This window comes from Phyllostomus hastatus, unplaced genomic scaffold (genome assembly GCF_019186645.2).
Source record: "Phyllostomus hastatus isolate PE091 unplaced genomic scaffold, TTU_PhHast_1.1 phas_contig_86, whole genome shotgun sequence".
NCBI classification, from domain to species: Eukaryota; Metazoa; Chordata; class Mammalia; order Chiroptera; family Phyllostomidae; genus Phyllostomus; species Phyllostomus hastatus.
Window position 1 is genome coordinate 7,976,004 of NW_025333977.1, and position 288,358 is coordinate 8,264,361.

At 34.4% G+C, this 288,358-nt stretch overlaps 1 long non-coding RNA gene across 2 annotated transcripts; it reads right to left on the reverse strand.

Moving 5' to 3' along the window:
- Positions 1-43,692: 43,692 nt before the first annotated feature.
- LOC123827251 lies at positions 43,693-223,920 on the reverse strand. Of its 2 annotated transcripts, none has more exons than XR_006787201.1 (3): positions 223,799-223,920; positions 199,025-199,085; positions 43,693-43,750 (listed from the first exon to the last, which is right to left on the reverse strand). It is a non-coding gene; the product is annotated as an uncharacterized LOC123827251 (long non-coding RNA). The 2 variants fall into 2 exon arrangements; XR_006787202.1 differs by lacking the exon at positions 43,693-43,750 and adding an exon at positions 162,371-162,497.
- Positions 223,921-288,358: the final 64,438 nt, after the last annotated feature.

Genomic DNA, 288,358 nt, shown 5'->3' on the forward strand with positions numbered 1-288,358 from the left:
AGCTATACTGTCTGTTTTCTTAGAGCCAGGATCTGATGACTATGACATTATTTCAAATCAGTATTTGTGCAAATAAATGTTTACTAGTTATAATTACTGTTTAATACACCAGGGCATTTTTGACAATTCAAAACTCTGAAATAAATGCAACATTTTTGTTCATGTATTTCGCTGAAAGGTATCTGTTGAATAGCAAAAAATTTGTTTTTAATTGGTATTTAAGTATTTATGAAGATGATTACTTTTAAGTGAAATAATTGTATTGATTCTCCTTTAGCCTTATTTATAGTAAATAATTGAAATAAAACAGAAGTTGGACATTTCATTTTACTTCAAAATATGGAAAGACATTGAGTATCTCCTTTGTTTAGTATTAACATCTGCTATGTATGGAGTAAAAATGGACGAAATTTTCTTTACCTTCAACGAATTAAGCTATTTCCATTGCAGAAGAACAATTTGCTGATAATTCTTCCATAGAATTGCTTTGGAAATTATAAGAATATTAGCAGAGGATGTATTCAGGAGATAGAAATATTATCAGAGGCTATGAAATGACTCACTGATAAACTCCAACTGTGTCCTGCTCCAGGGCAATAATAATTTGGTCATTTCTCAAATGAATCTAATTCTCCTGACTTCTGCTTTCATCCAATAGCACAAGTGAAGACCTCTGAAACAAGGACAGAGGAGGCTGCATGTGTTTATATACATTATGAAGGGAAATCAAAGGTTATATTTACATCTAAATTGAAAAGTAGTTTGTAGAGAAATCTTTGTCTAAATGAAGACAGATTTGAACTTCTTCCCCAGATTCTAAGTCCTCTCAGAGATTCACACTGAAAGCCTAAGGAAGAGCATTCCCACTGTGTACCCCTATTTTGCCACTGAAACGTAAGACCAACATTTTCAGGCATCCACCCGAATTATACCAGAATTAGTTTGTAAAAATGACTGTCAATGTGCTATATGCAAACAGACAGTATCAGTCTTACCACTGCCTCTATTTTACAACCGAAGGAGATGATAAATATTTCACCTACCAGCTTACCAGAGAAACCACCGTGCAAATACAACATAGAAAGTAATACTACCTATTATTTTCATTGGTATTTTGTGGAGAATTGTAGGGATGGAATGCTTTCATTTTTCAGTTGGAATGAGATTTCAGTCTAACAATTTTGTAAACTAGGCTCATTTGAAACTGTGCCTGAAGCTTTAGCAAAACAATTAAAAACTAAGAACGAAGACTTTTCATAATGTTGCCCTACCTGCATAGAGTGATGTTAGCAATGTTGGAGTCAAGGAAAACTCCAAACCATTAGAGCTGGGCTTCTAACTAATATTTCTGTTGCTTGAATGAGTTAAATGGTTATTGTTTTGTTGAATGGTTTTCAAATAATCTCTATTCATGTTCATTCTTTGTATTTTCTTTATGACCCACAGTCTTTATTAAGTGCCCAGATACTTACAGTATAAAAAGTTTTAGGATGATGATGGTGGCAACAACTACAATGAATGAGTGTGTTCAATGATCACATAGTTCAGTTTATTTATAGGTGTTCATTAAGATGTTAGTACAGCTTGTCTGACTTATTTTGTCTGGGATGATAAGCACAATAGATTTAAGGAAATTACTATATTTTATCCAGGAGAAAGCCACAATATTGCCTAGTGTCAACCTAAGTATGTTTTAAATTGTTGAATATATATCATAATGATCAAGTCAAAATGTAAAGAGGTCCAGAAGGAGGATATTTATCAGCAAAGCACCCTACTATGTTTGACTGCACCTGGATAATAAAGCGAGGGGTGAGAAATAAAACCTTGCTTAAGGTAAACACTTGCAAACCAGTGGATTGCAATGTAGTGGTTTCTGGTGTAATTCCAGATTTTCTGCCTTTGAGTTCTAGGCCACATGCTGATATACTGAACCAAAATCCCAGAGATAGGGCTATGCATTTGTATCATAAGCTCTTAAAAATGATCCTCTGAACTACATCTTATGAAATATCAGTGTTTTTAATGTCTGAAGTATTCAATAGTAAATATTAAATAATAATCTAATTTTGAAATAAAATATTTCTTAATAATGTACACAGACTATTCACATACTATTACCTGATATAAAAATTGTACAGAAATTATTTTGAGGTAGGATAGATCTGTTTTAAAGTCTGTCCAAGGGATTTTATATTGAAGAATCAAGAGGGCCTTATTTTCATGGAGAACAGTTGGTTCCAATGCACGCTACAATTCTTTAAATGGAAAAGCTTTATAAATCATCCATGGAGATGGAAAGAGTCTAATAAGATGACAACTGGCATTTATGAAGCAAAATCTACAAGAGAATGCAACAAGAGAAAACACTGATAATAGAAAGCTTTAATATGACTCTCTCAGTACAAGTCAGAAAAGAAATAAGAGTTAGAGGATCTAAACAGCGTGACCAACAGAGTAGGTTCGATGGATGTATATTGACCTCTATTCTCTATGAATACAGAATACGGATTGTTCTCAGGTACTCACAAGATGTCCACAAAAATTGATCACATATTATATTTCAAAGAATGTATTAGTATCTTCCATAAAGTAAAATAATATGATGTGTAACACTTTATAATTATACAGCAATAAAACAGGAAATTATATATATTTTTAAAAAACAAGGAAGGCCTTTCCATCTGGACATTAAAAAAGAGCTTTTTATTAACTAACTTTAGGTAAAAGGAGAAATTCAAGTTAAAATTATAACATTTATAAAAATTACAATAAAACACTACATATAGAATAAAAAATCATTTCACTAACCACTTTCAGTAATAATAGAATTAAACTAAATGAATTAAATTCTACTCTCAAAACACTAGAAGTGTAACAAAAAACAACAAAGTATCACAAAGATGGAAAAAAATAAAGATAAAAGAAGAAAAGGAGAATATGGAAATAGTAGATCTAGTTAATGAATTAAAATACCATTTTCTAGAGAAAATCAATGAGAGAAGAAGCACTAGCTCCCTGGTCAAGGAAAGGCGGTGCGGTAGTGAGTCACATGAACGCACACAGCACACGGACACACACAGACACACTGCTATGCAGTGCTCTGTTGTAATAAATTTGAAAAACTACACAGTGTTCCTGGCAAGGTGGATATTACTTAATTGGCTCCATACAAATTGTAAATCTTAAAATAAACCATAAGGAACACCAGACCCTGAGGATTTCTCAGTGGACTTTTACCTACCAGAATACTTACAAAGAAATAGAACAAGAGAAGAGTATCACCCAAATTAATTCAAGATTACAGAATAAAATATTAATAAACAGAATCCAATACCATCTTAAAAAACAATGTGCCATGACCAAATGGACTTTATTCCAGGAATGGGAAATCACTTCAATGGTTAGAAGTTTATTATTATCACACATTATATCATAGATCTCTGGGGCTGGGGAGGATCATGATTGTCTGTGTAGATGCTTGAAAAGACTTGGACAAAATTGAACACTCTGCAATAATTTTAAAACCACAAGAAAATAAAACTGAGGGATAATATATACACATGTATATGAGCCATATATCCACATATAAATATGCATATATATATATATATATGTGTATATACACACACAAACACATAAATATACAATTCCTATATAGGTGTAATTCAGAAGCCAATATTTAATATATTATTTAATGAGAAAACAGTAGATGCTTATCAGCTAAAATTGGGGAAAAGATAAGCATGGCCACTATATATACTACTACTCAAAAATATACTTGAGATATTAGCCAATACAATTAGATGGCAAAAAATAATTAGTGGCATAACAATGAAAGAAAAAGTGATACTATCTCTTTGTAGCCCTCCCTAAGTTAATTTGTAAACCTAATGAAATCCCAATAAAAACACTACCAAGCTATTTTATGGGGTTAGACATTTTGATACTAAAGTTTATTTTAACAAACATAAATGAATAGCCAGAAAAACACTAAAAAAGAAAAATTACAAGAGGGACTTAGTCCTATTAGACACTAAAATATATATTATAAAGCCTCTAGAAGTAAAAGGTGCATTACTGTCACATGAGTAGACAAATAATCCAGAAAAATGGAGTACAATATCCAGAAACAGTCTAAAACTTGGCACACGCTAAATGTAACATCTCAAACTATTGCAGTAAAGATAAGCTATTAATAAAGGTGCTGGGACAACTGAGTAGCAAAACATTGGAAACAACCTAATGCTCAGGCACAGGAAAGCTAGTATTGATATTTCGTGTCAGAACAGCACAACAGAGTCCGATGCACAGCTTTAAAGAAGAATAAGAAATGTCTCTGTGAAGTTTGAGTTGGAGTGGTTTCCAGGAAACTCTGTTAAATGAAGAAGGCAAATTGTAAGCACATCTATAGTAGCTACTTTTCTTGTAAAAACAAAGGGGATATGAGGAAATAAAAATGCATCAGCCCATTTGTGCAAAGAAATACAGAAAGTGTAAATCAGAAGCTAGAGAAAGTGGTTAAATACAGAGAATGGGAGAGAAAAGACAGAGGACAAGGGGGAAATGTGAACCTGGTGGTAACAATATAGAGGGGGCAACAACTTTAAAAAGAGTGTCCCCTATTAGAATGGTAGCACTTTTCACAATCCACCCCCAAATTGATAAAAAGTTAAAATTAAGAAATAATGAGACTGGAAGGCATTAGCTAAAGGGGACACACACACACACACACACACACACACACACACACACACAGAGCCCATGGACACGGACAACAATGTGGTGAAGGCCGGGGCCAGGGCAGGGGCTGGGAGTGGGCAAAGAGGGGGAAATGGAGGACGTCTGTAATAGTGCCAACAATAAAAAATGAAAAAATAAAATAACCCAGGATATGAGTTATATATTCTTGTACTGTATAAGTAACAAATGAACCTAGTTATGTTATAAATGAAAAACATAACCACACTTAATGAGATCTGGAATACAATAATGAACCAAAGTAACTTTGGGAAAAAACATTTTGAGATATTATGAGGCAAAAGAACTGTACATATTACTTTACCTTGATTAGGAAATCAGTTTCTACAGGGGTATGGGTTATTAACTTTGTAGCTACTTGATGTGGGTACCAGGATCAAGCTAATAAGTAACTATATTGCAGAGAATGAAAGCTAAAATTTAGAGTAAAAACAGTTATGGAAAAGAAAAGGCAATTATTAATTAGCAATAATTGTTCATATATTTATAAATATATACAGGAATAAATATGAATAAGTGTCTGTGCATGGATCAGTATCCATATATATATTCCCTGGCACCATTTATTAAGAGGTTTAGAAGCAATAATACTTCCAGAGGCATATGCATACATAGCACCCAGATCTTGGTTTCTAAATATCATTCTCCAATAAAAGGAACCAAAATTCCTCGAGCAAGTGATTCATTTCAGAACTGAGCAGGATAAACAGAAGGTGAATCTAGAATATATCATGTTGTCAAAAGATAAGAAAATGCTCAAAAAGGATGAGGGCATGTCAAATAGACATGAAACCAGTTGGAAAAAAATGATCAGTAGCTGAAGCTGGAATAATTTGAGCAAAATACACAACAGTACTGAATTATAATCCTTAAAATAAAATATACTCCTGTGCACACACTAATACAAATATACTGTATAATTGAACATGCAAACAAGTAGGGAAAAAGGCAAATCTCCTGTTTAGAAGAATTCCAATTAGTAAATGGGGGCCATCCAAAAATCACATTAGGCAAATACAATAGGAATAATTGTTAAGGACAAAATCTACCAATAAATGTTAAAATCTGTGGGCAAAAGATTGATGAGAATCAGGAAATTTGCTTAGTCTAAAAGCAAATATATATATATCCTCTAAGGTATATATTAATTATGGAGGCAAAAATAGTCACCTTACACTGGAAAAGCCTGACCAAACCACCTTCAAGTGATGAGTTTGCAGGTTAACATCATCAGTAATACGATACTGATGTACACATGTATTCATTCCCTCATATGACACACCAATTAAGGCATATTACTTATTCTTACCCAAAATGTATTACCTCAGTGTGCTCATGAGAAACATCAGACAAACCCAAACTGAAGGACATTCTCTAAAATAACTGACCAGTCCCCCTCAAAAGTGTTAAGGTCATAAAAGAAATGTTAAGACTGAGAAGCTATAAAATATTGAGAACAAAGAGACCCAACAATAAAAGGTAATGTAGAATCAAGAATTCAATATTCTAATAACATCCTAGTTTTATATAATTGTCCTACCATTATATAAGCTGTTCACATTAGAAAAAACTGAATGAAGGCTACCCAGGTGTGCTCTGTGTTATTTTTATAACTTTTCTGTAGGTCTAAAGTTATTTTAAAATAATTTTAAATAACTTTATTTTAAAAACCTCATAATTTTAAAATTACATCTCTGGGCTTCATTCATTCATCTATTCATTTGATGTACATTTATAATATAACTGAATACAATATCCTCTGATGATTTTTCTCCTTTAAAACTCTATTGTCTAGGAAAAACAGAGGAACACTGTGGAAAAATATTTATAATCTTAAATCTTTTAAATATGATATTAATATTACTCTGGGCATTTTATAATCTTAAATTTTAAAAACATAATATTCACATTACTCTGGATAATTATTTAAACTAATCTTGTTTAATTCCTAAATTTGGTGCTTCATTTTTTTCATTACTACCTACTTTTGGGGGAAAAACAAAGTACCAAAGGGTATGAATCCTGTTTGGGATCATATATCATTTTATTATAAATATATGACTGTTGTAAAAGACTGGATTAATGCTTAGAAATATCAATCAGCCTTTCTTAGAATGCCAACTAAGAAAGGCATAATAGAAGGTGGTGGGAACACAGAAATGAATAAGAAATAGTCCCTGCTGTAAGGAGCTGACAATTTAGCCTGAGAGCAGACATGTATGTAAATGCATATTTGTAAGTCAATGTGAAAAGCATTGTGATAGAGATATGTATCATTCCGGAGAGGAACAATCAACTTTGCCTTGGGGAGTAAGGGAAGGTTTTTCAAAGGATATGTCAGAGTATTGGAGACCCAGCAAACATTTTTCAGGTAGAAAAGAAGAGAGGGATTTTTCATGATGTAGAATGGTATGAGCAAATATATAAAACTATGAAAAACTAGTGAGTTTCATGCCAATTGAATCATACACTCAAGAACAATGGCCTTTGCCATTGTTCTTAAACACTAAACTCAAATGGAAATGGCTCAAGAAATGAGCAATTATCCAATTGCTCTCCTCCTTACCATTGCTCTCTTTCTTGCTTTCTTGTTCTTTTTCTTTTATACCAAGGATCTTTAAAAAGAGAAAAATGACAACAAAATCCCTAAATCCCAGATGTATCCTATGAGGGGAGCTTTATCCTGCAAGCAACAAGACGCAAAAGGCTGCCCTGGCTAGTGTGGCTCAGTGGATTGAGCACCGGCCTGTGAACCAAAAGGTTGCTGGTAATTCCCAGTCAGAGCATATGCCTGGGTTGCAGGCCAGGCCCCCGGTAGCGGGCACTCTAGGGGCAACCACACATTGATGTTTCTTTCCCCTCTTTTTCCCTCCCTTCCCCTGATTCTAAAAAAATTAATAAATAAAATATTTTTAAAAAAGAAGCAAAAGGCTCATTCATGCTTCTCATGGTGAATTTTATCTTATAAACATTTATGAGGAAGGGATCTTGTATGTATAAAAGATTCTGGGTAGATATAAGAAATAGTCTTTATCTTTTGCATTTTTAAAAAAAGAAGCTATACATTGATATATTGGTTTAACTATCAACAATAAAATACATGTAATCAACAAACTGTGTTTAATACTAAATTTAGCTCAAGGTTTGAAACTCAAACCATTTTTTGGTAAAGAAGCTGTCGTGGCATTTTAAAATAGGCACTCTGAGTTATTGCTTTTGAATAAAGATATAAACTGCCATATAAACAATTAGGAAAATTTTCAACTTAGTTTCAAATAATAATGCTTACATACTAAAATCCCCATTTTCCAGGTGGTGTTTTACCGAAGATGTAATTGGTCTTGCCATTAAATACATATAGTTTCAGCTCTAAATATAACTCACATGTTATTCTTCATTTGCATTTACCACAACTGCATTTAGATAGAAGAAGCCTTCAATTGCCAAAAGGCTGGATAAATCATGTAGGAGGTAATGCCATTATTTTGACCATGATCTAGAAATTTGGTTTCATTCCAGCTAGTTCTCATTGAAATGATTTTTTTTGTTTGAAGCGAGTATGATTTCTAAGAAACATTATTTTCCTCCTAATAGCATAAAAACTATATTGAGCATTTTAATATACAAATATAATATACAAATATGGTATAGCTATAACTGATTTTATAGCTGTTTAATACAGCAAATCTTTGTGTTTTCTTCATTAATTTTTTAGGCATATAAATTTCAAAAACTTTATCCTCCAATAATTTTTTGATACTTAAGTTTCATTACTAATCAGAATATTTATTTTCAATCCATTACTATTTATACTTTACAGTGATTATCAGCAGAAGTATATTAAAATCAAACTCAATTGATTTTAAAAATTTTTCTTTACAAAAATTTTGGGTGTTATTTGTACAGTGAGTTCAGATAATAATTATCTTATTATGTTAACAGTGGTAATTATTGGCATGAAAACAATTTAGTAATAATAATTTCTTCAAGGCATAAATGTATACTAGATAACCATTATGGAAAAATGAAAATTTTGTATCCTTACTTGGTTAAACTGTTCTTTAAAAAATCACATACAATTAAAACTGCAACATCTAACTTCTAAGTTTGGTAACTAAACAAAATCAGTTTCTTTTCAATATTCAAATATATACTTTCGAGTTTATAGAAGTTGACACTGAAGAGAATTTCTGAAATTTTAAAACAATGCTTTTGGTCAAGAAATGACTGGAAATCCAATGCACGGCTTATGCACAGAGCTCTTCTTGGAGATCTAGTGTTATTTTCTGTCCTGTTAATTGTTATGGTCATAGTTGAAAGAATGAAACTTCTGAATTGTTCAGTTATTTCAGTAAGGCAAGCTAAGGAACATCAAATTCTATACAGTGTGCCCTGTCTTGTAGAATGCCATCACTTTTCTCTTTCCACCTTACTCTTTACCCATTTCCATACGCCACCTAAACCCTTTCAAAATCTCTGCAAAATTTCTGTGGAGCCATGGCTGATGCCTATGTATTGTAATTTACGAAACACCACCAAAAAATTTCTCCTCACAGAAATTCCTCCAAGATGAGATTATTATTAGTAATCATTTATTTCAGTAATCAGTTAATAGACAAATTTTGGGGGGAGAGAAAGAACACTTCAGGCAACAGGATCATAAGAGACTGTGAAAAATAGAGAAGTGATCCTAATTGCTGAGAGAAAGTTCAGGTAAGAAGGAAAGTATACATAGCATAATTGAGACAATGAAAAAAAGATTAGTTGGAAAATTGCTGCGACCCTCTAGCTGCAATGTGCGGGATGAACTAGCACAGTGGAAGTCTGTCTTGTAAATAACTTTAAACCTGTGTGAATAGAAATTTAATTTCCTGATGAGACATAGAGGGCTGTTATGAGAATGCAGTGGCAGCGGGTAGTGACAGATGATTTTGATTCCTTATTACATGGGATGGATAACATACAGATGTTCTGAGAAATTGCTGGATCAATAGAAGAATATATTCCATTATCCTCTTGCTTTGTGTGTGTGTGTGTGTGTGTGTGTGTGTGTGTGTGTGTGCGTGTGTTTTAAATCAAGCAATACCCAGACTCTGTGCAAGGCCCTCTGCTGTGTGTATGTCTGTTTTACTGCACTCAAGAATTCTGGGCATCCTTTGTTGTACTTCAGCCCTCTAGTTTCTGAAACCTGGTTGCATTAATCTGCTCTACCACTCCACCACCAAATCATTTCCTTTTCCAAAGTCTCCACTCATTTTTTAAAACAACCAAACAAACAAAAAAACAAAAACAAACCAAAAAAACAACCAAAAAAACACCAAGAAACAAAAAAAGTACCTTCCTTTCAGTTAGTTTGTTTCTCATTTGTGTATCTAGTTAGATCTTGGAAGCAAAAAGGAAAAAAAATCACATCATCAGGGCTAATATTTTTGTAAAAGTGAGAGAATGGATCATTGATTCATTGAGTATTAACTCAGACCAAAAATAAAAATAAATTAAAACATTTTTTAAAGAAATTCTTAGGTTCTAGATAAGCAAAGATTAGCTCCCTATGATAGCTCCTCATCTAAAGAAGATCTCTTCTGCTCTTTAAATGGAGTTATTGGACTTTGTATAAAGAAATTAGATGAGAGAAAATGAGATTTTCCATACTGGAAACTTACTAATTTTTTAAAAAAATTAAATAGATCAAGATATAAAATGATATTTTTAAGCAAGGCAAGATACACTGACAAGGCAAAATACACCTTAATGAAAAGTCTGTTAACTCTATGTGGAACTCTTGTATCTAAACATCTGAATTAAGCTCAAGGGTTATTCCAAATGTATATGTTTAGATCTGTACATAAACGATAATAATTAAGCTAAACACTGATTTCCTTTCCAAACTCTAAAAATCATACCAGGTTTCATCTGGTGTTCTTTTCCCTTAATTTACTAAACAATAGAATTAACGTCAGAAGGAGAAAGAAGATAATTGTGAACACCATTCAGCCTTTTGATGGTGATCAAAATAACCACTTACTTCAGAAAAGAAAACCAAGAGAAAGTGACAATGGATGCCAGAAAGAAACAGGAGAGTTGAGATTGTGTATTTCATCATCTCCCAACTGAAAAACTGGGACTATGAAACTTGGATTTAAATTAATTGATTTTTCTTATGTGAATTTATCCTATGAGAAGTGAAGTGCATCCTTTGAAGTTTTCCCGGGTTTAATTAATGTGCTTATGGTTCCTTGCAGAAATGTTTCAAAAGAAAATATAAGTGAAAGATAAGACTGGTATACCCTCCAGTTAATGTTGATTAAAATAAATAAAGCAGAAAACATTCACCACGTTCAAATGTTCTTAGAACACTGCTACTTTGTTCTCTGCTTTGACCTCCATTACAGCAAGACATTGGAAACTCAGTTGCTGGTCTCTTTCAATGACTTTATATTCACGAAGAGTAACATCTCAAAAAAAAAAAAAGAAATGCTTCCTTGTCCTTTTTATTCACATTCACTCCCATGTCCAGAATAAGTTCAATGCATCTTCATTTAATTAGAAGAAATGTTATTAATTTTTATTTAACAAATATTATGAAATCAGTTCTGTTATTATAGCCAATTCACAGATGAGAAAAATAAGGGAAGCAATTATTCCAAGATTTGATAACTAGTAATTGGCAGAGGTGGGATTTGAACTAGGCAATCTGACTCAAGTATCTATTCTTTCAACAGAATTCTAAAGTTGTAGGACAAGCCCAGTATAGTCCTGGAGAGGTACACATAGCAACTTCTAGTATTATTTTTTAAAAAGTCTTCGACTGTTGAAAACTGTTATCAGCTCCAACTATATTCAATTTATTTCTATTTTGGAGAGGAAGGGAAAGATCATGGATTTTAAATTTGTGTTAGGAATATAAAGTGAAATAATTCACTCACACCTGACTTCTCCCATACTCCTAAGTATACTTATTAGTAATTAAACTAATTGATTTTGATTAAATCTCCCTGATGATGAGTTAAGAAATTTGCTGGTGATAACTTGGCATATAGAGAGCGAAAGGCAACACCCATGGATGGAAAAATCATCATACTCAGGAACTGAAGGGTTTAGAAGTTATCATTAAATCAAGAGGGAAAATACTTTTTAAAAGGTGTTCCAACATAGAGGTTATATTAGTTCATTACAGCCCTGTATTTTTGTGTGCATCCTCTTTAAACAATATTTCTTAATCCTTGAAAGTAAAAAAAAATGTACATATAGCTTCATTTGACTTTATAAGTGGCAAAAGTACAAGTTTTCATTTTTATAAAGACATGTATTTACAATATCCAAATTGTCCCAAGAGATAACATGTATATCCATACAATTATTCTTTGAAAGACAAAATATTTTCTTTTGACTACAATACAAGGAGGCCAAAAGTAAGTTGGATGTGGTTTTTACATCTCAGTTATTAATTGGTTTTTAAAGGGCAGCATAAACTAAATTATTAAATCCTTGGTGATAGTCTTCATTCTTTTCTGGACCAAATGTAACCATGGTTATAATTTCCCACATACATCAATCCTCAGAATTGTCCATTTCTTTGGCTGATAGTATTACAGAATGAGAGTCAGAGTAATTTCTCCAATTACTCCAATAAGTTTTAACCTGATGTTGTTACTTTGCAAAGTAACTAAAAAATCGTTGAAAGATAAGAGCTCCAGAAGTAGTTTTAGGTGCCTTTCAGTCTTGAAGAAAATGAGCTATGTTGAGAAGGGGAAACCCAATTAAAGATAAAAATGGGTAATTTTTTAGGATCATTCATTCATTTATTTACTCAACATGTATTTGTTGAGCATGTATCATTTCATTATATGTTAGTTCCTATTATGCAATAGAAATAGGAGTAAGTCCTGGATGTGTTATGAAAGGTAGCTATCATACACAATATCAACTAATGGTTGAGTTGACTTCAGTTATCTTTCCAACAGGCTTGTGTGGCATTTAAAACTATGTTTTTCATAAAAAACGTTGTTTAAAGAAATTTTGCTGGCTTGAATTTGATTTTTTTTTTCTTTTAAGTAAGACACACAATAAACTCAAACCAAACAAACAAACAAAACCCCAGCTAGCTGGTTAACCTAATTTTCATGAGTACAGAGATACTCACAAACATGCTTTTAAAAAGAGTACAAAAATATGAATCCATTAATGAAAGGTAGTTAGCTCACTAACCACTCCAATTGCCTATTGATTTTTATTACTCAGAGAAATGGTAGGTATTACTGTGGTAGGTTTATAAATATGTCATACCCTTTCTGCATCTGTTCCTTTCCTGAATCAGTTACCTGATACCTAGCACTTATCAGAGACTGGAGGAACAACATAGGGTGAAAGGTATATCAGTCAATTTTGCAAAATTTCCTATTAAGACACTATTTTATAATCAACACAATGCAAAACAATGGTATAATTGACATCCCTTTAATAATTTATGGCTTGAATTTTAATTAATTTTTTAACGCAACAAAAATGACAAGTTAGTCGCACATCAGAATCGAATGTTGTTTTCTCCCAGTGGGTGTTAGGGCCTACAATGAATGAGGGATAGACAGTTCAGACAGGATGGGAGGGTGGTCTTCCTCACATGGCAGTTTCCTTAGTGGGCTGGTGATTCATTGTGGTTCATATTGGCCAGAATTGGCATTTATTTTTCTATACACTAACATTTATTCCAGGCAAGACAAGGAGAAAATCAAGGAAATAATAGATATATCTTCTCCTTTCAAAACAAAACTTATTGAATAAATTATATTCATAACTATAATTATAGTAAGGCAGCTATTATAGACAGCAAGTTCTGTGCAATTAAAACATGTTATAATTGGTTAGGAAATTTGCACTTTATCAGTTCATAATTAATCTAGACAAAAGGAAAACTTATTAAGCTCTTTCTGTTATTCATCATAGTTAAATATTAATTCATTTTATAACAACTTCATTATAGCAAACAAACATAGAATTGCAAGAAAAGAGAAATAAGGACTAATACAAGAATACTAGGGCATCTTTAAGAGAGAATTGCTTAAATATCACACCAAGAAGGTTAGGTGTTAACTAAGGAGTAAAAAAGCCAAAAAAAAAAGCCTGTAGTGAAATATTCAATGTGTGACTCATGAGGAAATGGCTATAATGTTAACATATTTAGACAAGGATACCTAAGTGGAGGCACTTTAAAATATCCTGGAGTGATTCTGCAGTTGTTTCCTCCCTGATCTTTACCTATTTCTGAATAACTCAATGTAAATAAACATTTGCTTTTTAAAAATTAGCTTGTTCCTCTAAGATGATTCCTTCTTCTGTCCTCAAATACAAGTGTGAACCTGACCTTCTCCATGGTTAAGATTGGAATAACTCCATCCATTTTCATGGGTCAAGTAAAGGTCAATTACTGCAAGGTGGCACCCTGAGTTAAAGAGGACAACACTTGGATGTCGATTGTATTCCTTGCAAAGCCAGAGGCATACGGCATGCTAGTATGACAAACTAGTATTTTTCAAATGTCCACATTAGTTCATGTACTCAGAGGCTTTCAGGCACTGTCCATATTTAAATGTATGTAATACGTAGGATTAAATTACAGGGGGGGCCATTGTAGAAAGTTGATCTTCTCTTCCTATTAGATGCAAATACATCTAATTAAGCAGAAGCACAGCAGTGGAATTTTGTAGTGTCTATGACATGTTCGCATTGTGAACAGGCCACATATGAATTCATGTGAGAGGGAATCTTACTGCCAGCTGGTGTCAGAAATGGAATCAGTATTGGGCATTGTACAGTTGTCAAAAATAATAACAAGCATCATTGACCTTGATCAAATTTAAACACAAAAATAACAGAAAGGGATAGCACTGTGTTTAAGGGGCTATAAGGCTTTCAAACTATAAACTCTAAGAAACCTTTAAAAACAAATTACTTGTTACTTATTATTGATAAATTTCCAGATTATATGGGAATTTTCTAGTGAATTAATATAAATAAGATCAGTTTTGTTTAAAAAATATTTTGAAAATTTTTAGTAAGCTACTTTTCATCAAAGACCTCCTATATTGGGTAACATTCTTTATAAGAACATTGTAATGAGTTGTAATGAAAGACAGATTTAGAGTCAGGGAAAAAAATCCCAGAACAAGGTAACAGCTCAGTCTTTACTAGCTGTAGTATACTGATTATTTCAGTCTTTGGAACAGAAGAGTGTGCTATCTTCTCTATCCCAGAATTAATGTGTGTCTATGTGAAAGGGCATTGGAGACTACATTTTAGCATATTAATATTATTCATTTACAGCACTTGTTTACTAGCAAGCATAAATTATACCTGAATAACAATTCCAGACTATTGACATAGCCAATGTAATAACTATATTCATTCGCACTTGGAGGATGTACTCAATAACTCAACAAATGACCCAACAGGTGAGAAGGCTAATGACACCTAAATAACTTTAATAATTGTCCTACTATCATTGTAGGCACTGGATTTATATTTTTAAATTATGTAAACAAGACAACTGGAAACAACCCAAAAGCATAGAATGGATAAAAAAAATTGTGGTGTATTCACAGAAAGAGATACCACATAGCAATAAAAAAAAACTTACTAATATATGGAACATGGGGGAATCCTGTAGAAAAAAGTATTGAATATCATAAATGAGACAAAATTGCATACATGTGTAATTCTATTTAAATGAAATAAAAAACTAGTAAACCTAATCTATAGTGGTGGTAGATACAAGTAGGACAAAACTGTCTTCTGGTGTGTTATGATTTCTATATCTTGATCTGAGAGATAACTATATGTATCTATATGTATGATTACATACATGTACTCACATATAAAATATTCTTCCAGCTGTATGCATAAGAATCATGTATAGGCATACAGGACTAGAAGGAAGACCTGTATTCAAAGCCAACTAGTATCATTATAAGGAGAGAAGGACCATTTCCCACCACCCCCTCTAAATCACGATTTTATTCTACATAAATTTAGGGAATTAAAGAGTATTCAATGATTACAGCTCTAAAAAGCAATGAATCAAATATCTGAGTGTTGGAAAAGTGATTTTGAATCAAATTCTTCAGTGTTCATCCAGATATTTTGAATCACAGTATCCAGCATTACACAAAACTTAATTGAAATAAAACATTATAAAATGTATTTATACTTATATCTTTATTTGTTTTAACTTTTAGTGCTACTAACAGATGGTAGAAATCTAAATTTTAAAAGTTACCAACAATTGGTCTATAATATATTTCATTTTTTTGTTTTTTTTAAACAATTCTTTCTTTTCATGCTTTTTTTAAAGATTTTATTTATTCATTTCTAGAGAGGGAAGGGAGGGAGAAGGAGAGAGAGAGAGAAACATCAATGTGCAGTTGCTGGGGGTCATGGCCTGCAACCCAGGAATGTGCCCTGACTGGGAATTGAACCTGCGATGCTTTGGTTCACAGCCCATGCTCAATCCACTGAGCTATGCCAGCCAGGGCCTATTTCAAGTTTTTTATAAAAGCATATGACATGGACAAAATGTGAATTTTAAAGTAAAGATATGCTGTCATCTAGAGGGAAGCGCTTACTTCTTAACAAGGAAACACTCGGGGAAGAATTCTGAGTCATTTGCTTCTGTGGGATGCCACAACAGAGCACTGTTTAGGAGCATAGGATGGTTATTATCTGTGGTCACAGTGAAAAATTGCTGTGCCTCTCTGATTCTTTCAGGTCTTTGGTTATAATAGCATATATGTTAACCAAAAAAAGCTAGTGAAATTTCCTGACAGACTCCCCCCCCCATGTGTTATGTCATAGATCTTAGTATTTTAAACCACTAATGTGCAAAAAAATGCAATAATTTCCATACATATTACCATATTTTTTTCTGGGAAAAAATTGCTTATGATCAAAAGTGTTTTATTGGTCACAGGCTATTGTTCAACTTGGAACTATATTTAAATAGACTGAACAGAAAGGAAAAAGGACTCATGGACATGGACAACAGCATGATGATTGCTGGAGGAGGAGTATAAAGGGACAAAATGGTAATGGAAAAATACAATACAGATTAAATAAAAAAGTATATGGTTCAAATATTGAAAGTACCTACCATACAAAGGGCTTATATCTCCCACTATTATCTGCCTGTGGCTGACTTTAATATTTTTAGTACTCTGTTTCTTCAATTGTTAGTGAAAAAAGCATTTAAATCAGAAGTTTATATTTAATGTTCCTCATACTCTCAAGGTCAAGACTACTAAATGCATAATTCAACAGATAACAGCATGGTCTAGAAGTACCATGACAGAGGTTCAAATTCTGATATAACTTCCTAGCCCTGGAACTCTGAGAAAATCACTTAAGCACCGTGAGCCTTCTATCTATACAATGGGGATAATTACCATGACCTTTGATGGTAACTTAAGTAATTGAGATGAGATATTACATGAAGCTTTTTCCACAGGATCTGAACCACTGCATCAATGACTGGTCACGTATAACACTTTCAAAGACAGGAGTCAATACCTTGAAAATATGTTGTAGACAGAATAAGTAAAGGGTTCTATCAGCATACTTGTAACCAATGAGTGAGTTTTCTAATTACTTCCAAGGTCAAATTTTTGGAATTTTCTTAGTAACACTCTTAGAAAAGCAAATTATTGTTGAAATACTAATGGACTGACTATAATAAATCTCTGAGCTTACACAGGGTAAAGGCTCTTTAATTCCCTGGTCCAACATCACCTTCCACTATTCCTTCCTTTAACCATCAACATGCCTTTCTAAAAAAAAATATAGAAAAACTAGGCTATTCCTAGATGCAAAGAAAAGAAGTATATTCAAGCCCAAAGAAGTTTCATCAAGAACAAATATTAATGAGAGTAGCTTATCATTATTGAGTATGCAGGTATCCCCAAGTAAAATGTATGAATTTTTTAAAAAGCTGATTTTCCTCATTTATAGGTATATTATCATTTCTTCTAATCCAAAACACAAAAAACATTTTAGCAGTATTCCCTATTTTTACCAACATACCAATGTACTTATATCTTATTCTTAACATTTTCCTTATCATTAGGCAAAGAAAACATGAAAACCTCTTACACACAAACACAGCAACAACACATGCACACACCATCTTGTGAACATGTACACACACACACACACACACATTCTTCAGCTATAGATGAATCATTTTGCATGCTCTCAGGGATTATATAATGTAAATGGCATACAGGCATAGATTGCATAGAGGGGAACAACACAATTGAAAAGCAGCTTTTATAAACCTACTATAAGTTTAGGTCTGGTTGTAATTTCCAATACCTTAATGGTTCTGCTGCCACCTAAACAGAAATTATCCCACATACTCATAGGTATTAATTCCCTTCATCTAGTAAACCTAGTAATGATGCCTTCAATCCAATTTAAAAACCATTAAAAGGTAGTGACTTTTAAACCCATTATAATTCAGCTCATTTCTGTAAAATTTAGTTAGAAGCAAGCAGCTGTTCATTTGCACATCTGTAAATTGCATTTAATTGCACTTTTCTCAAGTGAGAAAGGAGAAGCTGATTCTATCTGCAATGAAATGTGTATATCTGACCACACAAATGCTACTAAATACCTGTACTTCATATATAATTTCACTGTGGGTTACATAATCTCATCTTGCTATTAATCTAGAATTATATGTAATTTAAATACTGCAAGTTTGATCTTGAGTGGGCTTTAAGATGGGAATGGAAACTGCCAGACATATGATTACTAATAAGTTATTTACTTATGTGAGATGAGAGAACAAACTTCATAGGTAGACATCGATAATTTTGAAAGTAAAAATATGCAAACTGTCACATTCATATTTAATTATTTGAGTACTGAAAATTAAAACAAATTTCAAATATGAAGTAGCCTAATGGCTTAGATTTATCTAAGACTTACTCATTCAATAAATCAGTCTTTGTCTTCCATCAGGCATTCTGAGCTACAGATTACCAGAGTCAATTGCCACTGCCATCTAGTAACAAACAGCCATTTCCAAATTAATTTGTTGGCATCAAAGTATGTCAGCAGAAAAATGTTATCATTCTATAAATATTCTGAATGAATTATTGTTCTGTTTCATCTGCCAAAATTATAATATCCTTATTGATTTATTTCCTGACAGTGGAAGACGTTCTAGATGCAGCTAAGTAACATTTGAGTAGGAATTTTCTGTGCCTAAAAATTTTTTCAATGCCAAGCTACCTAAATGTATCTAAAATTGGCTTTTGACCAAACCAAACATCTCTTCAGAGGATATTTATAATTGGCCTCTAGGAATAGAGAGGAAAGAACATGTGATCAGGTTAAAATCCCACATAATAGCAATAGCAATATACATACAATTTCCAAAAATTGCTCCACTAGCAGAAAATAGACATCTAAATCATTATGCCTCATAAAGAGTATAATACAAAAATTTTAAGTGGGATGCTTTTAATTTGCGCATGACATCTCAAATAGAATCATAATAAAGTTAATCCCACATATTTAATTTCAGGACACTTATTCCTATCATTGTTTTAAATATTTGCGACATGCAATGTACATTGATATATACCATTTTCAATACAAGTAGAATACGCATGTTCTACAATTTTTCCAACTCAATCTTTCATGACCAACTGTCCGAATTCTTTGGGAAAGTACCCAGGTTCGGGAAGTATAAAAACCAATTATCCTTGCTAAGGCTGAGTAAGCTTGGTTATTAAGTTGGTTTGTCCAACTGAATGAGCTGACCTACCCAAATTGTGATTTTTTTTAAACTCACTAAACAGAGAAGAACACCGCCTCTGCCAAAGAAACCCCAATCACAGACCCTCCAGTGAACAACAAGAATGGGTATGCCCTGCTGCAACCCTATAAAAATTCCTGAGATTAGATCCGGGGCTCTGAAGCAAGCATAGAAGATTTAAATATGGGAAATGATGGCATGGCCCTAGAACACCATAGGCCATACAGACGGGCCCCAAACCACCCATTTGCCACCACTTTCTCCACACTTCTTCAGTGAAGAGTAAATGAAGGCCGCCTCAGAGCCCACTGTCCATCTTTCCAGACTTCTGTTTATGTGTGAATAACAAGTTGTAATGAGTTGCTATAAAAATACACCATGTCATTAATCTCAATTTTATTTTCCATTTTAGTTTTTGAACTGGAATCCACAGCTGGCCCTTCTATTCCTCACTTTTATGTCAACATTCAAGAAATACAATTACTCCTTGCAAAATGCCTGCAAAGAGTAAAGCAGTTGATCATCACTGAAGAGAAAAAAAAATTTGAAGTATTTTCAGGCAACTCTTCCATGACACATGTTGACCTCTTATGTTAATGGCACAAAGGGAAAGGAAGGTTATGCTTAGTCTCATGGTATTTTTTAAAGAGAGCTGGTATGTAATATTTCAATGATAGCAAGATGGAGGCAATTATGAACTTAGCAAATATTAATAGTTTTAAAGAAAATAATGGTATTCCAGATGATCTGTAAACTACTGTATCTTTAAAACCAATAGTAATCACATATTTACAATAATTTCATAAACATGTAAATGACCACTAACTTACGCTGAATATTTAGTGCTTTAAATTATCCAAATCTTCAGATTTGATGTAATCATTTAGACTGATTCATATATAGGTTAACTTTCAATAGGAAGCTAAAAAATTGTTTATTCAGAATAATGCAGAATAATAATAAGCTTAGAATCTATTACTACAATTTCCACCAATAATGTCACAAGGCAGAGATCTCAGGAGGTACCGAGTCCACAAGCATACCTGAACACATCCACAGGGGAAATTTCACCCAGAGGTTTTTTAGAGAAGATTTTGAGCACCAAAAATAAGGTCTTTTGTTGATGTTGAATTTGAAAGAATATACAGCTAGACATAAATCACCATTGTTTAAGTGAACAAAAGGTCAGGTTGCTTATAAAATAAGCACTACCATGTTTAAAAACTACATCAAATAGCAATATTTGCTTTATGATAATTTGAAAAATTTAACCAGTACTGAGTAAAAGAATGCAACAAGTGCAATCCAAATGTTCTTTTATATAATGACTTAAAATCAGGGAACATTATTCTATTTTATATTAATTATATTTAAATCACAGCAACCATTTAAAAATAATTGGTTATTTAATTTATAGTTACATGTTGGCTGCTTGAAAATGTGACAGTTCATCTTATAAAAAAGAACAAAACATTAGTTACTTCTATAGGAAATATCTTACAAATGCATTACAGATTGTAATTCATTTTTTAATGTTCAAGATTTGTTGTATTAATGAAATGACAACATACTACTTTCAGCAATTTACATGAAAAGTATCTCCTTTTATTTTAGCACACACTTTCTCCCAGAAAACAAAGATTGGTGTCTCACGTGCTTCTCTACTTCTGCTCCTGCAAACCCACGATCATCCCACATAGGCTAATCTTGTATGGCAGAGGTCACTGAAGTTGTGCCAAAATTCAATAATTATGTTCAATCTAATGTAACCATACATTTATCTCATTGCTGGAATTTAGACCATTAACAACAAACCATTTCATTTGAATAATAAACGCTCATCAAAAATGCCCCTATGTAAACATTTCCCACATTTTAAAATTTGTGGATAAAATACTGCAGTTACAATGCTTTCTTATCAATACCGAATTAAAGTTGATAGTTATTTAAAATCTCTTTTAATTACACACAAAAAAAGCATTTTATGTGCCTGTTGCATAATTGCAACAAACAAAAACCTTGTCACACTTAAAACTGTAAAGGCCAATAATCTAAATTGACAACTATGGATAAATTTCACTTTTTTTGAAGAGTGTCGAAGTTTCCCCACTGTAAAGTTGGACTGGGTTTTAATATTTACAAAAGGATGGGAAAAATGAAGAATGAAGTAAATTCTTCAAGCTGTTCTTCCCAAATAGTATAAGTTTAACAAACATGGAATTTTTTAAAGGAATTATACTTAGCATATTGTTTTTAAACTGTCAACTCAATGAACAAAATGTTTGCAGTGTTTTACATTTATGGTCCCAAGGAATATTAGCTAATTATTTTGCCAAAAACTTACTCTATTGAAATACTCATAATTCATAGCTATAACAAAAGGAGGTAAAGTTCTTAGCTTTTTCAATAAAGAGTATAATGTAAATTTTTCTCAATACTTGGTTCTACCTCAACTTAAATATATTTGTCAGGAATTGTGAACAAATAAGTGTCTTCTGAACTCACAAACAAGCATAGCTGTATACTCTGAAAGTTCTGTACTTTATGGCATTTACTTTGCTAAAGTCTCTACTTAACCAAAATAAATAAATAAATAAAATTTTCAGTTGAAACATCATCTCTCAGCATATTTTAGAAATATTCTGCCAATTTCAAATAAGTAAAGTAATTGATTAAAAATTAAAATGAGAAAATATGTACATGGGAGCTAAGATTAAAATAAAAACAGAATGCAAAAATAATTTGTAAGCAAAAATCATGCTGAATAAGAGAAGCGATCTTACTTTTCCTGCACCTGTTTGATAACAGCAACTGGTAAAATGTTCCCGTTTTTATCCACATTTTGAAATATTTACCTTATATGTTAAATGAGAATTCAACTGTGAACTCACATAGATGTATAAAACTTATCCAGGTAAATGTTGGTAAGGAACAGATATGTATTTCTTTGTTTTTCCCCAATCTATAACATCTATGTATTTTACTGTTGACTGTTATGATAATTTCAAATTTTCCATGCCCCAATGCAACTAATGGCCAGGTATATATAGTATCATAATTCAATTCACAGGGACACCAACAAATACTTTATACATATTTTACATATACCTAAATTATATACATGTGCAAATTGATCTGAAGGAAGTCAAGATGCATTTTCTAATGCTAAATTTGCCTAAAGTTAATGATCACTTTTTCTTTTGACCCAAATTAACAACATTTGACACTGTGTAATGATGAAGGGAAGATAAATATAGTGATAAATATAAGATAAATATACCTACTAGGACAACTACAATTCACCTTTGAAAGAGAATAAATCAGGTTTTCTTCAATATTTTAAAGGGGATATACTTATTTTAAAGTAAAAAATATTCAATCTAGATTATTATTGACTAAAATATAAGGCAAACTAGTATTTAGAATAGTGATAATAAGGTTTCTTAAGAACAACAGGGTTACCGAGATTCTACTTTTCTGCTTTTAAACACACCACAGTGTACCTATTTTTTAACGTCTAAAGATGCTGCTAAAAATGGCTATATAAAATCTAAGGCTGCTAATATCCGATTAGTATAATATTTAACGGCAACTTGTGAACTTGACTCTTAAAATACTGAAGTGTAAAATAGCTTACCAACTTATTTGACACAATTCAGTTAAAATAAAATTAACAACTTTAAAACTGCATTTAAGTGCATTTGAGCTTCAGAATTTCTTTCATAAAGATCATCCTTTTATAGCCAAACAGCAATTAAATACAATTATTTAAAGTTATTCAGTCATGTTTACATACCAAACATTTCTCTTAAAACATTTGTTAGAAATAATATCAAGACATTAATAAAATTTTATAATTATATAATAAATGTTAATATTTTTAGAATCCGAAACATCATATTTGAAATATACAAAAATCTTAGTTAAGAATGTTAAGTTTAATTGTTCACACCACAAAACTTCTAGAAAACTTCATTACTTACAGTTCACTGAGTATTACTTACAGAGATTAACAGTTTTAAGAATTCATCTGTTATTTATCCTGAAGTGTTTGAAATAACCCTTTCATACTGTATACGTCTCAAGGAGATGAGCATCCCTACTCTGTTCTGCTGAGAAAAACAACAAAAAAAAATCAGTAAATCTTCTTCTTTAAGATTGTTCTTGTTCTGACGTACTTTAGGTGACCACGAGCAGGAATCATAGTGATAAAAGCTACAATATGAGGAAGGTTTTTTTTAAATGCTTAGCTTTTTTTTTAAATGCGTGTTTCATATTTACTGTATAAAGTCATTTTGACATGCCTACACAACTGGTTGTGGCAGTTTTCAGACATGATTTCTAATCAAAAAAAAAAAATCGCCCCAGGTTTTTTAGAGAAAGCTTGCCGCTGGGAAGTTGATTTTGGCCAAGTGCCAAAATCATGTGCAAAGGGGCCTCATTAGGGATTCATGGCAGCCTTCAGCAGTAACAAAAAATGTGACCCAACAGGCTAAATCAGTGACTAAAATTAAAAAGTAAGAGACAAAGACAACTTACTTAATATTCCTTCCAAAGCAACATTAAACTTTTTTTGGTAATTAAACCCTTGTTAGTCTAATGCAGTGTTCTTCTGTCCTCAAATGGTTGTACAATTACTCTTTAAAACTTGTCAATTTGCCTTCTAAATACACTTTCTTTCTGTGGCAGTTTACAAAGATTTTTCTATATAATAAAACTCTATATCTACTATAACCCATTCAAAAGCAGAAAACAAAATTGTAAAAATGCAGCCTACAGTGTTCTCTTAGGATTTAAACAAACAAACAAAAAATAAGCAAACAATAGTCAGTACCTTTTAAACTTCTACAGAAGTGAAGATGGACACGCCAGACTCATGTTGATTGTGAGGACTCATTCTCACTGCCCAACTTTTCCCCCCAAAAGTAGATTTGATAGGTAGCCTTACCTAGAGGTCTTCTGGCTTTTCTTCAGATCAAAAAGTTTCCTGCCTAAGCACACAGATATTCTTTCACGAACCATAAAGGTCCTTTTATGAATCCAGCACTGTAACAGGCAGCTTTCCACACCACGTTGAGAGCCCAGTGCGTCAGCTCTCAAGATAAAATACATTGCTAATACACAATTAGTGGGAGAGGTTGTCTATTGGAGAATATCGCAGGGAAAGAAAGGAAAAAAGAAGTTTTTTCTTTTCTTTTTCTTCCTTTTTTTTTTTAAAAGCAAAGAGGGTGCGGTCAGATGTTAGGTTTTGCCTGAGAAAAGGGCCCTACACTGCACTAGTACCTAAATACTAGCAGAAGCTGCCTGGGAAGAGAGCCAATGGAAGGACTTTGTTTGACCCAGCTGCCAATCTCCCCTGAAGCTGTGCGCCAGACTAAACACTCACACTATTTTAACTCAAATCAGGCTACAGCAGCTGTTTGCTTTCCGGCTCCGAGCTCTGCACCCATCATGGCCTGTGCAGTTCACCCGGCGAGCTCTGCTGGCTGCCTGGCTGAAATCTGTTCTGGGTTGGGATTTGTCATTGGAGAATAAATTTTAACCCTATTCCTTGGGGTAAATATAGACTGTTTATTGCACAGCATCTAGATCTGGTAATTTGGGATGTATTTATGATCCTTTTAAAGAAGAGTGATTTTTTTTTTATCATAGAGGAGAATTGAGATTTGAAGGTAACTTACATTTCAAGGATTTATATATTTCTCTGAAATTCTAACCAAACTCTGATGATGTTCAGGTTAATCCTAAATTAACCCTTGTGTGTAACAATAACAAGGTCCTTACCAGGACTTGTTAACCTTTGTTAAGGTCTTTAACAAAGTGGTATCCCAACTTCACCCCAAAGCAAACTTTTTCAACCCTGGCAAGATGGAAATTTGGCATCACAGGACCAGAGAGACTCACATCCATTTAAGAGTTAGTAACAACTTCTTAATGCCCTGGAATATTCATCCAGAAGCAACACCTAGGCATACATGTAGTTCGTTGTCCTGATATTAAAAAGTACTGTGTGACCCATATGCCTTTCCTCAATTTCTGGCTTATTTAGCTACTGGCCTGAGTGTAAAAATCCTATCCAATTTACAATCCTAAATTGTAAACCATCAAAATTTGCCCATTGGCAGTCTCCAATAAAAAGGAAACGAAACAGAAATTAGTCAGGGGAAGTGTAATTTCAGCAATAATCAACATCTGATGTAGCAGAGTGATCTGGTAACTAAGGTCCACTGCCCACCAGGTGTGAGCCACATAGCGCATGTGTGGAGAAAATAAATCAGTAAGTCATTCAACATGTGCGAGAGAGGGAAATATTGAGAGGAGTGTGAAAACATGGCCTAGAACCAAAAGTTTATAGTCCAAACCAAATTACTCCTCTTACTCCAAACCAAATTACTTCTCACGGACAATAAGGGCCATGGTGAGAGAAGACAGCATCTTCTCATTTACAGGTTTTCGTTTCTGGGTAGAAAGCTGTTTCTTCATTGAGGGCAAATAGCAATAATCCTTTCTTTTTTAAGGTTAACTAATTTGGTTCACACTGGAGTTACCAGATGAACTGTATAAAAAAATAAGTTTTTTTGAAATGCTGGAAAAGTATGTCCAAAAATTTTTTTCAGAAAGTTGTTTCTTCTGCTTTAAGTAGAGAGTTTACTGTGTTTCTATCCCTGGCCCCCAAAATGATGTATATGTTATCTTAGAAACTAGAGATCTAAATTTATTATTATAATATGAAATATAAGATGAAATTTATTGTTATAATTTTATATTATTCACTTTATATTATAAATATAAATTTATCATATGTTTCATTTATATGATATACACTCAAATCAGTAGTGGCAACGATGGGCACAGAGGTTGACCCATTAGTTCTAACAGGTGCACATAAAGACTCAATTCATCAAAAATGCCTGCCAAGATAATATTGTATGACAGGGAAGTTATTATCCTTATTCTGAAAGTAATGTGTATATAAACCCAAAAGGTTCTCATTGGATGGACTTGGCTTCCCACCTAGCAGTATATGACTAGATGTTCAAAAATTTTATGGAATCAAAATGCCAGGAAATGATTTCTTTTGAGCCCTTCAACCCAAGGAAATATTCAACATGTTTCTCTGAATGGCTTATTACAACCTAACAAACAAATTTCACCCACAGGTGCACTATTACTTGCACTCTTGCAATAGCTACAAGATGGTGGTCCTGTACTACCATGGATTCATCTCAGTAATTACTTCTGTTTCCCGGCATTCTGCATTTCTCTCTCCTTCTTAGACAGCATGTCAAAGCTCTTAGTCCACACCAGGAGTGTTATGGGCTGAATTGTGTTTTCCTTCTCCCAAATTATATTTTGAATATCTAGATCCCTGTATCTCAGAATGGGTCTCTAATTGGAAATAGAAACTTCAAAGAAATAAATTAGTTAACTGAGGTTATGTGCGTGGGCCCTAATCTGATATGATTAAGTGCTCTTACAAGAAGAGATTAGGATGGAGATACACACAGAGGAAAGACTGTATGAAGACACAGGAGAAGAGGATCATCTGCAGCCAAGGAGGGAGGTTCTGAAGAAACCAATCCTACCAGCACCTTGATCTTGGACTTCTAACTGCCAGAATTATGAGGAAGTGAATGTTTGTCGTTTAAGTCATCCAACCTGTGGTACGTGTTATGGCAGCCTGAGCAAATTCATACAATGTCTAAGTACAAAGGAGTGAAAAATTATCTTACTTTGGAATGCAATTTGTTTTTACACTCAGCTTTTAATTTTCTCCAAGAAAGCTTGTAATTTATGAAAGATGAGTGCAATATTCACATTTCTCAGAAAGAAGAAAAACTATATGTATGCCAGAGTTTTACATAAAAGTCATTTTTGGTGTTTAGAGGAAGAAAATATAACACAATTGTCACTTTTCCATGGTAATATATTTATTTTCATACTGTGAGCAGGAATACTGTACTTAAGTCATGGCCTAGTACATAATAAAATTGTATGTGCACAATTAGTATGCATGGATGTTGACAGAATCATGAAATAAATAGGTGTCTAGCTTGGTCTTTAGGACAATAAAAGTAGTATGTACACTTTTGATTTTGCAAGACAGTTTAATGCATGGACAATTTACAATCAAGACCTGACAAAAGATAAAAATTTCATATCAAAAGTTGGAATTAAAAGGGTTAAATCTTTGTGAGGAGAGAGCTCAAATAACTTTTATGAAGGGAAACTCTTGAAGGGAAAACAAGAAGAAAAACAAATGTAGGTGTCTTGCAAGAAAGTCTAGATAAAGGTAAATGAAATGAAACTGAAAGTAATCAAAGATTAAAAAGTCAAAAGATTAATGAGAATACCCCCCAGGTAAACCATATTTATCCAGACAGTTACGGGATGGATACTTCACTTACATGATGCTGGAGGCGGCATGGTAATGGTGGGAAATGAATTAATGTAGGGATATATTTGTTGTGGTGGTTTGCAAAATTCTAAGCCTCTAAAATTCCTACTCTCTAGTGTACACTTAACGTAAATGCTTCCTCAAGCAATTCCATGCAACCTGTGAATATGGAGATAGTTCTTTTGATTAGATTATCAATCCATATGTAAGAATTAGTGAGATCTTCATGTGAATACTAGAAGTAAAAGGGAGAAGCCAATAGCAAATTAACACACCTGACCAGAAGAGGTAAGGAAAAGGTGATTGAAATGACCACTGAGATGAGATATTGTTTTACCTAGCAATGATTCCCACCCACTGACATGTGGATATATGAATCCATTCATTTTTTGATTTACCCATCCTCTCAAAAATTCTATTTAATGATGACTTCTTGCGGGGCACTGGACTAAGTGTGGTGTAGGATAAAACAAACAGACAAAAACAAAAATAAAAAAATCACAGCCACTGATTTCATTCTAGTAAGCAATCTAAAATCCAAACAGCCAATTCTAAGGAGAATGGCGGTACTGTATTTTTTGGACCATAAGGCACATGTAGGTTTTAGAGAAGGAAAATAAGAAAAAAATTTTGAAGCAAAAAATGTGGTAAAATATTTAATAACATAAATAACATAATATTTTACCAATGTAAATGTAAATAGAACTCAACATCAGCATTAACAACCATTATTCCTCCCAAATTTGGGGCAGGAGAAAGTGCATCATATAGTCCAAAAACACAGTATATTTGTTGAACATTTCAAAAAGCTGAGGTGGTACTGTCTAGTGGTTCTGTCAATGTGATAGAATGTTATGACAATATTGGTACTATCACTTATTCACGTACTTAAACTAGTTAATGTGGAAGACATTATCAGGGGAAACAACATTATCTTATTGTTTAAAGTGCCTAAATATGTCATTGCTTATATAAAATTATGATTGGTAGTTTCTCTTTTTTGTACATATTTCCCTCACTATATCTTATGCTAGTTCAGACCAAAAAAGACCATATATCTCTAGAAATGCTAAAAGGTTAAAATAATATCCAAGATATAATCATTGTGTATGAAAGTCCATTATTACTCTGAAGTAAATTACAAACTACACTACAGTAGCTTATACTTTAAGCAAGATACACTAATGATAATACAGTACTCTGAATACCTGTTTCCGACGAGAATACCCATAAAACATGGGGAAACTATTTTAAACCAATGTAGATGTAAACTGAGTATGTTCGCAGAACACTGAAATTATTATAAAGAAAATAATCTTAAATGACTAAGTAAAAATTATCCATGAAGATCATATGCTAAGATTTAAAATAAAACATAATACAACATATAATTCTCAAAACAGGAAGAATGTTTTTTAACTTTTTAACTGGAATAGCAAATGGAGGTGCCCACAGAAACATAGCACACATACAAACAAAGAAAAATGTAGTGTGTTTAAGTAATGAAAGAAAAAAAGAAAGATAACGTATGCTTATTGTACAAGATTTCAAGAATGACTTCATATTTCCAGTGTTTTTTAAAAATCATGTCTTGCTTCACTACATTTTCTTTACCTATAAATCTGCTCTTTGAGGGAATCTCTGTTGGCATTTTTATATATTATCAAGTATATTTTATAGTTTCAGAAAGATTAAGAATAATCTAAATATACACAAGGAGAAATAGACAACAAAATGGTTTCACAGGTGATTTCTACCAAACATTTAAGAAAAATATGATAATGATTCTCTGAAATCTCTTGCAAAAAATAAAAGCAGAGAAACATTATCCATTATCTAACTCATTCAATGAAGCCAGCATTACTCTAATGTCATAACGAGTCACAAGAAAGGAAAATCACAGACCTGTATCTCTCATAAACACAGACACAAAAAAAAAAACCCCTCAAAAAATTCACAAATCAAATTCAACAATGTATAAAACAATTGTACCCTACCACCAGGGTTTATTCCATATATGCAAGGCTGGTTCAATATTTGAAAATCAAACAATGTAATCTGCCACATTGACAGACTTAAAGAGGAAATTGTCTGACTATATTAATTGACATAAAAGACATAGTATTTAATAATCTTTAACATCCAGTCATACTAAAAACACTCAGCAAACTAGGAAAAGTGGAGAACTTTTCCAAGTTGATGAAGAACATATATACAAACCTACAGCTAACATACTAAATGATGAATAATGAGATGCTTTCTCCCTAAGGAACAAAAAAAAAGTCAAGGATGTTCCAAATTACTACTCCTATTCAACATCATACAGAAAGTTTTACCTGGTACCATAAGGCAATAATTCAAAATAAAAATATAAATTTTGGAAAAGAATAAAATATCTCTGTTTATAGATTATAGGCTCATCTATATAAAAAAATTCCAAAAAAATTAAATAACAGCAACTACAGCAAAGTTTCAGGATACAATACAAAAATGCCAACTGCCAAGTTAGAAGAGTAAGTTTTGGGGTTGTAGTGCACAGCATTGGATTATAGTAAATATTACTGCATTATCCACATAAAGGTTGCAGGAGAGTAGATCTTAAATGTTCTCACCACACAAAAATGATAATTATGTGATTTGATGGGAGCATTAGCTAACACTACAGTGGTAATCATACTGCAATAATATATAAGTATATCAAATCAACACATACATATGAAATTCATACAATGTTACATCAATATACCACAAAAGCACTAGAAGATATTAAAATATTTTTAAAGGTCAATTGCTTTCCTCTTTATCAAAAATAAAAAAATAATAATCTGAAATTTTAAATATACCCTTTGTAAAAGTATCCAAATAATAAATACTAATAAAATACATACAATAAATATGTATGGAAAACTATAAACTGATAATGAAAAAAATAAAAGGCCACCTAAACATTTCTACGTTTTTCTCTATCAGTTGATAAGGCCTCAGACACAGTAAATGCAGGGTAAATGAGCACATCCAGCACCCAGACCTTGGTTTCTAATACCATTACCCAATAAAAGAAAATAGGGCTCCTTGAAGAAATGTCTGACTCTAGGACTTGGCAGGAAATATGCAAAATGAGCCTGAGCATCTTACAGTGCCAAAAAGTAAGTGCCAAAAATTTTTTAAAAAATGATAAATATATATCAAAGACATATAGAAGCCAACTGAGAGATGTCCTGATGGCCAAAGCTGGAACAATTTGAACAACAAAATAAATTAAGTCATATTGGATTATAACCCAAAGTACAAAATAAATATTTCTGAGTACACAATAATATAAATTAATGAATTAAATAACTTGGAAATGGTAGACAAATATTCCATGCAGAAGAATTCCAAAAAATTCCAAGTCTATATATCCCATTTTTTAAAGAAGTAAAGCATATTTTTCTACTCCTTGAGTGTGAACAAATAGAGACTTTCTTCCAAAGAGCACAATAAAACGGAGATAAAAAGAATAATAATAACAAATTTAGAGTGGAAAATATTGACAAGTATTTCCACAAACCAGGTGATAAATAGGAACATAAGAGTCATCAGTTATTTTGGTAGCGTTCAACTTGGATATCATGTGATGAGAAGGGCAATCACTTTGTGGTCGTCTCTCCAGAGTGGCATTACTCCAGTCTAAGCACAACAAAAGCATCAAATTCCAGCTCAGAAATATTCTACGGAAAAAAGTTGATGAGTAAACCTCAAAACTGTCAAGGCCATTAGAAACAAAGTCTGAGAAACAGTCACATTCATGCATATCCTAAGAAGACATGATTATTAATGTAATATAATCCCTGAATGGGATCATGGAAAAACAACAACAACAACAAAAATATTAGGTAAAAAAAACTAAGAAAATCTGAGTAAAATATGGATTTTAGATGGTCATAAGGTATTGAGTATATTTGAGCAATTGTGACAAATATATCATATTAATGAAATGAGAAACTGTATGTAAGTATACAGATCTTTCTACCTCTGAAATAATTCTATAAATATAAAATTGCTATAAAATTAATTTTATTAAAATATACACTACAAAATATTTTAAATAGAAAAAATCATTGAAAAATTCATGTGTGTTATCCAACATTTTATTAAGTGTGGAAGTAATGTCCAGAAAGCAATTCCTGAGAAGTATGTATTAAGGTAATAAAACTACTCCTTGCTCTCCATGATACTCTTTCCCCTAGATGTCTTCTCATTTATCTAATTTTGTTTTCAACAGTTAAATATAAGTATCACTCAAGGTTTCCTCTTTAGTTTCTGCATTTTTTTTTCCTTTTCTCACTCTAATTAGAAATCTAGTTGAGTCTTACAAAAGTGCTGATAGCCTCCAAATCTTCAGCACAGATATCTCTATAGTGCTTCTGATTCCACTTTTTAAATGCCCATAGGCACCCTGTCCCCATTCCTAAAATTAAACTTATTCTTTTTCCTCTAACCTGCCCCTATTCTGTTTAGCTGCCCTTGTTGCATGCCAGCTAACTGCAGTCAGAAAAGATCTCAAGATATTCTGATGAATTCCAAGTAAAACATTGGGACAAGTAGAAAAACATGAAATACAAATACGTAATTAAAGAAAAATGTTTTCAACAACAGCACAAAAAGGGAAAAAAGGGAAAGAATTTAGCGGGCAGATCAAAGAGATTTATCTTGTTCCAGGAAAAATGAAGGAAAAAAGTCATGAAAGAGAGATTGATCAATAGAAAAATTTAAAATGAAAATACAATTCATAGATAGTTAATGCTCCTGAAGTAACAAAAAAAATCAAAGATATCAAAGATAGAATAGAATAGAACTTTCTCAAGCTTAATTCCAAATTAAATATTTCAACATGTACTTGGAAAAACTGGTGGAGAAAAATGCAGACCTAGATCACTCTAGCAAAGAAAAAGTTATAATTACAATTTTAGAGAACAAATTGTAGCAGTATCAAGACAGAAAGAGAGAGATTATCCACATAGAAATAAAAAGGAGCTGTCACATTATTTTCTACAACATGAAAAATTAGCAATATCTATATAACATTGAGGCAAATTATATTTTGGATAAAAGGATTTAGGTCCAACTGCAGAGAACCCAGATGAATTATGATGGCCTCAAACCAACAGAATTAGGTGAAAATCTAACGTGGTTTGGACTGCATGATGATAATCTATCTAGTTTCATGTGTATAAAGGAGGCATGTATTTCTGGGAGTCACCTTTCTGTAGTTATGACAGAACAAAGAACTGGGTATGAAACTGACATCACTGTCGAGAAAGAAGAGAAAGAAGAGAGCTAGCACCTTGATGATATTAAAATACAAATTTAATCCTATCTTAGCTATAACTGTTTTCAGTTATGTGAACCAGTGTATTTCCTTGTTTAAGCCTGTTTAATCCTCACTGACTTTATGTTTCTTTCACAGGAAGTGGAAAGTACAGGGTGGAGCAAGGGTAGGTTTATAGTTGTTTGTATGGAAAATAATACAATGATTAATAAATAATAATACAAGAGTAAATTTTCACATACAACTATAAGCCTACTTTTGCTCCATCCTGTATTATCACTGATTAGCTGCCTAAATTTTTACATGTAATGGTGACAGAAAGACATTTTAAATTATCAAAAACTAAAAGATTATATTATTTTTGAGGAAAATGCATAAGACATGCTGGTTGACTAAGAGCTGAATCAAAATGAAGTGTCCACTGATGGATGAGTGGATAAATATATACACAATATAATTTTATTCAGCTTTTAAAAAGAAGAAAACCTTGTCATTTATGACCATGTGAATGAATTTAGAGTATATTATGCTAAGTGAAATAAGCCAGACACAGAAAGACAAATACTTCATAACATCATTGACATGTGAGATCCAGAAAAGTCAAACTTGGGAAAACACAGAGGAAAATGGTGGTTGCCGGGGTCTGAGGGGAAGGAAGAAATGGAGAGATGTTAGTCACAGGGTAGAAACTTTTAGCTATAATATAAATCAGTTCTAGAGATTTAATGTACAGAAGAGTGACTATAGAATTTCATTGAACACCTGAAACTTTTTAGGAGAGTAGATATTAAGTGTTCTTACAACAAAAAAAGGTAACCACATGAGGGGATGTATATAGTACAATAATTTGTTTGACTGAGTGTGAAAATCAATACACAACATATACTTATATTAAAACACCACACTGTATACCTTAAATAAATCCTATTTTTTATTTGTCAATTATACATCAATAAATCTGGGGATAAGATTTTAAAAAATTCAACACAGAGGCCATTCTTACTTATGTTAAACAAAGTTTGAACTCTGTGTTTGAGCTTGAACATCTTCCCTAAAATATTATACTTCTTTTTCTTCTTTTTCTATACTAAGAAGTAGATTAGTTATGCTACATTCTTCATAACACAATGTTGGATGACCACTTAAAACAATAATAGCATGTTCAACTCCAATACTTGTTGACAATGGATACACTATTTACACATTTAGGATACCATGGCAGAGTTATGAAAAAGTTCATTTATTTTTTTATAGAAAAATGAATAGAACACCAAAATGGTAAGTGATAATCTGATAAAAAAGTTTGCAGATGCATATATTTTCTGGGGCTGACCTCCAATTTATGCTATTTGACATCAAGTTCCTATGCATGTGTCTTATAATTATGTTTCAAAGTCAACCATTAAAAATAATCTCAAATAAAGAATGGCAATAATAACTACAATGTATTGAACACTAACTGCACTAAAGTAGTCATATAAATTCCCTGTAATTATCACTCCACCCCAAAGAAATGCACTCTACTTATTGATTTGAAAAGTCTCCCCCAAATTTATATATAATACCTAGCAACTGTGTTTGTGCTTTTATTTGTGAATGGAGTCTTTGCAGATGTAATCAAGTTTAGGAGGTCATTCTAGGCTAGGATGGGCCCTAAATCCAATGTGACTGGTGTTCTTATATGAAGAGAAAGCTTGAACACAGAGGCAAACATGGAGCATGCTATGTGACCATGGAAGCAGAGATAAGAGTGTTGTGTCTACAAGACAAGGAACACCAGAAGCCAAGAGAGTCATGAAACACATTCTCCCCTAGAACCTCCAGAAGGAACCAAAGTTCCGACTCCTTGATTTCTGACTTCTGACCATCAGACCTGTGGGATAATATTTCTGTTATTTTAAGCCACCTAACTTATAGCAATTTGTTATGGTAGCCCCAGGGATCTAATATATCGTCATGACCGAATAGCCTGTGCCTGCCTTGGGCGCCCTCTAGACCAGGGTGTCAAACTCATTTTCACAGGGGGGCCACATTAGCCTCAAAATTGCCTTCCAAAGGCTGAATGTAATTTTAGGACTGTATAAATGTAACTACTCCTTAACTAGGGGCAAGAAGCTCGGTGCTGCCACCAGGTAGAAAAAAGATGCTGGATAAAACAAAGTGGAGGGCCGGATTTGGCCAGCAGGCTTTGTGTTTGCCACCTGTGCTCTAGACGAAACTCTGAAGGCAAAGGTTTGGTGTTAAAGGAAAGGAGTCTTTATTCAAAAGCTACATAATTTTGGAATCTAAACTCTTTAGCTCTTTAGTTACAGCTTTAATCACTTAAATCTATCAATTAAGGCTAGAATCCCTAACACCTGAGTTCTCCTATCATTTCCCCCTGCTAGTTTTTAATGATCTTATTTCTCTATATTGGCTTACAAACTAAAACAATGTAAGATACAAAAGTTACACAATTTTGGAAGAATGGTAGGTTTCTGCCTCAGAGCCCATCCCCTCTGGACCACCCAGAGAAGAATAATGCTGCCACCCTCTGCCAGACCGGCCTGATCTTAGGCTGCACTTGGAGTTCCTTCCCATCCAAAATACCATCCATTGGGAAATGCAGGCAGCTGCAGCACAGTCATCCAGGCATCCTCAAGGAAGAGACCTAGTCTCTGTCCTTCCTTTATTTTAAATCTTCTGGCTCATAATTCCATGTGCTCCAGAGGCATCCAGCTTCTCAACCAGTCCTGTCCTAGGCTGTTTCCATTGCCTTGAGCAACCTCCTCCTATGGCCCCTCTCTACTCCTCACCAGTGATCTGATCACATCCCTCTGTATCATTTGTGAATGGAGTCTTTGTATTTACCTTACATAGAGGAAGAACTGAAATTTAGGAAGGTTAACTATTATTCGAGTAATGGAATAACAGGATTAAATCCAAACTATTTGACAGGGGAACCCAGGCATCTGATCACTATCTATACTGTGTCTAAGGTAATATTTATTGATTACTTCTTATATAATGGGCATCTACTCTGTAAATGTTCTTTGTGGTACAATAATTACTTAGCTCTCTAATAATATATCTTGCAAATTACCCATATTATACCATCAATGCATGCAACTAGGTTCACGGTCATGTTTTCTCTCCCCAGTCTGGGCACACCTTTCCTTCCAGCACTTTGCTTGGCTATTTTCTGTTTGGAGACAGCATGGGTGTTAACCCTACCAGAAAGACTTTCTTTACCATTTCCAGACCAAAGTCTAGTTTAGCATTCTTTCTATGCCTTGCTGTAGTACAGGACATACTTCTAAATAACATCATCAATTGCAATTTGCTTTATCTACTTCCCATGACTTTATAAACAAGGACTATACTTCCTTCTTTTCATTCTCAATAACCCATACATATAGTCCTTGGCACTCAGTAAGCACTGCTAAGCGATATGAATTACATAATGAGAAAATCTTTGACTGGAATATTTAATGTTACATAAAGGAGAAGTCTCAAATTACATAAAATATATGGGTATCTATAGATCAATTTAAAATAACCAACTGGAAGTCAATGGAATGAATGTAAATTCAAATACAAGAAACTAGATTCTGGAAAACAGACAATATTTGTGAGCCATTTTATAATCATTAATAGACTTGAGTGTAATATGATAAATAATTTAACACTCAAGTGATTTTCTTATTTGGAACATTTGTTCCTTTATCATGGTTTAAGTATATGTTTGTCATCTGTTTTTTTTTTTTCCCTATGTTGAGTTTGTGGGTTGAACTGCACCTCCCAAGATGACCTATTCAAGTTATAACTCCGGGTACTTAAGAATGTGAACTTATTTGGAATTAGGGTCAGAATGAATTAAAATCAGGTCAGACTGGAGTAGGGTGGGTTCTGAAAACAATATGACTAAAGTTGTTATAAAAAAAGAAGAACCTTACAGACAGACACACAGAGGATGAGAGATATCTGAAGACACACTCAGGAGGAATGCTGGGTAACATGGGGAGCAGGGAGCGGAGTGATCGATCTACACACTAAGGAGCACCAAGGGCTGCCGGAAACCGCGAGAAGCTAACAAAAAGGCATGCGACAGCGTTCAGAGGGAGCTTAGCCTACTGACACCTTGATCAGACTTCTAGCCTCCAGAACTGGGAGAGAACAATTTCTGCTGTTTAAAACCACCCACACTATGGTACTTCATTATGGAGCCCTGAGAAATTAATACAAGTTTTTTGTTAATCTTGAATAGGAACACAATTTTATCATGGTCTCCCCACTTTCATTCTAAAGTGCCTGCTTTTGGCTCATGGAACATTAACTTCTAACATGTTTACAGAGATTACATTTTTTTGGCATCTAAAACAAAGTAATCATGCTGATATCAACTGAACTTGATATTCTATTGCAATAGATATTCTAATAATAATTTTTTTGTTAAAATATAAAGAGATAACATTTATTGAAACGGAATGTAGATCTCTCAGAAAGAAGGCATTGGTGGCAAACAGACTTGCCCTTTCATCTGGCCAAACCTTTCATCACGGCATTCCTCACACCCCGGAACATATTACATTTCAGATTTATAACCTTCAGAAGAAGTCTGAAATGTTCAGCTGTGGGAGGGAAAAGCCTGGTACAGTTCTGATGTATCCACTCCATACTTCACAAGGCCCATATAAAACAACGTATGGAATGCTGATGAGGTTGTAGGGTTGAAATACCAGGTCTGCTAAAAGCACGATGAATATTACATTAGCCGTTTGGAGTAAAGGTCTAAAATATAATACGTTTCAGTGCATAAACAAAAAGAGTGGGACATAAGACTGAACAGATAATGCAGGTCTAAACCCATAACCTTTAGCTGTCCTCTCAGAGAATGTGGTACCTCTAATCTCACAAATAATATCACTGTGATTAAATGTAACGAGAGTGCATACCAAGAATGTGCACTGCCTGCCACTGCGGAGCTTAGCCAAAGTGCCAGAGCAGGCTATTTGTCTTGGGAAACTCACTTCTTGGTAAACTCTCGCAGCCAGCCCTCAGGTATCTACTGCCCTCTGGCTGTCCTGGGCTCTCCCTGCCCACAGAATGCCGGCCCCCATCCTCCAGCCCAGCAACCCTGTGCCTCAAAACCAAACTTCCTGTCAGTTCCACTTTTCAATCAAAACTCCAGTTTCCTCAGACAAGTGGATTTTGGCATGATTTTTAGCAGAATCCTAATCTGATAATCTGGTAAAATTAATTCAAAGTAAATTGCCAATGGTTACTAGCCTAAATTTCTGAGAGAAACTGAGTTCTTGCCAATCTAATTTGCAGAATATACAAAGGATATGTTTTGAACTGGAAAAATTTCTAAGTGCCCTTTATTCAAAGTCAAATGTCTTTAATGGCCTCTTTGCTTCCTTTTCTTCCTTCCATCTTCCTTCCTTAATACCTTCCTTTCTTCCCTCTCTCCTTCCCTTTCTTCCTTCTTCCCTCCCCTCCATTTCCCTCTCCCCCTTCCTATCTATTCCCTTAATTTCTCTCCTCCTCTCTTCCTTCTCACCCCCACCCCATTGCTGCGTCAGCAGGGTGGCACTCCCTTTCCGCATGCTCAGATATCCATAAACTGGCTTCAGGGTAGGAATTAAACTAAGGCAATCATTGTCTTTCCCAAGGCAAATGCAACTTCCTCATTCACCAATACTCTTAATATTCCCCACTGGTGCCTTTTTAAATGTGTGATGAGGAAAAACTATTCAACTAAGATTCAGAATTATAGTTTCCACTTTTTAAAGTTATTAACAATAACAATTTAAAGTGTAAATAGTGAATTGGGAAGCATTACAATGAACTACTTCGTTTATTATTACTTTTTGTTATTCAGATACTTAAACTGTCATAAACAGTTACTATTGATCAAAACGTCTTTCCCAGAAATGCTAGGCATCTTTTGTAAGAATTCGCCAATATTTGCATCAGGCCATCAAAGCAAAGTACACCAATATACATAATATGCTTATTATTACTAATTAATTATTTAAAATATTCATTAATAAGAAAAACCATGGTTAGTATATTTCTACAAATAATCAAAACAGCTTATATTTATTTCATACTCTTCTGTGCCAGATGCTATCCTACTTTTCATATCATTCATTTAACCCTCAAAACAATATTATGCATTGAGTACTTTTATATACTTGCTTTTAATGGATTTGGAATACTAAGGCTTGGCCTGTTTCATGAATTTGCTTAGGATCACACAGTAGGTGAACTGTATTTAAAAAACACTGTATGGTTACATAGAAGAATATGGGCACCTCCTCCTCCAGGAACATATACATAGTCATGTTCTTTTAAAAAAATAAATCACATATGAATATTAACACTGGTTCCAATGGAAGGTGTGGGACCAGCAAGTGAGAGTTAAACTAATGTTGGATTGTCTTGCATGGAAAATAAATTATTTCTGAGGATATCTTAGATTAATATAGAAGAATTCTGGTGAAGGAGGTATTGTAGCCAGAAAAAGCACTAAGAAATACCATTATGTTCAGATCACTTCTCCTAAGGGTGGTCCAGAGGAATGGTAGGGCATTCAAGTCAGGCTTTGGCAAGTTCACAAATAATACCCCTGGTGGTAAAATGCTAAACTGACTAAAGACATATAGTAAATAATGTCTCCACAAATCATAACCAGCAGACAGAAGAGAAAATGAGTCACCTTAATCATTGCAAAAAAAAAAAAACCACAACATAGATACTGAAGGAATAAAGCTTTATGCAATATAAGAATACAATCCCAATCCAATACTTCATTTATTTCTATTGAACAAATTATTTGGAATTTTTCAATAAATATTGCTGAACATAAGTTCAACAAGTAGCAGGCTGTGTGAGGGAAGCAATTCGACAGTAGCTCAATAAATATCATAGCTGACTATTTTAAATTATAAAAGTAGTACCTATTTGGGTTTAAAAATCTAATAATACAGAAGTATATAAAACTTAAAACAAAGAGGCCTTTTTTTTTCCTTTTTTGTCATTGATATAACCACTAACCTAGGTGTGTTGTCAAGACATTTTTACTACATGAACAAATACATAGTCACTGGTCTTGTTTTTGTAAAACAAAAAGACTAAAATCATATATCTTTTTTTAATATAAGCAAATGTTTTATTTATTCAGTTTTCTTTTGATTTTGTTTTATTGTTTTTCAACAACAGTTGTCCCCATTCTCCCTCACCACTGTCCCCCACCACACCTAACCCCACCTCCCACACTCAATCCTACCCACCCTAGGTGGCTTTGTCCATGGGTCCTTTATATGTGTTCTTTGATGACCCTTCCTCTTCTCTCCCCCTCTTATCTCCCTCCCCTCTGGTCACTGTCAGCATGGATGGAACTGGAGAGCATTATGCTAAGTGAAATAGCCTAGGTGGTGAAAGACAAATACCATATGATCTCATCTATAAGTGGAACCTGATCAACAAAACAAGAAAGCAAAATATAGCCAGGGACATTGGAATTGAAATAAAATTATGTTTCTGTATAAATGTAAATGTGGCTATAATGTAAGATTGATGCACTTTTTTCTATAAGGGATCTTGCCATACATATTATTATTATAACTTAATTTAATTTATTTCTTGCCAAAATATAACATTGGGAACTTAGCAAGTCAGAGCATGTAATCCTACCATAGTTTTTGAAAAAAGTTCCATATATTTCAAAGCATGGTATCTCATAAGTCATTTGACTATTCCATAAGGTTTTGACTTTTTCCCAAGCTAGATTTTCACACATTTATGTATATTACCTTATGTATTCAGAGACCTAAGTTCCAACTCAAACAGTGTGTTTAATCATGAAATACTGTATATTTTTTGTCTCCATTATCTCACAGAAATAAGATACTGAGGACTTGGAAAAGGTACTTTATCCAATTACTTTTCATACATTTTACTCTGTATATTTTTGGAGGTAAGAAAGCAGATCTGAAGCCAAATGGCCGAGTTTAAAATACCCTGCGGACCATAGTTAAGTATGTAAAAGTTTAATAAACTAAAATTTCCAGTTACTCTGGCCAAGAGTTTATGTTCCAGAAATATTAACTGACCATTTTAAAAGTAAATCCCAAATGTTGGGATAGGTGGGTAGGTAAAGCATTCCTCGGAGGATTCTAAGGAAAACTCGCTCCAGAAGTCAGTGTGAGCAGGGTCATCCATGCAACAGCCACTATGTGTCCCCTTTGGCACTCAAGAGACCCTTATGCACAGAGAAATTTTGCAGCTGGGCAGAAGAGACAAGCATCTGGCTTAGAAAGAACACCATAACTCAGAGCAACTGTTGGCCTCTACATTTGGCCTTGTACATTGATCTTATTAAATTTCAACGCTTTCTTCTGGAAAAGGGATTCAGTTAGAGAACAAAAAATATCACAAAAAATACTTCTGGCACAATTACTAAAGTGAACAGCCTTCAGATATCTTCTAGGTGGGGAACATGTTTACCAACAAATGCAGACATGGGTTGGCGCATGTAGCCTTCTTGGGCTTATCATGAACGAGGACAACCTCCTTTCTCATCCACCAAAGGAATCAGCAAAATATCTGAACTATTTCTTTATAGCTGGTGTAATTAATGAAAAAAGATAAAATTGATTATCAGTTGGTAGAGACACAGGCTAACTGAGAATCTTTGTTAATAGAGTTCATTAAAAATGAAGTAGGTCACGGGGTTACCAAAGAATAAGTATCTTCAGGAGTGTAAATGCAGGTGGCAGGCAATGTCCACATTAGCAGGGAGGGAGAGAAATATTATGTAGGAGGCAGAATGGTTTGCTGAGTTTTAAGCTAAAGTAAGGACAAATTATGACTAGGTCAGAACTGATTTTTCTGCTTATAACTGTGAGCAAAACCAAGCAAACAAATACAAAACAAACCCTTGTATCAATAAAGATCAATATTCATACAACAGGGTCCAATATCAGCAAAATATATTAAAAATTAAATGTATATTAAAAATATACTTTTAGTCATAAGATAATGAAAAGCCTATGTAAGGATTTGTAAAGTGACTATAAAACTAACATGAATAGAGTTATATATATATATTTATAATACACACACATATGTGTGTATATATATATTTAATTGGAAGAATAACTTTAAAATTTGGGTTATGTTTTAAAGAATGACGAAAGGGAAAGTACCAACAAAACTCTTTTGAACGGCATTTATTTCTTTGAAAAACATGTAAAATTAAAAAGGAGCCATGAAGGTGCACATGTTGTAGCCAACACCACCTGGCATATTAAGAAAAATATGTATACAAAGACCCCACACTTCCTCCATAGTTTTCATTTTAATCACATCTGTTCTAAATTAGAGCTGTGTTAGATAGAACGAAAAGTCATGCCATCAAAATCCTTGAAAAATTGATAAAACCCATTGATTGCCTCCACAGACCAAAGGAATGCACACAATTCATTGCACATAGTTTCAGAGGGATTGCTGATTATCTCATCTAAAACTTACTCTCTGATCTCAATTTAAGGAGTTCTAGTCAAAAAAAAAAAATAGCCTCAACTAAATGGGATCTACTGTTTCTGAAATGTGACTCACAGAAGAAAAATTTAATTCTTGCCACTGTGTTACTGTAAATATGCAGCATTCTCCTGAGCACTGGATACGCTGGGAAGGTGGTGGACACCGGTGGGATGTAGAGCCTGCAGTGAGTCTCTGCTTGTGGAATGCTCTGGAATTATCTCCCCTTATCTTTGTTCTTTCAACCTCTAACACTCATTTTCTAAGAACCAACTACAAAGAGTTGTTTGAATAAGATAAGAAAAGCAAAAGGAACCTTACACAATATTTCTAATATCCACCATAGAAAACAGAACAAGTAAAGAAAACAACCCAGGACCCTAGAGATTTTTATAAACTAGATAAACTAACTTGTTTTTGTAAGCTAATAAAAAATCTTTTGAGCCATTTAAATGATTTAAAGAAAAAACAAATTTTAAGATATTTGCTTAAATATCTTAAAGTCTTTGCTTTCTATTTTAGAAACTAGTGTTATGATCCCAAATGCCATTTTAATACACTTCATGATTATAGGAGCACAGATATGTATTACCTAGTCACACGCCAAATCTTGAATTCTCCCTGAGAAACTTGGAATTAAATTACTTGCCATGGGTGATAGTCAAATATCTTTTACACCAAGTTTATCAAAATAAACTCATAGGAGTGGACGAAGTTTGATTCAACTGAAGTCACATTTCACAACTGCTTGCAATATTGACTATTAAGTATGCATTTTATATGTATGCAATTTGCAAATGATAACTACACAATGTAGTATTAGAGACTTGGCTGTACTTGTCTATTTGCAAGTCACTTACCATATTGTGCATTTCATTCTCTTCTCTGTTCAAATCTTGGCATCAAGACTTTCCTTGATCTCAGAAGCAGTAACAAGGTCCTGAAAAGTATTTTTTGTATTGTAAAAGATTGTGCTTATGCATATACATACAGATATTTCCCCAAATAATGGCCAATTTTTAATACTTTAATACTATTTATGAAGATATTTAGGTCCAGAAACAATTCGCAAATTAGTAGATTGTCCCTAAGAACACTTGATTTTTCTTGAACATTGTGGAGGCATCAACATTGCAGATTCACCTTTGAAAAATGTTAGATATGTATTTATTCTTTTGTCTTTTGGCTGACAGCTGAGTGGTATTCTTTTAAAAGCACCTATTTTAGGTGCTAAGAGGTCCTCATTAGATAAATTAAACAAAAACAGCATTAAGTTTTAGAAATGAAGTGTCAGAATTGATATCTTTTTGATCTGTAGGTCACTAAAGAAGCAACAAATGAGATTACAAATTAGTTACAAATAATGGGATTATCTTTCCTGCCTTAGCATTTTGGGCTTGATTAAAAACTGTTTTACTTTAGTTACTGCCTAAGATTCATGTGAGTGATTGAGAGGAAATGTATTATTTTCAAGAGGCTCCCAGATACTTTCATTCTAATTTTTCCTGCCCATATTATGAATTATGAATGCATGAATGAATAGAAAATGCCAATGACCTCTGTGTTATAGTGTAGCATTATCATCTCTGGGAGGAGCATACCATATTCAGGGTGGAGTAAACCAAATGAAATAAAACAAATAACCATAACAATGACAAATTTGTGACATAAATCAAGTCAATAAATCAGTATTCTAGTAAGGCACTGGACTGAGTTAAAAGGACCATAACAACCATTTGGGGTATTTATAACCCACTGAGGAAAGTGATACAGACATGTCTACAACTGATGATAAAAAATGAAACAAAATTAATTACAAACATGAGAGTCCTTTAATTATTTTTAGTTGATCAGGGTAGGTATCACTGAGGTACCATTTGAACTGTATCTAGATGAAAAACCAGCGTGTACAAATGTGAAAAGAGAGAAGAACATATCCAGATTAAGAGAATAGTATAGGCTAAGAGGCAGAGGACCCAGAGAGAATATGAGAAGGTAGGTAAGCGCTTCATTAAAAAAGAGCATTGTCCAATGATGCCCACAATAGCAGATTAGCTATTGGAAAGTCATTTGTACTCTGTGAGGGGGCAGTTGCCATGAAGTGGTAGGGAGAAAAATCAGATTGCATTTTGGGCATGGTAAACTGGTCAATGCAGAAAATGGTCAAAATGAGTGGAGAAGTTAGGGAAAAAGCAGGATGGGGAAAGTTTTGCAGAGAGCAAAGCACATTAGGAGACCAAAAAGAAGAAGGGAAATATGTCAAAAAAAATCCTTAACAATCTTAATTTAAAAGTAGTATATTTTGATTGTGGTTTCTCTGTGATATACATTAAAGAAGTGCATCAGTCAAACCTAAGATTTTCCAGCCAGGACAATAAAGAGGTCACTTAGGGCAATTAAATTTTGGCATCTTGAGTTTCTGATACTACTATTGACTACCAAGAAAAAAACATATAACATGTGTGATGAAAAAAATGTTCATATTTAAAAATATTTTTATCAAACATACAGATTGATGTCAACAGAAACTTTACTGAGCTTTGGAACACAATCTCTATCAATTTTCAAAGAAATAATACAAACAAAACACCTGCAAAGAAGAAATGTTAAGACATTCTTTTTTAAATTTAATCTTTACTGTATTTTTCCAATACCATTTAATCCCCTTATACCTCCCTTTCCCCAGTAATCACCACCCTGTGTCTGTGTCCATGAGTCCCTTTTCCTTTTGCTTGTACCCTCTACCCCTAACCCCCACTCCACTAGCTGTCATTCGCTCTCCATCTATGAGTCTGTCTATTTTGGTTTTTAGTTCAGTTTGTTCATTATATTCCAGATATGAGTGAAATCATATGGTATTTGTCTTTCTCTGCCTGGCTTATTTCACTTATCATAATGTTCCTGCACCCATCCATACTGTTTCAAAGGGTAACATTTTCTTCCTTTCAATGGCCAAGTAGAATTCCAATGCATAAATGTCCTATAGTTGTTTTATCCACTCATCTATCATAGACTCTTGGGTTGCTTCCATATCATGGTGATTGTAAATAATGCTGCAACAAACATAGTTGTGCTTATGCTATTTTGAATCAGTGTTTTAGTTTCCTTTGGATATGTTCCCAGAAACAGGATAGCTGGGTCAAAAGGAAGATCCATTTTTAATTTTTTGAGGTATCTCCATATTGCTTTCCACAGTGGCCACACCAGTTTGCATTCCCCCCAACAGTGCACTAAGTTTCCCCCTTTTTTCTACATCCTCACCAACATTTATTGTTTGTTGATTTATTGATGACAATCATTCTGACAGGTGTGAGATGGCATCTCATTGAGGTTTTTATTTGCATTTCTCTGATGATTAGTGCTGTTGAGTATCTTTTCATATGTCTATTGGCCATCTGTATGTCCTCTTTGAAGAAGTGTCTATTCAAGTCCTTTGCTCATTTTTTGATTGGATTGTTTGTTTTCCTGGCATTGAGTTTTGTATCTACTTTATAAATTTTGCATATTAACCCCTTATCAGATATATAAACAAATATGTTCTGACATTCCGTGGATTGCCCTTTTATTTTGTTGATGATTTCCTGTGCTGTGTAAAAACTTTTTTAGTTTGATGTAGTCCCATTTGTTTATTTTTCTTTTTGTTTCCCTTGCCTAGGGAGATATATCAGATAAAATAGTACTACAAGCATTTTCTGAGATTTTGCTGCCTATGTTTTCCTCAAGGATTTTTATGGTTTTGGGTCTAACAGTTAAGTTTTTGATCCATTTTGAATTTATTCTTGTGTGTGATGTAAGAAGATGGTCTAGTTTCATTTTTCTGCACATATCTATCCAATTTTCCCAACACCACTTATTGAATGAACTATCTTTAGCCCATGTATGTGCTTGCTTCCTCTGTTGAATATTAATTGACTATAAAGGTGTGGGTTTATTTCTGGGCTCTCTATTCTGCTCCATTGATCTATGTGTCTGTTTTTATGCCAGTACCAGGTTGTTTTGATCACTATGGCCTTGTAGTATAGTTTGATATTAAGTAGGATGATTTCTCTAATTTTGTTCTTCTTTCTCAGGATTGCTATTGCTATGTGGGGCTTTTTGTGGTTCCATATAAATTTTTGAAATATTTGTTCTAGTTCTGAGAAATATGTTGTTGGAATCTTGATAGGAGTTGCACTGAACCTTTATATTGCTTTGGGTAGTATGGGCATTTTAATGATGGTAATTCTTTCTATCCATGAACATGGTATGTGCTTCCACTTATTTATATCATCTTAAATTCTTTCTCAGTGTCTTATAGTTTTCCAATTACAGGTCTTTTACATCCTTGGTTAGGTTTATTCCAGGGATTTTATTCTTTTTGAAGTAATTGTGAATCAGATTGTTTTAATTTCCCTTTCTGTTAGTTCACTATTGGCATAGAGAAATGCAACTGATCTTTGGATATTAGTTTTCTATTCTGCTACTTTGCTGAATTTATGTATCAGATCTAGTAGTTTCTCAGTGGAATATTTGGGGTTTTCTATGTACAGTATTATGACTATAAGTACAGACACTTTACTTCTTCCCTTCCAATTTGGATGCCTTTTATTTCTTCTTCTTGTCTAATTGCTATTGCTAGGACTTCCAGTACTAGGTTGCATAAGAATGGTAAAAGCAGACATCCCTATCTTATTTCTGATCCTAAGGGGAACACTTGTAGTTTTTGCCCATTGAATGTGATGCTGGCAGTGAATTGGTCATATATGGCCTTTATTATGTTCAAGTTTGTTCCCTCCATTCCTACTTTACTGAGAGTTTTGATCATAAGTGGGTGCTGGATTTTATTAAAGGCTTTATAAAAAAATACTAAAATATTTACTCTTACCACATGGAAAGTAAGGCTGCAATTCATCAAAGCTTTTAGAGAAACAAATGTTTTCCATTCACACAATCCTCACAAATATTACTAAGACTATGAATATATTTACCAAAGGATATAATCACACTTATACATCAGACAACCTGAAACTGACATTCTACAAAACAATTGGCTAGGTTCTCTGTGAAAGTGTAAAGGTCATGACAAGCAAAGAAAGATCGTGATGTCAGATTGGAGGAAACTATGATGATTTGGGGATTGGATCCAGGACCGAGAAAAAAAGACCTTAGTGGGACGACTAAGGAAAATTGACCAGGTCTACAGAGTAGTTAATAGTCTTCACTGTTAATTTCCTAGTTTACAAAAGTGCATCCTAGATACGTAAGATGTTAAGAGAAGTTGGTTCAAAACCTTAAGGAAATTTCTGTAGCATTTTCCAAACTGTTTTGTAAGTTTGAAGTTATTTAAAAGTAAAGTGTTAATAATAAAAGATTTCTAACTATAAAAAGAAAAGCCCCATATCTGAAAAGCTTCATATCTGAAGATATGAAGAACCATATGTGAAAGCAGTAAGAAAGAAGTAGTTGCATGTATCATGTTGCTATTCAAAATTAAAAAAAAATCAACCAGCTGAAAAGTGGTCAGAACCAAGTGGCAATAAGAAAATATGTCAAGCATGACTTGGTTCTAAAGAAAGAAATTCCTCGTTTATATGTGAAGTACCCTGTTGTATTTTAGTAAATAAGCTAAAAAATAGAAACTCAGAAAGTGACTTTGAATGTTTTTCATGTGACTTTCCCAATGCAAAAAAAGATGATCAAAGCCGGTTTTGAAGTTGCCATGCCATTCAATTTTGAGTACCTACTCAAAAAACACTATGGTAACAGAAATATATGGTCTGTGATTATGAAGTGCCTCATGAATGATACTGGACTAATTATATATATTTCCCAATAACAGCACTTGATAGAATGTCTTATAACTAAGAGGCAAGCAAAGTCCTATTGAGCCATAAAAAAGGAAGAATCATTTGGAATACCTTGCAGAAGCTTGGATAATACCTGTCCACCATGGAGAAAATGAGAAGGTCTTAGGCAGTGGCAGGATCATTTGAAGTCAGTGAGAGATTCTGATGGTCAGTGATTGAGGCACAAAGGAGAAAGGAAATTTAAGAAAAGGAAAACCCTAAACAAAGCCACATATGGAAAAAGGCAGAGTGGTTTTTACTGATTCCAATAAGAGGAGGAGGAGCTCTAGGGTTGGAACTTCAATGATGAACAAGACAGTGTAGGGCATAAAGAGGCTTGGGCCTCCAAGAAACTTATGTGTTTCTAGAAATACTAGCCCCTTTCATATTTAAGGCCAATTCTATTGCATATATTTTTATCCCTAAATTCAGAATATTTTTATAGAACCTAAAGTATGAAATACATATTTAATTTCCTGCTCCAAATTGATCTTCACAAATTCCAAAGATGCTGGATCTTCAAATATGTTCTAAGTGTATTGTTTTGTAAGTAGCCAATTACTATTTACTGCCAATTACTATTTACTATTCCAAAAGGTCAGTAATTCAGATTCTTCTATAGCAACGATTACCTTATGTAAATTTAGTCAGGAGAACTGACCTCTTCAATCTTAGATTGTCAAATAAAAAACTGACAACAACCAATAGGACAATAACCATGGCTATGTTAATGAATCAAAATTATACATATTTTTTGTGTGCCACAGAATTTTAGTAATTAGTGTATGTGTGGCATGAGATGAAAATGGTTAAAAATCACTGCTTTATAGGATCCTCCAGTATCAAGCTGTCCACTGAGGTTTCACAAAACTGAAAACATCCTTGTTAATTGGATATAGATTTCATTCTAGCTGCAACTACTAAAGTAGTTTAGCAGCACTTTACTCCAGGAAACACTAGATCTGATGTAAAAAAAAAATCCCTTAGCAAATAAATTTGATAAAGATTTTATTAAGAAATGTTAATCAAGGGTCTTAGGATATAATCCTAGCAGTGGAATTGCTGGGTCAAAAAGCAGTTCCAATTTTAGTTTTAAGAGGAAATTCCATACTGTTTTCCACAGTGGCTGAACCAGTCTGCAATCCCACCAACAATACACTAGGGTTCCTTTTTCTCCACAACCTCACCAGGACTTGTTGTTTGTTGATTTGTTTATGATGGCCACTCTCAACAAACCCTGAAACACCAATCTAAAAGAACCTATGCACCCCAATGTTCATAGCAGCACAATTTACAATAGCAAAGTACTAGAAGCAACTGAAGTGCCCATCAATAAATTAGTGGATTAAAAAACTATGGTACATTTACACAGTGGTATTCTACACAGCAGAAAGAAAGAAGGAGCTCCTACCCTTTGCGACAGCATGGATGGAACTGGAGAGCATTATGCTAAGTAAAATAAGCCAGGCAGTGAAAGACAAATATCATATGATCTCACCACTAACTGGAACCTAATCAACAAAACAAACAAGCAAGCAAAATATAACCAAAGACGTTGACATTAAGAACAGGCTGACAGTGACCAGAGGGGAGAGGAGAGGGGATAGTGGGGGGGGAATGAAGGGTTTACAGGAACAACTATAAAGGACACAAGGACAATAACAAGGGTGGTAAAACAGGGGAAGGAGGTGGGGAGGGCTGGGGTGGTGGGAAGGGGTGGGAGGAAAAGGCAGAAAGCTGTACTTGAACAACAATAAAAAGAAAAAAGAAAGAAATGTTAATCAGATTTTCTTGTTCCAGGAGTTACCAGGACCTTGAAAATGTGAAAATTATAGTATGTAACAAGAAAGGAGATAATATCCATTGTTTCACAAACCCAGTAAAGTTTGAAACCTGAGCCATATGCATCTCAGCTTTACCTTATTATAAGTCTATCACATATTAGGAGGAATGGCTTAACCAAATGTCTGTGAGGAAAGAGAATTGTCTCTAAAACAATTGGATTTGTGCATGGCTATGGGTGCTATAGTACTATAGGTACTATAATTTCAATTTTTTTCCATTTAATTCCATCAGAAAATGTTGCCTCTTAGGGAACTCTCTCTTCTTTTAAAGTTGGTATTAGTGGAAAAAGTTATGAGCAGATATGTCCTTTCCTGATAACTTATTTGTGAAGAAAACTATTTTGTGAATGGAAAACCTGCATTATATTCATCCTATAACATGTTGAAGTCATGTGAAGTGATCACTTAAATGTCAATGTTGACCCTAAAATAAAACACAGAAGCAGAAAATGAGGAAAGCTAGGTAAATTTCAAAGAAATTAAGATACAAGAAATGGACAAGCAGTTTGGAAATAACTGTGTACTTCACATATCTCTAAGTCCAGCTACAAGCCAAGCATCATGCACACTCATGAAATATCACTATGTAATGTCAATACTTTGCAACTGGTTTATAATTTCAGGTATTTGGATCTGAAAGAGTGATTTTTATGCAGATCATATTTGGTGCTATAGCTTGAGAAGTAAAAGCACGTGAATGCCAAGCCCTACAGTTGGATCAGCAGAAAAGATGAAAACATTATGTCAAACTTCACTTCACAAAGCCCATGTATACACCATCATTGTTTTATAGAGAAAAATATATTTTGTATGCTAGATCCAAGATGCTGGAGGAGCGAGTGGAAATTACACTAACCTCCCCCCAGGACCAGTCCGGAATTACAACTAAATCGTGGCAAAATCATCTGGAATAAACAAGTGAACAATAGTGAGAGAGAAACCTTATAACCGTGGACAGATACAAGAAACAACTTCAAAATGGTATGACTGGTAGGGAGCGCGGTGGAGACGCTAGGGAGCTGGCTGGATGCCCACGGGTGACAACTAAAAGGCCAGAGGGATATGTAAGTGGCTGGCGGGGGGATCCCTCTGAGAAGTGTGCAACCTAAACCCCAAGCTGGGCTCCCCAGCCTAAAGCACTAGAGTCCGAAAAGTACATAGATAACACCCAGCTGTGAAATCCCCAGGAGTGTTTCTGCCAGAGACAGACAGCTGGAGACAGAAAGAGTCATGTAAAGGGTTATCACATAAATTTTCATATGCAGCCACTTACCCAGGTTTTGGCAAAGGGTAGGGCAGAGTAGACTAGACACTTGAGGAGAGACTGGGGATGGTGGCTTTGGGGAGAGAACTGGGAGAGCACCCGCCAGGATCCTGGTGCTGAGCCACTCACCACACTGCACAGTCATCTCAGTAGTCATCTCATTCAGACAAGCCACTCTTCTCTGAGTGGCATCAGTAATGGCCCCACCCCCAGGAGGGACTGTTTCCCACCTTGGGTTCTTTGCCTGACAGCTGAGTACAGAGTGACTGGATTAAGAATTAAAGGAGTCAGTTGCAAACAGTATATTACTGGTAATCTCGAACAGGCTGCCTAAGGCCAGACAGGGTAACTATCTGACATCATCAGAGGTGGATCCAGAAAGAAAATACAGTGGCAAATACTAGAAGCTACCGAGATGAAATCCACTGTGGTCTTCTCCATGATTTGTGATATTTTCTTTCCTGCATAGTTTTTTAACATTCTTTTTTTGTCCTTCAATTTTGTGCATATTAAGTCACTAGATTTTATATTATAGCTTATTTCAATTCTCATATTTTGCTCCTCTGCTCTCTTACCCCATTTTATCTTCTTATTTCCTCTTATTATTTTCATTTAAAATTTTGCTTTCTCTCTTGCTACATCTTATTTCCATTCTGCACTCTTACTATTCTCCCCCGTCCAGCCTCTCAAAGCCAATTTTCTTGTCAATGGTCATCTCACATTCCTTTTCCTGCTCTTAAAATAGTTGCACTCTCTCTCTACCTTTAGCAATTTTTGGTCGTTGGTTGTGGATAGGGTAGTTGTTGTTGCATTTTTGTCATTTTTGTCTTTAGGTCTTCACTATTTTTGTATTTCAAATCTCAAATTTGACCATTTTCCTCTCCTACTCCATTTTGCTTTCATCCAGCCCATTCTTTTTTTTCATCTCAAATTTTAATTTTTCCTCTTCAATTCAGCCCTTTTTTCTTTTTATCTCACATTTTAATTTTTCCCTGTCTTAGCCTGGGTTTCATTCCTCACTCTTAGTATTCCCTCTCTCTTTATCATGTCAAAACCACCGCCATTTCCTCCAGACATCTCTTAAGCTTTTCCTTCTTCCTTTCCCCCCTCTTATTCCCATCCCACCTTTATTAACTTTAGCTCATTTGTTATTGACAGTCCTGTGGTGGATCTTGTTCTCCAATTTGGTTCTTACTCTTTAAAATATTCATTTACTCTTTTCCTTTTTCTTTCTCTCTCTAACTTCATTTTTTAAAAATTTCTGTTTAAATCTAATACTATATACCTCCCTTCTCTTACTCCATCCTTCCTCTTCATTCCTTTTATTTATGATATAAATTTTACTTTCTCTCCTCTCATTGCTTCAAGTACCTACTTTTATTAGTATTCCCCCTTCTACCCTCTTCATTTATAATTCAGTAGGTCATCTCATATTTGCTCTCCTTTCTTATAACAGCTTTAATCTCTTTACCCTTATTAATACTGGCTCACTTGCTATTGATAGTGGGATAGATCATTTGATCTGTTTGCAGCTGACATGATATTGTACACAGAAAATCTTATAAATTCCACCCAAAATTACTAGACCTAATAAAAGAATTTGGCAAAACAGCAGAACACAAAGTTAATATTCAGTAAATGAAAGTATTTTGAACACCAACAATGGAATATCAGTAACAGAAGTTAGGAAAAAACACTTACTATAGCAACAAGAAAAATAAAGTGCCTAGGAATACCCCTAACCAAGGAGAAAAAAGAACTGTACTCAGAAAACTATACTGAAAGAAATTGAGGAAGACACAAATAAATGGAAACATATACCACATTCATGAATTGGAAGGATTAACATCATCAAAATGTCCAAACTATAGAAAACAATGTATAGATTAAACAGAATCTGTATTAAAATACCAATGTAATATTCCACAGATATAGAACAAATACTGCAAAAATTTATATGGAATCATAAACGACCCCAACTACCCCTGGCAATTTTGAGAAATAAGAACAAAGTAAGAGGGATCTCAATACCTAATATCAAACTATATTACAAGGCTACTTTAATCAAAACAGTCTGATACTGGCATAAGAACAGATACATAGATCAATGGAACAGAATCGAGAGCCCAGAAATATACCCATGTCTCTATGGTAAATTAATACTTGACATATGGGGCAGGAGCATAAAATGAAGTTAAAATAGCTTCTTCAACAAATAGTGTTGGGAGATCTGGATAGCTACATGCAAAAAAATGAAACTTGGCTGCCAGCTTACACCTTACACAAAAATAACTCAAGATGGATAAAATACTTAAATATAAATCATGACACTATAAAGTCCCATGGGAGAACATAGGCAGGAAAATTTCAGATATTCCATGTAGCAATATTTTCACAGATATGTCTCCTAGAGCAGGGGACATAATAGATAAACAATGGGATTACATCAAATTAAAAGAAAAACAAAAACTTCTGCACAGCTAAAGAAAACATCAGCAAAATGTAAAGGGAACCAACCACATGGGAAAATATATTTGCCAATGATACCTTGGACAAGGGTTTGATTTCCAAAATATATAAAGTACTCACATGGCTCCACACCAGGAAGACAAACAATCCAATTAAAAAATGGGTAAAGGACCTGAACAGACACTTCTCCAAGGAGGACATACAGTGGATCCAGAGACATATGAATGTATACTCAACATCACTAGCCATCAAAGAGATGTAAATTAAAACCACAATGAGATACCACTTCACACTGGTCAGAATGGACATCAAAAACAAATCAACAAACAACAAGTGCTGGAGAAAAAGGAACCCTAGTACACTGCTGGTGGGAATTCAGACTGGTATAGTCACTGTGGAAAACAGTACAGAATTTCCTAAAAAAATTAAAGATGGAATTACCTTTTGACCCGGCATTTCCACTTCTGGGATTATACAGTAAGAGTCCTGAAACACCCATTCAAGAGGGACTATGCACCCTGATGTTCATAGCAGCACCATTTACAACAGCCAAGAGCTGAAAACAGCCTAAGTGCCCATTAGTCAATTAGTGGATCATAAAACTGTGGTACATTTACACAGTGGAATACTATGCAGCAGAAAGAAAGAAATCCTACCCTTCCCCAACACATGCATGGAACTGGAGAGTATTATGCTAAATGAAATAAACCAGGTGGTGAAAGATAAATACCTTATGATCTCACCTATAGGTAGAATCTAGTCAACAAAACAAACAAGCAAGCAAAACTGGTGACATGGAAATAAAGAACAAACTGACAGTGACCAGAGGGGAGGGGAGAGGGAGATAATGGGGGAAAGAAGGGGAAGGGTCAAGTCAAGAACATGTATAAAGGACCCATGGACAAGGACAACTTGGAGGGAGGATTGAATGTGGGAGAGGAGGGGTGGTTAGGACAGGGGAGAGTAATGGTGGAAAAAAGGGTCAATTGTAAGTGAACAACAATGAAAATATTTTTTAAAAAGAATAATATATTTTTAAATGTAATATCATTGTAAATATTTATTTGGTAATTGTAATAAAATATGCATTTTTAAATTTTAGTAGGTAAGTTATGTTATCATACCTGCCACTACAGTTGTTTTTTATACTACATAATTTTATTTTATTAATTTTTTATTGGTGACATATTACACATGACTCTCACTTCCCCTCCTTTACCCACCCCCTTCCATCTCCACCCGCCCTTCTCACAGCCTTCAGCACATTGCTGTCTGTGTCCACGGGCTATGCATATGCACATACATGTCATTTGGCTAACCTCTATATTTCTTAATCATAATATCATAACTGCAGCTTTTTGGGCACATTTAACAGGATATTTACATAATCATAATTATTTTTGGTTTGCAGATACAATCAAGCAAAATTAAGATTATCCCTTCTTATGTAAAAGTGCCAAACATATGGTAGACAATATATAAGCTTCAAAAAAAGCATAACGTATGTTTTAATACACCTTTTTGGGGGAGTAGTATTAAAAACAATCCTTTTCTAACAGTTGTATAACCAGGTCATCTCACACAAATAATAATTTATTTAATTGAAATATCTCCTTCTATCGAGAAAGTGAATGTTTTGGGAATATATGAGTCTTGCAGCAAACACTAAATTTGATTTTTCTTCTTCTTAGTAAAAATGAATGTAATGTCACCCCAAGTCTCTCCATGCTGCTATTACAATTTTTTTCTCATCAATTTAGTTAATCTTTTCTCTCCACTATATAAGCAAACTCATGAGGAAGAAATATCACTTGTCATAGTATGTAGAAAAACTTTTCAGTAAACCTTTGATAGAATGAAATGGTATTTCATTCAAAAATGCTGGAATTCTTAGATGTAAGATAATATTATTTAGAGTATAATAATAACAGGATAAACAAAAATAGGTCTTTTTTCTTTTCCCAACAGTGAATATCTGCTTCTTGCTCCCTATTCTCTTCCTTGAATGTTAAGTGCTAGCCTTGTGTGGGCAGCCACCTCTAGGGAAGGAAACAGCATTCTTTCCTCTTGCACAAACTGTTCTTCTCCCAGATACTTACGTGGCTAGCTCCTCAGATCTCCCAAAGTTTTTACTGAAGAGTTTCCTCCTTAATGCGGTCCTCATTGGCTATGCTACATACAACTTTCATCCTTCTCTTGACACTCTTGCTTTTAAAAAACGTTTTCATCATTTAGTATACTGCATAATTCACCTACTTATGCCATCTGTTACCCATTTCCATCCCTGCAATGTAGACTGCATGGTGGCAGAGAATTTTGTCTTTTCTTCAGTTCTGCATTGCCAGCACCCAGGAGAAATATAATAGGTGCTCAATAAATTGAAAAATGTAGTCACCACCACCACCATAAAAAAAACAAAACAACACTCTTTTATGTACACTGATAATTCTGCTAGTTGGTGTACTTGGTTAAATAATTATCTCCTCAAAAACATTTAATATTTAAAGACAATGATTCATGCTGGCATAGCAAATAATAGAATATTGGACAATAAATAAAATGTCAAATGTGTAATCTGATGAGCAAGTGTTCATGTAACGTAAAAAAAAGTAAAAAACACTTTGAAAAATAATCGTGAAGCAAGATAGGTCTTGGAAGGAAAGAAGAATAGCCTGCATCTTATCTATGCCTCTGTAAAGTTTGCCACACAGTCTCCTTTTTATTTCTCCAAACTCACTTCTATCAGCCTTAACGAGCATACCTCAATTGGTCACATCTAGTCATTTCATTATTCAGTCAGGTTTTACAATAATTTGCTATTATTTTATGCTTTTGTTTTCCCAACTTTGTTGTAAGCTTCAAGGAGGTGTGATTGTATTTTGAACACCAGTGATCCCACAGCATCTGACTCAGGAATCAGTGCATGGCCAACCCTTACTACACATGTGTGGACTAGGTGGTCAATTGATCCCCATGCCATTTAGGGTATCATGAGAAGTTCTAATTTAAAAGTTGAAAGAAAGGTCACATTTATGCAAAGGACAAATCTTCAAAGACCTTTAATGGTTTAATATATCAAATGTTAAAATATAGGAAAAATGATATTCAACATTAATGTTTGTACAATATTGTAACTTATTTAAATAGGACTTCCACATTCAATATTTTGGTTCTTTTTATAATTAAGTCTGTACTAAATGTACTCTAAGCTAGCTTTCTGTGTAATTGTCCTTTTTTGAAAAAAAATAATTCAGATAGTTTTAATTAAAATAAACCTTTAAAGAAAGATAGTCATTACTACTTTGACTATCTCAACCCATATACTCTGAAGCTTGCTCAAAATTTATAACTTAAAAGTATAGATTAAGATTAGATTTGTTCAAGGGATTTTCATGGTAGTACTAAGCTTGCACATCTGTTCATTCATAATTGTTTTCTCACTATTTATTGAGTGCCTTCCATTCTTAGTCTGGGGTTTTCAGGGGACCAATGAGTCAACACTTGAGATGCCCACAGATGGGAAAATTTTTTTTACCATAGGCTAATTGATATAAATAAGAGTTGATTTCCTAGACATATTTCTGGTAAAAAAAAATCACCAAAATTCTAAATAAAGACCCAAATTACTTCTAATATTAAATATAGAAATACATGTAAGCTACACATACATTTAAGAAAGTTGAATGCAAACAAATAAAAAAACAATTTCCCAACCCACAATTCCATTTCAGGGTCACAGGTGGCCAAAGTTCTCCCTATAGTTCAGAATAGAGGGCCTGGACCTACCTGGACAAGAATTTTTACATCGCAGATGCACTCACACACACACACTCACTCAGAATGGGACAATTTAGACATACTGGTTAACCTAATATGCAAATCTTTACGATGGAGAAGGAAACTGAAATATTCAGAGAAAACTCTGGCATATATGAGGAGAGTGTACAAACTCAACAGAGATAGTATGGCCCAGGCTGGAAATCAATTATTTTTTTCTTAACATTATAACAGCACAACATTATTCAAGGACTGTACTCCTTTGCTGTAGTTCCTTGAAATAATGATATTTGATGTACTGTGTTTAGCATAGTGCCACAATGATTACAAAATGGCTGCCTTTCTACCCTTTCATTACAAAATAGTCTCTACAAGTTAAACTCAAAATCTGAAGGAACTAAAGTTACTTTCAAAAATCATCTCCTTAGAAAAACATTTTTTATTATAATCTGAATATGTAGTTCAGGGGTGCAATATTCTGACAATAGAAGACCAAAAAAGCAAACTAGAATAGTGAACACATTTATCAGTAATAGGATTTCATATGGGAACATAAAATGAAACCAGTATTAAGACTACTTTTAAGCCATGACTAATCAGAGAAAAGACAATTCAAAATATGAAACCAGCTGGAAAGTTATTCAAGCAGTAAGTGCCAGGTATTTAAACATTTTAAGATTTTTAGATGGGAGATTTAAGATGGCAGTGGAAGTTATACTCACCTCCTCCAAGGACCAAACTGGAATTACAGCTAAATTATAGAACATGCCAAACTGGATAACCATCTGAAGACTAAAATCAACAATCATAACTAAAGATTTATAGAAGCCACACTGAGACTGGTAAAAAGGACAGAGAAGAGCAGAGACATGCAGAGGCTGAAAATCCAAAGGGGTATCTGAGCTGCAAAGATACCCCTTGAGGAATGTGAGGTCTCAACCCCATTCCAGGCTCCCCAGCCTACAGCATGAGTGCTGGGAAGTGGATCCACCATAATATCTAGCTGTGAAAATCAACAGAGATTCCATCTAGCAGGATGAAACTAGAGACACTGGAAATCCAGGTGGCCTCTTAAAGAACCAATGCACAAAATCTTGCTCACAGACACTCACCCTGGGTTCCAGCAAAGGAGAAGCAGCTCAGAGGTGACAGGAGTCATACAAAGAAAGATTGGGCTCTGGCTTAGGGAGGACAGAGGGACAGCCATCAGTGTCATTGTGCTGAGTCCCTCTCCTATACTGCCCACAGGCTCCTTCTTTCTTAGGTATAGCATATGGCATCAGCCTGGAAGAATGCACTAGCCCCACCCTCCCAGCACCCTGTAGCCCTGCCTTGCCGTGCTGACACCCTGTTGAGGAATCTGCTGGCTGCAGGTAGCCTGGGCCCCTACTGCAGTCTTCCTTGAATAATTCTAGAGGTAATCTGGACAAAGTCAAAGGAGAATGTCAGAAACAAACAGGAAGAAACTAAGTTGTGTGACTTTTGGGTGAGGGCCATTCTTCCACCTGCACACCTGATAGGTACCACCACCATTCCTGTGCAGATCGCTACCTCCACACAGCCAGTTCTTATTCTATTTTAGCTTGAGAAGCTCTGCTGGCTCCACCCTGATGACTGTGGTCAGAGTCAGTCCTATGGTTAACCAGCCTGAAGGTCAATCCCACCCACAGATGAGCTAACAGCATCAGGATTTAACTACATCAAGTGAGCTCACAGAACTCACACAAGAGAGACTCTTGGAACACCCAGATCAGGTGATGAGGAAGGCTGCGTCACTAAGCCCTAGAGAACAACTACTAGGGAAGGCCACCATACCGAGAATGGGAAAGATAGCAGTCTACTTTATATGTAGAAACAAATACAGAGAGACAGCCAAAATGGGGAAGCAAAAAGACATGTCCCAAATGAAAGAAAAAGAGAAAATCCCAGAAAAACAACTAAATAAAATGGAGGCAAAAACTACCAGATACAGGGTTCAAAACAATGGTTGTAAGGATGTTCAAGGAGCTTAGGGAAAGACTAGATAAACTCAGTGACAATTGTGATGAAGAGACAGTAACTATAAAATACAGCATAGAAAGCATGAAACAAAACCAGTCAAAAATGAAAAACACAATAAATAAGTAAAGAATATACTAGAAGGAATCAACACCAGAATAAATGAAGCAGAAGATCAAATCAGTGATTTGGAAGAGAAGGTAGCAAAAATAGTCCATTTGGAGCAACTAAGAGAGAAAACAATTTTAAAAAATAAGAATAGTTTAAGGGATCTCTGAGACAACAGTAAGCATAATAACATCAACATCATAGAGGTACAAGAAGGTGAAGAGAGAGAGCAAGAGATTGGGAATATATCTGAAGAAATAATTCCTAAGACTTCCTTAACTTGATAAAAGAAAAAGACACACACATCCAGAAAGCTCTGACACTCCAAAACAAGATTAACCCAAAGAGGCTAACACCAAGACATGTCATAACTAAAATGGCAAACGTTCAAGACAAAGAGAGATCCTACAAGCAGCAGGAGAAACCTACAAGGGAGCTCCCATAAGATTGTCAGCTGATTTCTCAAAAGAAACATATCACATCAGACTTTGCACAAAATATTTAAAGTAATAAAAAGCAAAGGAGAAAAAGCTAAGAAAGACCATCACCAACTAAACAGTATTACAAGAAATGTTAAAGGGAATTTTTACAAAAAAAGAAAAAGAGAGAGAAACATAAATATGTATAATAAAAGGGTAACAAATCCAAACTTAAAAATAATCACTTTCAATATAAATGGATTACATGATCTAATCAAAAGACATAGTGTAGCTTAATGGATAAGAAAACAACACCCATGTATATGGTGTCTATGAGAGACACAATTCAGATCAAGAGAAAAATACACAATGAAAGTGAAGAGATGAAAAAAGTTATTTCAATCAAATGGAAATACAGTAACAACAAAGCTGGGGTAGCAGTACTTATATCAGACAAAATAGACTTTAAACAAAAGCTACAATAAGAGGCAAAGAAGAATATTACATCATAATAAAGGGATCATTCCATCAAGAAGGTATAACACTTGTAAATATAGATGCACACAAAACAGAAGCTCCTAAATATTTCATCAGTGGATGAAATAAGGAAGATATCCAAAGTGATACAGTCCTAGTAGATTTTCACAGCATATTGACATTAATGACAGGATCATCCAGACAGAAAATAAACAAATAAACAGCAACCTTAAATGACACACTGGACAAGATGGACTTAATTGATATTTTCAGAACATTTAACCCCAAAGCAGCAAAATATATATTCATTTCAAGTGCCCATAGAACATTTTATAGAACAGACTACATGCCAGACCACTAAACAACACTCAATAAATTTAAGACTGCAATCATATCAAGCATCTCTCTGACCACAATGGCATGAAACTAGAAATAAATTACAATTTTTTTTAAAAAAACCTGAAAAACAAACAAACACATGGAGGCCAAACAACATGTTATTAAACAACAAGTAGGTTAATGTGAGATCAAGGAAGACATCAATAGATATTCTGACACCAATGAAAATGAAAACAAAACAATCCAAAATCTATGAGACAATACCAGTGCTGAGGGAAATTCATAGTAATATAGCCTAGCTGAAAAAAAAAAACAGTAAAAATCTCAAATGAATAATCTAATGTTGCATCTAAAGGAACTGGAACAAGAACAACAACTAAAGTGATTAGAAGAAAATAAATAATAAAAATCATAGCAGAAATAAAACAGAGTCTAAAACAACAATACAAAAGATCAATAGCATCAAGAGATGGTTCTTTGAAAAGATAAATGATTGATAAACCTTTCATCAAGAAATAAGGAAGACCCAAATGAATAGATTCAGAAATGAAAGAGAAATGACAACTGCCACTACCAAAATAAAAGAATTAAGAGAAAATATTATGCAAAACTATATGTCAGTAAAGGGACAATAAGGAAAAATGGATAATATTTTAGAAATCTACAATCTCCCAAGGCTGAATCAAGAGGAAACAGAATATCTGAAGAGACTGATGACTGATAATGAAATCAAAGCAGTAATCAAAAAACTCCCAACAAAAGAAAGTCCTGGACTGGATGGCTTTCAGAAAAGATTAATGCACATGGCTCAGTTGATTGGGCATTGTCCTGCAAAGGGAAAGGTCACCAGTTCAACCCCTGGACAGGACAAATAAGATTAATGCCATCCTTATCAAACTATTCCAAAAAATTCAAAAGGCCAGATTATTCTGATTCTAAAACTAGACAAACACATTAGAGAAAAATAATGTTTAGGCCAATATTTTGATGAACATAGATATAAAACCTTCAATAAAATATCAGTGAACCAAATAGGTAATACAGTAAAAGATCATACACAATGATCAAGTTGGATTTATATTGGGTAAAGAGTGGTTCAATATCTGCAAATCAATTAACATGATACACCACATAAACAAAATGAAGGATAAAAATCATATGGTCATATTAATAAATGCAGAAAACTTAAAAAACTCCAGCACACATTTATGATGAAACTCTTAGCAAAGAGGAAACAGTGCAAACACACACACACACACACACACACACACACACACACACACAGCTAACTTCATACTCAAGGGGGGAAAACTAAAAGTGTTCCACTTAAGATCGGGAACAACAAAGGAAAGCCCACTTACGCCACTCTTATTCAACAAAATATTAGAAGTCTTAACCACAGGGATCAGACAAAAATAAAATATAAAAGATATTCAAATTGGAAATGAAGAAGTAGAAACACCATTTGTAAGTCATATGATACTGTCCAGAATACCTTAAAGATTCTACCAAAAATCTATTAGAACTAATAAATAAATGAAATAAAGTAGCAGGATACAAAATAAATATTCAGAATTCAGTTGCCTTTTTATACACCAGTAATTAACTATAGGGAAAGGGAACTAAAAAAAAATCATTTTAATTGAATCAAAAAATAATAAAATACCAAGGGATAAATTTAACCAAGGAGGAAAGAGACCTGCATTCAGAAAATAATGAGACATTGAAGAAAGAAATTAAAAAACATAGAAATAAGTGGAAGCATAAACCATGCTCATGGGTAGGAAGATATAATGTCATTAAAATGTCTATACTACCCAAAACAATCCTTATCAAAAAAATGGACTTTATTAACAGAACTAGAGCAAATAATCCATAGTTTATATGAACCACAAAAGACTCTGAATATTCATAGCAACTCAAGAAAGAAGAACAAAATTGGAGGCATCATGTCACTGGATCTCAAACTATACTACAAGGCTACAGTAATCAAAACAGCATGGTACTGGCACAAAAACAGACACCTACATCAATGGATCAAAATAGAAAGTCCAGAAATAAACCCACATCTAGGAGGTGAGAACATACAATGCAGTTAAGTCAGTCTATTCAGTAAATGATATTAGAAAATTAGATATATACATATATATGCAATGAAATGAATTAGACCACCTCCTTACACAATCTGCAAGAATAAACTCAAAATTGATTAAAGAATTGAGTGTAAGATTCAAAAGCTTAAAACTTCTAGAAGAAAACATAGGCAGCAATTTCTCCAATATTTTTCTTGGCAATGATTTTTCTGTTATATCTCCTTTGGCAAAGGAAACAAACAAACAACAACAACAACAACAAACCACAAGGGACTACATCACACCAAAGAGTTTCTCCACAGCAAAGGAAACCATCCACAAAATAAAAAGACAATGCACTGAATGGGAGAACATGATTGCCAAGGATTCATAAAATAAGAGGTTAATATCCAAAATTCATAAAGAACTCATACAAGTCAATCTCAAAAATACAAATAATCAAAAATATGGGCAGAGGACCTGAATAGACACTTCTCCAAAGAGGACCTAGAGATGGTCAACAGAAATCTGAAAAGATTCTCAACATCGGTAAGCATCAGAGAAATGCAAATTAAAACCACAGTGAGATACCATCTCACACCTTTTGGAGTGGCTATCATCGATAAATAAACAAACAACAAGTGTTGGCAAAAATGTGGAAAAAGGGAATGCTTGTGAACTGTTGGTAGGAATGCAAATTGGTATAACAACTATGGAAAACATTATGGAGTTTCTTCAAAAAATTAAAAATGGATCTGCCTTGGGACCCAGTAGTTACATTTCTTGGGATTTATCTGAAAGAATCTGAAACACTAATTAGAAAGAATATATGTACTCCTGTGTTTACTGCAGCATTACTTACAATAGCCAAGCTATGGAAGCAACCCAAACGCCCATCAATAGATAAGTGGATAAAAAAGAAATATGTATGCACAATTGATACCACTGGGCATAAAAAGAAAATAAAATCTTACCATTTGTGACAACATGGATGAGCCTAAAGAATACTATGCTCAGTGAAATATGTCAGGCAGAGAAAAACAAATGCCATTTTATTTCACTTATACACAGAACATAAAGAATGAAATAAGTGAACAAAAAAAGAACAGACTCATACATAAGGAGAACTGACTCATGGTTGCCAGAGGGGAGGGGCTTTGGGGACCTGAGTGAAAAATGTGAAGGGATTAAGTACAGATTGGTAGTTACAAATGAGTCATGGGGATGTAAAGTACAGCACAGGGAATATAGTCAATGATATTACCATCACAATGTACAGTGCCAGGTGGGCATTTGAAATATCAGAGCCACCTGTAAAGTATGTGATTGCATAACCAGTGTGCTGTATGCCTAAAACTAAATAATATTGAATGTAAACTTTAATTGAAAAATGAGATAAAGGAAAAGATTTGAAGATGCTCAGCATTTTAACTGATATGTTAAAATGTTCTCTTTATAATTAAGGAATGCATTTTTAAAAGCTAAAATTAAAAGAAATGTACCTATATTATTCAGCTTTATGGCATGTAAAGAAATATAATATCCATACATATAATTTCATTTAATACTAGTTTAACTTTAGATCTTTAATGTATCATATTTGGGTCAACTTTCAATATTAAAAAATAAACTCAAACAGCAAAATCATTAGTATATTGAAAAAAGATTATTGAGAAACCAAGCAAATGAAAAAATCAGAATAATTTCACAGAAATGGGAGTCCTTGGGATGCTACTTCAAAAAATTAATAATAAAAAGAAATGAGAGAAAGGAAAAAGGAAGAAAAATAAAGGAGGAAGGGAAGGATGAAAAAAGGATTAAAGTATATACCTTTCTGTAACACTAATTCATAGTATTGAAAGTGTATCCCAACCATAAAGTGTAAAATGGATTTGATGTGTATATACTTAACATAGCAAAATAGTGAGTAAAATAGCCAGGTACTTTTCTAAATCCTCATGGATAAACAATCACTCGGGAGCTACTTGTGTCAGGAATAGGAGAATCAGTGTTTTAGGAGAGAAAGGAAAAGTTTAAAGGAACAATGTCAGATGTTAGATCACATGTTTATATTCTAGACAGAATAATACATCTGTCCTAGATAAATCCCTTCCAACTCTAGGTAGAACACAATTTAGAGAAACCAAAAGTCCCTCTTCTTGTCTTAAGCAAACAGACAGAATTTGTAATCTCACATTTAAAATAAACTCAATAAAAACAACTTCTAGCTATATATCAAATATTTATAACACAGAGGAGATAGTTTTCTGTGGTATATGTTGATCCATCTATTTTAAAGGGAGAGAAGAAATTCTTTAGAAGAAAACTATCTACCACTTGACATCTTTTAAGATAAAAGGAGTAATTTGCTTAAATATTTGTATATGTATTTCTTTAAAGTTTTGGTCACTATACACTCATTTAACTAGGCCAAACTTCAAAAGTCACAGTTCATTTATACTTGGGATTGTCACTAGTTACCATCCACAATGTATACTTCTTTAAAGAAATCATTTCAGAACTATTGAATAAGGGTTGTTTTAATATAGATCCATAAAATACCATCTCTATCTTGCATAAATGTTTTTCTAATAACTAGAATCAAAACCCATGGTGAAACACTATTTCTAAAAACAAATACATTTAGTAAATGTAAATGATGAACTTATCTTAAAAAGGTACTTCATGAGCAAAGCGTGAGCTGGTGTTACTATTATTAACCTTTCCCTACCCAAGTGTTTAAAATTCTATGTAGCCAAGGTCTGGATTGGGCAGAGTGGGGGTGGGGGTGGGTGTTGGGGCAAACAAGGAGCCTTTCGATTCTCCACTGTTATCCTATTTAGAGGTGTCATCTTCAAAACATATTACATTTTAGTTTGCAATGTATAAAAAGATACAATATTTCAATGTGAAAAGTTTTTTAATAATTAAGGAAAATGGGTATTTAAGGAAGAGGTTAGCATTTGTAAACAATAAAATTGCAGATTTTTGCAACTTCAAACAACGTCGTCAAAGCAGCCAACCTTTTTATTATGCTGGGTGCCAAAGGTTAAAACGCACAAGTCAAAATGTCCTCATGGGACCACCTGGCATTTGTTTCTTTCAATATCTCTTGTTTAAGACCTGGCAGCAATCAGGCACAAAGGGCTAGAGTGCACTCCATGGTAACACCCCATCTTGTAGTAATTGCTCTTTAAAAAGAAGGGTCTTTAGTCACTGGCACGCACATAATTTTGGACTAGGAAAGTCTAACTATAAAGTATAGCCATGTTTTCTAGGCTGATACAGATTTCAGCTTAAACACTAGAAGTTAACTGAAATAATTTTAAGTCAATTAGTCATCTCCCAAACAGTTTTAATATGAAAATTTTGTTTAAAATAATAGTTTTAATCCATCAAAGTTCTTGTCACTTTACTAATACAATGCACACAATATAATTCATTAGATTTCATCTGGGCTTTGTACCGTGTTTTCAGTTGGGAAATATTCATAACAGAGACTGATATGTTTTAAGCTATGATTTTTGTTGCCATTATTTTATGACAGGTAATAGCTGATAGAGGGCATTTCAATAAAATTAAAAAGGTAAAATCTGTACTCATGTTAGATTTTTAAAATTTGAAGTACTTTAGTTGAAATTACATTTATGTGGACCCCCATTATACAGATCAAGAAATCATTTACTCTTTAGTTATTTTCTCAGTAATGTGGGAATATTTTTCAATTAGAGCAAGAAGGGACATTTCCTCCGATTTTCAAGGCAGTGTATGAAGTATGCCTTCCCATGTCTATTATCACTTCTGCCCGGTGACTTGAACAGCTGCTATAAAGTCAGTTAGAGAGCTTGGAAAGAGAGACAGTCCACTTTAAATTGCATGTAAGTGGGTTTTTCCCAGTAGCTAATAAATATCAAAGACACCAAACAAACAAAAAATACAATTGATGTGACTTAAGCAATTGCACCCAGAGAAAATGTTCTGCAATTAGTATATCAAATACATCAACTTTTATGCAAGCAAAGGTCAGTTCCATGAAAATAACCATAGGACAAAGACTGGCATTGGGCATAGAAAGAAGACCAAATGGGGACACAGAAAGAAGAAAATCAAACAAGGTTTCACATAGATGTAGGGAACTATTTGTTTGTTTGTCTCTTTTAGCAGCTCCTCGCTAAATGTTTTATCAATATCCTAAATGGAGAAATTAGTAGTAAACATCAGAACCACACAGCGATCAGGCAGTTAATTAAATTAACTACGGTCAAAGAATGTGTATATATGTTTAAATTAATTTCTTAAAATATTACAAATTACTTAATCTACAGTGTTGTTTTCCTCAACTATTTTTTTCTATTGTTCATACAAAAACCCACCTTAAGAATGTTTTCCAAGCTGGGGTTCAGAATGCTCAAAGAAAAAAATTCCTGTTTCAGATGCTGATGGAACAAATGTTATTGCTTGGTAGGTAGGCCACGTGTTCCGCTAGACGTCGAACTCAACAATGCATCAACAAAAGTATGACCTGATGCCCTTTATCAAACAAGATCACCAAAAGTAATTTTTAGTAATAGAGTTGAGGGGGGTTAAAGTGCCTATTTTTGAGTATACATGTAGATCAATAACTCAAATGATGTAATCACTCTGGAAATAAATAGAAACCATATTAGAGTACCTATTCTTGAGTATACAATTAGATCAATAACTCAAATAATGTAATCACCTTGGAAATAAATAGAAACCATGAACATGATTAGAAAAAATATATATACAGAACTATTAAAATCTTTGACAAGTGTTTTAGGGAAAGAAATTATTAGAGAAGCTATCACCTTGAGCTTGTAGTGGGTAAACAAAAGAGAAATGCAATAGAGAGCAAGAGACAACAGTGAAAAAGTAGTAGCTGAGAGAACAATGATGTTTTAGGAAAAGTATTTAAAATTAGTAGCAGGAGTTGGGGACACGAGCATGTGCAGCTGCTCTGAGCTGCATTCATAAGGAGGGTTTGGTCAAGAGGCACACGTAACGCTGGAGTCGGGAGGGAGGGGCCTCTTCCTCAGGGTGCTGTCCTCTCTCCTGCTTTCACTCATACTTTCAGGAGGTTTAGCCATAACTACTTTCGGGAAAGAATCCTATAACTTCCTCAGGAGAGTTAGTGGCTCATGTTCAATATGTTCAAGAATCTGGGTCATATGTCTGGATTGTAATATTTATTTCTATTTCTCCCAAACTAGAATGCGGGCTTTCTCAGGATGAGAGCAATGTATTAGTCAACTTGGTATTTTTCAAGCTTAATAACAATACCTATAATATAGGATTCACTCAAATTTTCTCTATTGTTTACTCAACAAAGACCTATATAATTAATTAGATTCTTCCTAATTTTTGGAGGTCATGTACTTTGTTACCATACTTATGGCAACTATTTTAGGCTTCTTCTGAATTATGTAGAATAAGCATGTTTGAGGGCCCTTCAGTTCCTGGTATTTTCTTAATAGGTGAAAGAACCCACACTTCCCCTGTAAACTTTATCCCAGTATTTCTAGGCACAGATTCCTGGTTGCATGTTTCACTGTCTTTCTATAGTTGAGATTAACATGTTCATGCATCCAGAAATTATCACATTCTCTCTCTATTGTCTCTTAGCCTTTAAAACTTCTCAACTTCTAGTTCTGAGGTAATACAAAATAAACAACATAAAACAGTGAGTGTAGCAGAGGTATGGTTAAATCTTCAAATCACCAGAGCCATTCTCTTAAAAACTGGGATGACACAAAACTAAATAAGTGGACAGACCGCTATAATTCTGCCATGGAATCAAAAATGTTACCAAAAGTTACCTTTTGGAGAGCTAAAACTAGCTGTCAACCTAACAAAATCAAAGATGAATTACATATTTGTGTACATGTGTGTCTAGTGTGTGTAGACACATAAGCACATATTTTTCTGCATACACATTTTTGTGTGTGTATATGTATACCATGTATGTCATGCATATTCATTTAAGAAGTCACAAATAATGCTAATTACTCGATAGGTACTTTAGGTTAATGAGTAGTTGTCTCTGTTTAAAGTGAGACAATGCTGGCACAGAAGGAGTTTTGGGTTGACACCTGGTACGCAGTGCTTGGTCACCACCTGTAAGGATAGGACACTTCAAAAAGACTAAGGGCAGAGTAAGAAGAGGCCGAATAGGATAAAATCACGGAGCAGTTTCTCCACAAACTTCATAGATGTGGAAAAGCCCAAAGCTTAGGCGGGGCTTGGTCTGGTGAAAGATTTTTTTTTTTTAAATTCTGACGTAGATGGAGGGTTGGGTGGAGGGAGAGTGGTGAGAGGCTGCAGAGGCCCTGGACTGTTGACACTGGACACTTCCTTCTTTTGGACACGGTGGCTTTCTCAGAGGTGGTGATGGAGGAAACCCACTAAAGAGCAGGAATGGGAAGCAGTGGAGTCCTGCAGACTCGGGGCTCCTCAGATGTGGTGCCGGCAGGCCGTCATCTGCGGGCCCTGCGGACAAGGGGTTGTGGTGGCAACCTTCATCCGTAGGCGAGTGCAGAAAGCTCCTCTGGTGAGGGCCAGGCCAGGATGGCGGTGAGATTCAAATAGCAGCATCCTGAGGTTTCACCCATGGGCGTTTGATAAAGAGAGAAAAACTCTCTGTTTACCAAACGTTTGTGCTTAAAATAACCAGTTTTTTTTTTTCAGGCTAACAAGTAATGACTTTTGGAAATTATAAACCAAGTATCAGTTTGAAATGTAGAGTTTAGTCTGAGTGGCTAGGGGCCAACTTTATTTACTTATTTAGCAGCACAAATTATGTCTAAATGTGGAAAAAGACAGGTGGTCAGTGTTGAAAAATATACTGACCTATCTTTTTTCTTTGGCGGACAGAGCTGGCTCTTTGCAAGTGAGGGCGAGTTGGGCAGTAATCAGAGAAAGGTTGTTTGAGGAGAATAAGAAGGCAGGGATATGGGAAGATTCTTCTGAGCCAAGAATGGTCTTGCGTTTACATTCTACAGATGTTCCAAAAATAAAATTTCAGAACATGAATATAAACTGTGGTGGCTGGTTTTGTAAGATATGTTTGCATAGTGTAGGTGGTCCCTAATAACTTTCCACAGCAGACATTTGTGATCAGAAGAAGCTGGGATGCCATCTGAGTCCTTAGGTCCCTTTTGCTTCATCTAAAACATGTGCATGATGTAGATGGCAGATATTAATGACTGGAAGACTTTGATAAGAATGTGCCAAAGTAAAGATAAAACATGATACAATGGACATATGCTGTTATTTGGGGGCAGGGAGAATTGTATTCTGATCAGAAGATTCGGAATGCTGAGTGAATAATGAGTTGAACCCCAAACAGTTACATGTACTTGGAAAAGGAGAAGAGAATTTAGACTGCGGCATGAAGCAGAGGTAACGTGCAGCCCGTGACAGGTGTGACTGGGTAACGTGTGGCAGAGGGACCGGTGCTGGTAAAAGCCTTAAGAAGGTGAATATGACCTATTTTATAGGTTCAAGCCACATGGCTATTTTCTTTATCTACTTATTTGTATATTTCTTTAATTCATTTTGGTCTTTGGTTTTTGGAGAGAGAGTAAGGGAGGACGAAAGACAGGGAGAGAAACATTAACAAGAGAGAGAAACATCGGCTGGTTGCCCACTGCACAAGCCCCAACTGGGGACTGAACCCAGAATCTAGTCATGTGCCCCTACCAGAATTGAATCTGTGAACTTTCAGTTGGCAGGGCTGAAACCAACTGAGCCTTACCAGCAGGGCTATTTTTTTTTTCATTTTCAAACAAGTTTCTTTAACTGAGTTTTTCTAAAGTATTCAATGTAATTCTTTTTCCTGTTTATTGAATTTATTGGGATGACACTGGTTAAAAAATTATACAGGTTTTAGGTGCACAATTCTACAACACATCACCTGTACACTGTGTTGTGTATTTACCACCCCGAGTCAAGAATCTCAGTGATCTAAAAATGAACACGTCCTCAGACCTCATGTTATTATGGAAAGGGCTCAGTGTATGACTGATTCAGTTGCCTGGAATATAGAATCAGTACAAGTGACAAAGAAGTGAAGAGACTAGTCAGGATGCATCTTGAAACCACGAGCTGGATTTTCTGGGAAGTGTTACTTGCTCTCTCGGTTACGAGTGAAGCAGCACACCAAGCTGAGGGCGGAAGGACAGAAACCAGAGCTTGTTGGCGGTGCTACCATCCCCAGGGAATGACTGACCAGAGAGCGTATTAGCACCGGTGAAGAGGCCCTGAGTGCTCCCGGGGTTTTGACCCATTCCAACAGCTCACCAGAGACAGAGGAGTCTCCTTTGTAGATTGGTGTGCCTTCAACTGTATTTGGCAGTGAAAATAATCAGGCAAGAGGAAAACTCCCTTAGTTTGTATTAAATAGTCTAAAATATTTTCCAGATAGATCCAAACATCATACCATTGTCCTGATATATCATAGTTGCCCTTTCCCCTACCACATTTCATCAGTAGATAGACAGCCCCTCCACCACAGCTCTGGGAGGGCTCTGCTCAAGGGACATGCTCCCCAGCAGTTTCTCCCGTCTACTGCCAAAACTCAAAGAAATGATGGCCTGTTAAACATCTTACAGCTGGGGTGGCCCTGAACTAGGAGTCTGTGAGATAGCTGGAGAGTCCTCTGGCCACTTTGGCAAATCTCAGTCGCATTCCAAGACCAGGAGTCAACAGCTTTTCCCAACTCTCCATTTTTACTAATACTGCTGTGTTTTTCCATTTACTTCATTGACAAAATGTTTATCTACTCTGTGTCATGCACATAGCAAACAACAATGAACACAGATCCCGTCTTCATTCCCATTATAGCCCTCTGCCTTACAAAAATAAAAGATTGGTAAAGTTATTAAATTGCCAAGGTTTTCAGTTACTCAGCCCCTAGACCCCTGTAGCTCAATTGGAAGTGCATAGCCATGTACCACTTCCAGCGGCTCCATGAGAGAGCCTGGACAAACGGAAAGATGCGGGTTTCTAAAGGTTCCAAGGCGTGTCCAAGATCATACAATGTGGATGGAAAGGCTGTCCAGATCAGATCCCAGATGATGTACTACTGCTCTAACAGGGGGATCTAGACAAATCACTGGGCAGAGGGGAGGGATCCTTAGGTGCTGGGAAAGGCTGCACTCCCCAGAGTGAGGGCGGGGTTACAGGAAACCCCAAGGCAGGAGGTTTGAGCTGCAACCTGGTGCTTGACTTCATGCTCTGAGTGAAGGTAAACAAACCAGTGTGTGACACCCCGGCCCTGGCAGAGACCCTGTGTCCCTGCACACAGCTAGAAACACCCCTACCTGCTCCCAGATCATTACAGCATGACAGGGGCAGAGACACTGGTTGTCTGACAAGTGTGGTGGGTACCAGCCTAGACTGGCTGGGAATTTGGGCACTCCCACCTCATGTGGGATTTGGGGGTGGAAAATTTAAACTGAGGGCTTGTGGAGACTCACACTCTGTCTTTCTCCTCGCTTCCCCTATCAGGGTCAGGGATGCAAGTATTCCCAGGCCACTGGCCCTAGAGACCACATAGGCAGGCGACAAGCCCTGTGCCCCTCCCCATGGGATACACAGAGGCTGCACTGGCAACTGGTGCTGTGCTGCACAGTTCTGAGCAGCAAGGAGCACAGACTAAGCAGTGAGCTGATGGCCAGAGGGGCAGGATGCAGGTGCTGGGGCGGCAGGCAGCAGCCAAAGGAAAGGGGAGCATGCAGTGAATAGAATGCGGGCATGCATAGACTCCAAGGGGTGCCTGGAGCTGAACTGTTACTGGGAATCAGTGAAGGCTCCTGGATACTCATGGCACAGCCACTTGCACATCCCAAATGATAATATTTTCAAATGGAAGAAGGAATTTCAGGTGCAGCCTTGAACTAATCTGGTAATGAGTCAAGGGGCTATTTGCCTTTGGGCATTTTAAAGTGAATGGACTTTGAGCAGAAGCCTGTTATTTTTCCAAAATTGTATAGCCTTTAAATAAAAGACTCTTTTCCTTTTTCAGCAAACCTCTGCCTCTGGAGTTTTTGGGTGGTGGGCAGCAGAGCCGCATGTGACCATTTGGTAACACTGTCTAGTTCTTTTGCTGCTACACCAGTGGGTTTTCAAATGTTTGTTTCATTTTTTTTTAAAGGTAGACCTCTTTGCTTAAATTGCGTATTGCTAGAAATACCAGTATGAAAACAGATAAAACCTAAAGTTATTCGTTAGAATCAGGCCCAGAGCCTGCTAGATTTACATGTCCTCACCCCTTGCAGTCACCACGTCCCTCAGTGGCAGAATCTTCAGGTCCTGGGGACGATGTTTTCCACTATTTCTTATATAAAGGTCAAAGTGCATGAAAACTCTAAAACACTTAGAAAACTTAAAATATGTGCTTAGTTCTTACTATGGGCTGGATGTTTGTCTCCCTACCTCTTCTGCATTTATAGGTTGAAACTCTAACCACCAACATGGGGCTTTTATGAGGTTATTAGGTTTCGATGAGGCCATGACGTTGGAGCCCGTGAGGATGTGATTAAGAGGAAGAGACCAGAATGTGCTTTCTCTCTGTGCTGTGAGGATCCAAGGAGAAGGCAGCTGTCTGCAAACTATTAAGTGGTCCTCCCCAGACTTTGAATCTGCCAGCACCTTGATCTTGGACTTCCCAGACTTCAGAACTGTGAGAAAATATACCCTGTCATTTATATGACCAAATCTTCAGTACTTTGTATAGCTGCCTGAACGAAGGCAGTTAGTTGTAAGGCTTTTGCACTTAACTTCATATGGGACTGAAGAAGGAGAGCATCTCGTAAAACAGAAGAAAGAAAAGACATTCACTTCATGTTATTAAAACTGACATAATCATTTTTTTCTGCAAAGTAAATTTTTATAAAGAGATTTTTAAATCTTTTCTAAAGAGTTCCAGCCTTTGTATACTGATCATCATATGCTTATAGCTACCGATTTAATGTAGCAAAGAAACTAAAAAGCCTCAAATTAAATTTAAAATTATAACTACATGGGAAATAAAGTGAAGGACCAGATAACAAATTGATTCAACAGAGCAAACTAAGAAAACAAAAAGTTGCTTTTTTAAAATCTTTAATTAAAATGGTAGTTTAAAGGGAAGATTTTAAATAATTTGTGGAGTTTGTTTTAAACTTAAGAAATTCTTCAGTGTCTCAAATTAATCCATTAGCTTTTTCATATGAGAATGTAAGTTGAGCATTAGAATAAATGTTGTAGATAGTATACAGTTATATTGCTTGTTAGTGGATAAGTGGATATTCATTGACAAGAAATTTTTTATACGTAATAAATATATACAAAATCCCTTTGCTCTTGTAATTGAGCTTCTCATGTGTCTGTTTTTCCTCCTTCAAATGAAACAGAAGAATGTTCCATTTTGAGTCTTTTGTTACTTTATATTCCACAGGTTTTCCAATAATATTTTTAAATTGTAAATATGAACACTGATGCTGATTGTATAGTATTTCTTTACATAGTGTGGGTGGCTCTTAATAACCTTCCATAGCCAATAATCATCTGTAGAACTTTTTATCATCCCCCACAAGCATTTTAAGAAGGCAAAAATACTTGAGCCAAACAAATATTCCTGAATAAATGTTAATATCCCTATATGTCTAGTATGATTAAGATAGTTCAATGATTAAGATAGTTCATTAGGTTTATCACAGAGGGAATACTTTTTGTGATAAAATTAAAAAAAACTTAGTAAAGCAGTTTTGAAACTGTTGTTCTACCTCTTATCCAGAAATTTTAGATGGGAAATAAAACCATTGAAAAATTATTTAAATACTGGCTAAAATTGGGGGGGGTAGTTTAAACATAGAATTTTCTAATTATATGTTACAGGTGTTTTTTTTTTTTACATATAATTACCTAGGACATTTTTTCCCATTGTTTTTCCAGGGAGAGAGAGAAACATTGATGTGAGAGAGAAGCATCAGCTGGTTGCCTCCCCTAGGTGCCCAGATTGGGGATCACAAGTGTCTGGGCCAGAGGCCACAAGCACCTGTGCTTGGACCAGGAGCAAACCTGCAATGTGGGTATGTGCCTCGACTGGAATCAAACTCGCAACCCTTCAGTTACGGCACAAAGATCCAACCAACTGAGCCACACCGGCCAGTGTTGCATGTTACAGGTCTTAACTCTAAATTAATTATCTGTGATCTCAAGGATATTGCTACCTCCTTGGATCTGGGTTTATGTAGATTGAAGGGGATGGACAGATGGCCTCTAAGATATCCTTCTATTACTGTCTTCATAGAAGTCCATAATTAGGGCATGATCCTTACACTTGAGCTCTGAAGAACTAGAAGGTTTATGATATGTCCAAGATAACTTTTCCTTATGATTTTCATCATGTTGATCTTCACTTTTCAAAGAACACCACTTGTGAAAAGATAATTCCAAATTGCATTGCCAAGCAAAACAGCACATTGTGATTCCTCTCCGACATCCCAATGCTACTACTATTACCAGCTTAAGGGAAATTTCTGCAGTAGATGAACTCATGTACTCACTATACCCTGAGCACACAACATTCCCCATAGCATCATTGATGATGATGATCCTATCATTTCAAGACCTATCCTTGGAATGTATCTGTCCCTTCTTCCAAAATTCTTCTGCTCTTCAGGTGCTGTCTTAGATACTTCTTCCTCTGTACAGTTTTCTTAAGTAGATATGTCCATATTCTACTTATGTCATCTCTTAAAGGCTTCAGTTGCCTTTGAGATACAATCCCATCTCTACAATATGATATACAAGGCTCTTTGTGATATGGCCCTCACTTCTGGACTCAATTTTTAATACATTTTAATAGATAATTTATAATAATTTATAATGTAGCAGATAGTGGGTCAAAATGGTGAATCAAGCAGGCCAGATCTCTGTCATCATGGAACTTGAATTCTCATGGGAAAGATAAATGATATACACAAGTAAACACATTTATTGAGAAGATAATTTCAGGTAGTGATATGAAGAAACTGTAGCAGGAATAGATAATAGAATCGAGGGGAGAGGGTGTATCAAGGACCATGCTTTTGAGAAAAGAATGTTTCAGCAGAGACTGAACAATAAGATATCAGCCAAGGGAGAACCCAAGGGAAAAACATTTCAAGGAGTAATAACAAGTGTCAAAAGCGAGAATGAGCTAAGACATGTGGTTGCAGATGAGCTCAGAGAAATAGGCAGGGTCAGGTCAAGCAGGGTCTTATTGGCTAGGTCATGTGGAATTTGGACTTTTCGCAAAGGAAATCGTGCTCTGACATATTTTTGAATGATTATTTTGGCTGATGTGAAGATAATGGATTTCAATGTTACAAAAATAGAAGCTGGGAGAGGGAGCCAGTGCAGCGGTAACTCCATCACGAGTCATTCCTGCATGTTTCAGCTTTTCCCTGGATGTCACTTGTAAAATGGCTTTTCTACTGACACAGAGATGTTGGAAGTGAAATTCTGTTTCATGGGTGAGGATGATGTTTTGACCAGGGATGTTCTGTGATGTGGAAGTCAAGTAAGGTAGATGTTTTTGAAATACAGAAATATCAGCTATGATAAATGTAGCACTCATCAATTCACTTTATTCGTTCATCCACTAAATATCAGTTGAAAGTTAATGTGTATCAGATGCAGTGCTAATTTCTGCGATTAGACAGGTGGCAAAAATAATAGCACAGAGAATACAGTTAATAATATTCTAATAACCATGCATGGTGGTATCAGATGCGTGTGAGGCTTATTGGGATCATCACTTAGTATGTTAGGTAATGTCTAATCCCTGGGGCATATATCTGAAACTAATAGAATAATGTATGTCAACTGTAATTAAAAATAAAAGTGATAAAACAATACTAATAGTAGCTATAATATATAGGACATTTACTACATGTAAAGTTTTTCACACATTCTTTACATGTATTGACTAATTTCCCTCACAATAGCCCAATGAACTATTTATTATTTGGCATTTTATAAATGAGACAAATAGAATAGAGAGGTTAGAAACTTCCCCGGAATCATTCAGGTGGAAATGCAGGGTTTTGAATCTGATTCTAACTCCAGAGTCTACACTGTTATCAGCTATTCCTTAGAGACCCTTTGGAACATAAAACACACATGGTCGTTATTTTGTTGGAACCTACTATTGGGTCATTAAGATAAGTATTAAGCAAGATTAAAAAAGAAATATGGTAATAGCCAATAGTTGTGGATTTGTAAGAGTAAGTTTTGATAACTTTAAATATTGACATCCCCTTAAAATAATTTCAATAATTTAGGTGGACAAAGAAAGCAAAAATATATGAGAATATAATAGCAACAGATTTGGTCATTTATTCGAGAAATTGAAGGAAGAACATCATAAAATAAGAGGGAGAAATAAAAACAAAATTTTCTTTAAGAATAGAGGGCTCTGAATAAATTTGAAGATAAAACAACAGTGTCAGTTGGGAAGTGAGAAAAAAAAAGAGCTTAAAAATAGGAAGAAATAATATATACAGAATTCCCTCCAGGTAGGGATGCTCTAACTTTAGGTAAAGAAATTCTATTTAGCACAGGAAAAAAAATTTTATCAACTAGGTTTCAAAGCAAAGAGGAAGGAGGGTGACCCGAAATAAAATGAGGTAAAAATTAAAGATAGAACAACTATTTCACATTCTATGGCCCTATTAATAGAAATATTGTATGTGACATAGAGCCATACAAACAGAGCAAAGGTCTTGAATGGTTTTAAAGCTGCATGTATGGCATTTCTCCCCTGCTGAAACAGTACCAGGAGGTAGTATCAGAACAGTGTTGTTTTGATTTTCCATGTTATATAGAAATATTCAAACTTATGTTAAGTATTTTATATATTAATTATAGATAAAGCATATCAGCTATTCTCATTTTGTTTTAATATTGTCTTTATAGAACACTACAACTTAATAACCCATTCAGCCACTGTGAAACAGAGCCAGTCTAGTGGAGATGCGCGATAATTCCAATCAACATCAGACACGAGTAAGATAACTTAACAATGGTGTTTTCGAAGGGATTGCTCAGGTTTGGAAGCTTGCTTGCTAGTCACCTAGGACTCGGGGTAATTTGATACTGTCCCAAGTGGCTAATACATGGCCACGTGTATAAACCACTCACATCTGAATATACATAACTCAAAGCCATCCATGAAGTTATGAATGAGTGAACAAGTATGGAAGTAATCAGAAAAGAGACTGAAAGAGAGTGAGAGTGTTACCAGAACTTCTGCATAAACCATGGCAATTGGTGAGATGTGCACCAACATGTCTGGGCGCTCGCCACTCCATGGGGGGTGAGTGCCACGCACCATCATCAAGAACAGGTGCTGGCCTCCCTTACAGCTCATTCATCATCAGGCTGCAGCAGTGCTAACATATGCTGCTTTAGTGTTAATGGTGTTTGTATTTATAATCAACGCTGATCTTCCCTTCATCGTGCCAAAGAGATAAATGTTAGCGGAAGGGAAAACAAACCCGGAAAACAATATTCTGTATTCACCCAGGTTTATGCTTTGCTTCTGCCATCTCCCGCAGGCAAATTCCCATGCCTGTCTCAGGAAGTAAAGAAAGTAAAAGATTTCAAATTCAAGATCTTTACTTTCTACTAAAGAAAGTAAAAAATTTCAAATTCAAGATCGTTGGGTAATTTAAGAGTATAGAGAAGGCACATTTGAAAGAATTACGCTTGACATGAACTATTTGGAGAACTCTTGGTTAAGCACTTAAATTCTCATATTGATTGTATGTCACTGATTTAACTACAGATTACTGAATCAATAGCATTCTAGTTAACAGAGACTATTTAGAGATTAGGATTTTAAAACAATTAAATTTGAATAATGGGCAGCCAGTTTTGCTATTCAATTGTTAAAGTACAAGAATAAAATGTTTGCATTTTAGTGAAAACCACAAAGCATAGGATCAGACCTATATAGCAATATGCCACAACTACTTATTAATTAGGCTCTGTGTGATTACATGAAAAGGCTAAATACAGAACTTTCTACCTCCCATATAGTTGGGAACTTCATTAAGTTTATGACTTGACTTCAGTTTAACAAATGAGAATATGTTAATTAAGTAGTTCATTCAGGACTCTAATTTGCAATTTGCAAACCAACTGTTAGTTCTTAAACAGATTTCTTAAAATGTTTAGAGAAAGCATCTTCTTAAATGTTTACCTTCTTTTTTGTTCCTATGTCAACAGAAGCTTTGGTAAAGTACAAGAGTTACCAATGGTATTTAACTAATTATTAATTTTTAAAAGGGGGAGCAAAGGGGCTTAGTCATTGAGCTTAACAAAATGAGGGGCATGATGAGCCTGTCTGCCCCATCAGGAAGCTTCAGCTTTATGTTCTAGGAGATTACAGCATTTCTCTGCCAAGGGAATCAATGCTCCTCTCTTCCCCTCTCAGGTAGCGGATTGTTGGGGGCACAGCAGGAGGCCCTGCCAGTTTAACTAGGGCAGTAAACCTCTCAAAAGTCTGTGAAAGTTTGGGAAGGTGATTGGTTCTTTTGAAAAAGCACCTGGTCTGTCCCATGTCCAAGCCAATATAAACCCAAGGAAACAAAGAAGCTCTCTCTCCCCCTCAGGAACATGCACTTGTCCCACGTGCGATTGCACTGTCTTTTCATAGCGATCTGGTTTTAGCAGATGTGTGGCCAGGAGCCACGCAAACTCCAACACTGGAGCAGCCAGGAACAAGGTAAACTACCTGGTTGGGGACTGAGATCTCTTAGTGGAGCCCATGGGCTTCAAAAGAACTAAACTTTCTCCCTCTCGCCCCCCGACCTCTGTCTCTCTCACCTAAAAACCAAACTCACCCTAGGCACTCACAAGTCCTTTCTCCATAGCCATGTGGCCTTAGCAGCCATGTGGCCCATGGCCATGTGGACTCCACACACAGGCCCCCGGAGGGAGCCTGAACATTGCAACATAGAAAGGGATTGCAGCTGGAAACATGCACTAAGTTAGTTGGGTGCTGGACTGGACTGTACTTTAATATGGAGCAGAAACTCTTGGTGTGGCTTTTATTCTGGCCTACTGAAGACAAGATGAATGGAGATGGAATATTGGGAAGTCAGGAGGGAAACCTCCTTAATTTTACATTATTAATAAACCATACCATAGAGCCCCATTCACCTGCGTGGATCTCAAGCATTCTTTTCCTCATGACACCACAAGAATTCATTTTCAACTGGCAATAAAAGTATTCAATGCAAACTTTTTCCGAATATGATAATTTCTAAATTGGGAAATAAAAAAACCAAGGTTGTTAAATATCTAGCTGCTAAAATTACAAACAAGTAATTTTAGTGGCTACATAATTTGTTATATTGTTTTAAGGTGTATCATTTCTGCATTTATTTTTATTTTATTTTTTTCCTGATGGGTATATATGAGATCCGTCCAGAAGGTATCCAGCCATGTAATATGAAGGATAGAAGATTTATTAAAGAAGATACAAGATACAAGAAACATTGTACATAAGACAATGATGCCTCAGTCCCCTTCAAAGAAGGCACCTTGGGACCTCACACAGTTCTCACAGTCACCATCAGCTGCCCTGTTGTATTTTCCTGAATCTCAGTGACATCTGAAATCTCTTCCCTTTCAAAGGTTATTTTAGTTTTTGGAAAAGCCAGAAATCTCAGGGCACCACATCTGGGCTGTAGGGGGGGCCAAGTCACCTGGGTGATTTGATGTTTTGCCAAAAATCTCTGCACAAGACGTGATGCATGAGCAGGCGTGTTATCGTAATGAAGCTGCCAATCACCACTTGTCCATAGCTGCCATCTCCTGAATCATCCCAATAGTCTTTGTGGAGGAATGTTAAAGATTAACACAAAATTTGATGCAGATTCTTTGCTCTGCTCACTCAGCCATTTTGAATGTGACAGCCACACAGTACACATGCTTACTCAACAGCATCTACAGTCCCCACTGACTAGTACAGTGAAGTTGTTATTGTTCACACATGCATATTCCAGTCCACTCTCCTTGGCTGCCAGGTTACATGCATGTCACAAAAACTGCTCTTGTTACGTTAACAATGGCTGCACTCTTTCCAGATTAGCCTCAGTATGTGGTATGACTAGGGCTTAGTCATGTTGCATTCTTCTTTCTCATTTAGCTTTTTGCCAAGTCTTTCTCATTGTGGTGTTTTTTTTTTCCTTTGGATTCTGGGTCGGCTTCCACTCTTTGTGGCTTTTGCTTTTGACTTTCAGGCCTGTGATCGTTGCCAGTTCAGTGTCTGGTTCCTCTTTTTGTCTTTCCTGTGAAATGGTATTATTTGTTCTTTAGATAGAGGATTGTTTATATGCTGGGCTTCTAGTATCTTCAACTTGCCCTTTTCAGTTCGATTTTTCCAAATTTTTTCTTTTTTAGTCCAATTTTATTAGAATCTTGTTTCTTAAATATAATGTGTTTATTTTATTTGGTGCTCTGAATAAGATCTTGAATTTTATGTTTATATCCACAAGATTTTATTGATATTGAAATGATTTTTCATTTCACATAAATGGTAAGTAAATTATTTAAACAAAGCATTTATTTATTATAAACACTCAAATGTTTAGCATGAGATTGAATTGTTAGGGAGATAGCCTGAAGTGATGATTAAGCACAAAGACTTTGGATTCAGTTTATTCAGTTTCAAGTTCTGAGTCTTTCATTACCAGCTATTGTATCCTTGGGCACCTTACTTCATCTCTCTGGGTCTCAGTTTCCTCCTCTGCAGGATGGAGGTGATGTTATTGCCAAACATAGGACAGTTGTAAAGATAAAATTAGTTATATATGTAAAGTATTGAAAGCAGTACCTGAAGCAGCACAGCTTTATCAATGAAAATATTTACTTTACTTTCAGGTTTCCCGACATCACTATTATTTCACTATTATTATTTGTAGGGTAAAACACCCATCTCGGTGTAAGTTGTGTGTGTGTACACACATGCACATACGCTATGCAGGTTACCATGTAGGAATCCTAACCCCATACTTTGCCTCAATTTTGCCAGTCTGCCTTTTATTTACAGCCTCAGAGACCCAATTATTCTTAATGAGCTCCAGTGCTCTCAGAAAAGATCACTTATGCTAATAGGGATGAGGAGCATGGACTAATGTGTAGTAGACCCAATGAATCAAGTGTCAGCCCCCTAACAGTCCTTCACAGGACTCAGTGAGAGATTTCCAGAATCCGGAAGAGAAAATTGCCAACCAGTAGCAACAAGGATGTGGATGTAAATGATGATACATGTTCACTCCTCATCCCCACACATTCAGACACCCAATATTTCAGACGGACTAGGATATATGTAACTCTTATTCAGTCCGCTTATCTAAGCAAGTTTAAATTTAGAACATATTGACGCATAGTTCTTTACACAAATATTAATATAATGCTGTAATTGATGGCTACCTCATTCCCTATAGCGCAACCATGTCCAAATTAAACGTGATAAATGAACTGTGTTGCCTACTGTTGCTGGTTACCACTACAGGAAAAGAGTTATATTTAAATGAAAAATAAGTCATGTTACTCAGTTGAGAGTAAAGCATTTTCTTTCACACTTCCTTGAATTAAATCCAACTCCCTTCCTTCAGCAATCTTAATACAAATCACATTATATGATAATAACATTCATTCCCTTTAGTTTGCATGGACTACAAAAACAGTAACAACTAAAAATAATTAGCCCCTGGTGATTTTCTTCTGTTATTTTGCAGATACATTTACCACCACAAAATGATAATATCCACAAGAGCATGAAACCATGGCTAGTTAGTCCCCATATTCTAGAGTGGTATGTATTCAGTAATTATTTATGCATTAGGTGAATGAGAGAACCAAAGCATGTAGTTTTCCAGAAAGATCTTAATGGTCACTAACTTCTCATTAAGGACCAGGTGTTGTTGTGGTAATGTCCATTAGAGTGCTTCACACTTTACTTGCGTATTAGTTTTTCTTGTTGCAGTTAGCTCACCTTTATGAACCCTACTTCATGTTTTCACGTTACTACCCCACAAAGCATGGAACGATGTGGTCTGGGTTTGGCATGTTGGAAGAAATCTAGTATAAACTGCTCATTTGTACATTTGAGATTTGCAAACTGACAAAATCTGAGTTAACTGGAGTTTTAGTCAATAAAATGTGGGGAAGCTGCCTGTGCCTTTCATCTAACGTGCTCGATGTTATGTCTCTCCCAGTTCCTTCCTGAGACTCTTTACAGTCCCTAGTAGTTTACAGAAAGAGGTCTGAGGATCTGAGAGTCCCATAACATCTCACTAGAAAGTACGATTTGACAGAAACAGAGTCACTTGTCAATTCAGCATTTTCCATTCATTTCCAAAGTGGACATCGTTGACAACAGCCTTAGACACTCTACTGTTTCTATAAATATGAAAGTTTATAAAATAAAATGTAGTTTATTTTTGTTGTATCTGGGCATCATTTTCTCCCCTTTCAGATGTTTTATATTTAGAATTTTTATTAACCACGTCTACACTATTTCCTTGGCTTATAGCCACAACTTTTAAAAAAGAGACAATTCAAGCAATAAGCAATAGGAAATAAGAGATAGAAATATTGACTGAGTATAAAATCTAGGCCATTTTTCATTTAACTCCAAATCTATACATATAAATCACCACAGTTGTTTTCCAAAAATAGAGGAAAAGAATTATAACTACTTTTCAAATATATAGTGTGCATTATACATTTACATTTTAGCTATCAAAGACCATAATGTGTGATGTCATTTTTCACCAAGGCAAAATGAGTACAATTGAAAAAGAGTACTTTGACTTTCTTTTAGGAAAAGGAGGAAAGAAGTCTAGATCTTTTGAGAACTTTTCTAGTCTTTATTATGAATTCTGTATGAATAGCATGCATAAAATCTCTACTAACTTACAAATATCTCAAACAGTACCTTCCAACTACTATAAAACCACTAGCATAGCCCTGGCTGGTGTGGCTAAGTAGACTGAGCACAAGCCTGCAAACCAAATGGTCACCAGCTCAATTCCCAGTCAGGGAACATGCCTGGGTTGTGGGCTAAGTCCTCACTCATTTGGGGGCATGTGAGGGGCAACCACACATTGATGTTTCTCTCCCTCTCTTCCTCCTTCCCTTTCCCACTCTCTAAACAATAAATAAATAAACTATTTTTAAAAAAGAAGAGAATTCTTATAAAAATACCATCAGTATATTATAGAAATCAAAATAATACATAAAGTTATTTAATATGATTAAATAAGCCACAATACTACAAACAGTTTGGTTTTGAGGCTGAAGGTTAACAAGTACCACAAAAGATTTGAGAAAAAGGAAAATTAACAGATTGATTTAGAAGGAAAATATATTAAGTGAGATTTCAAATGTGAGAGTTATAAAGAAGATCAGAAAATATAAGAATAAAGTGATAGTAAGCAAGCAAGATAAAAAACAAAAGTAAATAGGTAAATAAAATAAGAATATTATCTTTGAAACATCTTAAGGGTCTATTTTCACCTTTGTACCTTAACTCTGAAGGCAACAAATTAAATTTGCACAAGTTCTTACCTAGTAAGTACCAACAGAGGAACATTGTATCTTTAAAATATATATTATGTATGTAGAATTCTTGAAATGGAAAGACCTACAAATAACATAAGACAGAAGAATTATCCTATGCAAGTACATAAACTTTGGGTTGTTGCTAACTAAATCATTTACATATGTTTTCATTTATCTTCAGCATGGGAAATTATTCACGGATAAACATTTTCTCATTAACTATTTCATTTTTCCATTGTCTTGATCTCAATAAAATGCAATATGTTAAATTAAATAAAACTTGGTGGCCAGAAAAAAGTGACTTTGGCCACTGTGAGTGGGACATCATTTGACTGAAGACAACAGTGGAAACATCTGAAAAAATATATACATATATATGTGTATGTCTCTCCACAAACAGTGTCTGTGTGTGTGTGATGGGAAAACAGAGGGTCCTGGGACAACCTTTGGTTGATGCCACAAACACACTCCAGGAAAATCCAGGGAGAAACACAGGGAGATAAAAGAGAATGAGAAAGAAAAGGGGGAAAGGAGAGAAAAGAAAAAAAAACATACAGTTTAACTGTTTTACAATAGGTGTTTTGTCAGGTCCCTTTCTCCCATTACATGTTTCGAATACATAAAAGTCTTTATAAAATTAAGTTAAGATCTTTACTACTTTTCATCTGTAGCCTCTAAAATATTAAACATTACTACCTAGGGGGATTTCATGGTGCAGAGCAAGCAAACCACTGTAAACAATGACTTTCAATAAAAGACATGTCTAAGAATTTAAAATTTCTTAGAACATAAAGAATATAGAGATTCAGAAGCATTAATATTAATTAAAGATAATTTTGATAGTTCAAACCTTTAAATACAAACTGTATTTCTTCATTTCTCCAAACATTAATGGGTCTTTTAGTTATTAAAAGACAAATATTAAATTAAATTTCAAAAAATCCCACTGTACACTTAGGAAATAGCTCAAAAATCATCTTTTTCATTTATTACATAATTCTACTATTCTTGTGGTTTAAAAATTACTTGTGGTAAATTGCAGATTTTATTTTGTATTTCTTCTGTCTTGATTTTACAATGTCTCAGAAAGTGAAAAAAAAAGAGAGAAAGACAATTTTGTTGATGCTGCTATGAATCTCTTTTTCCAAAGCTTTCATTTGGATAGGATAGAAGAACCAAATTAAAATTAAACTTAAGAAAAAAAATTAAAAGCAAAATCCAGGGTAGAGCCAAAAGTAATGTAAGCAGGTCCTTCTGCACTCAATCTTCCTTAAGTGTTCGGCCAATGCACTCTCAATGTGTATATTCAACTACTATCAAGGGACTGTAAATTACAGGACATGTTTTGAGTGGTCTAATGTTCACTAGGGAAATGAGTAGATGCCGCAATGATTTCCATTTGCTCATTGACTTTGAACACGAGCTACCAATGCATCTCAGTTGACTGACTTTTTGGCTTGCAAGATTTGTATTTATATGTCATAAATAAAAAAAGATATTATCTACAGTATATAAATTTTTTTCATCTGGTTTTTCAGTTTAGTGAAGGAGAGCTTCACCATGTTCCTAATACTTTAGTTATGACCAGCTCATCATTTTACGACTTTTGTGTGTTCCTGTACGAAGCTTGCAAACGTTTCTCTAGCCCTTCCTCTGCATGAGGAGTACATTAAGGGCTTTTGGAAATTGTATGGTGGAAACCCTTGAAATGAAGAGTGGTAGAGAAGACACTGCCAATCAGGTCCAAGGGTTATTTTATTCTTTCAATCCAAAGATAATGTCGAAGACACCCATCAGCTCTGCTAACAGGGCTTCTTGATTTGTGTCTTAGAAGACCATTAAGGGCCCACCTGTTTGATTGCCTCTTACATGCAGAGACCACAGCAAAGATGTCTGCAGTTGCCAGTTGGTACAAAACATTGCTCTGGTTCTAAATTGGACAGTCCATGAGTCACGGGCCCACACTTTGGGAACCTGCAAGATTTTAGTCTCCAAATTGAAAGCAGACGCTGTATTATATTTTATGTGCATGCTCAATGCCTTCCTTAAATGAAATGGGGGGATCTTGTGGAAGACATTCAAAGCTTTTTTTTATATGTCAATGATATTTTATATAAAGTAATCATGTCCCAAAATGACTATAAAAGAATGGAAATGAAGCTGAATGATTGTGAGGTTCAACACTATCATTTTATAATTGAGGGCATTTAGAGTCATGAATTGATTTACTCAAAGTTGCATTATTTTATGTTTCAATGTCAGATTTACTTTCATGAACAATTAATTTCTATATACCTATCCACTAACCTACCTATCTTTAGTTTTAAGATGGTCGACAGTATCTTGAGTATATTATTCTTTTTCATTTTTATGAATATTAAGTCATTCCCACCTGAATTTCAATGTGTAATTTAAATGAATTTGAATTCTTTCTCAAAGTATTAATATTAAAAAGTTGCCAAAATGGTCAAGATTAGGAGCTCACTAAATTCATTCAATCAGGATAAGAATTTTATACTTTTTAACTGAAGATGCAGCAATGGCTGATTTTAAAAGTTTTTAATTTGTAAAATGATGATATTTTATATTCAACATATGAGATCATAAGAATTAACTATTATCAATGTCAAAATCCTCCTTTACACAGAACACATGAATACAGAGAGCTGTCCCTCCCAGCGAATAATTATTCTACTCTCTTATAAATAAAAGTTCCTTAATTTGTTTTAGATTCTCCAATTAAGAGAGTAATAGGACCACACTAAAATATGCTACTGTATTATTATTCTCTTGTATTTCAGTGCACCTGTGGGATAAAACATTATCCTTATTGTATGGCATATTACACCACACAATGCCAATACTTTAGTTAATTTTTCAAATAATGGAAATTCAATTTATTTCATTGTGGAGAAAAACTAAACTCTTAGATATGCACAATACTGTGTGTGTGTGTGTGTGTGTGTGTGTGTGTATACACATATATATATATTTAATTTGAAGTTCTCATTTCAGAAGAGGCAGTTTTTTTGTCTGTTTCTTTTTGGTACATGGACATCTTCAACTAGACAATTGATAAACTGAACATAATCCCTATCAAACACCAGTAGCATTTTTCACAGAAGCAGAACAAATAATTCTAACATTTACATCGAGTCCCAGCTGGTGTGGCTCATCTGGTTGAGTATTGTCCCAGTAACCATAAGGTTGCCGGTTCGATTTCTGGTCGGGACACATGCCTGGGTTGCAGGTTTGGTGCCCTGGGGTACAACAAAGGTGACCAATCATTGTTTTTTCTCACATTGATGCTCCTCACCCTCTCTCTCCCTTTCTTCCCTTCTCTCCAAAATAAAAAATTAAATGAAATATTTTTAAAAATTTACATGGAACCACAAAAGGCTCTGTATAACCACAGAAATCTTAAAAAAGAAGAACAAAGTTGAAAGTAACACTGTGCTTGATATCAGACTATACTACATAGCTACAGGAATAACAATGGCATGACAATGACATAAAAACAACACATAAGTAAATGGAACAGAATAGAAAATCCAGAAATAAGCACATGCCTAAATGGTCAATTAATTATGGTAAAGGAGGCCAGGATGTACAATGGGATGTGGACAGTCTATTTCATAAATTGTGTTGGGAAAACTAAACAGATGCACACAAAAAATAAAACTAGACTGTCTTCTTACATCATATACAAGAAGAAATCTTCTGGAATACTATACACCCCCCCAATGGAAGAAAATCTTACCTTTCACAACAGCATGAATGGACCTGGAGAATATTATGCCAAGTGAAATAAGCCAGTCAGAGAAAGACAAATATATGATCTCACTTATGTGTGGAATCTAATGAAGACAATAAAGTGATGAACAGAACAGAAACAGAGACATGGATACATAGAATAGACTGACAGCTGTCAGAGGAGAAGAAGGACTGGATGAAAGAAAGTGAAGGGGTTAGCCAAAAAAATATACATACATAACACATAAACACAGACAATAGTGTAGTGATGGAGGGAAAGGAGGGTCAGGGCTAGGTGGAGGTGGGCAAAGGCAGGAAAAATGAGAATGGAAAGACACTTCACTTTGGGTGATGGGTGCACGATGCTGTGTGCAGATAATGTTTCATTGAGTTGTATGCTTGAAGCCTGTATTATTTTGTGGACTAATATCACATCAATAAATTTAATTTTAAAAAAATCCTAGAAGACTACATGGTGAGTAAAATGCCTGACATTTCTTTTAGTAATTTTTTGGACATATCTCCTGGGACAAATAAAACAAAACAAATGGGACTATATCAAACTAAAAAGTTTTTTCATAGCAAAAGCAACCATCAACAAAATGAAAAGGCAGCCTACTGAATGGGAGAACACATTTGCCAATGATGCATCTGAAAGGGTTAGAAGTCAAAATGTATAAAAACTCATACAACTTACCCCAAATAATCCAGTTAAAATGGGCAGAGAACTTAAACAGACCTTTCTCCAAAGAGGACATACAGATGGCCAATAGACATATGAAAAGATGCTCAACATCACTAATCATCAGAGAAATGCCAATTAAAACCACAATGAGATATCACCTCACACCTGTCAGAATGGCTGTCATTGGTAAATCAATAAACAACAAGTGGTAGAAGAGGAAACTCTTGTGCATTGTTGATGGGATTGCAAATTGGTACAGCCACTGTGGAAAATAGTATAGAAATTCATCCAAAAATTAAAAATAGAGCTACCATATGTCCCAGAAATTCTACTTCTTGGTATTTATCCAAAGAAATCCAAAAGAGTAATTCAAAAAGATATATTCAACCCTATGTTAATTGCAGTGTTATTTATAATATTCAAGATATGGAGATATGGAAGTAACCTAAGTGTCCATCAATAGACAATTGGATATAGAAGATGTGATATATATATGGCCAAGTAACAATACAATATTACTTAGCCATAAAAAAGAATAAAATTTTAGCATTTGATACAACATGGAAGTGTGTGCTAAGTGAAGTAAGTCAGAGCCAAGTAGCATATGATTTCATCCATATGTGGAATCTAAAGAACAAAATAGATTTATAAAGAAAACAGAAATGTACTCATAGATACAGAAAAAGTCCTGGTTGCCTGATGGAAGGAGAGTTAGAAAAGCTGGATGAAAAAGCTGAAAAGATTAAGAAGTACAAATTAGTGGTTACAAATTGTCAGGGGGATAAAAATTATAGCATAAGAAATACAGTCAATATTTAATAGCTATATATGGTACCAGGTGGGTACTATACTTATCAGGGGATCACTTTACAAGTGATATAGATGCCTAACCACCATGCTGTACACCTGAAACTGATGTAAAATAATATTGTACATCAACTCTAAAGGAAAAGACCATGTCTTAGTCCCCACTCCCCCAAAGTAACGTTAACTCTGTTTTCCCCAAGGTTTGCATTATTGTTGTTCATGCAAACATTATGAATACAAAAATACAGATAACGTAAATTCTCATATCTCTTCAGAATTTCTGTCTTCACTTCTAACTTACCTGAGGTTAGAGAAAGACAATGAGCTATTCCCTCAACAAGCTTACTAGGGAAAGGAGGAGGAGGAGGAAGAGGAGGAGAAGAAGAAGGAGGAGGAGGAGAAGAAGGAGAAGAAGAAGAAGAGAATGAGATACAGAATATTGAATGAGATACAGAATATTTTATTCAGTGAGTTCTCTGATGTCTTTAGGTTATCAGGATATTCTTCCAAGACTCTTAAGGGCCCACCTCCTAACATTATTTAGTACCAATTGAATGAAGAACTAACACTCTCTATAACTCTTCTCCTTTCTAAGACCTGTAATTTACAGGTGCATGGGCATACTCAAGGTAGGGGGCTCAAGAAACAATCTTGTGCTTGCTACAAAAGATCACATGCACCCTACTGAGTTATTTATTTACATACCTGGCTGGTAACTCCATTGCTAGGGATGGCTTTTACATGACAAGATGACAAGTGAGTGAACAGCATTTCTTTTTAGACAATGACTTACAGAAGTATCAGGGTGTGATCTGATACAATTTATCTGGAATTGATTATCTAAAGGTATATATGTTATTTATTTAATAATAAAATTAATTTATTAATTATCACTTAAATAGTACTCTTTTATTTAGTCATTTATTTTTATTACATCTCAAATCCTCCACCAGATCAACCAATTATGATCACATTCCTCCACAATCAGAAGGATTTCTTTACCTCCAATGGACATGTACTTGTGTACTAGTCACATGATATCAAGATTTACTTTTTTATTCATATTTTACAAATGTATAAATATAGCAATAAAACCCCAACATAATGCAATATTATGAGAGCAGGAGGGACTTGGTGCCTGACCTACAGCCCTTATGTCCAAAATGAGTAGGGCCATTGTATTTTTAAAATACTAGAGTTATAAAAATCAACAAGATGGCCTGAAAACTATAACATTGGTGAAAGACATTGAAAAGACATACACAAATGGAAAGATATCCTGTAGTCATGGACTGATAGAATCAGTAGTGTTAAAATGGTCATACTACCCAAAGCAATCTGCAAATTCAATTCAATTGGTATCAAAATTTCAATAACATTTTTCACAAAAATATTGGAACAATCCTAAAGTTTATATAGAAACCTAAAAGACACCAAATAGGCAAGGTAATCTTTAGAAGGAAGAACAAAGCTGGAAGCATTATACAACTTGATTTTAAACTATATTACAAACCTATAATAATCAAAGAATATGGGATTAGTGTAGATCAATTGAACAGAATAAGTTCACCCATATATAATGAGTTCATTAATGACAAAGGAGCCAAGAATATATGATGGGAAAAGGAAAGTCTCTTCTGTAAATTGTGTTGGGAAAACTGGACAGTACCATGCAAGAAAATGAAACTGGACAACTATCTTACTCCATGCACAAAAATAAACTTAAAATGAATTAAAGACATGAATGTAATAGGAAAAGGACTTAGGGACATGAACAACAGTGTGGTGACTGCAGTGGGGAGGTGCTTATACCGGGGTTAAGTGGTAATGGAAAGAATATAATAAACATGTTTTAAAAAAGAATTTATCCCCTCTTCCTGTCTGTGGACCTCTGTTGAGTGCATATGGAGGGTCAGACATGGAGCTAAGTTATATAAGCATAACTTCACTTAGAGATATAAGAAACAAAATGGAAGTAAACATTTTAAAAATACTTAATAAGAGCATAGGTCAAGTGGCAACCAAACAGTTCAAAACATCAAATTTAATATTTGGGGGAAAATACTACTAAAACACAGGGGGAAATAGACATCTGTTAAATATTGCAAGGCACTGCAGTCTATAGCAGCAAGTTATACTAAAGTATATATTTGTAAATAAAATTCTTCTGATGTCCTTAAATACACACAGAAAAACACATTGCTGCTGGATTCCATATGCTACTCAACACTAATTACATACGTGTTTCTATTTACACAAAACTTAGAAAACTCATTAGCATTAGATTAAATTTGTGGAGCCAATTTTAGCCTTCCTTTTTTTTTCCAGCTATGTAAGACACTGCCATTTTTCAAAAGCATTAGATTCATTCATAATATAAAAGAATCTTTAAAAGAAAATGCCATTACTTCCCATCTGAAACTAAAATCGGCCTCAAAAGTCAGTCGGTTGTGGAATATACATGATTAATTCTCAACCCTTTTGCCAGTATTCAAAGACAGTGATACTACAGAGTTAAATAGAATACTTTTGAGCCTTTATTTAATGTGAATGAAATTTGAATTTAGGTTGAACATTCTTGTGAGATAATCAAAGAGCACTTTCAAAGGAATGGTCACATTTCATAGGTAACTCTGCTAATACTGGGTTTGCTTACAGTTACAATCAATATCATCTATTACTTTTTAAAAAACATATCTGTATATCTTGGTCTTTAAGGAAGTACTTTAAGATAATCATTATGTTTATTTATTTTATCAATTCTGCTTCTAACTAATTACTTTGAATTTAAATAATTTATAGGTATATTTATTGATAAGATTCAAAAAATATAAAATAATACCTTACAAGCTATTATAAACAAAATTTATCTTAGAACAAAATCTCAAATCATTTTAAATACTAATTAAAAACCTTTGACAATTTCTGTCTTGACAATTGCACAGTTTTTGCTCTTACATAAGCAGATACTGTATGTAATTTTTCCCTTTGGCGTATTTCACCCTATATATTACCATCTGTATTGCTGTGAGGAGATGCATTCACATAGATGTATTTGTTGAAATATATACTTCTTCACAAATGTGCATGTGTGTGTGTCTGCCATACGCACACCTACACGCACATATTCAGTTGCTACAGAAGACTGGGTTTTCATTTCATTATGCAGATTTGCATCTCAGATAAGACCAAAACATTTGGAGTCTCAGTTTTCTAAAGTGTCGAAGTGGGGGGCTGCCTATGCCTGATATCCCTTGCATAGATTTTCAGACCACTGGAGAGGGAAATATAGGAGCAAGCACTCTGGAAGTGAGAGTGTAACTACAAACCAACTGAATAATCTTAGGCATATTTGTTGGTCCTGGGCTTCTACATCTAACATCTAATAAAGAAAAAGGAGGAAAAAACCATGTAGCACTCAACCACACAAAAATAATATGGATTGAATCTAAGAGCCAAACACCATGAAACTGTAGATTCTCTCTAATTTGTTATTGGATAATTATAGCTAGTCATTTTACCAGTGATATGTTCAATTACTGGAGAGCTGTTACAGATGTCATGGTGGGGTGGGGAAGGAAACTAGGCATACGTACACTTTTACCTTGGTGGGGACAGCATATATTTGGGGATGTTACAACTAGGAGTGTGTTTCACAGGAAAGATAAAAAAGCAATGCTAAAAGAAAAAATAATAAATGTTTAAAATTATATCATTAGAGTATATATCCACCTCAAAATAAACATGAGGCACAGAAAAAAAAAATCCTGAATAACTTAAACAATATCACTATAAATCTTACCATGGTGTTTGATAGCTGCCTCATGTTACTATTAATTATAAATTCATGTGAGATCACTCAGCCATAAAATAATCACACAGAATCTAGGACAGCATAAACACTTTTTCAAAACCTCTTTTCCCCAATTGTCTATCACATAAAACAATATAAAGATACTCTTTAGTCAGAAGCTCCTGTGGAATGAAGATGAGAAGAACTCACACCCTAACCAATATTTTAGCACTAATCAGAGTCAGAATTCAGATCCAGATCCTAGTGCTGCTGGAGAGGGGAACAAGAATCAATTGTAAAGGGCTTCAGAACCCAAGTAAAGAAATGAAGTGTCATTCTAACTACAATGGAGCCACTGAGCAGTTTCAGCACACTAAGGATTCCATTTGAGAAAGACCACTGTGCAGAAGCATGGAGAAGAGATCAGAGGATGCAAGGCTGAGAACAAGAAAACTGATAAAATGACGGTTTAAGTAATTCAGTAAATAGGATAATGGCCTAATTTAGATGAGTAAAAAAAATAATGATATAAGTAAGTGATGAATTAAGAGTTATTTAGGTGTTAGAAAAATTGACTGATTAAATACGGATTAGAAAGCTGCAAAAGAGGTTAAGGATGTCTTCAAGGCTTCAAACTTGAAGGGGCAGCTACTGCATTAGAAATAATGGAAGGAAGAGTAGGTTTGGGGAGTGGGTGATGAGTTCACCTATGAATACAGAAGGTGACTTCAGACTTGACCTAATGCGAGAAAACAATTCTTACCAAGTATAGAGCGGAAATAGTCCTTAAGCATTAAACCAGTTGCATAGTGAGGAAGAACTTGAAGTATGCGCCAATCAATTTAGGATAATTTTATTGTTAAATATAAAGTTCTTTTTCTTTGAAATGAAGATTTAATGACTCCAAATGAACTCCGTAATTTGACAGTTCTTTAATTCCACCTCCCCCCAAACTCCTAGATTGATGGTTTGCGAAGTACCACCCGGAAACCACAGGAGCGCCAAAGGAGCTTAGCAAATATTTTATTCAAATTTCATGCTTTGATAATTATACCCTTGAATGACTTTAAACTATTTTAATGACATGAATACTTACTCAAAGGTGATACAGGGGTGCTACCTTGGCAACAAAACAAGAACAAAGTAACTAGTGCATTTATTCGTTTGTTAAGGAATTTTAGGCAATTATCAAAGTAAAGGTTCTGCTACCATCTTAATGTAATATATGAATGTCTGATAAATATTTCAGGGATTAGGTTGCTGCAATCTCTGCTGATCTGTTTTGAGATCAGGCTATCGTAGCCTGTCTATCTGCTGGTACAGACGTGAGCAAACAAATACTCTGCACTGTGCTCAAATGACAGGCAAGATCCACAGCCTCCGCGGGGTGAGGGCCAGCATGATGGTATCACGGCACAATACTCATGTAACGTGAGAGGATGACCTTGTGAGAACCTCAGGGAGCAGACTTAGTGTTTAACATCAATTGTAAGTATTTTTCTATGATGTTCAGGGAGTCAGATATGGTGCCTTCTTTCCTATCTTTCATTTCTCTTTTCTGACCAGCATATGTTTCCATTCAGTTCCTTCAGAAACAAACCAATTCCTTAGACCAGGCTGTCAAACTCATTTTCATCTGGGGCCACATCAGCCTCGAGGTTGCCTTCAAAGGGGTAAAATAATTTTAGGACTGTATAAATTTAACTACTCCTTAACAGCTAAGGAGTTGAAATTATATTCAGCCCTTTGAAGGCAACTGTGAAGCTGATGTGGCCCCCAGTAAAAATGAGATTGACACCCCTGCCCTAGACAGAGATGACCATGTAACCCAGTATTTCCCCTTTCCCCTAGCAATACTGGTGGAAATGAAAAGAGTGGACACATACATTAAGCAGAGCCAATCAGAGTCTTTCCTTGAGATTGACATGGACAAAGTCTATCTGTTGTAGGAGAGAATGGAGTGAACCCATGAGATGACAGCAGAAATGAGAAATGGATAGGGGTGTGGACTGGGAAAGAACTGAGTCTCCAATGTCATCGAATTTGAGATTCGGGTCTTCCTTTGAATGTGTAAATTGCTATGACCAACTTGCCCAAATTTTTGTTTAAGCTATTTTAAGTTAAACATCTATCACTAAAGCTGAAAGAATTCTGACCAGTACATCAAATAGCTGCAATTTATAATCTCTAGGTTGAATTGGTACTAATCAATAGTCAACATAAAATTATTGGTATCCAATAAAAATCAATTAAAATTAAAAGCACTTCTCAGCTGCCAATTCATGTCATCATTACAACAACCTTTTCATGCTGAAATTTTTGTTATCCCCATTTAAATGAGTAAGAAAAGTGATACACATGAGCTTTTGTAACTGCTGAAAGGCACACAACTGGTAAAAGGAAAATTCTCAGTTTGAACTCAGACCTTCTGACTCTGGTGTCCAGACTTTTACTTAACTTTGACTCTGAATTCCCTGCCTTGATATGAACGAAGATCTGATTCAGCCATCTACTAGATGAGACCTTTAATCTCTGACAGTTAAATTTGTTCATCTCTAAACAAAGGATATTATTTCCTCCTGCAAAGATTGTTGTAGGCATAGGAAAAGATTGCGCTTATGAAAGCATTTTGGAGACTGCCTAGTACCAGAGAAATGTCAGTTCATATTACAAAATTATAAACCATACTAAGGCTTTATCATTTATGAACCTTGTAATTGAGTTAACTACATGATTTAATCAGTATGTTTAAGTCAATAATTATCTCAGAAAAGTAGATACAAAGGTCAATTTATATGTTAGGAAGCAGCTTTTAATCTAAAATAAAGTAAATAATTCTGGTCAATAAAATCTGTCTTTCTTCAATAACAATATGATGATGATGTCTAAGATAAAATTAAGTTACATTTCAATATCACTTTAAATTTGCAAAATGACATTTTTACCTTGTTTAGCATATTTCTGTGTCTTGGAAAATGAATTATATTTAGTTTTTTCCCGTTAATGTCAATGTACTTCTACTGGACAAGTTTTTGTAATAAGTTTCCTGGATGGCAAAGGATTATACAGCTCACCATGAAGCTCTCAAAATTAATAAATATGAAATATTTATTCAAATCTGCTTTTGAATTCCTGTCTTTTACCTCACTTGAAGACATTAAAATCTCAGAATTTGCACATAACTTTGCCTGTAAGTAAAATTAAAAGAAAATATTCTCTACAAAAACCAAATTACACATCTGTACCCAATTCCTAATTGGTAATATAAAATAGAAGTTTTATATAGTATAGAATTCATTCATGTACTTAATTTCTTCTTGCCAAGTCTGCACTTTCAGCTGGTATTTATGCATTTATTATGTTTAATAGTCATGTCTATTTTTATATATGTTGGCAAATACTTGACAGCTACGCTGATTAATCTTACAATAAACAAGTGGATCTTTACTACAGCTAAATATGATTTAGTTGCCAACTCTAAATCTTATATTTATAATTAATATTTGAAAATATCAAAATATCACTCAATTCTGTACAGGCTATTATGATTTAAATAATTTTTAGGATTGAAGGGATCTTTTTTTAGCTTGTATCATATACTGAGTAATTTACTCTAGCAATGTAGTATTTTATTGGAATTCATAAAAACATTCGAATTATATCATCTTCACTAATAGCATTCAATTTATCTGACACTTAGAAAAAGTCTAAAGAAGGGAATCAGAAACCAGAGAATGTGAGCAAAGAATATAGTAGGTCATATATACACACAAACACACAAAAAACAGAACAATAACAACAAAGCTATAAAATGTATGTTATGAATTTACATGGTGATAAATTTGATCTCCATAAAAACCCCTAGCAATTCTAAAATAGTTTACGTAAGCCAATTTCTTATTGCCAATAACATTTACCAGAAATAACTCCTTTTAACATTTATATAAGTCACAGAGGTCTATTTTATGAGAACACATAATCAGGCAAAATAAAATATTACATAAAATGGGAAAAAGTCATGAATTGTTTTTAGTAGTGTGTGACTGCGCTGCAGCAGAGCGATCCTCTTACCATGGCTTAGAATTAAATAGATACAAATCTAGCTGCTGATTTATATTTCCTTATTTGACTTTTTATACACATGCAATTTTATTTTTAAGCTCATTTGTATTCATGTGAATTGGATTGCAATTTAAAGTATGGAGGGTTTGATTTCATTAAACATTTTTGCCTCAATCAAAAAGTCTGTATACACATGAATATTTAAAAACCTGTAGCCTTTTCTTTTAAGAGTTTCAATGTTGCATCTTTAAGTATAATAGCAAGGAGAATGTTCAATCCCAGCCTCACATAAAATTTCTGAACAATTTTATTAAACAGCCTAGGCTTGGTAGGAACCAAAATCCAAAAGAAACCAACTTTTTTTTTTTTTACCACTGTCTTACAATCATGCTACTTTGAATCGATACGCTTTCTTCCTAGAAAGTTCTTAGAAAGATCCATACATTTTTGAGAGAAATGCCTGCATTAAAATACACAATTCAGTTTCATGCTTTTATTTCTTCTAACAGGGCTAGTTTCAGGCTCAAAAGTTGCAATGATCAAGAAAGGAAAAGGTGAATATAGTCACTTCTTTGCACAATTCACACCTTAAGTTCCTTTTCCCATTCACTACGTTGACTCATGATTAAAGAGAAATAAATAACTTAAGGTGCAGCAGGGACCTTTCTTAATTAGTGCAATTGTAACTTGTGCTGGTGAAATTTCTCATGGGATGCTTTGGAAGTTTTTGTGGTCAATACCTATGCCTTTTGATAACACACAGAAAGGTTACTTTCTCCAGTGTCCAATCTGAGGTTTTAGAATATTTCTTTACAATGTGTGAGCACATATATCATGGTTCTCAGATGTAAGACCTCTTTCAAAATTCTAGCTCACCAGGAAAAGTATCATTTAACATCATATACATATATATGTATGAAAGTATATTTGGAGAGGCCCAATGAAACATTACTTTTTAAGAAAACATTTATAGATTTCACACAAGCAAAAAGAAAATCCCAGTCAAGATGGCACAGAATTCATGATGTGATGTATTGCTATTGCTTCAAACCCATGACAAGGTAGATGATGAAACGCAGAAAGAAAAAATCCAGAAGACAGAGCAGCCTCAAAAACAGATGAAATCTCAGTGAATGAAACCCAAAAAGAAATGCAAATCAGCACGTGGGGCTGAAAGGACAGGTTCACAATTTGAAAGAGCACAGAGCTGGCCAGAACTGTAGTCCCTGGTGGTACCAGGAGAACAAAAAATCTTCCACGTGGGTTGGAGGACCCCAGGGCAGCCATGTTCTTTGCTTGGAACCAGAGATTTAGGCCAAGCCCTCTTCCTGAGTGAGAGGTTGAACGAGAGCAAATAACAAACAATGACAAAACAAGGCAATCGCAGCTGAAGCTATTTAGGGGATTAACTTTATAGAAGGACAAGGGCTTGAGTTCATGGAAGTTAATGGACATACAGAGTTTTTAAATCAGAAATTAAGCCAAGCTACCAGTGGTTCTAGGGTAATGGGTTTCCAAGTGAAATGCCTGGGAGAGACCGGAAGAGACCGGGAGAGACAGCTGCAAAAATGAAGACAGGACACTGTTGGGAATAGAGAGAATGGAAGACCGAAAGGGAGCAAAATCCCACAACTTGGTCTCTCCCTCATAATGAACCTGTAAACATAAATACCTAAAGACATAGACAAGTAGAAGACAGAAAAGGCAAGTAACAACCTTAAAATTGGATGAAGAGGTGTTTTCTCTTAAAAGGAAAATCTAATATGTTCCTTTTAAACATACCTCCTGTGATTCTAAATTAAAGTTTCAACATCAAACACCTGAAACTGAGTTTGTCTGATGTTAAAGCCACAATGATAGAACACTAGTGGAGGTAACATAATATATAAGGAGCACGGGAGAGGGCAGATTGATGAGTCAATCATGTGATAGCTGAAGGAAGATGCAGGCCAGAAGAAAAATGTCCTTTGTGCAGCAGAGTTACTCCTTGTTTTGAACATGCATAACTAAGCAAATCAACTCAAAGCGCCAAGATGGTGACAGAAGTTGACTGATCCAAGAGTCCAGGATCATCTAAGGGAGGAGTTTATTTTAAAATACAAATTAAAATGTAAAAGTCCAGACTCCCCAAATAGATAATTCATGGCTAATCTTTAAAAAAAAAAGACTTTATGTATTTATTTTTAGAGAGAGAAGGGAGGGAGAAAGAGAGAGAGAGAAACAGCAATGTGCGGTTGCTGGGGGCCGTGGCCTGCAACCCAGGCTTGTGCCCTGACTGGGAATCAAACCTGCGACACTTTGGTTCACAGCCTGTGCTCAATCCACTGAACTACGCCAACCAGGGCCCATGGCTAATCTTGAAGAACTGAAATCTGCCTTAAGCTTCAGGCTCCAGAATCCAAACACCATGGGTCTCTACATACCTACTTGAGCCCATTGGACAAATACAAAGTGACTTGCAATCACACCTGCAGGAAATGTTTGCCAACAATGAAGAATCATTCCAAGCACTAGTTATAGCTGAATAACTGACGAGTTAGCCAGAAGTTAATATGTAAAAATAAACTCAAGATAAAAATAATTTCAACAGCTTTCTAGCTTCCTTTTCTGCTCCAGAATTAGATGTTTCCCTCTAAAACTGTAGCTTACTCTTCTAGTACAGAACATTCATACTGCTACTGTTTAACTATCTATCCTATTTGCTTTTCTGCCACTCCTTAGCTAAGGCCTACAAAAATAAAAATAAAAACACATCAGCAGGTTTATCCCTATCCTTTAGTTGACAGTAGAATTAGTTTGATTTAATATTTGTTTAATTTCTTGTAACACATTTTTAATAGTAAGACTAACACAAGTAGAATATCACTTTACCATCATTGTTAATTACTAGGAGGAAAAATTCAGTTTCACTTTTTATAAACTGCTCCCCAAACAGAATATTCAGAATCTGCCATATGCATATTTAACCCTCACCTGAGGAAATGTTCATTGATTTTTAGAGAGAGAGGAGGGGAGAGAGAGAGTGAGAGAGAATCATCCAGTGTGAAAGAGAAATATTGATCAGTTGTCTCTCGTATGCGACCCGACAGGGGATTGGACCTGCAACCACAGCACAGGTATGTGCCCTGACTAGAGATCGAACCCACAGCTCTTTGGTGTACAAGAGGATGGTCCAACCAACTAAGCCACCAGCCAGGGAAAATTTACCATGTTTTTAATGTCAGTATAAATACTAAAAGCAAAATCAACTTTTCTGCTCTTTCCACATGAGACTGGAAGTCAAAATTTTGGAGAAAGACAAGTAATATCCAGTGTCTCTAATAAACAGAAACAATAAATAAGAAGAAATTTATGGTAGATCATATTTGGGAATACTTGACTAAGAAAAGAGAAATACCATATAGCACACACACACAGAGAAGCCCTTCGTTTTCCTCTGAAATGGTGCATATTAAAAATTAAATCCATGTCTGAGTAAAAACTGCCTTACTATATTTTTTCAGTTTCCTAAAAATGTATGTGAAAAACATCATTTGTATTTTATATGAGACAGAAAATACACTAGAAAAATATGGAGCTCATCAAGTAACATGTCAAGGAATATTATTTTGACATTTTTCATATTTGGAGAACTAAGCCCCAGTTATCTGTGGATGGCATGTCTCCAGTACCTTGCTAACTGCAAGTGCCATAGCAGTGACAAAGAGGCACCTCTTGTAACATTAATCAATGTCATTTTTAAATATCATTTTGATAAGCTGAAATTTTTGTCCCTCAATGCATATCAATATTTATTAAACAAAAAGTATATTTATCATGTAGAAATTCTAGTTAATACCTATATGAGACACTACTTTCATTTTCAAATGGAATAAAAAGCAGTAATTATAAAATTCAAATGAGGAATTTTTCAGGTAATAATTCATAAAGAAATATTCTTATATTCTTTGAGATACTTTATTTCTGAGGTAATATTTAGCTTTTAAATATGATTTCTACTTTATACTGATAAACTGATCAAATTACTGATAGATGATTATCTTATGCCTAGGATATAAAATAAAAATGTTTGTTAATAGTTAAAATTTTATCTGTAACAAATGAGATAAAGATAATTTTTGGTCATAGATGAGACGAATTACTAGTGACACAGGATGTGACAAAAATTGCTGTTGCTGATTATTATTTATCATTGCTATTTATGTGGTTGTAAATATCCAAAATGTAAAAACTAGTCATACGACTGCCATGTAACTGAACAACAATAAATTTTAAAAAATCACAGAAATCTTAAGACATACATCACCTAAAGCAACACTGTCTAGTAGATCTTTCTGTAATGATGAAAATATTCTACAACTGACACTGTGAATTATGACCCAGCACTTCCACTTCTGGGAATATACCTAAAGAGGCTGGAAACACTAATTCAAAAGAGTATATGTACCCTTATGTTTATTGCAGCATTATTGACAACAGCCAAGATCTGGAAGCAGCCCAAATGCCCATCAGTAGATGGATGTTTTATCCAAAACAGCTGTGGGGCATTTACTCAATGAATATTACTCAGCTGTAAAAAAGAAGGAGATCTTGCCCTTTACAATGGCATTAATCAACTTGGAGAGCATTATGCTAAGTGAAATAAGCCAGCCAGAGAAAGACAAATATCATATGATTTCACTCATATGTGGAATCTAATGACCAAAATGAAATAACAAGCAAAATGGAGACAGATTCATAGATAGAGAGCAGGCTGACAACTGTCGGGGTGGGGGTGGGGGGTAGGTTGAACAAAAAAGAAAAAAGAGAAATAAAACTCATGGACAGGGACACCAGGGTGGTGATTGAAGAGGGGAGGGGGAGGGGGAGGAGGAGGGGAGACAGAAGGGGACTTGACATGGGGTTTTGAACACACAGTATAGTGTGCAGATGATGTGGTGTAGAACTGTGCACCCAAAACCTGCATAATTTTGTTAACCAGTGCCATGCCAATAAATTCAATAAAAAGGAAAGAAAAAACACCATCCAGTACAAAAATCAAAAGCCCCATGTGACAATGGAACATGTGAAATGTGGAGTACAACTGAGAAATGTATTATTTTTTTATTTGATTTTAATCCATTTGAATTGGAATGGTCGTTTGAGGCTAGTATTGCAAAAGGGTGAGTCATAAAACTTTCTGTGCATGTTTCTTTGTGTCAAAATCCCACTCCAGGGAGGAAATGCAGTGGCTCTGGGGCAGCCTTTTTCCCTTTAAAAGTCCTGATGAAACCAAATCTCACCCCGCAATTCCAGAGGACCCTTCCACGGCTCCAGATATTCCTGGAAAAATACTTTACAGACCAGTGATGGAACAAAAGAAAGGGGACCTGGGTATATTTGAATGCTCTAAAAATAGTACTCTTCCTACCCCACATCTCTCTATGTGTCCCCTTTCACCCCCTCAAAATTATGCCAGACTCTTCAAGACCCCTGAGGCCTGTACCTCAAGAGCATTTCAGGATCGACAGACTGACGTCTTTCCACTCCACCCACGGACTCGGGAGCCTGCACTAGCCTTGTGGGAATGTTCGGACTTGTTCTTCCCTGATAAGAGGCAGCGTTGTCTCCTGCTGGACTCCGCAGTAGCTCCTCTTCTCCCTGGTTAATGAGGCAATGACTTCTGACCTTGGCTTTTGTTTTTATTTTTTGCTTTTGTAAAATATTATCTCTCTGACAACATTATCTACTCATAACATTCACTGGTAACTCTGTAAAGATACATGTGTCTCCCTCATCTCAACTTCCACTTCTAATCCTGAGTTCTAGTACAGGATTTCCAGCTAACAGTCATACATTTTACCCTAAAAAAAAATTCAAGACATTTTAAATTAGAACTATCCTCCTTGCAAAAACAATAACAGCAAAAAAGAAAACAAACAAAAAAACCTTTCCTAATCTCTGCCCTATTTCACTCATGAATTTAGTCAGCCATGATCTAAATTAAATCTTTACCTTTGACCCTTTTTTTCATGCTTAAATTTTGAAACATCAAAACTGCCAAATAAGAACTCAGGTTCAGGAGTGAGCAGAGCTAGGCTTGACCCCTGGCTACACCATCCACTCCCTGCATAACTTGGATATATTACTAAAATTGTCCAAATCTTAGTTTCTTCAGCATGAAAAGTGAAACTAATAGTAATAACTACATTATTATTAGTTAGTTGTAAGTACTTTATGTCTATTAACACATTTAGCCTTTACAACAACTCTAGGAGACAGATACAATCATTATTTTTTTTTCTATAGAGAAGAAACTGAAATACAGAGAGTGAAATAAATTGCCAAAAGCCACAATAGTAAGTGACTGGGATTCAATCCCAGACACTTTGGCTTCAAGACAGTAAAGGACCATACACATTATTTTCCTGATAACAACTTACCTCATAGTGTTGTGAGAATAAAACTAAAGTACTGATTAATATAAGCTGTTATTATCATCATGAATTTCTAGATCACCAAAGTCAGAACTAATTTAAAAAATTTTTTTTTATTTATTTTTTAGAGAGGGGAAGGGAGAGAGAAAGAGAGGGATAGAAACATCAATGTGTGGTTGCTGCTCACGTGGCCCCCACTAGCAGCCTGGTCCACAACCCACACATGTGCCCTGACTGGGAATTGAACTGGCAACCCTTTGATTTGCAGGTCAGCATTCAACCACTGAGCCACACCAGCCAGGACAGAAGTAGCTTTTTGACTACATGAATTCCTATATCACTTAGTCTTGGACCACATGACTTACATACTGCCTTGTACTACATCACTTGACCATCATTTCTTATTACACTACGCAGATTATGAGCTGTTTGAAGCTAGCAATAGTATATAAAACAAGCCCATATTTAATACATGTTAGTAGAGCTAATGTAGGCCAAGGACTTTTAAAATTTATTGTGATAACCCATATCAAATTCACAGTCTCTTAGATTCTGGTCTTCAGTTTATAGATACATTCTGCTACATGCCACCTTATTTTGATGATTCATGCTTCTCCAATTTTTGATATGTTCACCACACTCAATCTCCCTACACAGAAGCATTTCTTGATTCCTGTTCACTTGCTTCTGAAACTGGCCTGTTCCTGTATTCTGCATTCTGTACCTCAGCTTATTCTCAACAACCCAGCATACCGAATCTCAACTGTCCATAGTGGTTTTAGACTGCACTCACGACTTCATGGTTTAAACACAGTTGCCATGCCCATGACTTGCAGGCATAATCCCTTAGACTGAACACTAGGAGCTTCTGTGGGGTTACCATAAAAGCAATAGTTCGTTGGAATGTAGTATCCTATACTTTCCGAACAGATATTTTGTGAAAATCAACAGGAAGAAGCTAACCTTGTCTATGTTAAGTCCATTGCTTTTTTTATTAAAAAATAATACTCAAAGTTCTCAGAATATATTATAATATGAAAAATTGTAAATAACAATGGAAACAATATGGGCTAATTGATGTATATAAATATATATGTAGAAAAATGTATGAAAGGTTATATACCAAAGAAGACATAGGTTACATTCAAAACAGGAATTATGCATAAATTCTCTATTATTTATCTGCATTTTCCATTGTTTTACAATAAACATTTACTATTTGCATAACAAATATACTATTTAAAAATCTATTGGCAACATTTTCCTTAACCCTTGGTATTAATTAGCAAACTAGCAGTGTTTTGCATCAGTAATCTTAAGAACTAAATTTTGCTTGTATGATTTACTTCTTAAGATCTTACCTAAAGTCTATTTTTTGAGTTAATCTTTTATTCTTTTTTTTTTCATTCTGGCATCAGCTACACAGGTGGCTGATGGTTTATATGGCTGTTTTAAATGTATTCTAAAATTCAAGGGCTATTTTTGTTCAATTTTTAGGTAACTATACCTCTCAGGCAGTCAGTTGTTCTGTTCCCTGGAGTTGTTACCTAACACAAGTTTTGCTATACACATTCATGTTTTTTACAGCATCTATCTAGAAAGTAACATTAAACATTAACATACTCTAAAAGTAAGTTAAGTTATTGTGTTTTTTTACGTCTTTTTAAAGAACAAAGTTGCCATTTCCTTTGGACGAATAATAAACTTTTAGGTGGCATGTAGCAATTAACAAAACAAATTATGGCAATATGGAAAAAATTCTAACCTATAATGAAGTATGAAAACAAAATAAACTTTTACACAATAAATGTGGTCTTTAAACCATTGCACACTAGCGTATTATGCTAACACAGCAATCCAGTTATACAATGTTCCCACATAAAACCAAAGCAGTCTGTTTTTGCAGTGAAGTAATGCTGGTGATTGGGTCAAAGCCCAGAGCACTGACCAAACACGAATAATCTTAGGAGCTGTGAGCCTAAGTATCTGCCTGAGCCTCCTCTAAGTAAAACCTTGGTGAATAGGGAAAAGAATGGGTGGGGGTGAATCTACTACAGTTTGAACAATATGGAATAGTAGGGAAGGCAATGAATGTACTGTGTAAACAAATTTATATGAAGGAAAAAATACATGCACAGAAAATAGATTAAAAGGAGATATTCAAAGTTGTGTTAACACGGCTGGCTATGTCTCTCCTTTGCAGCACTGTAAGAGGTTTACAGTTCAACTCTTGCTACCAGCTTCTTTACTTACACTGTTTAAGATTTCAGAATATGACTCATGCTATCATCATTTCTACAGAAATTTAGACCATCTTCCCCTTGCAATTGTCAAAATTAAGGCTGCTGAAGAAAAGTCTGACTTTCTATTGATTTGAGCACCTATATCCAAGAATATTTGTGTAAATAAACTGTAAATTGTGGATTAATGTATTCTTTGCCACCATTTTATTCTTGAATAAACTTATGGACCAAGAATCCAGTGTGATGGAAACACAAGGTTTTCAACACTTTGTTCCCACTCACTGTAGAATGTGCAGCTGGACATAAAGGGAGAGGTTGGACTTGGAGTTAGAAGACCCGGCGCTCGATTTTCACTCAGTGTCTAACTCAGTGATCAGCCAGTCACAGTCTCTACATTAGTTTGGAAATTTTTTTAGGTAACATTTGTCACAAGAATTTCAGAGGGATTGATATGAAGATAAAATGAAGTCACATATGAAAATGCTTAGCCGGCTATAAATGCCTATATGGAATATTTTGTGATACTATCAATTCTATTTGCCTAATAGTGCTAGAGGGATTAAGGGGAGGAGGAGCCCTCTGGCATTTACACTTGTGTTTAATGGGTATAAAGATATTTGCATATCAGTTCTGAAACTCATTTTTATGACTCCCAAACTCCATATTTTTATAGCAGTGTTTAGTTGAACTTGTTATTTATATCAAATTTATACCTCTACATCTTGAAAACTCAAACATTAATCACAACAGTAGAAAACACAGTAATAAGCACCCATCACTGAGAACGTACTACAGGTCTGAGAATTACCAGTTTTATAGAGGAACCTAAGGGACTGAGTGCTAATTAACACTGCCGGCGGGGAATGCATGGAGATGGTTTTTTTTGCTGTATTTTTCCACACTTTTTGTGATTAAATTCTCTCTTATTCTTTATCATATCAGAGAGAGTAGCCTTGAACTTCGTAGATATGCTAATAGTACCTTTACTAAATCACTTTCATTTTTAAAAACTTTCTTAACATTTGGCACATGTAAATGCCACTAAAATTTGGGTGTGCAGGTGTGAACATAGACTACTTTTGTTTGACTGTTTGGTTCTCAAAAAAATAAAACAAAACAAAACCTTTATTTTACATGATACCTGGAGCTTGCTTATTGTTTTTAGAGTCTTTTAATATGCATAATTTCATAGAATTCGTCATTTTAACTATTTTAAGTGTACAGTTCAGTGACATTGAGCACATTCACATTATTGTGCAGCCATCACCACTATCCATCTCCAGAACTTTTTACATTAATTTTTAAAAGGTTTTATTTATTTATTTTTAGAAAGAAGGGAAGGGAGGGAGAAAGAGAGGGAGAGAAACATCAATGTGTGGTTGCCTTTCACACGCCTCCTACTGGGGGCCTGGCTGCAAACACAGGCATGTGCCCTGACTGGAAATCAAACCAGTGACCTTTTGCTTTGCAGGCCCACTGAGCTACACCAATCAGGCAACTCCAGAACCTTTTCATCATTCCAAACTGAAATTCTGTACCCATCAAATAGTGAATCCTCATTTCCCCTTCCTCTAGCCACTGGTAATCACTGTTGTACTTTCTGTCTTATTGTATTTGACTATACTAGATACCCCATATGGTGGGAATCATCCAATATCTGTCCTTTTCACCAGGCTTATTCCAGCTAGCTTAATGCCTTTAAGGGACATCCCCACTGTGTTATGTATCAATTTCATTCCTTTTTGAGACTGAATAATATTCCATTGTACATATATACCACATTTTGTTTTCCCATTCATCCTTTGATGCACATTTGGGTTGCTTCTACCTTTGGCTAAGGTGAAAAATGATCTTATGAATAGGAGTACAGGTACATAAATACCTGTCCAAGTTCCCGCTTTCAATTCTTTTGTGCATATACCTATAATGTTATTTTTTTTTGTTACAACAAAACATGGGTATTGCATCTTGGGGGATTGGAATTCAATAATTCCTTGGTCTCCTCATACAACATCAGCTTGAATGTCACCATCTAATGAAGATAATTTAATAATTTAACTGAATGACTGTGCCTGCCCCGAATAGAATAGACTGGCTTACATTCTTTGGCCATCATTCCTATAACCCAGAATATTATTCTTTAAACAATATAGTAAAAAAATTACTTTCATTATAAAACTATTTTATCACTCATCTCTTATACACCTTAAAAGGTTGAGAAGATTCTAAATTTTCAAATTTTAGGAAAAGGAGGATTTTCAAAAAGAAAACTAAAGTATGTTCTCTCTCACTTGATAGTATGTACGAAGTCCCTTAACATCAGTAACATCTTACTTTGACTCTAACCCGTCATTGAACGTTTTAGATTTTTGTAATTCTTTACGTGGTTTTCTGCAGGTCACCAACAATGCTTCACAAAAGTAAAGACAAGTACACTTCAGGTGAAGCTTAAAGCCCAAGGGCCACAGGGAGGAAATGTCTATTTACATGAACAATGGCACTACCTTCACTCGAAAGAAAGCAGAATGTTTTTCTTCCAACTGGCGACTTTTATTATCCTTTCACCCAATCACAAAGCTATAATCTTCCTTTTCTTTAGAGCAAAACTATAAATATGAATAACTTATCACACATTTTTGTAATTCAGCACATAACTAAAGAACGTAACATAGCTTATTTGATCGTGTAAAAAACAGCAAAAGAAAGACATGACAGAGAAGTCAAATACCTAAAATACAATTTGCTCAAATAACTTAGAAAACTTCAGATATTCTCCTGGCCTATTTTTCCCCACAATAGACTTACATTAATAAATGTATCTAGAATCTTTGTCCTCTTGTTTTCTCATACTTTGGATGTGTTCCCGCAATATATGAATTGGATACTGTGTAAGAATACACTATCCAGCTTCATAAATCCAAAAGTTATACATCCAGACAATGGAACATTATTCAGTGCTAAAAAGAAATGAGTTTTTAAGCCATAAAAAGACATGGAAGAACCTTAAATGTAGGTTACTGTGTGAAAGAAGCCAATCAGAAAAGACTACATACTGTGTGATTCCAACTACATGACATTTTGGAAAAGGCAAAACTATGAAGACAGTAAAAGGATCAGTGGTTGCCAGGGTGTAAGGGAGAGGGAGGAGCGCATAAGCAGAGCACAGAAGGTTTTTAGGGCAGTGAAACTATTCTGTATGATGCTGTAATAGTGGATACATGTCGTTATACATTTGTTTAAACCATAGAATGTACAACACCAAGAATGAACCCTACAGTAAACTACAGGCTTTGAGTGACAATGATGTACCAACGTAGGCTCATCTATTGTAAAGTGTGCTAGTGGCAATGTTGGTCGTGGGGGGAGGCTACACATGGGTGGGGACAGCCAGTATGTGGGGAATCTCCGTGCCTTCCTCAATTTTTCTGTGAAACTAAAACAACTGCTCTAAAAGTAAATGTATTTACCCTTCCACTCTACACTTGGATCCTGGTAATGTAACAAGGCAACACTAAATCAACCCAGTATTTCTTTACCTAGTATAATTCTTTCTGTTTTCCACAACTAACTGGATTTCATTACAGAATAATTCCCAAATTGCTTATTTTATCCATCAAAACCTCAAGGTAATGACTTTCACAAATTTACATCAGGCTTCTTCTAAGGAAACTTCAAAATTCTTTTTCTCATTGCATGAAACTTCCCAGGGTGGGAGCACAGTCACAGGTGTCTGTATGTTCGCTCTGGGACGTGTGCTCCTGATACTGGGTGTCATTGACTGGCCACTAGCTGCTAGATGTTACACTGCACAGTTTACACATATAGTTTGAACTGAGTAACATTGCAGATGCTTGTTTTTAATCTACAAAAAGGGCAATTTCATGTGGTTCATTATGAGATTTAAAAAAAAATCCCATTTATTCCTCATAAGAACCATGGCACGCTGATATGACTGCTATTTTCACTACAGACGATGAACCTGAGTGATAGATGTGTTATGTATTTTGTCCCAGGTTATAGGCATAACAGGCAATGAAGCCAACTAATGTATTTGGCAATTTGACCCTGCAGGCCATTGAATAAACTTCTGTATACATTATAACACAGTAACACACAGAGACGTGCACTCTGTGGGGTTTCACTTCATTTTTGAACCCCTCCCCTTTGATAAGCTACTCAGAGGCTCTCATCACTCAAAGTATGACCTGAACATGAAGAACAACACGGGCATCACCTGAGGGGTGTTAGAAATGAGAAATCTCTGTCATTGATACATGGAGGCTGAATCTGCATTACAACCAGATTGCCAAGAGATTCCTAGGTACCTTACAGTGTGAGAAGAATTGTGCTATCTTGATTCTTTAGACTTAAAAAGCATATGCAAAACAGTTAATTTACATGCCAGTAGGTAAAAAACAACAACAGTGTACAAATGCCCTGATTCAGGTGATCTCACTGTGTTCAGCGAGAAACAATATTTTATACGTAATTTTGATTCTATACAAAATCAATCTTATAGCAGTATTGCCTCCCCTCCTACCCTCCTATCTCCCCACAAACCTCTTTAACTCATTAAGTAAATAGTTATCTATTAGGTTTCAATATCCATGATACTGTGTCTTTCAGTTTGCTATTTTATTTAGGACACACAAATAGTGTTTTTCCCTTTCCTCCTGGAACTTGAGGGCTTTAGATACTATCCCTGACATAGTGACATGGGTTATGTCTTCCCACTAGATGGCAGTAATGGCAATTTAATAATACATTTATAAAGCTACTGCCAGCTTGCCAAAAGCACAGCAAACAATGACTCTTTGTGCGTGAGGGTTTGTGAATTGCTGATTTTAATATAGGGAACACTGATTCAGTGACAAATTAGAGAAAACTTTCCTCTATTGATGTCTGTGTTTAAACTTCACTTTGCTTGCTTCCCAAGGTGGAAGGCAGTCTCGTTTGCATGCCTCTCACCTGCAGAATCAGCAGCGATGAACAATCCGCACTGATGTGAGTTTGAAAACAGACAGGTGGTTGTGAATGTAAGAGACTTTGTTAGCATAATTGTCAATCAGTAATTTCATCAGTTCATTTTTAAGGATTTAAAAAATATTTTTCTTGATCAAATACAAGATGTATATAATGTCTAAATGTAAAAATTCAAGATTTTCATGAGAAATCACATCTTGGTTTGATAAATTCATATTTTGTTAATTTTTTTCCTAATAAATATTTAAAGAGCACCACGGGCAAATGCCTGACTACAGAAGTTAGGGAATAGCTGAGAGGGAAAAAATGGGTTTATATTAAACTGCTAATAGGGTTTTATGCATGCAGTTCCATTGAAATTCTATCTAGTGTTTAAATGTGACTTCTTGCATTCAGAATGTTTTCACATAAATATTTAAGAATATCTTAAAGAGAGGGAGAAGTTTACTAATCAAAATATAAGTTATTTGGGGAATATATGCGATCTTGTCGTAGGCTTGATGTTTCAAAGAGCGCAAAAGTACATTTTACTATTGATTGGATGTGCCCCATAATATCTTTTTTAAAGCTCTGAAAGCCCCAGCGCAGAGCATCTCAAACTAATTGTGCTGAAAAGACAGACTTTTTTTTCTCAAATAGTCACAGACAATGAAAATGAGTAACTGGAAAATAATTAAAGAACTATTTTATTACATGAGCCAACGGACACAGAATCACTGTGTCAAAGTTTTATAGAACTTTCTAACTGCTTGCTCTCAGTTTTCATACTTATTGTTTCCTGATTGGTGTCGGAAGGGCCTGGCCACTGGAGTGCCCTTTGGTTAGCACCGCCCTAGCCTGCTTCCTGGCAGAGAAGCTGCATCTACTGGGCGAAAGATAGATGAACCAAAATGTGGTCATCATCAAAAATTTCCATGAACTTTTCCACGTTCACACACACACACACACACACACACACACACACACACAGTTAAATATGGAGGTAATAGGTATGCTAATTAACTAGATGAGGGAATCCTTTCACAATGAATGTACATATCAAATCACCATGATGTACACTTTAAATATCTTATTTTATATACCAATTATACCTTGATAAACCAAAATTAAAAAATTCTATGAACTAACATACAATGTTCATTTTACATTCATTCAGAAAATCTTATAATCAAAATATTCTTATTAAAGTGCAATGTCTAAAAAGTTTAAGTATTTTACTTTACATTCTGCCATTTGGAGTTGTCTTCTCTCCTTCTCTGGGATCCCCTAAAAACCACTGCGCAATAATAAAATCAATGGCTAGGAGTAATCAGCCCAATTCATCATAGGGGTCCTTTCTAAATTTGGAAATGTACAACTTTAAAAATAAAAATTCATAAGTCCGGCCAAAATTCAGTTTACATAAATTGAATTTTAACTGAAAACATGCTCTTACAATTTTATTGTTATAGTTGTTTATAAAATACCATACATTTTTTTAGAGACAAAAGATTGTCATATGGGCAAACAAACAAATCACCAGCAATTAATTTCTATAATATCTCTAATTTTATAAAGAAAAGTTTTTTTGAATCTCAGGGAATTACTAGTGGAAAACTACATTTTAAAATACTGCTTTACTTTATAATATGAATACTAAAATATCCCATAAAAAAGTCTACTATTTAAACTTTTAATACTTAAAACACTATTCCTAGCTTTTTAGAGATGTTTAAAAATGCAATATTATATGCTGTATTTACAATTAATTTCCATATCAATTTGATTAGCAGGTACAGATTTCAAAAACTAGTTATTCATAATAGTAACTAAAATGATTTGAAATGAGGTGAAAATTTTGGAAAGTGTATGCTTCCTGATGAGGGTTTATGCGTTATATTCTGACACTGTGAGAATCTATTACCAAAATGATTGATGGGCCAGTCTAATTTTTCAAACAGGAGAATATTCATGCAGGCTGCAGAAAGAATGTTTTCCTTCGTTGACCTAGTTCATTCATAGTTGGCAAAACATTTGGAAACTAAAACCTTAAGGAAAGCTGGTCCCCCTCCCAGACCATGAATATGCAGAAAGAGAACAGAGGAATCTAATCTTAAAACCCAGTGCTTCCCGATTTTCATATTAACCCAATGTAGTCTATTCTTTTGGTTTGTTTAACAAACCTTACATTATGTATAAACAGTTTAATTACATATGTTTTCGGTTAATTAATTATGAATAATTCTTGAAAAACTAGAGAAATATTGAAAACAAATTCCAAAGTAAGCTAATAAAAATCACGGATTAATACATCTGTCTCTATTAAGTAAAATACTGTAAGCCTCTGGTCAGTTTTGTTTGTGCTCCTAGTAGAAAGTATAGAGAAATGAACAGAAATACATAATTAATTCTGTTAGTGTCTGTAATTTACTTAAAAATGCTCCAGTAGGTATAGTATAAAGTACTTTAAGTTATCTTTAATTTACAAACCAGAAAAAATTAGTTAACATTTGGAAAATTCTAGGAGGGATCTACTCTCTAGGATGGTTAAAATTTGAAGTTTCCTAATGAATAGTTTTCACACAGGTCAACTGTGACACATGTTTCAAATTTCCAAGTATTGCTCTGTGAAACTATATGTGGGAGTTTAGTAATTTACAATGGATTGTAACAATTTTCATTGGTGAGACAACTGGTGATCAAGATATGTGATTGGCTAGAAATACTGGGCAATCATCTCACCATTGTGTGAACAAAATATAAAAATCTCAGTTCAAGGTTAAGAGGCTAACAACCTCTTCCGCATCATAGATGTAGAATTCTATTCCACTTATTTCCCATCCCTCAACTTAGAAAGTGGTTCCATTGCCTGCTACTATTGGAAGACTCCTTGCTTTGCCACCAGAATACTGATACATTTTCTCAGCAGCAAACCTCTCCTATAAGGTGCCAGATGGCATGACACAAGGAACAGAGAACAGAGATTACCCCCAGATTTTTGGAATGGGCTGTTTGATGGATTTTGTAACTGATGGTTAGCAAAAGTTTGGTTTGCAGAAATGTTTGCAGAAATTGGCCTGTAACTTACTCAGGGCTTTGTTTCTTTTGCTTTTGTTTGTTTGTCCTTTAAGCAATCTGGTAACAAAGTTATAAGAGAAGACACATATAGTTCCAATCTATTTCTTATTGTCAAAGATTAATATATTGGCAGAAATCTCTGACAAATGGTGAAAGAACAGATTAGCTTTGGTCAGTTCACAATATCAGCTAGTTGAATGAGAGATAACTCAGGTCCAAATAGCTTAGTTTTGCCAGAGAAAGAAGATTGCACTGCAATAATAACCAAATGTCACTTTACTGACTTAAAATTACAAAGGTGTATTTCATGCCCACACTCAATGTCTACTACTAGTTGACAAAGGAACTCTGCTAATTGTAACGCAGGTAAGTGGGCAAACAGGGCAGCCTCTATCTCAGTTACGGGAAAGGTATGAGAAGGATGAAAGAACATTGGCAATTAAATATTCTGATCTCAGGTACAATAGTAATTGACCTCCACTCTTTTTCTGACCCCTGGTCACACAGGAACTAGGAAATACAACACAGTTCTATCATGTGTCCAGAACAGAGGAGAATCAGAAATATTTAGCAAACTTTCAAAATTATTACAGCAATTCTACAATTAAGACTGAGTTTTTTTGTTTGAACAGTATGTCCTAAAGTTCCAGTTCATTGTAAAATTATACTTTTTGCAAAAAAAAAAAGAGGGGTGATTAACTTTGGTTTTGTGTGCTAAAGATAGAAATCTTCATGACTGAATTCTATTCTAAACAAAACAACCTAGATTATTAGTGGGTAAGTTAAATGATATAAATAACCATTAATTTTTTTGCAATGGAGAATCTAAAAAAAGACTAAAAGAGACTACACTTTCTATTTACATACTATAGAGGGAGTGATGAAATCTTCATGTGCATACTATTAGTAATGAGTATTTGTTAAAATGCAGATTCCTGGGCCCCTAGACTAATAATTTAATTGGTTTAATATTTGATTGAAGAATTCTACAATTAAAAATACACCCATTTAATTCTGATGCAGGCAGTATCAGGTCCTAGAACAAGATTTAGAAATGTGGCACCTGTAACTGATTGGTTTCAAGAAGCAAGAAGCATAAATATAAAATTGAATTGGGCTAACTAGGGATTCAATCAATTCATGGCAAATTTTACTTAGCTGATGAAATTATATTATAAAAAATGTATCAAGAGAATACCTGACTCAGCAGTCTCAGTAAGATGCAATAGCTATGCATTAGCATTGTATCTCTGCTCTGCCTGAAAACTTTGAAAAAAAAATAACTCATAGGCAATTAGTTTCCATTTAAATTTTGAAGAGTAGGGACATACTGTTCTCTATGCAGTTGATTCCCAAACCAATATCTCTAATCCAGGCTCCCTTCCTGAGTGCCAGACTCAAATATGAAACTTTCTACATGATATCTTTATTTGGAGAGACTTAACGGGCATTTATATGTTTATGTCTTCAAATCCAGATTCTTGACACTTGATCCCCAAAATGCTCCCTCTAAGGCCATTTCTATCCCAACCAACTATTCTTTCAGTTACTCCAGTCAAAAACCTGAAAGCCACTGTTCTTGTATCCGTTCTCAACCAAGAACTTATAGGCATGACCCATGGGCAAGAACTAAGGGGGAATTGCTAGAGGGAATGGGGTACTGGGCAGAGGGGGGCAAATGGGGAAAATTGGGATGACTGTAATAGCATAATCAATAAAATATAATTTAAAAAATTAATAATTCAGCAAAGCCTTTCAATGCTTCCTTTGAAAGTACCTTCCAGGGTCTTACCACTTCCTGGTACCCCTTCACTACCACCCTAGTCTAATCTAAGCCACAGCAATCTTTTGTGCGTACTGTGGCAACAACCTTTGGTTGAGCTCCTCAGAGATGTGCTGTAAATGTTTATCAAAGTTTTATTTATAAAAAGTCAACATTTATTGTGATAAAAAGAAGGAAAAGAAGAGAGAAAAGAAGTAAACAAAGACAGAAGGAAAGAAGGAAAAGAGGAAGTATGGATTGAGAAAAAAAGGAGGGAAGGAAAAAAAGGAAGGCAAGAGAGACAAAAAGAGAGTGAGAGCAGGAGCAAGAGAACAGAGGGATACAGACAAAGAAAAACAGAAAGGAAGAAAAGAAATCCCTGATCTACAGCTTCTGCAGATTTTCATGGCATAAACTTTCCCACCATGGCTAATTTCAAGCGACACGGCAAGTGAGAGCAGTGAGGTGTACAGTGGCGTCCAGGGAGCTGGTAAGACGGAGTTCTAGCATACCTTCTTTTCTTCCTTCTTTCACTCTTCCCAGCTAATACCGTCTCCATCGTATGACATCCAGAATGACCTGCATCTGATGACATCACTCTTCAGCTCAAAGCCGTCCCTAGACTCCACATTTCACTTGGATTAGAATCTCAGGTTTTAACAGAGACTAAAAGGCTTACATGATAGGGCCTAAGGTTACCGCCCGCTCTGCATCTCATTGCCTGTCACTCTCACTTGGCTCACTGTCTTCCAGCCACTGTTAGTTCCAAGCTTAACCTTGAACATATCAACTACGCCCCAACTCAGGGCCTTTGCACTTTCAGTTCTTTCTGCTTTGCACATTTTTTCCCTAGGTATGCCTCTCCCGTACTTCCCTCTGGTCTTTAAAGAAATTGTACCTCATCAGCCAAGAACTCAAGAGAAGGCTGAGACTCAGAAGGGTATCAATGGAATAATTAGGAAAAATCACCAGGAAAAAAGTTTTGTCATTAGAGATACAGAGGCTAAGATCATCCATACCCTTGTATTGCCAATTAGTGTGTATGGATGAGAAATGTGGACAGGGAAAAAAGCTGATAGGAAACAAAAAAGGGGGTCCATCTGAAGTATGGTGTTGTAGAAAAGCTGTATGGATACACTGGGCCATGAGAAAGACAAACAGGTGGGTCCTAGAGCAAATTAAGCCTGAAACATCACTGGTGTGAAAATGACAAAATCGAAGTTGTCCTTCTTCGGGCATAACAGAGAAGGTGGGGTTCTTTGGAAAAGACAGTAATGCTAGGAAAAATAAAAGACAAGAGGAGAAAAAAGAAGACCAAATATGTGATGGATGGACTTCCTAAAAAAAAGCCGTAAGCATGAGCTCTGGGAGCTGAGCAGGGCTGTTGAGGACAGGACATCGCGGGTATCACTCATTGGTGTCAATGGCATGTAACACACACACAATCGGGGGCCCTGCCCTGAACATCTGACATAAAATGGCTTAATGACCTTCCCTCTCTAATCCTGCCGTTTGCTTTATTTTTCTTTGTAGCACTTTTTACCACCTGACATTTATACATATAGATAGATATCATTATCATCAATATTTATTGTCGTCTGTCTCCTTAAGGGCACACATTAGTTCAGTTCCCATCCCTAGTTCCTATGACACTGCCTGTCACTTAATGAACTAATAAAATCTTACTGACTATGGTGACATACAAGCAAATAAACAAAGACCATAATCTCAGGTAATGAAAAGTGCCATAAAGCAAATAAAGAAGGGTGACGAGTGATCCCTGGGGCGCAGTGGCCGGTGGCTTGGAGATATCTCAAGAAGTGATATCTAAGCTAAGGTCAGAATGACAACATAATTAGTGCAGTCTGCTCATAAATACAAATTCATTACAGGATAAATGAGAAGGAGTGGCCTCATAGACAATTTTAGAGTTTTAAAGAAGAAGAGGTGAAACAAATCAATTGCTACATGTATTCTCAGAAGGAGCACACTGACAGAGTAAAATGACAGAATAAGAGGATGGCATTCCATTTAAAAGAGAAGGAAATGCTGGCAGAAAGGAACACCACCTCCAGTGTCCCACCCTGAAGAGGGATGGGGAGGAATAAAAAAATTCATCAGGAAATCCTTATAGTAGCACAAACCCTTTTATGCTTTCAAAGTTCACACTTTCAAATTTATTTACTGTATTTATCTCTTGCAACTACCTTGGAAAATTGGCACAGTTTATTTCCATCACTAAGAAAAAGAGCCTAAGGCTTACAGAGGTGAATGCCTTCTCCAAGACCAACAGGCTGGCTAGTTAGTGAAGGAGGCATACCATTATATGATGTCTGTTGTTGCCATGCCACCTTGATGAAAACTGGCCAAAGGTTGCCTGGTGTTTTCCAATCTGCTCACTTGACTCACATTTAGAGTCCACAGACTTGAATTAAAGGTTGACTTTGGATTCAGGGCAGGAAGGTCAACAGTAACATTGACTTTTAAAGATTTCTTCATGACCCCCAAACTAAATGCAGACTCTCGTAGCTAGTGTTTAAGGCCATCGCAGTGTGACTCCAATGGGAATGTCCAGCTTTCCCTCACGCATGCCTTAAAAAGAGTTCTAAGACCATTTCATCCATGCCAGATCACTTGTCCCAGCCACTCAACATGAACAGAAGAAAAGAGAATGAGAGATGTGATTTTTCCACCTGTGATATCTACCCTCTTCCTCTCATCTCTTTTTGTCACAACGTAGCCATCTGTAAGTCTTTTGCAAATCTCTTGAACCAGGAGTGGTTTTTCTTCTTGTATGAGATTCATTCAAGTCTGAGGATGCCAGTCACATTCTGCAGTCATTTTCTACCTTGTACAATTTGAGAAATTGTTAATATTCTACTCCCCAGAAAGAAGTCCAGTGATTTGATAAAAAGGCTGTCCCTTCTGCAACTTCTTTAGTTTTATATTCCTTTTACTGCAGATAATAAACCAGGCAGTGAAAAATCAGGAAATATTTGTGGAGTTGGAAAAAAATGATTCAAAGAGAAAAATATAACCTTCGGATTAATCATTGCAACAGTCTTTTGAAAGTAGAAGGAAAGATTAGAGAGATACGAAGTATGGAGCAAAATCAAGAAATGAAATTATTTGGGAGAATGAAAACAAGTAGAAGTGGAAATAGTCCATTGTATCTTCAGAGGCTGGCACAATGCATGGTGCACAGTAGCTACTCAATAAATACCTGCTGAATGAATGAATGAATGAATGAATGAACAGAAATGAGAGCGTGAACATGAAGAAGGAAGGAACTTTTGGAGGATAACCTTAAAACTGGGTCTGTCATTTCAGCCCGAATGGGAAGACACTGGCAGAAATGAGGTTATTAGTATAAAATAATATACTATTCAAAGAATAAGAGGAAATATTTGTTCATGTCACCTCATCTCATGCTCCTTTGTTACTAAAGAGCTTTCCTAGTTAATTTAATTTGAACCACAGACCAATTCTGTGAGGAAGCAGGAGAAACATGGTTCCATCCATTTTAAAGGTAAGAAACAAGATCAAGAGGATGAGTCTCTAGGTTAAGGTCAGAATCATGGGCAGAGTCAAGATTTAAGTTTCCTTATTAGGATCCCTCACACTCCTACATGTTCTTCTAACTGGGCTCCCAAGACCAGCAACATTGTTGCTGGCTGGAGTCTCCTTAGGAAAGCAAAATCTCAAATTCTACCCCAGGCACCTGAATCAGATCTGAATATTAACAGTACCCCTAGGTGAGCTGAAGTAATCTGAAAGGTAACCACTTACCTGCTATAAAGGTGATTATAAATCACCTGTCTTCATAGATAAAGCATGATACATGATATGTAAACATAAATCAATAGAAGAACCACCCTATAGACATTACTCTTATTTAATAATACTGAGTATTATTGAATAATATGATATATGTGTTCTACGATAATAAACAAGAATTAGAAAGGAACATTTGTTTAGGTCCATGAATGTGACTCTTAAAGAAAAACAATGTTTAAAGGAATGAGCCTATTTTTAATGAAAACAAATTTAATCTAGCAGTTTGTTGGGTACATTAAGGATTCAATTACCTCCTTGATAAATAATACAAAAGGGAACACAAAATAATATATAGCAGTAGCACATTAGTTGGCATCCATTTATAAAAATAAGAGCTTATTTCAACATATGTTACCTTCAGGTGATTTTACACACACACACATACGCATGAGCAAGGTAGAAGTGATGCTCAGACAATATGAAGATTGTAACATGCTCATTAAGGGAAATGGCTTTTTGTGATTTATGTTACTAACAATAAACAATAAGTTTTAGAAATCAAGGCAATAATGGAGCCTCAACCTAACTTATTATAAACACATATACACCTCATGTTTCACATAAAAAATGGGGAAGAGTAGCATGTTCATTTTCCCTTTCAGTAGGGTAAGAAATTGTCTTTATTTTACATTTTTTAAGGTATAGAAAAAGTATTTCTTAAAAAGTGGTTGAAAATTTAGAGCTGAGTTATGTGTCCAATTACAACAACTTCCTAGTGTGAAAATTTCTGCATATATTTTTAGATTTCCCATTGCCATCTAGTCACTTATTACTTTTACCTCAGCATAAATATGAATAAAACAGAAGGAAAGAGATGGTGATTGGATAAGAGGGAAGGAAAAGTGGAAAACAAAAATGACCCAGAGAGAAAGGAAAGACAAAAGGGAGGAGAGTTGAGCTAGGCTAGTAAAGATTAATTAAATGTTCTAGATAAAACATTTTTAAAAACAATTTTGTGTTACCAAAACATGAAAGAGCTTCTTTAAAAAAACATCATAAGGGATTATTTTTCTTTCTAAAACTAGAAGATAATAGTGCTTATCATGTATAAATCATGCTTGTAAATTATAAAACAATCAAAGGTATTGTCATTAAATCTTTTACATACAATAAATAATTTGAAAAACATTCATGCATAAATTTGGATGTTGCCATATTTTCAAAATTGTGAATTACTGCTTGAAAGAAAGAAGAGTTCTATATTATGTGGCATAGAGAACTTTCCAGTGCTAAAATTGTACATCATATCTAATATGGTTGATATATTGACAAAGTAAAGCCTTTTACAACTTTTCATTGGCTTGAGAAGTCTCAGAAGCATATTAGTATGTTCAAATGATTTTTTTCAATTACAAAAAACATGTTATTCAATGAGTATTCAAATACATATTTCACACATATGGATACAGAAAATATCCTCTAGTTGAATGCCTGTAGTAATTTACATTGCGATTAGAATTGTGCTTATTTTATGATCATGGTGAAGTAGCCTTTAAGAATCTTGACTTAATGGGAAATACTTTCTTGTGTTTATAAATAGGATGTGTAGCTAGATTCTGTCATTTATGTCTCTACTTATACTTTACTTAGGACTATATTAAGAATCATGTCCTTGCCACCTTGGCTGTACTATTCGTACAGTTATTTGTGCACATGCAGCTCTCTGGGATATGTCAGCACCTGTTGGAACTTGGAGAACTCTTGGTGTCCGTAATATAGATGTATATCAGGTTGAAAGCAGACAGTCTTTTATTCAGATGGCTTTCTCTCACAACAGCAGCACATTTACCCTGCTTTCTTCTCATACTTGGCTGTGGGATCCACAGGAGCAGAGACCAGCTATTAATCATGTTTGAATTCCCAATGAATAGCACAATACTTGTCCCCAAAACAGACGTGCAGATTAATTAACTAATTTGAGGGCCATATAAGCTGAAGTGTTTTGGATGTATGTGTTTGGGAATGTAAATTAAAACTGTAATATAAATAATCTCGTGTATTGTCACAAAGTAGATCCTAGAGACCCTTCAAAACATGATACCATTTAACTCATTTCTTCAAGCAATGAGGCCAGAAAATAAACCATTCATGACTCTAAGTTATCTTTTATTTAGTCAAATATCTATACTTGTTATCTACCCACACTTAGAGAGTTTACCAATAATCTACCCACAATAAAGGATTAATTGGAAATTAAATGGTTTATCTATCAGAAATGCATATTTCAATTTCTTTATTAATAGACTTTCCATTTTTGTTTCCTCCTAATAATCTTACTCAAAAGTCAAGTGGGTTAATACATCCGATTAAATGACTGAAATTAAATGGCAGGCAAGACAAAATATACATTACTTCAAGGCACCTCATCTTGGTTTTATAAAAATTCAATGATAACAAAGTGAGCCTGAGTTAGAGACACATCTAAAGGATGTCTGGTAATTTTCAGAGTGCCATTCTCAGGCACTCACTTAGAAATGATTAGACAATAATATATCAAAGTATATAAATATTTTGATAGAAAAAAGAATAAACATGGATGCCTATTCAGGTAAATTAGAAGAAGATAAACTATATGACTTCCTGACATAAATGCTAAACCTCTAAAGAAAAATTAGAGTGCCTAATATTTCCCATAGCCATCCCCCTCTTTTATGTTTAATCTTCATAATTGATTTAAATAGTTTTGTGTTTTAGACAGGTTGATGAATAGAAAACTTCTGAACTTATTGACCTCTGAGTGGCCATAACTTACTTACAAAGATGGATTGAGAGAGGAAATTAGACAATGGTGTGCTGGTAAATGTTTAACAACTGGCTCTCAAAAAAAGAAAAAAAACCCTTCTTATTTGCAGTATTTGCTGATTTCTGTGGTGAAAATACTTCTGCCATAGCTTATTTCGGGCAAAGAAAACAATGTCTCTTAAAAATGGAGTCTAGGAAGTAATAGTTAAAATTGGTTGTATTGAGCTGGTTTAGCCAGTTTCTGTGCATCATTTAAATTAGGCCATATGAAGTCAAAGAATATTTTATGAAATAAGTTGAATACATACATACATATATAATTTAATGAACATTTTTTAAAAAAGTGATTAAATAACTTTAAAAATAGTGTCTAATATGTGCTCTTCTTAGGGATACTCTATATACGTTAGCTGTTTGAATGCCCTGAGAAGCATTGTACAAGAAATCTATTTAGCATTGTTTAATGCAACATCCCTCTAATATTTACTTAACTGGATTTGTTTGTTGTCTTGGAACATCCAGTAACCTCAAACGTGGCTCCAGAGATTCACTAGATGTTCCTAGATTGTTCTAGTTTCATTGGACACATAGTTGGCATTCGGCAATCTTAGGTTACTGATACGAAGTACTTATTTGTATAGCAAGGTCATAAGGAAAAGATTTTAAAAATACATTAGTAAATAGATCCTGTCTTCCATGACACTGGATTATTTTTAGGTAGGTCTTTAGTTTGTGCAATCGCAGGCTTGTTAATTCATTAGAGATCTATTTATTGAGCATCTACTATATTCAAAACACTAGGTAATGGAAACTTTCAGTTGTTTTATTTCACTTATAAGGGTATTGCTCCATAGCCAAGGCGAATTGTAATTTAATTTAATTTTTTATTTTTTGATTTTGCATGGGGTAGAGTAAAATACACTAATTATTCTAAAGTTTAATTCTAAGGAATACTTAAGTCTAACACATCTTGTTCTATGAATGGAGTTTGTGTTGCAAACTACATGCAGTGTAAACATATTACTCAGCTATTTAATCCCTCACATACAGAGGATGCTTCTTAAGAAGCTGTCATTTTTCCCTCTAAATACTCAGCATTAATTGTCTTCATAATAATGTGTTAAAGTAATAGCATTTTACTAATTGCTGATCTGATTCTATGAGAATGTCTCCAAGTGTTTTATATCCACAGTTGCCAAGTTAGTGTAATTTATGTTCACACATAAATAGTCATAAAACTGAGTATGTTTGGAAAAACAAAAGAGCAGGACTAATGGCTAAATGTTAACTGAAGGGAAAAAAACAACAACCAAGAATCCAACTATCTTTTTTGTAACAGATTTCATGCCATAGCCTCATTTTTCTTTTAACTACAACCCACAAATTATCATGCAATATGTAAACTTCAGTGCATTTGCTTTTGTTTTGTTTTCCTTTGGAGAATTGACAGGTAGATTTTCCATGGAAGAAATAACTGGCATTTGACCTTTGGTAGCAAGTATAATCTGTTGTTACATCAAAGAAACTCCGATGTTAATTTATCTGAGCAGGAGGTAATTATTCAAAGAAACTAGAACATGACTGCTTTAAGATGTTTGTTGCTTATAATAGTGTATAAATTATTATAATAGTAAAATATCAGCACAAATAATTCATTTCTACCCCAAACACTTTCCATATGATGCAAGCATAGAAAATATACATCAGCACATTGAAGGAAAGAAAACCATATGCATACATTTACCCAGGAATCCAACTAAAAACACAGCATTGGCATGGAGGAACACGCCAGAAAATTATTGCTTGATTTCTCAATTGAGAGCATAAAATTCTTGCTGCCACCGTCACCAACACTTAATTGCTTTTGTAAGGCTACAAGGTAATTTTCCTTCAGGTAAGTACTTGAAATTAATATCTAAATACTATAAGACCATATGGTGCTTATTTATAGTAAATACAGAGCTTCTGAAAAATAAACATAATGAAAGTTGCTTGGAGCATTCTTTTCTTTTTCATTCACCAAATTTAACAATATACTTGCAAACAAAACTTGGCCAAAGGAAAAATTCCATAGAGTATCTCTATTTGATTGTACTTCCTTGGAAGATAACCAGACATTAACTTTTCTAATATTTAGTTATAGCTTAGTGTTAGAGGAATGTTCATCTATGTTAATTATTCATATGTCTACATTTTGCGTGGTTATTTAGCAGACCTATCCTTAACAATACAGATATGCTACATTTCTTATTGGTCAAATTTTTATTCATAAAGCATCAGGTATTTATAATCGAGTATATTATACCACAAGATTCAACTTTGCAACTAAACATCTCACAGAAAAGAAAAAAAAACTTTCATATTTGCATATAGGGTCTCATCGATGTATCGAGCAATGAGTAAAATATAAATGCATGAATCAGAAACAGAGCTATTGTCAGAGGCTAATGGCTTTTACTCAAATTTGAATTCACTATATTTCAAAAGTCATAGAAAACCCAGCTTTCTCAGAGACCGATAACACGGCACCAGAGAAGTTTCTCCCCAAACCTCCTACCTCTCCTCATGAGATCTAACCACAATAATGAACATAAACACAGGAAAATCCAGGGCAGGAAATCAAATAGAACCAGGTCAAAAAAAGAGATTCACAAGAATGTATATTCGATGTTATAGTCCGGCAAATGAAAAAAGAAGAAATATTTTAAAATGATATCCATAATAAAGCAATATTAACAATAGTTGTATGGTTCTTCCTTGGGGGTGGGAGTCTTATCTTGACCCTTGACCTCTGCTCACAGAAGAGCCTGAGAAATGAATATCAAGTTTATCATCGCTGTTTGCTTTATACTAGCATACTGCCTTATTTAAACTGGTATAAGGAAAAAATATTCTATTCTGAAATAGCTCAAGTCTGGTTCATAACAGTCATGTGACTTTTTTTTTTTTTCTGCCAGCCATGTGCTCCGTATCATTTTACTCTGAAATAACTACGCGGATTTCAGCTCAACCTGCCTTTGCTTATAATGCATGACATACCCCGTGAGGGAGCCTGAGAACAGACTCCCTTAAAAGCAAGGTTCTCATAGTTGGCCTGTAACCATGGAAGCAGATGCCGTTTTTCTTCTTACCCCTGCTTACCTCTTTGCAGCCTGGAGCTGCTCCCTATTGTTAAAAGGGGTACGCCTGGATTTTTCTTCATCATGACCGAACTTGCCTCTTCTTCAAAGGGCATGATGCTGCAGGTCATTGGTCTAGACTGTTTGCACGGTCCAGAGAACAGCCTTGATGTAACCCTTGCTCTGTCTGAGCCACACCACCAGCCGTGCATCTGTAGACTGTGGGGGGACATTGGAGATCTGTATTTGAAAAGAAGTCTGTCTGATTTTGCCATTGTGCCTTTCCACTCATCGATCGAATGAATATCGAACCTTCTGTCGTTGCATGTGTGAAATAGATAGCTTAGCAAGCACTTTTGTGCCCAACCTGTGTGGTGGGCCAAAAGGTTTTCCTTTTAGTCTCAAGAATTTTTTCTTCAGACTTTGTGAATTTTGTCTTAGCATACATTATTTATATGTTTTTTAAAACTCAATTGTTATAATGACCGTTTATGTTACTTCATCAGCAGTGTCTTTCTTTTGGTACTAAAAGGGGCAGTTTCTTTTCTGTGAACTATGTTTTTTCTTTTGTTACTTTAAAACATCTTGTAACTCATTTATAACTAGAAGTGGTGTAACTGTACCTTGGTAAGCCAAAAAGTTGAAATATCTTTTTAAGAAGATGATTAGATGATGTCTGTCATTTAACAGATTTAATTCCAGAAAGGTGAACTTGACCTGCTTCAAGGTAATTTCAGGGATTTGTAAGAGTAAGTAAATCAAATACATTGATTTAAAATTTTAAAAAATGTTTGGTAAGCTCTGTTCCTGGAAAGATCTTTTTTTTTTGTTTTTTTCCCTTTAAGAATTTGTGAAAACGTTAGTCTGACATTTTGAAATACTCTTAAATATGTAAAAGATTTACTGTAATTTTATATGTTAAATAAATGCCATATATTTATAACAGGTATCTTATTACATGATTCAATTAGAGAGTATACATTATGAAAAATGCTGTGTACATTTTGAATACAATTACAATTCAGTGCTTGTCATCAATAACTGATGTTAGCAATAACCGATGGCAACCATATGTACACCTGCCCGTTCCAGCATGTATTATTTTACTTGAGTCCTTAAAGTCAGAATCATTTCAAAGAGCCTCATGTGCCTATCTTCAGTGTATTACTTAGGGAGCATTGTCTGTGTGTCACAAATTTTGTTTTGTTTTGAGAAACCACTATCTCATACTTCAAGGCATACCTAGTTTCTGTAATTGCCACAGGCAAAGGGGAGGTCCATGACAGAATAAAGAAGGTTATTGTGACGGATGAAACATAATTCACAATGAGTACTCTTTTCATCCAGCCTTAAGTAGCAGAGGATTACTTCCAAGCCGAATTTGGTGGCAGAATGTATGAGCTGATTTTATTAACATATAAGGATAGGCCAAAGGCAGAAAACCTATTTATCCTCAGCTGGGTGGTGGTTGTTTTGCGTGTTTCTGTTTGGGAGTCTTATTTGGTTCATCTCAAGTAGAAGATATGCTGGACTGAAGAAGAGTCTGAAAAAACTGGAAGGAACAGGTGGGGAGGGGAGGAAATAGGAAACTTAAAGCAATAAAAGATGGGTTTTTCTATACTTGATAATGAAAAATGGTGAAATCAATGTATTATTTCTACATTCTTTGGCATGCACATGACACAGTCGTACTTTCAACAAACATGAGCTGCAAAAGTAGGTAAATTTTATTTCATAAATTTACATTTTTTTAGATCATGACTTTTTTGTCTTTCTCATATTGTTAATGTCAAATGGCTTGTTAGATTTCTAGATGCTCTTTAGTTTCCCATGAGGGCTTAGTACAAAATTTAAAGTAAGTAGATGTGTATTTGCTTGGATATTCTATTTGCTTTCAAATGTTTGTTTTTAATGATAAGGCTTTTATTTGATCTTTATAAAATTTTGTATCAGAATATAAGTATCTTTATTTTCTTTCTCTTTCTAACAAGGTCAGATTTTTAGTTAAATTAAAAAAATAGACAAAATTGCACTTAATAAATATTTATACATCATAAAAAATTCCACACCACAAAATCCAGTGCACTATATTTGTTTTAAATAGAGCTTCATTTTCATTAACCATTTGAACTGTTACTCGTAAAAAAAATCTGTTTTTTGGCTTTATTTTCATACCTTATAGAATTGTAGCTAAAGTATGTTTCTGTATGTAAAAAGAAAAGCAAGCAGTTATTCTGTCTACCAGAATTCACAACAAAGTGCTATTTCTCTGCTTTGTTCCTGTCAGTCATGGTTTGTTATTCCTGAAAGGAAAAAGAAAATTCTAAATTCTAAATTGAGGCTTTTCTTATTATAATATATACATTTCATTTTTAAAACATTATAATAAATAATTCAGATATACTAAGTTTATGTAGGTATTCTTTAAAAGAAGGCAGAAAACCTATCTATAAGTATTTCTTTTACATGTATATTTTAAAGTACAATGATATGGTTCTATTATATCTATCAAATACATAACTCTCATTAGCTAAAATGATTTTACTTATTTAAGTGGGCTTTGTAGCCAAAAATTTAATAAGATATGCAAGAAAATTATTTCATCATAAAATTTGTTAGCATTGTTAATAAATACTTATTACTACATTACAGATTTGCTTCTGTTAACTGGTTTTTCATTTCTATTTGTGCTGTGATTGAATTGTTATTATTCAAAGCACAGTAATTTAAAAGTAAAAGAATGTAATATTCCATAACTTAAGAAAATATAAGAAATCATATATTTATTATCTATTTGTTGATTAAAATAGAAATCTTCCCCTATTGAATTAAAAAATACTGAATTAAGTGACATTTCTAGGGAATATTTTTAGAATGTTCTTTTATATGTTTTTGTTAATACAAAATAAAATATCACCTTTAAACAAAATAAGAATTTTAAAGTATAAAAATATGGATATATTTATTATTGCCAGATCATCTACAAAGATTTCCTACTGTAGTTTTCATATGTGTCCTAATTATTACTCTGTAGAAACATGTCAATGCATAAATATTTTTGTATTTGGTAAAATTTTCTACTTCTGTTATTTAATAATTATTATTTTATGCAATTTATCTGAAATATTTGTGCAATTTATTATTAAAGCATATGAATGAATTGAGTTAGTACTAAACTGAAATTTTTAATCAGAGGATTGAAGAAAACTTTAAGAATGATGAGGTTAATACAGAAGATATTTAAATATTGTGATTCATAATATTATTTTTAAAATAATAGGTTTTCCTTCTTTCATTGTTGAATTTAAAGTCAAATGGAGTATGTTAAACAATCATATCTAAAAGTAAAATTCATCTGCACTCGACTTTATAAAATATTATGGGAAAATAATTGTATTCATTTGAGGATAGGATTTTGTTTTGTAATTATGTGATAGCTTTTAAAAAAACATTATGTAATCTGAAAGTGATATAGTGATTATATGTATTTTATACATATGTATATAATCTATATAATCACCCTGTATACTCATCATAGCGCTGAAAAAACTAATAAAAATAGAGGTAAGTATGTTTGATTTTCATGTACTATCTTTGTCGAGTCACACCTCTGTTCTGCTCAAAATTTATTTGCTGCGTTTCAGGCCAGAACATTTTTCATATTGCTTCCTTCTTACTCCCCCTCCCTGAAACACATTTTGCTATAAACTTCTGTGCCAATCACTAGGAAGACACGACTGCAATAGCAGTTCAGGAAGCAGCCCTGTGAATGTAAAAAAATCACAGACTTTGATTTTATAAGACAAGTTGGATAGGAGTCAAAACTGCCACATGCAGTGTGAAAAAATGCCACCCTGGTGTTAACAAAAGGTTTAAAATGGAGTCAAGAAGCATGCGAGCTCCCCGTCTAAGCCTTTCCTGTGAATTGTCTGCCGCAACCTGCAGGGTATCAAGTGGGCTGGGAAGAGCAGAGAGGCTCTTGGAAGCTACAACTGAGAAACATCAGCAGTCAAATGTGTTAGGTTTTTTTTTTTTTAATTTTTGTTTTATGTTGTTTTGTTTCATCTAGGCATCATTATACAAAACTGTTTTACCCAAAACATAAAACAAATCCAAAAAAAGTCACATAATGTGTAAAGAAACTGTTGCTTACGAATGAATTGTCAGGTTTTTTTTTAATTTTTTGCATTCCTTCATTTATAGCAAAGTAAAGTTACCAACTGTACTTTATATTTCAAATTCATTGTTGTGTAGAACTGAGGTTTATTTACAGGAGTGTGAATAGGGTCTGAGCTTTATTTACAAAGGGTGAATAGGGAAAAAGATTCATAAAATCCTGACTACTAGAATAAAAAATGTAATTATAATACTCATGTTTGATTACCTCCTAAATTATGAAGAAAAATGTAGGAAAAAGACAGTTTTTGGAAACTCTTGGAAACAAGCATTTCATATCTTCATAAATAATATAAGGATAATTCTGAATGACTATTCAACAAGAATAGTTCTTCATAAAAATATTTTTGCAATAGACTACTACCATCCACTGATATTTATACCCTTTCTAGTATAATACAATGTAAAAATTTACTCCACATACAAAAATATATGTTAACTAAAAATAATTAGTCAAATAAATTTGAAGTTAAGCCATCATTATTTGCTTAAATAACTGAAAAAGCAATTCAATTGTAAGGATAATTAAAAAGTATACTACTCTGTCATAACCTCCATGTTAATAACCTTCATATGTTTATGAAGGCACACAGGAATGCTAATTACATGATAAATTATGAGTAGCATTTAAAGAAAGTAACATTTCCTAGGTGAGTGTGATCTAATCAATACAACACATCTCAATGCAACAAGAAACACCTTTGATTAGCATTGTAAAGATCCTTAAACTTTGAAGCCAGTTTTATTACATTTGCATCTTATCTCTTATTAAGGATTGGGTCTAAAGCCAGCAAATCCCATTGGTTATGAATGCAGGTCAAGACAGGAACATTTTTCTATTTACTCTTTGTAACACTGGATAGAAATCAATATGTTACTTTCATTACAACCACACAATCAATTCCATTTAAAGTATAATACAACAGCCAAGTCCAAGGACAATATGGATCCTTGGAAAAGCTCATACCATTTGCAGGGCTATATTTGATATAGCTCCTGGTGAATTGTTTTCTTTCTATTTAGTGTGCATGAATCATTTAAAGCAAACATGCCTGAACTGGTTTTGCAACAAAGGATCCACCAAAAATTAAGAGTACAGTCATTGTCAAACTGGCATTAAAATATACATGTATTTTAAACAATGAAACCTTCCAAGGAAAGATTCTCTTTATGGTGACAAAATGCAAGCAAGGCATTATTATATAGCATGTTGATATTTCAAGAAAAATTTACACACTCTAAAAATTTTACCTTGGAATTGGCATATGAAATCCTTATTTCAGAAGTCACCTTCCTCTCATCTCTCAACAAACGGCTTTATTCCCATCAGTCTTATCCTGCCACAAAATGACTATGCTTTTTGCCTCTAGGAATTTTCTCGCAGAAAACATAGCTCAATAAACGAAAGAAATATGTCTATGTGTATTCTATTTACCCGTAATGGAAGCATCATTTCAATTATGTTTAAGTATTAAAACTAAAATAATATTCATGTTTGTAAATTATTTGAAAGCACAAGATAAACTCCTATACACCACTACTAATGGCAATTAAATTATTTTCCCTTTACTTTCTAAATGAGGATATTTTCTTTTCCACATCAATTTTAAGCATTTCAATTTATATAGACTCCTGGCTTCCTCAAATATATAATAAATGAGTATTCTCAAGAACAGAACACTTTACAGTTCTCTCAGATGTGTTTTTAAAAATATATTTGCTATTTCAAATGCATTTTCCTCCTTCCATATGAGAATGGTTTCTTCAGATTTTCTTTGGTTGTTTCATCAAAAAAACCCCAAAAACTATGGCATGATCTTGAATTTTGGAGTTTGAGAGATTTCTGCATTTAGAAAAATTTAATTCCAAATTCAATAATTCATTCTTTCCGCAAGATGAGGCACATGTACTTCTTATCACAATTCAGTAATGTTTTTATTGTGATGATTGTTAACTAAATTCCCTTTTTAGTGACCAGGAATAGTTCCTAGGAATAAGCTTTCCTCAAATACAATCTATGTACTTCCATATGTTCTAAACATTTTTCACCATAAAGGGGCATCTTTAGTGCTGTATTTGCTGTTTACATAAACATAGGCCAATGAACCTAGTGTCAAAGTTTCTGAACAGACAGTCACTGCCTGGAAGATAATCTTCTTCATGGCCAAAACTCAACTTCTGGTGGCCTTGAATAGCCTTGTGGGGGATGACTCCTTTGTTGTGTTTTCCTGTTTCAATGGCATCCACCATGGAGACCATGTAATTCATTTTCCATCTGTCTATCTTATCTATTTGCCAGGCTATACTTTTTAAACTGAGAAAGTACCCCACTCACAGATGACCTGCACAAATCATACTCAGGGACTCCATGGACTTAAGAGTGAATTAAGTATAGCTCTGGCTGGCATATCTCAGTGGATTGAGCGCGGGCTGTGAACCAAAATGTCGCAGGTTCGATTCCCAGCCAGGGTAAATGCCTGGGTTGCAGGCCATAACCCCCAGCAACTGCACATTGATGTTTCTCTCTCTCTCTCTATCTCCCTCCCTTCTCTCTCTAAAAATAAATAAATAAAATCTTTAAAAAAAGAGTGAATTAAGTATGCAGAGGTCAAAGGTAGGTAGATGAAATCTCTGACAGCAACTCGTTGACACCAGGATGGCCTAGGACAGACAGAACCATTTCCGAGTCAAGGCTAGCTGGGACCACTTATAATACAAGCAGTTCAAAAGCAGAAAGATGATTGCAAGTCCTTGGGGCAAAACTTAAAAGGCAGATAGAGCAACACTTCAGTGTTTGAACAAAGGCCAACAAACTAAAATATCCTTAGATGTTGATATTTATATGTTTATTAGTTTTGGTTTTAACTGTCACATTGTTTTGAAATGTTTCTGAAACCACATGCGGAGTTCTTAAAAATGATGGCTTTTATACTTGCACCCCTGATGTAGTATTTGATATACTCTTTAGGTTTTGTACTCAACCCCATCAATTTTTGTGTAAAGAAGATATAATCTGACTACTTCTGGTCAAGATAGAAGCATAGGTAAACACACTTTGCTTTCTTGCACAAATACAACAAAAATTACAACTAGACTACAAAAGAAATATCACCCAGATTCATCAGAAGATCAAGTTGTATGGAAGTCAAGGATTAAAGAAGCCACATTCATCCAGACAGGTAGAGAGAGGCAGAGATACAAAGACACACAGAGAGGCATAGAGAAGTGGAGGTTTGGAGAGGCATGGAGGTGTATAGTGGAGTGGAGAGTCAGAGGAACAAGTAGTCCTACATTCATGTGCGGTGGATAAAAATCAGGAGGGATACCTTGGGAACAAGGGACCCCAGCCCCACACCAGACCACCCAGCTCAAGGTTCCAGCACCAGGAATATAACTCCTTATAACCTATGACTATAAAAACCAGTGGGGGTTGAGGTAGCAGAAGAAACTAAGGATTCCCAGAAGACCCTTCTTAAAGGTCCCACAAATGTCTTAGGTCTTACACAGATTCAGCCCCTCTGGGATTCAGCACGAGGGCAACATAGAAGGACACAGGTGGTACACAGGGAAAAAGTGACTGGCAACAGGGTGAATTCCTGCAGACAGCTTCCTCCTGGACAAACTTCCAAAAGCCAGGCAGCAGCATTGTCCCTCTCCAAGTCCTTTGCCACAGAGAGCCATGAAACAGTGAAATGGGTTGCCCCACCCTGGTGCTTACCTAAGGCTCCACCCCATACAATTTATAGGTGTGCTTTCCTACAGTAGGTCATGATTCTAAGGGAGTCAAAAATACTCTACCCAACACACAGAAACAAATACAGGGAGGCTTCCAAATTGAGGAGACAAAGAAATATGGCCCAAATGAAAAAAACACAACTCCAGAAAAAGAACAACAGGAAATGTAGATAAGCAAACTATCAGATGCAGAGTTCAAAACAATGGTTATCAGGATGCTCAAAGTACTCCCTGGGTACTTCAACAGCGTAACAAAGACAAAAGCAGAAATTAAGGATACATTAAGTGAAATAAAGAAAAAACTACAGAAAACCAACTGTGAAAGAGATGAAGCCAAGAATCAAATCAATGATTTGTAACATAAGGAAGAAAAAAGCATTCAATCAGAACAGCAAGAGGAAAAAAAATGAAAATAAAATGAGGATAGACTAAGCAGCCTCTGGGACATCTCCAAATGTACCAACATCCAAATCATAAGGGTTCCAGAAGGAGAAAAGGAAGGGCAAGAAATTGAAAACTCATTTGATAAAATAATGAAAGAAAACTTTCCTATTTGGAGTAGGAAAAAGACATACAATTATAGGAAGTACAGAGAATCCCAAACAAGTTGGACCCAAAGAGGACAACACCAAGACACATCATTATTAAAATGCCAAAGGTTAAAAATAAAGAGATAATTTTAAAAGCAGCAAGAGAAAAGCAATCAGTTACCTACAAAGGAGTTCCCATAATACTCTCAGCTGATTTCTCAAAAGAAACTGCAGGCCAGGAGAGACAGGCAAGAAGTATTCAAAGTGATGAAAAGCAAGGACCAACCACCTAAATTACTCTATCCAGCAAAGCTATCATTTGGAATTGAAGGTCAGATAAAATCTTTCCAGGCAAGACAAAACTAAAGGAGTTCATCATCCCCAAACCATTATTATATGAAATGTTAAAGAGAACTCTATTAGAAAAATAAGTTTGAAACTATGAGCAGTTAAAATGGCAACAAATTCACAACTATCAACAACTCAATCTAAAAAACAAACTAAGCAAACAAGTAGAATGGGACAGAATCATTTGGAGAGTTACCAGCTGGGAAGGAAAGAAGACGAATGGGGGTAAATGTGCAAGGATTAAGCAGTACAAATTGCTAGGTACAAAACAGACAGGGGGAGGTTAAGAACAGTATAGGGAATGGAGAAGCCAAAGAACTTATATGCATGGCTCATGGACATGAACTAGGGGAGGGGTTGCTACAGGGAACTGGGGTACCAGGCAGAGAGGGGCAAAAGAGAAATATTGGGATGATTATAATAGCATACTCAATAAAATATATTAAAAATGAAAATAAATAAATCCTAAAGGTTTTGAGAATAAAAAAATGATATTTCTATTTTGGTGAAAGTAATATGCTTAATTAATACATTTCTGAAAAGTAACCATTTAAAATATATTCAAATGTCAAAATTTTATGCAAAATATCTCATATGTCACCATATCAGGAGCCCATAATAAATATGCTTATACTATGTCTTAAGTAGGCAATAAAATTTTGTATGCTTTTGTAGTGTTGACCTGAACTGTAGATAAAACCCCATCTATCAACTATGCTGTTCTCTATTTGCAGCAAATATGTGTCACTCTGGTTTTTGGAAAAAAAAAACTTTAATCAATATTATTCCTCAAAGAAGAGCCTCAATTTTCAATGTATTTCTAGAAGTCCAGTACACTAGATCACACTTTTCAATTTCTACTTAATAATTTCAAAAATACAATTGAGATATTTGCAGTGTTATAGTTTTTGCTATCACAAAATACTTCATTGTTTTGAAAATAAAAAATGTTATCTTTTTTAAAAAATCATTAAAAGTTGAAACGACTATTTCTACAAAGCATTATTTCTTCATTAGAGTCAGACAACAAATGTTATACACAGTTGCAAGATTAACATAATAAAGCATGAAACTGGCAGTAAACTGGCAATTATCCACTGGGGATGTGAATCATTTAATAGAGTCCTGCTCTCAAAAAATATTTCTGAAATAACTCATAAAGTGAAATAGATATTGACAGTATTTTATATCAAGTAGTCTTTTGCTCTTAAATTCATTCATTCAACTAACATTTTTTATTGCCTTTGTGTTTTTCCAGGTTTTGAGAACATTTATTCATTTCATAAAAATTTGTTCCAGCTGTGGCTGGTGTGGCTTAGTGGATTGAGTGCCAGCCTGACAACCAAAGGGTTGCTGGTTTAATTCCCAGTCAAAGCACTTGCCTGGGTTGTGGGTCAGGTCCCCAGTAGGGGACACATGAGAGGCAACCACACATTGATGTTCCTTTCCCTCTCTTTCTTCCTCCCTTCGACTCTCTAAAAAAATAAATAGTATCTTTAAAAAAAATTTTAAAGTGTTCCATAGTTATTTAGTAATGTTCCAGGTGTCAAATATGTAATTACAAATTTTTAAAAAGTGATTATGCAAAGTTGGGGAATAATGAGAGTGAGAAGGAGGAGTCCCTACATAGATAAATTAATCAGGAAAGGCCAAGGGGAAAGGTCTCTCAGAGGAAATGTGTGAAATAAGATTTGAGAAATGAGAATGACCTAGCCATGGGAAAACCAGCATATGAAGTTTCTCCATTAGAAGGAATAGTTTATTCAAGGAATCCAATGCAAAAAAGACACAGCATATTAGAAACAGTAAGAGGAGCCACAGCGCAGTCAGAGAGCAAGGAGGAGTGCGCTGAGACCAGCCGATGGACCGCAGGAAATGCAGGACTCAAGGACACACAGGCCACAGGAAGAGTGTGGATCTTATTTCCAGGGCAGAGGTTGCCTCCTGAGGCAGCATCTTTCAATAGATGTTGAGATATGAAATTTTCTTAACTTCCCTAGATTCCGGGACCATCATTTGTAACCCAATGTGTCAAGCAGGCATCTTTAATGATGTCAAGGAAACAGTTCCAGTGTCGTTATTTGGTGAGTAATGCAGGCCTCCTAATTGTTCTTCTGTGAATATTCGGTGTACTAGTTTATAGCCTTAGTTCTCAAGAGCTGATGAAACAAGGACCTTCCTAAAAATCAATGCTAACTTGGTTACCTTGGTTATCAGGTAAGGTTGGTGATTCTAGAAGCACATACATGTTAATGACCTCTATCGAGAACAGATGCATCCCCTAGTTTGCACGCTCACATGGCAAAATAATTCACCAATGAGATTTTTATTTTATTGGCTCTTTAAATACGTTACAAATAAGCATGATACTATTTTCTACTGAACAATAACCAGGAATATACAATTTAAATATCATTGAGTTTTTAACCTAACCACCAACTTACACCATACACAAAAATAAACTCAAGATGGTCAAAAGACTTAAATATAAGTCGTGACACCATAAACCCCTAAAGGAGAACATAAGCAGGAATATTTCAGATATTCCATGCAGCAATATTTCTACTGGTAAGTTGCCTAGAGCAAGGGACATAAATGAAAGAATAAACAAATGGGGCTACATCAAGGTAAAAAACTTCTGCATGGCTGAAGAAAACAACAGCAAAATGAAAAGGGAACCAAACATATGGGAAAATATATTTGCCAATGATACGTCAGACAAAGGTTTTATCTCCAAAATATATAAAGAACTCACATGACTCTACTCCAGGAAGACAAACAACCCAATTAAAAATGAGCAAAGGAACTGAACAGAACAGACACTTCTCCAAGGAGGACATACAGAGGGCCCAGAGACTTATGAAAGGATTGTCAGCATCACTAGGCATCAGAGAGATGCGAATTAAAGCCACAATGAGATACTACTTCACACCAGTCGGAATAGCCATTATAACCAAATTGGCAAACAATAAATACTGTCGAGGTTGTGGAGAAAAGGGAATCCTAGTGCACTGTTGGTGGGAATGCAGACTGGTGCAGCCACTGTAGAAAACAGTATGGAATTTCCTCAGAAAACTAAAAATTGAACTGTCTTTTGACCAGGCAATTCCACTACTGGGATTATACTGAAAGAAGCCCCAAACACCAATTCATAAGTACCAATGTTTATAACAGCATTATTTACAATAGCTAAGTGCTAGAAACAGCTTAAGTGCCCATCAGTAATTGAGAAGATCAAAAAACTGTGGTACATTTACACAATGGAATACTACACAGCAGAAAGGAAAAAAGAACCCCTACCAGTTCCAATGGATGGAACTGGAGGGTATTTGCTAAGTGAAATAAGCCAGGTGGTGAAAGACAAATACCATATGATCTCACCTGTAGGTGGAACCTAATCAACAACACAAACAAGTGCGTGAAACAGAACTAGAGACAATGAATTAAAGAACAAACCAAGAGTGACAAGAGGGGAGGGAGGAGGGGGATAATGTGAAAAAGAAGGGGAAGGGTCAAGTCAAGGAACATGAATAAAGGACCCGTGGACAAAGACAAAGGTGGAGGGATGGGATGTGGAAGGTGAGGGTGGGTAGGGCAGGAGAGAGTAATGGGGGGGAAATGAAGAAGACTGTAATTAAACAATAAAAAGCAGATAAATATTGAGCTTTTAAGAATTTGTTAGATAAAATGTGTTTACTGACCTCAAAAGAACCAAAGTTGTAAAGATTGAATAAGCAGTTGGAATAATTATTAATAAGCTGTGGCCCAAAGCATAACTTTGAAATTAATAACACGTAACTATCAAGCTCAATTACAAAGTAATTCTGCTGATTGAGATACTTAATCATAAGTTTCATTGTACTTTTTCATCCCCTTGAAGACAAATAATTACAGCAGTGTAAATTCTGGATATTAAATCATAATAGCAATATATTTCAAACTTATGAAAGTACTGTATGTGACATTTTTAAATTGGGGCTTCCCTTTAATGGATTTGTCCCCCAAAAAACAACTTGCACCTTTTTAAAGATTAATATACAGAAGGAATCCTTCCCTCAGATTTGTGTCTAACCATGTAGAATATGAAAATAAGCCTGCAAGGAATGCTTCATTCACTTCCACATAGAATTTTTCACTAAATGTTGAAGTTTGCTTATATTAATATATTCAATATTTTGTTTTCCATCAAAAAATTTAATAGCTATCTATACTCATCTTAATAACTGAAATGCCCTGTAAATGTCCAATTTGACAAATCTAATTTAAAATCAGAGATTAAATTGTCACTTTAAGATCTGACTGATTTTATGTATATATCAATGCCACACATTAAAAGTTTTTAACTGGGGTGATGGTATCTAAAAGATATTAGATTGCAAAAAGAGTTTTGAGACATGTACCTTAGAAGTAATTTCAAAGTAGGGGACTCTGAACACATAAAACTTGGAAGGAGATGTCAGAGGGTTTTCTGAGAATTTCTTTAGGGACCACTGTACCTGGCTCTCCAATCAATTTAGTAAGGAGGTTTCTGCAGGACCATTTGGAGAGCTGGAATTGGGATACAGAGTGAAACTGCCTTTATTCCTGTCTGGAAAATAAATAATACACATGGATGAGCCAGCTGCTTTAGTGTCAGGTCAAAGCAGCGCTTCCTACGGGCGTTTGTTGGGGTGAAAAATGCATGAGTATGGCTCGTGGACCAACGTTACTCCAAGCACGAAGAAAAGCCGTGTCAGAAAGCAGCTGGAAGGATGGTGGACACCGTGGGAGAGTTTGTGCGGAGTAAAGCCCAAACACCACAAGCTGGGCTTGGCACGGCAAAGAGGAAATCTATTACCTGACATTCAGGGAGTATAGTCAAATCCTCCCCAGGGGGTTCTCTGATGTAGATCTGAAAGCACCCTAAGTGTTTTACAGTTACATGTCCTGACCAGAGGGAAACTCACTTAAGACATAACACCAATATATCAACTTCCTGCTACTCACTTCCCCCTATTGGACAGTAGAAACTGCCCTAGGCAGATGCTGTAGGAGGAATGCAAGACAGGAGTGGAGAAGGAGAAAAGGTTCTCCCTCTTGATTCCTGGGCCATGGACATCAAACATGAGCATATCCCACTTGGGCAAAAAGAGGTGAGTTTAGAGGGTTAAGCAGCAGCCAATTAACAGAAGGTCTTTAGATTATTTAAAAAAAAATAAAGTTGAAAGTACATAGATTCCCCACATATTTCCTCCCCCATTATTAATGTCATTCAAAAGAGTGTATTTTTATTACAACTGATGGACCTAAATTGACATATCATTATAAGCCAAAGTCCATCAGTCTTGATATTGTGCATTCTACAGGTTTGGAGAAATGTATAATGACATATATCTGCCATTATATGATCATGCAGCATAGTTTCACTGCCCTAAAAGTCTCTGTGTTCCATGTAGTCATTCCTTCCTCCTCCCTAACCCTTGGCAACCCTTAATCATTTTATTATCTCCATAGTTTTAGCTTCTTTAGAATGTCATGTGGTTGGTCATACAGTGTGTAGCCTTTTCAGATTGGCTTCTTTCACCTAGTAATATGCATTTAAGATTTCCTCATGTCTTTTCATGGCTTGACAGCTCTCTCTCTCTCTCTCTCTCTCTCTCTCTAATTTTTTAGCATTGAATAACATTCCATTATCTAGATATAATTTTGACCCTTTTAAAAGAAAGTTTTCAATCTAGATGCAATGGAAAGACTTCAGAATGCTTTAAAACAGAAGTGACATGATGAGATTTATAATTAAAAACCATACACCAGCTCCTTTATAGGGAAGAGGTAGAGAAGGATAAGGATAAAGTACAAGAAATAGTTGGGGTGTCATAACAATAGCTCTTGTGTGAGAGGAGAAAGCCATATTCTGGGGTGGTAGCAGCAGTTGAGATGAACAGAATGAGAAAGTTTAAATACTATTTAGGAAATAAAAGTAGTAGCACTTGTTAGTGAATCAGATTTGGGGAATACTAGAAGGAGAGGTGAAGACTGTCCTGTAGGTTTGGGGCTTGAGTAACTGGAGAGATGAGGGTATTGAACAAGGGTGGGTAGTGAAATAAGGCTGGAAGCCCACCAAAGTGGGTTGATGCCAGGTCAAAACTCAGTGCTGCAGAAATTTTCCATGAGAGAGGCATAAAGTCTTCACCAAACATAGATCTTATTTTCTTTTCTTTGCAGATTTTGTCGACTTCTCCTAGGCTCCAGGGATATGAGGAATGCCCTTACTAATGTCAATGAATCCTTAATTTTCATCAGTCCCTGGTTGACTATAGTTCTGTTTCCATCATCTTTAACCATCTCCTCAACGGTTTTACCAGCCACTGCTAAAGTTGACATCTTACATCTGGCATTACTCTTTCTAAGTTTTTGTTGTTTGTATTTTACAAAATTCTATTATTAGCAAACATTTATATCAGCTAAAAAGGCTCAAATTTGTTTGATGGAGCACTAAAGAGCATACAAGAAGTTCATGACAAAGTGCTAAGATCATTTGCCATAGGTTGTGTTCATAATCACTGTCTATCATGTTAGCTCTCATTAACTAAAAGCTTAAAATAGCATTCAGAGCATACAAATAGTATGCTATCATATTTTTCTTTCTATAGTCATTCCTTTTTATAAAAATGATTGAGAGACTAATAGTATTAAATCAGCAGAACCAATGTCAATTTTTTGGTTTTTATAATTGGACTAGGGTTATATATGGTATTTATAGTAAGGGAAGCAGGTCAGGATACATGGAAACAGTATGCACTAATTTGTAACATTTCTGTAGATTTAAAACTGTCTCAAAATGAAAAAGGTGAAAAGGAAATCATCACTGCCAGGGCAGAGTTAAAGGGAAATACACATACAAAATGCCTGATAAAGACAGGTATTCAAATATCAGCATTAAAGGGATTTAATTTAGTGTCATGTTTTTTTATTCTTGATAAATGCATGAATTCATTTACATTTGCAAGTAAAATCCAATTTAATTATATGAAATAAGGCAAAACAAGACTATGCAAATATATGACTATATAAAATATCTTGGAGCTTAATGAATAAACAAGAATGAATATTATCTTAAAGAGTTGTGAAAGCGTTAAGAATCCATCATAAATCTGCATGTAAACTTGCTTACATTATAAGCCAGTTTGCCCTTGCTCTTAAGTAAAATAGTTCATAGAGTTCTAAGTATGCCTTTTGGCTTTACCTAATATGTTTATTGCAATGCCATTTTTCTATTAATCAGCATCACCATTAACTCTTTCTTCTCCATTTTTTCTTCCATCCAGATACTTTCCAAATCATGCCAAGTCTTCAAATTTATTTTGACTTCTACTTTATGTTAAAATATCTTACTGTATCTTATTGCTTCTCTAAGGTACCCCAAACATAATATTCTACATATTATTTACTTTCCTTGACTTAAATGATTCATTCCATATACATGAACAAATAATTCAGTATAAATTATAGAACAGGTTATGTTCAGAACCTTCAAATAAATATATGACCTTAAAAAAGAAAGATAAACAAGAAAAAAAATAAACTCCTCTAAAATCTAGTCTACATCAAGGCACCTTGTCTCATGCCAACCTCAACTCATACTGTTTCTTTCCCCGCAGTTCCCCCGCCCTTCTGCCCAAAGGGGTTGGCTGCCGTTCTCTGAATGAGCCTGTGCTTTTCCCTGCTTGCCCTAGTTGTTCATGTGGTTTCTCCCCAGTTGGAAAGGTTTGTTTTCTCTCTCCCCAAGGGCCAGCTTTAATGCAGAAAACCAAGATAGAACTTTAAGACGACAGAGTGGTCTTGCCCTTGAGAGGCTCCCAGTGAAACACTGCTTAACCCAGGAAATCCTTCTCATCCACCCATTTGCACGCAGACTTGGTTTCCTTTGACCCCCCTTCTTTTCTGTTAAAGCATTGATATAACCATACTCTGATACATACACTGATATTGTCGTCCTGGGTGTTGCTTTCATAAGGCCTAAGATGATTTACACGTATTTTTTCACCTAGAAATGTCCACTGGAGAAATGAGTGCTCACTCAAGATCACAAGCATTAAGCTGATATGGAACACATTCTCAAGAAGCAAAACTTACTCAAACTCAGTTCCCAGTCAGCTCCTCCCTTCCCTACCCCGATCTCCTAATGACAAGTTTATGTAAATTATTTTGAGCCTTAAAACATTGACAAGCATGCTACCTAGGTAATAGTATTTTTCCAGATTAATAATATTCAGTGACCCATAATTAAATATGACACAATTATAATTGCTTTATCTTTTGTAGAAAATATAAATAACTTTATTCTGCACACAGTTCAAATTTCTAATTGAATGAAAGCATAATGGAGCTGGAACATGGAACCATCTTCCATTCGCCCTGTTCCAAATTCTACTCTACCATTGTGTTCACTATCTGATATTACAGGGCTCTTGTATATTTAATAATATTTACAAGGACCCCTGTTGTTTTTAGCTGTGCCCTAAAAAAAAAGGACACTGGTCAGGTAGGTGAGTGAGACTGAAATCCATTCCATACCCTGTTTGTCAAACCATAAGCAGGTGTCTGATTACACCTCCAAGAGTGTGCTTGTTAGAGGAAAGGACCCCTCTTTTTTTTAAGTTTTATTTATTTATGTTTGGAGAGGGAAGGGGGGAGATAGGGAGAGAGAGAAACATCAGTGTGTGGTCCTGGGGGTTATGGCCTGCAACCCAGGAATGTACCCTGGCTGGGAATCGAACCTGCAACACTGGTTGGCAAGCTGGTGCTCAATCCACTGAGCTATGCCAGCCAGGGCTAGGACCCCTCTTTTTATCATTTATATAAAGTGCAAGTGGGGGTTAGTCTAGTCAATAAACTTTGATATAATGTATAGAAAACTTTTCAATGCTGGAATCCTTGTTATTTTTAATCCTATGTTGTTGTTAAGAGTGCAATTTTCATCTAAGTGTATTCCATCATAGAAGCAGTGAAGAATTCTATGAATTAAACATGCACACTCCCTAGAAATAACAAAACAATACACTAGGCCATTGCATTGATATTCCCCAATGTAAGATTGTTCTTTCTTGTGTATTTTTCATTGTTTTGTCTCACATGAGTTAAAACATTTAAGCTATGGTCCTGACTCCATTTCCCAAGGGTGCATATTCAACAGTCTCATGGGAATCCCTGGTAATGAACTGAGGGGGTGGGTATTTTCACTGTACACTTCTTTTGTGAGGTAGACTGGCCTAAAATTCAGGGCACTTTCTGAATACTGTTATGTATATTACTATTGTTATTACCAGTGAACATCTACTGAAAAACTGTGTTCAAAATGCTCATTATCTCTAACCCTTTCTATAAAACAGCCTGATAGATAGTGTTATTCCCACTTTTTTACAAAAGAAAATCCAGGTGGTTAGTAATTTTCCCAAGTCTAGAAGTTAACCATGAGTCCAAACACATTTAAATCCAGATCCTCTGGGCTATAGAAAATTTTCTCACTCCTTAAGATAAAGTCTTGCAAACTATGTCACCCTTTTTCAAATAAATTTATTTAAGAAATAGCTATAGAATATGTGTTATATGCCCTACATTCTCCTAGGTGCTAGAGATGAGTAAGAGAGAAAATATTTGCTCTGTGAGGCCGCAATAGGGAAACATATAAGGAACAAATAGTTGGATTTATAACACGAGTCCAGGTATTGAAATGTGCTCTGACACATGCAGAAAAAAAATCAGGGTAAGGAAAGAGCATGTAATAATTTGGAAGTAGTGGTTGTGAGGTCAGAAAAGGTCTTTCTGAGGAAATGATATTTTAGTAGTGGTCTGAATGTCGTAAGAGAAGGTCATATGAAGGTTGATTGGGAAAGTGTCCCAGGAAGGAATCATCATGGCATGTGAGAGGAACATCATGAAAGCCGGCACCACAAGGACAGAGCACACAAGTGGGCGCAAGGTAGGAGTTATAATGAGAATACCAGTAGAGACTTCTCATAATGCAGGCTCAGGTAGGCAAAGGGAAGGAATAGGGCTTTGTTTCTAGTGAGACCCCATTGGAGGGCTTTATATAGCTTACATTTTTGAAAAGTCACTTTGCTGCTATGGACAAAATTAACTCTAAGGGGAGGAGTGGGCACAAAAATATCGGTTAGAAGACTATCGCAACGGCCTCTTCAGGAGGTGACAGGGGCTCAAGGAAGAGGAACCGTCCTAGAGGTAGAGAGAACTGGTTATATTGGAACAGAGTGAAACGTTGAGCTGGCAGGACTCCCCAGAGGAAAAAAATGTGGGTGACAAAAAAAAGAGAGAAATCCAAGATAATACCAAGATAACATTTCAGATATTGATGGTGGTTGTTGTAATTTACCGAGACAAAGAAAATTAGAAAAGATGAATGAGAAACTAAGAAATTGGTTTCATACATGTTATTACTTCTTATAGCATTTATATATTAATCACTCATTTGAGACTATAACATATCAACTACATCAGAAAAGATCTAAGAAGAGTTGACAGTTAGATTCCTCCCATGGATTTGGACAAGCTGTGAAAAAACGTCTCCCTATGTTTATCCACTCACTCACCCACCCAACATACAAATACAAAAGTGCCTCTACCATTACATATTATACCTGTATCTTTATTCTTTGAGAGACATGATTTAATCTGGATCACCAAACCAGTGATTAAGTGCAGCCATAGAAGAAACACGCAATGAATGTAGGCTTTTTGCAGATCAGCTCTACAATGTGTGGGGTAACCTGGGGCTGATGGTTCCATTGTCTCCATTCATAAGGTGGGTTGGGTAAATCAGCAAGAGGTGTTATTTGAAACTGTTGTGGACAGGTTACCAATTACTTTTTTAAAAATTATTGTTGTTCAATTACATTCGTCTCCATTTTTCCTCCATTGCTCTGCCCTGCTGTGCCCAGTCCCCTCTCCCATGTTCAGTTGTACCCCACCCCCCCGCCCAGCTGCCCTTGTCATGGGTCTTTACGTACATGTTCCTTGGCTTGGCTCTTCCGGTTACTTTTTATCTCAGAGTTGTTAGAACCTACTGGGGCATGACGCTTCCAGAGAAAATGTGATTATAAAAATGGTTTAAATATCAAACTTTTAATTTATTTTAAAGAATTATCTATAATGTGTGCTTTCCCATGGTCCTGAGCTTGGGGGCAGAGATGAAGTTCACTGAGATGTTTTTGTTTGTCTGACGCCTTCCTTTCAGGACCATTCTCAAAACACAGTTCTTCCGAAAGCCTCCTCTGATTGATTGCTACAAGCTACAAAGAAAAGAGCCTGAATCTTTTCTCTGAAGAGAGTATCATTTGTATCACTTCTTTAGTACTAAGAACTGACTTACAATTCTTGGCTGCCCTTTTATTTCTAGGTACTTTCTACCTCGTAGGATTGAAAGCTGCTTAAGGTAAAGAGTGATGTCTTTTATGCACTCAGGTCGCTGCACTGAACATAGTGCCCACTTCAGAGGCCTTTGGTCAGTTTTTGCTAATTTAAAAACAGAAATCAGAAAAAATGATAAAAACAATTAGAATGTCTACTTTCAAAATTCAGAAATGATTCAAAATAGTGTATAGTTGTTTGGGAAATTTTGTCGTATACTTTTGAAATCGTGAATGGTTAACTCTGGAAACCATGTCATAGAATAATATAATCTAAGTGTATTTTGTATTTAAAACTTTACTAGGTAAACTTCTGCTTGCTAATATCAAAACAGACAGACAGACTGACAAAAAGGAGCACCTTATGCATCTTTGCCTACCTGTGAAATGCTTTGGTCTGTTGGAGATTGGTTTGTTCTTTGGAGTATCACCTTTTTTGGTTATTTTTGTCTATCTTGAACTATATCAACATTTCTATGATTTAATTTATCTAGAAGCAGTGATGATTTGCACAAATACCAAAAAGAGAGGAAATGGCCAGTTTGAAGGAAGCTTTTCACTAACCAAGTTGAAGACCTTTTCCCACTCGATGGACACACAGCTTCAGGTAACAACTATTGATAGTCATTAGAGTGAATGTACACTATTTAATTTGATTTTATAATCTGTAAGGGTAATTCAAACACTAGTACGATGTCCTAAATTATCTATTATACTGAGAAGAACATATTTTGACCAGCAAAAAAGTGTACGTGTTTCCTTATCTATGGCAATTTACTTTTTTCTATTAGTGCATCATTTATAAACCTGAATTTGTGAGAGTTAAGCTTCATAAACTTTGTCAGGTTTGGGTAAAATGTTCAAATACATCTTCTGACCAAATACAAGAGAGCTCTAAAACACTCATACCCAAAGAGGTGTCAAGTCTATTTGAAGCTCAGCCTAAAATAGTGAGTTTTGCCTTTATAAACCTATTTTACTAAGAAAAGCATGAAAGATCTAACATGGCAGGGAACGAGATAAGATGTGAATGTATGTACGTATTTTAGGACCTCTCCAATTATGTATAGAAACACCAAAATTAGCTTTCTCAAGCCACAGGTTGAAAGTGGAGTGGCCTCATTTCTGTTTTGCATGTATTCTCATTGATGAACTTGTCCAGATAATTCTACCCCCATTTCCCACACTTTTGATTCAATCTGTTGTAAGTCCATCTTTTAGAATGCTTGCTGTGCCCACTGGTCAGAGACAAATTTGGTTCAATACCAGACTGAGTAATTCAAGTGGACTGCCAAAGAGCTGATATTATACTCATTAGTGACTGAAAACAAAACAAAAACCCAGAGGGATTAATTGGACTCGTTGAGAAAGATGGTAAAAGACTGGACTGAGAGTACAGCGAGAAGGTTCAACAACATGGGGAATTTCCATTTTTTATTCTGAGTGTTATTTTTTAATGTGTGTGATTCTGGAGAATGTCTTATATTCTTAGCATAGTTTTTCTTGAATTTCACTATGAAATGGCTTGATAAATTCCCCCGTGTAGCAGATCACCAAGAATTCTCAAAAATAATCTTAGTAAATGAGCTTAAAGGTATTATCTTTTAATATAAAAATCAGATATTAATGCTAATACTGATTGCCTAAAGTGGTCTGAGGTGGAACAGAAAATAGGGCCTTGATTTTTTTCCTCTGGAACAACAGAATCTCAGTGGAGAGAGAATTATCAAGAAGTTACAAAACATTCAAACTCCTGTTAATCAGAGGAGGGCATAATTAGCACATCTGTGTTAAGGAAGGTAGAATTTAATTCATCTTGTGTTTAAAATGCCTTCGAATATGACAAAAGTTCACGGCTATTCAATAAGCATTCATTGACCTCCTGCTATGTGCCAGGCACCGTGAACAGGAAAATGAGTGAGACAAGGACTGTGCCCTGCAAACTCCAAGAAGATAGGGTTGATCCTTTAAGAAGGTATTTAGATTTTTCCATAAGGTGAAGACATTCCAAATTTTCATTTTTGATTTGAACAATTACAACCTTTGTGAACCTCAGGTTTATGTAAAGTCAATAACTCTTAATTTTAGGCTTCCAAAGTGTTGCCAATATATTAAAGAAAAGGAGAGAAGTGTAAAAAATGAGATAGAGAAAGAGAGAGAGAGAGAGAATGAGCCAAGAGAGAAAACTGACTTAATTGAAACAATCCAATTGGAGAATTTGAGTTTGAAGTTATTTTAGGATGCAACCTTAAAAATATTAAGTAAGATATTTAAGTTGGAAAAAAAGAACAATTGCTTTGAGATATGTGGTGATGGGTTGCAGAAGAAGCATTCTAAACCACGCTGTTATGGCTAGAAATCTATGCAGAAAGGATTGTGTTGCTTTAAGAACCAGTAAGAAGAAGAAAGAAGCAAAAAGACCAACAGAGGCAGACACTGAGGAGATCCTCCAAACTTAAACACAAAGTGACTATAAAAATGAATATGAATTTATGCATAGTTTACTAATTTGCAAATGGTTATATCCTATACTCAACAGAATGCCCGGAACATCACGTGAGCTCGATAATAAACATAGAGCAGATGTTTATACTGTCCTTGTCAAGGACAGTCCTATTCTGTAATGTATAGGTTAAGTGTGACTGTTGAAAAGAAGGAGCTGCCAGGGTCTAAGGACATCATCATTCTCTGAATCCCTTTGATGAATAGAAAATAGGGATGGAGACAATGAAGCCACGTTCTGTTTCCTGAGGACACCCCAGGTATTGAGTCAGCGTGATCACTTCAACAAACATTCTTTGATCATCTGCAATTGTTTTTTCACTCCACAGTGTTTACAGTCTAACTGAAGAGAGAGAGCCTATGAACAGATAAAAAATAAACAACAACCAGGACTTCCATATTAGCTGAAGGCAGCAAAAGAAATTTAAAGGGAATATATCATTGTCAACCAATGCTTAACTATCTTGTAAATTACTATGACACAGTATTTTATAAATGTAAGAGGAAACAATACTGCCATAAATATTAGATTATCTGTTCTCCTGGAATTAAACATGCAAAATTATAAGGTACAAAGTAAGATCCCAGTCTAGGGTCTGTTTCTATAAATAATAATTACTTATAATCTTTTTTAAAAGTCTACCTTCTGAATTATTTCAAATTATGGCAGTTAGCCATAGAATGTGGTGCAACTTCAGAAGCTGTTTTTCAGTAGCACCTCCTTGGACCCAAAAAGGGGGAAATGCACTCCACCCATGAGTTTCCTTAAAAGGTGACTGAAAATGACCAAACTTATTACGGCGATTCTCATCTTCATGGGAGAAAAAACGAACAGTGCCCAGGACATCAAGGGCTGCCCATCAGTTCTATGAAATGAGCTGGATGATTGCACTAATCCCCCTATAAATACACAAATACACATATTCTACTGTAATGTTGACTGAGTGCAGGATGATTGTGTGAGAAGGTAGGAATCTGTTAACTCGTATCATCACCCAAAATGTCGGTCATTTTCAGAAAAGATGTGTTAAGCAGCCTGAGCACATACAAAGTTGATAATTGAAAAAACAATTGTGCAAATTGTAACATAAAAACTCAACATAAAGACTCTATTATGTTTTGATCATGGAGAAAAATATTTTACTTATTATCTACCCTTTATAGATGTACTTTCTTTAAATAGATGTTAATTGTACCTTGATGTATATTTGAGGTAAGCTTTGATTCATCAAGATGATTTTCTTTAAGCACTCATTTAAAAATGCAGGACATCAGAAGGGAAAACAACTATGAAGAGAGCCAAATTCCATCCCACATACATGCATTTAACTTTCAACAATGCCAAAAGGCTATTCACATACCAGCAATATAATATTCTGTGGAGTTTTTATTTTTTTTAGCTTACTGAGTGAGCTACAATGTGAGCTATCAGTGAAATTTCCAACTAAATCATTTCCTGGTGTCCATAACCTTTGTAAAGTCAGTATATAACTGCTTTAGCTTCCTGCTGCTCTTTAACTTTAGGGTTAAAGCATGACAGTAAACCATCTTTGACAAATATAACTTGGACTGAGTTCCTTCCACACAGACCCACAAGTGAAATTTAAGGACAGACTTCTAGTGAATGGTCGGATATTTCTTTAATAAAATATCACACAGATTGGTAAATTAGCTTCCATGAATTAGGATCTAGAACATTTTTGACTCACAGTGGCAAGGCCCAACTGTATTCTTTTTCTTTGCTTACATTCCTTTCCCAAAGGACTGAGCAAGCTTGTTAGAGGTTCAGATTACTCAGTGTCAAACCGTAAAGGGGAGTTTGTGATGAAACTAAATGTGATTGATACCTGGCGTGTGCCAATACACCAGACAAGCATGGAGTATGGGCATTTCCATATACTTAACCTTATAATTCTGTTTTATTATTTTCCAGATAAAGAAATTGAGGTTTAAACTACAAGATGAATGTATCCTACTCAAGGTCACACACCAAGTGCATAGGGAAGCCTGGGCATTAACATACTGCTCTGATATTAAAACTCCTGCTTATATTTTTATTCCTCACTGCCTTTCAGTTTACATTAATTATCAGAAAATCCTGAATATTTATTTTGAATCTGGTATTGCTCTGAGAGGTACCAAGGGAGGTTTATTAGCATAACCTGCTTTAGTGTCTGTTTATAATTATTTTTTCAGTTTCTTAAAAAAATAACATACTTCGCCCACATGAGTTGTCATTTTACAGCTTTTCATCCATGAATTACTATCTCCACCATTAAAACACTTAGCAAATACAGAGGGAGTGATACAGTCAAAGAAAAGGCATGTCATCAAGAGTGAGGATCAAAATGTACACATTCCTAAATTCTGATATTTTACTCATGAAAGCATACTTCTTTGCAGCATAAGCAATAATAAGAACAATTTATTTATAACCTAAAAAAGAAAACCCTTCATTTGCTGTTTTCATTTTACCAGCTTTAAAATCTATTTGCAAAAACAGGTTAACCTAGAATCACAAGCCCATAAAAACATGAGAATTTTTCATTTTCTCAAATTTCAAAATTGGCACAGGTTTGACTCTAGTCATTTTCCATGTGGCTCATTTTTAATTATCTAGTGCTGGTAGGAGGATGGTGATAGTGTCTAAGTGTCTGAAAATAATAAACAAGAATTAGCCCTCCTTTTCATTTTGGTAACTTGTCCCATACATCAACAGAAGTACACTGTGCATGAGAAAATAAGTGAAAATATAAACATGGTATGTTTGACATTTTGGAGCATCCTTGGAGGGACATTGATTTGTAATTCAGATCACACAGGATCTTTGATTTCTCCCACTTGCCATGCCCTTTCCCCACCCTCACCCCTGAAAATAAAACACAAAAGCTTTATCTGCGATGGATGGAGAGCAACCCAGGAATCAGTGCAGAGACTATCCATCACATTTCTGTCTTAATTGAATGACACCAGAATAAGATCGATAACATGTAACAAGAGACAGCTTTGCATTTCCACACTCACTTATTCCCCTTCTCTATTACTCTGAGCTACCACCGTGACCAGAAAGCCCAAGTACAGAATGTGAACGCTGCTGCCAGGCAAGCTGTTAGGATACGAATAAACTTGTCAGAGAAACAACAAAACTTAGGAACATCAGAATGGAGCCGTGGAGACAAAAGGTTATGAGAATAGTATTGAATCATAGACTTTTGAAAAACACAATTTCATACATGTATTCTCAGTCCTAGATAACCTCCTCGAATGCAAGGTTTCAGTTAGATAATCTCAACAGCCCTCCCTGTGCCCCCAGGATTTCTTGAGAATGCATCAATGCCTGGCTCAAAAGCAGATGTGGTGACATCTCAGCTCAAATCTCCAAGTCCTACCACAATGCCGGGCAGCTGTAATGTCCATATGTACAAGGTTCCTGGGATCTCCAATGCATTATTGATAACCTCATCACTCGGCTAAAAGCTAAGGCTGACATTGCTATAATCTCGACCTTCTCCTGAACAGCTCTGGCTTTGCCTGGGAATCGATCACAGGAAGAAGGAAACCAGAGAGCAAAACTGCACATGAGAAAACCACGAAGGTGAAGAATTGCCCACATTCGCTTCACTCTGGAGGTGTTAACTATAATCACATGGCCAGCTTCTATGTTTTTATATCTTTGACAGTTTACAATGTGGCCATATGCTAAGCTCTATGTTGTAATAATTCATTTAAGAATCTATATCTTGAGCTTGTTAAAAGTGATCCCTGGATCAGAAGCCTGTATGATAAAATAGAAATAAATCTTCAGTGTAGTTTCAAAAAGTGCAGGTTTTTGTTCTTCATTCCAATAGATTTTTTTCTATATTATTTTGCAATTTAATTAGATATAAGTAACTGCACTAGAAGTTAGTGTCTTCTTTCCATTGCCATGTGACGCTTTATGAAAGCTATGTACCTCCAGAGATATGGAGTTACTCTATAATAATTCTACTATTTTATTACACTAAATAATAATGCAAGATTATAACAGAAATTAGTGGCAAATCTCTTTACCAGGTTTTATTTTTAAAAATTATTTTTAACATGATGCATTGAATACTGTGATAAAATATGTACCATCCCATCCCAAGTAGATGGAGGAGAGAATGAAAAGATAGCCAAAGCATGATTTAAAGCTTGAATATTCGCTCTGCTCATACCTAGGCATAACATCTTCACTGGCCTGTCTTTGCTGTTAAAAAGGAGAGAACACTATTTTCTTAGCTGGTGTATGGCTGGGCAATTTGTAAAATCATCAGTTGTCTCAGGCTACCACTGGATTCTAGAGCATAGGAGCTTGTAATGAAATCATGATTTACAAATGAAACAATGGATCACATGGAGCAAAAGGCGAAACATACAGAGTTTGGTTTCACCTGCAGACCGTGGTCACCTGAAGCAGGAGCTGATGGCAGCCCCGCCCTGGTAAAACACGTGTTGTGCATTGACGAACCTGCTCCATCATCCTGTTACTTGTTGAGACCTGTGTTTGATGTCACACATTTGGCCCCAAGTTACAGATTTTGATATGGCCCAACAAAGAGTAAGACCCTAGAAAATGTGGATGTAATAGGAAAAGTAATGTGTGACTTTATACATGTATGACTATATTGTGAGGCAGAAAATTGTTACTTGGGACATTCTAAATTAAGTAAAACTTAAAACACCTCCAGGCTCGTTGCATTGTTTTCTTATGGTCTATGCTATTTAATGTAGTCCTTGTCCACCTTCCTCAGCGCTGTGGGAGCTTAGCCCCTGGAACAAAACAAGTTTCATGGAATGGGGAACTTATTTGAGCAACATAAACTAAAACTAGTTGGGAATAAATATATTTTATCTCTGATCGTTTCTTTTCATTCATTGCATTTCCTTCGTTGGCGGGCTGTCCACTGAGCAGTAAGAGAGTGAGGCTATTTCTGGTATGAACAAACGCATCACTGAAAAAAATAATTAAAATGCAACAAACCCCACCAAGCCTGGTGCCACCAGAATGGGATCTGGTCACCCTGGGGTGCGTGCACCTCTGGTGAGGGAAGTGCACCCACCACACGCAGGCCTTACAGGTCAGATATCCCACAAGGAACATGGCTAATGCTGTGGGGCGCTTCTTGTTGTTGATGTTATTGCAGGGGGGGTTGTTTTTCATTTTAAAAATAAGCCTATGGCTAATTAGGGGTGTTGGCACAGCTTGGACTGATGAGACTGATTACAATTATAAAAGATTCTGGGGCTGGGGTAGTCAGTGATGCTGGCTGCTACCGGTGTAGCCCCAGCAGTGTCCCTATGGTTGTCAAGTATGATTATAGCAGAAGCACACTGGATTTACCAGTTTTTTTTCCTATAGGATTCAAATGCCCATGCATGTAGCTCATAGTATCACCAGAGGCCTAGTTTCTCTGTTGTATTTTTCCCGAACAGTTAGAAGACCCAAGAAAGAAAACCTCTATCCTCTTTACTCTCCAGAGTATATGATAAGGCAGGATGAATAAAAGAGAACAATTATCTTTCCCAAGTAATTTTTATAATAGTTTATCATTCTTAAAACTGAAAGTCAGTCTCCAACCTGTTCATTTTTCACACTCTCTATTTTGAAACTAATGAAAAATAAGAGAACATATTGAATATACACCATTAAGGTGAAAAAGGAAAAGACTGAATTTTGTTTTAGGAAAATTATTTTCTACAGAATGAAGAAAGAGAGAAAGAGAGAAAGAGAAAGAGAGAGAAAAGAAAGAAAGAAAACCTTTATTCAGTCCTTTAATCCTATGGGGTAACCCATTGAAATGCAGCATCTAAACATAGTTTATGTTAGAGTTTTGTCCTCTCATGAGCATTCTTCATTTAGGAGATGTGCATTTATTACGACATGTTACAAAAGAACCTGAATGGGTATTCAAATAACTGCTGTAATCAAAAGATTCTTTTTTTTTTCAAAGAAACAGCCCTAGATTTTTATAGTTTTCATGCTTTGCTATAGACATTCTAAAATGACAGAAAGATTCTCATTTGTGTCCCCCACTCCTCCCCTGGAAGCCATTGAATTGTTCTGTATCTGTACAGTGTAGACCACTCCTGCAAAAATAAAACACTTCAACTCCGTACAAAAGGTGAGGCTTTCCATTGGAGGTTTTTCTTTAGCAGAAAAAAAAAAAAACAGAGAAAATGGGCTGACAGCTTTAGAACATTTAAACAATTCCTCTTGCCAAAATACGTATTTTGTGAGTTTTCTCTAATTTTAGATTTGGTGCATATGTGTCATGCCAGCAATGAATGCTTTCAATTTCAATATTCAGTTTCTTCTCTCCCGGCTCAAACCAATCTTCACCTTTTAATAGGCAATTAATTTTCTAGTTCTTCTTAAAAACTTTTTCTGGAGATGACTATGAGACACTCAGCTCTGAGTTAAACAGTATGGATGCATTTAAAACAAATTCAGGGCACTGTAAACTGCAAAACACACTTGATTGCTAGGAGTATCTTAAAATGAGAAAATAAAGCAAGGAGGCTGTATGTTGAAGTATTAGAAAACTTTTGTAACTTACATATCCAAAAAAAAACCCACTGGGAAAATCAATTGAGAATTCTTTTAAGGAAAATAAAAGGCAAAGTTGCATTGGCTGTGATTGTTTTAATGGGCTGGCTGTGCAGTGTAGTACTATTTTCTCCCATTGGTATTAAATCTCACTTCAAAAAATATAATATTCTTCCATTTTTCTCTGTTTATAACCCATTGCCTACATTGAACACACTTTTCTATGCTGGAAAAAGTAAAAGTAAGCTTTTCTAATCTCAGCTCTTCATATATCTGTTCATTTGAAATAGAATGCTTCAAAAAACACTCTCAGGTGGAGAAACAAAACAGAATAAAGTAGTTAGAAACCAAGATTAAATAATATGCAATATTTTACTAAACTCAGTTTAACTATTAGGCAAGAAAAGAAAGACAATGCCATCCAGCCTTGTGATACTTTAGAGGGTTTACAGCAATGATAATTTCACTGTTGCAGACACACATAGAATAATGAAAGTGCATGTGGTTAAGCAGTTGAAATTTGTAATTGTTTTATTTTATAGATGATTCTGATAGGATTCAATTCAAATCAGAAAAATCTGGTGATGTTTCATGAAACCAACTAAACCTATAACAAAAGCTTCTTTCAATGTCAATGTTTTAAAATTAATTTATGACAGGCTGTTTAAAAGATGTTTAATTATTAATAGAAACATTTTACCTTATAGATTTTTTAAAAAGTTGCCCTTGATATTATCCACCACCGGTTGAACATAGAAGGTAAAATGCAGCACATGGCCGTGCCAATATCACAAAGTCCTAATTAGTATCATGCTATAGAAAAACAATGAAGTGATTCTGTCACCAATTACTGACAATTAGCCTAAGCACAACAGTTAATTTCATGGAAATAAAACCACCATAAATGAATGCAACAAAACCTATCATAATTAATGGCATTTGCCTACATTCCTCTACTGGTATTTTTAATTCATGAACCATAAAAGTTTTGAAACAACTTGAACAGCTACACATGTACACAAATTCAAGAGTCTGTGTATCTGGCTTTTCAGATTTTTAAGCATCCGAGGAAACATGTAATTAGCAACGGGATTACGTAGATCTGATTTTTACCCCCTAAACCTAAAAGCATGACGTCATGCTTCTAGAGTGTGCACTTGTTAAACAATAAAACTAGTATATTAAGTTAAAGACTTTTGATAGCTTGTCATTATCCTGTTGCAATGCATCTAGATATAGGAAATTGCCAATAATTGTAGAAATGTGACAATGTTAAAAAGTGCCTTAGTCTCCCTTACACTTTTGTCCCACTCAAACTTGTCTCTCTACTTGCATTTTTTTAGTCGTCACTCTGCTGTCCTAGTCATGAGCATGGGGATGTTTGGGCTTGTGCCTCATGTCAGTTTCACCTCATGCATGAACTCTGTCACAAGTTTCAAAAGTTGCAGAGTCACAAGGCATCAGGAAGTCAAATCAAACTTTCAAATGTTGTTCTGGCTTCTCCTTCAGCTGCAAAGGATTCATTTTACAAGTTACCTACCAATCAAGAAAGTAAAAATAATTCAAGGCTGTGACTTCTTGATGCTAAACTTCAGAAAATGTACCCTCGCCAAGATTTTTCTAGTTTCTACAAGTTTTGAAAACAAAACTTTAAAACCTAACAAAACATCCCTTCAGACAATTGCTTAATAAACGGCCACATAGCTTTTAAAACTTTACGTATACAAATAAACATTTTAGAGGTTTGTGGCCCTGCGGAGATAAGATCCTCTCTGGGGAGACGACCAGAAACTGCTCTGTCTTTGTCCAGACTCCTGGAATGTGCTTGCTTTTCATTTCTTTCTTTGTGTCTGGCACACTGGCCTCACAGGCAGTGTCTTAAGCCATGCAGGGTCAGGGCAAACAGAGAACTGCATTCATGGACAGATCAAGTTTATGTGAGAATCTGCTCCTCCACTGCCCTCAATCTCCATATGAATTGTTAATAAAATCTCAGCCTGAAAGCTCATCACCCCAACAGTGGGGAAGTCATGCAGAGAATCCTCTAGTTCAGAAAAACAAGATTTCTTTATCTTTTTCATCCCTTGCCAGCATTCGTGGGAATTCTGCCATGTAACCTCCTCCTGAACCAACCTTCCCCCCTCCGACACCCCACCTCTCTCCACAAGCCTCTTGGTCCCACCTGATCATGGGGAAGGCGGGAGCTAAAAGACAAAAGAAGCGTTCTGACACCCACAGCAAACCTACCACATCAACTTTGCCTATGCAGTAATTTGCTGCTATAAAAACCTTCAGGCAAAAGGAAACATCAATGCTTAATTTTTTCCAGTTTGTGTCAAACAGCTGGAAAGACTTTCCCAGAGCTTTATGACACCACATGAACTGGAGAGCCACAGATATAATAAAAGGTCACATATAAAGCGAAGAACAGAGTCATACCCTAATTAACTTGATATCTCCATGCAAATACTGGACAGGAACAAGGCTCGATGTATGTTGCAGCCAATCTTGCGTGTATCTTGCTACAGGCTAGCTGGGCCTCCTGTTTCCTCTGCTTTTGCTCCTTGCAAACTGTTTTAATATCGAACGCTTTTCAGTGGGATGGGCTGATGAACGAAAACATGAATTTCCTGCTTGCCCTTTAAGGTGGGTTAAAGGGAGTGCTAGCAATCAATTACAGAACAAAAGAACAAAAAAAATGACTTAAGAACCTAAGGAGTAAATGTGTTACATTCTTTGCAGTCCATTTTTTTAAAACTGAGTGCTTCATTTTTATTCACTCTTATCATGAATAGTAAACAGTATCTATTTTATTAAAGAATGAAAGTTTACCTAGTAGCTCCTAAAAGAAATATATTGTTTTCTACTCAAAAGATCTTTAAATGCCCTTCACTTTCATTTCAACTTGATAATAATTTTACAAGTAATAAAAAAGTTTGAAATTTTATTCAAATTTGCCCCTCAGATTTTCACTTTGCTTTAATATACTTAGGTACATGTCAGAATAAAAAGTTATCTTTTCAACCCTAATGAACATTTTGTCCCTATTAAACTTTTGTTTCCTCATTTATTTTGGTCAATAAAACAACATTAACTTATAAACTCGTTGCACATAAATTGTTCCAGGATATCTTTAATTGTACTTTTCTGTTCTATAACTGTGTGTGTCCAAAAAATAAATATTATTAAAAAATAAATACCTCTAAAGTATACATAAATTAGTGATTTGATGAAATATAACACAGATTTCTATCACCATCTAGAAATGTCATTAGATAATATTTAAGAAGATAATAGTATACAAGAACACACATACACACAGTTTCTTAAAGCCAACAAAAGGAACACAAAATGACAGCTTGCCTACTCACATAATAAAGTCATATAAATGTACTATATCTCTCAATTTATTTGCAACAAAATCACTATTATAAGTAGCACATTCATTTGCTTTATATTTATGTATCATTTTAGTGTATAAAACATAGGAACCAATAATTCAAAGAATTCTCTCACCTCATATTTAAGCCACAGAAGTTTGATACATTTTTAAAACAAAACTAAATTTAGTTTTACATTAAATGTCCCAGTGCCTCAGTGAATTCTATGTAGATATTATAACTTTAGAAATACATTAAAGACACAATATAATTACAAATGCAAAGTAAAGTTTAATATTATCCTTTAGCATTGATGTAAATTATTATTACAATTAATAAGTATTATATTGTTTTTGGAAGTATAGAAATTCCAACTGTTTTTCACAATACACCTAAACTAAATTAATCTTTAAATATATAAAGTCAGTAACTCAATGAATATTAGACATAGTTGCAAAGTTATATACGTATGTGAAAAGAGTTATTTTAGGAAATGGAGAATGATGTAAAATATAAATTTCCCTGTTTTATAATTACTCAAGTTAATTTTATAGGAATGATTTTTTTTAGTATGGCTATGAGAAACTCAATAATTTGTATTCATAAGACTGTGTGTAACTGAATGATAACAGCTCAAATACTTAATGTGTTGGTTTACTTCCATTAATTGCCAACAGAATATTAGTATTTTAACACAAAATTTGTATTACCAAACCTCAATTTCTATTGTGATGGGTGTTTTTCTGAGAAGGAGGAGCTAATGGTTCCATCCCTTGCCTTTAAGAGTTTGCTTTTCAAAGTCCGTGTAGCAAAATGTTCGTGTACTTCTCCAGTGGGGCTCCTCATTCTTTTTCTAAGTGAAGTGCATGCGACTGGGAGGGTGGCCACAGAAGCAGGACCTGTTCTTGAGAACGAGTCTGGGGGTGGTAACCAGGTGAAGCAGTTAAGAACTCTACTCTGGACATGTGTATTGCCATTTGGAATACAGACGTCAGCGTGGTTCCAAATATGAGGTTTAACAAGGCTTTCACACACTCTGCAGATAAACCCAGAGACAAGTTGAAGCTTCCACATCGCATGGACTGAAGGTGTGTGTCCCTTCAAAATTTATAAAATAAAGTCTTAAGCCCCAATGTGGCTATTTTCAGTAATGGGACCTCTAAGGAAGTCATTAATGTTAAATGAGATCATGCAGGGGGCCCCAATTTGATAGGATTAGTGTCTTTATAAGAAGAGATACCAGAGGTCTTTGTGTCTGTCTCTCTGTCTGTCTGCTCTTTCCCCGCCTCTGTCTCTCCCCCTGCACATGTGCATAAACATTGAGGAAAGGCCAAGCGAGGGCACAGAGAGTAACTGATGTTTACAGACTGGGAAGACAGCAGTCACCAGAAACTAAATTTGCTATCACCTTGATCATAGGCTTTTAGCCTCTGCAGAGAAAATACATTTCTGTTGTTTAAGCCATCTGATCTATGGCATTTTGTCATAGCAGCCAAGTAGATTAGTGTACATATTAAAACCAGCAATAACACAGCATGCTGGAATAAATCCAGAACTGCATTTTAGAGATAGTTCTGCATACCTGTTCTCTCTTCCCTTCTTGTAGAGCTAGGTGAAATGGACAAGAATCGCAATTCGTATTCCTGCTTCTGGTGTAAGGTGTTAAGTCTACCAGCCAACGTGTGGGCAGCTTGTAAATCTGTCTTTAACAAGCATTATTGATTCAATACCTCAACTAGAAAGCATACTGTTGAATTTCTCATTGAACCATTTCCCTTCAAAATACCTATGTGAGAAAAAAAATCTATAGTATACTGAGGAAGAGCATGGATTTTAAAGTAAAAGCCTAGGTACAGATGTTCTTTGACTTCCTGTGTCCCTTGGCCAGACCAAACCTCAGTTTCCTGAGATGAAAAATGGGAGTAACCTCACTGGTATCAAAATGTTGTAAAGTGTAGGTGCTGCTGGTTATGTGGTACAAATCTTCACGACATGGTTATGATCATTATCGTCATCCCACTTTCCTAGGCATCTTACATTTCTTTCAGTTCAATTAAGGTGCTATATATGGATTCAGTTATTTTTTAAAAAATTTCAGCCATGTGCTCTGGCTGGTGTGGCTCAGTGGACTGAGCACCAGCCTGCGAATGGAAGGGTTGCTTGTTGGATTCCCAGTCAGGGCACATGCTTGGGTTCGGGCCCATCCCTAGGGGGCTGGCTCTTGAGTGGCAGCCATAAATTGATGTTTCTCTCCCTCCCTTCCCCTCTCAAAAAATAAATAAATAAAATCTTTCTTTAAAGTTCAGCTTTGTTAGCCTATTATTAGTGTATAACATTGTAAGATATTTAAAGTATATATTGTGATTTGATATACACCTACACTGTAGAAGGATTCCCCCAATCTAGTTAATCTATCACCTCACATATTTATTTATATCTGGGTTGTTGAGTGCATGTGAACATTTAAGTTCTACTTTTGTAGCTTATTTCAGTTATATAACACAGTGTTATCTACTGGAGTCACCATATTTTACATTAGCTCCTCAGACCCCACTCAACTTAGAGCTGGAAGTTTATGCCCTTCTACCAACCTGTCCTTATTTCCGAGGCCCCAGCCCCTGGCATCCCTTTTCTACTTTTTGTTTTAACGAGGCCTTTTTTCTTTTTGTAAGATTCCAACAATAGCAATACCATGCAGTATTTGTCTTTCTCTGTATGTTTTATCTCACATACTTTTTTCCAGTGTCATCGGAGTTGCGGCAAATGGCAGGATTTCCTTCTTTTTCATTGCTATATAATATCCTGAATTCTCTCTCTCTACATACATATATCAATTCATATGTAGGTGGACACTCAGGCTTTTCCCCTATCTTGGCTATTGTCAACAATGTTTCAATGAACATGGCAGTGCAGGTATGTCTTTGATATTCTGCTTCATTTCCTTTGGACATGTACCTGGGGGTGGCATTGTTGGATCATACAGTAGTTCTATTTTAATTTTTTGAGGAACCTCCATATTGTTTCCCATTGTGGCTATACCAATTAACATTCTCATGGAGTTAGACAGTATTACTGCTTCCCTAGAATCACCTTCATAGAGCGATTTCTTAATATAGTGCCTGAATATTTCTTCAAAATTCAGCATGAGAAAGTATTTTGTCCTGGTGCTGGATATTTCTGAGGTCTCTGTTCATTGTATGATCTTTTGGGAGAGACAGGACTGAGGCCTCCACTGACGTTACGAGATGTATGTTGTCACCACATACATCTGGCTTTAAGCAGCTGATGCTGCTGAATAACCACATGACTTTTATGATCGGCACACTCCCACTTTCATTCCCGTCACCCAGTCTTTTCAGTTTTTCATTTCTCTCTGCACTGTTTTTTGGGAATGTCCAGATTTGGGCAGAGAATTCACATATTTAGGAAGATGCATGTAGAAAGTCCAAAGCTGTGAAAATCGTGGGATTCTGGGACCAAATTGTGACATTCCTAAGAAAGCAAGACCATTTATTGGCTGTGTGACCTTGGACAAGTTGCTAATCCCTCTTCTTGGTGCCTCCACCTGTAAAATAGGTGTAATGTGAAAGGATTAGGCTGAGGTTTAAAGGAGGGACTGCTCACTTTCAGAAGAGTGTTGGAGAAAAGTCAGCTGCTCAATACGTGTTAGCTGCTATCAACACTGTTGTAAAACAGGCATCGTGCATGTGAAAATGTCCATCTTGAACAGAACAGAAAAATCTTGATTTATCATGATAGATATGAAGACCTGTATATGAAGTTTCCCCTCAAATACATTAAAATTTAATCGGTGAAATAAATCTACCTATTAGGGAACATTTTAAGGAAAAATAAAGAAGACTTTTGACAAATTAGTATATGGTTGATTTATAAATATACAGACAAGAGGGTGATGTTTAGAAGAGTTTAAGGGAGAGGTCTCTTCAGGGACGAGAATATGTTAGTGAGTTATTTCTCATCTTCTGATGAGGGAACAGCATAGTAGAAAACAATATGCTTCTTTCCCCTTATAAACAGAAGTTTAAGGAAAGTTAAGGATCTTTAAAAAAATTAGAAAACTACTATTTGAGCCATAAAAACTGGGCAGTTATCAAAATTTTCACAATATTTGTCAAAAACACCACAGCTGTAGGTTCTGTGTGGAATAATGTGAAGCAATTTCAATATGCTATGAAGTCATATACAGAAGATATTCTATTTCTGTCTTTTCCATCACCATACACTGCATTTAAGGTCATAGTGAAGATTTTAGGTGTGGTCTGCCCTCACTAATAATTTAAATATAGCCCTTTATTCTAACTTAAATAAGAAAATATGTTACATGTGAAATTTATAAAATGTCAAACAAAACTTAAAATCTTATTTTATTTATATTCCTGCTTCTACAGTACATAACATTGAAGTGAGTTATTTGAAATGAAACTCTAGGAGCTAATTGGATTTTCAAATGATACAAATATTATAAGGAAAAGTGAGTTATGGTTCTTCTAAATTGGAGCTGCTGAACATGGACCAAAGCAATGAAAACCATGCTAACTCAATATAAGTATACCTCCACAATTGTTTGTCATTGCATAATGTATATACTTGCCATAGTTCTACAAAAAAATGTGGTCTCTAATTTGCAACATTAATGTTGCTGTGGTTTTATTCAACAATTGATCACTTTGCAAAAATCAATGCATCTATCAAGAGGATCAAAATATTAGCTTAGTTATATACAACGTCAAACTCTATATACTGCTTTGGAGGAGATATGTCCTATGACATAATTGCTGCTATATCCCCAAGCTGGACCTGGGCTACAAGTGGGAGATTGCTTACATCAACCCCCCCATTAGGGACTGCCTGAATGAAGTCAAAGTTCATTCTGACACAAACCATCACCCCTCTCCTGCCTCCTGCTGTGTGCTGCTCTCTGAAACGGCCCATTGTCCTGACCTGATCAAGCATGTAAAGTAATTTCCTGTACCTGGTAGCATTCACATACAAGCACCCATGACTATGCCCCACTTTGCCATCTATATAATTCCTTGGCACCTGTCAAGTGGCGCAGGGATTCATTTTATCTTCTGTAAGTTTACCTTAATGAACTCTACTAATTACCAGACTTGGATGGCCACCCTCTTTCTTCAGTCTTTCCCTGCGTTCCACTTACAAGAGAAGATTTACCATTCTGGGACCTTTCCCTGGGCCTGCGTGTCCTAACAGCTGGATAAAACCCAGCAGCAGGTGAGAAATAGTTAAAACACAAAGATTTTCCCTAAACTTCAAAACTCATTTTTCACAAGAGATTTTTTTTCTTGTTTTGGAAAATAAACACCTCTTGAGTTATTTTAGAAATATTTTGAACGTGGCTGTTTCCAATGTGTATTTGCCAAGAACTCTGCTCTTTTATTTTTCAGTATGCCAACGGTTGAAGAACTTAGTCACGTACTTATTGCTTATTCAGCTTTATTTAACTCTGGAGATGTTTGTTCTCCAAGGAGTCCCCAGGCCTTTGGACCTTGTGCACTGTGTCAAGAATAAGTGAGAATCAAGTTGCAACAGGCCCAGACGCAGAGCCCAGACAGCGCTATTTGATTCTATGTTTGACAAAACACACTCTCTTACACTCAATTCTCAACTACAAGTCAAGCTCTAAATATATAAAAAAATTCTTTTGTCAAAAGTACAGTAAAATTTATAGATTATAGGAGGGAACAACATGGTTTATAGATAGCAATGACAAAAATATCACTATTTTTGTGAAATATGAAATTGGTAAAATGTGTATAATTATGTAACTCAACAGCATATGTGAAATATAGCATAAATATAAGAAAACCAGTTGATGTTGACTTTAAGAAATAAAAAGACATATGAATTTCATACAAAGGGTAGTATAAATGATGCCTAATTTAGTAAGAAAAATTTAACAAGTAAAACATATCTAACATCATTATAAAAATAATCACAGCTGATGTTGAACACAGCTAATATTCTGAGAACTGTTGATTTTGTAAACACGATATTGATTCAACTTTGTAATGGTTGTTTCTTACATGGATATCATGTCGTGTGCAAGGTAAATTATTTACTTACAGTAAAAGATAAGACACAAGATCTTTGCCTCAGATAATGAGAGCTCTACTATTTCCTTCATATTTAGAAGATATGAAAAGTGAGGCTTGCAGCAATTAAATGACTTGTCAAATGTCACACAGCAAGAGGTAGAAAGGGGACACTAACTTATTGTGCCCAACCCCAACCCTGTCTTTTCATAAACCTGATAGAGCAAAGAGGTAAGCATTATCAATTCAAACTCCTTTGCTTTCTTATAACAAGATCATGCTAATTCATTCATTTTCCTGTGTTCCCCACTCATCCCTGTGTGTGTGCTGTGCACAGTATTTTCTTTAACATAAAAATTTGGGAGTTTGGCCCTGGCTGGCATAGCTTAGTGGATTGAGCCGGGCTGCGAACCAAAGTGTCACAGGTTCGATTCCCAGTCAGGGCACATGCCTGGGTTGCAGGCCACAGCCCCCAGCAACCTCACATTGATGTTTCTCTCTCTCTCTCCCTCCCTTCCCTTCCCTCTCTAAAAAATAAAATAAATAAAATCTTAAAAAAAATTTGGGAATTTGGTAAGTGTGGAAAATTACTTGGAATAAAAACATTTTCTTTGTATTTAAGCATGATGATTCCTATGCCTACCTTTACATACTCCTTGGCTTCTTTTACATGGTTTATTAAGACCATGAATCTTAAAAATAGTGTGATTTTTATAAAATGAAAGGTAAAGACCATTTAACAAGAAAAAGAAACAATTTGGAATCTTTTTTTTTTCAGCATAATATTTTTGTTTAAGGTAATCTCTCATTTTAATTAAAATACCTAATTTTAGCTAATAAAATGAAGGGTAGACCATTTAACAAGAAAAAGCAACAAATTAGAATCTTTTTTTTCAGCATAATATTTTTGTTTAAGGTAATCTCTCATTTTAATTAAAATACCTAATGTCAGCTAATTTTGACAAAATCTGTTCTAAAATGCCTTTTAACATGAAGCATTTATTACCATGCTAGAACACACTGAAATTTAAGGATCTCAATAACAGGGCCACTGGGAGCTGTGGTACCCTGTGGTGGCATAGCAAGAACATCTCAGAGTGGCTGTGGGTTCCTTAGAAATATAAAGAGCCATAAGCTGCACAGGTCACTGGAGTCAGAATTGGTGTTTTTCTCTAAGAATGTTAAATACAAAATTTTTGCCATAATCTATGACTCAAAGCCAACTGAGATATTTTTTCCAAAGTGAAACTGAAGTTCAGTGTTGTTTGTAAACTTCAAAAATGTGCTTGCTAAGGGTTTGTAGAACAGTTTCTTGGAAGATTACCACTTGCAAAAAGTAAGAAAGATTTGTATGCACAAAATGAGCTGAGAGCCAGTTGATTCAGAAAAAAAAAACATTTTCATAGGTATATGAAACCAGTGATCTATTGGTTTCATTAGCACACATTCCTTTTTTTCTCCTGATATTTCCCATTTACTAATATTCAGGGAAATATTGCATTTTATTCAATTTGCTATTTATCCTGTGCTTCCTAACAATTATTTATGAAATATTTGTTGTTCTACTTGTACTGTGCCATATATATGTATATGTATTTATATATACATAATTTATTTTGTTACTTATATAATTTTTACTGAAATACTTGTTTTATCTTGTTTACTCAATGGAAATACATTACATATTACTACCTACTTTTTGTAATACTAATTATGACATATAATATCAGTATTTGTCTTTGTGGCTATATCTACCAAATTTTTAGTAGTCTTTGTTACTGGCTGTATGATAATTAGTGATTCTAGCATTTTTAAAAAGCTGTGACATACTGTACTTTATTTAGGGTTGGTAAAATATTACCACATGTCCAGAACTTCTTAATTCCTACTAGAGTCACTTGTACAATTTCTGTATTTCCACAAACTGTCATCTCACCACAACCAATAAACCATTAAACTACTTGAAAAATACATTCCATAGATAATCTTTAGAAAATTCTCATATAACATTCAGAGAGACTGAATGCACCAGCATTTTTTTTATTCTGACATTTAAATAAATTTTTAAATATGACTTCTCAGTAGGCATTTTTCTACTTTAAATCTGATCCTTAACATTGGGGGTTCACAAATTATCAAAAAACAACTGGAATACTTCTCTCTGCTATAATGTTTCGAACTTGTATGCACAAAAGGTAACATTGCTATAAACTTGTGCTGTTCAAAGTAGTAGTCATTAGCCACATACAGCTAGTGAAGATGTGACATTAATTCTAGGAACATATTATTCTTTAGGAAAATTAATTCAAGGGTCTAAAGATACATCACTCTTCTTTTTGCATTTTATATTATATTATCTTTAAGGAAAAGAGGTCTGGACTCTTCTCAGGAAAAGAAAAACATTTATGGACATGAATAGAACATTACACTCAGTGTCTGGGTTCCGGAGACCTTCCGCAGCCAAACAGCATAATAAATTAAGGACTCCAGTTATAAAAGTTATTTTGACGTTATTTTGAAGTTACTTTGCCATGCAGTAGCACTGAGCACACCGTGCAGAATGAAAGCCTTTTGGAGTGTCAGTACCGTGGGCGGAAGGAGACTGGCCGAAGGAAGTCAGCATGGAGGGATGATGACCCGACTTCAGTAGAAGTTCCAAGTTAGGTAATCAAGAGTTTCATTACGAATGCTGAATGGAATGCCCTGAGACTGGGCTGAATGCACAGAAAATGGAGCCTAAGATCTAGTGCAAGGGTTGCACATTGACAATGTGAAATTCCAGAATCTCAACTCTGAGATTCAAATCATAAGATTTTTGTAACAGTCCGGCATTCAGGGATGAGTCATTAAAGGGACTGGTGACAGCATCCCTAGATAGAGCATAACAAGAACTTTTGTGGCCTGGCCAAACTGGCTGTGCTCAAGATTAGGCAATTGCACCTATGAGAAAACTCCAGATGACATCATTGACACAGCAGAAAAAGGGGAGAAGCAGCTGAGAACGTATTTCCCAGAAAACCAGGCGTGTATGGAGTTCGGAACTTGTCATATTATCCAAAAACAGCTGAAAATGCCAATTGCAGTGTTTCTCAAGAGCCCAAGTGGCTATACCAACTTAACACTTCTTTTTCCTACAACCTTTGGAATACAAATAAAATTTATTATAATCACAGATTACTTAGCAAAGCTGTATGTTAAGTGTACAGATTCTGGAGTAGGCTTACATAGGTTCATGTTTCAGTTCAAACAACAACTTTAGGCTTTACCTTTTGTACTGTATTTACACACCTGTAAAATAGGGGTGAAAATAATACCCAACCTGTGGGAAAGTTCTAAGTTTAAAACCATGACGGACACAATGTGTGTTTATTTAGTGTCGTATATTCACATTTTGCTCAGTAGATTACTTTGAAGTATTTGAAATGGCTAATTAAGCATAAAATCTCAATTTTCAAAAATTTTCATCTGGTAACTAATATATTATGAGACTCTTGTTCTGAGTTTTTGGGATCTGGATTCTGAGGCACATGTTTCTCCAACAGAGGAGTTATGCCCACCAACTGACCATCCCGTGCTGATGACACCCCAAATATTCTGTGTCAACTGGGTGATTCTGAGCCACATACTATTTATTCTGTGAAACTTCAAAGCATTTAAAAAAGTGTTTGAAAGGAAAACATAAGACACATAGACAATTTCATTACCCTGCAGTCACAGCTTATATTTGGCAACAATTAGACAGTAGATTCTCTTAAAAAGTGTCATATTTTCACAAAAAAATTTCTTAAAATTTTGTAACTGGAACACAGGCATAAACATTAAAAAATTCTGAAACAGTGACCTCTTATGTACAATAAATTATAAAAATTATTATTTTCCATGGAGCCTCAAGATACAAAAATATCTACTGGAAATAAAGTCTGCTTTTTTTTTTTTGTAACACTGTTCTGCTATTATTGTATTTTTGCTATTTTCATTTCCTAGCATAAGAAGATTAGACAATTGGGTACCCAGCTAAAATGCATTCTATGTTGGCTGCAATACTAATGTGCACTAATGGAATTTTATCAAATAATAATAATTCCAATTAGAACAACAATAATACATTGTCTGAAGAAAAAATTATTTTTCTCTCTCCTAGCAGGGCTATTAGCTCAAATGAGATGTATGAATAGATTTAAACTAGTATCATCAGCAATATTTTAAATCTCAAACATTGTAATATTTCCTATAAATATTGAAGACCAAATTTAATTTGTCTTTTTTTTTCAGTTTTTTAAGGAAATTTTAATCCTGAATTAAAATATGGCTTTATTATCTCCTTCTGGGCTTCAGTCAGACATGAAAATGAATATTTATATGTTGCACATTTTCAATTATATTTTCTATAGCATTTTAATCTGTTTGTAGAAAAATGACCCATTTGGAATACCAATTATTTTTTCTTCTTTAAAATTTATATGTTTGTTTTGTATGTATGATTTATTTGCCAAGTAGATTATGATATTCTAACTGGAAAAGTAATTTTCTACATGGTTTTGAAATATAACATTTATAAAGGTACAAGATACATTTTAATGGTTCAGTTAAATATTTCTGGCAAGACTCATAATTATAAATATATGAAATGCTCTGATTCTTTTGTAATAAAATTAACACTAAACACTACAATGTTTTCTACACCAGATACACATTCTTAGTAGCAGATTTATTTAACTTGTCATATGATGAGTTACATTTACTTAATAGTTGGCATTTTATAGTAAAAATACAAATTTTGCACCATTTAAAAATGCTTGCACATAAATTTTATGAAAGGACTGTAGTTATTGGAAATTTAAAAAATCACCAGTAATAATTGCAATAAGTGAGATATGTGATAAATAATAACAGTACAGTACCATTATTATATCATTGTACATCAGTACAATGATATAAGGATTATAAAAATTGAAAATTCTTAAGTATAAGAAAATAAAACACAGGATATAAACTAATCAAGTTAACCAATTGAACAATAGCAGTGAACTTTCAAAAAGTCTAATTCATAGGCATGATTTTGACTTTTCACATTCAGGTTTAGATAAAGTTGGTTATCGAGGTATGGCTGGTATGTGCACATGTACATGCTCAAGAATTGGTGGGGCAGGCGGAAGTAAAAGCACTTTTCCCCTTACCAGAAGATTGATGTTTTAGACCCTAAATCAAATATGCTATGTGTATTTCTATGAGAATATGCATGTCTTGTAATTGCTTCAGATCTCCTCTTTTGTTTTGGAAGGCACATTTAATTTGCACCTGAGAAATAATAAGGAAAAATGTCCACAAACATCCACTTTGACTTGTTGCTTCAGGTGCTCCACTCACCTACAGTGCGTAACTCATCTGATCCCCCATGAGCCATCTGGCCCAGGAAGGTGAGAATCATATCTGTTTTGCTCACAACTGTATCCTTAGCATGTAGCAGGGCCCTTAAATGGCATTTAATAAATATTTTACTAATATAGTAAAAAAGTCATTGAATGACTAGATGGTCTTATATTCAATAATTCTATAACCACCCTTCTTATATGACAAAATAATAACATGGATATGTGTATGCAGCATTGTGTGAAAAGAAAGAGCCCTCACATCAGTAGATGCCTGCAAATTTCTAACAGTGGAGAATATGAACTTTTGGACTTGGTTGCCTCATAGATTTGTGTTCAAATTCCTGTATTGTAGTCAAGAGAGCTTCAGGTCTTTAGATATGTCTGGTTTTAAAAATCTTCAACTTCAAAAAAGGAGACTCAATGAATCCCCCTCAAGTTGCTACTAACAGGATTAAAGTCTATGATACAGGGTTTATGAAAGTATTCGAAAGGCAGATATCTTCTCCTCCCGTTATCTTACGTATACACATTAATATTTCAAAGAAAGTCCTGAAATTTAAGATATTCAACAAAAAGTTACTGTGAAAATTGTGCACAATTTGTTTTCAAACAGATTTTAACAAACATATAGATTTTAGAACATTATTTGATCTATTTCCATGTTTGTAAATCAGCCACATTACCTGTAAAAATGCATCACTTTTCTGTTCAAGGGTAGGCAACGAGACATGCTCTGCCTTTTCTTCTTATTCAAAAATAACTTTCTACATTTAAATGTCCTTATTAGTTATCTACTGACAAAGAGCACAAGTACACAGTCATTCTACTCAAAACAAAAATAATAGTAATAATTTGAAGACCAAATATCTGTCTATCACTTTTTCTGTTGAAAAAGTCCTAATCTATCCTCTCCTCAGTGAAGATGTTTATGCTTTCTGTTGATACTGTGAATTTGACAACTGAAGTAATCTCTCCTTAACTATTTAATCACTTTATTCTCTTAGTAAAAGTCAAATTAGTAAGAGCCCTTGTTTTTGCTAATTTCATTCCTTTTGGCAATTTGAGATTACCTGTTAGAGTCCAAAAATTCAGTTAAGGTTCTGTGAATTGTTTTTCAAAGAATACCTTGTGCATGATGCTTAAACTCACCCCAATATTAACTCATATTTGATTTTAAAATGAAGACCTTACCTTCTTGATTTGGAAGTTTTGGGACAGTGACTATATCTCCATCTTTTCATTTGGTTACTTGTATTTTAGTCCAGATAATGGCTATAGCCTGATGATAACATTCTTGGTATTTTTATTTTTAAATAACAAATTTCCCCATAAGATTAACTAAATCCTTAAACTTGTGTAGGTGAATGAAGTAACTCCATATCTGCATAAAGGTCTTCAATGTCTACTGCTTACCTCCCCCTCCCTTATTCAGTACATTTTTTGAAGGACTACTATACGAAAAAAGTACTGTGACAAACTAAAAGCATTTGTTTTTCTGACTCCAAAGTGGAGCTGAAAACTATTGGATAAACCACAATTAAAGGTGTTTCTCAGTGTTTTATAGAAGAAAATTCCCTAGGAAACATTAAAGATGTTTCCTTTAAACATTAAACAAAATCGAATTTATGCAAAAAAATACTATGGTTCTTTCCTGTTTATATTATGTTACCTTAATAACGTACAAACCATTCAGGAAGCTAAATGCCGTCAGGAAAAATGGTGGACAACTATTGTTTGGATAGATGGAAGCAGGGACCTTGGTGTCTTCATGAAGCAGAACCACCTACCTGCTCTGGACAACCTACCTTCATCAAGAAATGTATGTGGAATCAGAAATAAATTTCTGCCTTGTTTGACCCATTATCTGTGGGCGTCTTAATCACTGCTGCTTAAAGCCATGTGAAGTATGTGTTTTCTAATAATGGCAGTTCAAAACTTTCCAGCTGAAAGAATTTTCTTCTCTGTTGCAGCTCCCAACTATTGCATTATAGTCTTTGTAGCTCTGATGTGATTCCCTCTTTCTTCACCTGGCAAATTCCTTCCCCAAACTCCATTATTACATCCTGTGAGAAACATTCCCCGACTCATTCAGATACCTTTTCACTCATTCCACTGAGCTCCCCAAAGACAGGTTTATTTGATAAAAGTATCCTATGATAAAATATTGTTTTAAGATACATAGTCTCAGGAAGCTTGAGAAGGGTGGATTTTGTTTAACTCTTAACTTTGTTATTATGACACTTACATGATATAAACTGCAGTATTTCATGTGAAGTAAGTACAACTCAATGTACCTGAAGAAAAAATAAGGCCTAACAAAAGAAAGCATATTTTATCCAATCTCTTACTATAGTGGTATGTAGGATCATAAGCCTATGTTATTAAAAAATTGAAATAAAAACCTGAATAATATTTCTAAGTCTAGAAGTACAGGCTCATCTGTGCCTAGAGTTCAAGTACTCTGTCTCTAAGCCAAAAGCTCATCTATCTTGTACATCATTCAGCATATCTATTTTTAAAAAATGGGTAAATTTAGCCCTGCGTTGAGATACAAGAATGACCTATGAAAACTGCTTCTTAAATTCTGTTCCTTGTTTAAATTAGCAGGTGTCTACTACATATATTGGCATGCTTCATTATCATAGCAGAAACATTTGTTTTAATATGTATTACATATATCATATACACATGTGTGTATATATATATACATATAGATAGTATTTTAAAGTAGTGTGAAGAAAATACTTAAAGGCATTAGTGTTATTTCAGAATTATTTGGTACTTTTCATAACAAATCTTTCCAAGGACACATTATAAAAAGAAAGAAAGAATAATTATTCTAGTCAATCTTGAACAAAAGTAAACCTCTGGCCATGTAAAATTCTAGCACACCATATAACAATCCTCAACTGGAAAAGTGAAAGAATATTATAGGGGGGAAATTCAAAGAATTTTTTATTCAACTTGGGATATGCACATATCTGGCATAGAAACTGTCTAATTCAAAGCACGGTTAAAGAATCTTTAATTAGTATGAGACCTCAGAAATGCCTTGGTTAGCATACAGGTCTCAAGTTCATAGACCAGCTTCTGAAATATGTGAGGCCTCCTATTTAGGGCTAAGCAAAAGGGAAGTTATTTTTTGTAATTTAAGGTTGAACAAATAATTAATTATCATTAACATTTTATTTTAGAGTGCTTTCTTTGTGTCAGACATTACATCAATTACATTATCTCTAATTTCTCAAACCTACAATGTAGTAATTTAATTATTCTCCCTTTTACTGAGGAATAGACTAAGTCTTTGAAAGATTAATGACCTTGTTCAAGATCCTGTGCCAGTAAGTGTTGGAGGCTGGCCTGGCTCCAAATACCACACTTTTAAGCCCTATCTTGTATTACCACCTGTGTTTACACATAGTAACATATATTATGTGGGCCTAACATTGAATAATATTAACAGCACTACCATTCTTAAAGGCTCATTTCCAAAGACTGAGGGTTTTGATGCTATATACAATGAAACAATGATTAAAATCTAAAATATTTCTGCTGGAATTCATAATTAGGCTTTAAGTTTCAAATTAACTAACTTAAAATAAAGTTTTACCAAACATAAATCGTGTAGAAAAAAATAGTATCACTTCATTTTCTTAAACATGCTAAAAACTTAAAAGGAGCTTAAAAGTTTTCATTTGCAAACCCAGTCTAAAATATCTTTATGTGAATTACTCACACTTTACACAATTTTACATAGTCAAAGACTATACCATTTTTATTAAAATGGAAAAAATCATAAACTTTGGAAATAAAGATTTTATTATCCATTCATAAATTTCAAGTTTACAAGAGAGCTGGAATATGCTATAGTAACTGGATCATGCATAAAAGGGGCAATACACTCAGTGGCTCATATTACTTTAATTAAAAACCTGCTTTGGGTTACTACAGGTTGGAGAAATGCACAGAAATAGAAGTCACAGGGGAAGATTTATACTGTTGATATTACCACTAACAGGAATCCTGCATAATATAAAGATTGGTTTATTTCCATGTCAGAAAGCAATCAATATAAACTAAATGTGCGATGCATAATGCTTTTATTAGAGGGAGGGAACTGGGTTTTTCCATTCATAAAATTCCTGTCAGGGCTGACTCACTACTTCTTATTCAATCACTTCCACAAATATATAAAATTGTATCTGAAAGTGATCAATGCGTGCACAATAGAAATTATTCTACCTAAAAGGGAGGTAGGTGTTGCTCAATGAAAACTATATTTTAAAATTATTAAAGGAAATATCACTGACATAGTCCTGGGATGGAGGTAATGCAGAGACTTCCACTGGGAGTAACTCTGTAAATACGAGAACCAAACCGAGCGGAACAAGGAAAGGAAAGCAGAAATATACTTGACTAGAAAAGCAGAACACAGAAGTTAGAACAATTTGTTTTCACCCAGGCGCACTGATAGCCACAATGCTTTACACTGTGATACCACTTTTCACATTCCATTCACTAATTCTTCTAATCCTCATAACCACCTTCAGACTTGCGAAAGGCAAATATCATCCCCAGTTTACAATACGGAAATAGCCACAGGAGTCCAATGGTCACCTCATTCTGGATGCAAAGTTACAAATAGACAGAGTAGAACTTCAAATCTACAACTGCTGCTTTAAGCCAAGTATCTGTTCCAAATAATAAACTATCTCATTGGCATAACCCAATTTCAAAAAGAAGAAAAAATGATATTGTAAAATGAAGTATAATAATAAGAAATTAGTTTTAAGTGGCCTATGAAGGCTCTAAGTTACTAGCAAGAAATAGTTTTCATTTCCATTAATATTACAAATAGAATATAGATAAATATAATGTTTATTATTGGTCATAATGAGTTATGTTTTATTTAGCTATTATAACAATCTTTCAGTTATCCATTTAAGCTACAGTGGATTAAGATCAGGCCAATTTCTTGACTTATAATTTGAAAATAATAGACAATTCTGCACTAGAACTAATCATTTTCCTGCATTTAAGTCAATTCCAACTTCAATAAGTACTTATTTTACATGTGATATTACCCCACTACATGACAAGAACTATGCAGAGAAATGGGACAAAAAGATAACACCAAATTACTACTCTCATTAGGTAAGAGTTATTGATGCTAAAAGAGAAATATACCAGTTAACTAACATACAGGGTCCAGGGTCCAGCAAAAGTAAGGCCTGATTGAGTGTGGTTGGTAGGGTAATAATATGAGTGTAATAATTTATAGTCTTAATTTGAACATTTCACCTAAAATGTCATATGGTGTGCTTGAGTGTCATATTGTGATGCTAGAGAATCACATGCTTATGATTTTGTAATAAAAAGGGACGCTATTTGTGAAAGACCCTGTGTATGACAAGTTGACAAACCACAGAAAGAAGTGCTCTCTGCAAACATTGAAGATGGCTATTTCTAAAAACATTTTTAATTACTTCAACATTTCTATTCCTAAAATTCACCGCAATGTATTCTCTTTCTAGATTCACCTCAATTTCAATAAGGCTGATTAATTTTTCTATTTGTGAACACTAACTCTACTGCTTTTCTTTGACAATAAACCATGTTGATAGGATAGTTTTATTATGTAGAAAGGGAGGTGGATATGATACTGGCAATTCTTTCCATTCTTTAACATCAATATATATGGAAATTTTTGCAGGCTTTGCTTATAAAGTTAAGTGGGCTTACTTATTCTAAGATATATGACATTTACCTTTCAAAATGAAAGAAAATAATTACATATATTTCAGAAAAGCTTCAAACTGTCAAAACTATAATGCAACTTAGTCCTCTAATGCAAATATACTTTCATTACTGAAAAATCTATGAACAGAAGTATCTGTGAATTAATCTTAAAACTCAGACTCATTATTTGGCAGAAATTTAAGCTTGAATATAACATATTATGAGAAAAGTCACCAAATCTTTTCATAGAAGATAGATACCACACTAATGAATTTCATCCTCATGAAAATTCCCCCTCATTTTGTAAGGTTCAAAATCTGCTCCCTAAAGAAATAGAAATATTATCAGGGCTGCTGACCAATAGGCGGAACATATCCTCACATTATAAAAACAATTTGTTCTATTCTTTTTTTCTTAAAAATATCATTCCTTGTCAATAGTAGGTTCTATACTCTTTTGTGTTTCCTAATTTTTAAAATATTTATATTTTCAAAAGTTAAAATTATATTGAAATGTACAAAGAAGTACATAAGCCATCCATATCACACAGATTCCTACTACCCGTTTTATTAGGATTAGTATTTTCTAAAGAAAAATTCTGTTAATGAAGTCTTTTTTCCAGTGTAAGTCCCACTCACTGCAAAAAACTAAAAAAAAAAATTGTTGAGATAAAAATACAACAAAATGTTTTAAAACACCCCAAATCCTCATGCAGAAATGCAGAGAATTGATATTTCAGACATCTTCCTATGCATGTGTATGGATGGAGGGATGAATGGTAATTGATATCTTTATGAAGAGTGAATTATTACAAATGCTATTTTTAAAGTATTACATTTAATTTCATGGGTATAACAAAAGAGTGAAAGTGAAGACTGATGAATTTCTAATATTTATTTATCAAAATAAATGATTTATTTAAATTTCCTTTTTGTTTAAAAATTGAGCTGGAGACCATTATGCTAAGTGAAATAAGCCAGTTAGTGAAAGACAAATAGCATATGACCTCACTTATAACTAGAATCTAATGAACAAAATAAACTAATGAGAAAAACAGAGCCAGAGACACAGAAACATGGAACAGACTGACAGCTGTAGGAGGGAGGAGAGAGATGGGAATGGTGGAGGGAAGAGGAAGGGACCAGTCAGAGAACATGTAGGAATGACGCATGGACGTGGGCAATGGGGAGGGGAACAACTGTGGGGGGGGGGGGCGTTGGCTGGGTGCAGGGAGGCAAAGGGAAAAATTAGGGCAATTAGACTAGAATAAACAATAAAAAATAAATACAATTAGAAAAGTACTAAGATATAAAGTCATTATCTTTTTTTTTCTTATTGATTTTAGAGAAAGGGGGAGAGAGAGAAAAAAAAACCCCACTGATTTGTTGTTCCATTTATTTATACATTTATTGGTTGATTCTTGTATGTGCCCTGATTGGGAAGCGAACTCACAACCTTGGCTCTAACCAACTGAGCTACCTGGCCAGGGCCTTTGTTGTCTTTTTTAAAAAATTTCGCCCCTGGCTGGTGTAGCTCAGTGGATTGAGCGCGGGCTGCAAACCAAAAGTATCCCAGGTTCGATTCCCAGTCAGGGCACATGCCTGAGTTGCAGGCCCCGGCCCCCAGCAACCGCACATTGATGTTTCTCTCTCTCTTTCTCCCTCCCTTCCTTCTCTAAAAGTAAATAAATAAAATCTTTGCCCTGGCTGGCGTAGCTCAGTGGATTGAGCGCAGGCTGCGAACCAAAGTGTTGCAGGTTCGATTCCCAGCCAGGGTACATGCTTGGGTTGCAGGCCATAACCCCCAGCAACTGCACATTGATGTTTCTCTGTTTCTCTCTCCCTCTCTCCCTCTCTTTCTTTGAGTGAATAAATAAAAAAAATCTAAAAAAAAATTTCATGTTAAATGTTATTTTCTCTATGATGTTTTACTGTGAAATATGATGATGTTAGCAGTTTCATATATACCAATCTTGTCTCCTTCTCCTCTCTAATTTTTAAATGTGAATATGCTAAAACTTACCTTCTCTAGGTTTAACATTTAGTCATTTTTGTTAAAATATTACTGCTAGTTTTTAAGTTTTAGTTTTATATTTAAATAGATGAAAAGCTTACCATTATTTCACCCCTACCATGGTCTTTTCTGCTTTCATTATTTTGATTCAAACATTAATTGGCTGGAATCTATTGTAAGGAGGATTTTGGGTACACATCCACACATCTCTATTTAGTGATATAAATATATATAATCACTTTAAAAGAAAACAATTTAAAAACAAAACAAATGAGACAAAAATAACAATGTTTAGCTTCAAATACTAAAAAAAGAGAATGCATTAAATTTGTGCTCTCAACTAATTCAAATTTAGTAAATGCCCTTCACTAAGGGCATTTTGAAATGACTAAAGGCAATTCTATGGTTTCAAGGTAATTCTAATTTTAATTTCCAGTGTTTATTTAAAAATTAGTTAAGGAAAGGAGCTATTTTTAAGAATGGTCTTGACTACATTGATGGTGGGCTTTGTTTCTTATCTTTAACTCCTTTGAATTTGTAGATGGCATGCAGTTAAGTTACTGTGTTAAAATGAATCCTGTCGAAATTATAGACTCCACTTTTAATTGATATACTAACTTGAAAAGTGGGAGGATAGGAAAAGTAAGACTGAAGGCATAAATATTGGAATTGCACAAAAAAACCCCTCAGAATTTCTTCCATTTGTCACAGTTGATTCAAGCAGTTTATCTATCACTTGAACAGACTGCTTTCTTCAAACTCATCCCATAATAATCTAACACAAGAACAGGTAGCAGAGTCTCCCCCATCCAGAACCTATGTCTCTCAATTAATTTACTTCTTTACAAGAGCCAATTATGGCAGTACAATGCTCATATATTGGACCTCAGGTTACTAAGTAAGGAAGGAAGAAATTAGCTGTGCCTTGGTGGGATCCTCATTTAAATTTCATATGCTCTGATTCAGAAATTATGTATTTTGATTCAAAGGGTGTTCTGGTTTTGACAAGCTATATGACACTCTCAGCTACTTGCCCAGAAACGTGATAGTCACATTAAAGCTCAGAATGAAATAACACGTCTGGCAAAATGGATAACCTGTGACAAAACAGCTCATTGGGAAATGTCACATTGTGCTTATGAATCACCTATCATCAGACATGCTTAGTACCCAGGAGGCTACTGGTATCACCAGAAGAACATTCCCAACCAAGAGTAATTCGATTTCTCTGAAAGCAGCTTTCAGAATAAGCTTTCTGACTGTCACAATTAAAAGCATAAGCTGACTATCAGATATGGTAGCATTACCAAACAGGCTGTTTCAAATAAATAATTGTGTAAATATCATGTGTAAAGGGGTTCTGGAAGTTTTTAAGATGATGGAGAAAGAGATTTTTAACTATTGCTGGAATAAGACAATAGATAACTGAACCTGCATATTCTGATCATTCCAGAATAGCACATGCAAGTGGGAAGCACAACTGTACATGATTCCTCTTTCTTGAGTGGCCTAGGTTCCCAAAGGAAAGAGGGCATTGGTCTCTGACAGGACTACAGCCCGAACCCACAAATCCAGCCTCAATTATCTTCAAGATATCAATAAAAGGCACCATGACTGCATACAATCATATGATTTAGGGATATGTGCTTAGCCAGAGAGAAGCAAAGGTATGCACAAAAACTCCAAGGGCAGGAGAGGCATAAAATCTAGGTCTTTGGCTGGTGCTATAAAGAACTTAGTGTAGTGGTAACTCACTGCCCACCCCCAAACACACACACACACACACACACACACCTGGTTTAATGTCAAGTATTAACTACAATTAATCAGGCCACTATTTACAACTGGTCAATCTATTAGGTGTATTAAAAATGACAGGTAAAACTGATTCCATATATGTTTTAATGCAACTGGATTAAGAGAAAAGGTGAACATGGTAATATCACTCAATTTTGAATACTAGCTAATTAAAAAGCAATCTGGAGCAAGGAGGGAGATAAGGTATCTTTCTAAAATGGTCTCCTAGTTGTCATAGACTTGGCCAGAAGAGATACTTGGAACTGAGCACCTGAAACTTCCATAAATTATTTCTAAATATCTAATTTTTAGAAGAGAAATAATAAAGATAGTCAAAATTACTTACATGTTAACTTCATGTAAATTTAAGGATGCAAAAAGCTACAGTGAAATTTTTATAGAGGGTTTGTCTCTTTGTTAAGAAAACCATGAAAGCTTGTGAAGCTTGTCTATGTTTTAAAATGACATCCTAAAAGCAAGTTTAAAAAAGCTTTTAATTTTCATTCAAATGTAAGTATTTGCTAAAGATAACTAGTTGGTTAAAAAGTTACTTATATTTGAAAATACTTTTCTGACAAAAACTGTTAAAAATCAATTACCATAAATTTAATACCCTGATCACTTATTCTGGAGGATATTTGCTGTAATGCCTACAATCAGCCTCCCATGTACTTTTACTTATCTTTCCTGTCCTTAGAACATGTACTCAGCTCAGGAACAGCTTTGTTAGCTTTAAAGATAAGTAATCATTCAAGAAGAAGTTGAAAATTGACCCCATAGTTTATAGAAAAGGCTTTTAGGTGCCAATTCAGTACATTCTTTAGCTGGGTTTTTTTTTTTCAGATTTGTAAATGTGTTGGTAGAAGACCTGGGGATGTGATAATTGCATTTATATAAATGTCAATATATTTTATATCTGTCCATTTGGTTTAATTTGTTGACCAAGATACAGTAAAAAGATTTTCACTTACCTGGCTCAGTGTTTCCATTTAGGTACACTATCCCTCTCTTTCTCTTTAAAAAATATATCGGAAGAAATAAAGTCATCTTTAGTAAATCAAGATTTATTCCTTTCTGGTCATGCAATTTCACAGTACAGCTTTCTACCTTACAGACAAAGACAATCAAATCAACTAGACATGGCCATCTGGAGTTTAAAACCACCAAATAATGAAATAACTGTTAAATGTATTAGTCTAGCTCTCTGAGTGGCATTTTCCCCTTGTGTCATCATGCTAAGTACCCAGGGAAGTAGCCATCCCATAATTTGAGACATCTAAGCCTGCAGGCAAGAAGTAGATAGAAAGCAAATGAAGTTTAAAATACAGAAAATTGATTAGAGATAGAATTGAATTAACACCTAGAAATTAGATTGCTTATTTAATTATTTCATTTAGTTTTCATTTTCCTTCAATTACTTTGTAATCTTTTGTAATAAATGAAGCCAAATCATAGAGAGAAAAAGTTTTGACATTAATTTTTTATAAAATTAGACCACTGCATGAACTAGAAATGTGAAAATCTCTAGTTCACTATTAACATTTTTAGGCAACGTGATTGAAGTTTGAAGAAGACCAGTTAGGTGGAAATATTTTACTAATGATTTTGAATTTTCTTAGTGTTTAATGTAAAGAAAATGCCACATGATCTAAAAATATCTTTGAGACAAAAGTATTTTAATAAATCAGTATCAGCTGACATGTAAAATACTGTTACTGAATTTTTTAAATGTATATATTAGAGACAGATGAATATATGTGGTATTAGGGAAACAAAATAGAAATAATAAGAAATATGGTAGAATTTATATTCTATACACTATTAAACTATTAAAATACAGGTAGATAATTAGATCAAAATTACTGCTACTGGACAATCTATGTTTATTAGTATCAAATGAATCATCTGAGATGGTATAGAAAGAAAGCTTTTTGTATCTAATAGTAAGACATAGATGATCAAAACTTCTGCTTTCCCAGGACCAATATTATAGGTTGAAAATGTAAAGAGGCTAAGGTAGGGAATTGTCCTGAAGCCTATTATGCATGTCTTGCCCATATTCCTAACTATGAGTTAGAGTAGAATTTGGCTCAGAAGAGATCTCAGGAGAGATCCCCATGCAGAGATACACAGAACTGATATTAGGGAACTTCGTTTCAGACATCTTTCTATGTATGTATATGGATAGATGGAAGGATGGTAAATGGTATCTTTATGAATAGTGAACTATTACAAATGCTATTTTAAATTATTAAATTTAATCTCATAAAGTATAACAGAAGAATGAAACTGATGAATTTCTAATATCTCTTTATCAAACACATATGATTGCTTTAAACTTCCTTTTTGTTTAAAATTATAAAAATATTAAGATACAAAGTCTTTATCTCCTGTTGGAAAATCTGAGCTCCATGAAAGTAATGAACTACATGCTATTTGATGAACTGATAATGAAGACAAAAGAAAAATCTATTAAGTAAAAGAAATCACTCAAATAACAGAAAGAATATCATCTGTTACATTTTCTAATGTAAACACGTGATTTGGAAATGGGTTCTGTGCTTAACATAGACAGGAGGTGATTTTAAATGTCCTTAATAATATGTTGTATTTTCCATACTTCCTGTGCTCGTTTTCCATTGACATTTTGTGTATACATCCCATATGTAGGTAGCTTGGATTTTTTTTTGAACCTTCATATTTTCCATAGATTAACGTTAGGATATATGAGAAACACAACCATACTATATATATATACACACACACACACACACACACACACACACACACACACACCATTTTATATATATATATACCATTACTAATATACCATTAGTAATATATAATTACTAATAATGTTATTATAATAATAATAGTAGTAGTAATACTTTGGTATATATATATATACCGAAGTATTACTAATATGTATTTAAATATTTAAGACTGATGTATAATACATTTACCAAGTAATGTTGATTGATGCATTATGCAAAGTTACTTTTACATTTTACAGTGGGAAATCTCTCTTGAGGGATTTCAATTACTCTTATCAGAGTAAGTATATGCTCTCACCATAATACAGGTGGGTGCATTTCTAGAATAGGCACAAAAACACCTTAACCTATAAAGTAATCAAAATATGGTTTAAAAGTAATAACCAACTAAACTTAACTTTTGTTTGATTAATCCCAAATTAATCTGTATCCCATGAAGCTTCCAGAAAGGGGTTTCATTCCTGCCTCCTCCCAGCCCATCCAGGCTTGCCAGAGGAAGCTAACAGTCAACTTGAAAACTTCCTGTTACCTGCTGCCTTCCTTCCTCCTCACCCCAGACCACTATAGAAAAACTTAGATTTTTGGAGTAGCCAACAGCTGCTAAAGTTGTGCAGAGAGAAAGCAGTTGAGAATTCCTGTATTTCAGCATTTTAATACTGGCTTGCTTTTCGACAAGGGACGAAATCGGAGTCACTCAGATGTGGTGCAGTAGCAAGTTTAGGACTTCCTGCAAGTCATTTAATACTTTTAAACTAACAAAAATGCCACTAATTAAAATTCTAGAAGTTCGTGTGGATTCGTTACCATCTTTCATCCACCATTATACTCCCAGGGTTTGACTTGAGCTTTTCACTTTGCCTATTAGTTTAGACTCATTTATGACAGCCACTAGCATCCATTTCATTGTCATGGCATGGGTGAGGCGTACCCTGAAAAATCATGACTCTCTTCTAAATAACACTGTGCGGAATTGTGACAGCTGCACTTAACAAACAGGCAATAAAGCATGTCTTGGTTTATACCAATAGTTCGGAGAATTTTCGGTACTTTTTCCTTTATGCATACACCAGCTGTAGCAGACAATGCTACACAATATAAATTCCTACTTTTTTTCTTGCCAAACTCTGATTTACTTCGGGACATCAATGTACCCAAGTAAAATTATTCAAGTTCTCATAGAGCCAGAGCAGGCAAAGTGCCACAGTCAGACATAGGAGAAGTACCTACATTTTTTTTGCTACATTTCTGCTGTTTGTGGTACTAACAGGAAAGAACAATTAAAATCTGAATGACTGCAGGAAATCTATAATAGCTCACTCTAAAATACTAATAATTTGAGAATCTACTCCACAGTGGACAAAGTGAAATCCTAAATGTCTTGATTTAAAGTTTACAGCTGACTTCTAACATAGGCCTAAAATGTTCACTATAAACCTTGGGACTCATCAAATACTCAAAATCAATTTCTTCTATATTTGATTTTAATATAACGTCCCTGTAAGATAGGACCCTAATGTGTTATATCATCTGAGCTATTCCCACTCTCCCGCCCATATTCTGGTGACCTAATGAGAAAAGTCCTTCATGGTATTACTCTTTAAATCCATAGGTCTTGTCTGTCTTTCTCTTTCTTTCTTCCATTCTTCCTTCCTTCCTTCCTTCCTTCCTCCCTTTTTCTTTCTTTCTTCCCTCTTTTCTTTCCTTCTTTCTTCCTCCCTCCTTCCTCCCTTCTTTCTTCCTCCTTCTTACCTTCCTTCCTTCCCCTTCCTCCCACCCTCCCTCCTTCCCTCCTTCCTTCCTTCCTTCCTTTCTTTTTCTTTCTTTCTTCCTTTCTTTCTTTCTTTCTTTCTTCCTTCCTTTCTTTCTTTCTTTCTTTCTTTCTTTCTTTCTTTCTTTCTTTCTTTCTTTCTTTCTTTTCTTTCTCTCTTTCTTTCTTCAGACTATTATATATATATAATTCAGTTGAGTAGCAAAACATTAATAAAGTTATAAAATGAGATACTTGGATAATGAAATAGAATTTTCCAGTATTGAAGTTTAACATAACTAGTATTTTAGAGTTTGCTTGAGATAAATTATCTTAAGTAGAGAGAGCCAAGGAGTTTCCTTCCAAGTGCTGTTGTGCTACTGTGTGCATAATCAGTTCTAGACTGAGTCTGATGAAGAAGAAACAGTTTGTGAGTATTGTGTGTAAATCATATAGAATAAATTTTGGCAAAAATATAAGAATGGCAAACTGCAAATTAGTGAAAACATTAACTTTAGTTGTATCAAAAGTGATGACATACACGTTTTTTAAAAAATAACCAGATCACTAGAGCAGCACTCCTTTTTAAAAAATAAAAGCATGAATCAATAGATTTAGAACTAGTTTTTATCATAACTGGCAACATAGCCAACTGAATGAACTCCTCAAGAAATATCTTATCTATTCAATGCATAATTTGGAAAAATCACACATTTTCCATTGACCATTTCTCTTAGGTTGAGAGGCAGATATATTCTACTCTTAGATCCACATATCATGTCTTTCTGAAACATTTAGTAAATATTTTAATGGAGGGACATTTTTCCATGGAGAATATATTAACACTTTTTGATTATATGGTTTTCATCTAAATAGAGAAAGTGATAAGAACAAAGATGAATAGTCACACTCTGTATTGACTTGCTATTAATATTTATACCAAAAGATAATGTAAAAGAAATCAGAAGAGAAACAAATTCTCAAAGTGATCAGAAACACTTTCTTAGAAAACATCACAGAATAAAACTGTGAGGTTATATTAAGTATATTAAATGTCATTGTAGAAAACTAATGATAAATAATATTTTAAAGCAAAAATAAGAAAATAAGTCAAGATGTCCACAAGTAATAAAGAAAATAATACTAGATATAGAACTTCTGGTGTTAATTAGAAAATTTTTTAAAAGTCACCCATTAGCATGTATTTTCTTTGTCATATATTTGTTCTCCATTTTCATATTCCCATAATGTAGATATAAAACCCTTGTGCTTAAAAGGCAGAGTTTTTTCAGAGGTTTCCACAGAGCCTGATATTGTTATAAATCCTTCAGAAAACTTTGCATATGAGACACATTATATTAACACACATGCATTTCTAAATTTGACAATATATATCTAAATGGCATATGGTATTAACTTAATTATACCTCAAGTCATTACTAGCTGAGTACCAATAAAACAGTAAGAAGCTTCCTGATATGTGTTCAGTTGTTCTTGAATCAGCCTTGAAACCATATTTTAATATGTTACATATCCCAATTACCATGTTCTTGCTCTGAGCATTGCACCATATGGTATGTCTTCAGGAAAAGAATTACAATCTAAAGAAAAATAGCAGAAATGTGCCTCTTTATTATTAATTCAAATAAGTGTCCATATTTTCAGGAAAAAGCATTAATTATTTTTAAGATGGTAGTAAAATTATTGTTATTGAACACAGCAGCAAAGCTTAACCTTTTAAGATTGCTATAAGGTAAGTTTTGCTGTAATCTTGTCTTCTAAAACACTCCAGATATGGTTAAAAATAGTTTTGTCCTAATCTGGACATGGATTGTCACAGCATTTAAATCTAACTAACCTGATTGGATTAATAACATAAGGACACTCATATTTCATAATACTTAAAACTCTAAGTTATCAAGTTTTATAAATTGTGACATTGAAATGGGGAAGTACTCTTCAGGTTTTATTTTTAATTATTTTCAAAGTAAAAAAAATAAAAGAACCAATATTTATCATATATGATCATACCATATGTAGTTAATAATATTTGAAATCCTCTACAATAACTTCAAGAACTCAAAGACTTGCTGTTGCAGCTTGCCAGCTGGAATTGTAAAATGGCACTAGATTTTCTTTATTCAATCCTCTTATATTTTGATGCTAAATCTGAGCTCCCAAAGGGTTAAATGACATGTGTACAGTCAGTGGCAGCTCACAGTCTTAGCAGAGCAATGGTAAAGAGCAGAACCTAGCTAAACCAGTTTTTAATTTGGGGTTAGTCTCATTTTACTTTTCAGCTAGTTTCTTTAATTGACTAAGAATATTTTAAGCCATCAATTATTTCTACCAAATTATCAGTAACAAAAATTTCATGGGTAGAAATTTTTATAAGTAATTAAAACTGAAAAATTTTCAAAAAATTTATTTTGAAATACCACATTTTAAAGACCTTTACTTACTTCTTTCTATCCAGAGCAGAAAAAATGTGTTAAGAAAACTGCAAATATCCAGCATGAAGAGAAAAAGCAAATGCTAGCTGTTTTGCAATTGGTATTTGGCAATACCAATAAATATAGAAGACATAGTTTAGAAGGCTGAAACAGAATCTTTCTTTTAAATATTACATTTTAAAAGTTATTTAAAAATATATTGTTTGTCTTCCCAAACAGAAATAGACCTTTTTTTTATGATTTAGCACATAGAAACTAAACTTGAGGAAGGGTATAAATTCTCCTAAAACCTAGTCTATCGACAAGAATAAGTTGTTGGAACAACTCAGCCTATCAAAAATGTCCAGAGCCATCACTGGCAGGGGCAGAATCGTATCACTGACACTTCAATTCCTTTCCAACTTTACTGAAGTTACTAGAGTGAAACCATTTCAACAAAAACATGTTTTTCATTAGGTTGGTGTTCTTGGATGCTCTTTCTATTTATCATACGTAAACTTCTTTTGGAGATACGAGAAATTATGGGGACTATCTGATAAATACAAATGGAATAACCAACTTTTTATGACTGGAAATAATTTCTTTTATTTTTTTAAAATTTTTTTATTGTTGTTCAATTACAGTTGTCTCCATTTTTCCTTATTACTCTCTCCTGCCTTACCCACTCCCCACCTCTCATATTCAATCCTCACCCCCCACCCCATTGTCTTTGTCCATGGGTGTTTTATACATGCTCCTTGAGTTATTTTAAAGAAGACACTAGATTTTTAAAAAATCTCCAAATGTAGTAATAATAACTATGCCTTTCCTCTGGTAACAGTACAAAGTGTAGATTCATTTATATTTAATTTTAATTCAAAATCAACTGCTTTTGAGGTATGAAAAAGAAATAACCATAATGTTCTTTAATTAAAAGTAAAGAGCATTAAAATACCAATACCTCACTAACACTTCAGAAAGTATTTTATTCTTTAAAAAAATGTCTTTTTTAAAAGGGTAACTTTGTATTTTAATGCCCCTTGAGAAAACGTAGGAGAGCAGTGAATTAGACAAAGGTAGGCTTTACAGACATTGAATTAGAATATAAAATAAGCATGTCTCATTCACAGAGAACAATGCCTTCTGAACAAAAACAAGTCCCAAACCACAGGAACATACATCAGTATGCAGTTTTCATCATAATTACTATATAAACATTAAATCATCATTTAAACTGTTAGACCATCACTAAAATAATATGAATTTTTCAAAATTGTTCTATTCAGATGTAAAAGTTCAGAATAATTTTTATTTTATAACAAGGAACAAGAACTTTTAAAATGTTCAAAAGCTGTAAGAGAAAAATTATGCAGCAAATATATTCACAATTCTTCAATATGTGACTTTATTACTAAATATATACAAAGATTTGATGTAAAATCCTACTTCAAAATAGTGTTTTACTTCTTAATTTTGATTATTTAATTAATAAATAATAATTCATGGAAGTAAAAATGTGAAAATTATAAGAAACATTTATAAATAAAAATTATAGTTTATGTCTAAATAGAATTTGCATTTCATCTGAATATAGCATTTGTCTTTTATCATGGTGGCTCTGTATACTTTTTCATGATAATAAAACTCTTTCTAAAACAATAATCATAAAACTTCCTGCATTTCAAAACTCTTCCTAAACATTTTTTTGAAAGTGTGTTTTTAAAAAATTAATTTATTCACTAAATTCTAATTTTTTATCTACCTAAATATATTTAAAAACCTTAAATAATTAAAAAATACTATTCAACTGAAATTGTTAAAAATCAGCTCATTAGGTACAGTCGCTTAATCATATCTATATTCTTTATTTACATAAGAGAAAAATAATTTTACACAACTAACCAAATATAAATGTGCCCTCTATTCAAATTCCAGAAAAAGGCATTGTATGGTTTACATTTGAATTGCGTAACTTTGCATGTGTTATTTTGAAAAGAGAAATTAAAGATACAAAAACTTAATCTTTAAGACAACAATTTACTATTAATTAAACCAACCAAAATCTAGTTGTGTTTTCATTTATTCCTCTCACCATTAATACACTTTTAAGAATTATAAAATGGATCATATCTGTAAATGTTAACATTGTGAAGCTAATAGACCCATATGAACCCTGAAAGATATATATTACAATAACTTATTATAGCATAAGATATTCTTGGAAACCTGAACCCTATAATAAAAATGGTCTAAACATTTATTTTGGATGTTTAAATGTATTCTTTTAATTTTCTTGGGAGACGTAATTTTATTTGAAAATATTACATTGAAAGATTTTCCAGCCAAGTGTTTTGATAGCACCTCACATGATTAATCATGTTCACTAATGAATGCAAATAAATGTAGGTTCACTAAACATCTTTTTTCCCTGATAAATATGTATTCTTTACTTTTGTGATAAGGACCATTGTCAGCAGTGTTACCAAGGTGGAAGTTGGTGAAGGACACTCCAAGGGAGTTGGAAAGACCGAGGGTAGAATGGGTGTTTCTGTACAGAAAACATTTAGTTAAGATCATTTCTGATTTTGAATCTCCCTCTGTGCTGATGAAAAGGCAGCTGCGAAGAAGAAAGAGACCCTCCCACTGGCAGTAAACAGGGTAGAACAAATACCCTGCAGTTCCAAAACAAGGAAACAAGGGCCCTCCTGCTGGCAAGCAATGGGAGGAAGTTATCTCCCACAGACTTCAGAGATAAGTCCAAGAAAGGGATATAGGTATGAGAATCATTGGCACACCGAGAAGGAACAGGAAATAGAGCTGAACCATTCATCATGGTTTAGCTCCACTGTTGTGTAAAAATGCAAGCAGATTTCTAAGGACAAAATCATTGGGACTTTGTATTGCAGAAATCATGGCTGTTAAATTTCTAAAGGAGGTGGGACTCTTAACACTTCTGTTAGCAGCAAAATCATGCCTCAATAGGTGTCTTTTATGTCTCAGTGATGAATATTATGTCTTGTTATTATCTTACATTGATGAACAATAATTTTCCATCGAATCTCAAACATTAAATTATCACAATAAAACACTTTATTAAATGGCATTCTTTAATGAAGAAAATAAAATAGACTCTATATGTTCCAAAACTTCAAACATTTTAAAGTAAAGGCTTGGCAGCCATATTTGTAGTTTTGAATAACACTGTTTTCGTGGAAATTAGATTGGCGTTCTTAAAGAAAACCTGACATTCTTCATTTAAAATTTTTTTTGGAAAGATATAGAAATAAATTTGAAAAACCTGATAGGTTTTTAATTTCCCCAACAATATATGCTTCCTAAGGCTTTTATATATGTAATACCTGAATTTTTAAAGTCTATTTTCATAGCCTTATACAAAAACAAAAACATAAAATTAAAGGTCATATTTGATTTATTATGTTTTTATGGCTTATTCCTATTGAAATTAAATAATAAATAGGTAAGTAAATAAATATCAATGTTCCAGTGTTGTAAAATTACATAAAATAAATCTTCCCATCAGCTGAGTTCTGCATATTGAAAAAAAAATTTCCCTGTGTCCCTTCAGAAACTCTCCATAAACAGGTTGTTGTTGCTTCTTTATATTGTTGGTTGAAACATTGGGATTTCAATGAAAATTAAATCTTACTAACAAACATTAATATTATTTCCAGTGACATAACAGTGGTGCCTTGGTGGCAGCAATGGTGTGCTTTGTTTTCCTACTTAATAGAATACAATTTGCTAGTAAAAATCTAAAAATGCCTTAAGGTTGGAATAATTTTTATTGCTAAAAATTTTTCTAAAGAAAAATATTGGAGATGAATGGATAGTAATAATTGTAAATTTACACTTTTAAAGCTAAGATATATGTTTATCATAAATTGGCTCTTTATTTTACTATAAAATAAGGTAGCAGTTATGCAAAAAGACCATAGAGAGTAAAGTAGCAAAACACAGAACAGGATTCATATCAGTGAAATACATGGAGAAACAAGTATGCTTTACAGATATGATAAACTCAATTCCCCTTCTCACTAGTTTTGGGTACATAGTGACCCATCCTGGTGCTCTGTTCTCAGCTTTTCTTTCTAAGAAGAAGCAACAGAAATATTCTACATTCCTTACAATACGGGCTTATGTTGAGAAGGACAAGATATACTGTCATCCAGTATTATAAATAAACTATTCCTAAAAATAGCTTAGCCAGGAGAAGATGACTGAGGGGCTCACTCAAACTCATTTCCAAATGCTCCATTCAATTCTCCTCCTTCCCAAGCACATAGTTGGAATGTAGCTTCTCATTCTTTTTGAGTTAGATGTGCCCATATGATTTGTGTTGGGAAATAAAATATGAACAGACATAATACTTTAAAAGTTAGCTATCCACTAGTGTCTCTTTCTCTGTTACAACCGGCCAAGATGGTCCTTCATCAGCTTGGGCCCTGAACAACATGCAGAGGCCTCCTTGTTCTACAGCATCAGTGAAAAGTGAACCTTTGTTGAGATAAACCAGTGGAATGCAGGATGGCTTCTTAATGCAGCAGAGCCCACAGTACTGTGACTCACAAAATACATAAATTCTAAAAGGTTAAAATTATGGTTATGTCCAAAGAACTAAAAATATATATAAAATCCCCTTGCCTATACTTGTTTTTTTCAATACCAATTGATGCCCTTTTCATCTCAAATACACTCCATTTTTAATGCCTACAATTCTAACCACCAATGTCAGCACTCTAGGTTTTCCTGTTATCCTCTAATTTTAATAATGGGAAAATTGAATTAAGTGATAAATTAATTACATAAATATGTTATGTAAAATGGTAACACTACCAAGATTTAACTGTTGAATCATCAGGGGGACCATTTTGTAAAGTACACAATTTTCTAACCACTTCGCCTTACATCTGAAATAGAAAAATATTGAATAGAAACTGAAATTAAAAACTAAAGAAATAAAAACCAAGAAAAGAAAATTACAACTATTGTCTTGGGGAAAAACTACACTAAAATTGTATAAAATTTGCATTCATAAACTCATGATTGAATGAATAATTTTAACACAAAAAGGCATATATATGGATGTCAACATTAAAAATCACGTTCAAAAGACAGAGGTTTTAATCAATGACCATATATCATATATGTGAAAGTGTTTTGTACACTGTGACATATCATAGAAAATTAAAATTTCCAGAAAAATAGATCCTTTTACCATTAACAAAATATTTTAAAAATTGTACCTTAAATTCCATACTTTAAATTAATCAGTCTTTGTCAATTGTTGTCAGCCTTTGTTCAAAATGTACTATAGCTTACTACATAGATTGGTTTTATGATGTGCACTAGTCAAGATGTATGCCTGAAGGATGGGGCATATCTACATTTTGCATAAGACTATCTGGAGGCTACTTCCTTTATTGGAGTCTCTCTGGTGTAATCTCTGCACCTCTAGGTTTTACAATGTATGGAGACATTATTACTCATGAATGAGTGAACAAGCGAATGGATGAATGAATAGAAAAAAGAAATGTATTTAATTAAACAAAGATAACAAGGTTTTTTTGTTTTTGTTTTTGTTTTGAGAACTTAACTATGTACAAAGTACTTGGATGAATGCTAGAACACTGGGTCTCAATGCTGGGAGATTTAATGAGTACCAGGACCTGAGTTCGAATGAAAACCAATGAAATCAGAACCTTTGCAAGTGGGATATGAGTATTCCCCCTCTCCCACCAAGTAGGTTGATTAGTGGGTCATATGGGAAGTATATGTTTTGTTTGTTTTAAAACCACACAAGCTTAAGGTATAATTTGATCAGTTTGGACATAAGCAGATGCACAATGTCACCACAGGCAAGTTTCATTGTCTATTACCATGTATTTAAAAGATCTTCTAAGGTGTTTCAAATGGGCAGCCTTAAGTTGAGAAACAGAGCTAGAGAGAGAGAGGGAAAGAGGGAAATGACACCTCTCCTATAGCATAGCATCCCTGTGGGAGACTAGCTATTAGATAATTGTAACTAAATACAAAAAAGACTAAAATAAGTCTAAATACAAGAATAACCATTTTGGGTTTTTTTCAGAAAGAAATAAGAATTAAGTATAATCTGATGATGTATTTATACTTAAATTCATTTATATTTCATAACATTGCTATATGACAAAATTGTTTAACACCTAAAATAGAACTTTAAAATACTTCTTAAAAATACAAAATAGATTAATCCCCTATAAATCATAAAATAACAGTATTTAAAAACAGTACTTATTCTTCAAAATATATTACAATGACAATACATCAATGTTACTTTTTGCTATTAATTACAATTACCTATCTACAAAAAGTACTTACTAGAGGCTACTTCAGAATTCTATACACTTATAAATTCACGAATGCCTACATCAAGCAAAATTTTATTTTACTTTTCATATTTAGATAGTTAACCATGTATATAGTTTAATTTGAGCCTGTTTCCTTGTTTTAATTAATTCCAAGTTATTACAAAAGACTTTGTCTTGCTAATCTATACATATTTTTCACTACAATTGTGGTCCATCTATCACTTACTAGTTCCATGAAGTGCACAATTCACTCAGCCTTTCTGGGGCTGTATTTATATAATATCAATATTATAGAAGCTCTAAAAAACTACCTAACATATAAAACTATAATTTTATGATTCTGTACACAAAAGCTCATCTTTTATGGTTGAAATCTTCTCAACATTTGGAAAACTAGTGCCATTTTCAGCTATTAGCTCTCATGTGTGGTTTCTCAATCTTAAAGAATAGGGGCTCTTTTGTAGAAAAAATATTGTCTATTTGTAGACCTTCACTGTGGACCTAAATTATTTTTTCTAAATTTAAATATAAAACTACTTATGAATTCCTAGATCTTATAACTTTGATAAAACTATAAAATCAAGGGAAATGCTCAAAATATAAACAAATATACAAAGAAAGATTCATTTTCTCCCTCCAATAGAACTAGAAAGTTGAAGATTTTCTTTATTTCTCAAGATACAGGAAAACAATGTCTTGACAGTATCTAAATCCATTGAAAACTATGTTTTCTTCATCAATGGCTGATAAATCACCACAATTACAGTACATTCAATCTAGTTTCCTTAATTATTTAAATGAGCAAACAATCCATCAACTGCTCAGACTGTGTTACTGACGATCTGTGTGGAGTGCTATGTATGTACCACACTATTAAGAGCTAACATACCTTGACACTTGAAAAGAAGTGACTAAGACCAAGCTGTTAACATTTAAAATGTGTATTTACAAAGACTTAACACTTGGTTTAAAACTTTTGACTAAATAAAAATATGATAGGGAAAATTTAGCTTAGCTGCTTTTCCTATATTGAAGACAAAGAGAAATAACATTTATTCGAGCTAAGTTTTGGGAAGTAACTGCTAAATTCATTCAATCTGTTATCAATCTCTCTTAAATCTTTCAGGCATCCATATGATTCTTACTTCTTACAAGCTCAGACTTACTCTTTAATTAAAAAATCAAATGTCTAATTACATGCTGTAAAAAAGAATGGAAATTCCATAATCATAAATATTTAAATATGAACATCAGAAAAACCATAATGATATAGTCTTGGAGGCAAATTATTTGATAGTATACATATATACACGTACACAATAATTTTGTTATTAAATTAGAACAATCTACTTGTATTATGTAATAGTTATAGTACCTCATGTTTCTTAAACCCATATTCAGGACACAAACCATTGTTTACTTTAGCCTCCACAGATTTAGAAGCAGGCAGTCTCAGAGTGTTAAGCAGCTATAACTACTACTCTGAATTAGTCTTTCATACTTCAAGCCTCAACATTCAAATAACATAATTTACAGTAGATCACTTCTAAGTCACATATATGGATCCTATTCTATGATATTCCCCTAATACAAAATGTCAAAGGCTCTTATAAATTACCAAACTAAACAGTATCTCTTCAGTTTGACCTACCCAGGACATCATAAGCATCTGCGTATTTTAAACTGAAGTCTTCTAAAAATAATGATCAGCAACATTGGTTAAATATCCACCATGCATTAGAAAGTGGTCTAAATATAAAAACACCCCCTACCATAATACACAGTAATCAAATGTGATTCAAGAAAGTGAGGACAAGAATGGCAAATAAATTAAGAAGAGATAAACTTGGTACTGAGGTATGAAGAAAATCAAATGCCATGCTGAAGAGTTTGGGCTTTTTCCTCTAAGCAATGAAGTCATCAAAATTTTTGAAGGGTTGATTCTCATGATCATATACAAATTTTAGGAAGTACTCTGATGGCAGTGTGGTTGATGAACAAGAGAGGAGAGAATATAGAAATAATTAAGAGCTTATAAAATATCAAGGAGTCAATTTTGTCATTCTAAAATTGAGGTAATAAGTACAGAGGTAAAGACAAGTTTGAGATTAAATACAAATATGTGATCAATAGGATTTTCATGAAGATTGGTTAAGGATAGGACAGCATAGAGTATAGCTAAAATATGAATTGAATAAAGATGATATGTTGAGAGCTTATTAGGTTTACAGCACAGATTACCATCAACCATCAACCAGGACCAGAAATAGTAGGAGGTGCAGGTTAGAGATAAAGACTGAGCTCATTAAAATTCTGGGTATCTTCAGGTTATCAAATCAAAGATATACTGATGCAAACTGGAGGAACTAAGTGTCACAGAGGATCACCCAAGTACTGGGAAGAGTGCACCTCTGTTTCCTAATGATGCAATGACTTAATATACCTGGTTAAACATGCTCTCCATGGTCACTGACAATAGTCTATTGCATCACTGGAGGACATAATTTGTACAGTATCTTTTATCTTTTCAAAATAGAGATGTCCCCTCAGGGGAAACACTACCCAAACAGGAAAAGGGCTTTGAAGATATACATACTTATAGAAGTTATAATTACAGACATCCTTATTTTGTAGATTACTCAAAAAAGAGTCCAGGAGGACAGCCAACTTGCTCAAACTACATCAGCCTTATTTCACAAAACATGGAACTGTTGTAATTATTGGTAACTCAAACCCTCTTGAGGGGCTGCTGTGAATTGTTCAACTTTCATTGCTTTTGGTTTCTACTTTTATATTATCCTAATTTAGGTTTGATTTGGCCAAAACAACATAAATTTCTTCTGCCTTGTTTAAAAAATTGAAATTCATCATTCAGGATGTGATGATTAAAAAAAAAGATAGCAAAATAATGTAATAGCCTCCATCTCTAAACTACAGTAAATTAGGCCAGGTTGTCAGCCTACTACTTAGTACTGACATACCGAGTAAATGTCATTCTATCTTAAAACAAATTATTTATCTGGAACATGAATTTCTCCTAAAGAGGCATATAAGGAAACCAAACACAGGTTTCTTCTTTTCACTTAGTTTCATAATGAACCCAAGGGCTTATTAAAGTTCAATTTTCACCTGTTGTGTTGTAGTTCTAAGATCCACAATTCACAAGTGACAAAAACAGACAAATGAAAAATTGCACTCACAAGAGACCACACAAAAATATGCTGAGAAGAAAAACAGATGGAGTAAATGTCCTAGATGAAGGAAAAATGGAAGACAGTAGGAATAGCCTTGGGAAAGAATGAGAACACTAAACACATCTTTAAGACAGGAGGGCACTTCTAAAGGTCAGATTCTTAAAAAGCATGAATGCTGGCTCTAAGTAGATCTTAGCTCTCCTCTCTGACCCTGGTGTTGCACCTACTGTAGCTGATCTTCCCAATGCTCAGGAGGCTCATCTTCCTTAGTGCTGTTACTCAGATAATCCCCCAGCTTGCATTTGGGGGCTTTATCCCTGGAGTATAAATCCAGATGGATTACTTGAACTTTTTAAGATTTTCATGCACTAGCTTCATCTTTGTCCAGTAGACAGAATACAAAAACATGAAACCCGAATAATTTAATTACTTATATTAAATTGATAGAACTATATTCTATTCAGTATATGACATGGATTACATATAGCTTTCATACTTTCCCAAACATATAAAAAGTTGATCATACTCAAACCTTATCATAAACAACCCAACACACATTTAAACACTTTCATAGAAATAAAGCTAAGAATTTTTATATATGGAATGAGAAATAGAGAAAATATTTAGCAGGATTAATAAATTAATTTTAAAAAGACAAAGAGTAAATAATTCCAGCATTTTTTTTTGCTTTCTGAAAAAAACAATAAAATTTGCAAACTGTCGACATACAAAATAAATAAAAACACATACAAATTAAAATTTTAGTCTATCAAACTTATTCAGCAAAAATTTTGTAAACCATAGGACTATAATGTATTAATATATGCTAATAGTATGAAAGGGTAATAAAATAGGCAATATTTTAGTAAATGTCAGGTTGAAAATTTAGTAAATGTCAGGTCAATAAGTAAAATTCCAACAAAATTTTTAAAAACTGGATGAAATATTTTTTATTGTAAATACCACTCCCAAAATAAATTCTGTGACCTTATTATTTTACTAGTTTTTTAAAAATTAGAAATCTCATTAATATATAATTATATATAATATATAATTATACTTTATAGCATATTATATGTGATAGAATATAATATATAAATAGTATATAATACATAATAATATATATCACTATAGAAAATATTATAAAAGTTTCAATATAACCTCCTTAATAATACTAAATAGATGGTAAGCAATAACAACATACTGTAGCACCCTAACTTTGGAGCATTCCTTCAAATTACCAAGGAAATAAAAAAGTACATACAGTATGGGATAAAATAATAAGCTTCCAGCTATTCAAGGAGAATATAATATTAGTTAGGCAACTGCTCAGAGAACTGATTGTGGCAGGGACTCAAACTCAGGCCACAGAGTCATTTGTGGGCAAATGGAGTGAATATAAATCTTCCATCATCATTACTGTCACTTTCTGAACTCCTGCAGTAGACTGTGTTTTCATCTACTGAAGGCACTTGGCAATTTATATGGAGGGTCAACTGGTTATTTTTAGGTAAAGAAAATATGGTTATTTTGTTTTTATTTGTATTTAAATTCATGTAATCTGTCCATTATGAACATATTATCATGTGAAATGAGAAAAAAAATTACAAAAGCAATTTCAAAGCACTTTGCTTGGGTCAGGAGGCCAGATAAAGAATTGTGTGTCTCGACATCTCCATCAGATCCAGCACTGTTGAAAGACTTAGAGCCTCTCTGGCTGACACCATGGCAGTCACAAACTTAAGCAGCGAGTTTCAAGGGAACAGATCTCAGTTACTTCCAAGCGGTTCTACAAGATGAATGATGACTTCATATCTCCCATCTCAAACAGGAAAACAGAGCCCTGACTGTTGTGGCTCAGAGGGATGGGCATCATCCCACAAATCAAAAGGTTGCCTGTTCAATTCCTGGCTAGGGCATATGCCTGGGCTGTGGGCCAGGTTCCTGGTTGGGGGCCATGCAAGAAGCGACCGATTGATGTTTCTCTCCCTCTCTCTCTTCCTCCCTTCCCTTTTCTCTAAAGATAAATAAATAAATAAAATATTTTAAAAAATGAAGAAATAAACTCTTAATGAAGATCATCCCAAAAGTGAGTTTTGACCGGTTTATCAAGGTGTCAGAATTATGAGATACAGAGTTCAATATCATTTTAATGTGTTGATAATTATGGCTCCATTGAAGCTCATAAATAATGTTTTTATAATTTTACTATAAGAAAATAAATAACAAAATTATCTGAAAAGATAATTTTATATGTTTATTTCTATACACAGTCCTACCTAAATATGGTTTACAAAATGTTTGCTAGTAGCAGAGAAATTAAATTCCCAACATTTTAATGTGTTTTGGATTTTAGAGGAGATTGATAAATAGTCCACAAGTTTACATGGCATATATTTACACTGCAGCATGATAATTTAAAAATAAAAGGAAATTCTAGTGGTTTTGTTTTCTATTAAAAAGAGTTAAAAAATGAGTGGGTAGTGACAATTCATGTTTCTCATTTCAATACTTGTATTAAGTTCAGAAACTTCTATTAATTTCTGATGAACAGATTTGGTGATATAATAAGAAGTTCCACTTACCATTTGGATAGAATTCTTGGAGTTTCACTTGGATAATTATCCCAGTAAAATTCTTGAAGATCTGAAAAATTAGATTGATTGAGAAGCATTAAGAAAACATACTTTACACATGATTTTATAATATATTAATTTCATATTATCTTTGACTAATAACTGTTCCAGATTTCCACAAGGATGCATTCAAACTCGTGATTTTCATTTAACATGAGTACTGTCTCAGCTCAACAAGTAGGCTCATCCTTTTATCTCTTCACACACCACCTTCAGTGTGAGGAGCTCCAGCCTGCCGGTCCTGAAACTCAGTCCTGACCTGCAGCAACCACAGGGCAGATTTAAAAAAAAAAATTCATTCTGAACTCTGACTCTGTATTTCCCCTAAAAAAAGTCAGAAGAATACACCACTCTGTTCTTGCTGTTTAATGCACACTTTCCTTGTTTTTTTTTTAAGATTTTATTTATTTATTTTTAGAGAGGGAAGGGAGAGAGAAAGGGAGAGAGAAAGAGAGCAGAAACATCAATGTGTGGTTGCTGGGGGTTATGGCCTGCAACCCAGGCATGTACCCTGGCTGAGAATCGAACCTGCGACACTTTGGTTTGCAGCCCGCACTCAATCCACTGAGCTATGCCATCCAGGGCCTAATGCACACTTTCTATGGGGGAGATTGTGTTATAACTATTCACTGTGATAATAGGGAATAAGTATTGTGAAAATTTTAGTGTAAATACTAGCCGAACTAATTTATAATGTTAGTAATTATATCACCTCTGAAAGTGTATTTCTTTAAAGATAGTGATTGCAGAGTTATTTAGATGTAATACTCTAATAGCCAAGTACTTTTATAAAATCAGAAGAGTCCTCATCAATCTAAAAATTCCTTATTTTTAAAAGATGAGGGAAATGAGACCCAGCGAAGGAGAAATGGCTTGGCCTAGATCTTAGCTTAGAGAGAGCACTATGACCAGATGCTAAGTCTCAAGACTTCAGCTTATCTCTTTCTATGGTATTATTTTAAAACATATGTGTTAAGGCTCTGATATACACCAGGCACTGAACTGGGCACTGTATAATGAACAGGATAATGAACAAGACAAATAAGATACCTGCCTTCATGAAACTTTATTCTGGTGATCTTGGTTCATTAAATTATTGCATATAGTACATTTTCACCCATATAAGTAATAACATATACAAATATAACCAAGATACCAAGATTTTGTTACACAGTTCTACCATGAGCCAAGTCTGGTTTCCAATGAATATTCTTTCTTTCACCTTAAAAATATATTTGGCCTGCGAAATGCTTAGCTAAACATCTGAGTATCTTTGACACGTAGATAGACATTCTGTGTATAGATAAATCTTTCAAAATTTGAAAGAAACACATTTTTCCATTGCATGCTTTAAAAGACATTTTTTTATTTGCTTACTGATCTGAAGTGTTAACTTTCAGACTTAGTGTGAAGCTTAATAACATGCTGTAGAGATGAAAAGTTCCATAAATACAAATGAGCAAATAGATGTCACAGGGAAAAACAAAATAAGGACCTTGAGATCCATTCTGCACATAATTTCTTAAATACTGTTTTATATTTAGCGCTGAGCTCAGTGTTCTGCTTATAGTAGATATTTATAAAATAGAATGATATAATTACATGTAAAATAGTGAATTCCTAGACTTCTAAGCAATTTTCCCACCCCTTCCTTTTCATGCCTCCAACCGATAAAAGGAACTACTTTCCCATTTAGTTGCATTACCTTAATAACTTTGGAAATATTAATTTAGAATGCCTTTCATATGAATTAGGATTTCTTTTGAATTATAAAACAGCCATTAAAACATGGAAAACAAAGAGCTAAAAATAATGCACTAAACACCAGTCCAAGCTCCGCCTACTAATTACAGTTGGTCTATTATTAAAACATTAGAGAGATATGCAAAATACTAAATAATGATAAAGTGGTTATTGGTTAAGTTCCCTTGAGAGATACAGTCCAAAGTCTATTCTCTTAAGTTATAAGGACTGCTTCTGTTTTAGCAAGTAAGCCTTCAGATTCCCCGTAAACCCCCTTAATATAACATTTAATATGCTGAAATAACAAATTATTTCACCACCACTCCCAAAAACCACAAAAACAACCAACATGTAGAATGGAACTATCAGAGGAGGCAAGAGGAAAATTTTTCTTTCATGTTAAGGAAGAAGTGACAAGTCCAGAGCCAGCTCCATGGTCACATACTTGATTAAATCATCACCAGAACCAAAGCTGGGTAATGCTCCTAAAGTATTGGTTTCATGGCTTTTACAACTTCATAGTAAGCAAAGACAAGTTTCTTTTATTCTCATCTGTTTAGGACATAAGGAGTGTTTTATGGCAGATACAAGTAAAAGTCTAACGTATATGATATTACAATAGTATATTACATATATCATGTATCTGCATATTCACTGGAAATGTCTGAATTTGAAATTGGTGTCTTCCAATTTAATAACCAACTCCATCATATAAGGATATTATCTCTTCAGAATCATATTTAGACGTCACAAGAATTCCACCACCAGAATTAGTAACCACTATCTTTGGCCAATTTCATTTTACCTTCCTTGGAGTAAATTTTTTCCAGTAGATCAGATCTCTACAGATTTTCCTGTAATGCCTTCACTTTTAGAATTAAAGTTAATACATTATTAAAAATAAACCCTCAGATCTTATTGGCCAATGTTATGCTCCTAGTCCCAATCACTGCTATTATATAAATTTTGGTTGTGAGATTTGACTTTTTCAAAAGATCAAATATATCAGAGTTTTGTCTTTTTATTCTATTTTTACTTAAAAATATCACTCTGATTTATATCCTTGAAATACATGGCATATGAATGAATATTGTCTGTCATCTGCCTAATAAAATTCAAAGATTGTTTTTTTTTAAAGTATTGTCTTATTACTGGGAATTGGAGGGCCAAATAAAACACCAGTGATAGAAACCATGTTTTACTCCCATTTCTTTCAAACAAGCCATTAACTAAGGGTCAAATATTTATGATGGAAATAAGCCACATTGATGCTGGTTATATTTGCCATAAATCTATCAGTTACTATATGTTTCAAGTAAGATGATCAGTTTCTTTTAATAATGGCTTTGCTATTAGAGCGTAAAGGAAGGAAAAAGGGAAACTAAAAGAGAAAGAAAAAGAGAAAGTCTGATAACGATGACAGTAGTTATCATTTACCACATGCCCACTGTGAGTTATCAAAGACTTGAAGCCAGCGCCTGACTTGATTTCATTTAAGGTATGATGACATTTACTTTGCTAATCAGAGAATGGATGAGGAATGGGGAGTGAAGTGACTCCACATAAACAGGAAGAGATGGTGGAAGGCTGCTGTTGCAATCCAAGCGTAACACACTGATACTTTCGACTAGAATGCAGTAGTGAAAATAGACAGAAACGAATGCAGTTGATATGTTTGGACAATAATCTCAGGGGAAAGATTGAGGATTACTTAGGTTTTGGGCTTGAGCAAGGAGGTAGATCTTAATGCTTTTTGTTGAAAGGGTATGTCTGAGAAGAAACATATTTGTCCATGGTGGAACAGAGGAGAATGAGAGGGAAGGCTCCTGTTTTGGATGTATTGTCTTTGTATATTTAAAAATACTTGTTCCATAGGTGAGCGTAAACAAGATGTCCCATACATTTCTGCTTTAGCAACCATAAAGAACTAGCCATCTCTCCATTTCACCTCATGTTGAGGTGCTTCAAGAATAATTTTCATGTTTTCTATATTCTTACACTTTTGCTTTACCTGATCCTTTTGCAGAAATTATCAATTATATTCATGTATCTTTTACTTTGAAAATTAATACATCCCTCTATCCTTTGGACTCCTCTATAATGTCCCTTTCACAGCTAAGTTCCTCAAAAGAAAACATAAATTTGTTCATTTGAACTGTCCCATTTATTTTCAGTTCTACTATGCCACTGAGTGGGTGGCTCCACTTCCATTACATTACTGAAACTGACCTCCCCAGGGTCCCCAGTTAACTGCACATAATACCACCTCACAGATTTTTTGGAGAGCTTTTTCACTGGCTCCCCTTCCTCCTCTTAAATGTTTTTTTTTTTTTGCACAATCACTGTTTTTAATTTCATTCTTTCTCCTGTCAACATTTTGCCTTGAGTAATATTAACACTCCACTTACTAACTGCTGATGATCAACAAATCGATACCTCTAACCTGTATTCTAAACTGCAGGTTCACACATGCTACTGGTTACTTGGCATCCTCACCTGGCAGCCCTGTACACACTTCAAACAAAACATGGCTAGACCCTGAGCTCCTTACCTTCACTCCTGATCTGTCCCTTCTATACCTATGGGTGGATAGCATGACCCTGCATCTACTGACTCAAGGCAGATGCTTGGAAACCAACCCATACTACTGCAGTTTCCACATCACCCACATTTTATTACTGACCCCACATTATTACTTTTACTTCCCTAAAATATCCTTCCTCAGCTCCTCACCTCTCCATCACCACCACTCTGGGGTATTTCATGTCTCAATATTACCTGAATGAATCATTTCTTGTCTGCATGGCTGCCGAAGGTCTCTATCTAAAATGTGCAGCTCAGTTCTTTCCTGATAAAACCCTCAAATATGTCTTCATTGCCTAAAAGAAAAAGTTCAGGGACTCGAGCAGGGCTTCTGAGGCTTTCCAAGATCTGATCCCTGCCTTATTTCCTTATTGACATCACCTCTAACCAAACCCTCCTACATGCTTTGACGGCATGTACTCAAATAATCCTGCTGCTGTCTATCCTGATTCCACTGGAGCTTCCACACATAAATTGATACTTCTTCATGACCCTGGTAGAAGAGGTTCCTAGACAGTTTGCCCTTGTTTACATAAAGTTCTCATATAGCAACTCCAGTATTTTATGGAACTCATTGATCTCATATTTCTATCTCACTATACTGCTCTTTTGATAAATCTATGGACATGATTGGCACTCAATAAGTGATCAATTGTTATTCAGGAATGAATGAGGAAGAAGAATAAATAAACTACTAACTAAATAATTTATCCCAAAATCCTACTAAAAGTCCTAATATTTATGTCTGCTAAAACTCCCATGATTTCTTAATCCCATAAGTAGAGCACACCGAAAATACTACAACTATATTACATAAACAGCCTAGTGTGAAAAGAACAAAGTGTCAACATGGGACAAATCTCTTAGGTCAACTATTGACAGACATAAGCCATCTCATGGACTTTGACTACAGATAAACTTGAGAAAACAAATCCAAGTTAAACTTTGAACTTCAGAATTTAAGGAGAAACAACTAAAATACATATTCAGTTTAAATTCCGTGGGCACTATTTCTAGATACAGCTTAAATACTGTTAGCTGTCTTGATCTTTATTGCCAAAACTAGTCATAAAGCAAAGCATATGAATTGCTTAAGGTCTTCAGCAAATAGTGACTTTTAAAAATATATGTAATTTTATTCATGTGGCCAAGTCAGAACTATACTCATTCAGTGGTACAGATGGAAATGATTTGTTTTGGAAACCAAGATAATATTATGGTTTTATTTTTACCTGCAAAAATAATTCACATGCTAGTATATGAGGGATTTCAGACCACAAAATACATCCAGACATATTTGAATCAGAATGTCATCATATCAAAGCTATGAAATTAAGATTTGATGCTTTCATGCTGTTTACTTTGTACCTCTATATTAATTACATGTGGTTCTCTACTTTAATTTTTAAAATGCATAGCAGTACAGAAACTCATCTTTATTGTCAAACATTCAAACAACACACGTGCATTTCCTAGGAGAAAGTTTTCCTTCCTCCTTTTGCTCAGTGTTAATCCTTCCTCCAAGGATGTTTAGTGTATTATTTGAGTTATCATGTTATACATTTACATATTCAGTTGTTATCATATGTGTGATTTATTATATGTACTCAATGTATTGCATTTTCTCTTAATAATAATACTTCAGTATATTGTTGGTAGAAGTAAAACTGTCAAAAATTGTTGAATGCATGATATCTTTTAACTAGCAATTTGACTTTTGCAAAAGAAGGCATAAACAGTGGTGTTCATTACAGGGCTGTTTGAAATAATGAAGTAGAAGGAACAATATAAACATCCAGAAATACAGAAATGATTTAATATGTTATGACATATCCATAGTATAGATTATCATATTGCTATTTAAAGTAATGACACAGATCTAAATGTATTGCATTTATATACCAGTAACTTTCTATATTTTTTCCTGAAAATATTAACTCAGCTTTATTTGTAAGCAGTATTCTCAAATACTAAATTTTGTGAAAGAATAGCAGTGATTGTAAGTCTTCAATGTCAAAGAAAAACTCTAATTGCTGGTAGGTTTCTAATTTGGAAAAGAATAGGAAGTTTTATTTTTCTTAGAAATCTCTCCCTCTCAGGATGGAGTTACAAAGTAGCAATGGATTTGGGAAACTGATTTTGAGCAAGGCATCTTATCATTCTCAGACTCAGTTTCTCAATCTCTAAATTAAAAGAAGATGATAAGTATGAAAGCATGCAGCACAAAGACCTACCCATTAAATGTGTTTTATAACTATAATTAAAATCTTTCTTTCAATGATTCTTTGGTAAACCTAACAAATTCTGATCATCTCAGTTATTTAATCCCTAACAACTTAATTTACACAGAAAGCAGGGGCAATTGTTTAATATAACAATAGGTCTTGGTTAAGGATGATAATTTATTAAATAAGACTATGCTTTAAGTATAGGTTGTTAGTAAAAAACAAAAGAAATACCAAGTTTAATTTACTATTTAGCACTAATGCATGTTTATTTTTTTAGTAAAATAATTTACTAAAAACAAATGCTTAGTCTTGATAGATTAAGTACAAATAAAACTTCTTGAAAAGTCTAATAGTTCTCCATTTCTGATAGCAGTTTGCAATGTCTGTCATTTGCATGTATCTTGCTTTCTATATTCATATTTACTGCTGTATTATAAAGTGAAATACCTTTAGGATGTGGGTCTTCTTTTCCCTTTTATCATCTTACCTAACCCATCCTAGTTATCCTTACCAAGGAATGTACCAAGTAAACGTGGAATCATAAAAAAATATTAGTATTCCGTCTACATTACTGTTACCACCAACAGGAAATAGAATGACAAAGAAAGTTATGGTAGGAAGTTTCAATGACCAAATTTATACTAAACTTGGTTCTCACACATTTTTTAAGGCACCTCTTAAGGATATATTTTCCAAGGCAAAATACTAGGAGTGAAATATGAGCATGACAAAGGAAAAAACTTTTCTAAATATTCAAAAAAAGGGCTTAAGGAAAGAAAATAATTGAGAGATACTTGCACAAGTATTACATAAATTTTTACCCCCTCTCAGAGTATTAGAGAAGAGAGAGCTAAATAATTCATTTTCACTTAAAGGTGCTAAAAAGAAGAAGAAACAAATTATTCTGTAATCAAAGATAAATTCACAATCTTATAAATAAAAGATAGTTTCAAGTGTGCTATTCTCCTCAAAAATGTCCTTTAATCTATACATTTTCTCTTTCGAGATGAAATAAAAATGTATTATAGTTTATATTATCTTATTAGTCTTTTGCATTTCTTGTGAATTATTTTTCAAAATAAGATGAAATAAAAAACATTGCTAAAATACTGATCACACATTATCTCGTTTAATTTTCTCAACAGCCCACCAAGGTAGGAATTACCAACTTCATTTTACTGAAGACTAAATCAGAGAGGTTAGAAACACTTGCCTAGAGAGAGCCTGCCACCCTTCAGAGCTGGAACTGGAATTCCCATGTGTTCACTCCAGATTCAACTTTTTAAAATTTACAACATCACAGTTTCTTTAATATCTTCGTGTTACAATAAACAAAAATACTTTGCATTCATACTCTTATTGACCAATGTAATCATTCTCATTATGTATTTTAAGGTAGTATTTATAAAAACATGTAATGAGTATCATTTAATAAACCTAGGTATGTAAAGTTATCAGATATATCACATTCTTCCCACATGATAGGAAGGATAAGAAGGCTCTGAAATGAATCTTTATTGTTTTTGTTGTTGCTGGGTTGCTGAATTCTCTGTAATTAAATAGCAATCAGGCACTTAAAGACAGGCTGATCTCAGTACTGTATTTATATAAAGCAGACAAAGACTGCATTTTCCATTTTGTGGTCTGGGCACGGTGTACAAACTCCAGCAAAAAGGTCAGCATAATTGAAACCATCCTTCATATGCCTGTCATGGAAAAAAAAACTTTGAATTCTGAAAACTCTATACAACAAAATGAAAAATATATTTTTTGCAATACTATTATGAGTGCCAATATTTCTGTCCTTAGTTGAATGCTTCTTGTGGCCATTTCCATAACTTTTAAACATCATCTTTCACCTAATAAAAGTAATTTGCATTAGAAAGGCCTAATTGTGTTATGCAAAAGCCACGGGGATAATTATAGTTCATCCAGACATTCTTAATCTGTATTAGTGGAAACATGTTACAGGCCTGATGAGAAACTCTCATATCATTATGCAATCTCAACAGCTGCTCGACTCAGTCTTGCTATAATCAAATCTAAGTCATCATCCCATCGTTTCCAACAGGCCATGTTCTTCCGCACTTCTACTGATTTAAAGATACATTTTAAGTCATCAGATCCAAGGCTTAGCACTATCACTAAATGTGTTTCACGAAACCAAACATGGCCCTTTTCTAATATAATTTAAGATTGCACTCTGTACATTACAATTCGATTTAACTAGCACATATTTGCCAAATATAGACTATGTGCTCAGTGTTAATGGAAGTAGGAAGCTTGAAGACATTACAGAACCTGCTGTATACCCAGAAGCAGCCAAATCCCTCTGAGGAGAAAATAACTTCACTTACTGTGTACGTCCCATTTCCATACCCCAATATGCCCAACTTACTTAAAGTTGCAATTGAGCAATCCATTTATTAAATAATTATGAGATAGTGGAAGCATTTCTTTTTAGAGCAATATTAAATCCTTACTGAATATAATTTAGCACCTTGTCCAGCTGGATTTCACTTATCCAGGCTGCCGGCATTTCCACCCTTTCCGTTGGAACTTTCTTCCATAACCAAACACATTTCACTGTTAGATTGTATTTCCTGCCTTTCCGTTCATCTTCTTCCTGATGCTTATTAAGCTGGAGATAAATACCTTAGATCTGTAGGATCAAAAAATTAATTTTGCTTTGTTTTAGCAATCTGGGAGAGTCAGCAGATATTCCTAAATTTTCCATGAATAATAAACTCCTTATCTGTGAAGTGTCAACATACTATAACCATTTCCTCCTGATGGCAAGGTTACTGCTTTTGACAAGCAAGGGAAAATTATTTAAAAAGTAGCTAAACTGTTTAATCTTTTTTATACATGTCAGGAAACTTTAATTTTCCCTCCTTGGGAAAATGGTAAGTGCAGGTGAAAGAAAATCCTGCCTTTACAAAAGAACCAGAAGATACATCCTACCATGTAGTTAAAGGAGTTGCAGAAGGACAGGAAAACAAAGCAAATGCACCAAAGGCACTCTCACGCACATTCTCATTCATCCTGATCGGAATTTTCACTGATGACCTACCAATGCCTTTACACTTTTCAAGATATTTGACAGATTTCAATTATTCTTACTTTAATGTATGCCTATCATTCTTAATTGGGAAATGTTTTATATTGATTAAAAATATTTTAAGCCCCTTCAAATCACACTATTTGATTTCACCTTTGTGAAATTCACACTATTTTACATATCAAAACTCCATACTACCTGATGTACCTCACCAAAAGGTTTAGCCAGGTATTATACACCCAAACTTAGCTTCAAAGACTGTTTTACTCCTCATTTTCTACTTATTTCATTTTTGCTGTTTTATTTAAATATTATATATTGTAAATAATTACTCCTTCTGTAGTATCATTCTACACTCAGAGTAGGAGAAATTGTGACACTGAATGCATAAACAAAAAACTAACAAACAAAACAATGTTTCCTCCAATGCCATACTACCGAAAAGTCAGTGGGAGTTAATTTTCATTTTATTTTACTAAATTTTTATTCATTGATTTTGAGAGAGAGAGAGAGAGAGAGAGGGAGAGAGAGAGACACTGATCTGTTGTTCCAGCCATATGCATTCATTGTTGATTCTTGTATGTGCCCTGGTTGGGTTTCAAACTTGCAACCTTGGCATATAGGACAATACTCTAACCAACTGAGCTACTTGGCCAGGGGAATCTTTATTTTTATTAAACATCAAAACTATTCTCAGTTATGGTTTTATTTAAACTCAGTACATAAACTTTAAGAAGAAAACCTGATTATTACACATTTGTAGCCTAATCTTTGAATCACAGATTCTAGTCCATGAAATAACTTTGAAGAAATATCAAAATCAACCTCAAAGATATTTTTAAAACATCAATGACTAATTTTAAGTAAACTGGAATGATACAACAGGGACTGCAATGTGGAAAAAAATCCTGCATGAACAACCAATTATAGCATAAAACCTATTTCTTTCTGTCTTTATCTTCATCACTGCTCCAATATTTTACTATTAAAATACAGAAACTGTATCATTCTCTCAGGTGGTGAAAAGAGAAACTGGTAGGCTTTTTAAAAAAGATTTTATTTATTTATTTTTTGAGAGGGGGAAGGGAAAGAGAAAGAGAGGAAGAGAAATATCAATGTGTGGTTGCCTCTTGCATGCTCTATACTGAAAACCTGGCCTGCATCCCAGGTATGTGTCCTGATGGGGAATCAAACCACCAACCCTTTGGTTCACAGGCTGACACTCAATCCAGTGAGCCACACCAGCCAGTGCTGAAAACTGGTAGACTTTTGTAACAAGACTACTTAACAGAGCTGTGAGTGCTAAGAAAGGAACAACATAGGCCAAGAGAATGAAGTCAGATAAGCCATCACACTCTGAAAATCCTGGAGAGACCACGGGAGTGTTGAACTTCTTTCTGTGAGTGCTGAAACAGGTGCTCATTATTCTGCAGAATAACTCGAGGTAGTGGGTAGGGTGGTTATTACGGATAAAAACTAAGAACTCAAATAAATTTTGTGGCAAATAAGAGTAGCCTAAGCTCAGTCTTTATCTTCTGATAGATTATTGGTCCTTTACCCACTTACTTTAACAAAGTCTTCCTCAATTTCTAAATACTATCAATGATCAGGAACTAATAAATGTAATCCTAGATAGTGTTAGGAAGTCCTTTCCTTCTCTTTTTAATACTTTGGAAATTTATCCACTATTAAAAGGAAAGCTACACCTTAGAAGAAATCATTATGAGAACACATAAATACTGTCCTCTATAATTAAAATTCATTTGAAAGTCATATTATTAGCTAAAATTTTTATTGCAATCAATGCTGTTTCATTTAAATTCTGCTATTGTACTGAATTTCCAGTGGGCAGTCTCAACTTATATAAACATAGCATATAGTATACTTAATGGAAGTAAGATTTCTCTGAAAGTTGGAATCATTTTAAGAAAATTATTGATCTACAAGAAACATATTAATTATAACACCATGGTTGTCATCTAAATTATGTTACCTCTTCTCTGCAGGAGTCGATGGAGATCTTTTGTTTTAAACTTAACAAGGGTTAGGCTGTCTTTTTGGCAGAGTAACATTTTCAGTAGCTAACGGAAAAATGTTCTTAGGACAGAACACCTGCAGACCAGGCTTGGAAGATTCTACGTTAATACTCTCTGATGTTTTACATCTGGTAAATTGTTACTAGCAGGTCTAATGGGAGTTCAAGAGGCTATTATAGTCCTTAAACATTTAAATACTTCCCCTGCATCAAAAAAGGGGGAGAGGGACTCTCAAAACCTTCATTCCCAGAGAGCATGTCAAGTAATGAATATTCTCGAATGTGCGGCGGAGAATTACATGTGCACTCGAGAAGCACTCCAGTGTTACCCTTCCTTCTGCTGAAGTCTACAACAATGAAAAGGACCCGTGAAACCTTCAAACTCACTGAAATTTAATTAACTTTTTGTAAAATTTACAAGGAATATGTATATCCTGACAATGTCTAGAAGAGAACTTTGAGTGAGGATTTGGTCAAGAGAAGGCACTTAAAGATAAAAGAAATATTTGCCAGCAAGAGCTTTAAAAGGGGAAAGTCATCTACCTTATGTTATTTCTCATTCAGAATTATTTGTTTTCACAATACGGCATGTGTGTCTACAACAGAACATATCTCTGTTGTGCTTCTCTGAAGGGCAAGGCTCTCAGATGTCATTGCTCAAACCCAGAAACAGCTCTTGCCTGGGAAAATTTTAACAGTGTCTTAGCTAACAAAAACAACTGTAAGTGCTCTTTGGAACTCATCAAATAATTCCCAAGGATTAACAACTGAAAACACTCTGGTAGTGAAACACAAAATCTCTGGATTAGCCACTGGTGTAAATAATCTCAAAGCCTTTTCAAATCTATTTTTTCCAATGTTTTGCCTAATTGTTTTCTCCATTCTAACCCCACTGCCTTAGTTTGAATAGCTCCCAAAGGCTTTTATCTTTAGTTCTTTCATTCTAGCATGTTCTGAACACTAGTTTCTTCCTTAAGCATATGCTACAGATTTTCAAACGGCTCAAACTGCAAGCAGGGTGGTAAAGGCCTGTCATGTAGTGGTCTCAAAGCATCTCTCCGACGTCTTTACCTCTGCAACTTTCATAGACTCATCTCTAGCCATTTGGTAGCTACTTGTTGTCATGTCACTTTTCATGCAGTCTTTCCATCTCCCCCTGATGGTGAGCCCCCGGAGCTTCAAGCTCTGTTCAAATATTGCCTCTTCCAGGAAGCTCCTCCTTTGGAAGAAAAATTTTTTAAAGATTTTATTTATTTATTTTTAGAGAGGGAAGGGAGGGAGATAGAGAGAGAGAGAAACATCAATGTGCGGTTGCTGGGGGTCATGGCCTGCAACCCAGGCATGTACCCTGACCAGGAATCAAACCTGCGATACTTTGGTTTGCAGCCCACACTCAATCTACTGAGCTACACCAGCCAGGGCTGAAAGAAAATTTTTAATGCCTCCGTTATAGAACCAAATACATCTGGTATCACATTAACATTTATTTATATATAGTTCTATCTAAGTCTTTTGAAGGAAAGAAGTATGTCTTGGCTATAGATATGCTCATCACAGTGTATGACTCAGACTTTTGTACTTACAACTGAAGCATGCTATCTGATTTAGTGGCTGGGACTCTTTTTCTTGGGGACACAGATAGGTTACTTTTACCAGGGTTATTTGGGCAAGTTATGTTCCTGTGGCTGTGTTCCAAAAAGCAGAAATGTGGGTGGGATGGATTGTTCCACTTCCAGGTCAAGGACCATCAAATCCTTCCACATGTAAACTTGTAGTCTGAGGCTGTGGAAGTTGATGTTAGTGAAGTTGCAAGTTGGAAAGAACCTGAGTCCTTAAATCAATGAGCAGAAAGCTGCCTGAGGCACACTGCTCTAAGTTCTAAACTTCTAAGCTGCTGGAATTTTATCTGTTACATCAATGAATGTACCCTTACTGACATAGGTCTGCTGACTGGTCAGCCAATTACTACAGTGGAGAATAATAAATAATGCCCTAATGGTCTTATTTTGGATAGATTTGCAAGAACCACCCCACCTTGACTCAAATGGCCATCTCTTGTCCAGTGCTGAATCCATCGTTGGATCCATGCTGCTTGGATCTAAGTAACAGTTTCTCCAGTTGGACATTGTTTCTCTCCTGGGATTTGTTACAGCTGTATGGAATCAGTCTCCAGACCTTCTGGCTAGCACTGAATCCATTTGGCTGGACGTTTAAATTCCCAGCCATATGTCCCAATCATTCTTATCACTCAAAGCCGAGCAGATGTTTTGGTCTTAAATAATATTTAGTATCAATCCATTCTGAATATTTTCACCTGGCTTGGGACTTCTTGTAATATTCATTTGGTAATGCATTATACTCTGAAAAAGTCTTACTATGCTGTCTCTTTTCTAAAAAGTTTTTTTAAAGAGTTAGTTAACCCTCTCTAATGCTACTCTGTAACTGGTGAGGGGAATTATGTCAGATGTTCCTCTATAGATTCCAAAGCACCTGCCAGAGTAGCTGGAAAGAGATTAGGGATATGTATAAATTGAGTTGTGTGTGTGAATCAAGCATCAATGTTGCTTTTCTAAGTTTTTATTTATAATTATTCAATTTTAATCAACCAATAAATAATTGAAATCAATTTGGTAAATCCATAACAGTGATTAAAAGGTTAATGACATTTAGTAAGCATTGATCACTTTTTTGCTATCCAGAAGAGAAAAGAATTCTAAATATTGATTCAAGTCTTCTCAACTGAGGTGATTTGGGCCATATCCTTGTGACATTTTCCCCTATGTAATTTCCAGTGTACGAATAGTACAAATGAGAATTGTAGAAATCTTGCTACCTTGAGCCATTACAAGAACCGCTGCCTTTAAGAACATATGAAATCTAATCTTACTAATTTATATCTGACTCACAAGAAAATACTGATTGAGAACATGAGAACAATAAGAAAACCAATTATCACTGGATAAAAGATATCAAACTAACACAGAAAAGACTGATATTAAAGAATATCATATTTTGTTCTGAGATTTAAATGTTTACTTCTTCTTTGTTGAGGCAGGTTTTATAGAAAATGAAGCAAACTTTCTGCTGAGGGAAAGACGTGCCAGCAATGAACAGTGTAGGAGAAACTTAAAGCAACTAGAAATGGCTGTGCAAGTAGAGGAATGAAAGAAAGATTGTGCAGAAATTTTACTACAAAATGACAAATTATGGGATGTGAATGCAGAAATAGACTATACCTTCCAGAAATAAAGGTAAGAAAAGCCGGAGAAAGCAAATTAATACAACTGAAGGGCCAGAAGAACACCATAAAGACGCTTTTGTGTTCTTAGAGGAAAAACAACTGTATAACAACAATTAAATAGAAGATTTAAAAAATAAAGGAAAAGGAGGAGGAAGTAAAAAACTATTCCACAGAAAAATAAATACGAGAAAAAATGGACTTGTTTGAAAACATGTAATAAAGAAAACCACCTCACAAAGTCTAAGATAGATATACCTTGGAGTAATCTGAGGACCAGAAACTATGAATAGTTTTATTAAAAAAAAATAAAAGTCCTGGATGAACAGAAAATGTCATGGTGCCAAGGTATTACTTTCAAAAGGTAAAAAATCTTGATAGCTCTACCCATGGTTTCCCTAAATCTGATGTTATTCTTGATTAAAAGACAGAGGTAAAGATGAGAATGTACAAATAAAGGCAACAATAAAAAATGTTAAGATCAAGTTGTCAAGAAAAAATATACTATGACAAAAAGAATGGACTTATCTATGATGTAACACATAGATGAAAGGAATACAGGGTGGTGCAAAAGTAGGTTTACAGTCATGAACATGTGGAATAGATAATTTATTGTTATTTATTGACTAGTGTATTATTTTCCATATGAGCAACATTCCACATGAAAGGTAGATGTACCTTTGCCCCACCCTATATAAAATATGGCATACATAATGCTAAACATTTAGTTATTCAATAAATACATAGTTCATAACTTATATGTTTTTCCCCAGAAGTTGTCATTCTCCTCATTATTACACAAAATAAAGATTGTCGTTCCACTAGTGACTGGTAGATGTTCAAGAAAAACCAAGTGACAGAATGCAATAGAGATTTACTTAAGGTTTTCATCTCTTAATATTTTTATGGCCTGTCTTCCTGATTTCATAATTGTGAGAGTGAATTTACAACCTCGCACAAAACCCCACACAATAAAACAAGAATGTTTACTATTATTAGAAGAACTTAATTTTGGAATATATTACTTGTAGCTACAAAGCCTTTAATAAACTTGGCTGCTATGATTCTCTCTATGATATCTCTGACCATTCTTTCTCTCTCTTCTTTTAAACTCATTCTCTTCTCTTACCTGCTCCTTAAATGCTGATTTTATCAAAGGTTCTTTTTCTAGCCAAAGGCTGCTCTTCCCCCCCGCAGTTTTACTGAGATATAATTGACATACAACACTGTATAAGATGTGCAACATACTTACCTGAGATATGTACATATTGTGAAGTGATTTCAATCACTTAATATTAATCAACTCACACTGTTAGAACGTTTTTCTTGTAATAAGAACTTTTAAGATCTTCCCTCTAAACAACTTTCAAGTATACATTAGTTTATTATTTTATCATTAACTATATTCACCATGCTGTACATTACACCCCTAGAACTTTTTATATTATAATTGGAAGTTTGTACCTTTTGACTGCTTTCACCCATTTCCCCAATCTCAACCCCTGACCACAAAAACTATCTGTTTTCTGTTTCTATCACTTTGGTTGTTTCGGATTCCACATATAAGTTAGATTACACAGCATTTGCCTATTTTCATCTGACTTATTTCACTTAGTATAAAGCCCTCAACTTTTGTCCATGCTGTCTCACTTGGCAGGATTTCTTTCTCTTTATAGGTGAATAATCAACCACTGTTCTTAATGTAATCTAGTGGTTCTTGAAGTTTTTAATCAAGGACAAGTTAGAGAATGTAAGGAGGAATTTATGTGTACTGCAATTTATAGACAACCTAAAACCTACTTTTGAAACTTCTAAGTAACTATGGTTTCCAGATTTAAGAATTTGTTAGAACGTGTGTGAATTAACCACAGACGTGGACGACAGTGTGGGAATTGACTGTGGACGCCGGGGGTGGGATGGGCGGAGAAGGGCAAATGGGGGAAAAATAGGGACAAGTCTAATAGAAAAACAATTTTAAATGGTTTAATAGGACAAGGAAAGAAACAGGACCTGTTGTAATGATTTTAACTACAACTCATGCCACAGAATGTTGTTCTGTCTAGGTAAACATAACATCTGACTATTTTTCAGTCTCACTAAACCCTTTAAATGATGCCCTAGTGCGCTGAGGATAATGTCTAAACTAAGTCTTTCAAGGGTGAGCCGATACTAATCTCTACAACTTCTCAGCCATTTACCACTGCAAGCATGTTTTACTCCATCCAGTTTGATCTTTCTGCAGGTCCTCAGACTCACCATACCCTCCGTTTCCCAGTATTGTATATATTCTTTCCTCTGCCTGGAACATTCCCCAAGCCTTCTTGGCTAGCTCCACTCCAGGAACATGCTTCAGCCTGAAACTCAGGCACTCTGTCAGTAAATACGCTACAGCTCCCAGGATGCTCTTGTCACACTGAATTCACTTTTTTCTTGTTGCTATTTAACTCACAGCCTCTACCTTTTGTGAAATCAGGGATTATCTTCCTTTTTCACTTTTACATCCACATCAATACCCATCATAATGTCTGATATATAGTAGGCTCTTAATGCACATTTTTAAAAATACAAATTTGCTAAATTTTCCTCAACTATAGAAACCTGGATATTTAAGATGTTGGGTTAAAAATGTAGTATAGGAATTATCTTCTGATGCATGATTATTGACTGCTTTAAAGAATAAGAATTTTTCAGTTCAAAAAGTAGTACCACCCTTTTCAATTCCCATCGTTTTTCATAACTCTCTCAACATTGCATGTGAGACTAAGCTTTCAAGAAGTATGTCGTGTTCATGTTTTCATTCCTTGTAGTATGCAACACAGTTACTTGCAGATCTTAAAATAACTCCACAATATATTACATGACAAAAACATGATGTGAAATATTATATATAATGGGGTGGGGTAAAAAAAAATTCTACATTTTTATGTTCAAAAAGAAACTCTGTGAAGGTACCTATGATGGCAAGTAGAGGCGGAGAAGGGAAAGGATAAAGAAAGAAAACCAAAAAGTTAATAAAAAAAGATAAACAACCCAATAAGTACTTGGCAGAGGTATAATGATGCAATTAACTGAAGAAGACATTTGCATCATTAATAAATAAAAATGTATTCACATTAAAAATGAGTGGTATATTATAATCTTTCTCTCTATATAGCTAAGGTCTCCAATGGGTTCATTAAAAATAAAAAATGCAAATTAAAAACCTTAGTGTACTAATTTACTCAATAGATATCCAAAATTTAAAACATTTGGTAATATTAAAAGTTGGAAAGAATGTGGGCAAAAGGGTACTCTAATAAAAACTGATGGAAGCAAAAATTTGTGCTGTACCCTTAAAGATGAATTTCACTCCTTAGAAGAGTAATTCAGAGAGTTGTAAAATTTAGCCCATGCTTATTTCACAACACAGCAATTTTACCTTTGTATAAATACCCTAAGAAAATTTAACACAAGTTCACAAGGGGACATATACAATAATGTTCTTTTTGAAATAACAAACACTTAAATGCTTCTTAAACATACAGTGAAGATGCTCTTGTTGTTCTATGCATATCCTCATGGCACTCCTACTTCCCTTACACATTGAAGGTGTCTAACCATAAGCACCTACTACTTTCTGCCTGAAGGTATTTTCTAACCAAGAACGTGCTTGGGCTGCCATGACGTGGGCTAGGATTCTAGAGTTATGGTCATGGTAGTAATACTCAACCAAAGCCAGAGAGGAACTTTGAATATATATCCCAGATTCTTTTTTACTGAGTGATAGAACTCCTAAATGGCTTTCAACATCAGTCAGATAGTAAGAAATATGTAGATGTGATCAGAGAAATTGTTAGAAATACAGTCAATCCTTGAACAGAAAGGGGAAGGGGTACCAACCTTGCACAGTTGAAAATCCACATGTAACTTTTGACCCCCTCAAACTTAAGTATGACAGTTGTCCTCTGTATCTGTAGGGTACTGGTTTCAGGACCTCTGCAGATACCCAAATCCACGTATACTCAAGTTTCCTATGTAAAAATATGTAGATCAATGGACTTTCAACCATGGATCGAAACAGTGTAGGTATTTATTGAAATATTTCTGTTTATAAGGGGACCTGCACAGTTCAAACCTATGTTGTTCACTGGTCAACTGTATTTAGAAATAGAAAATCTGTTCCATAAATCTTAAATGTGTAGGTAGAAATATAAAGAAGGCAGAGTTTCTTATTCTGTTCTGATTTTGGGCAACAGGTACATGACAGAATTCAGAAAGGTTTCTGATGGGGAGGTGGTTCAGATATGGACATGTTAAATATAGAGTGCCTGTGGCTAAGGGGGTATACCAGCTGAAATTTGGGGGATGAGAAATAGGCTAGAAACTGGCTAATAATGGTATCTGGGGTCATGGTGAAATGTGAGATGACCACAGGAGATAGGAGAGTAGGGAGAAGAAAAGGAAGTCAAGTAAAAGCACTGAAGTTCATGATTACTTAAGAAATGAGCAACAGATATTCCTACAAATGAAAATGAAAGTGGGAGCTCATGTGGTAGAGGGAAACCAGTGGTAAGCAAAGAAATAAAATGACTATTTTATAAATGCTCTACTTGAGGATGTGTTGGCAGTACCATATTTTTTGCCACATATAATGTGCACCCACATTTTTGACCCAAACTTTCAGAAAAAAATCTTCTGTTTTAATTCAATTATTTATTTAGCTATATGTAGATACTTGTTTTTTGTATTACAAAGGAATTTTAGCATTTATTTTGAACATATTATGGTACAAGAAATTTTATGTAACAGATAATTACAAAACATAAGAACAGATACAAGGTATTTCAGGTACTACCCATGTATAATGTGCACCCTTATTTTTCCCTCAAAAATTTGGGCAAAAACATGTGCATTATACACAGCATCATAGTTTCTTAGAGACCTATTTTCTCTGTTTTCAAACTGGAACAATATTTCTAAGTTTTTGTTGTTGCTTCATCCCCATCCCCATCTTTCATCACCATCTTTTAGTACCTTTAACTTTCAGAAATTTTTTATTTCACAAGTCTTTAATTTCCTACCCAGTCAAATGCACTCTATGTCAACACTCTAAATGTAAATACTAGTTTAAATGGATGTTTTAAAAAGATACGAATATTGAATAGATACTTATATTACAAATTAGCTACAGAACAAAAACATCCAAAACCCTCACAAAAGACCCTGTCCTCCCTTTTTTTCACTATCATAGAAATCCACACCAGGGTGAAACCGTTATGTATGTAATCAAGCCAAAAGAGCAAGTCACAAAAGCCAAGGTGGAAAGAACAACCTGTTCCCATGTCACTTATCTCTTCCACTCTTCTACTCTGCTAAAGCCACATGGATTTCAAGTAACTGTATCAAAAAGATCACTTGAAGAATGATTTTCTTTTTATGCTGAGGTCTCTGAATTATTCATTTATACCATCTAAGGTATGTGGATCACATAACAGAACACCTACCTACCTGTTCGACATGAAATCGAGTGCACTTGACATTCATCTTTAGAAATTTGCTTCAGATAATAAAAACTGTAATGTTGTAGTCATTCAGAATACAGGAGACACAAAGTGTAGTTTACACTTATATTACCATTTATTCATGACATAAAAATTTGGTAGTATTGTATGGTTTTGTTTTGGTTTTGTTTGCTTGTATTCCCATAAAATTTGCACACTTTTACAAAGTACAGGCTAACTACTTTCCATACACCATCTCATTTAATGATTAGAACAGCCTTATGAGATGAACATTGTCATCAATATTTTTGATGGGAAGGAAAGGAGACATTTAAGTAATTAAAGACATTGCCTAACACAATAAATAAGGGAATCAGAACGTGAACCCATGTTTCCTGACCTCAAATCCATGGTTTGGAACTCTCTTGCCAAGACGGACTTGCAATAAGTATGGTTTGAGCCTCTTGCCTTTGCTTTCAACATACAACAATAACTGATAGAATATTAAATAAGATAATGTAACAGTGATATCAACAACAAAGTGAACACTTCTGGGGACCACTGATAGAATAGAAACAGAAATTGAGCTGCAGTGTGCTGCTGGTTTCAAATGATTTCCTAAATCGGTGAGATAACTGGGGTGCCACCCTTGCCCACAGGGAGTGCAACTCAGCGCAACTCAGTGTCAGATTTACTGACTGAAATCTGAGATAACACAAAGTTGAATAACTGACTATTCCCCTGGAGCCACGGCTTACATAGAGCTGTTTATGTCGAGAGGCCAGAAACATCAGCCATAATCTGGCAGCCAGAAGGTGGGACAAACTGCTTTTGACTTGGTGTCTGTGACTGTCTCCATGGTCAGAGATTGCGAGCTTGGGGTAGAGAGCATGAAGGGCCAGCTCTGTGGCCCTTGCACTGGGCGTGGTTAGCAAAGAGAGAGAAAGATTTGTAGAAAATCCTTGTCACTCAAGTTGGGCCTGAAAACCAAAAGTCCAGGACACGTAAAGTCATACAAAAAAAATCACCACCAATTTTTAAAAAACAGACAATGACATCATTCAAGATGACATAAAAATAATACATCAATTTCAGAATTTCAAAAGTAAGCATGTTAGTATCCCTAAAGAGACAAAGTCAAAAATAACATTAATATAATTTATAAGAAAAGAAGTAGAGATGAAGCAATAAAAGTGGCTGTGAGAAAAGAATCCATTAGAATCCCCAGGAAAACATATATAGTCGAAAAAAATTCTGGAATGGACATAGTCAAAACACAAATTAGTAAATTGAGTATAATTCTGAGTAATTCACCAAAAAATGCAGCACAGAAAAATGTATAAACTTGTGTGAAAGAGAATTTAAGGAATATGTATGATATATTATGAGCATCAACATGCATTTCTTATAATGTTGCAGAAAATAAAAGCTTAGAGTTAATAGTAAAGGAAGAACTTTTAAAAAGAACATCCTTAAGCTTTTCATAATTTACAAAAGACGTTATTCTTAACATCAAAGTTCCTACAAAGATGAACAACCACTATGCCCTTTTTGTTGTAAGAAGAGTAATGCAAAGCATACTGCCACTCTCCAGACACCCTTTAGAGGACTCGTAATTTGTCAGAGACAATAGAATCTAATGCTATAGATTCAGCCCCACATTTTAATAAAATATATCATCTTAAAAAACAAATGGATCAATGGAACTGAAATGAGAATACAGCCAATATGACATTTTTCCTCAATAAAGAAGGCATAATTTCACTGGGACAGATATCTACTACTACAGGGTTACAAAAAAGTACCGAAATTTAGTGACCATGAGAATTAAGGAAGTCAAAGAGTGTCATAACCGTAGCACATGTCCAGGCCACTCTGTCACCCTCTTTGTGAGCTCAAAAATGCAAACACACTCACACAGACACTAAACTGGTTTAATATTGCAACCTATGGAAATGACAATGACTCATCAATGTGTTTTATATATAGCTCTGGGGAACAACCCTAGAATTAATTTGTGAACATATTTCCGTTGTTTCCTATTAATCTAATAAAAATTTAAACTTCTGTGCAAAACTAGCCTTATATAACATATATACTTTCTTAAACCCATGGCTATAAAATGATGCTAAGGTGGATTTAAGTTTTCAAAAGCTGCCTTCACCTCGACAACCAATCAATAAATAAATATTAACGGAGAAGACTGAACATAGTAGTTTAAGATTAAATGTTAGGAAAACTAAGTGGTGAATCTTTTTTATTTTGCTTATATGCTTCCATTACATCAAACTCCATTTCTTTTGCAGCCCCTGACTATAGCAAAGTGACTTCCTGAGTTGTGGTTAGCTATAAAGGAGGGAAAAAAATGCAATTGCCTTTAATTTCTGGTCTCTGGATTGGTTTGGAGAGAATCAGTAAGGGGTAAACATTTTCGTTTGTTTCTTTTCTTCTTCTTCTTTTTTTTTTTTTACAATCTTGATACCAAAGAGAGAAATTTTCAAAAGCAGATTTCTTGGCAAAGCCTTTCAAAAACCCTCAGCCACACCATAACTTGACTTAATGAAACATATTAAAAGAAAAACCCAAACAAGTGACATCTCCTTTCTTGACTAGTTATATTAAGATCGTACCAAAGACCTTATTAAAACCACTTTGGTGATTTTGATGAGAACATAATTTTAAAAACCTCAAAAGGTTCATGCAAATGAAAACTAACATTTTCTCTCTCAAAAAAACATTTCACTTTCCTGCAGCATTGACAAACAGCTAGGAAATGTGATCGTGAGCACAAAAAGAAGGCACGTAACAGGTGATGAACATGAACTCATCTAGAAAAGGATTTGTCAGTCGGGTTTTGCAATTACTAAAAGAAGCTTGTATCAAATCATAGGAATAGCTCGAAAATAATTAAATTTCTTATACAGGGTTCTTGTATTAAAGTCAAGACTGTTACCTAGTTTTGTAATAGATCATAGTTTTCTATAAATCTTTGAAAAAGAAAAGCTAAGTAATGCATCAAAATCACCTCATAAGCAAAAACACATCTATTCTTTCTTTAAAAGCTTTTCTCCTTTATTGTGAGGTTTTATAACTTCACAATGACTTCAACATATTTTTCCATTTATTAATTTACTTTAGCAAACAGAAGCTATAAATCTCAAAACCTGAGGAGCTTACTTTTGTCAGTTTTATTTTTAAAGTGATTATTCAAAATTTATATTAGAGAGCTGCTCTTTAAAAAGTTTAAATAAATGCTGATCTCTGCATTATAGCAAATCAAGCAGTGTGGAAGACACATTTTTCACCTCATTCATTGGGCAACATCTAATGCAGTCACCTTGTTAAGAAAACTGCTTTTTAAATAAAGTCAATGACAACAATATTATTTTGTCACCTATTGAAACTGTAATACTAAATTTTCAGTTTTCACAGAAGAATCTCTTCTACAACATTTCTAGAAACACTTCCTGAAGGTTTTGATTTTTTTTAACACACAGCACGTTTATGGTTATATGAGAAATTAAACACAATTTACACTCTGGGGTAGCATTTCTCTCAGGAAAGTAATCTTACTAACTTCTAGGTATTTGCACTGCAATATCTGCCTGGAAATTACTCAGTCATTTTTCAAGGTAACTAAAATTAAGAAAATAAATTGTGTGCAAAGTTTCAACAGTGAAATGTGTGCAAACAGGACAAAAAGAAACAAAAGAAGTTTGCATGCTCCTTCTCAAAAGAGGTATAAATGATCCTGTGCTGGGAACAACACACAGAGACTTTAAGAGGGCAACTGTTGAAATCAAAACATACTTACTTTTTAATAGGTATAGATGCCCTTTTTTTTCCATTTTAAGTTAAAAATAAGAGGACACCCTACTGAGTCTCCCTGGCAGTCAGATAACACACAGGCCCTGACCCTTCAACTCACAGGAATTCTCACACAAAGCCCTTTTCATACAGACTGTGCTATATATATATATTTCTGAGATAAGGCAGCAAACACGAAGCCGTGAGAAGTGACACAAAGTTGGACTAAATGAAATGTTTACATATATCCTGTCACACCGTTCATTGTTCCCTTATTATCTATTCCACACACGATTTGCCTAAAACAATATTTATTCAGGTTAAAGAGAAGCATGGCCTAAGCAAAAGGACAATTTTAATAAATATTGTATTTCTCTGTTAGCATTGCCAAGTTTAATGTGAAATCAAGCAGAAACAAAAGCAAACCGCCTTGTTAGAACTTACAAGAAAGGCTCTTGCTATAATTTCCCTCAGAGCACAAGAGATTTCTCTACTTGTTTCACAACATAGAGAGTATATTTTAAAGAATATCTTAAATCTGCACTCACCATGCGAAAGCCACGGTTGCGTAGCGTAAAAGTGTGCTATTTTCTGCCCCTGTTCCATTTCAGTTTTGCCTATAGTTGTCCAACACCCAATAGCCCAGAGCTGCCACCCAGAGGCCCCTTCCACGAGCTGGCTTATTTGCCTGTCAATCTGAGTCCCGGCTTCTGTATTATGCGGCTGTGCACTTTGCTGAAGTTTTAATATAATTTCCACACGCTCCCCACAGCCTGAAGTAGGTAATTTGTTCTCTCAGTTCAATAAATACTCAAATCATTTTTCGCTTAACTCTCTGGGATCAGGCTTTAAGTTGTTCACCTTCACGTTAAGGACTTCTTGGTGAGAAGTGGGTGGAGAGAAGAAAGCTCACTACAAGGGAATTCGGAGTGTAATCAGAACGAGAAACTTCCTCTCTTTTTTCCTGCCTTGCTAGGCTGAGCAGCCAGCCAGTGCCTCTTTCACAGAAGTTAGGAATGTAAAGGGAGGACGCAGCGAGGCCCCGCCAGACAAGCCTTTCTCAATCAATTAGCTTGCAGCCATTACTTGTGACCTGAGGTCACACAGCGTAAGTGTGTGGGGTGTGCCTTCAGGGGTCCCAAGGCTACTTATTGCAGCTTAGATAACCAAAACCAAGCAGGCGCTAAAAATCAAGAAATATTTTTAATAGAAGATATGACACAGATGTGAAATAGAGCAAAGACAAATTCCAAGTTTCTTTTCGCAGGAGCAGCTATTTAATTCAGTTAAAGATATTTTTGTTTCTACCAGGAAGTCTAAAACAATATGTTTTTTTCCATGTTGGGTCAAACAGGATTTAGAAAGAAGAGGTGAAGCATTTCTTTGATATTATATTTTTGGCTGAGAAAATGAAATGACAGAATAACTAATATATCGTGTAGATATAGACGTCTTTTAGTCACTTGGGTTCTTAGGTTTTGTTTTGGTGTTTTAAAAAATACTGACTTTTTATACTTAACTGTAAAGTTACACTGTTATAAATAAAGTTCTCTATGCTTAAGGAAATCAAAATCATACCACTTTAAGGTACAGGAATAGTTGTTTTAAATTATTTCAAAAATAAATGCTATCTAACTAAGGTCATGATTTCTCTCATAGCTACTTTAACTAGAATTTCTTTTTGTTCTCTACTTTTGGTAAATGCTTGTTCTCTTAAAATATATAAAAAATAAGAGTTCAAAATAATAGAAAATACATGTGACACTAAGGAGAAATGCAATTGTTTGAAACTACAGGTTTATTTCAACTTCATACATTAAGTTTGCATATCCCTCAAAAACACTTTAAAAAATAATAGCCACCATCATTATCAGTAAGTTAGTGACACGGACTTACCAGGGAATTTTGTTATCAAATCAAATTATTCCTTTGAATTCTACAACCCAATTCAGGAGCACGTGCTTTATAGTGATATTAGTCACCATGAATAGCATTCTTCAGCGATAGATTTGCCACACCCACATTTTCTCACCCTAATTTACTTGATGATGCCACAGCATTGTCTGGCGCAGCCCTGTACAGGAGCAGCAAGCAGTATTTCACATGGGGCAGAAATTAGGGTTTTTCACTTTTTCCAAAATGCAATAGGAATCATTGACATATTTAGAAAAGGTGGTTGATATAGCCTCCAAATAAGTTTAAAAAATGAGTCAATTGATAACAATGACTTGTCAGCTTTTAGTGATTCCGTCATGCCTATTGTATATATCAGGAACATAAAACACACATTATGCAAAAGCACTTTGGTTTTTCTAGTCAATAAATATGTAGAAAATCAAGAATTCTAATTACTCCTTGAAAGATACCTAGTGTTTTGAAATTCTGTGATTTGATGCCAGCATGTCATTCTACACTCTATTTTCATTCTTCTATGAAAACCAAGCTCTTTTTTTTTCTCATTCAAAACTAACAACTAACTTCTAGGAGTCAACAGGGCCACCGGCTTTCTATTAGAAGTCTACATGTAAACACCTCGAGGGGCTAGTCCCTCCTGCAACAGAACTTCTGCACCCACAAAACAAAAGACATTCTGATAAATGCAGAAAGGTCACTAATAACCCACATAAACCATTCACCAGGATTTGAAAGAGCTTTGGTGATTTCATAGTCTATAATGTATTTTTTATGGCCGGTTGACTAAAACCAACACAGACATTTCTGAATTACACACAGGTTATGAAAATAATCCCCTTTGCAAAAGACTGGTATCTCACATTGGAAAGATCACCAGCTTTTTACTACTGAAATTAGTTTGTCAGTTTTACCCCACTCAGTTTCCATCTCCATTGTATGAAAGAAAAGTCTACTTTTCTGCAATGGAGGTTAAGTGAAATGCTGTAGGTCATTTTTGTTAAATTCATTTAATTTGAAAAAAATCTCAATAGCTCTGATCATTTTACTACCAAAACCCTACAATGTTGATTTCAAAATTTTAAGTTAGAATACATAACAAATATGCAAATAATTTAAAATTATGTTGCAATTAATTTAAAATCCATTCAAAATTATAGGATACAATTATGTCTACATGAAGTTGTAAAGACATAATTTCTAGGCATTAGATAATAACAAATCTTGGCCACTTACTATGTGGTGCTGGCATTTCTCACACTAATGCTGTCCTACAATCATGCATCCTACTCTACTCATCTGTATTGCTTTAGGATAGTCATTTTTAAATTAATTAATTAATTAATTTATTTATTTTTATTGTTGTTCAAATACTGTTGTCTTCATTTTCTCCTCACCATTCCCCCCTACCCCAGCCATCCCCACCTCCCACCCTTAATCCTACCCCCTTTGGCTTTGTCCATGTGTCATTTTTAGATGGAAGAAGAAATAAATTATAATGACAGGCTTAAAAATATTACTATCCAACTTCAACTTTTATAAGACACCTGATTAGCAGTCTGCCATCCTAAGTTGGTCTTAGCTAACTTTGAGTTAAAACACCTACAGAGAAAAAAATATAAGAATAATCCTAAAAGCTAACCTTAATAAAAGCAATCTCTGTACCATTCTTCTAAGGCTAATGTTGAATTAAGCAAAAAACAACAGGTGGCCTATACATGTAGATAGACTAGTTTTATCCATTTGAAAGTTAAGAAAGTATTTCAATATTTCTTGAATGGCTGCCTTCAGGTTCATTGACATTTTCCAACAAAAGCCTGGATTGCCATGATTTCACTGGGTGTCAATAGCAGGTGCTGCTACTTGGAAGACATAGAGTAGTGTCTTCAAAGCACCATCTCTTCCTCTTTGGGTGTTAGTAGCACTAACCTTCCTGAACGTAGGAAGGGAGAGAAGGGACTAAACTGTGACTCATTACATCCTCCCAAATTTATTTAAAGCATTGTAAGTGAGAGCAGAGGTATGAGGATGGTGGAGAGAGACTCATTATGAATGCAACTTTCATGCTTGTGAAACGTCATGCTTTTGGATGTAGGAGACCACCTTACTGATCTCTAACTGGAAGGTCTACACACCAAACTGTCATATAGTTAGAGTGACAGCCAGGAGATTTAACCAGTATAAGTGGGTGTCAACCAGCAAGTGGATAGTGAAAAAAACAAAACAAAACAGACGTCATCTGGCTGTAAACATGACATTGGATAAATCTGAGCTAATTCAATATTAAGCAAATAGAACACAAATGTAAAATTGGAGCTATATTAAAATGATAAAGTGGGAAAAAACACTATCAAATGGTGAGCAATAACTGAGTACATCATCTCTTAAAATATGTGAAAAACAGGCATTTTAAATAGGATTCATGAAGTCAAGACCCTTATAATACATAAAGGAGAAAATGACCTAAAGCTGCTCCAAGAAAATAGAAATAGAAATAGACACTTAAAAAAGCATATAAAAAAACAAAGTGAAATAAAAATAAGAAATGACAATCTGAAAAATTATATTAGTGATGTAATGACAACCTTGAAAGAAGACAAGTTGGAAGTCTTCTTGGGAGTATAGGTGAGCTCTCTGGAAGAAATCTCTAAATATTTGTTCTATACATTTTTTTAAAACCTAATATGTCATGAAACATTAAAAAAATTGAAAGCATTCTATGAAAAAGAGAAAAGTGTCTATACAAATGTGTAAATTTCAACACACAATACACTGAAGCCCTTTTATAGTACTTTAAAGAAACAAACATCTTAGTGAAAAATGTAAAAAAGAGGAACAGATAATTCAAAGGAAAAACTTAAGAAAACTAAAGCAATATTGAGGTTACAGTATAAATTTTTCCTATTATTTGACAATTTTAAAATTAATATTTAAAGTGGGCTATCCTGGACTTATTAATATAAAAGCTGGAAGAAGTTTCTAATAAGCAATTAGTTTATCTGTATCAAATTTCATTTTTCTTTGTTTTTATCTATTCAATGATCACTTATTGTGCTCTGGGTGCTGTTTGAGATATTGGGGATAAAGTGTTTAACAAAACAGACAGAATTTCTGCTGTTATTTTCCTTAAATTTTAGGAGGTGGAGGGAGGCAATAAACACATAAACAAATAAACAGACATGTTAAGTACTATTGCATGCTAAAAGTAAATACAGTGCATGATAAAGGGATAAAGCATGATTTGGGAGGTGATGGACATGACATTTTATAAAGGTGCTCAGGGACATGTCTCTTTGGTGCGATCACATTTGAGCAACAGTCTTAGTACAAGGTAGGAGTCCCATATGATGATATAAGTAAGAAAACACTTTCAGAGTGGCACCTACTAGAGAAAAGGCTCTGACATGGAGCATAATTCCCAGGAACATTGTATCAGAGACAGACTAGATCAAAGATTCTTTTATAAGAAACTCAAAAACTTTTTTATAAGAAAGACATCAATGAGACAGAGCAACATGTTTGTACAAAGTGTTTTTTAATTGTCATTCAAAACTGAAAATAAGAGTATATCAATTCTTATGATATAGTATTATATAGCCATTTAAAATAATTATTTTAGAGACTGATAAGATGTGAGCTTTTGGTTAGTAAATGCAGAAATAAAACAAACTGTGATTAATACATAATTCCAGTTTTATAAAATTGGTGTTGTTCAGCATAGTGAAAGGATCAGGTATCTGAATGCAAATGGCAACTGTCATCTCTGTGTGGCAGAATTATGGATTGCTTCCGCTTTTGAATTTTCTTTGTAAAATATTTACAATTGAACTCTATTCCTTTCACAAAACAAAAACACTCATTAAATAAAAGAAGAGGCAAACACTACTAATTTATATGTATTATAAATTCCAGCATTCTCTTTATCACAGATCTTGAATTTTTCAATTTATTTTGGATTTTTTACTCCCTCAAATCCAGGTGGTCAGTACTTGGAAACATTATGTTATAATTAAAATGTTCCCATTCCCCTCCATTTCACTGCTTCTGCCCTGATACTATATCTACAGGGGAAAATTTTAAAATATGTATAAAATCATGTTTGTGTATGTATAGCCTTTGTTTTCTCCTTTGAGAGCATATGGCAAGAGTCATCTCTTTCACTCAGTGACAAGTGCCCTCCCACAGCATCTACTTCTTTGACCCTTAATTAGATCTTCCCAGACCATCAAATATAACTCATGTCTGAGACCCTCCCTGTCTGGATGGGTCCCAGAGGATTGGGCAGCAGCAGAAAAGCAAGAAAATTATCTTACTGTAATGTAGGGTATGTGGAGCAAAATGGTGAGTAAGTAGGTTGTTGACTGTGTTTGTTTTAAAAAAAAGAAAGGGAAGGGAGAAATAAAGGGAGGGAGGGAGGGAGGAAGGAAAGAAGGAAGGAAGTGAGAGAAGAAAAAGAAAAGGGAGAGAAAAGGAGGGAAATAAGGAGGGAGGAAGGAAGAAAAGAGGGAAGGGAGGAAGGAAGGAAGGAAGGAAGGAAGGAAGGAAGGAAGGAAGAAAAATATAAAAACTCCACACAAATGAGACATTAATGAAAAGTAAAAGCTGAGCAAAGTACTGGAATATAAAAACAAAATCTCATGCTGAGGAGCAAGAGTTTGAGTTAGCCAAAAGCATCCAGTTTGACTTCTTTTGTTATTTCACTAAATATATAAAAAATACAGCCTGGATGCTCTCATTTAAAGATCGTATTAAAGCAAAACAAACAAACAAACAAAAAACAATACAATAGGGAAATATAGGAACATGAAATTAGAAATAGAAAAAAAAGAGAGAAAGACAGAGAGAGGGAGAGAGAAAGACAGAGAGAGAGAATGAGAGAGAATGAGAGATGAACTGGCATAATAAATAAATACATGATTAGAATGGTAGACAGCATGGCTTCTGATGAGGTAATATGAAATGTATATGAATAAATGGTTCCAACATGTGTTGCTATATTTGATTTAAGTAGAAGCTTTAGAAGAGAATGCAGAAACTAGCCTCATTACAATGGAATTATAGCAGATGGGGCTGAGAAGGCTGGAGTGGCTAGAAAGTATGTGTTAGATTCAGATCAAAGAATAATAAACTCACAAATTACAGGGGAATGAAGAAAAAACACAAATCGGGGCAAGTAGAAAAGGGTAGTGTGTCTTGTGTAGTGCAAGGTAAATGCTGAAGTCTGATTCTCTAGGAAACTATATAGGCACCAGTTTTGAGCTTCTCAGAGGCGGAATCTCCTGTGAGGCCTGGGATAAACTGCAATTCTGCTGGGACTGTCTTTCAATCAGACATGAGATACTGAGTCGTCAGTCCCTGAATACCCTCATGCACAGTAGATTCCTTCCATTCAAGGCATTGCTCTAGCTGTTGGCAGCTAATTCTGCCTAGGTTATAGACACAGACTAGGAAGATATTGTGGTAACAAGTTCAATCAAGGAAAATAAATTAGAGACATTAGGTAAGTGTGTTCTAGTATATTAAGTTTCAGTAGGGTGGACAGTCCAGACAAGAAGAACTGAAATTATGTTTGGCATTTACAAAGAAATATCTCTGAGATAAATCAGGGCTTTTGAGAGTAGGTCTTGAAGAACATCCTATGGCTTGAGGAGTGTGGAAAGACCAGTCATCCAAAACTTATTTTTCTCTTAAGCCATATTGGATTCTAAAATCTCCTTGGAGAATTTGGTGCTGAAACATCCTACAGTACCAAAAACTAATGTGAATGAGAGCAAAATGCTCTGTCTAGAAATTTTTGCAAAAATAAAATGTAGTACACATGAAGATTATGTTCACCCTTGCAACTATTATCAAACTTCAGTTTAGGATATTTAGAACAATTTGGGGAAAATTCAGGGTCAAAAGGCATTGCCAAGAAAGGCAAGCCTCCCAAGGTCAAGAGCACCAAAATCAAGTTAATACTCTGAAAACACTGGTTCTAAGACCCTTCTTATGTATTACCTAAAACTCTGGTTGCCTGCACTGTCATTAAAATCTAGACTATTGAATTAGATAATTCAAAATAATTAGTATTATTTAGGCAAACTTCTACTTTCCTGACCTCTTTTAGTCTATATCCCAATGACCAGACCTAAACCTCCATTTAGAAAAGGTCATGATGGGCTATTAAACACAAAGCCAGATACATCATTGTGGTTCCAGTTCTAAAATTTTTAGTAAAGAACTATTTTTCAGATCCTAACTGCTATTTAATTAGATTAGGGAATTGTTGCCATGTTTGTCATTTTGACCCCAATTCTTAGCTAAATTAATTAACTCTAAAGCTTTTTAAGGAAAGGAAATTGATGGTAACTATGGCATGTGCTCAAAAAGTTATGTAAATATCCAAGCTAGAGCACTTTGGGATGTATTACACAGATTACCCATTACAAAGTTTATTATTTTCTTGCTCCTGTTCCTTTCATAAAATGAAGCTCAAGAAGAAATAGTCAGATGTCATAGGATACTTCTATGTGCAAAGTACTATGAAGATGTGTGATGAGGTGTTGTCTTTATTTTTTGACATTTGTCAAACCAGAGAAAACCTTACTGTGCTTGAGTTATAATGGAAATCATAGCTAGTATCTTAGCTGTTCTGGCTAAATGTGTGTTGACTGAATAAATGATATATTACAAATGGATAAAACAGCTGTATATAATTTTTATTGAATGTTCATCTATACAAATTTCTCCAAGGAATGTGAAATGGGGATGATTTTCCTGACAGATAGAAGCCTGGAGTATATTTTAAAAGGATAAAAGTCTGAGCAGGCATAAGCATTGATAGAAGTGTAAAAATAAACACATAAGGGAAGGAAGGATGAAGGGAGTTAGCCAGAGATTTCCATTGACCAGTTCCTTCATACCTCACATCCCACTATACTTTCTACATCAGCAATTGCATGCCACTCAGCATTGATCTAGCAGCCACTCTATTTCTCACATCTATGCTTCTTATCAGAAAGTCTCTGGTATTTGGAGAGCTTTGCTTTCACAATCTGTTTTCCTGCTCTTCCTTTTTTTTGAATAACTTGTTTTTTCTCTCTTTTAAGGCCAGCTTAGGTATTATCTCCTCTGTGCCTGCCCAGACCTAATTGGATCCCTCTGCCCAGCATCCAACCTGTGACTGCTTGTATTGCACTTCCCACTTCCACTTAAGGGCAGAAATCCCACCACTCTGCCATATTCATTTCATACTGATCTCTCCATTCCATTTATTGTTTTTCCCATCATCTCTGCTCTGACTCAGGTCATTGTCCTCTACTGCTCTTACAAGAGACCCCTGACTGATTTCTCAGCTTCTCTTCATCAATGTAATAATCAAAATGCTGCAGTGTTTCCTTACTAATGGACCACGCCATTTCCTAATTAAAGCCCATCTTCTATCATTTGCAGAAAAATAAAATTCTAAATTCCTTTATGCAGCAAAAAAAAATGTTCATTATGATATGACTCCAACCCTTATAGTATCGTGACTCCATACTTTCCTCCTCTTAATTTATGCTCCAGGCATATTAAAAACCTTTCAGTACCAAAGTAATCCATGCCCCTTAACATGTGTGTGCCTCCTTTCCATAAAAGGTCATTTCCTATTTATTTATTCATCATAAAACTGCAATTCATCCCCTAAGACCCTGCTCAAGTACTACTTTATAAATCCTCTCAGACTCTGTCAAACACAGATATTCACTATATGTTTGTGAGACCACAGCATTTTGCTCATACTTATAATTTAATACTTATAGTATCATATTTTAGTGGTTGATTTTTATTTCTCTTTTTGGCCTTATGTCTTGCTCTAAACAAATGTTATTTTTGCTCCTTTTCTAGATCAATAGTTGGTGAGGTCATGAAGGGAAATAAAACTGCTTTATTGGTTTCTATATTTGCAAAGCTAACCACAATGCCTAATACTAAGTAGATAATTAATAGATTATTGGAAAAGGAAAGGAAAAGAAAAGAAAAAAAAAGAAAGAGGAGGAAAAGAGAAGGGATAGAAAGGGAGAAATAGATCTAAGATATATTTGACAGGAGACACTACAAAATAAGGAGAAAAGAGGAATAAAAGAAAACACTGTTAAAATTTCACATCTAAGAAAGCTCTAGTACTTTTCAAGGTAGGCATATTTTTATGGCTGAGAAAATTATGAGAAATAAAACTAAATATAAAAGTTTTAAGAAGGTGAAATAGATATCTTTATACTTCTTTCTCATTTCAAATCTTAAAGCATGAATGAGAAAAAGAAACTCGAGTACATACTGTCCTTACTTCCTGTGGCTGCTATAAAAAATTCCTACAAACTTGGTAGCTTAAAATAACAGAAATTTATTTTCTTGCAGTTCTGGAAGCCAGAAGTTCAACAATAACTTCACTGGGCTGAAATCAAGCTTTTGGCAGGGCTGTGCTCTGCATGAAGGCTCTGCAAAACAAATGGTCCCTTGACTCTTCCAGCTCCAGTGGTCTCTGTATTTCTTGACATTTTCTGGCTTGTAGCCACATCACTCCAGTTGCTGCCTCCATCTTCACATCCCTGTCTCCTCTGCATGTGTCAGATTTCCCTTTGCCTCTCTAATAAGGACACTTGTGATGGCATTTAGGGTCCACTGCTATGAAGTAGGATAAATCTCCTCTTCTCAAAATCTTTAATTAGACTTTCAAAGACCCTTTTTCCAAATAAGGTAATGTTAACAGATTCTAGGAATGAGGACATGAACATGATTTGGGGAAGAATTAACATGCTTACCATACTCAAATATTTTCTAAAACTAGAAGACTTTAATGACTAAACCATAATACATAAAGGCAGAAAGTTGGTATATTAGTGTCATTTGACTTAGCAGAGTAGAAGAAAGACAAACTAAATGTAAATAAGAGATACTAACTAAACATATACAAGCATACCACAAAGTCAAAGCTCAGACATTGGAACATCCATGTATTATCAAAGGTAGTTTGAGGCCAGGAGTTGAAAATAAAGAATATTAAAGACTGAAAGAGGAGCAGTTAGAGACCCACACATGATCACACATCTGCTGTAAAGAACCCAGGGGACTGACTCTTCTCACCCATAAAGAAAATGTGGTACCTGGAAATTTTGAACCAGAATGACTCCAGTCTGTAAGACAGAAGGCAGCAAAGGGAAATGATATGAAAAAAATAAAGGTTATGTGAAAGTCTGTGTAAAATGAAAACTATGATGCCCCTACCTTCCATAGATACTTTCCAGGAGGTTTATATCCCCAAACAAAAAAGTGAAGATTTCTTCTCTTGAATAAATAACTGCCTCTGACAAAAATAAACTCAGATGTAAATGCTGATGTGATTAGTCCACCAAAAAGCCAATTTCCAAGCCAATGGATTGAAAAGAACCCACTGCTGACAAGCTCTCCTCTTGGACATGGAAGTCCTAATGAGGTTTTTAGTCCCTGCTTCAAAGATATGATTAGAATGTCAGGATCTATCACTGAGAATCCATCAGGGAAAAATAAAAAATCAAATAAGTTAAAAAAAACTAAGAGAACTAGAGAACATGAGTAAACAGAATAAAATTTCAAATAAGTAATGACAATGTCCCCCAAAATGACAAGAACTATTGCCTGTGTGAAACAAAACAAAATACAGTAAAAAATAATAATACAGAGAAACAGAAGCAAGCAGAGAATAAGAAACACAATTATAAATTTGACATATGAGCACCAAAACTAATAATTAGTCAAAGTAATAACAGATAATGAAGGGTAAACTAGAAAAGCCAAACTCATAAATAAAGGAGAGAAAAGACTTTTTAAAAGCAGGTGGTTGATAAAGATAAAAAAACATCCAGCACTCCACATATGGTAATTTTTCAAGAAATGCAGATTGGAAAACAATGTTAGTAAAGAAATTGTTAAGGATATACTACAAGAAAATTTCTCATAAGTGACAATATTAATGAATCTTTAGATTGAAGAGATCTATCAGGTCGCAATGAGACATGATAAAGAAAGACCCCATGTTAAGATACACACACGTGTGTGTGTCACTGATAAATAAAGAGACGATCTCAAAAGCTTATTAGTGAGAAACGTAGGTGATGAAAAGAGATCAGGATCAAAATGACATTGGTATTCTCAATAAGAACATTGGAAATTAGAAGGTAATAGGACAATGCTTTTAAAAATTTGAGTGAAAATTACTTTAAATTTTTAATTCTGATGCCAAAAAGATTCAATCAAGTAGGAAGTAGAATAAAAACACTTCTCAAATGTAAGTTTGTAAAATACTTACCATCTATAAAATATTTTACAAAACATTACCAGAACATGAGTTCTGAATGAGAGAGAGTGAGAGAGCGAGAGAGCGAGGGGGAGAGAGAGAGAGAGAGAGAGAGAACTAAGTAAAGTAAAAGGACATCATTTCTGGAAAGAAGAGGTTACAAACATCATACATTGGAAAAAATTTCTAGGATAATGGCAAAAAAAGCCTGAATTGCATCTTTTTATAGGAATCTGTAGAGAATAACCAAACAAGATAAACAAGGAAAAGAGAGAGTCCCAGGAAGGGATTTCTTCAAGGGAAAAAATGGAAAAGCAAGTGTTAGATGGTATGACCAACTTGTCCATGTAGGAAGTTGAATGGATAAAGATTTTATAAACATTTGGAGCTGTGGGGAAGACTTAGTAAAAACAGAAAGGAAGACAAGAAGAAGGAACAGGAGTGAGGGAATGAGGAAGGGAGATGGGGCTGGCAGGAGTCGGGGAAAGGACCTGGCCGAAAAAGAATATAAATGAAGCCCTTCATAATTAAAGGGAAAAAAGTCCTACGTAATTAATCATAATCCTATCGTTATATCATATCACCAAGCTCAGCTACACTATTTGTATAGTCTTAATAATTAAAAACACAGATATGGTTTTAGCCCAAAATGTAGGTATAGCTTTAGTGGAAGAATTAAAGTAAATACATTTGGAATTTTAACAAAGTTTAAACCTTCATCTGTAGCAATAAAATCTATGTTCAGGAATCCTGAAATAAAATAAGATCTAAAAGTAAAATTAAAATTAAATAATAAATAAAAAAAATAAAAAGTACAAAAATAAGATCTAAGTTCAGGAATCCTGAGACAGCCATATGCTCATTATTTAAAAATACAAAAGTAAACTAAAAATTAGAGTTGAAAGTGGTTGCCATTGTGCCAAAAGGTTTATTTCTTTAGGTTTTTAACTTTTAAACTTATTTGCATTTTAAATATTGTGCATATACTTGTTTAATAAAAATAAAAAAATATTTTTAGTAAACATTACACTTATTTAATTTAAGGCCATGCTCAAGTAGCTCAGTTGGTTAGATCATCATCTGCATAGACCAAGTTTGCAGATTCTATCGCTGGTCAGGGTAGGGCACATACAAGAATCAGTCAATGAATGCATAAATAAGTGGAACAACAAATCAATATTTCTCTTTCTTTCTTTTTTCTCCCTCTCTCTTTCTAAATCAACAAATTAAAAAATTTATAATTATTTAACTTAATCCTCTTTCCTTTGTTTAGAATTATAACAAGTCAAATCAAATTGACATGCATCCTCTTTTTTCTTTAAAATATGCCCACAAAACTAGATTGTGTTATGAATACAAATATATTAAATGAATGGATTAATGCATAAATATATTTTAGCAAAATATTCTAATCTTCATGAAGAAATGAAATGTTAGATTGATATAACACAATGCCATGTTATATATATAAATTTGATAGTAAATATAGCTTCCTAAAGAAATCTGTAGAGCAGATTTTATAAAGAAAATAGTTTTTATTTTAAATTAAGGGAATATGTTCTCCTAAAATTATCTCTATTACTTTTACCTGATTTCCAATTATTTAATTTTCTTCCAGTGAAGCCCTGGTTGGATGTTGTTACTCATTCCCATCTTCGTATCACTGTAGGCAGTCTAACCGAAAATGCTGGAGAAAGACATGTTGGCCTGTTTATCCAGAATTAGCCCTCATTCACAAACTTCCTATAAATATAGTAATGCCAATTGTATAAACTTGTATACATCTTGTTCATCTTCCTCAACTCTAAAATAAATTTAATGAAATAATGTCTTTGAGAGTATAATGGCTGTTTAAAAATAATATTTTTCACAAAACATGAAGAGAGCAAAGTACAAAGAGTTTACAAAACAGGATGAGATTCTCCATTATTATTTCTGGAGAGCATCCTAGTCTGATGTTTTTCCTTCTGCCATTCTTAGAGAAAGTACATTATCCACCACGGGTCAGTCCAGATTCTACTTATTTCCTCAGGAATAAGGGTCAGGCAACATGTAGTATCCTTGGGAAAGTGGCATAAAATTACCAAAGTAAGACTTCAGGAAGCACAACTGTTTGCATTGACATGAACATAATAAAAACAAAATGGTCTAGAACTAAGTGCTTTGTGAACCGTAGTTTGTAAAAATATCACACATGCTGCGTTTTGACCACCCACAAGAAATCAAAGTCACTGTATCACTCCACAAGCATCTTGGTCCTAGTAGTGTTTATGATTCTAAAATCAGGAACAGGTTCCTGGGACACAATCAGTCAATATCTGCAAAGGCAACATTAGAAAAAAAACTTTAAAATGCCCTCTTTGTTCCTGATCTGCTACAGGAATTCATGGTATGCAACATCAAAAGCAAAAATTCACGTCACCTCTGTTGGAGGTGTAGCCATGTGGGCATGTGAATCAGAAACATAAAACAGAGGACCTGACAGATTTCTGTTTCCATCGGTCTCTCTTCCAGTCCTCTAAAAGTAATCCTCATTGATAATGGAAAGAGAGGCCTCAGACCAGTTTCAGGATGTGCTGATTTTGAGAAAAGTGATGTAGAATGGTCAAATACTCCAGTGCTTTCAGGAAATGACCAATAAAAGGGCAGGTTAAAATCTTCATAGTTCCAAGTAAAAAACAGACAAAAAAATTCCAGGAATATTTCTGTTCCACCATGAAATAGATGAGAAATCAAGCTGTTCAGGCACAGCTGGACAATGAGTAGAAGTGAACCATAACACTCCTGGTTTAGCTTCTCAAGAAGCTAAAGGTTTTGATGCTATTAGGACACAGCTTCTTAGGGTGCTTCATAGTGAGCAAATGAATCAACCACCTAGCAGCTAAGATCAATGGATCCTGTTGAGTGGTCAGACCCTCAAGGGAATGGGTCACTGATGTCAAAGATATCAAAGCTTACATCTTACAAATGGTAAAAGTGTAGAAATATTAAAACATGGTCATCTATACTAGTCAAAAACAGTGGTCAACTGATAGAGGCAAAGTAAGGAAAAGATAAAAACAAGAGAGTTTGTTATTTGAACAAAGTTTTCATTTTAGTCATTCCGATGCTTCCTTCAAACCTGTCTTGCTTAAGCCACTTCTGCAACTTGATTTTTAATTTTCTTCCTACCAAAACTATTGCATTACCTGCTTTTCACCTAAGACACCCCTGGTCTCTTTGAAGGCTCCTCTAAAATTGCACCTCCTTGATAATAATTTCTTTGACCATCCTACACCATGGCAGTTTCTATTGAAGCCATATGTGCCTCTTTCAGCAGTTATCTGACGCTTCCCTGAGATGCTGTGTGTGTGCGTCTGTTTGTTTAATCCAATGCCTTGTCTTCCCGTTTTTTTTTACAGTGCAAATCCCCTGAGGCCCTGAATCGGGTCTTCTATTATTTTCTGTTTTAATTTCCTACAGCTCTTCCCTTAATCTTATACAATTAAAATGTAATGGTTAACAAAAAAAAACACGGCATATTTTTTTCATTTAGCGTGAGTAATATCGAAAGGCTCCTGCTGTCTTGTAATTCATTTTAAGAGATTTGCGATGACCTTGTGAAGAAATACTATCCAATCATCTAAAGCTTTTTTTCCCCAGTTATTTAGGAGTTTGGCTTAGAGTAAAACGATAAGCAATAAAGGGACAATATTTACACAGCAGTTCCTGAGTTGCTTGTCAGTAATTCTACAAGTTTTCTCGAGACCTGTGATTTCAGCAAGGACTTTCTTTCTAATCTGCTCCCTCTCTGTACAGCAGTAGACTGGGTATGGAATTTATAGCCAGACATTATTTCATTTAAATTTTTTAAAAACTGGACTGCTTTTTAAGTGATACCAGATTCTAGATAGTTATTAAATACTGATTATCTTAAGCATTTCTAAGCTAGAAGCCCATGTGTTTTTTGAAGAATTTTTTTTTCCTAATGAAGATGTAGGTGACCTGAGAAAAATGGGTCAGACACTTTAAGAGAACATAAAGATGTATACACTAAGTATTATCAGTAATGCACAGTATAAAAATACACTAAATAAAAATTAATCTTGGAAAACAAAAACTCTTTTTTGTTCATGACCAACTTGAAAACATACCTAGATATTCTGAGTCATTATTTATATGAATATTTCCCTTTATTTTTTTGCTTACAGGGAAATATGTACTGTTTCCAGTTATGAATATGCCCATCATTTTAAATGGGTAAAAACAGAAAAACATTGTAAAAGACATCATTGCATCTGATACAAGGAGTTAAATGCTGAATTGAGGCTCATTATGTGTTCAGCTATCTGATAGCTATCTAAAATAATAAAAATTACCATGATAGAATCCTTTCTGTCAGAAGGGTGGTGAAATGGAATGGATACACACATAAGGAAGGATGCCTGAGTGCAAAAAAATAAAGGTTTTAGTGCAAAGGAAAGGCTTGAATTTATGTTATGCTGCTTTCTACCAGAGAGACTCTGGGAAAGCAGAGTGTCCAGTCCCTTTCTGCTCTACCCACAGATGTATCAGTTCAAGGCAGCAGATGTATGATCTTGTTTAAAAAAAATGACTCCCACATTCAGAAAAGGATTATAGAGTAGAAAGGATTTTGATGAACTTAAGGCCAGGAAGAAAAGGAGCAGCAAAAACGGTATTTGGAGAAAGTAAAAGGTGCTTACATGACAGTAAACGCATTAAGTAAAAATTATGTGGTGGGATACCCCTACTTTGAAAGATGAATCTGGGTGGAAGGCTTATGTTAAAAAGTGATTATATATAAACGAAGTAAAAATGTAACTTGAGGCCAGGCCATGAACTCCTAGTAGCAGATTGGGACATCTTGGGAAGCCAATGAAACCTCCTGAGCATGACAGAGAGGGCTCACTTCTCCAGAAGTAAGTGGTGATGTACGTGCCAAACTCAGTTATTAATCTTCCAACTATGAAGCCTTTCCTGTTGAAAATGTTTCTTTCAATCATTTCCAATAAATATGTATTCTTCATTGAAGTATAAACTGAGCTTTTACGCAAGAGAACTCTCCTTAAAGAACATCATTTTGTGTTGCTCAAATAAATTATATTGTGCTTTTAAGTGAAGGCCAACAAGGCACCAAAAACATCTCTCAAGTAATTATTTGTGAACATGAAGAATTTGGTCCAGGCATGAAATAGAAATGCATATTATAAGTCTACTGCAGAGCAGATCGCTAACTAAAAACTCTATAATGCATTTTTAATGGCCCTCTGTGGAATTCTTCAGAAACAATAAAAATTCTTAGTAATGACAATAAATTGCATACTTACTATTCAGTAAGAACGTAGTTTCTTTACCTGCAATGTTTTTGTAGATGGACAGTGCTACAGTCTAAAAAGGGCCCCCAGACAAGTATTTTATTTATTCACATTTTCTCTCAGAGTTTCACCCTATTTAAGTAATGGGGTCTTTCAGTTTTTAGTTTATAAAACACCTATTATCATCCCATAGCCGTATGTTAGTTTTGCAGCTCTGTTTTAAATGATGATTTAATTAGCCTGAAGAAAATAATTTTGGTATTCAGAGTAATATAAGGCCAAAATGCCTCTGGGTCTACCCAATCCTGAAATGTTCTTTATTTTTGAAAACCTCAAGTAAACAAAAGTCACTTTCACTGAATTAAATTAAAGCACACTGAAAGCTCAGTACAGATGAAGAACTACAATATGTAAAGACTGTATATTTATGTCAATTCAACTTTCTTGCATTAAGGCACAGTGTCTTGAACTTAGTTTTCTATAAGGGGTAAAAATTATTTCTATAACATGATGAAAACAAACAAACAGTTTCTTAATATATCATTGTTTTACATACTATTAATATTATTCAAATCTTGCAATTCCAATCGATGATGGCAATTTAATAAAATAAATTCATCACAGTTTTTTCATATTTTTACTTTGATTTTAAAATTCTGGATTATTGTTAAATTTATTCTAATATCAAGAATAGCTTGCATTTAGCAGTGATTTCTCTTTTAAAGCATTTTTAAGGTTTATTTTATACATAATCAAAATAAGTCTGAAAAGAAACCACTGCCAAAGTTGATGATGGATAAAGCTTCTATAGTGCAAGAGGCAGTGATTTTCTGGCTGGTTGTCTCTAGTGAGTAAGGCCAGGTTATTTCCAGAAACCCTCAGCCCAGCCTGGGACTTGATGTCCAAAACCACCCACCAATCCCTCTAATTTAGCTGAACCCAAGTCTTGACTTTACAATTTAAAAAAGAGGTGCAAATCTTAGTAAAAGCTAGGGAAAACCCATAAATATTAATACAGTCACAAAAATAAAATCTATGAAAGAACATTAATAAAAACAAGATTTGTTTTCTCACACTGGAGAGTATTGAGATGAAGGAATCACTTGATAGTCCTCGAACTATTAACTATGAAAGAGGCACAGAGAAAAACTCCTTGAATGAATGCTTGTGCAGGAAGAACATATATGGGTAGAAAGAAAAGTTACCATTTTAAGACTAAAGTAGAATAAAAATACACTAAGTGAAATAAGCCAGGTGGAGAAAGACAAATACCATATGATCTCACCTATAATTGGAACCTAATCAACAAAACAAATAAGCAAACAAAATATAGCCAGAGACATTGAAATTAAGAACAAACTGACAGTAACCAGAGGGGAAGTGGGAGGGGGTAATGAGGGGAAAAAGGGGAAGGGTTGTCAGGAACATGTGCAAAGGACACATGGACAAAGCCAAAGGGGGGTAGGATCAAGGGTGGGAAGTGGGGATGACTGGGGTTGGGGGGAAAATGGGGACGGCTTTATTTGAACAATGATAAAAAATGTGAAAAATAAAAAATTAAAAAAGAAAACACTGGTGTTTGATTAGAACAAGAAATGCTGATTTAACGTGAGGAAATTTAAATGAGATTTTAGGTTTAGGTATTGAATCTTATTGAAGTATCAATATCAGCAAAGAGAAGCCATGTGTTCTTCATAGAAGAGGTGGAGAAGGACTAAGGGTCTTCCGAAAGAAGCAACATCACTTATGGGGGCAGAAAGAAGGCCTCATATGAGATGAACACAGCTTCCTCTGCTGTCTAACATATACCAACTTCCTCTGCTATCTACCAGCTTCTTCTGCTATACACTAATAAAAACATCAACAGCAATTTATGGACCATTTATTACATGTCACACCATATTCTATATTAGCTATTTCAATTCTCAAAACACAATTAAAGAGAGGATAACATTATCCCCAAAACATAGCTACAGAGTGTTTAAGTAACACTGCTAGTTATTGGCAAAACCAACATGTGAATGAACCTTGGCTGTCTGGATCCACAGCTCACATTGTAATGTTTCCCAGCTCTCATTATTATCATTATTTTTATTCTTGTTCATAAAATTGGATAATTCTGTGCCTTTCGGGTTTGTTTTGGGGTATGAATAACAGTGGGCTGAAGTGATATGTTGGCATGTTTTAAAAAATGAGGGGAAGAGAGTTTAGGGAAGATAGAAGACGTATCAGAACCTGCAGAACATTGAAGGGAGATGCATAACTGGAAAACACCTACTCAATGTGTTTAATGCTGTACTTTAAACATCATAAATTATTTACAGAAAGTAAATTACTTTAGAAGGTAAAGACTGACTGTATTTGGGCACTAGAGGGTGAGTGAAAAAGTTAGAGCAGCTCTATTTAATCCAGGCCCTCTGGGTATAGCAAAGAATCGGAAGTCACAAAAGCAAACCTGGTCATCTCCTCCTTTCCTTACAAACAAATAGCTGCCCTGTGTTTATAACATGAAGTTTTATCTATATATAATATTAAGTTTAAACTACTTAGAGTGACATTTAAAACTTTTTTTAGCAATTTTGCTTCATCCATCTTCCCATCCTTACTTCCCACAATTTATGACCACTCCCTACAATACATATTTTTTAAATTTATTTTTATCGTATTTTTCCATTACCATTTGTCCCCTTTATATTGCCCCCTCTGCAATCCCCAAACTGTTGTTCGTGTCCATGAGTTCTTTTTCCTTTTTGTTTGATCCCACCTTATTGTCTCAACTTATTACATTTATTCAGTCATTGAATAAGTATTTTCTGAATAACTACCAGGAACATTCTAAGCTCTGTAAACCAAGGAGTATTCATCATTTGTCATTTTGAGTGGAAGGGGTTGTTCTTGTTGGTGGTGGTATTTTCTATTGCCTTACTCACTGCCTAGCATAGAATAGCAATTAATTAAACATTTGTTGAATTGAATGACTCATGAGAACCTCATTGGACATTGTAGTCAACAAATAATCATTAAAAGATAACTGATCTTATATTTTCTTAGGGAGAAATAATTGGATGTAGAAGAATATATATGTAAAATAGCAAACCTTTAAATTTGGCAGGATCTCAGATCTGGAACTTTTATAATGTTAATTAGAAAGGGAGTAATGAGGAATGGCACCATTTGGCTGCTTTTAATTCCTTCCTTCAAGTTTTAAATGGATGTTAATCTCCTCTAGACCACCAAGTTAGGCTCAGAGATTCCTAAAGCTTTCAAAAAAATTGGAAGTCATCCAGTCCAAACCTCACATTTTACAGATGAGGAAACTGTGTTCAGAGATTAGCAAAGATGGGACAAGAATCCAGGCCTCTTCTTCCTATGTCTTTGCCTTATGTTCACCATATATACTTTTTTTCTCTTTCAACTTATATTTCCTAGATACTCAAGAGAATACCAGCAGCAAGTTGTTGGTCAGTGGGGACAACTGAAAGATTGATGGTAGAGAAAATACTTCCTTCTTTTTATATCCCAAGATTCTTTTTAACATGGAGTATTTTAGAATAATATGAAACAGTGCTGAGAATCTGTCTTTGAATAATGACAGAAGAGAGTTCAGATTTAAACTTTTTTCCCTTTTATTCCATCATTCTACAAGTTTCTGGAAAATCAGATCTATTAAACAGGATGTCATATATATGTATGTACACATGTACATATGTGTTTATAGTATATATGTGTACACATATACTATTAATACAAGTATATGATATATAATATATGTATATTGTATATCATATACTTTACACTATAGTATATATAAATATATATATTTATATATATAAACTATATACACACATTTTTTCACTATGGAAAACAAATATTTCTACTGCTTTTATTTGGTATATTCCCTGAAACTTCCTTGTTTTATTGCATTTTGTGATTAATTTATTAAATTCTTTTTGGATATAGTGCAGACTGATCATGATTAATGTGTTTATCTGCTAAATGTATGAAAAAAAGTTGGTTCGAGCAAGCAATTTAGTGTGTACTATGAGTTTGTGCCTCCTGGGTTGTTTACATTTTGAAATGAATTCAACATCTTCATTAAAACTCTAGCTACTGCCAATTTATTTTCAGTCACTTTAAAAGAAGTTAAAAAGAAGTGCTTTTCTAATTCTGAACTATTATTACAAGTGTTGGAAAGAACCTATCCTTGCTTGACTAATGGGTCTTTAAAACTCACAACCAGAGGGAGAATAATTATAGATGCCTTGGTCTGAAAAATGTTCAATTTTAAGTCTCTACATTTTGGGTTTAGATTTAAATATCGGATTAACAAAGGACAAGAGAATAGGAGAGCAGAAGCCAGAATGCTACACCTTATGTGTGCATTGCTGGCTATATGCTTACTATCCTATCTCAGTGACTCAACGATCATTGTTTTCACTTATAAGAAGCTTACGCTTGATCTTGTTACTGAGAGCCCAGCCCCCTTTGGATCAACTTGCCTGGATTTTCTTATAGTAATTTTTTGGTGTCAGTCATTAACAGTATTTTTTAAATATCACTGGAAATTAGACACAGTTTCCTCCTTGAAACCAGCCCACTGCCTGGCATCATTTCTTGAAACCAATTGCTATGTCATTCCAGTCTAAGGGGCAACTTGAAATTCAAAAGCAAATTCAGCTTCAATTTCTTTAAAGCATCTTACTAGGTTACTTTTCTGTCTTACGTCACGCAGGTTTCCAGAAATCTACTCAAAATGCCTAATGAGGCAATAAATTCCTTTATTGACTATTCAGAATGTGGAAACAAATTGGAGTGACTCACTCGGGCCTTTTCTTAACCCTCTTATTCAGCAAAACAGTTTATTTTACTGAAAGAGTAGGAAAAAAGAGCTGACAATTTAGAATTAAATGAAGGAAGTAGGTCCACCCTCTTTTGTGCCTCGAGGGCATTCAGGACTATCTTTTCACATGAGTATATGTTACAGCTTAATTGAGATCGTAAAAGAGCAAAATCTTGGCTTATTTACTGTCCTTCTGAAAATAATTGCTCTGTGTGCCTTTTCACTTATTATGAATTATTACTCCAACTGTTTTTATGAAGAGTTCTCTTTTTTAGTTTTATGGTTTTTGTTTGTTTTATTCTAAACTGCACTGTTTCTCTGTTATTATTACCCACAGGTATAAGTTTACTTACCAGGGAGTTAATACTTTATCAGGAATAGAACATAACATGAGAGGGAAAGTGCCAGAAATTTTATATTTTTCTTTAGAGTTTGCCTAAAAACTTTTGAATGATTTGTATTCCTTAAGCATATTCTAGATAATAATGAATAAAGGTATTGAAAAAAACTACACTGGAGATTAAAAACTCAATAACTACATGCATAAAAATATGCTTATACATACATAAAGGATACACATTGTGAAAGCAATATATTACAGTTAAAAGTGAACTTAGAGTAGACTTAGCTGAGATTCCTCAATTTATAGGCATTGAAAGAAAGGCTGGGAAAATAAAGGGACTTAGTGAACATCACTGGGAAGTTAGTATATGGCACCACATCTGGAATACTCATCTCCTAAGCAGTGAATGTTCACTCCAATATTGCATTCTTACCTTACGTTTCATTGCTAAACCTGAAAATTCCATATAGCGTTTCTTTCTAAGGCGCTCATTCATAAAAAATAAATCTTAAGGACAGGAAAGGGGACAGCAGAGAAAGATCATCTCCACCCTAAAAAGTTGGGAGTCACCTCTTTATTTTCTCTTTAAAAATAGCAGCCTTCCTCATAATTAAAAATAGCATTTTGTGTTCCTCTTTTCTTTTCTTCTTAATTTCAAATCTTCTAAACTACTTGCTTGAAGATTAGGGTATTACCATAAATATAAATATGAGAAGGAAGTGATATCAGTTCTGATATTTGGTTTGTGAAATCTTTTCTTGACTTCTTGAAATTCCACAAGAAGGAAGCCATTAGGAAGATAATAAGGATAGCTTATAAATAAGAAGCAATGAAATATGTAATTATTTATTTTAAATTTTCAGAAGAATGGAACCTTAGTTTTACTTTCACCTAATAAATTGAGATTAATGTCTATACATATGTACAATTAACATTCATCTTAGAAACATAAACTGTTAGAAATAGGAGGTAACTTAGATATTATTTAACCTTAACTTCTACATTTTATAGATAGTTTAAGTGGCACATAGTTAATGGAGCAGGATAGAAACAGCTAGATACCTTAATACCTAATTCATGGTATTTTCCTCAATGTGTTGCTGGAAACCATTGCCACTATCACAAATCATTTATGCTTAAAATGAAGAACATGAATAGGAAAACATCTTTTACTAAAATGGGCAAAATGTCCCCTCAATCATTGTCTTTATCAACTCATTATAGTGGAAGACTTTAAAGTCCAAATTAAAGGCAACTGCAAATAAGTAAATCATGCCGAATACAATTATTCTTGAAAAGAATGGATTCATCTTGTAATAATTCAAGTGAAAAAATAAGTTTTAAAATATGTAAATTACTATATTAGTGTTCATAAAAAAGTCATCTGGGTGAGTTGTACAAATAAAACTATCATGTCTGCATACTGACAGTTTTCTCAAGTATAGTTATTTTCCAGACCAACAGGGAGTACATTCCAAGACCTTCAGTGAATGATTGAAACCATGATAGTATCAATTCACGGCTTCTCTTTGGTATATTGAAATTGGCAGCATCCTTACTCTCAGGCTTTGGGGCTGCTATTAAGTGACATAAGGGTGACTTGAACACAAGCACTGATATACCACAACAGTCACTCAGATAACTTAGATGACTACTGAGTGACAAAGGAGGGGGGTCCACAGCATGGAGATCCTGGATAAAGTCATGTCCTAGGCAGGACAGCACAGGATGGTGACAGATTTCATCATACTACTCAGAAGTTAATTGTGTGTTTCTGAACTATTTCATTTAATCCTTTCAAACCAGGTTGACTATAGGTAACTGAAATTGTAGAAAGGGAACCTGTGGATAAAGGAGACTATTGCCACGTAGGGCTGTGAATGAGCTGAAAACAAGGACTTCAACGAGAAGCCTACCCAAGAGTCTGTTAGGTTTGTACCAAATATAACTCCCTATGTCTTTCTCAGTTTCAATACTTACCAAGAATTTCTTGAATCAAAAAACAGATATTATTTACATTTAATATGAGAATACACATTGCATTGGTAATTCTTAAAACTGCCAAGATACTTCTTTCTCAAGGGGGTAACGTATTGGCAGCAACATGGCAGATTTCTTAATTTGTTTTTTAATATATAGGGCAAACAGCTAACACCAAGTTGTGAATCAGAAGATGTGGCTTTCGCTGAAGGTTTTCACTAAATGGTTTTTGTACATTCAAATAAAACACTCTACCCATCTCAGCATCATTTTACTTATCCATTTACATATATTAAGTGTCCTGGACTTTCTACTCTTAATTTACCTTTTCAATATTTACATTCCAAACAATATTTCACCTGAGAAAATGCATCTGTGTGCCATACATTACATAGTTTATTTAATGTCATTTGAAAAATTACATAATTAATATTGAACTAGGACAAGTTTTACCTGGTTATCCAAATTCAAAATTCATTTTTTTACTTTCTTCTCTAACAGTCCATAATAATAGTTATAAAAATAAATTAGTAAATAGAAATTTATCAAATGACAGAATACCAATGTAAGAATTTAAGGATTATCTAATGTAATGAAGTGGTCAGTTTAACATAAGAGAATATTTTTCAGTGCATTTTATATTTTAAAACCCGTGATTTTCTCTAGTACTTAATCTATCAAACACAATGGAAAAATTAAATTATATATACAGTTACTACTTATCTAATAAGGTTGTAATGAACAGTTCTTGAAATGTTGTATCGATTCCCCTTCTCTTAGAACTGTTTTCACTGTCCATAGGAATGGGTCCCTAGGAAGTCAATGACACTCTTTCTCAATCATAACTGATTTGACCTAGCCACACTTTTGACACATGCTAGCTTTATTAACTTCTTCCAGAAATTAGAATTAGAATGAAAAAAAAAACTTTTTAGGCTTTAGGTCTAAAGACCTAGTGCGGTCTTTAGAAACCAATGTAAACTCAGGACACCTGAGTGACCCCCCCTCCAGCTTCTGAGGATTGGAATCAGCAGTTTGGCATGGAAGACTATGGGATAGGTACTTAGAGAGAAGCAGAGATGGAAGACAGAGAAAATATTTCAACATTAAGGATCTAGTTTCAATCTCTCCTAAAGAGCAAGCCACTTTCTGTTAGATTGCATGAGAAAACACAGTGGCCATTTAATAAATATATTTGTGGTTAAAGCTAACTCACAGTTGGCTTTGGTTACTTGTAAACAAAGAGCCCTAACTAAGCCTTGGATAATTTAGTAGTTTTGTTAAAATCAGTCATATAGAACTTAAAGAACTCTCAGAATCATCAATGTGAAATAAGTTGACACTAAAAACATGATCTATACTGATTATGAAACTACACTTATAAAATGAGTAAATCATGGATGTAATGTATAGTACAGTGACTGTAATTAATAATATGGTATTGCATATTTAAAGTTGCTAAGATAGTAAATCTTAAAAGTTTTCATTACAAGAAAAAAAACATTGTTGTATAGTACGTATGGTAACAGAAATGGTGATCTTTTCCAAATGCCAATATCAAATCACCATTTTGTACACCTGAAACTTATGTTGTATTTCAATTAAACCCCAATAAAAAAACTATGTTCATGAAGATATAACAAAACCAGTCTCTGTTAAATAGAAATATTGCTAGTGTCATCTGAGTTATAGTTACAGAAAATTTAAAATATTTTAATGATCAAAACTACATTGAGGTACTACCTGATCCCTGACACAACAGCTGTTATCAAGAAGAAAAGAAACAAGTGTTGGCAAGGATGTGGAGCAAAGGGTACTGTGGCCTGTTGGGGGAAATTCAAATTGTTATAGCCACTATGGAAAACAATACTTTCCTCAAAAAATAAAAAAAATAGAGTTATTGTATAACCCAGCAACCCCTCTTCTGGGTATCCACCTGAAAAATTTGAAAACAATTATTCATAAAGATACATGTATCTTTATGTTAATTGCAGTATTATTTATGGTGGCCAAGGCATGAACAATCAACGTGTCCTTCAATAGATGATTGGATAGGAAGTTGTGGTATATAGATACAATGGAAAACTATTTAGTCTTAAGAAAAGATACATTTCCCATGACATGAATGGATCTTGAGAATATCATGCTGAGCAAAATGCATCAGATAGAAAAAGTCAAGAACCATACGACTTCAGTATATGTGGAATATAAAACTGAAGGCAACAAATGCACAAACAAGACAGATGAAACAAACACTCATAGACACAGACAACAGTGTGGTGATTACCAAAGGAAAAGAAGACTAGGAGTGAGGTAGTAAAGGGTAACGAGGGTCAAATATATGATGACAGAAGGAGATTTGACTTTGGATGCTAAACACACAATGCAGGATAGAGTATCATAGAATTGTACAGTTGAACCCTATAAAATTTTCTTAACTAATGTTATCCCAATAAATTTAATAATAATAAAAAAGTCATCACCAAACAGAAATCACCTAGATTTTCCTGTTATCTACTAAGTGTGTGTGTGTAAAATTTTTGGATTTTATGTTTAGGTGTATGAGTTAATTTCAGTTAATTTTAATAAAAAGTCCAAGATTTGTGACTAAAAATATTGTATTATTTGTATCTTTTTCACCAAAGATTTGTATAGGCTTACTCACTTTAAACACTGTTTAATTTTAATATTTATTATGTTAAAAAGATATTGCTTTCTATGCCGCATTTTGCCTCATGACATATTCTAGAATAAAGGGCTTTCTACTCTCAGCCTGCTGGTGAACATAAGTGTTTCACTGCCTACATTTTAAAGCAATGTTTAAATTAGCTTACCTACCCTTTATATCCCATATTGTACTTTAAGAGCTTTGTGAAGCAATGAGAAAAGTATAATGGGGCCATAGATCAAGGCACCTCACTCATTAACTTTTTAAATATCACCTCCTTTATTTAGTCTTCTTCTAAAATTTCTCTTTTGATAAGTAGCAATTTTATTAAACATCCGTTTAAGTGAAATGAGGAAGAATGACATATTTTGCTCCGATTCATATAAAAACTAAATTCCTACATCTAAATTTACCCTAGCCAGGAACATTACAGTGTGATCACTGCATCTGTTTTTGGTATATAGAAGAGTGGGAAGAAAACTACTGGCTTTTACATTTACAGAACACCAAATAGCTAATACAGATTTTGGCTGTGTGGGAAAACTTTGATGAAATTACCCTGTCTAGAAGAGCAAAAGGGTGAAATCATTGGATTAACGGCAGGCCAAAATATTTGAAAGGTGAAAGCAGGCTTCAAGAAGTCTGCAAGAAGTGAACCCAGTTACCAAGGGTAATTTATTAAAAATAACAGTACATCTTGAGGCTTCAAGCAAAAGTCAAAAACACTAGACCTATAAATGAAAGAATAACTGTCATAGCAGACAATACATACCACCTTGCAAATATAGTTCATTGTGTAACAAACATATAGAAGTACTCTGAGAGAGTGTTTGAAGAAGCAGTAGATTAAAAACAGTGATATACAAACTTTTAGATGTAATATTTCTGGTAAGATATTCAATTTACAAATTAATGTCCTATAAAGTTTATTAGTAAAAGAGATACATAGATACAAAATTAATCCATCCCTGGCTGGTGTAGCTCAGTGAATTGAGCTCGGGCTGCAAACCAAAGGGTCTCCAGTTCAATTCCCAGTCAGGGCACATGCCTGGGTTGCAGGCCAGGTCCCCAGGGGGGGTCACATGAGAAGCAACCACACGTCAATATTTCTCTTCCTATCTCTTTCCCTCCCTTCCCCTCTCTCTAAAAATAAATAAAAATAAAATTTTTAGATACTAAATTAATCCAATGATTATTTCTCATCTATCTTATTCTGTAGTAGGAAAAGTATGGGAAAATTATATGTAGGGTCAGAAATTCAGCCCTTATTTTCTCTAAAATATTCTTATATAATTACGTTTCCTTTCCATTTAGCCATTGGTTATATCTTTTCAAATTAAAAATAATATGAAATTTCCAGTACATAACTTCTCGGAAGTATGCATATAAAAATAATATTTAGGGACAAATTAATCCCAATTCTCAAGACAACCACATTTTTCTATTAGAAATTCCCCACTGCTTTGTTACTTCACAGAATAGAAGAGAGATTTGCCCACCTTACACTACTGAATATAAACATTTCCAAACTATCTACATTCTCTTTTTCAGTTCTTTCAGGAAAAATAATGACCTGTTGAATCAGAAGGGGAGATAACCTCACCTGCTGAAAACACATTCTGAGATTTTTTAATATCCTCATTCTATTGCAGTTGTCCCAATTTACCCCCCTTTGTCCTCCTCTGCCCATGTCGCCCCACACTATTAATTCCCACACTGTTGTCCATGTCTGTGGTTCATTCATACATGTTCTTTGTCTAGTCCCTTCTCCTTCTTTCCACCATTATCCCTCTCACGTCTCCCCTCTGGTCACTTTCAGTTTGTTCCATGTTTCCATGCCTGTGGTTCTATTTTGTTGATCAGTTTGTTTTGTTCATTAGATTTCTCTTATAGGTAAGATCACATGGTATTTGTCTTTAATCAACTGGCTTATTTCACTTAGCATAATGCTCTCCAGTTCCATCCATGCTATTGCAAAAGGTAGGAGCTCCTTCTTTTTCTTTCTGTTGCATAGTATTCCATGGTGTAAATGTACCACAGTTTTTTTATGCATTCATTTACTGATGGGCATTTAGGCTGTTTCCAGCACTTGGCTACTATAAATAGTGCTACTATGAACACAGGAGTGCATAAGTTCTTTGGAATCAGTGATGAGGGATTCTTAGTGTACATTCTTAGCAGTGGAATCTGGTTAAAAGGCAGTTCCATTTTTAGTTTTGGAGGAAATTTCATGCTGTTTTCCACAGTGTCTACACTGGTCTGCATTCCCACCAACATTGTACCTTTGTTCCTTTTCTCTGCATCCTCACCAGCACTTGTTGTTTGTTGATTTATTAATGATGGCCATTCTGACAGGTGTGAAGTAGTATCTCATTGTGGTTTTAATTTGCATCTTTCTGATGGCTAGTGATGTTGGGCACCTTTTCATATGTCTATGGGTCATTTGTTTTTTCTCCTTGGAGAAATGTCTATTCAAATCCTTTGCCTATTTTTCTTATTAGATTGTTTGTGTTCCTAGTGTTGAGTCATGGAGTTCTTTATATATATTGGAGATCAAATCCTTGCCTGATGTATCATTGGTAAATGTGTTTTCCCATACAATCAATTCCCTATTTCATTTTGATAATGGTTTCTTTAGCCATGCAGAAGCTTTTTAGTTTGATGAAGTCCCTTTTGTTTGTTTTTCCCTTTATTTCCCTTACCTTAGGAGATATATCAACAAAAATATTGGTACATGGGACATATGAAATTTTCTTGCCTATTTTTTCCTCTAGGACTTTTTTGGTATCATGACTTATATGTAAGTCTTTTAAACATTTTGAGTTTATTCTGGTGCATGGTATAAGTTGGTGGTTTAGTTTCATTTTTTTTTTTTTTTTTGCCTATACCAGTCCAGTTTTCCCAACAGGGATTTTCCCAATAGGATTTTTTCTTAATTTCCCTTTCTGATAGTTCATTGATTGTATACAAAAATGTCTTCAATTTCTGAATATTGACTTCGTATGTTACTTTACCAAATTCACTTATAAGTTTGAGTAGTTTTTTGGTGGAGACTATAGGATTATTTTATGTATACTATCAAGTCATCTGCAAATAATGACAGTTTTACTTCCTCCTTTCCAATTTGGATAACTTCTATTTCTTTTTATCTGATCGCTATGACTAGAACTTTCAGTACTAAGAGTAGTGAAAGCAGACACTCTTGTCTTATTCCTGATCTTAAGGGGAAAGCTTTTACATTTTGCCTGATAAGTATAATGTTGGTTATAGTTTTTTCATATATGGTTTTTATTATGTTGAGATGTGCTCCCTCTGTTCACAAGTTGCTGAGTGTTTTTTATAATAAATGAGTGCTAGATTAGATTTTATCAAATGCTTTTTCAGTAGTTGTTGATATGATCACATAATATTTCTCCTTCATTTTCTTTGTGTGGTGTATTACATTTACACATTTGAAAATATTGTACCATCCTTGCATCCATGGGATTAATCCCACTTGATCATGGTGTATGATCTTTTTAGTGTATTTCTGAATCCAAATTGCCAGTATTTTGTTGAGGATTTTAGCATCTATGTTCATCAGGGATATTGGCCTATAGTTTTCTTTCTTTGTTGTGTTTTTACCTAGTTTTGGAATTAGGATGATACTCTACTCATAAAAAAAGTTTGGGAGTCTTTCTTGTTCTTGAATTTTTTGAAATAGTTTGAGAAAGATATGAGTTACTCTTTCCTTAAATATCTGGTAAATTTCACCTGTGAAACCAGGGCTTTTGTGTGCCAGGAATTTTTTTAGTACTGCTTCAATTTTACTAGTTGTTATCTGTCTATTCAGTCTTTCTGCTTCTTCTTGATTCAGTTTTGGAAGAGTGTATGTTTCTAGAAGTGTGTCCATTCTGTGCAGATTGTACAAATTCTTGGCACATAGTTATTCACAGTAATTTCTTACAGTCCTTTGTATTTTTGTGGTATTGGTTGTAATGTCTCCTCTTTCATTTGTGATTTTATTTATTTGGGTCTTCTCTTTTTTTCCTTGATGTATCTAGTTAGAGGTTTGTCAATTTTGTTAATCTTTTCAAAGTACCAGCTCCTGGATTTATTGATCATTTGAACTGTTCTTTGAGTTTCTATGTCATTTAATTCTGCTCCAATCTTGATTATTTCCTTCATTCTACTTACTCCGAACTTTGCTGTTATCCCTCTAGTTCTTGTACATGTAGAGTTAGGTTGTTTAAGAATTTTCTATCTTTAGGTAAGCATGCATTGCTATGAACTTCCCTCCTGGTACTGCCTTTGCTGTGTCCCATAGGTTTTTTGTTGTTGTATTTTCATTTTCACTTGTTCTCAAACACTTTTTGATTTCTTCCTTGATTTCATTGTTGAATCATTATTGTTTAATAACATGTTATTGAGTCTCCATGTATGTGAAAGTTTTTGTGTTTTTTCCTTGAGGTTGGTTTCTCATTTCAATCTCTTATGATCTGAGCACATACTTGATATAATTTCAATTTTATTGAATTTGTTAAGGCTTGTTTGTGTCCTACCATGTAATCTATCTTTGAATATGTTCCATGTGCATTTGAAAAAATGTATATTTTACCTCTTTGTAGTGAAAGGCTCTGCATACATCAATTAAGTTCATTTGATGTAGAGTGTTGTTCAATGTCTCAATATCCATGTGGATTCTTTGTTTGGAAGATTTATCCATTGTTGATAATGGGGCGTTAAAATCCTCTATAATGAGTGTGTTTTGGTTGATATCTTTTGTTAAGTCCACCAAGATTATCCTTATGTATTTAGGTGCTCCTATATTGGGATCCATATATTTTTACAAGGGTTATCTTTTCTTGATGGATTACTTCCTTAAGCAATTGCTCTTCTTTGTCTCTTTCCAAGGCCTTTGTTTTGAAATCTATTTTATGTGATATAAGTATTGCTACCCCAATTTTTTTATCATGTCCATTTGTTTGGAATACTTTTTTCCATCCCTTCACTTTCAGTCTAACCCTGGTAATGTCATATGATGTCCTAGTCTGGCCCAAGGCATCCTGTTCACGACTACAAGCAATCCACACTCTGTGGCCATCTCCTTCAGATTTGGCTGGTCCCCACTGCTATGCCCTGCTGCCTTTCCATCAGCCCAGGACCCAGGAGTGGCTCATTTAACAACCTTAGAGGACTACCAGTACCTCCCCCATCTGCTTCCAGATGGGACCTCAGTGCAATCCCACCCTCGATCACCCCCAGGGGGCACTGTTCTGTCTTTTGGGAAGATGGTAGGAGTGTTTCCCTGTCCCCTCATCACACAACTTGGTCTGTCCCAGATTCTTTCTAATAAAGTATGGTTTCTGGTGAGTTAACTGTCTGTTTCCTGCAAGGGGCCAGTCTGTGTAAAAGGGGCAGCAGCTCTTTCCTGCTTGGTGCAGACAGCAGCTCTGTCTAGGCACCAAGGTTAGGAAGGGTCCTAAATCCCCCTTGTTGTACCTGCTGTACCTCTAATCTACCTGCTTTGCTTCTTTTAGTGGATCAGGGCCCAAGGAACAGTGTAGCTTGTAGTGTCTTGTACAGGGGCCTTTCAGAGCTTTTTCTTCTTCCCCTGCAGAAATGACCCCAGCAGTAGGCTCCTGAGCCAAGCCTCACTGATCTGCAGAGCCTGTAATCCTGCAGATGGAGGTTTGGCTCCCCTGTTTGTGAAAGGCAGCAGCAAATCTCAGGCATCCAGCTCCTGGCCTTTAGTCCCTAGCCTGCCTCTTTCTTGCTGGAGGCTTGGGTGGGAACTCTCCATCTGTGCAGTTCCCTGCTCACCAGCCATGCTGGTTTGGGGTCCATAGTCCCCTCAGCGTGACTCTATCTCTCTGCATTCTTTGTTAGCAGAGCTGCTATACGCAGGCACTGGCATGCGAGCACTGGTTCTCTGCTGAGTTGAGTCTCGCCTTAGCTCCCCTTTTAAAACAGGTTATGTGTGGCCCCCACACTGCAGCCCAAGCCCTGGGGTGCCTGTTCTCCACACACGCCTCCTTCCCAGAAATCACAGAGTGTCTTTCAGTCAGGGCTGGCCACCACCTTCCAGAGCCTCCAGTAGCTTTAGATAAAGTTTCTCTCTGGATCTCAACTAGGTGGTGCTGTGGAGAGTCCTGCAGCAACACTACAACATGGGACAGAGCAGGGGATGCTGCCCCTGCTCCCCCCAGAGATTCTCAGCCATGGGCAGGACTGCTCTCGCCATGTTGTTTCTGCAGCCGATACCTCCCTGGCTATCTCTCTCCAACCATTGCCCCCCTACCCGCATCCCTGCCCACCTTCTGGAGTGGCAGCTCCTGAGTCAATCTGCAGCACTTCAAATCCGCACAGCCAGAGCTGCTTATTCGGGTAGTGGTAGCAGCAGTCACTCTGTTAGCAGAGCCCAGGGCCACCCACTCCAGAGCACCCTGCAGACAGGCAGACTCTTGCCCACTTATGCACACTCCCCACACTCTTCTCCTCATACACACTCACTCACACATGCTCTCACTCACTCTCTGCTGGATTTTCGAGTTGGTTGCTCTGTGGTTTAGCTGCAAGACTGGGAGCAAGTGGAAGGAGCTCCCAGCTGCTCTGCAGCCATCTTGGCTCTCACTTGTGATTGTTTTTTTGAATCACAGCTAACTTGCTCCCTTTTGCATGTGGCTGGTTTCCTTCACAGAAATTGGGCAAAAAAATTGTATAGTTTGATATGTTTGAGTAGAGAATCATTACTCAGACAAATTTATGCACAACCCAGATATATATATTAGAAACCCTTAGAGAAAGGTACTTTGTATTTTTATGGAAAAAAGTTCAGGTAGAAACGAATAGTCAAACATATATTCTCCCATGGAAATTCTCTACTCCAGAAGGACCACGCTGAGAATATAAAGTTATGAAATATTCTTTACAACAGATCAAGATGTAGACAAAATTGTGCACACAATGCACTTTATTTTATTATGAATTTTGCTCCTTTCATACCAAATGTAAAAACAAATAGTTGTCAGTTTAGTTTTGAATTTTCAATGCAAAATTTAATAAAATAGGTACTTTCTGAAAAACATATAAAATTAAAATCGTACAGAATTCTAATTGGGGAAAAATTCTATAATTATTTCTTCCTCTGGAGTAGTGATTTTCAAACTTGTTTGCATGTTAAAATTGCCTGGGTAGCTTTGAAAGATACTATGACTTGCATTCTATGACCAAATTTTTATATTGGATTGGTCTGTAGTAGCCTTTTTATTAATGTCTTTAAAATATTCCGGGCGAGTCTAACATGCACCCGCTGCCCTAAAATACAGATTAATGTTAAGCTCTGTTAATCTTTTAAGTAACGTGAAAAGTTTTGTTGAAAAGAAACAATACTAAAGATTATTTGATACCCCTTGTAAAATAACTGGTATAATTAAAATTAGAGAAAAAAAGTAGATACTAAAAGTATTAAGTGAGTCAGATTAGAATAGTCAATCTTTATAAATACCTTTATAGGTATAATATGAAATATGATATTTAGTAAGACCACATATACATAGGTGAAAAAATCTGGTTTTCAGAAACATGTCTACCTTTAAATTACACTAATTTTCCTTTGTTACCTGTAGAAGATCATAGAAGTAAATCTCATGTTATTTTTGATAATTGCATTGTCCTACATCTTAACTTTTTTCAAAGAGCAAACTGGAGTTCTCTAAAGTATGTATTTCCAGGAGTATAGGGTGAGAAATGGAATTTGAAATGCCAAGATTATAATACTTCTTCCTGAAAGTAATGGCTGCATGGCTATATTTCAGGTGAAAAGTAAGGACAAGTAATATGCTTAAATTCTAAAAGGAATTTGTTCAGAATTAGGAGCTATTGGAGTAGTGTAATTGTTATAAATAAATAAAATAGGTTCTTATCCAAATGAATCTGAGCAGACACTCTTATACATGTATATAATTATATATAGATAGTTAAGTTTTAGAAAGTCAAGGGTTGTATGCAGATCTTCAGCTGTGTGGGGGGTCAATGCCCCAACCCTCCACGGTGTTCAAGGCTACTGTGTTGACTATTCACTGAGACAATGTGAAAGCAAAAGACTGTAGTAAGTCATGTGTTCAACAATACAGGACTTGTTTCTGCCACACACTAGACATTGTGTCAAAGAAATAATTATATATCTTATAAATGATAATTATATATCTACAAACTGTCTACATACAAATATAGAGAGAGCTCTTGGATATATTTCATCATTTATTTTAAGTATAAAAAGTATTTATATTTTTGCTCCCTCTATGTAAAGAAAAGAAGTGAGAAAACATATTAATAATTTTCATATAGCATTTGTATTATAAAATGTATACAGAATAATCCAATAAATATGGTGGGAGGAGGATTTTGTACCCATTTTAATATAGTTTTGACCTTGAACAAGTTAAATGTATTACTATTATAAAATTAAAATTCACAAATAAAATAAAGTGAATACTCATGCTAATATTTGGGGGTTCGATTCTAGGGATTCATGAGATAACACTGAAAAAAGTCTGGTGAAAAATTAATGAAGATGATATTTATTAATAGAGGATGGTTTTAATAAATTTTCCTGCTCAACAAGTGAATGCTATGAAATCTTTGAGATATTGTAGAAGAAACAACTGTGACCTTAAAAAGATGTCTTTATTTTTAAGGTTTAGAAAAGGCAAGTTAAACAGAAACAAGATGTGATGTATCTTGTGTAAAATAGGAAAAATACATAAACATAATAGCTGAAAACACGTTCACTAAAACCTCATCAGCAGTGTGCCCTGGGATGTGGCAACAGATTGAGTTTTATGTTCTTTGTATTTAATGTCCCTAGTTCTGCCCACAACATCCATGGTGGGCATTGCATCTGCTGGACATCGCAACAGTACCTTTCTTCCTCTGGGACAGCCCCTTGCTCTCCCTCTCTCCTCCTCAGCTGGGCTCTGGAAGAAGCCTCAGGCTACAAGGATTTAAGAGGGAACATATCAGGAAACAGATGTGAGGTCCATTTAAGGTGCAGAGGAAAACCTAGATTATTTTTCTGCCAAGTCTTCCTTTTGCAAAAATAAAGAATATCCTGGACATTTTATCATAAAAGCTAGGCTGGGCCATCTGGAATGAAAGCTAACTGACATAAATGAACAGTTAAATTCTCAGAGCAGAATGCTAGTGATCAGTGCTAGCAGAATGCTAGGGATCAGTAATAGGGCTGATCACTCGGATTAAAGCTTTCTTCTTCCTTTTCTCCTTTTTCTCATCTCAGGCAACCCAGCCACCATAATTGCTCTGGGGGACAAAGTGAGACTTGAGAACCATGCATAAATTTGACATTTGGAACAAGATTTCATAGCAGCATAGAAATTTGTAGCCAAGTCAGTTGTGGAAATGAGGTGGGTACCTAAGGTATTGGCTTTGAGTTCTCTCAGCCAAAAAAAAAGTTTTACTCAGGCAAACACTTGACCCTGAGTCTCCTTCCAAAGCTAATTCTAAGTTTGACTCAGAAGGCTGAAAACCAAACAAATAAAGCAGTCATCAAGTTAACTTCTCTGACCAAAGACCAATTAGGGAGACTTAGAGGCTAAATAATGTTATGATGGAGAATGCCCTACAAGTTCCAAAAGGGGTCTATAAAGGGCTCTTTAATAAATATTAAGCTCTCAAAACAACTCTGTGATTGCATCTTTTTGAAGACTAATCACTTCATATGTGAAATATTTTTAAATTTTTATCTGCATTGCAGGGCAAAGTCAAATCTGAGATTTATATAGATACTCTGAGAAATTGCTTAATAAGATTTGACTGTTAAATGATGAAACTGAATCTCCCCTTACTTACAACTGGCTCTGAGACAAATTCTTTAAAAGGAGTTGAAATAGCAGCAGCCTCACTCAAACGAGGGTATTGTGTCCTAAGGTAAACGAAGGACAGCATTCAACTGCTGTATTAAGACTGGAAAAGTCCTTGACCTCATTAATTGTGGTTCTCAAACTCATGCACATCAGAACTACCTGAGGAATTTGTTATTACACAAATGCATGAGTCTCACCCCCAATTTTCTGTTTCAGCAAATGTGAGGAGAGTGTCTTCCATATTTTGGAAAAGAATTTGCTTTTTCAAAAGTTTCCAGATGGTGTGGATCTACTGTCTTGGGGATTACAGTTTGATAACCATTGCTTTAGAGGGGTATTATCCCATAGTTTACATAAATATGCTCCTAGAGGATTTCATATCTCTATAGAAATTATTTAAGTTTCTTTTCATTCTGATCAACCATGAATGCCATGTTAATATTTGAATTTTAAAAAAATCCCAATGGTAACATTCTAATCAAGTTTTTCTTTGTATTCATTCAGTTGCAAGAATTTATATATTTGTGTTTATAATCATGTGAGCACTAAACTATTATGATGTTAATTTTTAGTATTTTTATAACTGGGTCATTACATGTATTTGAGGAGCCCATGAATCTCTAATATTAGAAACACTGGTTTACATGCTAGAATTTTGCATGGTGATATTAAAAAGGTGCAAATTAATCTAACAAGGAACATTCACATAAACATTTTTCCGCATGTCTGTATCTTATTGTTTTAGCAAGTAGTTTCCAAATTTTTCAGTAAGCAGTGTTCCCAAAAGATAACTTCATAAACTATTTTTTAACTAACATGGTTTGGGAATTGGGGTGTGCAGCACAATACCTATTTTCACATACAAACACCCCTAACAACACATTTATGGTCATTTTTCTTTAATGATTTAGGATGACCTCCAGGATTTTGTATGGAATGAAGCTAATACTTATCAATTACTAACTGCAAAGCCTTACATGTCTTAACTAACTGATTCAAGTCAATGACCCCATTAAATAGATATTCTTATTATCACTATTTTACAAATTAAAAAAAAATAATGCAGGTGATACTGTGAGGCTGTGTTTGCCCAAGGTGACACAGCAGTAGGTAAGGGAGCTGGGATCCAAATCTAAGCATTAAGGATCCAGCCATTTTTAAGAAACAGCCAAATAGGTAGAAGTATGCTGATTAAAAAGACATTTCTTCTCATCTGTATTCCCAAAGAGCGTTTAAGATGCCAGGGATGGTTCCTTAAATTATGGACTACAATGGAGAGTAATATGGATGTTAAAAATTAAGTGGTACATTTATAATTATTGACAGAAATATGTCCATAGAAGTGAAATTGAAAAAATCACGTTAAGAACCACTAAATGAAATGGGATTCCATTTTAATAAAGGCATATGAGAATTAGATGAATAAATTAATAGTGGGCATACCCAGATAGTAGTATTGCATTGGATTTTTATAATATGTCCTATTTTTTGGATTTTTTGGTAATAGGTATATAAATTATTTTATAATTGAGATAAAAGTATAGTATTTTTAAAACTATAATGTGCTTTGGTGATTGGCATACAATTATAATAATTACTAACACTTATTTACCATTTATTCCGTATAGGGAAACTCATTTAATCACAAATAAGAAAACAACAAAAAAAAACAGTTGAGGTAGGGATTGTTCCACTTTACAGATGAAGAAACTGAGACCTAGAAGGATTTTACAGTCTCTTCATGCAGTTCAAATGCCAGCAGTTTGAATCCCAAGCAATATTTCTAGATGCTACAATACGAGGACCCGCTCCCTTCTTGAGCAACGGTCCAGGGAAGCCCAGCTATTCCTCACAGCATATTCCTGTAGGATCCTCAGTGTTATTACTCCACCTTTCAGGTGGGATCTTGAAATTTTAGAGTAAAATCGTGCATTGAGATGGCAAGACACCAAATGCATTTATTTTGATGAAACTAAACTATGTTTTTAGTTAAGATACTGATCGATAGTTAACCAAAAGGAAAAAAAAAATAGTGCAGACAAAGGAAATGTAGTCCGGGAGCCATAAAAAAGAAAACCGTTTTCAAGCATTTAGAAAACTAATCTGCCAGTGTTACTGCCATACAAAGAATGGGATTGTTACAGATGATTGGTATCTACTTTGTTTAGCACCTACAAGTTTATGAAACTTGGTCCATATTCTCTGATTACCTTCCTTAGTTTGTTGTATTTTCTTGTGTAACAAAAATAAATAAAACTTCATTTATTCAGGGGTTTATCAAGTCAGACTTGCCACTGGCAGGCTGGTACAGACCTCTCCTTTTCTATGCTTGCTTGCTCTGCATATTCTTTCTTTCTTTGCCCACTGAGTCTCAGTGGGAGGCTTTACTGTAATTGTAGGATAACCACGCAACACCTAAACACATTCTAGCACTCAGCCTCTGATAGCACAAACACACTCTGAAACACTTCTTACCACTCTCTCACAATAACAAATCAATTCTAAAGGAAATATGCAACTCCAAAAGTCATCCTTTTTATTATGTTTCTCTCTGTTAATATTGGGCTGGCTTCACTGGGATTTATCACCTTCCTTTTCCTTCACATCCTGGTGGCTGCGAGGTAGAGAAAAGAGAGCAGAGACACTCACTCGGCTGACCCATCATATTCACAGCAGGTACAAGATGGACAGCTGGGCTCCCTTTCAAAAACATTCCAGCTTTCCCAACCTGTTGCTGAAACTCTCATTCAAATATATGTATGTAAATACAATACTGTATATCATCAGTACAACTATAGATAATGGCACACAAAAGTAAACATTTTGTATGCCATTTTTTAAAAATGTACACAAGTACTGTAGATGCTGGGAAGGTGCTCAGTAATGCTGGTGTTCGTGGGGTACAATTGTTTCAAACACTTGCCTCTTACTTCATTCTTTAATGAACATCTCTGGAATAAGTAATTACTGTGGGAACACATCTTTAGAGCTCTTCTCAAAGAGCAAAATTGGCAGAGGTTGGTTTTATAAAGTTCACAAAATGAATAGTGCCTTAATGCCATAAACAAAGAGATTTTTAACAACCAGCTTTAAAATACCCAGCAAATTACCGATAAGTGAATCAGTGAATAAAGATAAGTCTTCAATTGACAAGAAAATGAAGGATTAGGCTAATAGTGTATTACAGCAATATGCCGTGAATTCAAACTTAGGCTTTCTTCCCTATTTGGACTAGGTAATTACAAGAGCTTTTAAAAAAACTACCAGAAAGACTATTTCTTTTGCAACATTGCTGCCTAACATCTCCTAAAATGTGTTTTACTGGTATTAACACTTAGCATTAATCCTGCAAGTGACTGTCATGTCCTCCCAACTGCATATTTGAGGTAGTGATTCTCTAAAGTTGCCCTTTGAAACCTGAGGGCTCTCTATAAAATATACTTGCCTACAAATACATGTCAGTAAAAATAATTGTATTTTTTACTACAAGAATGTTGTGTATGTGTGCTCTAAATTTTTTATGTCAGGATTAAAATATTTGAAAGAGTTATTCTGTTTTTGATGTTAAGGCAAGATAAAAAATCAGGTACTCATATTAAAATTAAGAATAAAGAATATGAGCTTTAAGATAACCAATGAAAAGCCTGCATTTAACTTTCGAAGTTAGTATATAACTATTTTTCCCTAAAGAATGAGTCAATTGAACTAATCCATAAATTCCAATTATGATTTTAGAGTTGAATATTCATTCTTGTTCAGATAGTACTATTTCCTGATAGGGTAGAAAAACACGATAACCTTCTTTAAAGCCTTGAGTTTTCATATGTATTTTGCTTTTGTAGACTCTAGCTGGATGTTTGGTCCTGTCTAAAATGTCCACAAAGGAATTTGGACAATACCAAAAGGTCCTTTAAATTTTGTCCTGTTCAAAACATCAATGGAGACATTAGGGTCACATTTTATTCAGGCTTTTGCCCATTTTTACTCAAATTATTTTTATTGTTATTGAGTTGTATAATTTCCTTACATATTTTGAATATTAACCTCTTATCAGATACATAATTTGCCATTATTTTCTTCCATTCCATCAGATACATGTTTTGTACTTATTTTCTCCCATTTCTGCCTTTTCATTCTGCTGTGTAATAGATTTTTAGTTCAATGCAATCCCACTTATTTATTTTTGCTTTTGTTGCTTGCACTGTTGGTATCATATCCAGAAAAAATCACTGCCTAGAGCATTGTCAAGAAGATTTTTCCCTATGTTTTACTGTTTCAAGTCTTACATTTAAGTCTTTATTACATTTTGAGTTAAAATGCCTGCATATGTATTACTTATTATGGGCTTTCAAATCTGTCTATTAGTCTCTGTCACTTCTTATCCGGTACTATATTGTTTCTATTACTACAGCTTTGTAGTATATTATATGTTTTGAAGTCAGGAAGCATAATGCCTCCAGCTTTGTTCTTTTTCAAGGTTGCTTTGGTTATTCGAAATCTTTTGTGGTGCCATACAAATCTGAGGCTTTTTAAATTCTGTTTTGGTGACAAATGCTATTGGAATTTTGAAAAGGATTGCATTGTATCTCTAGACTGATTTGGCAGTATGGGCATTTTAATAATATGAATTCTTTTCACACATGAACATCAGTTATCTTTCCATTTATTTGTGTCTTCTTCAATTTCACTCACCAAAATCTATAGTTTTCAATAACATCTTTCACATCCATGATAAAATCTGTTTCCAGTATTTTATTGTTTTTGATGCTATTGTGAATGGATTTGTTCTCTTTATTTATCTTTCAGATTTTTCTAATCATTTTGGTAGTTTTGGGGGTTTTCCATATATAAGATCATGACATCTACAGGCAGGGGCAATTTTATTTCTTTCTTTCTGATTTGAATGCCTGTTTATGATTCTTGCCTGATGGCTCTGCTTAGGGTTTCCTGTACTGTATTGAATAGAAGTGGGCATATTTTGTCTTGTTCCTGATCACATGGGAAAAGCTTTCAATATTTCACCATTGATTATGCTACTAGCTGTGGGATATATGTGGCCTTGTCATATATGGCCTTAATTATGTTGTTATGTTTTCCAAGACCCAATTTTTTGAGGGTTTTTATCATGAAAAGATGTTGAATTTTGTCAAAAGCTTTTTTACGTTTTCTAAACTGTTCATATGATTTTTATCTTCCATTTTGCTAATGTGGTCTATCACCTTGATTTGTGGATATGGAACCATCCTTGCATTCCTGGAATAACTCCCACTTGATCATGGTCTTTGGTCTTTTCAATGCATTGTATTCAATTTGCTAATATTTTATTGAGAATATTTTCATCTATATTCATCAGGGTTATTGGCTTATAGTTTTCTTACAGTGCCTTTTTCAGGCTTTGGTATCAGGGTAACACTCTCCTCACAGAATAAGTTTGGGAGTGCTTTCTCTTCTTCAATATTCTAGAAGAGTTTGAGGAGAATTGATGTTAATTCTTCTTTAAATGTTTGGTAGAATTCACCAGTGAAACCATTTGGCCTGGGCCTTTTCTTTTTGGGGATTTTTCTGATTACTGATTCAATATCCTCACTTGTTATTGGCTTGTTCAGGGTTTCTGTTTCTTTATTATTCAATCTTGATAGGTTGTAGTTTTTTTCTAGAAATTTACCCATTTCTAATTTGTTGGCATATAATTTTTCATAGTAGTATTCTATAACCCTTTGCATTTCTGTGGTATCTGTTGTAATGTCTCCTCTTTCATTTAAAATGTTACTTGAGTTATTTTCTTTAGAACTTAAGTAATATTAGTTTAGCTAAAGATTTGTCAGTTTTGTTTATCTTTTCAAATAACTAGCTGTTAGTTTTATTAATTTCATGTTATTTTCTTATTTTCTATTTCACTTATCTGCTCTCATCTTTATTTTCTCCTCCCTTTTGCTAATTTTGGCTTAGTTCTTATTTTTCTAGTTCTTTGACATACAATGTTAACTTATTTGGTTTAGATTTTTCTTTTTTTCTTAATGTATTCATTAATAACTATAAATCTGCCTCTAAAAAAACACTTTTGCTCTATCCCACAATTCATTGTGGGTTTGTTCCCTTCCTGAGCATGCCAAAGAATATGTTCCATGGCCAGGACAATCCATGGGCTGGAGATCCAAATCAAGCAAAATTGCCAACTGAGATCCCTGCCTAAATGAAGTCACCAGCTTGGCTCTGCAGATGGAAAGAGTTGCTGGTTGGGATTTCTGTTAAAGAACCACTGCAAACAGTCTGCCAAGATCTGAGCTCTGCCTGCTGAAAACGCCGCATCCCTTCTCCAGCTTTATCTGCTCTCCATTGGTTGTATTGCTCGAGCTCTCCCAGAGATTTCCATGAAGTAAAACCTGAACTTTCCAGGGAGCATTCTGCAATACTGGGAAAGCTGATGTCCGCCTTGGGCTCTATTTTCCCCAGAGGCCCAGGGAAGCCCTCTTAGCTTGGCACTGTGCTGGCCTGGAAGAGGGGCAAAGCACTCAAAGTAGAATAGCTCCTCTTACCCTTCCTATATGGTCCTTCTTGGTCAGTGTTGTCTAGAGAAGTTACCCTCAGTTTCTGGGATTCTCACAGTGATGTCTTGTCTATGGATAGTTGTTGGTTGGTCTCCTTGTGGGTAAGACTGAAGTTGGGAAAGACCTATGTCACCATCTTGATGACCTCCATATTTCTTAGCAAGTTTAACCCAGTACCTTTTTCATACGAGTCTCCAAATATCAGATTTTTATTATCATTAACATTAAAAGATTTTAAGCTCTTATAAAACTACTCCAAACTCACACAAACCATTACTGAACAGCTATAAATAAGATATGAACTGGATACAGTGGGACATTCACAGGACATTTTTAAATGAAGCATTTATTAAATTTATGTGCAGATGTGTTTCAGTTTATTTTATATAGCCAATGTCTTTTTTTAAAAAGAGTAGACAAGAAAAAGACAGCATTTAAGAAAAGAAAGGAAAAATAATGAAGCTACAATGAAATTTTTTGAAAGCTTACGGGGCTCTGGTCCTGTGCTAAGCTCTTGAGAGCTATAATTTCACTTATTTTTTGCTATAATTACAGGAGGCAAGCATTATCTCCTTATGTTCAAGAATACTGAGGTCATGGAATACTCAGCAAATTTCCTACTTATACAACTAGCAGTAGGCACAGCCAAATTTGAAATTCAGGTTTATTTGATTCACCCACTAAAGTGCTCATACTATGTTCGGCATAACCACATACTAACTTCCTTAGTTAAAGGCTAAAAACAAAATTCAGCTCATTAGATTTCACAGTTTCACCCAGAAAGACCACAACAGAGCACCTGAATAACATGATTTACCATAATGTCTGAAAGTGTTATTGACATCTTTGTCTACTTGCCAAACAATAAGATGTTATAGGGAAGAGGGTGACACATGTATCTTTGCTGAAAGAAGGGTATTGCATTGTTGACCTTGACTGTTTTCAAAGAATAAAAGTAAACAGGAAATATATCAGAGCATCGACATGTAAAACAATATTTGTGGAAGTCTAAAACTGTTCTAATAACAATAGGAAGGTATTTTTTAAAAACATTAATTTATCATCAAGATATATAACACCCTGATTTTTCTTATAGTCAGATAGTGTCCTGGCTCCATTGAGTAACAGAAGCTAGTGTTTATTTCATAGTCCTTATGGAATTTTAAACATCATACTTAATGCAATGTCTGGTCATTCTTTGTAGCACAATTTAAAAACACAATTTAAAATGCACTGTAAAATGGACACATGATTGTCTGTTCCACTCATAATGGACTTTTCTCCATTTGAAATAATTTGTAAAGCAAAAGTAAGCTTTAATCCTATGAAAATGATATAATTTAGAAAAATTGGTAACATTACCAAATTTTTAAGAAAAACAATGAAATATTCTAAAACCTATCCAATATTCCTAATATGTTTATAAATCACAGAGAAGTGTTTACCTCAGCATACTATACAATACTAAAATAATTAGATAATTTTTCTCATTGGTAATTTCAAATATTCTTCTAAAATAGGAAATATAATGACTAAATACATTTCAGTATAAATAACTTGTTTTAATTGATTGTGCAGGCAATTAACTATTAAAGATGTAAATATCTGAGGGGAAAAGACAAAATTTCATACTACCCTGATGCCAGAAGCCTGTTTTTAAAAAGCCAAAGATACTAAGACATTTATTTTAAAAGTGGAGTAAAATGACCTAAATACACAATACACCATATTCATAGTGTCTCTATGAAGACAATAGGACCCAATTACATAATAAACATAAAATACACAAGATAGTCTTATTAATAAATTATCCTAATCTGATATAAATTTTCTTTACACTTTATGATCTCTTGAATTGAAAAACATCTGAGTTATTGCATAAAAAGGTTAAATATTGAAATATTGTGTATCTTCCCAAACTGTGAAATTAGTCATCACAAAAATGATATCACACGATAGTTGACATTACTACATTTATGTAATGCATACTGTGTTCTAGACAGTGGGTTAAGTACTCTATTTGCAATACTTCCTCTCAGGTTCATAGCATCCGTGGGACATAAATATTAATATTTTCCCGATTTTAACAGGTGACATATTTGTACATTCTGAAGAAAAGCCAGAGTATTTTCCCCTACTTTATAGTCACAGGAACTAATGCTTCTAGTGAGAGGTTAAGTAAGGCATTTGCCCCAGGTCACACAGTGGAAGAACTGTAAGGAAGAGGAAGATTGCAGGAGGAATAGATCTGAGGGTGAATATTGGGAGTTTGATTTTGTACACTGCACATTTCAGGTGCCTATTAGAGACCTAAGTGCAGAAGGTGAGAAAGTATATTGGATATATTGGATATGAAGTTGGATGGTTAAGGGTCTTGAGTTCTGGAGTTCAGTATGAAAATGCATAACTTGAAAGTCATGAAATAATTAGTGATATTTAAAGACAAGAGACTGGATGAATTCATAAAAAGAATGGGCAGATTGAAGAGAAAACATCTAAAGATTGAACTCTGTGATACTCTAGCATTATTAAGTGGCCAAGGATTAAGGAGTATAAAAGGTTAAAGAAGACAGCAAACTCTTCGATACTCTTTCCAATGAGTGATGGGTGCATTTCCCCTCCCATTAAATGTATGCTTGCTTTGACCAAGAGAGTACATAGAACAAGTTTCATTTTGCCAGGAACAAGTTTAGGGTAAAAAGGGCTGTCAGCCTTACCTTGATTTATTTGACTCTGAATCTTCATGAATGAAGTCTAATTACCCTGCTGGGGAAACCACTGGGAGAAATTAATAGGGAGAGGTAACCTGTTTAGTTCAGCCTTTCAGCTATTCTCACCAAAGTATTAGGTACATGAATGAAATCATCCTGAAAACTTTAAGAACAGATCAGCCACCAGCTAAATAGCATCAAGTGACCCTCATCAATTCCACATGGAGTAAAAAACTCACCCTAGCCCAAAGTTCAAGTCCAAATGATTATGATATATAATAAAGTTTTGAAGTAATAGCCGGTGAGGTAGAAAAAAAGGAAGAGATAGTCGACTGTTAGAAATCAAGTGGAGAAAGGATTCAAGAATGAGGAAGTGATTTGCAATATCAAATGCTGCTTGAGTAGGATAAGAACTGAGAATTGACCATTGTGTTTATTGATGTGGATTTCACTGGTGACTCTGACCAGAATTATTTCAGTGGAATATCAAAGACAAAATCCTGCCTGGAAAGGAAGACTCAAGGGAGAATGGGAGAAAGGAATTGGAAGTGGATAGTGTGAAAAACAGTTGAGTAGTCTTGTCTTAAAGGAGACCAACCAGGACAATGGTATCGCTAGATGACGGTGTGAGGTCAAGGAGTTATTTGTTTTTGGAAGACTGGATAAATTACAGAATATCTCTATGCTCTTTGCACATGATCCAAGCAGGGAGGAGAAATGAGTGATGCAGCAAATGGATGAGACAATTGGGAAAACATTGCCTTTTAATTGATGAGATGAATAGACTGTGTGCTCAAGTATAAGGGTGGTATTTGATCAAAGCACATTGTATTTATATCAACATAAGGAAAGGTCAGAGGTATGTAGATAATTTCAATGAATCCTTTTGAGATATTTTTTTCAAAGGTGTGGTCATGGCACAGGACATCATAGATCAGTGAATTAACATAGTTTGGCTTTAGGCATTTATAGGAATGCAATACTTAATTTAAATGATATGACAAAAAATAGAAAGGGTTATTTAGTAAATTCAGATGATTTAGCAAAATGTTAATATTCCGCTGAGTACCACTACTCACAATCTTTGCCAAAATAAACTTGTATGCATTTAAAAGTTAAATGGCTTAAAAAAACAGGTGATGATTTTAAAAAAGATAACCTAACAGACAATTACATCTCTATGGGATTGCTTCATGGAGGAATTTTCATAACTTATAAGTGTATACAATGTAAATTTAAAAAAGCAAGGAGCAAAATTGAATGTTTACTATAAATGCACCCATTTGGTCTACAAGTACTCAAATAAAAATTTTCCAACAACTGGATTTCTTTACCTTTAGGTGACTGTCTGTCCCTAATTTTCTAGTTCACAAATCTATGAAATATTTGAAGCAAAGATTTACTCTCCTCAAAGTCATTATTATACAGGAACTGCTGTTTCGCTCTGCAATCTGTAACAGAGTTGGGAGAAGTTATGCAGGTTATTTTAGGTTTGAGGTCTAGATGGAGGAGGAGAAGAGGAAGAGAAGAAAGACCCACTCCCTGAAACTGTCTTGACCACAAGACAAAGGCATTGGCTCTTTGCACTTTTGGATCCAAGTACCTCATTTCACCCCCACTCCTCCCAAATGGAGGAAGTTTAGACATTAAATTATGTCTTTCATCACTGCTTAAAGGAAAAAGACAATAATTAAATTCATAAAACTGATCATATTTGTTTTGGACTTTCAGAGTTATGGTTAAAGTTTCCATTTTTATACTTTCCCTAATGTAATATTCTTTACACTTTTAAAAGTGCAATATGCAAAAATTAAAAATCATTATAGTACAAGGGCTCCAAATTTGTATAAGTTAATGATTATAGTTCTAAGTTAAATTTTAGCATCTCCAGTGTGTTTATTATTACTATACATTCCTATATTAATTTTCATTTACATTTTGATTGCCATTGATTTTGATTTACCTGGAGTCAAATCAAGATTGAATCCTGGTTCTATTGCACATAAATTGTGTGTACTCATCTGGTAAAATGGAAATAACTCTACCATGTATTCCAACAATCTTGGGAGGATAAAATGGGATAATGTAATGAAAGTGTTTTATGAAGTGTGAAACACTATGAAATATGTCTTTTGGTTATTTTTATACTAAAACATTAGCCAAGAGAAACTGTAGATTCAATTTACAGAGGTAAGCAAAAGTAGGTTTACAGATGTATGAGAAACATAGAATTTATTCTTGCATTATTATTCATTTATTAATTATTATATTATTTATTTGTATAACTTGCCTTATTATTGTTATTATTTTGTATCCTTACTTCTGATTTATCTTTTAGGTAATGGTAGCTGGTAATTTAAGATATTTTTTTTCTCACCCCTGTATAATCCAAGTCTATTAACCTTTGTTAGAATGAGATCCAGTTTGGGGACTTTGTCCCAAAGGTGAATGTGAGAATGAGAAATGATTAGAGTGGAATGGAGCATATTTAAAATTTAAATTTCCCAATAAAATGTGTTAAAGAATAATTAAAATTACTGAAACCCTAGAGCCTTCTAAAAAAAGGAAACAGTGTGTTATTTAATTGGGAAGTAAAAAAATACATATCTAATATTTCCAAATTACCTTATCATAAATTATAAATAAACAAAAGCAAAATATTGCCTTGGCTACATTTTAAAAATAATACCTTCAAAATAATTTTAAACTTTTATGTATGTGTATTGTTATGCAAAACTTCCAGGTATTGTCACCCAATATTGTAATTTTGATTAAATTTTAATGATTAACATTCAAATTATAGCACTCATTATAAGACAAAACTTCAAAAATTGGGAAATAAGAAAATCAGTCCCACCAGTATGGCATAAATATAAATTATTATTATTTTTATTAACCTCCTTTCCATTTTGTATACACACAAATACATACATTAGCATCATGGAAACCATAATAAACCATAAAGTATGTATAATTTGTATGTCATATTTTCACTTACTTAAGCATAAATTCTTTGACATGTAGTTATTTTTACTAAGTTGTTTAGGCACATTATAAAGGGTTTCCCTCCCAAAAAATATAAAGCTATTAGTTGACAATAAACATAATTTCCTTAGCTAGAAGACCTATCAAAATAAATACATTTTGCTAAGGACAAATGTCACAGAGATTTGGGAGATGCAGCACAAGGCTGCTCTTCCCCACGTTAAACAAACATGATGGGTGAGCAGAGAGATGATTCCATTAGGGTATTTTTGTTCAAATGCACAGTGTTTATGGTGCCTAGTGAATAACAGAATTTCCACAAATGTTAATACATCCTTTTTAACCAACTGGGTCTTGATCAGCCCTCATGATGGAGGAAGAGGGAGATCGTTTAATTCTTCCAAGTGTTTAAAAAGGGCTAGTCCTGCAATTTCTAGCATGCATCTTCTTAGACGCAAAGTCTCATGAAAACCTTCACTTTTCCTTTACAATATGCTTCTTATTCTACCTTGCTTCTTCAAACACAAGGGAATTTTTCCAAGCTTATGTTTTTCTGGGTTCTTGAACAGTGCTCTCTATTCACCCCTTTAAAAAATATTTGCTTATTCCAAACAGGTGATAGCAAAATCATATTTCTAATTTAGTTTTGCCGTCCAACAGAGTACCTAAAAGCCAAGTCCCAGTCAAAATTAGCAGTTCAAGTGATATATTTAGGGGCAACGCCTGTGGGGGAAATACGGTAAGGAAGACCAAAGATGTAGTTGAAGTCATCACATATTATGTAGTTCTGATCAGGATAAGGGAGAGAAAAGGAAAGTAATCTGGCTGAAAGTGTCTTTGGTTTTTGCTATGTTGTTAGAAGCATCTTATAGAACAGTGCAGTTCTAAAAGTTTGCCAAGTTTTTCTGGGTGGGGTGTGTGGGGAGGAGCACTTGAGCTAAAATTGCTTGATAAATGAGCCACAGATCTCCCAGCAAACAGCCAGCATTAATTTTCCTTCTGTACTCAGCCATTGGTTACAAGTAGCCTGTGGGAACCTTGATACAAAAGCAGTTGTAGATTTTAAGGCACAGCAACTGAGCGTCTTGATCAAATATACTTCCAATATTTAGAGGCACATTAACATGCCCAACACAAAAATATATGTCCAACTTGAGATGTTATTTTGGAGAGCAATTTTTTCCTCATTTTTATAATTGAAATTCCATATTCTATAGTTTGAAGAAGGCTGGAGATTTATGCTGAGAAAGTATGATCTACATGTAGGTCAAAGCCAATATTTGGTCAACAATAAGTTATGTCAATATGAAGATTTTGATAAAAAAATAAATCAAGACCCAGCACACTGACCATTGTCCATAGGACACAAACTATGTATATGACAGTTTGTTGTAAAGAAGGACCCCAAGGTCCTGGACTAAAAGACTAGAATTCAAGTACTTTTCAAAAAGCATAATTATAAGATTACAAAGTCAATAGAGATTATGATAAGAAAATAGGAAACTTTTCTTATTATGAGAAGATTTGATTCTAGAAAGTGATTCTCAATACCATTTAATAAGCCTGAATGAGCACTGGGAAATGAGTTCTTCTTTGGCACATGATAGGAAAGCTTGTTTGTCACACAATTGAAAATAGAAATATTTCAGACCATTGAAGGGAAACAAAGCCCCAGAACAGAGCAATAGAGATCGAGTATGTGTAACTTGGGAAGAAAAGGCATCAAGTTACCTGATGGTATCCAATTGGCCTGTTAATGGTCAGTTAAACTATGCAAACTATGATTCATAGTTCAGTAAACTATGATTTGTAGTCCCAAGCCAGCCTGAAGCCCAGTTTTAGGAAATAAAGGTTTATGGAAGCAAACTGTACCCATTTATTTACATGTTATCTGTAGTTATGTTTGCTATAAAATGGCAGGGCTGAGTAGATGTCCCACAAAAGAAGTATGCAGACCCCCATCAAAGGCCAATGACATACACACCAGTAGTCATCACCATCAACAGACCTAGCAGAATGCAAATACCTCAAATTGTATTTTGAATCTCCATCATAATCTGAAAAATAAAGCAAGTTTGTGTGTGTATTCCTCACAGTCACCATATGAGGTAGAAACTATTATTTCCTTATCTTTCCACTGTGGAAACAAAGGGCTACCAAGGGTTAAGTGACTTGCCAAAGGTAGCACAGTCAGTATACAGCAGAGCCAGCCTTGAAATTGGGTACCACAGGTTTAGATTCTGCGCCCTTGATCCCTACTCTGTATTGCATACTCTTCTCCTTTTACACAAAATAAAAATGAGGTTCAGGAAAGTTAAATATGTTGTTTAGTATTACTTGAGTATCAAGCAATAAAGCTAGACTGCAAACCTGAAGCCAACACGCCTTCTGTGTTTTTCACATAATTATCCAACTAAATGATCCCTATGGAGATAAAAGTTTGGGTTAATTTTAATCAGGTTACAGTTGGAAAAATATACCTATGAGAAGAGATTATTCAGTCCCAAGAATCAAATGAAATGGCTTACTTTAAAATGATAGGCAAAAGTGACATGGCCTTGGTTGTTAAAAATAGCAATGCCTGGAAAATGGTTATTTTTTAAAAACCTTGTCTTTAATCTTTAATGTAAGACAAATGAGTATCTCTGCAACTATAGATGGAATTATATCTAGAATACAATGGTGGCAAGGTACATCTTTATTCAACATAAAAGAACAAAACAAAAATATATTTTATAGAAACATTTGTGGGAAAATTGAAATTAAGACTCACCTATGAAACAGAGGCAGAATGATGATTTTTAGTAAACAGTAAGAAGAACATAAGTGATATAATTGTGTGAGCAAATTATAGACTACATAGTGCTTGAATTTATAAGATGCATTTCTAATATGAAAGTCAAAATGTTCCAGAGGCAAGTTGTAGCAGTAATAGAAGCTTTCACCTATTTCAATATCTACTAAAGTGCTCAGTTTTACTTGCCTTCCTTTAGCATTTATATAACCAGCAAACATTCTTTGAGTGCCTTGCCTTGCCTTTAAGATGATTACAGAGACAAATACCCTAGCTCCTAAGGGAGAAAAAGCTTAAGGAGTTGAGAGGAAAGACATGTGATCACATGACAAAATTGTAGTACAGGTTATTAAATAGTTGAATTAGTAGTTGAATAAAGCACATAGATTAGTGGGAATGGAATTAGTCCACAGTCTTGGCTCAGAAGATTCCCACTCCATGAAAAACTAAGTAAAATTGTGGGCTCTCACAGTCCAATCACATGGTACTGATATTCCTACTACTCATAATAGGGACAATGATACTGGAAGACTATGAACTTATTAGTCAGACAGTGCTGGTGAGGCTCACTTGCTGTGTAAATTTGGGTAAACTTCTTAACCTCTCCAAACCTGTTTTCTCATTTTTAATTGGGATAATGGTGGGCTTCAAGTAAAAATAAATTACCACATGATACACAACCATATTTCCTAGCACCAAAAATGGTCAAATGGAAACTGGATAACACGTATCTGGAGCTTTACTAGAGGAAAATTAGATAGGAAGACAACCTAGATCCTAACTCTCAGAGTCTATGGTCCATTGTCATCATATTTATTTATATATTTTACTTAAACATAGACACATTGTTAATCCTTTGTCAGGCTCTGGTCTACATACTTTATAAACATTTACTAATTTAATTCTAATTAATATTTTTATATGTGTGTTATATTTTATATTTGGATATTTGATCATTGTGACTATAGCCGTGTCTGCTCTGGCTGCCAAAGACTAGAATCCATCCAATAGTAAATGCCTTAACTTTCTAAATTCAAGTGATGTGAAAACAGCATTGTGGTATATTGCCTGGTTTTGTAACTGTATTAAAACTAAAGAGGGAGGTGGGATTTTTTTTTCATTTTGCAAACTGAAAATAGACACTATGATATGTACATATTACAAGACACTGTAGTCTGATAAATAAGTCCCAGGTTGAAAGTCAGGTTCATGAATGCTGTATCATTCATTGCATCACAGAATTACATCATGTCTAAATGAACAACATCTACTATACAGGAACCATGTCAATTTGGCATTTTATTAAGGGCCAATTTGAATGGTCCCATAGTTAATCTCCTGAGTTATAGGGAAATTTGGCTGGGAAATATGAGTCTACAGAGTTTCAGCAAAGTGCTTTTTACAATACAGCCCCAAACTTATTTCTGACCTTATTCAATTTTCCTCAAATCTCTCGGTACCTTCTCTTGTAAAATAAAGTCATGTATCCCAAGAGAGTCCCAGGAATTCAAACTGGGACAGAATCTAGAAATCTCCAAGCCACTCAGTTCACAGTGACTCCCTAAAAATACTAATAAGAAGACAGGCCATCCTATGGCAAAACAACAACAACAACAACAACAAACTGCCCCACTTCTGAGTGACTTAACACAACAAAATTTACCTCTTGCTCATGTCACAACAAGCAAGGGGATTTCTTCTGTTCTATACAACTCACTTATCCCCTTGCTTCCACCTTGCAACTTGGTCATTTGAAATCCTTTGCTCATGGCTTTGCAGATGACAGCAATTATTGAAATCATAGCCTGGTTCATGTTAAGTGAACCCACAGACTGAAAGTGAACAACATCCCCTGGATTAATGTCCGGTTTTTGTCACATGCTTCCAATCTCACCACAAGAGATACTAGAAAATGTTGGGAGCGCTAATGATCACTTCTGGAAGAGGTGAATGGGTATGAACAAAATAATATAAGGAGCGCGTGTCAGATTCACTATGACAACTCAGGCCTTTTAGCTCCCAGTTCAATGTTCCCTGCAGATAATAGGTGGGGTTGCTAGGCTAATAGCTCCAAACTGGCAAAGTGACAGTTATTTCTCATTACAACAGCCTGCATTTTATTGTGATTTCTTAAAAAAAATTAGGTTTCTTCAACCAATACAGAAACATATACCCTTAATTAGCTTTCTCATGAGGTCAACAAAAAAAATAACCTATATTCCACAATTTCACATTATTCCGAGTGGTCTCTTCCAAATGTTGTTGCACTGTGGCTCCTGTTGGAAAAGACTCTGTCAAAGGCAAATTCCACATTATGTTCCTATTTGATATCCATCTTTTCCAAGTGAGAGTCCTTGGAGCCGAGAATCTCCTCATGTGAATGAGATAGACTAATATGTTGAGCTATAGAGTGTGGAGATTCCTTAGAGATATTTGAAAAAGGTTTATGAAAAAGGTAAATGTGTTTGATTTTTAAGATTCTTTATTTAAAGCCAGGATGAAAGAATAAATCCCATTGTGTTTTGGTGGCTGCCTGTGCTTTGGCTTGGGTTCAGGTGTTGGTTTCAAAAGCTAGGGAAACAGCTCAGTCTACTGCACATTTTAAGAAAATGTGGTTATCCAAAATCTGGGGTATACTGAAATCCTGGGTTGATTCCATAACTTGGCCAAACCTTTAATTCTTTTTTCTAATACTAAAGCCTTTTTTTTTTATAACTACAACTAAGAATAAATGTAGACAGAAAGACAGTATGCAGTTGCTTTTCATTTCATATACCAGTATTTTGGGATGATCTTTCCACTTTTAGAAAATCCAGGTTCTGTGGCCTTTCACTAATCCACTCAGAAAAGCAAGTGGTCTTACCTGTGTTGAGTGCCATCAACACCTTCCATGTCCTATAGACCCTCACACAATTTTTTTTATCTCGATAATCATTGCTGCTCTTGAAGGCAGCATGAAAGTAGTTTAACAAATGCACCTCTGACATTCTAGTAAAAATGTTGGTAACTTCCTTTATTTTCTTTCAAGACCAGGAAATTCAATACACGAGCTTTTCATGTTAAACTTTATGTTTCTCTATTTGTGAAAAATGTTATATCAATCTCTCCTCTGATGAGCATGCTGAAGTCAATAACACATAGTCATTTTCTGAATAAATTGTTCCCATTTTTATGCATTGAAAGAAGTACCATCACTTTTATTGAGATTACTTCTATGTCAGTAAAATTAGGATTTGCCAGTAATACAATTTTGACTAACCTTTTACTGCACTGCATTTTATTTATTTGCTTACTTGTTTTTTCTGTCTAACAGGATGGATTTCAATGCTGAAGTCCAAGTTTATTCATCTTTAAATTTCTTATCCCTAGGACCCTGAGGGAAAAGACCCTGAGGGATAAGACCCTGAGGTCTTGACCAGTATCTGGAAAATAAAACAAGAGGTTTTCAATACACTTTAATGGCCTAATAAGTAATTGTTGGTCTATAGGGAAAATAATATCTATTTATTTAGAAGTAGTAGTAAAATACTAAATAAACATAATTTCCAGTATAATTAGTTTTACTACCTTCAAGATAACTTTAAAAGTCACAAGGTCAAAAAATTACAGAATTCACATATTATGTATAATTCTAGGCTAGCCAAAATAACTACATTAATAGAATATTCAAGGAAGAAAGAACCATTAAGAGCTTCTAGTTGGTTTTTTTTTTCTCTTCCATTTGAGGAAAGTCAAGCCCAGAAAGGAGAAGTGCAAAGACACAGTGTAAATTCATGGCAGGACCTCACCCCAAATCTGGGCAGTCTAAATATGAAGTCAGTGCTTTTTCCTCCCCATTTTATTTATTTAAATATAATGAAATATGTGAGGACTTTATTCACATGCATGCCAGATGTCGTGAATTTTAACTCATGTCAACACACAAAGTATTAATAACTCAACAAAAATATTTGAGAAGACTGTTTATATTTAAATGTTGGAATGCAACACTTTGAGAGTTCAACTTCTTTAAAAAATTGTAAATATGAAATATTTGTTGTGTTAGGATCACAGAATTGGAAGACACTTATTCCAGAGTTGATCTTGATTTGGTCTTGGCTTCAGGGTACTAGATGTTAAGTTCGTCTATAGTTTTAAACACACTTCTATGCCAATTTTAAATTATGCAGGCATATTGTTTATAAATGGTATCCATATATTTGATAATTTCTTCATTTGATGCTGAAAGTATAAAAGAACAGTTTTACACTAACTTTAATTTCAATTTTTGTACGTGTCCAACATTTATAACTGCAATAGTTTTGTCATAATCTGAAACAGGTGACGTACTTGATGATGCCTCTGGAGGAAAATCAATATCATCTGAAGCAAGGGATCATGATTTTTTTAAAAATTACATTTTCTATCACTAAAAGCACTTTTGAGTTTGTTTTGTTTCTGTCATTATTGCTCAACATACAATCTTTTAAAATAAAATTTTAGGAGGCCAAAGAACTTTGTCCAAGATGAAAAAAAATATTTGGAAAACGTAAAAGAACTTATACCTGAAGTTTTTCTCTACTAAAAAAAAAAAACACTGTATTTCTTTTTTTGAGGTACACCCTATATTGACAACCTCAGGGTGTGCTGCTTAAAGTGCCACTCCTTCTCAGTCCTCAAATGAGCAATTGCTATTATTCTTAAATAATATCAGGAAATATAACACTGGCAGATTATTTTCTAGGTAATAAGGACTTACACATTAAGTAAATGCTCTCATTTGGACAGAATCTATGACCATGCAATATTGCCATAAAGTCTTTTCAAAAATGCATGAATTGAAATATTCCCTGAACTCACTGAAATAATCACTTATTTTTAAATTAAGTTGCTTTCCACATATGCAGTTAAATATAAAAGGTTTTTATAGTTATATAATTAAATATGTATTCTTACTGCTTTGGAAGCATATGGAGTGATTGTCATTTTGTCATCTAAGTGTATGGAGAACCAATATTAAAAATATAACAACACAGTTCAATATACAAATATCTTTCCCTATATATCTTGGTTATTAAATCTTCTAAAATTGCCTTTGAGTAGATATCTGTTTCAGTGAAGAAAATATTTCATTTTTCTACACACAAAAATATTTTCTAACTTGAGAAAGGCACATTTTTCATTAATGTCACTGGCCTGTCTCAAGGTTTAATTGAAACCAAATGAAGTCTAGTAAAACTAATCAAAACCAAACCAACCCTTGGGCTATGTGAAGGGCTTACTGCTAGCAGGTTTTACCTCGAGTTACAGTTCTCAAAGATTTGGTTAGAGTACTTGAAAATCAAATTTAAAATGGTGTCCTACCAAGTGAACTAGACAGAAAATATTCTCCTAGGAGTTTCGTGAATGGGTAAATTACAGATGCAAATTTATTACCTACAGAATTATACAGTGACCATTAAGAAAGTCAGAAAATGATGAAGCAATTCATAGAAAGTAGTGATGATAAAGAATTAACTTTAGATATTAAACTGATCTCATGTGCTACAGTTATGTCAGTCACTAAACAAAAATTTCAGGAAATCTCCCCAGAATATCAATGCATAATTTGCACATCTTTCTATTATTTTGTATTCCTTTTTGCCTTTAAAGGTATAGAAATGGAGAAAAAGTGACTGTGACTTTTATATATAAAAATACAAGTATTTGGATATGTCTTATTTCATATTAAATAATATAAAATTTATTATTACCCCAAGAATGCATGTCTTAAATGAATATCTATTCAATGTTTCACAGGCAGAGTAGTAAACAGTGTGGTCATTTGCTGAATAGAATACAAATTTCATATAAAAATGTGATTTAAAAGATTTGATGTTACAATATTGAATAGTTCAAGGGCCAGTTTTTATTCCATGAACTTGACTCCTGTAAAGCCAGTTTTAAAATGATGGTGTTGTAAAAAAATAGACATGAAATACAACAGTGCTATCCTAAGAGAAAAAATAAATAAAAAATTCCTTTCAGGCAATTAGATAATTTACATATTTTGACAAAAAAAGGAGAAAAGAAGTATAATTGAGGCATATAGTAAAGTTTATTACCAATAATTTGATGATGTGCTTAATTGAACTTTCTGGTTAATTGAGAACATATTATATAGTTATTACTTTTGTTTATAATTTTAAACTGCTGACAATTTAAAGAACTTAATACAGTATGGGGCAAAAGTAAGTTTACAGTTGTAAATACAGAACATGCAATTTATTCTTGTATTATTATTTATTAATTATTATATTATGTTTCACACAAATAACTGTAAATTTACTTTTTACCCACCCTATATGTCTGATGATTAGTGAGTTAGTGTTTAGTAATTTAGTATTTGGTAATTTAAAATATTGCTTTTAGCTAATCACCACTACATGTATCTTGTGACCAAATACATTTCCACCATTTTCCCATTTCTAATGCCTTACATAAATTTAAAATTGCTAAACAGTCTCTTCAATAATGTAATTGACAATCTCAAGTTAATTTCCTCCTAAAAAGTGCTCTATTTTTATGTTAACCATAGAGCAAGAGAAACAAAAAAATCAACAAAGAAAAACTCAGTATTTTACTGGAAACAATAACATAACATAAAATCCATAAAATTCTCTTTTACATGTTTCAGTTATCAAACTCTAATTGTAAAACAGCCATGTGTAGAAATTTCAAGAAGATAAAAGCCAAGGTAGAACAATGTAACTGAGTATTTTCAAGTTATGTAACACATTTGAGAAAGCCAAATAGAATGTGTATAACTAAAAAGTATAGTAGCTAAAAAAAGACATAATGAACTGAAAAGCAAATTAATCACAATTAAGAAACTGTGAACTCAAGATAGATAAGGAACCATTTAGAGTGAAGCACAGAGAGACAAAAAAATTAAATAATGGGAGAAATTATGATTCTTAAGGATATAGTAAGAAAAGCTAATATACAATTAATTGGAGTCTCAAAAAGAAGAGAAAGAGAATGGGGAGTAATCAATATTTGAAAATATTGAGAATTTTCAGAATTGAAAAAGATATCAGTCCACACATTAAAAAATGTAATAAAACTTCAGCAGGATAAAAAAGCAGACACATCATAGTGAAATTCAGAAAACCACAGATAAAGAAGACATCTGAGAGAGAAAAGATAATCTTACTTTCCAAGGATTAATTGCTGACTTCTTAATTGGAAGCCAAAAAATAGAGTAGTTTCTCCAATGCACTGAAATGAAAGAAGTTTCAACTGAGGTTTTTATATCTAAGAAAAAAAATATTTTAAAAATGAAAGTGAAAAATGCCTATTTTAAATAAAAGTTTAAGAGATTTGACAATTAATATAGCTATACTCAATGAAATTCTGAATGATATACTTTGGTTATAAGAAAAATAATTTAAATGAAATCTCAAAGAGATAAGAAGAAAGGATGCATAAGAAAAATAATGAAAATGTGGACAAATCTATTTACATACTCTGAAAGATGACAATAAAGATTATTTATATAGTTTATAAAAATTTATAGATTTAAAATACTCCTACTTCATCCCATATGCAATAATAAATTCCAGACTAATTATATATGGAAATTTAAAAAGATCTTTCTAAAAAAATAATAAGGAAGTATATAAACAAGACTTTACAGTAAGAAAAGTCTTAAACATAGCAAAAAAGCACATAACATTAATTTAAAATGATTAATTTGATTACACTAAAATTAAGAAGTCACAGTTGCCACAAGGCATTCTTAAGAAAGTGAAAAGTCAAGTCCACAAGAGGAATTTATATGAGTTATAAACTCATATAACTAACAAAGTCTCATATCTGGAATATATAATGAACAACTACAAATTCATAAATAAACCTCAGGCAAAAGGGAAGTGGTCTTGAATAGGCATTTCACATAATCTACAAAAAGCTGGTATGCATACTAAAAGATGCACAACTTCACTAATAATGGAAAAATTCTAATTACAACACAGTGAAATAGTTCACCTACCAATGCACCAATATTGGCCAGGAAGTGGATCAACGGAAAATTTCATGCACAAATAGTTGGGCATTATCTAACAAAGATCGCTATGAACAGCATTTCCACTCTTACTCCTAGGCAAATACCCCCAAAACAATGTGCATTGTGACACAAGAGGGTTCTAGAAGAATGCTTATCTCAACATTATTTTATCTTAACAGACATAAGCTAAAATATGCATGAGCAGTACAATGGACATACAATGCAGTACCTAACAGCGATGAAAATTAACAGACTGCTGCTACTCACAGGAACATAGATGAATGACACAAATATAATATTGAATGAAATAAGCCAGGTACCCAGGTGCACGCGCGCACACCCACACACACACACAACTTGAAAAACAGGCAAAATTAACTTTTGGTGTTGTGAGTTGGTTGGATCAGTGGTTATGTTGTGATTGGGGGTGAATGCAGAGGTAATGCAGACTGATGACCCAAGGAGGGCTTCTGGCGTATGTCTATTTCTCTGTTTTGGTTTGTTTTTACATAAAGCAATGGTTATATGAGTATGTTCGTTGTGTGACAATTCATTGTCTGTCATGATCTGTACATTCATGATGTATGTGTATTTCTAAGTGTCCATTTTATTTGAATACTCAATAAACATTGTGTACATGGGTAGAAAAAGTAGGTTTACAGTGGTTCATATGGAAAATGACATGGGGGGTATGATTATTACCATACCTCTATTAACTTAAAATAATGTCACAATGCAACTGTAAACCTACTTTTCCCCACCGCTATACACACACACACACACACACACACACACACACACATATGCAGGTATAGTTATATAGAATTAAAATGTTAAAATGCAGGGCAGCAAAGTCTCAAAGAATAGTCCCAGACATTTTTTCCATGTTAGTGACTTCTAACAAATATTTAAGAAATAAGCACTTCAAATATCATACAAATTTTGCTAGAAATTAGAGAAAAAGTATATATTTTACATCTTATTTTGTGTGCCTAGCATACCTTGATGTGAAACCAGGAAAATAAAATGTGAAAATAGCATATATGTCACTCTCATTCATTAATATAGATGCAAAAATTCAAAACAAAACTTCCACAAACCAAAATCAGCAATGTGACATCCAAACATATCATGACCAAGTTAGGTCTATTCCAGGTGGACAATGCTGGGTTATATTGGAAAACATCATTAAAATTTGCCATGTCAACATTTTAAAGAGAATAGTTACATCATTAGCTTACATAATATAGAGAAAATCTATTAAAATTCAATATCAAGTTATAATAAGAAGAAATAATTTAACAAGTGAGCAACAAAAGGGTAGATCCTTCAATCTAAGAATTTCTATATAATAAAAATTTCCACAATGATAAATCTCAATGTTAAATTTATTATAGTAAATCCAAAACAAAGATAGCCATTATCGCTATTGTTATTCAATATATCAGTATTGACAACTTTCAGTATTTATAAATAAATTATTTACATAAAAATATAAATAATCTATAAATTGATAGGATTAATGAATCTATTAGTAAGGTCATTCTCTACAATATCAGCAAATCAAAATATTATGTTTTTAAATATAAGTGCTTAAAATATTTTTATAAAGTATAACTTACCATAGGATGAAAGATACTAGTAAATAAGGAATAATTCAAAGAAAAGATATGCATTAATTCTATAGAATAAATGGCAACACTATTGAAATTAAAGATGACCTACACAATTGGAGAGACAAATCATAGTGATGCATTATTTGACTCATTATTACAAATATGTCAATTCTTTAGCAATTGTTCTACAGTACTTGCTCTATTGTGGTGACAGGAAACCAAACTGGCAAAATTTCTGAAGTATGCCAGTAGATTAAGTATATTACTAACTAACATCACAATAGAATTCTCAACTATACAGTTGCTTCTAAATTAAAAATAGAAATTTAAAAGGTCATACATAGTTAAACATTCTTATATAAAATAAAACATGAGAGGGCTTGCTCAATTGATACTAAAACTTTCCATAAAATAAATACAGTAATGTTAAGAAAATGTGGTATTAGGTCAGGGAAGAGAATAAAGATCCCAGGAACAGACTTGTACATACATGGAGCCTTCATTTAGCTGCTCTGCATACTAATAGGAACAGGGCCATCTCAAAGTACATTGCTAGGAAAATCTTTAATGCTAAACTAATATTATGGGGCCTTTTTTTGTTTGTTCCATAATGAAAATGGTATTTATAGAGTCTCCTTAGTAATTGTCTGTATTTCAATTATACTCAATTTTCTAAAATGGCTCTTTGCTGTGCTGTTCAAATTCAATGAATACTCCAAGTTATAGTATATTTCAACACAAAATTAAGTTCTTTTCAAAGGGTAGAAAGTTGGGAAAGTCATGATGATGCAATATGGTATAGATTATTTTAATAAAAGTATGTCTTGTTATAAAAGCACTTTATAAATGCAGCTTAAAAACTATTCAATGAATGCAAAAATATTCCCCAAATAATTTGATCAAAAGAGCTGTATTTAAAAACTACATGCTGAGTCCCTTTTTTTAAAAGACCTAATGTCCATATGACAATACGAAATATTTACTCTTAAAAATTTTTAGTGCTTTGTTTATAAAAGTTTGTAAAGTATAAGTCAGATATTATTTGAATTGATACAAAAATTTTGCAAAGTGGTTGTCAATATGAGAAGTGGCCCCTATTTTTAGGAAGGAAATAATGTTAGGACTCACTTCACATTACAGAATTAGCACAGAAATCTGTTCCCAATTAAAAAAACTGCAGGAGAACCCAGCTGTATTTAGATTTGGCAAACGTATTAAATTGTGCTCCAAATGCTTTGGTTTCAGCAAAGCCTGCAAAGTATTTTCTCAAGTCTTTTCCTCCTGAACTTTAAAACACATGTACAGAGAATGAATATGCAGCCTCTCTCTCCTTCCAGTTTTAATGATTAGTTTTAATGTTCAATGCCTTTAATATTTTATCTGTTTAATACATAAAGGGTAAAAAAGAATATTCGTGAGGTCACCTGTATACACAAAGAGATTTATGTACTGCTTGTCAGACTGTTTAAAAAGTGATTCACGTTCACATACAACTAAGAGGCTAAGTTTTGCCGAAGGCTGATGGTCCTCAGGCTTCGAGTGGTTTGGATTTATTTTGAAACATAAAAGCCAAGTGAGCAAGGGGGTTGTTCCAGGATAGTTTAAAAGTTCCTGCAACTACTTGTCATGCATTTATACCAACATTTGAAAACTAGGATTCTAAAACAACTTAGTTAAAGAAAGAGTCTTTTCTAGGGATATTAAATTAAATGTAGAAGATATAAATATTAAAAAAGGTTTTTAAATAGTAATGAGTAGAATGGGTAGAGTATGGAAAACTGAAATTAATCTAGAGAATTTCTTAAAAATCATAACATGAGAACCATCCTCAGAGGTTTTATGGTGTATTTTCCTCTTAACACTAAAATAGATCAGCATATTTCTCTTTCATTAACCCACTTAGTAAGTGCTTCTCTGTTCAATCCTTAGAAATAGAAATTTCTAGAAAGACAACATGGAAAAAAACTACAAATAGACATCAGACTTTCAAAGTCACACATCCTACATTTAAGACTATCCTTAAGAGGAAATGATGTCTTTTTTTAACTTGAGATTGAGAGGGAAGTAAAGTAATAAAATCTGTTATGGCTTATATGTCAGATACTTTTCAAAACTTTTTATATATATTAATGTATTAAATCATTTCAACAGTTATGAGGTTAGATACTACCATTACCAACATTTCAAACACAAGGCAAATGAGATACAGGGAAACTGAGTAGAAATTAAGTAGACAGTTATTAAGCTATTGCGTTGCTTACCTGGGATTCAGAAAAAGCAGGACACCTTGATAAAGAGTGCTTTTAACTACTGCACTGTATGATATCAGGAGTATGATGAAATCAGACAGAGTTTACATTTGAACATTGTCACCTATCAAATACTGGGACCTCCAGGATATGAACTCTTATAACTTCATTTTTTTCATATATGTAACACCAATGTTAGCATAGAATGATTCAGATTTTTAAAGGATATAAGGTCTTGGCCCATTTTTTTTGTTATTTCTATTTAATCTTTACTGTATTTTTTCCATTACCATTTAGTCCCCTTATATGCTCCTCCCCGCAGCAATCACCACACAGTTGTCCATGTCCACTACTCCTTTTTCCTTTAAACTCAATCCATTCACCCCTCATCTCCCTGCCACCAGCTGTCATCTGCTTTCCATCTATGAGTCTGGCCCTGTTTTCCTTGTTAGTTCAGTTTGTTCATTAGATTACACAAATGAGAGAAATCATATGGTATTTGTCTTTCTCTGACTGGCTCATTTCACTTGCATAAATGTTTTCCAGGTCCATCCATACTGTTGCAAAGAGTAAAAATTTCTTCTTTTTTATGGCCAAGCAGTATTCCAATGTATAAATGTCAGGTGGTTGTTTTATCCACTTATCTACTGATTGATATCTGGGCTGCTTCTGGATCTTAGCAATTGTAAGTAATGTGCAATGAGCATAGGGGTGCTTTTGTTCTTTCAAATTAATGTTTTGGGTTCCTTCAGATGTATTTCCAGGGGATAGCTGGGTCAAAAGGCAGACATGCAATATATGTCAGTTCCCACTGATACAAATCATCAACATATTTATTCTTCACAATTTATTTATGAAGCTGTGTATGGTTCTGGTTAAACCCGGAATAACAAACATGCTTTTTTTTTTACCTCCTCTCCCTTTAAAAATTTCATTATGATGTTTATGAAAGAGTTTAAAAAGAG